The sequence below is a fragment of the Muscardinus avellanarius genome (assembly GCF_963383645.1).
Source record: "Muscardinus avellanarius genome assembly, chromosome: 1".
In the NCBI taxonomy this organism is placed as follows: Eukaryota; Metazoa; Chordata; class Mammalia; order Rodentia; family Gliridae; genus Muscardinus; species Muscardinus avellanarius.
The window spans coordinates 175,747,486-176,022,576 of record NC_137786.1 but is presented as its reverse complement, the minus strand read 5'-3'; the positions used below and the strand labels follow the sequence as shown (position 1 = coordinate 176,022,576).

Genomic DNA, 275,091 nt, shown 5'->3' with positions numbered 1-275,091 from the left:
CTCAGGCAAGATAGAGCAGAAATAAAAAGGAATGAACTATAGACCGGAAAATAAGACCTCTGAGAAAAAGTTCAAGGAATTAAGTTCATTTAACTCTGAAGAAGAGAAAACTGTTGCAGTTATTTACTAAGGCATGAGTTATCAATCGAGGCTTTGTAAAGGACTCGAAGAATTACTAATACCATACTCTTTTCCATCACTAGTGAGGAGAGACGAGGGGATTAAGAATCAAAAAAGAAAATAGATAGCCAGGTGTGGTGGTGCATGCTTGTAATCCCAGTACTGGGAGGCTGAGACAGGAAGCTCACAGGTTGGAGACCAGCGTCAGCAATTCAGTAAGGTCTTGTGTAACTTAGTGAGATCCTGTTTCCAAATGTAAAAATAGGGCTGGAGGTAAAGCTCAGAGGTATAATGTCATTGGGTTCAATCCCTAGTTTGAACGAACACACACACGCACATACACGTGCACACACACACAGAGTCTGAAATATTTAAGAACTTCTTAGCCAGAAATTATTATTAATTCTATTTGAATTTTTATTTTTGAGGGAATAAAAGTTTAAATATGAAGGGATATACTAAATGGTTTTTTAAAGGTCTTTTCCTTCTAACACATTTTTTAAAATTCAGGTTGGGGAAAAATTGATGTTACAAAAGGCACTGACAGTACAGGTTTTACTCCGTATCTAGAATAGTTTATCTCACAAACTAATTTGTGTGTGTGTGTTTTGGATAATCGATGCATGAATGCATTGAAAAAGACCTGCTTGAATGTTATATTTAATTGTCCCTTTCAGACTCTCAGATTAAGTAAGACTTGAACACAGTAGTGTTCATCGTGAAGAATGTATAGCATTACAGGGTATTTGAAGTTTTTGCTTTAAACATAAAGTGTTGTTCTTTGGATATATTAACTTCAGCAGAGAGGTTCTGAGAAATTGGATCTTTTGAAATATCTGCCTATAGGAAACAGACTTTCCAGGATACTGCTGGAACTGATACAACAGACATATTAGCTAGAATCTAGTGGAAAAATTGTTCTATGAACTGCTGCTATTGGTATTCTTTTCATATGTTTTCCACTGATGTTAGTAATGCTTGAAAGACCCAAATTCTGCTTGTATTCATTTAATTCTATGCCTTTTTCTCTCTACCTCCCTCTTCCCCTAAGCACTCTTCTGCATTTTATTACTGTGAAAAGCTATTGCCCTATTACCTCATTGTTAAGAAATCTTAACTGTGTTCATTCAGAATGTTTTAAATTTATTCATAAACTGTTCATGGATTTTAAAATTTTTGTTATTTTCAGAATACTTAAGACTTATTGTAAGAAGTAATTTTAAATCTATTTCATAGCCTGTTTGGGTCCATCTGAGTGCTACTATATGTTAATTTATTATAGTCTTTTACAGTTCACTTGGTTTCTGAGCTTACTCTAGACACTGATGGGGAAAGAGTCATATTAACCAAAATGGTCAACTGATCCAGAATTTTAGTTGGGGTTTTCTTGAACTTTGGGCAGCTAAAGCACAAAATTTGAGGAAACTGTTTTCACATTCACCCATCAAAGCATTTTGCCAGAAGTCTAAATAGAGAGAATGGCTCATTGGCCTTTACAATACATGACTTTGGTTCCAGTTGGAAATAAAGTTAGTGTTGACTGTTGGTTATTTTAAATACTCACCATACTGCTACATTCATTAAGCTATCTTTCCTCTGTGTTGATGCAATACTGTGTACTTAAAAAGAGATTGTAAAATAATGAATAAAGTGACCAAGATAGGGGCAAAATGACATATCTGGAGTTTGCTTCTCAAATTTTTCCACCAGTAGACCCTAAAGCAGAGGAGCATGAAGGAAGGGGAAGGAGGCCTGAGAGCAAAGCCAGAAGCAACCACCACTGACATGAAAATTTAATATCTTCACTTTAAATTGTGAGTTTTGCATCCTTTACAATAAAGCTTTATCTAGAATGGAACTGGTCTGACAGAAAGGAACACGTCATGTTGATCATGTGGCCGCTCAGTTTTCTCCCCCAGTGCCCCTGCTCCCAATTCTGCATAACCCTGGGGTATACACACTGACTCTGATGTGAGAAATAGAAGCATAGTACATATCTAGAATATTTCCTGCCCTTTAGAAGCCAGATTTCTGAAGTATTAATGCCAAATTAAACTGGCCTGAAACAGCTATGCTGCTGACCAACCATATACTACAGTGTGAGGTGTTGGCCAGTTTGTTCTCTATAACTCATTGGCATTCTTGGACCAAGAGGGAGCACCCGCCTATCAGCTCCCTAAGAACAAGGATTATGGCTTATTATTTTTCATATCCACACTACTTAGTTCAGTGTCTGTTATAAAGTGCTAAATTGGTGATGATAGGAATTAAGGGGGTCTTATTTTAAAGAAGCAAACAGTCTTAAAGAGCGGTTAAAATTTTAATTTTCCAATTCAGCTTTTAAATGACTCTCATTCCTGAAATTTATAACAAGTAATGTTTACTAAGCACACACATGCCTAAATACACAGTTTCTTTGGGGGAGAGCAGAGCATCTTACTACATAAAATTATACATAATGCCCAGTATTTTACATCCAAAGCAAAGTGTTGGCTAGGAAGTCTAAGAGAGTACCTACATAGGCTTAATGTCACTCATCTAAGCACCATTTTGAGCCTATTAACACTATCTTCCAAGTGAGTCACAGCTACTTTAGTTCTATCCGGCATCTTTTTGTCCAACATTATGATTCATCGTGTGTCTTGCAAAAGTCATTCAGGCAAGAGTCCGCACATTATATATAGAGAGAGACAGACCATCTTGCTATAGACTAGAATAAACTCTTGGTCTACATCATTGGAGATGCCAGATAACATATATTTGGTTAAGAACAAATTATTTTTCTGACAACGTATATAGAAGTAGTTCAAAATTGTGCCCAAATATTTTAACAGTTTCTGTCAACGTCTTACTTTTCTCCTACAAAAATACCAGGGTGTATCATAAGTTCTGCCTATGAGAATTTGCACTTTATATATTTGTGTGTGGATTTCTTGTGGTTTTAGCCAAATAAAGTGTTATCAGTAATAAACAGGTCTCTTCAAAGGCATGAGTTTCTGTGTAATTTTTATTATCTTTGGTACTGTGTAGTTCATAAAAATTGCTATCCAAAACTGAAAATGTTCTTGAAATATATGCATGACATACCCCAGACATAATACTTTGAGTTGAAATAAATAGTCTTTCTCAGTACTCAGTAAATATTTCCTGATTGGCTTTAGAAATCCCCAAAGTAAAAAGTAAAAGTGTGTGTGTGTGTGTGTGTGTGTGTGTGTGTGTGTGTGTGTGTGTGTATTTTTTACAGTACTGTGGATGGAACCCAGGGGCATTGTATCTCTGAGCTATACCTCTAGACCTATTTTTTAGTATTTTTTATTTTTTATTGTATTTTTATTTTATTTTATTTTTTTGTTTTTGTGATACTGGAGGTTGGAATCCAGGGGCTTTCTACCTCCAGGGTTCACTCCCAGCCCTATTTTATAATTTATTTTTCTCTCTAAGTTACTGAGAGCCTCACTAAGTAGCTGAGGCTGGCTTCGAACCTATGCGATCCTCCTTGGGAAAGCGCTGGGATTACAAGCGTGCGCCACCAAGCCCAGTGCAGTATTTTTATTTTTTGAAACAAGATCTCACGGAGTTGCAAATGGCCTCGCTAAGTAGCTGAGACTGTCCTCGAACTGTGATCCTCTGGTCTCTGCCTCCCGAATGCTGGGATTATAAACATGCACCACCACATCCGGCTAAAAGCTAATATTATATATAGTTCTTTCAACTTTATTTTCCTTTTGAAATTTTTTACCTAATTAGTTTGCCCATATTAACACCAGCTACCATAGTAAGATAGCAAAGTTAAAGGTTTGGAAGTCCCTCAAAAGTCACCATAGATCTGTGATGCCATAGTGGTAGAGAGTGGGTTTCCAAGACTTGTTATGACTGGAGTCCTGCTCTCCATTGCTCCCTCTCCCTTGATTAGGCTCTAAGGGAATACCATTGAGAATCCTACAAGGTGCTTCTAGCACCTAAATTGAAGACTCTGAGAACCATTCTGACTCCATGTCTAACTCCTTCCTCAATTTATTTTTATTATTGTTGTTGCTGCTGTTGTTATTATTTTGTGTGGAGATTGAACCCAGAGGTATTCTATCTCTGAGCTACACTCCCAGTCTTAATTGTATGTATGTATGTATGTATGTATGTATGTATGTATTTTAAGTAAGGGCTCTCTAAGTTGCTCAGGGTCTTGCTAAATGGCTGAGACAGGCCGTGAACCTATGAGCCTCCTATCTCAGCCTCCCAAGTACTGGGATTACAGACATGTGCCACTGCATCTGGCAATTTTATTGATATTTATGATACACAAACAAGTGAAAAAATAAATTTAAGTAGTAGTACCATCGGTTTTCATGTGTTTAACTTTTTTTTATTACTCTACCACTGCCTAGTCCATGACACATTTTAGGTGCTCAACAAAATATTTATCAAAGCCAGGCATGGTTCCAATCCCAGCATTTGGGAGGCTGAGACAGGAGGATGGCGGCTTGAAGTCAGCCTCAAGCTATTTAGTGAGGCCCTTTGCAACTCAGTGAGACACTTGAATCCACAGTTCCGATTCCTGACGAATCCAAGGCATTTTCTCCCCATGCTGCAGCTTCCTCCCCTAGCACCTGAGGATGGCTACTTAAAATTCACTGATGAAACTGAGTGAATTTTAAGATAGATACCTCTGCCCTCTTCTCTGCTGGAGAACATGAAGGCCTAGAGAGGAGGAGTGATTTCCCAGAGTTCACAGAGAAGGCAAGTGGTGAACTTGGGGCTGATCCTCAGGTCCCTTTCTCCTTCTTTACAAATACTCACCTGCTGGAGCCAGAGAGTGGATAAATAGTTGATAAGATGTAATTTACAACCTCAAGAAGACAAAAATACATACAAAAGGAGTGCTACATGAGAGGTACGTATAAAGCAGCGCAAGAGGTAGAGGAAGGGAAACTGCTGGGTCTGGGAGGGTCTGTGTGTGTGTGTGTGTGTGTGTGTGTGTGTGTGTGTGTGTGTGTGGTACTGGGGGTGGAACCCAGGGGCTTTCTACCTCCAGGCTATACTCCCAGACCTATTTTATATTTTATTTGGAAATAGGGTCTCACTAAGCTTCTGAGAGCCTCGCTAAGTAGCTGAGGCTGGCTTTGAACCTGTGCGATCCTCCTGTCTCAGCCTCCCAAGTGCAAGGATTACAGGTGTGCACCACCACGCCCGGCTGGGAGGGTCTTAAGGAAACAGGAACTAGAGTGGAGGCTTGTAGACCAGCAAGTGTTCCACCAGGCAGAAGAAGACAGAGAAGCATGGCAGCATTCTGGAGAGGCTGCAGCGTGGGGTTCCCATTTCAGTCAGTGCTGGTTCTAATTTTACACACTTTTCCTAGATGAAATGCCCGAATTCTATCACTTTGAAGCTGATGGCCTCTAGATCTAGTTTTAGGTCTTTCTTACCAAGCTTTAAAGCCCCCCATCCAATGACTGAACTCGCTTGCATTCCCACCAACAGTGTAAAAGAGTTCCTCTTTCCCCACGTCCTCACCAGCATTTGTTATTTGACTTCTATATGCTTGCCACTCTAATTGGGGTTAGATGGAATCTCAATGTAGTTTTTATTTTCATCTCCCTGATTGCAAATGATATTTAACATATTTTCATGTACCTATTGACCATTTGTATCTCATCTTTTGTGAAGAATTGATTCAATTCAGCTGCCCATTTCTTAATTGGGTCATTTGTTTTGCTAGTATAGAGTCTTTTGAGCTCTTTGTATTTTCTGGATATTAGCCCTTTATCAGGATGGTAGCTGATAAAGATCTCCCATTCTATAGGCTTTCTCTTTAGATCTTTTGATGAGCAGAAACTTTTTAGTATGATGCCATTCCACTTGTTAATTCTTGTTTTCATTTCCTGTGCTTTTGAGATCTTGTTGAGGAAATTACTACTTGTGCTTATAAGATGGAGTTTTGAGCCTATGCCCTCCTCTAATAGCTTCACAGTCTCTGATCTGATTTCCAGGTTTTTGATTCATCTTGAGTTGATTCCTGTGCACAGTGAGAGGTAAGGATTTAGTTCCATCTTTCTCCAAACGAATAACCAATTCTCCCAGAACCATTTGTTGAAAAGGCTGTCTTTTCTCTAGCGTATGGATTTGGCCCCTTTGTCAAAAATCAATTGACTATAAGTGTGTGGGTTTGTTTCTGTATCTTCTATTCTGTTCCATTGATCTGTGTGCCTATTATTGTGCCAATACCATGCTGTTTTTACTACTATTGCTCTGTAATATAATTTGAAGTCAGGGACTGTGATACCTCCAAATAAAAAAAGATTCTTGCCTGGCAGAAGTGATAGCATGCCACTCCAAGATTAGGCAATAAGACACTGGGTGTCCATCTTGCTTGCTCTTCCTCTGATCACGTGTTCTGGGTGAAGCCATCAGCCCTGTGGGGATTGTCATGTGTTGGAGAGCTGAGGCCTTTGGCTGACAGCCACGTGGGAGTTGCTGGTTGTTTCCATGGATTAGAATATAGACACAGCTTTTCTTATGAGACTGTCGTCTGATGTTAGCAGGGGGTGCAATCACAAGAGGTTGGGGAATCAGCTTCCCAGACAGCTCACTAACTGAGCTGTGGAAAGAGGCCTCAGTCCCTCATCTCATGGGCATCTCCAGGGCTCACGTGAGCATCCTCGTGACAGAGCAAGCTAGCTTCCTCTAGAGCAGATCCAAAGGAAGAGCAGAACATAAGTCACAATGTCTTTTATGTCACACTCTGGTGCCGGAGACTGAACCCTCGGCTGTTTTGTCTCTGAGCTACATTCCAAGCCCTATTTTATTTCTTATTTGGAAAAAAGGTCTTGCTGTTATTGAAAGCTTCGCTAAATTTCTGAGGCTGGCCGCGAACCTGCTATCCTCCTGTCTCAGTCTCTCGAGTCCTGGGATTATAGGCATGTGCTGGCTAGCCTTAGACTTTTAGAGCTCCAACATTTAGTCAGTATCTCTATCTCTATCTCTCTCTCTCTCTCTCTCTCTCTCTCTATCTCTCGATAGTGGGGATGGAACCCAGGGACATTCTACCTCTGAGCTACACCCCCAGCCCTATTTTTTAGTCTTTATATTTTTTGAAACAGAGTCTCACTGAGTTGCAAAGGGCCTCACTAAGTAGCTGAGGCTGTCCATGAACCGTGATCCTCTGGTCTTCGCCTCCCGAATGCTGGGATTACAAGCAGGCGCCACCACGCCCAGCTTCATTTAGTCTCTTTAAAGTTACAATTTAGATCTCTCTCTAAAGATGACCTGCATTCCTCCTTGAATGTGTATTCCTTGCTTTACCCCCAAAAGCATTACTCTTGAGCTATCCTGCATTCTCCCTTGAATGTACATCTACTTCCCTAAATATCTTATTTGTGAGTCTGAAAAATAGAAATAAAGTTACATAATTGCAAGAGATTTATGGGAGTCCTGGTATGGTTGAAAGCATATTTTCCTGTATAAGCATTGTGAATAACCATAGTTAAAGAGTGAAGTTGGAGCCTAGTGCAATGCTACATGCCTATAATCTCAGTACTTAGGAAGCTGAGACAGGAGGATTGCAGGTTTGAGGCCAGCCTCAGCAATTTAGAGAGACTCTCAGCAATTTAGTAAGATCCTGTTTCAAAAAAAGAAAAAAAAAAAAGAACTAGGATATACTTCAGTGGCTGAATATCCCTGGGTGTGATCCCTAGTATAAGAGAGGAGGGGGGGATTTTGGTAGATCACAAAATGGCCACGGTCCTACAATCCTCCCTGAATCCATACTCTGAATTGTGATTTTGCAGCATCTCCCATCAAGACATGGAGATTATTTCTCCTCCCATTAAATCTGAACTGGCCTTGTGATTACATTTCTAGCAAATGGAATGCAATTATCAAGCTTGAAGCCTAGTGTCTTATAATCTACCTCAGGTTTGAGTGTGACTCGGTGGGTGCTGTACATCCTGGTCTTGACCACGTGAAAGACAAGTGATTTGCCCCTCACACCTAGTTTGCAGTGGACAGAGGCAGGGTAGCCTCTATCGATTCTTTCATCCAAAAAAAGAGGAATAAAAAAAAGGAAAAATAAATACAATAACTAGTGAAAAGGGGGTGGGCAGGAACGAGAGGCACGTCATCATCCTTACGCAGAGCAATTTATACTTCTGATGAACACATGTTTCCGGGTTCCTCTATCCTCGGGAAGGGCTGCTCCTTGCCCAGACTGAGGCTGCCTTCCCTGGAAGTGGCTTGCTAGCCCGTGGTCGCTGGCTTTTGGCTTCAGCCTCTGGAACGCCCTTCCTCACCCCTTACTTTCCTTGTCTACTTTTGAAGAAGCGGCCTGTGCTGTCCACTGAGCAGCAATTGCAATCACTCCAGTTCCTTTTATTGGGGGGGGGTGTTTCTCTCACATAACTCATTTTAAAATGTCATGGGCTTCCTGTGTATCTAATTATAGTCCATTCCAAGTTTCAAATGACGCATGATTGTTGCTGAGACATCTCTCCCGACTTTATCACTGCTGTTTCGGATTCGGGCTTCTGTGGGTTTTCAGTCTTAAGATTCCAAAAAAAAAATCTTTTTTTCTGGGAATCCATTAGAATACCACTTTAATTCTTTCAAAGGTATTTATAAAGTGTTTTATAGCCACACCTTTGATGTGAGTTATATCTCCAGGCTGTATTTCATTATAAGGATCCTTTGCTTGGTCAGAGAGCCTCAAGATAAAAAAAAAAAAAAAGTTTTTTTTTTTTTTTGAGATAGGATTTTGCTTTATTGCCCAAGCTGGCCTCAAACTCCTGGATACAAATGATCATCCTGTCTTAGCCTTCCTTGTAGGTGGGACTAGAGGTGCAAGCCACAGTGTCTGGCAGAGTAGTTTTTTGTTGTTGTTTTGTTTTGGTACTGAGGAGTGAACCCAGGGTAATTCTACTTCTGCGGTATATCCCCAGTCCTTTTGACTTTTTTATTTTGAAATAGGGTTTCACTAAGTTACTAAGTAAGGGTCTCACTAAGATGTTCAAGCTAGCCATGAACTTGCGATCCTCCTGTTTCAGCCTCCTGAGCACTGGGAATACAGGCATATACTTTCACACCCCAGTTTCCTCCCATATGTTTTAAGTCCTCTACAGATTACTTACAAAACAATGTAAAGACTATGAATATAGTTATCATACAAAATTGCTTAGGGAAAATAACAAAAATGTCTGTACATAATTTAGTATAGACACATTCTTTTTCTGAATATTTTCAGTACACATCTAGTTGAAGCCATAGATGTGGAACCTGTAGATATGGAGGGTTGACTGTATATTAATATTAATCTCTGCTAAACCAACAGCAAAAGTGTGGTCAGGAATGGTGGCTACAAGTTGGCTTTTGAAGGGTTCCACCAGGGGGCACTATGGGAATGCCTCAAGTTCTTTAAAAAAGAAAAAAAAATGACATTTCTTTGGCAATATTCTATCCATGTTGAATGTGATTCTAAAGGTATCTTTTGTTGTTTCATATTATGTTTTAAGAAGCTCACTATTTGGCCACTGGAGAGAGCTGTACCTGAGCCATCTGCAAATCTGAAGGGCTCAGGGAGCCCATTGGTATCTACTTCATGCCAGCAGTGGTTAACTTGGAATCTTGCAGGAGTTTTCACAAACATGATTTAACTGATCTTTCATCTTAGTTTTTGGGAGCCAGAATAGGGATTCGTATTTCCATCTTCAGGATGATAATTCTAAGGGTAATTTTCCTAAGGAATCACAGCTGGTAAATATCTAAGCAGGCGACTGAATCTGTGTCTTCCAAATCCAGATGTATTTGTTCACTAAAAATATATTAAGTTACAAGATGTAAAAGATAATGGGGACACAGAGGCATGTCCCTCAAATTTAGTTTCTTAGAAGCAAAGACTACCACAGCTGAAGAAGCTTTGAAAATTGCCTAATGAAGTATTCTTGACCCAGAATGACCTTGAATATCTGCTTAAAATTTAGGTTCCCTGCCAGGCATAGTGGCATAACCTTGTAGTCCCTGTGCTTGAGAGTCTGAGACAGAAGGATTACAGGTTCAAGGCCAGCCTCAGCAATGTAGTGAGATCCTCAGTAACTTAGACTCTATTTCAAATAAAAAGAACTGGGGGTATAGTTCAGAGGTAGAATGTCCCCAGGTTCAATTCCCAGTACTACAAAAGAAAAAAAATCATGATTATAATAAATTTTCCCAAGGGAAATATAGTGATTTTACTGAAACACAAACAATATGGGGACTCAAACCCAGTCTGCAAACAAATAAAATGACCCTGAGGAAATAAATCAAAGGATGAGTAGAAGTTAGTCAGAAGTTACACATGAATCAGGAGAGAGCTTGGCAGGTGTGAGGAATGTCGAGGCCAAAGGCAGGATGGCTGGCGTAGACTGAGCAGGGCGGGCGGCGCAGGCCGAAGCCGAAGGTGATGACCAGTTTTGGAGAAGCCCTTTCTTGCCCTGCCTTTTTATTTATTTGACAATCTTGATCTTATCCTCAATCTTATTTCTACATCAAATTTTCTTTCCATTTGTTTTCCCCTAAAAAGGCTAATTCTAGCACCATTTACTCAAAGCTAGATACTTCTCACTAATAATACAGGTTCAAAACAAAACAAAACACCAGTTTGCTAAACACCAGACAGGAAGTTGAGCTCTCACAAACAGCTCTGCTTGGAAAATACCTATTCTAATGTCACATAATTATTGATACCCATAGCATAATTTAGTTAAATTTTAGTTTGGTTTTAGTTAAATTTAGAACCCTATTGTTACTTAGTTTCTCCAAAAAGTCTGCCCTGATAAGGAATCAAAGCACAGTGTTGTCATTCAGGAAGTTCTGGTGGTGGGGGAGAGGAAACAGAAGCATTCTGCCCTGTCTAGCCCACCCTGTGCAACTCTAAAAACTGGACAGACTGCATGCCCAACCAGCTGCTGCCAGATGACACACCATAGCAGTAGACATTCCGGCAAAGTACCACGAGGGATGGAGGTGCTATCAGCCTACGCCTACTGAGCGCCTCTTGGAGCAGTCTCTAATCTCTTCTAAGTGTTCCCCCAACAAACCCTGCTACAGCATTTCATGCAGATCTTGAGAAAGCTCGGTCAGGGGATCCGCAACGGTGTAGACCCCCCCATGAAGTATGTCTAGCATTCCTTTCTTCAAAAAATTATTTTAGGATTATTTGGATTAACATGTATAATTAGAATTTTATGTATAAACATTATAACTAAAACTGATGGGCAGCGGCTTGTGAGAGACTCAGGCAGCAAAGATTTTTTTCCCAAGGATAAAGTTATTGGGCCAAACATTAAGTTCAAACTAACCTTACTTTGAGCCACTGCATAAGATTAAGTTTGAGTCAGCCTTGTGAAGTGAGACAAAGCATACTATGATTATTTAAATGTCTGACACCCTGCCCTGAAGAATGTAAATAATAACTTTTTCCCGTCCTTAGAGATCCTGCTTACATGGCTATGCCCTTGCTTTTCCGCCAAAAAATTAAATATAAAAGTTGTAACAAATCCTAAATAAAATGGAGAAGATTGAATCTGATTTCATGTGACAATTCTCTCATTTCGACCTTGGCTTCCCCTCACCAACACACGAACCTCGACTCCTGCTAGGGCTGAACCCCAGCAAAACCATATGTCTCCCATGCTGTCTCCAGACACTTTATTTGGCCTGTCTGCAATCTACCGCACTGTTCTGGCACAACTGGCTTTGGCCATGACAAGAAGAAAAGACTAACTATATGTACCTAATTGAAGGATACTAAAGACATACAACTGAGAGCAACAATGACCCATAACACGATCCTACATTGATAGAGCATGTAATTGGTACAATTGACAAGGCGCAATAAAGTATGTGGACTGAAAGTTAGCACTCTCTCAATATTAATTTCCTAATTTTGATGGTGTCATGGTCAGCATTCTCACTGTTGTAATACAAAACAACTGACCACACAACTTAGAGGAAGGAATCTTTATTGCTCACAGTTCTGGAGATTTCAGGGTTCAATCCATGTGAGGTCATATTTGCAGAGCTCAGGGCATGTAGGCCAGAAGCAAGAGGAAGTAAGCAGAGGGAAGAAGGAGAATACATGATCCCCAAGGCCACACCTCCAGGGACCCCTCCTCAGCTGCCAAGGCTGCTTTGTTCTCTGTGAGGTCTCAGAGACATTCTAAATCTAAACCATTAGAGTTACTGCTTAAGTCATGTTTTTGTAGGAGTGTACCCTGCCTTTAGAAAATACACACTGAAGTACGAGGGAGGTATGGTGAATTACGCAAGTCTATATATTCTCTTACACTCTTTCCCATGAGAGGTGGGATCTGATTCTGCTTCCCTGAAATCTGGGCTCCCTGTGGGTGCTCTGAGCAACAGTGTGGTGGCAGTGTCACTACGGCCCCAAGCCTACACTTGAAAAGGGCTGGCAGCTTCTACCTTGGTGCATTGAGAAACTTAACCACTTTTCTGGAGGGACCCTAAAGGGCCATCTAATTCTTGTAAACATCCCCACCATGGTGCTGGGCATGGCTCTTGGACCCTCCAGACTCACTCGGTACCACTGAGTGACCAAGGGCAACACCACACTGAGCAGATGAGCCACCTAGCTCAGCCTTGCCTGGATTCCTGACCCACAAAATCTTGAAAATAATAAAATGGTCACTGGGTTAAACTGATAAGTTTGGGGGTAGTTTGTTATTCAGGGATGAATAACTAGAATCATTAATGCTAGAAAGGGGTACTGTACGAACATATAGTATGTATCATTGCCTTGGCACCTGGGCAGCAGGCAGAAGTTCAAAGGCCATCATAAAGACTGTTAGTGAAATCTGGAAGGGCATCTAAGAGACAGTTGGTGAGGATTAGCAGGACAATAAGTAAAGTGGTCTGGTCTGGAGAAGAGGACACCAAGGGTTACACACTAGAGAATGGTTAATGAGACTGTTGCCTGAAGGTGATGTTCAAATAGAAGATGCTCTGATGATGCTGTGAATCTGGCTCAAGAGATTTCCAGGGAGAATGTCGAAAAAGACAATTGGATTCTTCTGGTGGACTGAAATAAAGTACAAGAGGGAGACTTGGGAGGCTGAGATTAAAGGATTGCAGGTTCACTAGTGGTGATAACTTAGCAAAATCCTCTATCAAAATAAAAAATAAATACTGGAGGTGTAAGCTTAAAGATTATTCTGGGTTTGAACCCCGGTACAAAAAAATGAAGAGGGTGTGTCACCCCTGGGTTCAATCTCCAGTATCCCCCCAAAAAGACCCCTGCTCAGAGGGGAGTTCTGAGTGGCACATCTCCAAGTCTATCATGTGCTGGAGCTGGAGCCGGTTCACAGCAGCTCCTGAGAGTTGATTGTGAGCACCCTGACCCAGCCACATTCAGTGATTCCATCTAGATATGTTGCAATTAGCCATGATTGGAAAATTTGGCAAATGCCTCAGCTACTTAGTGAGACCCTGTTTCAAAATAAAGAATAAAAATCCCATGCACCAATAATTAAAAAAAAAAAAAGAATAAAAAATTGGGCTGGGGATGTATGTAGCTTGGAGGTAGAATGCCCTTGGGTCCAATTCCTAGATTTTTGTTTGTTTGTTGGCGTTTTTGCGGTACTGGGGATGGAACCCAGGGGTATTCTACCTCCAAGCTACACCCTCTGCCCTATTTTTTATTCTTTATTTTGAAACAGGGTCTCACTGAGTTGCAAAGGGCCTAAGTAGCTGAGGCTGTCCGCGAACTGCGATCCCCCTGTCTCAGCCTCCCAAATGCTGAGATTACAACTATATGCCACCACGCCCGGCTCAATTCCTAGTTCTGGAGAGGAAAAAAAAACCCTGCCCCTGGGTGTGGGGGAGCGCCGCAGCCTATGACAGCTCACCGACTCCTCTGCGCGCCGCCGCCCCTCCCGGGCTGGGCTGGGCTGCGCCCCAGGTGCCCGGGCGGCTGGAGCCATGGGCGCGGCGCGGCTGGCGGCGCTGCTGCTGGGGCCGGCGCTGGGGCTGGGGCTGGGGCTGGGGCTGGCGCTGGGGCTGGGGGCGCGGGGCGCGGGCGCGGGCGCGGCGCGGGAGGACACGTTCTCGGCGCTGACCAGCGTGGCGCGCGCCCTGGCGCCCGAGCGCCGGCTGCTGGGGCTGCTGCGGAGCTACCTGCGCGGGGAGGAGGCGCGCCTGCGGGACCTGACCAGGTGAGCGGGGAGGCTCGGCCCTAGAACCCGAGAGGCTGGAGGTGGCCCGAGCCGGCCGCAGGCGGCGCTGTGCAACCCCAGGAGACCCCCAGGAGTCAGATGATACTCTGTGACCACGCAGATTTACCCATCACTGGCCCTGGATGGCCACTGGACATCATACAGTGCTTGCCAACGATGAGGACTACTTGTGCAGTTTCCTGAATGAACTTAATCGTTAATTCATTCAACGCATACCTTTGAGCGCCCAGTGTGCTGTGTCAGACACTGGAGAGAAAACCAAACAAGAACCAGACAAGAGTTTGGGTCTGAAGCAATTTTTTTTTTTTTTTTTTTTTTTTTTTTTTTTTTGTGGTACTCGGGGTGGAACCCAGGGGCTTTCTACCTCCGGGCTATACTCTCAGACCTATTTTATATTTTATTTGGAAACAGGGTCTCACTAAGTTGCTGAGAGCCTCACTAAGTAGCTGAGGCTGGCTTCGAACCTGCGTGATCTTCCTGTCTCCGCCTCCCAAGCGCGGGGATTACAAGCGTGCGCCACCGCACCCGGCCTAGCATCATGATTATTAATCAGAAATGTCTCTTACACCTTTACTTACAGCTCTCCCTTCTCTTTACCCATGTAAGTCTTGCACCGATGGTGGGTGGGAGCCAGCGAGGGGCCTGAATGGGAGGCATTATGTGACCTCGGGGCCCACTAAATACTAAAGACATGGCAGTGAGATGGTATATGTGTGTTAAAGTACTTGATGCCAAGAAAGTCCTATGAAAGCAGTACTTTTTGGAGAAGATAGTAAGGGCAGCAAGCAGGTGCTCAGCCAGTATTGTTTCGCTATACAGTCAGCAAACTAGTACTAAACACTGAGGGAAAAAGAAAACTTGGGACTCTAGGACATGATGATCATATATCGACTCTGTCCGTGTCAGTGAACGATGAGTGATTGTGTGTGGTGCCACATAGAGGACTAGGCTTTGGGCCTGCTTGGCTTTGAGACACAGAGAAGACAACAGCCCTGTAAGAAGCAGTGGTGTGACCATGTCACTCTTTGGATATAATAAAATTTTACCTATACAGCCAGGCATGGTGGCACACACCTGCAATCCCAGTACTTGGGAGGCTGAGTCAGCAACTTAGCAAGGGCCTGTTTCAAAAGAAGAATAGAATAGGGCTGGGAGCTATATCTCAGAGGTAGACTGCTCCTGGGCTCAATCCCCAGAAACTCCTCCCTTCCAAAAAATTATACCATGTGATCCTCTCACCCAGCTGAGACAACGCAATGCACTGGTACAAGCGCATTTCCCTCAACGTCTGTGAGTGCGCATGATGGCAGTATTGATTCTGCAGCCATGCGAGGTGGGTGGGACACTGTGGCCACGTGAGAGTCCGTGTAGAGAATCCGTTTGCGTGTGCAGGTGAGTGTGAGAGGACTCGTCACGGTCACAGGTTTGTCACAGTGGGAGGTTTTGCACAAACCTCGTCTCCTTTGATTTTTGCACACAGTGCTTTGAAATGGGTTTTATTATGTGCTTAGCAAATGAGAAATCATTTGAAATATGAAAAAAACAAAAAGTCTAATAGCTCTCCAAGAGTATAAATCTAGGAAATAGCAAATCCAGGACCAGGACATGGTTCTTTAGACGATAATGTCCAGCGTTCTTTTTATCATGCCGTGATGTCCCCCCTGCTTGTTTATCTGACACACCAGGACACAGACCAAGTCCTATAACGGCTGGAGATTTTCTTAGCGGTGAGAGTACGTGGTGGTTCAGAGTCTGAATTCAGGAGTTCAGCAGACCTCTATTTTAATCCACCGCTCTAACCTTGTGTAAATTTCCTTATCTGTTTACACATACGCTAATCTATAAAACAATAGGTCAAACAAACAATGAGCTGGGCAAGGTTGTGCATACCTGTGATCCCAGTACTTGGAAGGCTGAAACAGGAGGATCCCAGGTTTGAGGATAGCATCAGCAGCATAGCAAGACCCTGTTTCAAAAATAAAAAGTTAAAAAGGCTGGGAGTGTGGCTCGGAATTAGAATGCTTCCGCATCCAATCCCCCGTAACTCAAAAACAAAACAATAAAAATGATGATAAAAGTAGCGCTTACCCCCTATGGTTGTTGGAAGGATTGATTACCCTGTAAAGGTGTTTATCATTGTGCTTGGCATGTAATAATTGCTGGACAAATGTTAAACTACAATTATTGTTTATTTAAGTCTGGTTGCTGAAACTAGTTCCCACTGTTGGCTCTAAGCATTCCCTAAGATTCTAAGATAAAAAAAGAATTAGAAAAAATCTAGATTCTTTGCTCAGATGACTTATGGATATTTAATTTTATAAAGTTTAGTTTGATATTTTGAAGACAATAATTCTGTTCCCTAGTCATGCTTTAAAATCCAGTGAAATGTTTGCTTTTTACAACAAGAATTTTGGCAGTTCCTGCTCATTTTTCTATACTCCCAGTCTGGTGTAACTTGAGATGTTATTTCTAAGGCTCCAGGCTTGTACTCTTTGTACTTCTAGAGCAGGAAAATGAACAGTTTGGCGATGTTGAAGCTACTCCCCCCCACCCCAAGTTAATGAATTAAAAAGTATACTAGTTGTAGGATCTGTTGTTATATACTAATATAGCACATACTCTTGTCACACATAGACAGTTAGCCTCTAGCTTTTTTTGTTATTGCAGCTTGAAATTAAAAAATCAAAAGAATATAATTAGCAGCACTTATTTCTGGGCTAAGGACTAAGCATTCAAAATGTCTCAGAAGGACTGAGACGAAGCCATTTGTGAATTCCAAAGGAGAAACAGACTGAGTTGAAATGGCTTATATATTGGGGTCGGATAACTTACCCAGGCTATGTTTAACGTAGGGATTGGGTTGCAAATTTTATGTGCAGATTCTTGAAGGAAAGGATCTGATTTTGCACTTTCAGCAGCATTTGTGAAGGCAAAAAGGCATTTAGGAAACCCTGAGGTTTGAATTCGGCATCCCATAACCCAGTCTCTGGAAACCAGCTATTTGCTCAGAGGCTGGGCATAGGGCCAACTTTTTGGATTCCAAACCAGCCTCAGATATCAGTCAATAGGGTTTTTTTTTCTCTCCTATTTTTCTTTGTGTAGCAGAGAAAACAGCATATTTGAACACTGAATAGAGTTGATGTGCTGCGGTAGAGACCAAACCCCTGGCCGAAACAAATCAACCCCAGAATGCAAAGCGGTGTGAAAAGTGAACAAGATACAGACAGTGACTTTCTTATGGTACTAGAGGTTGAACCCAGTGGCATTCTACCTCCCCAGCCCTATTTTATTTTTTATTTTGAAACAGGGTCTCACTAAGTTGCCTTGCTAAATTGCTGAGGCTGGCCACAAACCTGTAATCCTCCCGTCTCAGTCTTCTGAGTACTGGGATTATAGGTGTGCACCCTGCCCAGCTCAGACAGTCCTTTTAGTTTGATAGATGACTTAGAGTAAATATTTACCTCTCTACCCTGCCTCTTCCCCACTGTGCCTCAGTTTCTTCTGATGTCTGTTAAATATTAGTTCTTAAGCTAAGAAGGAACTGACTTATTCAATCATATAAAGGCAGCAGGAAGAAGTAATAGAGCGTGCATGCTGAAGGGGCACACAGAGCTCAAGACTAGAGAAGCCTTTCATTTTACAGAGGAGGAAACAGGGTGGGTTGGAGGCTGGGTCAGCGAAGGTTTCAGGCCTCCTCCCAGCTCTTCCCTGTCTAACTCTCTTATAAATCACTGCCCATTTAGCCTCAATTGTTCCTGGACACTTACTCTTTAAGCTGGACTCAGCCCATGTCTCTGCTCATACGGTTTTCCATCTAGCAGTGGAATAGCTTTCACTAAGTAGTTCCATATGGAACCAAAGCAGGAAATAACGGTCAGTAAAAAGATCCCGCACCCTGGAGGCTGGTTTAGTTTCAAAGCTTGGAGTAGCAGCTCACAAACTGCCCTGTCTTTGGGATCAGAGACGCCCAGGGACTTGACAGGTTTCTCTTGTCCTGCCTGGGTCACCCAGGCCCAGATTCTTGTTTCTTGGTTTACGTTGTATTGAACATTTGGCTTCCCGGAAGTGGCTAGGCACGGCTCTTCTGTTTCGGGCTCTCTGTCTTTGTTGAGAGCCCTGCTCTTTGAGAATCCTCGGGCCTGACTGCATTGGGTAGTTACAATCCCTCCACCCTGCCAGCCCTCTGCTCTTCTCTCAGGCCTTTCCACTTGCCCGCTCTTGCCAAAAGACCCACAGAGTGTCATGGGGAAAATCAGCTGAGAACCCGGCCTCTGCGTGATGCAGATGTGGGTTTGAGCCTTGATTTTGCTTTGTCATTTACTGACTGTGTTCTTTGTCTCAGTTTCATATCCTATAAAATGGGCATAATAATAATCTAAGCGTTGCTAGGGGAATTAAATGAGACAGTATATTTAAGAATGCCCAGTACATGGTAAGGACTCAATAAGTAGTAGCCATTAATATTTTAACAAATCAAGAACCAGGTCAAGTGCTCTCTCCTCTGAGAAGTCTTCCCTTACCCTTCCTAACACCCACCTGGGTTCAGGGCCCTGCCTGCAACTACCGTAGCATGATATGTTCAGTTCTCTTATAGCCTGGGCCACAATCATCATGATTTATTCAAGAGGTTTTTTAATTTCTACTAGACGCTAAATATTGGGTCTAGAATGATAACAGAAGAAAAAGACCTCCTTGTTTATTAACTCTTTGAGCTAGACCTTGTCTGGCCTTGGTATCTCTAACATCTTGCGTGGTGCCTGACATACAATAATTGACTGGTGTAGATTGACTTAGTGAAAAAATAAGTGGGCCTACTTTTGTTGTATCTGTAGTTCTCATATTTGTTGTGCTTTTTGGTTAGACTATTACATGAGTCTCAAGAGGTTCCCCCTTCAGTTTTATCTCTATGTGTGTGTGTCTGGTTTTTGTTTGTATTTTTTCCAGTGGTGGAGATCAAACCAGGGCCTAGCACATGCTAAGCAATGCTCTGCCCCAGAGCTACATCGCCAGCGGTGGCTTAGCTAGTCTTAGTGTCTGCATACCACACCATCCCTCCCTGGGTATAGTGGTTGTATCGGGAGGTAAGATCATCCTATTCCTCTCTTTCAGATTCTACGACAAGGTACTTTCTTTGCATGAGGATCCAGAAACCCCTGTGGCCAACCCTCTGCTCGCCTTTAGTCTCATCAAGCGCCTGCAGTCTGACTGGAGGAACGTGGTCCACAGTCTGGAGGCCAGTGAGAACATCCGAGGTAAGGAGGAGGAGGGCTGGAGGGTAAGGGAGCTTCTAGAGATCCTGATGAGACATAATGAAGGATAATGGAGTGGGTAGGTATTACCTGATCTTCCTAGCTCTTATAAGTTCAAAGAATTAGGTCTCCTTGCCAATAGGTTTATATCTATAGATGAGAAAACACTTTCATATTCATTATCTCATTTGATCTTTGCTACAGTCCTGTGATGAACAAGGTCTACCATTCCATATATATATATATATATATACAATGGAATTCTAGCAGTTCCTATTTCGTTTTTTGTTTTTTTTTTTGTTTTGTTTTTTTTTGTTTTTACTTGAAAATGGGAATAATGCAATGTGATTTGCAGAAAGATCACTTTCCTTCCTGGCCAGGAGCAGAGGAACATGCCTGTAATCTCAGGGCTTAGAAGGCTGGGACAGGAGAATTACAGGTTTGAGGCCGGCCTCATCAATTTAATGTTGAGTAACACTAAATTGCACAGCAAGTTAGCAAGACTCTGTTTCAAAATAAAAAATAAAATAGGACTGGGGTATAGCCAGGAGCATAATGTTCCTGGTTTTAATCCTGAGTACTCCTTCCCAAAGCACTTTCTTAATTTATTCTGCTGGTACTTTAAGAAGATTGTTGACCTTGAGGAAGTTAAAAGGAAGAAGAGTTATCTCCCTAAAAGGGAAAGGCTCCTGGGGACATATAGTAAAGATGGATGCCTCTTTACTCTTCATTCAGTTATCCTGAATGTTCCTTTACTCTCTGCCAGGAATTGTGCTTGCCACTGGGAACACAGGTATAAACCATGAGCTCATCAGATAGCTGAACATTTGAACCAAAATGGGTCGTGAGCATTTAATACATTTGCATGCATGCATACATACACACATGCAAATGTATTAAATACTCACAGTCTGTTTTGTGGGGTTTAGTTTGCTTTGTTTTGCAGTGCCGGGGGTAGATCCCAGGGCTCGTGCAGGCTAGGCAATAGCTGTACCACCGAGCCACATCCCCAGGCAACCCATCTGCTTCTTGAAGGGTGGGTTATATTCTTACCACTTTTACAGCTCTCAAGGACGGTTATGAGAAGGTGGAGCAAGACCTACCAGCCTTTGAGGACCTGGAGGGGGCGGCCCGGGCCCTGATGCGGCTGCAGGACGTGTACATGCTCAACGTGAAGGGCCTGGCCCGCGGTGTCTTTCAGAGAGTCACTGGCACCGAAGTCACGGACCTGTACAGTCCCAGGCGGATCTTCTCCCTCTCAGCGGATGACTGCTTCCAAGTAGGCAAGGTAATGATGCCCAGAGAAGGCCAGCTGCTCAGCCCTAGTTTCTTGGGGACGAAATCTCTACTGTCTTGATTACTTTTACATATTTCTGATACAGTAAACTTGGGAATTTGATACTATTTTCATTTTCAGAGAAGAAACCAAGAGAGGGCAAAAAGTAAGATTATACAATTTTAAGCAGCCAGACTAAATTTTGAACCTTAATCTTTGACTCTGAATCCCACGCTCTTTCCATGGCAAAGGGATGTGATCCTATACGTAGGACACTACTGAGAGTGAAAAGGGCGTAATCAACAGTGCAAGGACAACAGACATAAACTAGGCAGAAGGATCCTTTGATGCCCTTACTAAAGCCCTGGGTAGGAGATGGCCGCTGGGTAGGAAGGGGAGCCGGGGAAAGGCTGAAAAAAAGGATAAGGATGGTGTGAGAAGGGAAGCGTGTGGAAGGCCCGCCTCCCGAGGCTTCCTGGAGCCCCTTGCCATGTGTCCTAAGTATTTGTAAATGCTAAAGTAGTGTAAAAAAAAAAAAAAAAAAAAGTGAAGACATTCGATTTCACATTACTTGAGGAAATAGACTCCAGGAATCTCCCGTATGATGTATGTAACTGATCTTTTATCATAAGTTGTAATAACAACTGAGATCATTTTATAATATACTTTTGGTCAACATTTGCTTTATGAAGCAATGAAGTAAAACTTTTCCTCCTCCTCTCTCCCCTCGTCCTCCTCCTCCTCTTTGTCCTCCTCATTTTCCTCCTCCGTCTGCTTCTCCTCCTTCTCTTTTCTTTTCTTTTTGTGGTGCTGGGGGTTGAACCCAGGGATGTTCTACTGCCAAGCTACACCCCCAGCCCTAATTTATTTTTTATTTTGAAACAGAGTCTCACTAAGTTTCTGATTACCTCACTAAGTTGCTGAGGCTGTCTGTGAGCAGTCTCCCAAGTACTGAGAATATAGGCGTGCACCAACACATGGCTCTGAGTAAATCTTTTTTAATTTTGAAGGTGTGTATTAAGGAAGGCAAAATTTTGCTGACTCCTTCCATATTCATTAGCAGATCCAAGGCTGGGCCTCACGGTCCCAGTTCTAAATTGTGGAACTTGGTCTTCCAAATTAAGGCAGAGTGAGTTACTCTGAGTCTCTCTAAAAATACCCCCTTTGTGAGGTCCTAAGCAGAATCAGAGGCCAATCATCATATTCATGGCTAATTTAAATTTAAGCCAGTTGGAATAGTTTGATATATGGTATCAATACATGCTTTATTAGTGAGGTCTTTCTGAAACTAAAACCATATGTTGAAAATTTAGTTAATCACTTCCTGAAAGTCTTGCTGGCAATCTTTATTTCTGTATTTACTTATTTATTTTCAAAGGTAAAACACTTCAAATATAAGAAAAAATATATAAAATAATGTCACTGGCAATTGTGTTTCTAAATGAAATCTTACATGTGTTCCAATTTTGGTGTATTTGTCTCAGATCTTTTGTTTTTGTTGTGTGTGTGTGTGTGTGTGTGTGTGTGTGTGTGTGTGTGTGTGGTGCTGGGGATTGAACCCAGAGGCAGTCCTCTGAGCTACACCCCCAGCCCTATTTTCTTTTATTCTTTATTTTGAAATAAGGTCTTACTAAGTTGCAGAGGGCCTCAGTAAGTAGCTGAGGCTGTCTGTGAACATGTCTCAGCCTCTCAAGTACTGAGATTACAAGTGTGTGTCACCATACCTGGCTCTTTTTTTTTTCTTTTTTAGAATTTTAAAAAAGATGTTGCCAGGCTGGGCGTGGTGGCGCACGCTTGTAATCCCCGCGCTTGGGAGGCAGAGACAGGAGGATCGCGCTGGCTTGGAGCCAGCCTCGCTGGCTTAGGAGACCCTGTTTCCAAATGAAAAAAATAATAAAATAGGTCTGGGAGTGTAGCCCGGACATAGAAGGGCTTCCAGGAACCCCAGTACTACCAAAACAAACAAACAAAAAAGATGTTGCCTACAGCTAAAGCCCCACTTCTTTTCTCTACCTACCACCTCTACCTTACCTAGGTACCATCGTCCTGAGTTATATGGTATGTGCTTTTTTAAGGTTGGCTGCTTTCACTCTGCATTGCTTTTATTCGTAGTTAATTTCTAGCTGGGCATGGTGGCACATGCTTTGAATCCCAGTACTTGGGAGGCTGAAACAGGAGGATCGCAGGTGTGAGGACAACCTCAGCAAGTAGTGAGACTCTCATCAACCTAGTGAGACCCTGTTTCAAAATAAAAATAAAATAGGGCTGAGGATGTAGCTCAGAGGTAGAATGCCCCTGAGTTCAATCCTCAGTACCAAAAAAAAAAAAGTTAATTATTTTTGTTACTGAGCAGTATCACATTCCACTCCAAACTGTTTATCCACTCTGCTGTTGGTAAATAATAGATTGTTTCTAGTTGGGGGCTACTGTGAATAAAACTGCCACTAACTTTTTTTTTTATTATAATTATAAGTACTGGGGATTGAACCCAGAGGCAGTCTACCTCCAAACTATACCCCCAGCCCTTTTGTTGTTGTTGTTTTGTTTGTGTTTTTTTTTTTTCTTTTGAAACAGGGTCTCATTGAGGGCCTCTCTAAGTTGTTGAGGCTGGTCTCAAACCTGCAATACTCTCATCTCGGCCTCCAAGTGCTGGGATACAGGTGTGTGCCACCATGCCCAGCTAACATTTTAATGTATATCCTTTTGTAGACATTTGTCTTAATTTTTCTCAGGTGAATATCTGGGAGTGGAATTGCCAGGTGATAGAAAAAGCTTCAATAATTATTAACATGTGGCCAAATTAGTTTCACTTTCCCCAGCCCCTTCCTCATGGGTTATTTATTTATTTATTTATTTATTTATTTTTGGTACTGAGGTTCCTGGAAGCCCTTCTACCTCCAGGCTACGCTCCCAGACCTATTTTTATACTTTTTTGTTTTGGAACAGGGTCTCTTAAGCCAGCGAGGCTGGCTTCGAACCTGCGCGATCCTCCTGTCTCTGCCTCCCAAGCGCGGGGATTACAAGCGTGCGCCACCACGCCCGGCCTTCATGGGTTATTTTAACGTATATCTGCCTTTCTAGTTTCCTAAACTCTCAGTTGTCTGAATCCACTACTGTATGACTGTGTCTGTTGATTCTTGCTCTTGATGGGTAACTTCCTGATATAATGTATCATGTTTCATTCAGAGTTTATTTTCCGTAGGACATTTTCCCCCTCAGAGAATCTCTGTGCCCAGAAATATGGGTATATTCTTCCAGAAAGTTCAGTTTTTTTTTTTTTCTAAGAACTCTGGTGCTAGCATTGACCTTCGGTTCCATTTTTATGCTGCTTTATTAGCTTGTGAATTCCTTAACTCTAAGAGTATAATAAACTCAGATTCTAAACTAATGTGAAGCATAGACACATAGTGAATATCCTAAGGAGACATTCTCTCTCTCTCTCTCTCTCTCTCTCTCTCCACAGAGGCCAGAGAGAAACAAGTCAACTTTCTTGTCTCTTGTCTCTGTAAGCCAATAGGTAATTTTTCTCTAGTCCTCCCTTTTGCTTAAGGTGTAGTTTTTATGGGGTCCAGTCATATGAGGGCATCTTAGTTCTTATTTCAGGGTTTTTAAAGGTCTAAGGAAGGCTCATCTGTTGTTATATGAATAGTGTAAGCTCAAATGACTGCACACCAAGGTCACTAGACTAACACCGTCTCCACCCAAGGCAGCATCAGCATCTTCTCATAAGCTTATTGCTCAGATTCTCAGCCAATTTTTTTTTGTTTCTGATACTGGATGTTTTCTATTTTTTCTTAAAATATATATTAGAATCTTTAGATTTATCCAAAATGTCTAAATATTTGTGTTTGAAATAATTCCATGTATCTCAGTCTACCGTGTTGCTGGGTCTTGAAATTCCTTGTGGATATATTAATTAAATAAATAGTTAGGGCTGGGGATTTGATTTGGTGATAGAGTACAAGATCAAGGCCCTAAGTTCAATCCCTAGTAGAGAGAGAAAGAGAAAAGGAAGGAGGAGGAGGGGAGGAGGAAGAGAAGAAGGAAGAGGAGGAGGAGGAGGAGGAGGAGGAGGAGGAGGAGGAGGAGGAGGAGAGAGAAATAAAAATAAAAAAGGAAGGTAAACTTAGCAGGATAAGCTCAGTCATTTTTTAGTGTTATATTCTTTGGCTCAACCTTTTTTACAAAGAAGAAATTTGAGGACCAGAAAAATAAAACTGCAGTTTAATGTCAGACCTAGGATAGGACTTGGTTTATTGTTTAGGCTACCGAGTTATGTATCTCGATTTTGTCTGGTCTGGAAGTTACACCTGAATTAGATCATTTTGTATGAGTTCTTCCAACTGTGATTTTATAATTTCATGTTATTTCCAATATCAACTTCCAGGAAATTCCACCTCCAGGTCTGGTATTCTAGTTAACTGTAAGCTATTCAGAGAAGGCAGGAGCTGCGTCTGGTCCCCATTGCCACACTGCCCCGCAGGCCAACACAGTGCTGGAGGTCCCGCAGCATTCCTGTGTCTACCTGCGTTATGGTGTCCGCTGCATGTGAAAAAGTGGTTGCTTTACTCGTGTGCTTTATTTTACTGGATTCAAGGATTTTAAGGACAAGGACCACCCAGTACATAATACTTGGCAAAAACTGAATGCATAAATAAATGAATTTAATCCGTTCCTCTCACCAGCAATATCTTCCTAGAAACATTAATACTCCAAATAGCTTAGCCCACACTCCCCCTTTCTGTCCATTTTCTGCTTCTCTTCACTCTAGATGGCAGCCCTAATGGATTACATTCTTACTTCTGGCTTCTATTTCTGCCATTCCCTCTTCTTAAAATGTTCTAAAGTGGTGTCTGCCTGCAATCGTAGTACTTGGGAGGATGTATTCCCAAGCCTCCCAAGGAGAATCACAAGTTCAAGACCAGCCTCAGCAACTTACCAAGATCACAGGAGGATCACAGGTTCGAGACCAGCCACCGCAACTTAGCAAGACTCGTCAACCTAGCGAGAGCCTATTTTAAAACAAAAAGGGCTGAGGGTATAGCTCAGAGGTAGAATGCCTCTGAGTTCAGTCCTCTGTCTATCTCTCTCTCTCTCCTAGTGTATGCTCATTAAAATCCTATTCTTTCTTCAAGGGAGGCCCATCTCGGATGCCACTTCTTCCAGGAAGCCTGCTGAGATTCCCGTGTCCTCTGCTGTCACACTCCAGTGTATTATGTATCTTCCTTCAAACACTCCTGCCATTCTGCCCTATACTATGGTTACTTGAGTTCATATCTCTCTTCTCTCCCAGGTTAAAAATTCCTTAAGTGTAAGAACTCTTGTTTCTCCTCTCCAGCTAGCACAGTGCCTTGCATATCATAGATGCTGAGTAAGTTGAACTAAAGTGAATTTGGGATTAAAACTTGCCTTCATGGGTTCCAAAGGCCCTCTACTTTTTAAGCGACGGCCTCCTTCCTGTGCCTGTGGACGAAGGCTTTCATAGTAACAGCTGGCACTTGTGTTCCCCGCAGGTGGCCTATGACATGGGAGATTACTACCATGCCATCCCTTGGCTGGAGGAGGCTGTCAGTCTCTTCCGAGGATCTTATGGAGAATGGAAGACTGAGGACGAGGCAAGCCTAGAAGACGCCTTGGATCACTTGGCCTTTGCCCATTTCCAGGTAGGGGAGTGAGTGAGTGTAGCTCGCTGCTTGTATCAACCTAGAGGTGACGCCTTACATTTGCTTTACAACTTTCTAAGCATTTTCAGGTGTTGTAATTTCTTTCCTCTTCTCAATGGGACCAAATGTGAGGGTAGTTATTTTATTGTTATTTCCGTATATTACATATTAGAAAACTGAGCCTCCACATTTTTTTGTGGTATTAAGGATGGAACCCAGGGGTATTCAACCTCTAAGCTATATCCCCAGCCCTATTTTTATTTTATTTTATTTTTGGACACAGGGTCTCTCTAAGTTGCTGAGGGCCTCGCTAAGTTGCTGAGGCTGGCCGTGAACCAGCAATCCTCCCATCTTAGCCTCCCAAGTAATGGGATCACAGGCATGCACCACAACACCCAGCTCAAAAAAAAATTTTTTTTTTTGGTGGTTCTGGGGTTCCTGGAAACCTGCCTACCTCCAGGCTACACTCCCAGACCTATTTTTTTTTTTTTAACTTCTGGAAACTGGGTCTCTTAAGCCAGTGCAGCTGACTTCAAACCTGCGCGATCCTCCTGTCTCCGAACCTGTGCAAACCTCCTGTCTCCGCCTCCCAAGTGTGGGGATTACAAGCATGCGCCACCATGCCCGGCTAGCTCAGAAAATTTCTAACTTACCACAAGTCCCCTAGAGCTGGGCTTGGAACCCACGTGACAGGCAGTTCCTCACCTGGATTGGCAACGACCGCAGCTACATTTAATGGAGTCATAGTTAATGTTAGATCAGTCTTTTGCACTCATGACAACTCACAACTTCACAGAAATCATTTCAGAATGTCTCCATGGAGGAAGAAGTTTGATTATTCTCTCTCATCTGCCCCTGAGTTCAACCATCACATGGCCAGCGTCTGGGTACAGAGCTGGAGCTACTGGGCCATTTGCCGGCCCCCAGAGCTGGAGCTACTGGGCCATTTGCACTTCCTGCAGGCGGCTTCTTTTCTTGGTGCCTGGCTCTACCACAGAGGTTCATTTCCCTAACTACAGAAGCTACCATCTTTTTGATTGCTAACCCCATTTCCCACCAGAGTTGTACAGTCTTCAAGAATAGGCCAGAAAAAAAGGTACGGAACCAGTTCCCTGGAGTTACCAAAGCTAATGAAATGTTTGTATTCCATGGATTTATTTTATTTTATTTTTCCTAGTGCTTGGGACTGAACCTAGTGCGTGCTAGGCAAAAGCACTCTAACACTGACTTACACTCGCGGACCTCCTGTGTTTCTTTTTCTTTCTTCCTTTTCTTGAGAAAGAGGAGGATATAGGTGGTTCAGACACACATGTTGCTATGAAAATACATTTATTCTCAGTGTAGATAAAAGTCCTGTTTCCTCCATGAAAGTCCCTGGTAAATGAATATTTTTGTTTGTGTGCATGGTATTAGGAATTGATTCCAGGGGCATCTACCTCCGATCTACATCCCCAGCCCTATTTTATTTTTTGTCTTGAAAAAAGGTCTTACTAGTTTGCTGGTAGTCTCACAACATTGCTGAGGCTGGCCTCAAACCTGTAGTCTTCCTGTCTCAACCTCCCAAGTACTGGGATGACAAGCACGGTCCACCACTGGTGTTTAATTTTTAAAAAGTATGTAACTATATATCATAGTGAGATTTAAAATGATACACACACACACACACACACACACACACACACACCCCTCAGCTATTTTCTTGTGCATTCCACCCAGCTGTAAATGAGTCTTTGTTGTAAACTCTGTGCTCTTCTGACTCTCCTACTCAATTGCTACTTGTTAAAGCAAAAACACATTAACAGTGATGTAATGAGGTGATAAACAGGAAGAAAAGAGAGACTTGATGCAGACAGACTCAGGGAAGATAGACTAAAGAAGTTCACCCCAAAGATGGAGTTTTACATACAGGACCCAACTGCTAGTTGTGTTTCCTCTCCCTACTCTGATGACAAAGCTCTCCTCTACTCACTGGTGGGATCTCCTTTTGCACATCTTGCTTGGCCTGGCTCGATTGCTCAGCTGACAGGGCTGAGCTGGAACGTCGCCCGCTGGGCGAGTCCTCCTCACTCTCCCCCTCCTGCGCTTCCCCCACCGGCTCTCACAGCACACTCTTGATGGCAGAGTACTCAAGTACGGAGGACTTCATCTGGTAGGTGATTTATATTCCCCCATTTACACCCAGTAAATTAGAGAGGTAAATGATACTCTGTGGACATTTTATTATTATATAAAATATAATAAAATAGTTTCATCATATATTTTAGTAAAAAATATTTAGTAACTTCTACTACTGCAAGATAATAGGGTCTGATGGTAAAACTACAAGTTCTGAGTACTTTGGAGCCTGAGACAGGAGGCTCAAGGTTTGAGACCAGCCTCAGCAACTTAGACCTTGGTTCAAAAACAAAAACATTTAGGAGCCAGGCGTGGTGGCGCACGCTTGTAATCCCAGCATTCCAGAGGCTGAGACCTGAGGATCGCAGTTCGCGGACAGCCTCAGCTACTTAGTGAGGCCCTCTGCAACTCAGTGAGACCCAGTTTCAAAATAAAGAATAAAAAGTAGGCCAGGGGGTGTAGCTTGGAGGTCGAATGCCCCTGGGTTCCATCCCCAGACCTAAAAAAAAAAAAAAAAATTAAAAATAAAAGAATTGGGGGTGTAGCTCTGAAGTAAAATACCTCTGAGTTCACTCCCCAGTCCCTAGTAACACACACACACACACACACACACACACACACACACACACACACACATCTTACAAAGATCATTCTGCCAGATGTGGTAGGTAGCTCACACTTGTAATCCCAGTACTTGAGAGGGTAAGATAACAAGATCACCAGTTTGCAGTCAGCCTCATCAATTTAGTGAGGCCTTCCACAACTTAGTAAGACCCTGCTTCAAAATAAAAAAATAAGCCGGGTGTGGTGGCGCACGCTTGTAATCCCCGCACTTGGGAGGCAGAGACAGGAGGATCGCGCAGGTTCGAAGCCAGCCGCGTGCGCTGGCTTAGGAGACCTTGTTTCCAAATAAAAATGTAAAAATAGGTCTGGGAGTGTAGCCCGGAGGTAGAAGGGCTTCCAGGAACCCCAGTACCACAAAAAATAATAATAATAAATAAATAAATAAATAAATAAATAAATAAAAATAAAAAAATAAAATAGAGCTGGGTGTGTAGCTCAAAGGTAGAATGTCCCTGGGTTCCATCCCCAGTAACACACACACACACACACACACACACACATCCCGATGACAATGTTGAAAGAAACAATATTGTAACTATAGACAAGCCAGTGCTATCCAAAGTGTTTGCAGTGCCTGGATTTCACTGGAGTCATTTTTATCCCATTTCTCGTGTTTCATCATGTGCTTATTACTGCTTGTAGCACTAAGATAAAATTTTAATATGCTAAAGTAAAAAGACAGAAAGGAAATGCATTTCTATCAGTTTGTACCCTTTGGCAGCCCCCAGGGAAGGACTGCGACCCGCCATTTGGGATTTTCTTCCCCATATTTCTCTGGAAGCTCCATTTCCTTTTCACCAGGAAGCCTGTGGCCAGGCGGCCATTCCTGTGCATTTGTGTTTTAGTACGTTCTGTGTCTACCCCTCCCAGTGACTTTCTAGACCCAGTACTGAGCCCTGGAGAACGAATGATATCTTTGCTAGTTTTTCTAATTTCATGACAAAATGTAGCCAAATAACAAACCTCTGTAATGACATGGTTTTGTACACTTTGAGGTTTGACAGCCCTTTAAGAAAGTTTAACCTCATTTACTTTTAAGGAATTTTTATTAAATTGCCCTTGTTTTTCTGGTAAGGGTGGTAATAAGTCATTTGTAAATGAGGATCTGGAGAGGAACTGAGTAGTAGGAGGAACATGAATTCTCCACATTTCTAGCCTGCTCCTCCTTTCCCGAGCCTGGTTAGCTATGTGTGGTAAGAATAGTTTATAGTTTAAGCCAGACATGGTGGCACAAGCCTATAATCCTAGTACTTGTGAGCTAAAACAGGAGGATCACAGGCTGAAGGCCAGCCCCAGCCACTTATCAAGGCCCTCCACAACTTAATGAGATCTTGTTTCAAAATTAAAAAATAAAATAGGGCTGAGGATATAGCTCAGAGGTAGAATGCCTCTGGGTTCAATCCCTAGCACCGTACACATACACAAAAATAGAATATTTCATAGTTTAAAAATATCCACTTAGTATTTTGGTCAAAGGAGATATCCTCAGTGTGGTTAATGCTTTCTTTCTTTCTTTTTTTTTTTTTTTAATAAGGCAGGAAATGTCTCATGTGCCCTCCGCCTCTCCAGAGAGTTTCTTCTCTACAGTAAGTGGTAATAAAAGATAAGCCAGCTAGAAGTCTGACTTCTGCTCCTGGCCTTTAATCCTTGTACAGCTATCTATTTTTAATTATTCGAATTTCATAATTCAAGGCACATTTCAAATTTGGGGTGAAATCTTATTTATGCAGATCAATGCATGGGGGAAATTCGTAAGTCAGTTGGAAAATGCTGAGAAGAACATGCCAGCCTGTCCCTTCCTACGCTTTCCTTCAGTGGTCTCTGTGGGGAGTCAGTTTCTTCAGAGACATTTTAAAAACTCAAAATTTTTTTTGAATTTTTTTATTGGTGCATTATATTCATACATCATATTGGGGTAAAAAACTTGTGTGTACATACAAGTACACCTACCCAATTCCCACCCCATTCCCTCCCCGTCCCTCCTTCCCTTGCGTGGCTTAGTGGTTGATTTCAATATGTTTAAGTACATTGTGTGCTTTAGAGAATTTCCTTCTTCCCTCCTCCCATCCCCTCATTTAGGTTGTCTTGTTTGCTCCTCTATAGGATTTCCTTTTTCATCTAGAGTTCCTCCTATGACCCATTTCTCCTTAGCTTTCACATAATACGGAAAGCATCCGGTTTCTTATTTTTTGTGATTGACTAATCTCACTTAGCTAATGTCCTCAAGTTCCATCCATTTCCCTGAAAATGATGTAATTGAGATTTTTTATGGCTGAGTAAAATTCCATTGTGTACATATCCCACAGTTTTGTAATCCATTCATCTGTTGATGGACATCTTGGCTGGTTCCATAGTTTGGCTATGGTGAATTGTGCAGCTATGAACACAAATACACATACATTAGTTTGGTAGTTTGGTTTCCTTTCTTTTGAGTAGATACCCAGAAGTGGTATTGCTGGATCAAATGGTAGATTTGTTCCCATTCTTCTGAGGATTCTCCATACTTTAAAAACTCAAGTTTTGCTGGGAGCAGGGGCACACGCCCGTAATACCAATAACCCCGGGTGGATGAGGCAGGAGGATGGCAAATTCCAGGACAGCCTGGGAAATTTAGCAAGACTCTTTCTCAGAATAAAAAATGAAAAAGGGCTGGGGGTATAGCTCAGTGGTAGAACGCCCCTCGGTTCAATCCCCAGTACCACACACAAAAACAAACAAACAAAACAAAACAGGTCTTGGAAGTAGACCCAGCGATGAATGCAATCAATGTGCAGCTGTGCAAGAAGAGTGTGACTCGAAGGATTATCGCTTTGGCAGTGTGTAGAGAGCCATCGGTTCTTTCTTTTAAAGCCACAGAAGCATCTTGCCCGGTTGGCTGTAGTTCAGCTCCAACCCCCTTGGACAATGCCTTGCCAACTGCAGGATGAGTTACACTGGGGGGAGGCGCTTTCTACCTCAGCTTGAGTATGTTTGCTTAAAATGGTGGTGGATGGCTCCCTAGATTTTTCTTTAATAAGCTATTTAAATACTAAAATCAGATACAAAATCATGGCTACTTTAATTGTTTTAATATTTATAAGGTATTCAATAGAGGGTTCTATAACTGCACTTATTTAAAACTTGTTAAGGATGCATTTGGTACAGCTGGCTTTACATATCTGTGGTTTCTACATCTGTGGGTTCAGCCAACTTTGGGTTGAAAACAGTTGGAAAAAAATTACATCTGTACTGAACATGTGCAGATTTTTTTCTTGTAATGATTAAACAATGCTGTGGCGCCCACCTTGTAATCCCGGGGCTTGGGAGATTGAAATAGGAGGATCACAGGTTGGAGGCAAGCCTAGCAATTTAGCAAGATCTTCAGCAACTTAGTGAAGCCCTGTTTCAAAATGAAATATAAAAAGGGCCCAGGGACCAAAGTGGTGATGCACGTCTGTAATCCCAGCACTTGGGAGCTGAGACCAAAGAATCAGAGGTTCAAAGACAGTCTCAGCAGTGTAGTGAAACTCTCAGCAACCCAGAGAGATCTTGTTTCAAAACAGAACATTTTTTAAAAGGGCTGGGGGTAGAGTTCAGAAATAGAATGGCACTGGATTCGAGCACCAGTACTAAAACAAACAAACAAACAAACAAACAAACAAATAACAACAACAAAAGAATGCAGCATAAGAACTATTTACATAGAGAACACTGTATTAGATGTTATAAACAATCTAGAGATGGTTTACAGTTTATGAGAGGTTTATGCAAATTCTATCCCATTTTATATAAGGGTCCTGGAGCCAATCCCCATACATAGTGAGGGATGACTGTGACATTATTCCTTTCTGATAATTTGAAAAAAGTTATCTATGGAAGTTGCTGTAGGGCCTGGAAACATGGACAATTAGTAATATAAACAAAAGTAAAGTTCAACCTTCCTTTATTTCTTTGTGCTTTATCTATTAAAATCTGTCTGTCTTAGATTGTTCACTATCAGAAGTGGATAAGGACAGGGCTAATGGAGAGTCCACGTTTATTTTTAGCTTTGCAATATTTTTTCACTGGCCTCAACATTTCCATTCTCCAAAATTTCATTTGTCCTTTAGTTAGAAAGGAATGGTAATTATGGTGGATAGAAATACTCTGGGCTCCTCAGATACTGGGGACGCATGATAACAACTCAGCACCTCCTCTGAGATGCAATGAGAACCATGCACAGAGGCCAGCAGGCCAGGGCAGCCACCAGTGTGTGGGGCATCTTGCAGCCGAAGTGGGCAGGAGCAAGACACAGGGTTTCCCAGGCTTCCCAAGGGCCCTGTGGACATCAGGCTAGAGCCCCAAACTAGAACCCCTTTAACCCACACTGCCCTGCTCAGTGTCTATGCCACTGTGAATTTCAAAGGATATAGTAGAGCACAGAACTAATTGCATTCCAGTTCTCCAGAGAAAAATAGGTTGTGTTCCTGTGCCATGGGCTTTGGCTATCTGGACTTCTTTTCATTCATTTACTTGTCATGTTTACTTCTTGGTGATCATTACAATCTAAACTCTGGGAGGTTAGCCTCCAGCATGGTATCTGGCACATAGTGGATGTTTATTGAACCTTTATTGAATGGGTGGGTGAATGAATGAATGAAGATTCTTCCCTATACATACAACTGACCATCACACTATGCCAGAGCTGCTGTCCTCATGGTCCCTGGGTCTAATGTATTAAGGGCCACTTTCCTTCCCAAAGCCCATTGTAACTTCAGATCCACCAGGCCCAAGTCAGGCTGTTTTAAATACCAGATTCCCTCCTGGAAGTGAGGGTATCGACAGAAGGAGTTGTTCAGGGTGTCCAGGTGCCACTCCTGTGTGACAGGAAGGTTGCAGGGGAAAAAAAATTTTTTTGGTACTGGGACTTGAACCCAGGGGCATTTTGCCTCCAAGCTACACCCCAGCTCATTTTACTTTTTATTTTGAAACAGAGTCTCTCTAGGTTGCCGAGAGTCTTGCTAAGTTGCTGAAGCCTGGCCTCAAGCCTGCAGTCCTCCTGTCTTAGCCTCCCAAGGACTGGGATGACAGGTGTTCACCACCACACCCGGGGTGCAGGAAATCTTGGTAGCACTTCCTGGGCCAGCATTTGTTAACCTTAGTTAACCTTAAATATTCTCTGATTTCCCCAGGCCCAGAAAATAAGCGGATGGCCAGGAATGTGTTGAAATATGAAAGGCTCTTGGCAGAGGGTCCCCACCAGGAGGCAGCTGTGGCTGCCATTCAGAGGCCTAGAGTGCCCCACCTACAGACCAGAGACACCTATGAGGAGCTGTGTCAAACCCTGGGCTCCCAGGTAGGATCTCTCAAAGAAAACGGGATGGGTAGGGAGTAAGAGGCAAGAATTGGCACAGTGTGAGGGAAAAGGCTGGTGCCTTATGAACAGTACATTTCACCTGCCCTGCCTCTGAGTGACCACGCTTGATAAATGCCAGTGTTTTATGCAATTGTTCCCCTGAGTTGGTCTTGGCTCCTGGACCCTTCTTCTCTTACGCAGATTCTACTCTTTCTTTTCAGCCCATTCACTACCAGACCCCCACCCTCTCTTGCTCCTATGAGACCAATGCCAGCCCCTACCTGCTGCTCCAGCCCATCCGGAAGGAGGTTGTCCACCTGGAACCCTATGTTGCTCTCTACCATGACTTTGTCAGTGACTGGGAGGCTCAGAAAATTCGAGAGCTTGCAGAACCATGGGTGAGTGTCCCCAAAACCCCGTTGTGCCTCTACGTGCCCCGAGTTCAGGAGTGTGAGAACCAGCAGCCCACACAACTTCCTCAGTCCAAGAGTTCAAAAGGCCGCCCATTCCATGAATCTGATTAATTGTGGAGGAAATAACACCTTGGGGAATAAGATTAACTGGGAAGAGGTACCAGGAGGTTTTTCTGGGGTGTTGAAAATGTGCTCACAATATCTTCTTGGGGATGTGGTATACATGGCTATGTGCATTTGTCCAGCACCTGGACACCCTGAACAACTCCTTCTGTCGATACCCTCACTTCCAGGAGGGAATCTGGCATTTAAAACAGCCTGACTTGGGCCTGGTGGATCTGAAGTTACAGTGGGCTTTGGGAAGGAAAGTGGCACTTAATACATTAGACCAAGGGACCACGAGGACAGCAGCTCTGGCATAGTGCGATGGTCAGTTATATGTATAGGGAAGAATCTTCATTCATTCATTCATTCATTCATTCATTCATTCAGCAAATGGTATATTTGGGCCCTGTGCATATCATTGTATATAAATGTAACTTAAAAAATAAAAATGAAGAGCTAGGCATGGTGGTGCACACTTGTAATTCTAGTACTTGGGAGGCTGAGACAGGAGGATTACAGGTTCAAGGACAACCTCAGAAATCTAGTGAGGCTCTCAGCAACCTAGTGAGACCCTGTTCCAAATAATAAAATCGGTCTGGGGGTTTATCTCATAGGTAGAAAGCCTCTGGGTTCAATTCCTAGTACCACAAAAAATAAACATAAAATAAATGAAATAAAATTTCCCCCAATTCAACCATTCCATATAATTAGTCGAAGAGAAGAAAAGATAAATGGCGGTGGCAAGGAGTGAAATCCTATTACATTATTCGCAGACTGACAGAGTGGAAAGATTATCCAGTTCAACTCCATGATTTAGTTGAAGAGGAAACTGAACCCAGAGAGGTGAACAGCTTGACTGAGGTTACACTGAACCTATAGTCAGGACTGAAACTCAGAGGTGCACTGATCGCCACCCTGTTTTTCCTTCTCGTACACTAATTTATGCTTGGTAACAAGCAGCCCCTGAATGTCAGAGACAACCAATTTCCCTCATTGCGCATCTGTCCTGTGTTGGCTTCAGCTTCCCCCGCTCTCTCCACTCAGTCTCCAGCCTGGCAGAGCAGCCTCTGGGACAGTGCCCACCAGCCTCCTGTGAGAGGAGATGATGGACTGGCTCTTTAAGCTTCTGGTTGGGAGTGCCTGGCGTCTCTTCCATCCCCGTATCACTGGTCAGAGCCCAGCCTGCGGCCACCTCTGTAATCAGCAGGCGGAGTCTATCTGCCCTACACAGGGAAGGCACGCAAGTCCCTGAGCCAAGCTTGATGCTAACACAGAGGGCACATTGCATCTTACCTTTAGAAAGTGTGGTAAATATTTAGAAAAAATACCATCTGTTGTCACCTCAACAAACCTGTTGCCTCTTTTGTTTTTTTAATAAATTCATTTTGTGTGTGTGTTACTGGGGATGGAACCCCTTCTACCTTCTACCTCCGGGCTACCCTCCCAGACCTATTTTAGATTTTATTTGGAAACAGGGTCTCACTAAGTTGCTGAGAGCTTCACTAAGTAGCTGAGGCTGGCTTCGAACCTGCATGATTCTCCTATCTCAGCCTCCCGGCTAATAAACTTATTTTTATTGGTGCATTTTAGTTTCACATCATAATGTAGATCATATTGACAATGGCATACATTCACAGAGTACTTGGTACCTCCCCTCGCCCCAACCTGCCTCCCCATTTCTTTTTTCTTTCTTTTTCTTTTTTAGTGGTACTGGGGTTCCTGGAAGCCCTTCTACCTCCGGGCTACACTCCCAGACCTATTTTATATTTTATTTGGAAACAGGGTCTCTTTCTTAAGCCAGCGGGGCTGGCTTTGAACCTGCACGATCCTCTTGTCTCCGCCTCCTAAGCGCGGGGATTACAAGCGTGCGCCACCACGCCTGGCCCGCCTCCCCATTTCTCTCCCTCCCAATACCAAGTGTCCAGGTTAGCAATGTTATATTTACATGTATACCCATAGTCTCACGTATCATTCCCATTAATGAACCTCAGTCTTCCTCCTCCCCTCCCCTTCCTCCCTGGCTCCCCTGAGGGTCTCCTCCATTATCTGGAGTCCCTCTGGTATCCCAAATACTCCCTAGCTCAAGCATATTAGAGAAAACATATGTCCCTTCTCTTTCTGTGCTTGGCTAATCTCACTTAACATAATGCTCTCCTGGTCCTTACATCTTCTTACAAAGGACATAATTTTATTCTTCTTTATTCTGTTGCCTCTTTTAAAATGGAATATTAAGCCGGGCGTGGTGGCGCACGCTTGTAATTCCCGTGCTTGGGAGGTGGAGACAGGAGGATCGTACAGGTTCGAAGCCCCTTGCTGGCTTAAGAGACCCTGTTTCCAATTAAAAATACAAAATAGGTCTGGGAGTGTAGCCCGGAGGTAGAAGGGTTCCATCCCCAGTACCACCAAAAAAATAAATAAAAAGGCACATTAGGCCGGGTGTGGTGGCACACACTTATAATCCCAGCATTCAAGAGGCTGAGACCTGAGGATCACAGTTCGTGGACAGCCTCAGCTACTTAGTGAGGCCCTCCGCAACTCAGTGAGACCCTGTTTCAAAATAAAGAATAAAAAATAGGGCAGGGGTGTAGCTTGGAGGTCGAATGCTCCTGGGTTCCATCCCCAGACCCGCAAAATGAATAAATAAATAAAAATTTAAAAATATGCTGGGCATGGTGGCACACGCTTGTAATCCCCGTGCTTGGGAGGCGAAAACAGGAGGATCGTGCAGGTTCAAAGCCAGTCACGCTGGCTTTAGAGACCCTGTCTCCAAATAAAAATATAAAAATAGATCTGGGAGTATAGCCCAGAGGTAGAAGGGTTTCCAGGAACCCCAGTACCACCAAAATAACTAAATAAATAAATAAGTAAAAAATAAAATAAAATGGCGTTTCAAGGCTGGGTGTGGTGGCACACACCTGTAATCCCAGTATTTGGGGATTGAGACAGGAGGATCACAGGTTCAAGGACAGCCTCAGCACGTAGTGAGATCCTCATCAACCTAGAAAGACCCTGTTTCAAAAAGAAAAAAGAAAAATAAGGCTGAGGGCGTAGCTTGGAGGTAGAATGCCCCTGGGATTTATCTCCAATAACCTAGGGCACATTAATTATATCTCAGAATTACTTACGTCCAACCAAACATTGTGTCCTTATTATTGCTCTTTGTCCAGGCGGACATTTAGTCACCTTCGACAGAACAGAGCCTGCTTGTGCCACCGGGGGACTGGTGCTGGGCTTTGACAAAGAGATGAATGGGGCTGCTTTCCCCTTAGGAGGCTGCTACGGGAAAGAGCAAATATTTAGAGTGCACTGCGATATGTGATGTGAAAGAGGTGTGTGCCGAGAGCCGAGAGGAGGCTTCCTAAGGGAAGGCTGGAGGGAGGAGAGCCACTGGGGAGGAGAAGCAGACTTTGCCATGGAGTGAAAGCCATCACATTAACAGGGTGGAAAAGGGCCTTCTGTGTGCGAGGGCCAGATAGGTGACGTGTGCAGGGAATGGGGGAAAACTTGGTGGTTGCAGTGTGCAAGGGGAGGAGTGAGGAACAGTAATCGGTGAGGCTGGACAGTGAGAGTCCATCATCAAAGGCTGTAAATGCCATGCTGGGTGTTTAGGGTTTTATCCCACAGTCAGCGGGAGAGCTGGGGGGGGGGGGCAATAGCACAATCAGGTCTGTGGTTTTTAAGGAGAACTCTCCTTAAAAGGAGAAGAACAGAGGGACCAGAGGGAGAAGAACAGCAGTGACCATTTTATCCAAAATCCCGCCTTGGCACTCTAGAATCTTGGCACCGCAGGTCTTGGAGATGATTAGTCTCCGCGGGTGAGAGAATCCTGTATTTTAACAGCAGGCACTTCTTAGGGTGCCAGCAGTCCCCTTCGGCCAGCAGTGGCCTTCTTCTTGGAACTGCTCAGTTGCCATGGTAACAGGACAGGCGGTCCACCCAGAGAAGATTTCATCCTCATGGCAGGTCATCCATCTGGCACACACGGGCCTCGCCACACTCCCTTCCCCCAGAAGTGTCTTGTCGGGTTGCTGATGCCTGTCTGGTATCGGGCTCTTCCAGGAATAATCCCTGGCTTGTCTGGAAGTGGCTCCCAGTGGAGCCCCAGGGCCTCCAGCGCCATGCTTGATTTATGTGTTTCCTGTCCCAAAGACCGCTTTCTTATCACTGGTCTATCTGCATCCCACCGTTTCACTTGTCTATCTGCATCCCGCTCCTCCTGGAAGATTCACTTAGAACCCTGCGCCCCCCTTGGGCCTTTGGGTCCTGACTGCTGTAGCCTGCTTTCTGTGGTTCTCTGAGTGACTGCACATTTTAGAACACTTTTTGTGGCCACGTTCAATAACTCATTCCTCCTCTGAACCCAACGCTTTTGTTGCCAGTCGTTTGGTACTTCACTTTAGATGGCCATGCCTGTGCTGCCTGGTGTCATCAGCTGTGCCATGGCCTCGGGTCCTGTGCCCCGATTACACAGGCATCATGTGTTGTCTGGCTTAAAATGTTTCACCCCACGTTATGCCAGTTGCAGCCAGAGTCATCTTTAAAAGGCCAGTTTTGACCTTCTAAATCCTTTTATTCAGCTCTGGTTTTATTTGTTTATTTTGTTTGTTTTGTTCTGGTTTTGATTGTTTTGTGGCACTGGGGATTGGATCCAGGGTGTTCTACCAAGCCCTATTTTATTTTTATTTTATTTTATTTTATTTTTTAATTTTTTGTGGGTCTGGAGATAGAACCCAAGGGCATTTGGCCTCCGAGCTACACCCCCTGCCCTATTTTTATTTTTTATTTTGAAACCAGGTCTCACTGAGTTGCAGAGGGCCTCACTAGGTAGCTGAGGCTGCCTGTGAACCACAATCCTCTGGTCTCGGCCTCCCAAATGCTGGGATTACAAGCGTGTGCCACCACGCCCGGCTCTATTTTATTTTTAAATAAGTCTAAGTTGTTGAAAGCCTCACTAAATTGCTGAGGCTGGCCCTGAACCTGCTATCCTCCTCTCTCAGCCTCCCAAGTACTGGGATTACAGGCTGCACCACCGTGCCTAGCTGCTTCGGCTCTTTAATGGGTCTCTTTACCCTTTAATTCTTGAGAAGCTCTATGGCTTGCCTGCTGCTCACCCCTCCTGCCATATCTTTCACTTGTATCAGCTGCATAGAACAACTTTCTTTTCTATAACTGGGCCATGATCTCTCTTTTCTTTCTGTCTGGAATGGTCTACCATGACCTCTTTTCTTCTCTTTTTTTTTTCTTTTGTGGTACTGGAGATGGAACCCAGGAGTCTTCAACTTCTAGGCTACACCCTCAGACCTATTTTATATTTTGTTTGGAAACAAGGTCTCACTAAGTTGCTGAGCCTCACTAAGCTGCTGAGGCTGGCTTCGAACCTGCGATCCTCCTGTCTCAGCCTCCCAAGTACTGGGATTACAAGTGTGCACCACCACGCCTGGCTCCCTGTGATCTCTTTTAAATTGCAATGTGTCCTATAGACATCCTGGGAAGCCTTCTTGACCTCATAGAATGGGCTAAGCCTGCTGTGGTGGCACATGCCTATAATCCCAGTACTTGGAAGGCTGAGACAAAAGGATCACAGGTTCAAGGCCAGCCTCAGCAATTTAGCCAGCCCCTCAGCAACTTAACAAGACCCTGTTTAAAAGGGGGGGGGGGGGCTGGACTGGGCTGGGAGTATAGCTCAGAGGTACATGCCCCTGGATTCAACTCCCAGTACCACCATCAAGAAAAAAAAGGACTAGACACCCTTCTTTGTATTTCCATAGCACCCTGTAGTGGCCAAAGATAGCCCCATTATGGTCCCTTGTGGGCAGGGACTTTGTCTGTTTTAATGTATTATTTTTTCCAATGCCTGCCAGAGTGCTTAGCACAGAAAACAACCGGTGAACATTTCTTCCCCAAAATGGATGACATGCAGATAAACCATAAACAGTTGTAATAGGAGCTACATACAAAGTAGCGCTTTAATTGGGGGAGGGAGGACTCCCTGGGATTTTTTTCTTAAAGCTATTGATTTTGCCCTAAAATATCAATAGGGAGTATCTCTCCTCAATGACAACTCTCTTCTCTTCTGTCTGCATGTCTCAGGAGGGCATGGGAAATGCTGGTGAAGGACAGGTAGAGGCACTGCCAGGCACCAGTTTCCCACATCCAGAGTCTATAGGGCAATGGGCAGGAGAACTCTCGGGAGCATGTTGATTATAGATGGGAAAATGGGCCCAAGGAAAAAGAGGCTTTTCCAGGATTATCTGTCTGGTGTAGCAGCAAGAACGGTGGGGTGTCAGCTCTAGATGAGGGAGGGCCTCTGTCCTGTGCAGTGCCCTGGGCACTGCCCTGCCTGCCCAGGAAGCACGAGGCTGGGTCTGAGTCCCAGCAGTGCCCTTCAGTGCAGGGCGCTGTTTGATTCTTTCATTTAATCAGTACTGAGCACCTACTTCCTGTTGGGCCTCTCTGCATCCTGGGGACACAGCTCTGGAAACAGACCAGGCCCTTGCCCTCACAGAGCTGCCACTGTGACAGAGGCAGAGACAGATTTGCATGCATGCAAATATGGAATGTTGATCTTTCTGTCCCCAGTATAGAGATTTTGCAAAGAGGTACTTTATTTAAAAAAAAAAAATGAATTTAGCCAGACGTGGTGGCGCACGCTTGTAATCCCAGCATTTGGGAGGCTGAGACCGGAGGATCGCGGTTCGCGGACGGCCTCGGCTACTTAGTGAGGCCCTCTGCAACTCAGTGAGACCCGGTTTCAAAATAAGGAAAAAAAATAGGGCTGGGGGTGTAGCTCAGAGGTTGAATGCCCCTGGGTTCCATCCCCCACGCACACAAAATTAAATGTTATATCGAGACATCCAGAACAAAAAAGACCCTCAGTTGAATGAGTGATTTTAAACCCGTCGTCGTTTTTCCCATCATCACCTGGTCTCATTTCCTCCCACCAGCTCCAGAGGTCAGTGGTGGCATCAGGGGACAAGCAGTTACAAGTGGAGTACCGCATCAGCAAAGGGTGAGCGAGCCGGCCCTGGGGACGCACTTGTCTACCACGGGCACTGCTGACTGCCGGGGAGCCTCCCCTTTAGGCTCCGTCAGAGAGGCTGTTGGAGAAGCCCCAGGCCCCATTTACATCTCTGCATTGTTTTTGAGGGCGAGAAGCCCCCCCCCCCACCTCAGTTAGTTATATCATCTGAGGGATTCATTAGGAGGCTATTAGGGAAAGACATGCCCTAAACCTAAAAATAACTGTAGAGATGTTCTCATAACCAGAATTGCTTTTCCAGAGAATACAGGCCTGCCTGGCATTTGTGATTTGACTTTATAAGGCTCCATTCCTACTTCTGACTCACAGGCAAAGCATAGCTTGCCAACGCTCCCTGAGCCCCAGGGCTTCCTCCTGGAGCAGATCCAACTTTATCCTCCCCGCATCCCTGTCTTTCCCCTGCAGCCCTTTATTTGCACTGAGGACAGGACAGATAAGACAGGAGGAGGAGGAACCTCCATCAGAGCCACGTGAGACAGCACTGGTAGCATCCCAGGGAGAGGCCCATCCATCTGGGCATGGGTGGTTAGTCTGAGTTGTCTGGGATGTGAGGTGAGAAATGCAAGCTTTGATTCAGAATCATTTTGGCTGGGCGTGGTGGTGCATACGTGTAATCCCAGTACTTGGGAAGCTGAAACAGGATCACAGGTTTGAGGCCAGCCTCGACAACTTTGTGAGATCCTCTGCAACTTAGTGAGGCCCCGTTTCAAAATAAAAAGTAAAATAGAAGCTGGGCGTGGTGGCACACGCTTGTAATCCCAGCATTCGAGAGGCAGAGACCAGAGGATCGTGGTTCGTGGACAACCTCAACTACTTAGTGAGGCCCTTCTCAACTCAGTGAGACCCAGTTTCAAAAAATAAAAAGCCTAAAAAATAGGGCTGGGGGTATAGCTCGGAGGTAGAATGCCCCTGAGTTCCATCCCTAGTACCACACACACACAAAAAAAAATAGGGCTGGAGGCATAGCTCAGAGGTAGAATGTCCCTGGGTTGAATCCCAATAAAACACACACACACACACACCTACACACACACATTATTTGGTCTGGTACTTTTAGATACTTCTTCCATCAGGAGTTGTTCTCTAAACTTTAGAAGGTCTATATGACCTAAGCTTTATTTTTTTAATCTTTCTGAAATTCTTGTGTCAGAAGATTCAACTTTCTATTTGGATTTGCTACTTTTAGGGGAATAGGTGGTATTTTCTTGACTCTTTTCAAACTACCTCCTCTTCCTCCCCTCCCATCCTTCCTCAACCCTATGGATTTGGTTCTATCCTTGTAACTTTACTGGAATTGGTCTTTCAAAAGGCACCAGGGAGCTGAGTATGGTGGTACACACCTGTCATCTCAGTACTTGGGAGGCTGAGACAGGAGAATTGCAGGTTCAAGGCCAGCCTCAGCAACTGAGCGAGGCCATCAGCAACTTATTAGACCCTGTTTTAAAATAAAAAATAAAATAGGCCTGGGGATGTAGTTCAGGGGTAGAATTCCCCCTGGGTTCAGTCCCAGCATCACACACACACACACACACACACACACACACACACTCACTCCACTCACTCACTTGCCAGGGATCTCTGGATTGCCAAATTATCTTCCTGTTCCTATACCCTCACTGACTCCCCATTATCTACTTCTTGGTCCTTTTTATTGTTGCAATAGTTAGACACCACGGATGGATAATTTGTATGGACTAGAGGTTTACTGAGCTCAAGGTTCTGCAGGTTGGGAAGCCTAGGAGTATCCGGTAAGGACCTTTGCAAGTATTATCTGCTGTGACACCTCCACACTTGTGCTTATGCTATTTGTCCAGGCTGGAATACTCCCAACTCTTCCATCTATTGAAATTGTATATACCCGTCACATTTTGGCTCAAATCTCAACACCCTACCTCGATACCCAGTAGAGTGAACTTCTCCTTCCTCTTTGTTCCCCAAAACTTTAAAGTTTGTTTCTCTTTTTTCCACTCTAAGCTTCCCTTAGTCATGTCTGTGTTTTCCTCCTCCCACAGAGTCCAGGAGCTCCTGGAAGGCCATAGCTAGCTCTTGGGTATCTTTGCAAACCTGACAGCGGGTGGCATAGCAATCTGCATGCACTCCACATAAAAGAATGAACAAACTAACTTAACAAAGAGCAGAGAGGGGGTCTCCCAACATCATGCCGAGAGCCTCCTTCCTCTGGCAATTGATGTAATTCATTCACAGGCATCATGTAGTCATTCTCGGCATCAGATCACTGATGCTCCGATCTGCGGTGTGTTTTAGTGCCTGGCTGAAGGACACTGTTGACCCAGTGCTGGTGACCCTTGACCACCGCATCGCTGCCCTAACAGGCCTTGATGTTCAGCCTCCCTATGCAGAATATCTCCAGGTGGTGAACTATGGAATCGGTGGTCACTATGAGCCTCACTTCGATCACGCTACGGTAAGGATAGGGTCAGTGACAGTCTCCTGGGGTAGGGAGCCAGGGCTGTATATATTTCTCTGAGGTAGAGCTCTTGTAAGTGAAGTCTCAGAATAAAAGTTCTTGTTCAGGACTATCCAGAATCCTTGGTTTGTTTGTTTGTTTGTTTATTTATTTATTTATTTATTGGTGGTACTGGGGTTCCTGGAAGCCTTTGTACCTCGGGCTACACTTCTAGACCTATTTTATACTTTTATTAGTTTTGGAAACAGGGTCTCTTAAGCCAGCACGGCTGGCTTTGAACCTGTGCGATCCTCCTGTCTCCGCCTCCCAAGTGCGGGGATTACAAGCGTGCGCCACCACGCCCGGCCCAAATCCTTGGTTTTAGATGATTGCTGCTGACTTTTTTTTTTCTGACACCATCCCCCTTTCCAGAATTTGCTAGTGGGTAGAGGATGTGGCCTGTGATGGAACCATCTCTCCTGCTTTCCTCAGGGACATCCTAGTGAGGACTGCCCCCACCCAGTCCTCTTTTCCTCATGATCTTAACTTCCCACCTTTGCTGACAATAGCAAACAACTTTTTGACAATTAAAAAGACGTCTTCAAGCTGAGCATTATGGCACAGGCTTATAGTCCAAGTACTTAGAAGGCTGAGATGGGAGAATTGCAGGTTGGTCCTTTTTATTGTTGCAATAGTTAGGCACCACGGATAGTTTATTGAGCTTAGCAAGGGCCTTTGACACTTCCCTGTTTCAAAATGAATAAAATAGGGCTGGGGGTGTAGCTCAGAAGTAGAACACCCCAGGGTTTAATCCCTGTTACCACACACACACACACACACACACACACACACACACACAAGTTAAAGGTACACCTATAGTCATACCTAGGTGTTTTACTCAAAAGAAAAAGAAATATATGTCCATACAAAAATTTGTATGTGGATATTTATAGTATATTTATTTGTAACAGCCAAGAATTAGAAACAGCCCAAGTCTGTCCACAGGTGAACGAATAAGCAAATTTTGGCATATCTGCAGAGTGGAATAGTATTGGGAAAATAAAAGAAATGGACTACTGTGACCTCATAGGAGGACCTCAGCAAAAGGAGCCCAAACAAAAAAGTACAAATGAGAAAGGGCTGGGGGTGTAGCTCAGAGGTAGAATGCTCCTAGGTTCAATCCCCAGTCCTCCCCCATCACACACGTGTTCACCCACAAAACATGCATGTAAAAGAAGTCAAATGGATAAGTTGACATATTTTAGGATTCTATTTTATATGAAATTTCTAGGAAAAGCAAAATTACAGAGATGGAAAGTAGATAAGTGGGTTGCCCAGGTTGTTCAGGGATTAACTACAAATTGGCCAGAAGAAATCTTTTAAGCAGATGGAAATGTTCTAAAACTAGATTGCAGGAATGGTTGGACGGCTGTTAAAATTTGCTAAGATTCATCAGATGGGTGAATTTTATGGTCTGTAACTTATATTTCAGATTGTTTCATGACCAAAAAAGGAAGGGGAGTATGTCTCTTTGGCAAATAATGGGGAACTCTAATCTTTTAATTTAGTGGTGTTCCAGCCGGGCGTGGTGGTGCACGCTTGTAATCCCCGTGCTTGGGAGGCTGAGACAGGAGGATCTCGCAGGTTCGAAGCCAGCCTCAGCTTCTTAGTGAGGCTCTCAGCAACTTAGTGAGACCCTGTTTCCAAATAAAATACAAAATAGGTCTGGGAGTGTAGCCCAAAGGTAGAAAGCCTCTGGGTTCCATGCCTGGCACCACACACATGAAAAAAAATTTAGTGATATTCCTATAGAAAAATTATCTCTAGTATTTTATAAATTAATTTCGTTATTTGGCAGAACCCAAAGGTACAGTTAACCCCTCATAAAGCAGTGCTTTCACTATTGACAGGTAGTTCCATTTACTAATACATAATTTATGAGTTCCTAAGAGATTGGTTTCTAATAAAGAGTATATTGAATACCTGCCAGCAATGATGAGCACACACTGCACTTGATGTAGCTCAAGGTGCTACCCCTTTCTGATGCCCTGGTTTACCCCTCCTGAGTTCATGGTGGAATCCTGATGTCATTCTGGTGCCATCTGCATGGGATAATGACATGTTCTATTTTCTTCTCAGTCTCCGAGTAGCCCCCTCTACAGAATGAAGTCTGGGAACCGAGTTGCAACATTTATGATCTATGTGAGTCTTGCTATGGAGGGACCGGGGATTCTTACTTAATGGCTATATCTATTTATTTTTAATTTTTCATTGGCGCATTGTAGTCATACATCTTAACGGAGTACAAGATGGTGGAGGCGTACACGCACACATCACCCAATTAACCCTTACCCAATACCTGCCCCATTCCCTCCCCCCTTCCTTCTCATGTTTGGCTTAGTGATTGACACTGATATGTTTGTTAAAGTACATCATGTGCATTAGAGAATTCCCCTCTTCCCCCCTTCCATCCCCTCAGTTAGGTCGCCTTATTTGCTCATCTATAGTGTCTCCTTGGCTAGCTCTATATTTTAACTGCTAGTTTCCAGAGCTATTTCCCCTATTGATTTCATCTGGTCACTGAACACAAAAATCTCTAGGAATTTTATGAATTTGAGACCTTTTTTGTTAGGCACTATAGGAGAGGTGAAGGAATGCAGGATAGACCTCCTGCCCTCCAAAAGCTTATAGTGTGTAGATCTACATAGGAGCTTGTTGAAGGCAGTGGATTAGGATGGGAAGTGGGTTACATTGAAGGCTGAGAGAGCATGGGACTTGAACAACACAGGAAGAGGATACAAGTGTCTCCCTGTTTGAGGTCCCACAGCCTGGTTGGTGTTGAAAAGCACAGACCTGTAAGCACAGTTGTGGAGCTATGGGAGAAAGAGAAGAGAAAGTCACAGCTCAGACTGCAAGAGGGAAGCCCACAGAGGCTAAGGGAGCTGCCTCTGAGAGGCAGCGAACACCCTCCTCTTTGTCTCCCCGTGAGTAAGATCCCCACCCCATCCCCATAAAAAATAAAACAATAAATTGACTTATTCTGATTCCTGGCCTGGTCCTATAGGATTTGGTCCCAGACTTTATTATCTGGTCTACTTTCTTCTCCACAAACAAGCCATCATTCCAATCACCTGTTACTTAGAAGAGATTATCAGAAGCAAACACTTATTAAAAGAGATTTATAAATATTAGTCAAAGAATAAACATGTTGCTTTAAGGGCTGTGAATAACAACCAAGAATGAAGTCCTGCTTTCAGGATACCGGAATAGCAGACACTGTGCCCTGGCATCCCCTCTCCTCTCAGGGCCGCACCTGGTCTCTGCAATTCAGCCAAGAAAGGCAACTTGAGGCCGGCATTCTCTATCATCTGTATCCCAGCAATTCCAGGGTTTGTCTCCAAGTGGCTCAGTTTTGTACTCCTGCAGAACTGGAGGCTGCCACTTAAACAAAGGTGTCTATTCTGATCAGGCACAGAGGGGCAGCTGAAGTCAGCTATCAGGCAGAAAAGTTGTGCTTCAGGTAGGAAGTACAACCCAGATCTGCAGCTGGTTGCATCTCTGGCTAGCACTCAAGCACAGGGGTCACAGGCAGTGAAAAATCTAGATATCAACCAAAGAATACAAGCAACTAGGGGCATAATGTATCCCTGGTGCTTTAACCCCCATATCTCCTTCAGCTGGTTCCCAGGTTCTGGAGGCCAGTTATCATAATGAAGGTCACAGAGATGTAAAAGCCCAGCAATTTAAAAATGGCAAATGTGAGCCGGGCGTGGTGGCTCACGCTTGTCATCCCAGCATTTGGGAGGCTGAGAGCGGAGAATTGCGGTTTGCAGACAACCTCAGATACTCTAGTGAGGCCCTCTGCAACTCAGTGAGACCCGGTTTCAAAATAAAGAATAACAAATAGGGCAGGGGGTGTAGCTCGGAGGTTGAATGCCTCTGGGTTCCATCCCCAGACCCGCAAAAAAATAAAAATAAAAATAAAAATGGCAAATTGTGTGTGTGTGTGTGTGTGTGTGTGTGTGTGTGTGTGTGAGAGAGAGAGAGAGAGAGAGAGAGAGAGAGAGAGAGAGAGAGAGAGCACGCGCGTGCATCTGGGTATGATGTGTTTGAGGCACAGAGGAATGGAATGCCCTTTGGTTTGGAGTCTGCTGTTTGCCCCGGGGCTGCAGTATACATTACATCAATTATTTGAGCTCATTTCTCTTGCCCTGCACTTCTTCACAGCATTGCTGTGAGGATTGGATAAGATAATGTAGGGAGGATGTCACTCTGGAAAGTTTCATACAATATGTCTCTGCCATTGTAGCCTACCCTACCAAGTAAGTAAAGGAAAAACAAAAACCTCATATAAGGGAATTAGTATCATGGGACCTAGAAAGTGCTCATTTCTTCATCTTCAGATTGAGGAAAGGTTAACAAACATTTCTAAAGATACATGTTGAGTTCTATAGGAAACAAGAATAATATTGTAGGAATAAAATAGTCTTTGCGAAGGAACAAAGAAGCTGGCCATGGTGGCACACACTTGTGATCCCAGTACTTGGTAAAGTGAGGCAGGAGGATTGCTGATTTGAGGCCAAGCTCAGCAACTTAGTGAAACCCTGCTTCAGAATAAAAAAATAAAAAGGCTAGAGTATAGCTAGAGGGTAGAATACTCCAAGTTTAATCCTTAGTATGAAAGGAAGGAAGGAAAGGAGGGAGGGGGGAGGGAGGAAGGAAGGAAAGAAAAAAGTAACTGATGATAAAAAAAAATTAACAGGATGGAGTTGAAATCAGGCTAGGCTAGTGATTTTCTGTTCAGTCTAGACATAATAAAAGTGTAAAGTATACACAGGAAAGGTCTCTTTCTCCTCCTATTGTCTCACAGTCCATGCCACCTGCTCATGAGCTTCAGTGCATACAGAATCAGATTTTTTTTTAATTTGTTGGTACGAGATTCCTTATATTGTAAAATCATAGCTAAAGGGATGCAGGAAAGTCAAGGTTGTCCCTGTTGATTCTTGCTTATACCCACACTGATTGATCACAGAACCGAATCATCCAATTTATGAGTTACTTGAACACAAAGAGTGAATTATTGTTCCCACTGGATCAAAGAATGCTAAACCCACTGCTGCCATTTCCAGGTTCTGAATCACTGGGTCAGTTCAATTTCCTCTCACAAGTTCCAACAGCTGAGCTCCTATAGCGCCAGCTCTGTAACACATGTGAATGTGGTGGGATTTGATGGCCACAAAATAAGAACCTCCTGGTAATGCCAGGCACTAGTGTGTCCTGTGGCTCGTAAGAAAATAACTTCACAGCCGGGCGTGGTGGCGCACGCTTGTAATCCCCGCGCTTGGGAGGCAGAGACAGGAGGATCGCGCAGGTTCGAAGCTAGCCCCGCGTGCTGGCTTAGGAGACCCTGTTTCCAAATAAAAATGCAAAAATAGGTCTGGGAGTGTAGCCCAGAGGTAGAAGGGCTTCCAGGAACCCCAGTACCACCAAAAAAACAAAAAACAAAAAAAAAAAAAAACTTCACAGTAGGTATCAGAACGATTAACTTTATGCTACTCTTTTGACCATTAATACTAATATGCTAAGACTCTTTCCTATGAACCAATCAAAGTGCAAAAATTATTTCATTAATTAAGATGTTCAAGCCAGGCGCACCCCTCTAATCCCAGTACTTGGGAGACCAAGTCAAGAGGATTACGAACCTCACCAATTTAGCAAGATCCTGTTTCCAGATAAAAATAAAATAGGGTTGGGGGTGTCACTCAGAGGTAGAATTCCCCTGGGTCCAATCCACAGTATCCCCCAAAATGTTTACAATTACTAGGTATTTCTTTGACAATCAAGAAGAAAATCATATTAAGGAAACATACCCATAATCCTGGAATATGCCACTGATGGAAGTCCTAAGCTTAGGTTACCCAGAGAGGCCAGGGCACCTGGGGTGCCTCCAAAGGCCATGAGTAGTGGCCACCCTTCAGAACAGATGTGTTTAGGCTAAGTGATTTCCAAGTCATGAGTCATGAGCCATAAGTGGGTTGTGAGATTCATGTAGCAGATCTGGTCTGCATTAAGAAAACTACACTGGGACTAGAATACAATAAAATAGAAAATATCAGAGATATGTCATGCAGTGAGAATATCTTATGAAACTTTTGTTCCAGGTGTGTGTGTGTGTGTGTGTTGGATTATGTTATAAAATGTATTTCTCCATTAGAGTCTCAATCAAAAAAGTTTGATTCTACTTTGAGTCTACTTTTGTAGCCCCCAATAAGGACGTTAGCTGGAGGGGAAGCGCAGAGAGGAATTCCAAACGCTTGTCGTCTGTGGCCCTGGAGGCAGATACCAGTGCTGCTGAGGAGGCTCCTGAACTCTGGAGCTGGATGACTGCTTTTTGTTTTCTTTTTTTTTTTGTGTGTGTGTGTGTGTGTGTCATTGGGGATTGAACGCAGGGACATTCTGCCTTTGATCTACATCCCCAGCCCTATTATATTTTTATTTGGAAACAGGGTCTCAGTCGGTTGATAAGAGTCTTGCTACTTGCTGAGATTGTCCTTGAACCTGTGATTCTCCCGTCTCAGCCTCCCAAGTACTGAGAGTACAAGCATGCACCACCACGCCCAGCTGGATGACTGTTTTTCAAGAGTTTCTCTCGAAGCTGAAATAGGGGAGCACAGGAGGGAGTCAAGGCAAAAATAACCTCAGACCAGGTCAATGAGCATGCTGACAGGAGGGCTGTTTAACTCTGGTTTCTCCCTCTGGCCTTGCAGCTGAGCTCAGTGGAAGCTGGGGGAGCCACGGCCTTCATCTATGCCAACTTCAGTGTGCCTGTTGTTAAGGTGAGTGGGGCCTGGCCCCAAGACGGAGGTTGCGAGCACATGGACCCACGCCCTAACCCTCACAACTGCAAGTTGACACCTGCGAGGGGTGTCAAAAAAAGAGGTCTTCCCTAGTGCCCAGAATCAAAGATTACCCTGTAGTCTTCTTCGTTACCATGGTGCATTAATTGTGGCCCTATTTGTTATTTTATTTACATTCATGTGACAAGTATAGGATCGCAAGCCTGTCTTCCCTGTGATGATATAGAGCCCCTGGAAGGGAAGCTCTCGGATTCACCATTGACTCCTCTACGCCAGCCAGGTCCTGCAGACTGTGGTGCATTCACACTGAGCTAGAGGCGCTGAGGCTTCAGAGGGCAGCTCAGAGCCCTCTCCTCCAGGAGCTCAGAAGTTAACAGGCAGTAGCAACATATTGCAATGTGAGCTATGGAGAACCAGGCCCTGGGAGAGCAGTGTGGCAAGAGGTTTGTTTAATGCATGGGTATGTCCTCCAAGTTTCAGATCAGTCAGACTCCCTGACAGCTCTTTGTTAATTCAGAGATGAAATGAAGATAAATACGTGAAGTCATGCCTGTAGAGCACTTGCAGTTTCTGGCCCATCCTGAATATTCAGTCAGTGAATGCCAGGTACCTGTGGGGGCCAGAAGTTTGGCGCCTCTTCTAGGCTTTGGAACAGGCCATGGCGCATACATCCTCTACCACCTCAGGCTGGGTTTACTTTGTGTGTGTGTGTGTGGTACTGGGTATGGAACCCGGGGCATTTTACCTCTGAAATACACCCCCAGCCCTATTTTTTAGTCTTTTCATTTTTGAAACAGGGTCTCACTGAGTTGCGAAGGGCTTCACTAAGTAGCTGAGGTTGTCCGCGAACTGTGATCCTCTGGTCTCTGCCTTCTGAATGCTGGGATTACAAGCATGTGCCACCATGCCCAGCCTTGGGTCTACCTCTAATGGCCAAGGTTCTAGGAAATATACAGGACAGAAGAGTAGTGCATAGGCCAAGGAGTGCACCTAGAATCTGAGTCAGAGCCGGGCGTGGTGGCACACGCTTGTAATCCCAGTTTTTGGGAGGCTGAGACAAGAGGATCACAGTTCATGGCCAGCCTCAGCTACTTAGTGAGAGCCTTTGCAACTAAGTGAGACCCTGTTTCAAATAAAGGAATTTTAAAAAAGGTCCTGGAGGTGTAGCTCGGAGGTAGAATGCCCCTGGGTTCCATCCCCAGTACCGCAGGGAAAAAAAAAAATAGAAAAAGAATCTAGAGTTAGAATACCTGGGGTTGGGTCCTAACTTAACTCTTCTTAGTTCCACGACTCTGAGGCCATGGCTAGGAGGGGGCACTACAGTGATGCCTACGTTCTGGGTGTTGGTAGTAAGTTTCTCAAGGAGTGTAAGCGTCTGAGCTAATGAAGTCTTCAGTTGTATGAGAAATGTGTTGTTCCACCTGGGGGTTTTGCTGGGCTCTCAGTGACCCCATGACACGCGTGCTTACCTTGCTAAGTGTCACCCAGAGCTCAGCCCAGTGTCTGGTCTGTTTGAACTCTGTCTCTCGTGAGCTCCCCGGCACAGAACTGCGTGTGCTTTGTCTCTGCGCGCCCAGGACCTGGAGCAGCGCAGGCCTTTAATCAGCGACCCAGGCCTGAATGAGGGAATGGTGACCTGGCTCACCTCATATCGTTTTCCTGCAAACCTCGCTCCACGCTGCATGGCAAGATTTATTGTTTAGTGACAGGCGTGCATTTATTTGTTTAGTCCTGAGCTTCCCAAGGACTGAGGTTCTGGCTGACTCTGGGGGCTGGGCCCTCTTGGTTTCAGAACGCAGCCCTGTTTTGGTGGAACCTCCATAGGAGTGGCGAGGGGGATGTTGACACGCTTCACGCCGGCTGTCCTGTCCTGGTGGGAGATAAGTGGGGTAAGGCCTTCCTCTCTGGGCAGGAAAACGAGGTAGAGGTACGGAGAAAAACGAAGTGGGTGGGAAATAGCGTAGCCCCCATGGCACAGGCTTCACTAAGGGCCACATTATATTGAGGTGATCGGAGGATCAACCAGGCGCTCCGCTCCCCCAGGTCTGGGGCCCACAAAGAGCAGGGTCCTGTCCCAGGGTAGGCATCAGCCGAGGTTTACGGGCGAGTTGGCTGGGGTGCAGGATTTGGGGAGGCGCTTGCATGCCCTGGTGAGCCGGCTGGGCGCACAGCGCGGCTGCGGCCAGCTCTGCTGAGCTTGCTCTCTGGCTTCCTGCTCTCCCCCAGTGGCCAACAAGTGGATACACGAGTACGGGCAGGAATTCCGCAGACCCTGCAGCTCCAACCCTGAAGACTGAAGTATTGGCAGAGAGCAGCCGTGGAGTCCTGCGGCTCCCAGAGCAGCCGGGAGCCAAAACCAAGGCAGGAGGACAGAATGAAGGGCTCCTTCTGGCAGAGGGCTGGTCGGCATCACCTGGTCCTCGCCACTGGGCAGTGAGGAAGCGGTCTTCACCAGGGGACCTCTGAGATTGCTTTCTGCAACAGGTACAAGAGTCAGAGTAGAAGAGACAGCGCAAAGAAGGGAGCTGCAGAGGCCGAGAGTGATGCCGCCGGAGCGCAGCCACTCGCTGCTGGGAACAAAACTTCCATGGTCGCTGGGGTCCGGCCGTGGCTTGTGCCTCTCTGACCTTGGACTGCAGGGACTTAGAAGTGGCAATGGGGCCACCTGCGGGAGGGGCTCCCGTTCCTCCCCACTGGCTCCTGCTGCAGCCTGAGCAAGGGGTGCCCCAACTCAGAGGTGTACCTCCTATGAGTGGTACATTACAAGATATTTTTAAGTAGATACCAACTTTCCTTTTATAGGATGATTTTTAAATGTGATCATTAAAAATGTTTACAAATATTTTTTTTCCTGAGAATATTTTGATATTATAATGTTGAATGAAAATACAGAGTATAACATTTTATTTATGTCCTCTCCTCCTGGCTCACCCCTGACACTCTCCAAGTACCCCATTCTTTCTCTCCTCAGAGCCACCGTGCTGGGCCTCACCTCTCCCCCCTCAGGCCTCTCCAGGTCCCCAGGGATGGTCTCTTCCCATCTCACCCTTGGCTCCATGTCCCTTCAGAGGGGCCTCCCGTGACCACCCGGCCTGCTCACCATTTTTTTCTGTCATAGTAACTGATTTCATTTTCTTCCTAACATTTATCTGAATTGAAATATTGGATTGATTTGTTGAGCCGTGGTCGCGGCCTTCCTTGCGGGGTGAGCGCTCCGAGGCCCGCTGTACGTTGTCAATGCCTCTCCTACAGTCCCCGTCTCACTCAATTTTCATGTGTTTACTTGCCAGGCGACTCCCACCACACTCTGTGCTCTGTATTCCTGCCAGAACCTCCAGGAGGTCTGGTTCAAACTAAGTAGGCATTCAGCATTCTTGCAGAGGCCTGCTTTGAGCTGTGGAGGTAGAATGTTTGCATGCAGAGTCTGTCGAGAAGTCTTTCCCAGCGGAAGAGCTAACTCTGAGCTCTGGCCGCGGGGCGGGGACCGCAGCATCTGAGCACACGCTCCAGAAGAACACTTTGAGACCACTGGGCTCGGGTTCCTCCCCAGGGATGTGGGTGTGTCTTGCACACTAAGGAGCCGCAGTGAAAGGACTCGGTGCTCAGACTCCACGTCGCCCTGCCCCCTCTCCTGGCCATCCCTCGGCTCTGTGGGCCCCAGGCGAGGGCCCTGCGGTCTCAGCTCCAGCTTCCTCAGACCCCAGTGAGCACCTGGTCACGTGCCCGGATTCTGGAAATCTTACCATATTACTGCGGCCTCCTCCACCCCCTTCCCCAGCCCAGAGAAACTGGCCAAGATGGAAGGCTGTTTGCTGTCTGTGGGTGAGCCTGCTCCTCTCTCTCCATGGAACCTGAACTTCTCAGAATTGCAGGGCCAGCCCGAGCTAACCACGACCATGGAGCACACCAGAGTTTATTGAGATGGCATCCTGTTATGGGGCTTCGTGCATTAGTGTTGTTTGTTTTGTTGTTCTGGGGATTGAACCCAGGGGCATTCTACCCTGAACTACCCCCAGTGCTATTTTATTATTTTATTTTGAAACAGGATCTCATTAAGTTACTTAGTAACTCACTAAATTGCTGAGGCTGTCCTCAAACCTGTAATCCTCCTGCATCAGCCTCCCAAGTACTGGGATTGCAGGCATGTGCCACCATGCCCAGCTTGCATTAGTTCTTTTTTTAATTTTAACACACTTTTATTAGTGCGTTGTAGTTTTACATTATTTATTTATTTATTTATTTATTTATTTATTTTTTGGTGGTACTGGGGTTCCTGGAAGCCCTTCTACCTCTGGGCTACACTCCCAGACCTATTTTTACATTTTTATTTGGAAACAGGGTCTCCTAAGCCAGCGCAGGCGGCTGGCTTTGAACCTGCGCGATCTTCCAGTCTCTGCCTCCCAAGCACGGGGATTACAAGCGTGCCCCACCACGCCCGGCCGTAGTTTTACATTATAATGTAGCTCATTGTGATAGAGATACACCTGGTGAGTGCATTAGTCAGTCAATGCTCACCTCATGCCCAGGGGTTGATGCACCTTTTATCTCCATTTTGCAAACAAGGAGGTAGAGTCAGAGTTAGGTAACTTTCCCTAGGTCCCACAGTCTGGCTCCAAACTTGGCACTTTTTTTTTTTTTGTGTGTGGTACTGGGGATGGAACCCTTCTACCTCCGGGCTACACTCGAGACCTATTTTGTATTTTATTTGGAAACAGAGTCTCTTAAGCCAGCGCGGCTGGCTTTGAACCTGCTGATCTTCCTGTCTCCGCCTCCCAAGTGCAGGGATTACAAGTGTGCACCTCCATGCCCGGCTTCAAACTTTGCACTTTTACCACATGTGCTTTTAATGGTGTCCGAGATGTAGTAACTGTGAAACATCTTATCCAGGTGATTGACAACCATGCAGCCATAAATATAGACATGACCAGAGGGCAGTGGGAGCTTTTCCCAAACCCAAGAGACTTCATGGGAGGGAGGCCCATGAATAAGTCTTAAAGATGGGAGGCTCCCTAGAGACCAGGAAGGAAGCACAGGGCTGGGCCCACAAGAGGGAGGATGCCTGTCCCCAAAGCTTGGAATAGTAACACCTTGCTTTTGGCCAGCATGTTAGTCTTCAAAACACACTCCCACTCATTTCTTTGAACCTCACCTCCCCAGGGAGGAAAGCAGAGTGGGAAGTGGGAAGCGAGGCCGGATGGTTACTGACCTGCCAGGTGACACCCCAGAGCCGGGGCTAGGCTCCTAGCCTTCCGTGGCCCTCTGCCACACCACAGCCAGAGTGGAAAGGCTCCTTTTATATTTGCACCAGTCCCTACACCCTCTGAAAGCCTGACTAGTCCTGCCAGAAGGCGGTGTGTGGCAACACGGGGTCCCAAAGTGCTTGGTAAGTAGACAGCTACTTCTAAAGAGCACTGACTGTGGCCTGGGGCATTGCTTATTTATAATTTAAAAAACTTCTTTCTTGTACTGTTCTGTCAGCTGTTTTCTAACAGCCTTGACCAATCCGGGATCCTAACCTGAAACTGTATATCCCTTGCAAGCCCCATTCCAGGGAATGTCCTTGACAACAGTGACAATTATTATTATCACTAGTAATCATATAGTGATTATTTACTAAAGGCTGGGCACTGTGCTAAGAACTTAGATATGCTTGACTCCCTTTAATCTTCACAATGAGATAAATACTACTATACTTGTCTTATACTTGAGAGAAACCGAGGCAGAGAAAGTGTAACTTACCCGAGGTCACGTGGCTGTCCGTGGAAGGATTCAAATCCAGGTCTCTCTGTCACCAAAAGATCTCTGTGGCCTTCCATTGTCTGGATCGTGTTATTTTGCTATTGTTGCTGTGTTCTTACAGACAATAATATCTTTAGAAGCCAAGCATTTTAGGGAGGAGTCTACAACATTTTCCCAGGTTGAAAGGCCTCTCCATGGAGTCTCTGGTGGCCACCAGTCAAGAGCCTTGTCTGATATAGCTATGTGTCGAATGATGTGTGAATAAATCATTTCAGTGCTGCAAATGGAAAGTGAGCACCTGTTGGGTGAGCAGCCCTGTGCCAGGTGCTTCTTAAGAATCCAGGAAAATGAGACGCCTGCTCCTGCCCTGCGGCACGGTTAGCCCAAGTGTAAGAATGGTAAGGACGGTTTGATCCAGTGGAAAGCTGCGCGGTGCTTGTCTTAGGGATCATGAGACCAGAGGGGCTCACGTGTTGAGCTCACAGAGGGGCTCACAGACCGGGCTCCATGTTGAAGCCCAGGAGCGCACTGGAAAGAGTGGGAATGTGTGCCAGGGGAGGGCGGGGAGCGGGGGCCATTGCTTGTCCCCTTTCACACACAAGGGAGCAGGGCGAGGTGCCTGGGAGGGGGAAGCGAGAGGGTGTTGATTCTGGGGGACTCCTGACCAGCAACACCATGAGCTGCACAAACTGCCCTTTCATGGTGCCACTCAAAGAGTCCCCTGTTTGGGGACCGTGGCTGCTCCTGCCCGGAGAAGCCCCTAAGCAGCCTGTGTGCAGGGGTGGGGTAGGATGGGGAGAGAGGGACATTTGCCTGCAGGTTGCTGTGTACAGGGCAGAACTATGAAATCGGCTAAGAGTCACGGGGAGGAAACGTGTGTGCCTGTACCTTGCCAGCTATTTAATGCCCCATATCTTATCCCCAACAATGATCACCCCTTTTGGCAAAAAGACTAAAGTAGTTCACACAGCTGGGAGCAGAGCCAGCATCTAGACCTAGGGAGACCTCCCCTCCCCCGCCGGTTGCTTCCAGTCTCTTTTCTTTGGGTATTGGGGATGGAACCCAGGGGCATTCTACCACTGAGCTACAACCCCAGCCCTATTTTAATTTTATTTTGAAACCGGGCCTCACTAAGTTGCTGAGGGCCTTGCTAAATTGCTGAGGCTGGCCTCAAGCCTCTGAGCCTCTTGTCTCAACCTCCCAAGTACCGGGGATACAGTCATGTGCCACTACTGGCTGCTTTCAATTTCTTTCTCTCTAGACTTTTCTCTCTGGAAATCCTCACAATTTTCTCCCCCTTAGGAACAAGAGCCTGCCTTTTTATCCTCTCTGCTAATCCCTTTTATATATACTTTCGTGCACAGGATCCGTCCTATCAAGTGCTTGATTTGGCTAGGTGCAGTGGCACATGTCCGTAAACCCAGCACTTGGGAGGTCAAGATAGAAGGATCACAGGTTAGAGGCCAGCCTCAGCACTTAGTGAGATCCCGTTAAAGAGTGGGAGGTTCTGAGGTTCTAGCTCTAGGTTCAAGCTCCAACACACACACACACACACACACACACACACACACACACACACACACACACACGTTTGGTCTGCTTGTTCCTACCAAGGTTCAAGTAACAGAAAGTTCCCTTTTCCCTAAAAAAGTTACCTCAGAACCAGCACTAAGGGTGGATTCTAAGCACCAGGACAATGGGAAGGTGAATCTTTTTGGCCAAGGGCATAAGGGCATGGCTCAGATGGATCCCTGATTACAGCTACACCTTTACCTTATTTATTTATTTATTTATTTATTTATTTATTTATTTATTTATTTATTTATTTTTCCAGGTCTGGGGATGGAACCCAGGGGCATTCGAACTCTGAGCTACACCCCCTGCCCTTTTTTTTTATTCTTTATTTTGAAACCGGGTCTCACTGAGTTGCAGAGGGCCTCACTAAGTAGCTGAGGCTGTCCACGAACCACGATCCTCCAGGTCTCAGCCTCCCAAATGCTGGGATTTCAAGCGTGCGCCACCACGCCCGGCTCCCTTTACCTTATTTAAAGCTCACTGCAAAGCCGGGCGTGGTGGCGCACGCTTGAAATCCCTGCGCTTGGGAGGCAGAGACAAGGAAGATTGCCCAGGTTCGAAGCCAGCCACGCGCGCTGGCTTAGGAGAGACCCTGTTTCCAAATAAAAATGTAAAAATAGGTCTGGGAGTGTAGCCCAGAGGTAGAAGGGCTTCCAGGAACCCCAGTACCACCAATAAATAAATAAATAAATAAATAAATAAATAAAGCTCACTGCATTTTCAGACACAGCGTAACTATAAGGTAATAACCAGCAGGCCTCCTGTTCCTCTGCCCACATCTTACAGGCTCAGGGCCCAGTAGCTGTTTCCCTTGGCCCAGGAAGGGAAAAGGACTTGGCCATCATTCCACAGCGTGTCACTGTCAGGGCCAAGCCTAGAAGCAAGGCTCTCTGGCTGGGAGACCTGTGCTCTTTCCCCAGCTCCCTGTGTGCTTCTTGGAACAGCAACACATGGGCGACTGAGGGCCCCAATCCTTGATGGTGTCTCAGTGGGCACAGATTTTGTGCGTGGTCACGTGGTCTGTCATCCTTTGGTAAGCATGACTGATGTCGCCTCTGTGCCAGGCCCTTGGCTGGGACTGCAGATTCCAGGATGACTGGCTCTTTGTCCTCAAGCTCCCAGAGAAGAAGACCCTCTGTGACAATACTAGTGAAAACACTGACATATGATAAGAAAATATCAAGAAAAGAATGACTAGGGTGAAAACTACTAGGAGCAAAAAGAGAAACAAATGCTAAAAAAGTCAAGGAGGAAGCTGGGCGTGGTGGTGCACACCTGTAAGTCCAGTACTTGGGAGGCTGAGACAGGAGGCTCACAGGTTCCTGCCTAGACTCAGCTACTTAGGTGTTCTACAACTTAGTGACCCTGTTTAAAAAAAAATAAAAATAAAAACAAAACAAAACAAAATAGGGCTGGGAGTGTGGTTCAGAGGTAGAATAACTTTTCTTTAATCCTGGAAATTTAGATATATTACCCTGGGAGAGAAGATTTTTTTTTTTGGGGGGGGGGTCTAACTTTATGTTCTGCAATCAGACCCTCCCATCTATCAAATTAAAAATTATATCAAATTTTCTCTTAAAAATTATACATGGCTCCCTAGGGGGTACCACCCAGCCTCAAAATTCCCACAATGCTTTCCAGGTTCTAGAGGGCTCTAGAATCTATTTTTGATTCTTGCAATAAAATGTGGAACAGGAATTGTCAGCAGGCTCATCTGGGAGGAACACAGTGGTTTAATTGCCTTTGCTTAATCAATTCTACATGAGCCTCTGAGCCTGGAGCGCCCTCTAGTGCCTGGAGCTAGGACGATCCTCCTTTCCCTTCTGACAGCCCCTTCCTCCTCTTGATTGTGGGGTGGGGATGGCAGGGTGACCCCCAGTGACTGGGCCAGCTAGCATCAACCCACAGGTTTGACTCTAAAGCCTCTATGGGTTCCCTGCCCGGGGCTGACACGCTCTCTCTCCACATCAGCTGTTCTAGAATATAAAAATTAGGGGCACACAATGGCATTACACTTTATACTTACTAGGATGTCTACAGTTTAAAAAATGGAAAGTAAGTGTTAGTGAGGTTTGGAGAAATTGGAACCCTCATACATTGCTGGCAAGAATGTAAAATAGTACAGTCAGGGTGAAAAACCATTTTGGCTGTTCCCCCCAAAAGATAAACACAGACTACCATAGGACTCAATAGTTTTACTTCTAGTATATATCTTTCTCTTTCTTTTTTATTTTTTATTTTTTTTGCGGTACTGGGGATGGAACCCAGGAGCATTCTACCTCCAAGAAACACCCACAGCCCTATTTTTTATTCTTTATTTTGAAACAGGGTCTCACTGGGTTGCACGGGGCCTCACTAAGTAGTAGCTGAGGCTGTCTGTAAACCGTGATCCTCCTGTCCCAGGCTCCCAAATGCTGGGATTACAAGCGTGGGCTACCATGCCCGGCTCTACTTTTAGTATATATCTTAAAGAATGGAATCAGGAACTCGAGTAGGTATCCATAACAAAGGATCAGAGCAACATTATTCACAATAGTCAAAAGGTGAAAGCAATCCAAGATCCATCAAGAGATGAAAAGATAAAATAGGGTATGTACACACAATGGAATATTGTTCAGCCTCAAAAATGAACACAGTTTTGACATGAATAGACCTTGAAAACAGTATGTTTAGTGAAATAAGCCAGACATAGGTGTCATATAATTGCATTTATACAAAGTACCTAGACTAAGCAAATTCATAGAGACAGAAAACAGAATGGAAGTTCCCAGAAACTGGGGGTGAGGGGAAGGAGGAGGAATGAGTGTTTAACACCTCGCTTCTGCCGGGAATGTTCTGAGTATAGATGGTGGTGATGAGTAGTACCACAGAACTGTGAATGTTAATTACATGTCACCGAACATGGTTATGGTTAAAACCAATAAATGTTGTGTTTTATACATTTTACCATTAAAAGAAACTGCTAAAGACAGGCGTGGTGGTGCACGCTTGTAATCCCAGCATTCGGAAGGCTAAGACTGAAAGATTGCGGTTCGCGGACAGTCTCAGCTACTTAGTGAGTCCCTCCACAACTTAGTGAGACCCTGTTTCAAAATAAAGAATAAAGCCGGGCGTGGTGGCGCACGCTTGTAATCTCCGCGCTTGGGAGGCAGAGACAGGAGGATCGCGCAGGTTTGAAGCCAGCCGCGCGTGCTGGCTTAGGAGACCCTGTTTCCAAATAAAAATGTAAAAATAGGTCTGGGAGTATAGCCCAGAGGTAGAAGGGCTTCCAGGAACCCCAGTACCACAAAAAAAAAAAAAAAAAGAAGAAGAAAAATAAATAGGGTAGGGGTGTAGCTCGGAGGTACAATGCCCCTGGGTTCCATCCCCAGATCTGCAAAAACAAAACAAAGCAAAAAAAAAAACCAAAAAACAAAAAAAACCCAAACTTCTAAATTTGGGAAGGCCATTCCCAAGCAAGAGGGTACTGAGCGGCACTCATGCCCCAAGTTTAATCAACTGGGCTTAAAAGCAGCTCCACCAGGTGGGGGTAGGGAGTGGGACCCAAGGGACCTTGGACATAATGGCTTCTGCCTTGGTGTCCTTCTTTTGGGACTCCCAATTGGGATAAATAATCCCCTTGTCTCTCTTAGTTATTCACTGCTTTTCACCTCAACTGCTAGAGAAAGCAAACTTTTCCTGTTCTTTATATGCCTAGGTTTTGCTTACCCTTTATTAACACTGTGAATTATTTTTATTTTTGGTGGTACTGGGGTTCCTGGAAGCCCTTCTACCTTCAGGCTATACTCCAAGACATATTTTTATATTTTTATTTGGAAACAGGGTCTCTTAAGCCAGTGCGGCTGGCTTCGAACCTGCATGATCCTCCTGTCTCCGCCTCCCCAGCACGGGGATTACAAGTGTGCGCCACCACGCCTGGCTCAACACTGTGAATTAAACATGACCACCCCAGTTTTTGAATGAGGAGCCTGAAGTTCTGAAAAAAGTCATATGCCAAAGGTCACCTGGCTGGCAAGAAAGAGGCTGTACCGAGCTGGGAGCCTGTCCTCGGCACCTGCACCCCCTCAGCACTCTACTCTCTTTTTATTTGCAGTACTGGGGATTGAACTCAGGGACATTCTGTCTCCAAGCTACACCCTACCCTATTTTTTATTCTTTGTTTCAAACAGGGTCTCACTAAGTAGCTGAGACTGGCCACAAACCTGCGACCCTCCTGTCTCAGTGTCCTAAGTACTGCATTACTGGCTTGTGCCACTGAGACATTTCCCACCTCAGCTCTTTCCATGTGGCCTGAGGCTGCGGTGGCAACACACTGGTCTGGGGGGGTGTGGCCTGATCCTGGCTCTAACTTGTGCTTCTGTGAGGCCCTGGGCAGTCCCTCTCCTTATCAGGGCTGCTAGTTTCTTCTGTAGGATGGCACTGCTGACCTGCCTGCCCTTTCTTGTCCACAAAGGAGGGATGAGATCTCAAAGGCTAAAGGCACTGCTTTATAAATGGCAGGGTCTGTGGTGTGTTTTCCTAAGTTTACTCTGCAATGTAAGTGGCTCACCACTGACCATTAGGAAGTTCTCTCTCCTAACACTCTATTAATTGTCCAGGTAACGAGTTCCTCTACCATCCTAGGAGGGCTTGGCTAGTCTGATTCCAAGGTTCTGCCTGGCTATGGGCTGGAGTTTTCTAGCAAACTGCTGGGAGAGGAAGCCAGCTCGAGGAATAGGGGTGTCTCTTGGGTTTACAGAACTTGCTGAGCCCTGGGCCCAGATTCAGAATGTGTTGACTCTGGCTGCTGCAGGGGTGGCTGGCTAGGGCACAAGAGCTGGCTCCCAGATTGCAAATTAAACACTGCCCCGTGAGGAGTGGGACTGTCATTTGTTTTATTTGCTGCTCTCTCGTCTTAATTTTCCCTTGTTAAAATCTTGACCTTTAACTCCCTAACCGGAGTTCTGATGACAGGCCACTGAATCCAACTCACCAATCCTTGGCCTCTCTCCAAATCCAAAGGGCTTCTCTCTTATTTATTCCACTTCCAAAATATTGAGACTATCCCTTTTGGTCTCTGTGGCCTCTTTCCTTTCCTAGTGTGGTATTTTCCCTTGTCTTTTGTGTGTGTGTGTGTGTGTGTGTGTGTGTGGTACCAGGGATACAACCCAGGGTATTGTACCTCTCAGCTACACTCCCAGCCCTATTTTTTTTTTTTTAAACAGGATCTCACTGAGTTACGAAGGGCCTTCCTAAGTACCTGAGGGTGTCCACAAACCGCGATCCTCCAGTCTCCCTCCGCCTTCCGAATGCTGGGATTACAAGCGCGCGCCACCACACCCGGCTCCCTTGTTTTTTTATTTTTTATTTATTTTTTATTTTTTTATATATTTAAAAAAAATTTTTATTGGTGCATTATATTCATACAACATATTGGGGTAAAAAACTTGTGTGTACACGCATGTACTCATCGCTGACTTAACCCCTACCCAATTCCCACCCCGTTTCCTGCCCGTCCCTTCCTCCCTTGCTTGGCTTAGTGATTGACTTCGATATGTTTAAGTACATTGTGTGTTTTAGAGATTTTCCTCTTCCCCCCTCCTTTCTCCTTCTTTAGGTTGTCTTGCTTGCTCCTCTATAGGATTTCCTCTTTCAAGAGTTCCTCCTATGACCCATTTCTCCCTAACTCTCACATATTAGAGAAAGCATCTGATTTCTTATTTTTGTGATTGACTAATCTCACTTAGCATAATGTCCTCTAGTTCCATCCATTTCCCTGAAAATGATGTAATTGAGTTTTTTTTGATGGCTGAGTAAACTTCCACTGTGTAAATATCCCACAGTTTTGTAATCCATTCATCTGTTGATGGACATCTTGGCTGGTTTCATATTTTTTTATATTTTTTTATTGGTGCACGTTATTTATACATCATAATGGGATAAAAATACTTTTGTAGACATACATGCACATATTGCCCAGTTAGCCCGTTCCCTCCCCATTCCTCCTTCCCATGCTTGGCTTAGTGGTTGACATCTAGTTTTATAGCAATTTATCCAATATTAACGATGATAATCTCACATAACAGTTTCATTTGTCTGATACCAAGCTTTTGATGACTTAAAGAAAACATTTCAATATTTTTTGCTTTCTTTCTTAACAGAGAATATTTCTTTCTTTTTTTTTTTAGGTGAACCTATCATACATTTATTTATTTTTCAGAAAAAAAATCTATCCTAATATGGAATATGGACTCTAGATACCCAAAACGATCTTGAAAAAGAACAAAACTAGAAGATGTATATTTTCTGATTTCAAACCATATAAAGCTACAATAATTGAAACAGTGTAGTACTGTTCTAAAGGCAGATATATAAACCATTGGAGTTAAATAAAAGCCTAGAGATAAATTCTTCCATATATTGTCAAGTTATTTTTGACAAGGTTTCCACGAAGATTTAGTGGAGGAAATAATAATCTTTTAATTAAATATTGTTGAAAAATAATAATTACATGGAAAATAATAAAATTGGACCCTTACCTAACACCATATACAAATATTAACTCAAAATAGATAAAAGACCTAAATATAAATCTTAAGACTATAAACTTTTAGAAGAAAATCTGGGTCATAAAACCTCACAACATTGAAATTGGCAGTGATTTCTTGGATATGATTTCAATGGCACAGGCAACAAAAGGGTAAACAAACTCCCTAAAAAATAAAAAAAATTGTATATCCAAAGACAATGTAAACAGAGTTAAAAGTTACTGATAAAATGGGATAAAATATTTCCAAATGCTATATCTGAAGGTATGTTAATATTCTAATTAGAAATCCTAAAAATTAGCAACAATAAAAGCAAACAATACAATTTAGAGATAGGTAAAAGACTAACATAAATAATGAATCTCCAAAGATAACCAATCTTAGTTGTCTGTTGGAAGGAAAATCTTGTTTCTCTGGTTCTGGTGTGTGTTACCTATTTCTTCCTTGTAGTTAATCTCTTTGAGTATTTTCTCTAGTGCTGGTTTTGAGACATAAATTCCTTCAGTTTCTGTTTGTCATGGAAGCTTCTTATTTCCCCATCTAATTTGATAGAAAGTTTTGCTGGGTAGGAAATTTTTGGCTGGAAGTTGTTTTCTTTCAGAGTTTGGAATATGTTACTCCAAGCCCTTCTGGCTCTCATGACTTGGTTTGGGAAGTCTGGAGTGATTCTAATTGGTTTGCCTCTGAATGTCAGTTGGCCCTTTGTTTTTGTTGCCTTTAAGATTCTCTGCTTGGCTTCCACATTGGTCATTTTGACAATTATGTGGCGTGGGGATCCTCTTCTCTGATCCTGTCTAAAGGGAGTTCTATAAGTTTCCTGGACCTGTGTATCGACCTCTTGCTCTATGTTTGGAAAATTTTCTGCTATTACTTCCTTGAAGAGATTGTTGATCCCTTTGGTTTCACCTTCTTTTCCCTCCTCTATTCCAATTATTCTTAGGTTAGCTCTCTTAAAATGGGCCCATATTTCTTCAATGTCAGATTCCTGCTGTTGGATTTTTTTTTTCTAAATTAGAAACTATGCATTCATTTTTGGAATGATCATCTTCTAAGAGCGAGATTCTATTCTCCATGTGGTCTAATCGGTTGTTTGTACTTTGAATTGAGGCCTTTACTTCATTTATTGCATCCTTTATCTCTTTTTGGCTCTCTCTGAATTCTTTTAGAAACACCTCTATTATTTCTACAGTTATTTTCCTGATTTGATCTTCTAGGAATCTCTGAATTTCTATTTTATCAGGTTCTGAAGTTGTGGGGTTGTGGGCATTCATTGCTCCATTGTTATTCCTCTTTCCCATGATTTAGGAAATTTGTGCCTTCTCTGGGTTCTTCTCTGGGTCACTACGACTTCACTTAAGGTGCTCTGGATCTCGAGTCAGTGGTATTTCAGTCCCCACTACTCCTTTACTGGGTTGTATCGCAGAGTCTCAGACCCTGGGAGTTAATCGAGACTGCTTTAGACCATGGGGGATGCCAGGTTGGGCGTTCTGCTATGGTGTGATATCTCTGCCACCGCCACTCCCCCACTGGGTCAAGTCCCTGGAAGTACAGTACTGGGATTTCTCTTCTAGGGTCCTCAATTTGACTCACTGTTGTTGAGTGCGCAGATGGAGCTGTAGTGGACTTGGTGAATTCGCTGCTGCTGCCGCCGGTGACAATATGGCGCCGCTGCCATGCCCTTGGCCCTGAGGCTGGCGTATTTCTTCTCTGGTTTTGAGCTCCACTCTGAGTCCCTGCAGGGTGTGCTGAGCCCGGCCCCTGGGAGCTTTAGATGCTCCCTGCGCCGAAAAATCTGCCGAATCCCGCCCGGCTGTTCCGCAGCGGCTCACCTCGGCTCTCTGTCCGCCGCTCCTCTCTGGAGCCTGGTGGGCTGTTGAATGCATTGGTCTGGAGCCATCTGGTGAATTCGCCGCTGCCGCTGGCAGTAAGGCGCTGCTGCCGCATCCTCGGGCGTGAGGCCGGCGTATCTCCTCTGTGGCTCTGAGCTCCGTTCTGAGTCCTCCTCCTCTCTCTCCCTTGTTTTTTTTAACTGGACTGGTGGTGCAACTGTCTCTACTGATCTTCCAGCCTTGAGTCTGACCACCGATCCATCTACACAGGTGACTTTCCTTAAAGACCTGATCTTGTCTGCTCAGTATCACTTCTGAGAACTCCCTACTCTTTGCCATTCAAGGCCTTACCCCCGTCTCTCAGGTCTCCTCTTCTGTCACAGCCTGGAACCCGGCCACAGTAATCTTCCTGCCAGTTCTCAGTATGACTTTCAAGACTCCAGGTCTTGTCTCAGTTGTTCACTCTGCCTGAAATGGTGCCTTTTCCTCTCCACCTCCACCTGGTGCAGTTTCAAGGCTCAATGCAAACTCTACTTCTGTCTATCTTCCTGGTTAGTTTAGTTGCTTCCCTACAACTTTTATACAATGTGGCTACGATTTCTAAACTGTATGCTAGACTTTAAGTTCATTTTAAAGGCTCATTATTCACCCATCTCCAGTGTCCAATTGGATGCTCAACACGGAATAGGTGCTGAGGTTGGCTTAGCCAGTAAGCAAATGCTCATGAGTGTATGCTACGAACGGGGTGCCAACAAGTCTTGCCTGTTCCCCTGGGGCCTTTATCTGAGTCTTCTCTATCTCCAGACCACCCCCCCTTGCCCCATCCAATCTAAGTCTGCCTCCAAAGTCTGCCCTTTCCTTTTTGTGGGAGGAGTTCCTCTTCAACATGGGAGATAGGGTCAGTGAACACACGAATGGTCCCTTCTCTGCTGGGGTGTAGTGGATGCTCAGTAGACTTGGAGTCAGAAGGCAAAGATCTTGCCACCCTAGTGGGAGCTGTGTGAGCCATTTCAGGCCTCCTTGTTTGTTTCCTTGCCTTTAAATTGGGGGTGATGATGCCTATATTTGATGGACACACACACACACACACACACACACACACACACACACACACACACACAGGATCAATGGAGGTGTAAGTGCCTAGCACAGCACCTGACACAGGGCTCAGGGAAAAGTCATTCTCAGCCTGTTCATCAAGCCTAAACAGGCTACATTTTCCCTGGCTATGCTCCTCCTGCTTTATTTATTTATTTATTTATTTATTTATTTATTTATTTATATACTGGGGATTGAGCCGGTGAGGTGGCTCAAGCTTGTAATCCCAACATTTGGGGGGGCTGAGACAGGAGGATCGCACAGGTTTGAAGCCAGCCTCAGCTACTTAGTGAGGCTCTCAGCAACTTAGTGAGACCAAGTAAATTATAAAATAGGGCTGGGGGTATAGCCCAGAGGTAGAAAAGCCCCTGGGATCCACCCCCCAGTACCACAATAAATAAATACACATACATACATACATACATACATACATACATACATACTTGGGATTGAACTCTCTGAGTTCACCCCCAGAACTTAAAAAAAAAATTTTTTTTGTGTGTGTGGTTCTGGGGATGGAACCCAGGAACATTGTACCTCCAAGTGTCACCCCCAGCCCTATTTATTATCTTTTTATTTTTTGAAACAGTGTCTCACTCAAAGGGCCTTACTAAGTAGATGAGGCTGTCCGCGAACCACAATCCTCTGGTCTCTGCCTCCCGAATGCTGGGATTACAAGATGTGCTACCATACCTGGCTTTTTCTTTCTTTCTTTCTTTTTTTTTTTTTTACTTTTGAAACAGGGTCTAAGTTGCTGAGGCTGGCCCTGAACCTGTGATCATCCTGTCTCGGCCTCCCAAGTATTAGGATGTTAAGAATGTGCTACCAAATCCAGCCCTCCTGCTCTTTTATTTTTTTGAGGTACTGGGGGTAGAACCCAAGGACATTCTACCTCTGAGCTACATCCCCAGACCTATTTTTAGTCTTTATTTTGAAACAGGGCCTAAGTTGCAGAGGGCCTCACTAAGTAGCTGAGGCTGGCTGTAAACCTGTGATCCTCCTATCTCAGCCTCCGAAGTACTGGGATTACAAGCATGCGCCACCACGTTTGGCTCCTCCTGCCCTTTTAAATCAGGGATCTGGGCCTACATGACTTCTGCCCAGAGTCCCTTGCATCATTCAGGAGGCAGGGTAATATGAAAACACCTAGTTTTGAATTCTGCCAACATAACAGAGCTATGTGAATTTGTCCCTATTTGTAAAAGGAACAAAACAGCATGTATCTCCTAGGGTTATTCTGGGATTAAACAGGTTGTGTCAAGTAAATCAGAGGATACCCAACATTTAGTAGTTACTTCAATTTGCCTAGTGAACAAAAGTAGCTGAGGTTGAGTGCCTCTGAAGGCCACAAGTGATCATGCTGCCCCCCTGTGGACATGAGAGCACACAGCCCAAAAGAGGCACCCAGGAGGATGGATGGGAGAAACCAGATTGCATAGAAGGCAGGCCCTTCTCTGCTCTGCTAGGGAGCTCATGCTTTACCCAGAAATATTTAGTGAGTATATAAACCAGAACTTCTCTGACATTCATGTGCTTGTTAAGATGCAAGTCAGATCTAACTCAATAGATCTGGGTCGGGGGACCAACCTATAACCTCCGGGGAATACTGATGCTTGTGGCTCACAGATCATTTGAATAAAGGTCTGAAGTATAATACAGGTATGACACAACAGGGATTCTTGTCTACCATGTGCCCATTATTAGCAGTTGACCTTTGATGCAAATAGTCTTCAAGACCCTGTGGGATAGGTGCTACTTATCTCCATTTTCCAGATGAGAAAACTGCTGCACAGAGATAAAGTAGGTTCTTCATTATACAGCTAGTGCAGGAAGGGCCTTGGGTTCTAATGTAGGTAGCCTGGTCCCAGAGACTACGAGAAGGACTATGGCAGGAAACCAGCAAGTCCACTAAAGTGACCACGGCGAGAGATGCTAAGGCCTAAACTAGGGCTGTGGGATGGAGTAGAGGGACACAGAGGGTGGACAGGATTTGGTGGCAGACTGGATAGGGGTGTAAGACAGAAAACAGTCTTGGCGTGTCTCTTGATAGTTGGTCAGGATAACTGATGACATGGTTGTAACTACCTTGCTGTGCTAGGAAACATGGGAGCAAGGGCAAGTTTCAGGAATATGAGGCAGGTTTTAGAAATGGTCACTACGAAGTAGCTTTTGGCCAAATGGGAGAGACATGAGAAGGGAGATGGAACTAAGTGTTAGGCTCAGGAGTTGATCTGGCTGCGCATAAAACATGAATGTGGCCCAAATGAAGTCATGAGCGATGTAGCAAGCTATCCTGTGTCCTGTGGAGACGGGACTGGCATCTAGGTTCCTTTGGCTGCCATGGAGACTGGCTTTCAGTCCCACTGGGTATCTTCAATCTGGGGAGCAGGCAGAACGTTATATACTGACAGGTACAGGAAGAGAGAGTTTGGGAATTCTATAACAAGTATATCTGAACTTTCCCCTTGCCCCCAGATCAGCAGAAATAAAGACAACTCTAGAGAGAAAAACCAGATGAATAAAGGCTGGGAGATATTTATTTTCTTTAAACAAGATCATAAATAAAGTAGGTCCCTGATTCCGGACCTGCAGCAGGACAGGAATGGGAAGTTGTTGGGTGAAAGGTGGAGGGGCTACACATCACCTAAGACAGTCACAGAAGAGATGGGCTTCAGGAGACTGCCCCTCCCTGCCCTCGGGGATGGCGCCGTGGGCAGCAAGGGGAGGCCACAGTGCTGGGATGAGGCAGCTTGACGTGGGCAAGACTAGGGATGCTAGGCTGTAATGTTTCTATGTAGAGTATCATGGAAACCACAAATGGCAACGAGAAGCTGTGGGTCTAGAAGAGGCAAGCGGGCATTCTGCACACCTCCAGGAACCAACTATGAAAATGGTTAAGTTTGATTAGAAGAATTTGCACAGATTTTCCCCTGTGGCTTTGTGCATGGGCTGTATTTAACCTGGGTTGACCTGTGGCAGGAGAGGGCTGGGGCCCCTGGAGCAGCCTGGCCTCAGCCCAGGGCAGGTGCCCAGACATGTAGGAGTGGGACAGTGGGCTCACCCAGACGGGAGGCCGTGTGCTTGGACTGGCTGTACCTAATTTTCAGGCTGGTTTCTTGTGATGCTTGTTATCCACCACCCCTCCTTGGACCTAAGGCTGGGATCCTGGCCTCTCTGGGTCTTCCAAGCCTGGAACAATAAGACTGGGATACAAAGGTAGCTGACTGGTGTTTGGGAAATAGAAAGACTGCTCTATGCATTGTCCATCCCATGAAATAGGGCAGGACATGCCAAGAACAATCTCGAGGAATGGAGGTCCCTGAGCCTGGGGAGACATTTGGACCCAGGGGCATTGCCTGATACCAGGAATAGGGTGCTCACCGTAGGCAAGAGAGGGAGAACAGGCAGGGGCTACCCCTGTACAAGAAAGGGGTAAGAGTGGGGACCCTGGACTGGGCAGGCCAATGTGGACAAGGGCCCTGGAACAATGCTTTTGGTAGGAATACATGAAAGGGATTGTACATCTGGGGATGCCCGTCTATAGGGAGCCGGTGTCACATGGCTGGGCGGGATGGCAAGGAGACAGCGGCATCACAGTGGCCTCTGGTGCGACGTATTTACAACAGAGCTCGATGTTGTAGGAGAAGTGGAGTGCAGGTCACTAACAGCCAGGAAACACGCTGTCAAGAGTAGAAAGAGAAGGAAGGAAAACTGTAACCACACACGAGCTTCCCTCCTGCTTGCTCTGTCTTCCAGGAAGCCCTCCCTAAGGACCACCAAAGTCCTGGAAGAGCAGTCCCATCTCCTCTGGCTCCAGCCTGGGTTAGACACAGGTGTGCTGTCAGCATATCCCTCATTAAGGCTCTAAATGGTCCAGGGGCCCCAGTCAGACACTATCTATTAAGAGAAATTAAGTCTTCATTGATTCTGAGGATCCATCAATGGTAGGTTTGTAGAGGAGTGATGAGGCATCAGAGTCATCTTTGTGGCTCACTGTATCAGGGCCTGTCATCATCTCTTTTGCCTACACTCTGTCACTCTCATTTCTCTAGCATTTAGAGTTGTATGAGGCAGAAAACATTTCATCTTTAAACTTTATAAGTGTGTTCAATAAGTTCCCCTGAATCATCATCAAAAGGAGAGGCTTTCCAATGGCAGCAGTACCTCCTGGTCAGGCAGTTGGGCCGAGAATTATAGGCCTTCTGTAACAGACTAGGGGCTCTGTGAGGTGGGGCAGAACCATGTGGTTTTGGTCAATATACCTCTCCAACAAAGTCCAGTTGTGTTTTCCTAATGAGATAAAGAGCTTCCTAGGATGAGAGGCCTGGTCCCTTGCTTCCTCTAGACCAATGGTTTTCTAATTTTTGCCTCCCTTGAGAGATCTGGTAGTATGTAGAGGCATTTGGGTTGTCAGAACTGTGTGTAGGAGGTGCTACTGGCATCTAATTATATAGAGGACAGGGATGCTGCTAAACATCCTACAATGTACAGGAGAGCCCCCCTCCAACATGTCAGTAGTGCTGAGGCTGAAAAGCCTGCTCTACATTTCCTTCCTTCCTTCTTTTCTCTCTCTTTCTCTCTCTTCTTTCTGTCTGTCTTTTTTTCTTTCTTTCTGTACTGGGAATGGAACCCAGGGGCATTCCACCTCTGAGCTACACCCCATCCCTATTTTTTCATCTTTATTTTGAAACAGGATCTCACTGAGTTGCACAGGGCCTCACTAAGTAGCTCTCTCGGCCTCCCAAATGCTGAGATTCCAAGTGTGTGCCACCATATGCAACTTGCTCTACATTTCTACACAAACTCCATGGCCTTCCCAGTTCTGCTCAGCAGAAGGGTATAAGATATAGGACACATCATGGTACAAGTACTGATTCCCATTCTAGCCTCCACAGAAAGGAGCATTTTAAAAAAATGCATGTAACAGTGGGGGCAGGAGATTAGCATGACTTAAGTACAGCCTCAGCAACAGCCCACTAGACCGGAACATGCAAATAGCCAAGGTAGGAACACACATGCCAGGCTTTTTATTGAGGAAGAAGAAAGGCATGGTGACCCAAACCAGGCAAAGCTAAGGCAGAGATATTCACTACCTGCAAACACCTGTGTTGGAGTTGGCCAGCACTTCTGGACTCTTAATCTTTATATAGCCTTACCATTGGAATCCACCGATGGGCTCTGCAAACCTGTGCCGGATCAGGAAAGTGGCAACGGCTTCTGCTACCTGAAAAAGGAAAAGATAGTCAAGGTCGTCTGAAAGCAAGCAGTCCTGTGGGCTTGCCCCTGTTGGAAGGGTAGGCTTGGTGGTGTCCTCATGAATCCCATCAGTCTGGGCAGCTTGAAATCGAAAGCACCCAGGCGAGAAGACTCCTTTCTTCATCCTTGCCAGGGATGGCTCCAGAGATGTCAAGAGGAATGAGGGCCTATTTATTCCCTACGAGTCACAAAGCACCTTTTTCCTTCAGGAGGGCCCATATTAATCCCTGTGACTAGAGTTTACAATGCAGTTTCTATCCCCATCATCCCTTCTTTCATCTAGTTTTTAGGGTTAATGGAGAAGTAGACCTTAAGATCTTAACCACAGGGCCCTGGGATGAAACAGCAAGTGCCGCCTAGGCCACGAGCAGCTGTCAGGGAGAGGTCTGGGGAGCTGGTGGAATTGCACAGACCCCAGAGCAGCTGCAGATAATGCAGGCTGACACTCCGAGGTTTATCATAGCACCACGACATCCTACGTTATTCTCACGGTTGTTGAGTACCAGACTCACCTTGTCAGGGGCATCCTCATGGACTGCATGGCCACACTGGGGAAGGACCTGCATCTGAAACTTCCCTGGAGAGGAAACAAAGCCAGCAAACTCAGGGACTGTAAGAGACCTCCCTTACCACCTCTGCAGCCTCGCGGATCATTCTAGGAGCCCAGAAATTTACTCCCCAAAAACTCTGTACCCAATTACCAAGTCTTTGATAGGGATATTAAGACCTATAATTGTAACCTTGGGCCAATCATTCTACCTTCACTTTTTCTTTCTGTACCTATTTAGTGTGAATTTACTTCAGGCAAGACACATACAAGAAATGATTCCTGTTTTGTGGGGTTTATAGTCCAGTGGGGAAGTAAAACACACAAATCAACACCTTAGAGCAGCATGTAGGTCCTATGATGAAACTGGGCTATAAGAGCAAGGGAGAGGGCTTTGCAATCCAGCAGGTATCCAGGAAAGCTTCCCACACAGAAAGAATAGCTTACACAAAGGGAAGAAAAAAAAAGAAGGTTTGATATGGCATTTATTCCTGGAAATAAAAGAAGCTTGTCATGGTGCTTATGAGAGTAGTTTATAATAAAGGCTGGAGAGGTAAGCAGGGACCACATTAAGGGGTTTGTAAGCTATATTATGAATTTGAAAAATTTTTATTACAAAAAGTTACTATTTGAGTATTGGTATGTAAGGCACTGTATTAAATACCATCTCACATTGTCCTATGGAATACTATAAGCTCACAAATCTTGTGTTAGCTACTAAGAGGGAACAGACAGGTTGGGGATATAGGTCATTTGGTAGATCACTTGCCTAGCATGTGTCAAGCTCTGGGTAGATCCCCATGCTGTGGAGGGAGGGGGATGGAGGAACGGAATGGAGAGAGAGAGACAGAACGAGAAGATGCCAAATTTTTCACTCATACTAACAATGGAAATTCCAGGAAATGGGTCCCATTGCCTCTACTGCCACACAGCCAACACACCTGCACCTGTGCACAGTGCTCCTCTCAAGCCCTTTGGGACTGCCATAAATTTTCTCACTCTATACACTAACAAAACTGAAGCTGAGGCCAGTCAAGTAATCCGCACAGGATAAAACCATTACTAAGAAAGCAATATTCAAAACCTATTTCCTTAACGCTGGACATTTTGCTTTTACCACTTCACCATTGTCTTCTAAACAGATTTTATACCTTTTGGTATTTGGATTATCTTGGGTATTTCCCTTTCCTAAAAAACTCTAACAATAATAAAAATATGGATTAGTATTTAGAATATTTCCATTCATAATAGTACATACCTGTATGGTACTCTGTAATTTTCTTTCTTTTTTTATTTTTTTGCAGTACTGAGGATGGGACCTAGGGGCATTCTACCTCTTAGCTACACTTCCAGCCCTATTTATTCTTTATTTTGAAACAGGGTCTCACTGAGTTGCAAAGGGCCTCACTAAGTAGCTGAGGCTGTTTGTGAACCACGATCCTCCTGTCTTAGCCTCCCAAATGCTGGAATTACAAGTGTACGCCACCATGCCTGGCTTTTTATTTTTTTTTTTTTTATTTTTTTTTTTTTTGGTGGTACTGGGGTTCCTGGAAGCCCTTCTATCTCCGGGCTACACTCCCAGACCTATTTTTACATTTTTATTTGGAAACAGGGTCTCCTAAGCCAGCACGCGCGGCTAGCTTCGAACCTGCGCGATCCTCCTGTCTCTGCCTCCCAAGCGCGGGGATTACAAGCGTGCGCCACCACGCCCGGCATGCCTGGCTTTTTAAAAAAAATATTTTATTGGTGCACTGCAGTCACATATCTTAATGGAGTACAAGATGGTAAAGGCACACATGCACACATCACTCATTTAGCCCTTCCCCAATTCCCACTCATTCCCTCTCCCTTTTTTTCCTGCTTTTTAATTGTCAAACTACTGTCTCATTTTTAATCCTTATGACTCTTGAAAGACAGGCACTGTTATAATTTTAATTTCTAGATAGAAAAAAAGACAACCAATGCTCTAAAAGGAAAATACTTGTCCATAATCACATAGTAGGTCAGGAGTAGAGATAGATGTCAAACCTAGGTCTGACTTAAAAAATTCCTGCTCTCTCCATCATACCTCATTATATCTTACAATATTAACTTCCACATGATTCCCATTTCTCTGCCCTCAGAAAAGGATCCAAGGCATAATTTCTGGATAACTTACCCTGCATCTGGCCAATCGTTAGATCTTTATCCAACCTATCAACACCTAGATGAAAACAAAAGAATCCATAAGTAGCTTACTAGAAAAGCCCTGTGATGTAGGCTTTGCTGTTTAAGTACTAAGTAAAAATTGTTACAAGGTTTTAAGACACAATGACACTCTCAATTCAGGTTAATACAATCCTAACTCCCAGAGGATGAATATATATGTATATGTATATGTATATGTATATGTATATGTATATGTATATATATAATTTTGTGTGTGTGTGTGTGTGTGTGTGGTACTAGGGATGGAACTTAGGGGCATTCTACCTCTGAGCTATACCTAGCCCAAATTTTTATTCTTTATTTTGAAACAGGGTCTCACTGAATTGCAAAGAGCCGCACACTTGTAATCCCCGTGCTTGGGAGGCGGAGACAGGAGGGTCGTGCAGGTTTGAAGCCAGCCGCATGCACTGGCTTAAAAGACCCTGTTTCCAAATAAAAATGTATAAAAATAGGTCTGGGAGTGTAGCCTGGAGGTAGAAGGGTTTCCAGGAACCCCAGTACCACCAAAAAAAAAGTTGCCGAAACTATCTGCAAACCGAGATCCTTCTATCTCAGTCTCCCAAATGCTGGGATTATAAGTGCACATCACTACGCCCAGCCCAGAGGATATATTCTCACCAGATAAAACTTTCTTTTTGGTGGTACTGGGGGTGGAACCCAGAGGCTTTCTACCTCCAGGCTATACACCCAGACCTATTTTATAATTTATTTGGAAACAGGGTCTCACTAAGTTGATGAGAGCCTCACTAAGTAGCTGAGGCTGGCTTGTAACCTGTGTGATCCTCCTGTCTCAGCCTCCCAAGCGCAGGGATTACAAGCGTGCGCTACCACGCCCGGCTACCAGATAAAACTTTTCATGTTGAAATTTCCCTGAAACAATTTTGCTCATTTAAAATGGATTCTGGAAACAAGGTTTACTCTTTTGATTCTTATAATATTCAAAATATCCTTATATAACTGAATCTAGCTTTAGAATAAAGACTTGCGCTTGACTAGGTACAAAAGTCTGACCAAAATCAGGTCATCCCAGGTAGAAACTTATGCTTAGGAGTAGGGACTGGATGTGGAAAGGAAAAGGGACATAAGATGGGGAAGGATGATATTCTACTTTGAAAGTCACTACCTGTTTGTTTAATAGTTTTATAAAGGTTATATCTGGGTGATACTATACTACACTACTATAAACTGTACTGTGTCCCGCTAAATTTATGTTGAAGTCCTAACTCCCAGTGTGACTATATTTGAGGATAGGGCCTATAAGGAAGTAATTATGGTTAAAAAAAAGTCATTAAGAGTAGCGCTCTAATTATAAGAAGAGATCTTGCTTTCTCTTGGCTATGTGAGAGCAAAAAGTCTGCAAACTAGGAGAAGAATCCTTACCAGAAACCAATATTAGTGGTACCTGGATCTTGGACTTCCAAGAAAGAAAATACATATCATATATTCTACTGAGAAAATACATGTCTGTTGTCACCTAATCTATGGCATTTTGTTATGGCACCCAAGGTGACTAATACACAAGAACATATACTTACCAGCCAAGAGCAGCAATTTAGGAATAGGACAGCTAAGAAAGAGATTGGATAAGCCTCGGAACCAGCCATCCCAGTATTTTTCTGTTTTTGCCAGTTCAATTCTCCAGGTATATGGATGGTCTTTCTTAGTCTGGAGGAATAAGAGCAAATTCTGAGTGTGTGAGGGAAACCCCTGGAGGAATAGGATAAAAACGAGGTTGCAAGGAAAAGGAAAGGGAAGAAAACTAGCACCCATTAAGGACCTACTATACCCTGGACATTTTAATATACATTTAATCCTCAAAACAGTCTTGTATAGGTTGTCATAATTTCCATCTTCTAGATAATTAGAAGTTTTTCCCTTTTTTTTTTTTTTTTTGCGGGTCTAGGGATGAAACCCAGGGGCATTTGACCTCTGAGCTACATCCCCTGCCCTATTTTTTATTCTTTATTTTGAAACCAGGTCTCACTGAGTTGCAAAGGGCCTCACTAAATAGCTGAGGCTGTCCGCGAACTGAGATCCTCTGGTCTTAGCCTCCCAAATGCTGGGATTACAAGCGTGTGCCGCCACCACGCCCGGCTTCCTTTTTTTTTTTTTTCCTTAAATGGAGTGGGATCTTGCTATGTTGTCCAGGCTGGCTTCAAACTCCTGGGTTCAAATGACCCTTCCATCTTATCCTCCCAAGTAGCTGAGACTACAGGCATGCTTGTGATCCCAGTACTTGGGAGGCTGAGTCAGGAACTGAAAATATGGGGATGTGGGTATATTTTAGCTCTAACATTTACATGTGACCATGGGCAAATATTTATATTTAAGGTATGAAATGGTAATAATATTTATAATACAGAACTAAAACAAGAATTAGAGATGATAAATGTGAAGTACTAGGCATAGCTCCTAATATATAAAAAGCAACTGAATGTATCAAAATCTCAAATCTACTAAATACCTGCTTGATTACCTTGGACAAGAATCTTAACTTGAGCCCCACTGTAATATGAAAGAAAAGATCTCCCCTTACCTCACAGGGTAGTGGGAGGGCAGAGAGACCATGCATTATTTATATCTTTGTAAACTCTGAAAAGGTTTAAAAAATGTACTCTCCTTGCTAATAGTAACATCTCCAAATGCAAAGGAGTATGTGGTTTTACTAAGTCCACTCCCTGCCATAATCTATCCCAGAAAGCCTGCTGCTCATAGTCACCAGACATTTCCAAGAAAAAACTTCCCTTTCCTTCTCTATCCTCAAATCAACTGCTCTGCTGATACTCACAGAACACATATATTCATACAACCCTGAGCTAAATGAGGAGGGAACTTTAGGCAGAACATCAGTTTCTGCCCTGATAATACACATTTTTCTTGTTTGGAACATTGTTTTTGCATAACTGGAGGACAAGATGAATTAGTATTCTAGGGATGACCTGCAGGAGACCATAGTATCTTTGAATGTGGTTTATAAAAGATCTATGACTTAACAGACACAAGTCCAAAAGATAAAGTCCTAAATTCTGTCATACTGACACTCAGTGCTATACTGGGCTCACAAAGCTTAGATCTGGATGGGCTTAGAGTAAACAGGTAGGAGATCCCCCCCCCCCCCTTTGCGGTACTGGGAATAGAACCCAGGGACAGTCTAACTCCAAGCTACAACCCTAGCCCTATTTTTTATTCTTTATTTTGGAAAAGAGTTGCAAAGGGCCACACTGACTGAGGCTGTCCAAGAACCATAATCCTCCTGTCTCAGGTGCCCAAGTGTGCACCACTACACCCGGCAGAAGTGGGATTTTCTGAGAGAAACTACAAGATGAAAAAAAGCCTGGTAGGAAAGCAGTCTTTCTGAGGGGAGGGTATATACTTAAGTTTTATATTCCAATTAGTATGAGATACAACAGTGCTTCATACCATAGAGTTACCCTGAGTATTTATTATGATAGTGTCTGTCTCTGCCCCCTAAAATATCAAATCAAACTTGGAACCATCCCTACACTCTTCTAAGAATGCTGGCCTTCACCTACCTCCATGTCATCTTCCTTTTTTCTCTTGTTTACTGACTCACTTCCTTCTTCATCTTCTTCTTCTTCCTCTATGATTCCTTCCACTATAGATTTTGAGCCTTCTGGACTTGTAATTCCTTCACACCTAGATTAAAAAAAAAATGTGCTAACACAAACCTCTTTTCTCTCACAAATTATTTCAGAGATATTCGTGTGTGTGTATGTGTGTGTGTGTGTGTGTGTCTACAGAATGAACCATGAACCCAGGGGCATTCTACCTCTGAGTTATACTCTTGGCCCAGCCTTTTTTTTTTTTTTTTTAAACAGGTTCTCGCTAAATTGCTTAGGGTCTTGCTAAGTTGGTATGGCTGGCCTGAACCTGCAATCCTCTTGTCGTAGCCTCTTAAGTACTGGGATTGCAGGTGTGTGCTACCATGTGTGGCTCTTACAGCCTTTTATAATAAACTGTTAGTTAACATTTAACAATGCTCCTGGGAAAAGGATATGAAAATCTGCATTTCCAGGACTGTGAAAGGACAGGGAGAATATGTGAGACTGGTTTTCAGTTCTTGCAGCAATACTGATACACAGGGGGAAAAAAAAAAAAAAAGGAGAAAATATATCCTGAGTGCACACTGAGGCGACAAGAGTTTTATTGGCATTCTATGGAGCAAACAAGTAGGATTCCTCACAAATAAATTGCAAGGAAACAGAAGTGAAACCTATAGATACTCAGGAGATATATCAAGCAACTGCTTATGTATCACTTTATTTTGATTCTAGAGTTAGAAGTGAAAACTAAAGATAGTTAAGAGCTATAACAACCAAATGCTTAAGTACCTTATTTTGATTCTAATTTTAACTTGAAAATTATTTTATGAATAACTTAATAGAATGACTAAAGCTAACAATAATGTAGTATATAATGTAGGCCAGAAGAGAGGATTTTTAATGATCTCAACATCAAGAAATAAATGTTTAAGGTAATAGACATACTAATTACCTGAAATTAGTCATTATGATGTATACATATGTTGAAATATCATATTGTACTCCATAAGTGTATACAACTGTTATGAGTAAATAAAAAATAAAATTTAAAACTGTGAGGTAATATAAATACTGAATATAAATATTAAATATAAATGCTGAATAGATTTTGGTGATAATAAGGAAGTTTTAGGTATAATGCCATTGTAATTATGTTTAAGGAGCATTATCTTCTAAAGCATATTAAAAACTTACAGAAGAAATTACATTTGTTTGTAATTTCCTTCAAAATATTTTGTGCATGGGGAAAGGAAATGAGCACACAGGACAAGGCTGGCCAGAAGTCAGTAAGCAGTGAGTACGGGGTTGATTATATTATTCTAACATGTTTGTAATTTTACCATAACACAAGATTTTAAAAATAACAGCATAGCCGGGCGTGGTGGCGCACGCTTGTAATCCCCGCGCTTGGGAGGCAGAGACAGGAGGATCACGCAGGTTCGAAGCTAGCCACGTGCGTTGGCTTAGGAGACCCTGTTTCCAAATAAAAAAGTATAAAAAATTGGTCTGGGAGTGTAGCCCGGAGGTAGAAGGGCTTCCAGGAACCCCAGTACCACCAAAAATAAAAATAAATAAATAAAAATAAATAAAAATAACAGCATATATAAAATGCTTTGCATACATAGTGCCTGACAAACAGCAAGCCCTAGAAAATGCCATTATCATTTTCATCTAACTCTTGCTGTCTGTTCTACAAAATATTTCCTGTTCTGCTCGATAACATATTCTCAGTTCAGCCAAAGTTTATTCTGTTGCTACATAGCAATACCCAGGACTCATGTAATTATATCAAGAAAGATCAGAAAATAATCTTAGCTCATCCTTAAAATCTGGCTTTCACTCCGGCTATGCTAGGTTTGTATTATAATTTCCTTACAATCAGGATTGAGTTTAGAAGGAGACTTACCAAGGTAAAACTAGAGCTGCCAACACTAACATGGACACTTAATTGTTAATAATTAAAGTATTAGCTGGGTATGGTGGTGGACACTTGTAATCCTAGTACCTGGGAAGCTGAGACAGGAGACAGGAGGATACAGGTTCAAAGCCAGCCCCGACAACTTAGTGAGGCTCTACATAACTAGTGAGTCCCAGTTTCCAAATGACATACATAATTGGGCTGGGGGTGTAGCTTGGAGGCAGAATGCCTCTGGGGTTCAATCCCCAAAAAAGAAAAAAAAAATTAAATTAAAACTGGAATGCTTCACTTTTTAACACCTAGGAGTATGCTAATGTAATTTAGTATTATATAGACAACATTAACTGGCTTTGGAATTTCTAAAAAAAAGGATAGCCAGGTGTGGTGGTGCACGCTTGTAATCCCCGCGCTTGGGAGGTGGAGACAGGAGGATCGTGCAGGTTTGAAGCCAGCCGTGCTGGCTTAAGAGACCCTGTTTCCAAATAAAAAAGTATAAAAATAGGTCTGGGAGTGTAGCCCGGAGGTAGAAGGGTTTCCAGGAACCCCAATACCACCAAAAAATAAAAAATAAAAAAATAAAAAAAGGACAGAAAAAAATCTATATGGCTGGCCCAACTCAACTCACCTATAAAATTACCTAAAATAATAAAGGCATATATCAAGATGGTAGAGCATGTGTAAAATAGTGATCTATAATTTATCATATTTTATCTTCTTTTTTGTGGTACTGGGGTACATATGCAGCCATATTTTTTATTCTTTATTTTAAAACAGGGTCTCACTAAGTTATGGAGGCCTCACTAAGTAGCTGAGGCTGGCTGTGTTGCAATCCTCCTGTCTCAGCCTCCCAAGTACTGGGATTACAAGTGTGCACCACCACGCCTAGCTTATCATATTTTGTCTTCTAACCAGCCCAAGGGAAAAAAATGACCTACTGTTTGACTTGGCCTGCCATTGACACACGAGCAGACTCCAGATTTCGAATCTGGCCACTCTTCACACTAGGAAAGAAAGTGAGAAAAGAGGAGGTTAGTCAGCATTCATCTTATCACATTACTAGAATCAGATGGATAATTCTGCACATTCTGTGGGACTTAACAAAAACTGGTGGTTGCCCATTCTACTTCCTATGGAGGACTGACTCCTCACCTGGTTATTATGATTTTAAACCAGGTAGTAACAATTAAAGACATTGTAGCTATTTCAGATGTACAAATATGTACTAAGAGAACAATATGCTATGTCTATGTTCAAAAAAGCACATCATTCAGCAAGGAGAAAGAGACAGAAACAGATAATATTAATAGAATAAGGCACGATTCAAAGAAAACACTTAATGTTGCAAAGAAGTTGAAGAAAGTTTCTCCAAGGTCCTGCCTAAACTGAAGATAAGAAATTAACCAGAAATTAAAGAGGGTAGTTGGAGCACTGTAGGGAGAGAGCACATTGTGAACAAAGAAAGGCACTGTGACATTAAAGTCAGCAGGAGGATGATTCATGAGGCTGGGTTCTACCCTCATGAATGGATGAATGTCCTCATCTAAATGGGTTTGTTATACAGTGAGTGTGGCCCTCTCCTTCTCACTATGGAACGCCTCTGCTACATAGTAACCAAGCAAGAAGGCCCTCTCCAGATGCAAGTCGTGTGACTAAAACCATGAGCCAAATAAACTTTTGTTGTTTACAAATTGTCCAGATTGTGGTACAAAGACACAGGCCGTGTTACAGAGCTTAGACTATCTGAATAGATTAGTCTTCTGGTACTTGTTACCTAAGTACACACAAGGGCAAAGCAAAATGAGTGCATATTCCAGGTAGATCAGGAAACAGTGCCTTAATCAGGAGAAATATTTAACTTTTTAGCTTAAAAAAAATATCAAGCAAATTAGAGCCTGAGGGGGTGTGGCTCAGGGGTAGCACTTGCCTATCATGGGTTTTGACCCCCCCCACACACACAACATGCAAAAATTTAAAGCCTCCTCTCAGATAATGGCATTATTTCTTAATGTCATTAAAGATAAAGAGAAGCAATCAAAACTACTCTTTCATCTTCAACCACCAATTAAGTCTATAAAACCCACCAGTCTGTCTTTATCCTTTCTTTTTTTGTGTGTGGTACTGGGGATTGAATCCAAAGGTGTTATACAACTGAGTTACACATATAGGCCTTTTTAATTTTTTTTGAAACAGGGTCATACTAAATTACCGTACGCTGGCCTTGAACCTCCTCTCTCAGCCTCCCAAGTACTGATATAATGGGGGTGTGTCACCATGCCGTGTCTTTATGCCTGTTTAATATATGAAAATCTCTTTTCCTATATTTATCAAATATGTAAAATACCTGTTACTGATATAATGGGGGTGTGTCACCATGCCGTGTCTTTATGCCTGTTTAATATATGAAAATCTCTTTTCCTATATTTATCAAATATATAAAATACCTGTTACATTTTCACTTAGATTTGTAATAAGTCTTTCAATACCCAGGCCAAGACTCGGTACTTGTTCCCATCCCTCTTTGTTTCTGAAAGGATGTTATTTCCTTCGATTGTCCTCCCCCCACCCTTTTTTTTGCAGGACCGGGTGATGAAACCCAGGGGCACTGTGCCTCTGAGCTACACCCCCGGCCCTATTTTTTAATCTTTCTATTTTTTGAAACAGGATCTCACTGAGTTGCGAGGCCATTGCTAAGCAGCTGAGGCTGTCCATGGACCGCTATCCTCCTGTCTCTGCCTCCCGAATGCTGGGACTACACGCGTGCGACACCACGCCTGGCCTGGTTGTCCTCTCTGTCACTTTTTTTTCTCTAGTAAATGTCATAAACACACTGTACTATCTGGTCAGTAAAGACATTCTAACCACATTTATTACTAGCTATTAATTCATTTTTCTGCTCTCCTATACAGTAAGACTTCCCTCAAAGAATCATCTTGCTTTTTCCATTTTGTTACCTCATTCCTTCTCCAACTTTTATGCCCAACTTACAGAAGATTTTTATCTCTCACGTATTTTCTGAGATTTCTTTTGTCAAGCGCTCCTCTATCACACCAAATCCAAAAGTCATTCCTTGGTCCTCACCTTATTTGATCTCTGCAGCATTTGACATAGCTGCTCTGTCCCCTTATCTACAAACACTTGCTAACCCGCCTGGTTTTCCATCTACCTTACCAACTGTGACTACTCAGTTTCTTTTGCTGGATCTTCTTCCCAGTTTCTACATATTGTGGAATATCCTAAGACTCAACTCTCACACCTTTTTTCTGTCAACATCAAATCACTAAATGATTATATTCAATCTTTCAGCTTGAAATCTTATCTATGTGATCACAATTTGCCACTTGTCTCTAGCTCAGCCTCTTCTAACTAGTATATACAACTGCCTACTTAATATTTACACTCAATTTGTGATAAGTACAATGTATCCAAACAAAACAGTAGTTTTGCCCCTGTTTGCTGCCAATTTGACTTTTCTGTTTCTACTGTTCATCCATTTGCTACAATTCAATCTTGAGTTCTTTTCCTGTCACCCCCTTTTCTCCCAATATCTAATCAGTTATATCAGTTCTACCTTCAGAATACTCATTAATTTTTTTGTGTGTGTATATGGTATTGGGGCTGGAACTTGGGGGCATGCTACTTCAGAGCTATACCCCCAGCCCTATTTTTCATTCTTTACTTTGAAACAAGTTCTTACTAAGTTGCAAAGAGCCTCACTCAGCCAGCTGAGGCTGGCTGCAAAACCCAGGATCCTCCTGTCTCATTCTCCCAAAATCTGGGATTACAAAATTGTGTACCACCACACCTGGCTGACTAAATTAATTAGTAAGTTCATGACTGAAAGGCCTTTATCTAAATGAAAGAAGCCATAGCCAATTTTGTTAACACTTTTTATTAAAACTATTAACCTATAAGGTTTTCATTTACCTCAAACCCAAATAGGTTCTAGAGAATGGAACCTACTTCCAACCTCCGTTTCTCCATCATTTTACCTGAAACACAGGAAGCGAGTCTAAAACCATGGAGTATCAGATGGAAGCCACCTTAGAGACCTCCTAGTCCAACCTCTCACTTTAGAGGCAGCTAGACAGCAGATAAATTGTAACTACTAAAATCCTACTAGAACCTATAGATTGTGGAAAAGGATAGGCAACTGAACCAATTCTAAAAAAATATAAAGTATTCAAATGAGAATTCTATTCTTTAAATATTTCCTCATATGCCCTTCCAATAAAGCTTGAAAAGTGACCTTTTATTCCTTTAATCTAATGCTTCAGCTGATAAAGAAAAGCTACAATCCAATATTTGAAATTAAGACAACATATATTTGTGGGTTACCTCCATTCAATAGCATTCTCCAGAGACTTGAAGGTTTTAGGACGACCACGTAAGAAATTCTGCATGCTATTAAGTGCATCCATGGCTGTACCTGGGTGTTAAACAAAAAACTTAACCACAGCCTTTATCTTATTCTGAGCATGCACACTTACTGAGTCAATGCTACATATCTTCCCTGATGCCAGCAGAATTCAGTGATGCTTGGGTGCAGTTTAAGATTAAGGTTCAGTTTAAGAAAACTTCCCAAAACTAATGTGATAGCCAGCTTCCAATAGAACTCAAATAATGTTTTTGCTTCCTGGGGCTGACTTGTATTAAATAGTAGCATGACTTCACAGGCTGAGTTGTAAAAGATACAGCAGTTTCTTTTTAAATGGTTAATATTATTATGGGATATAATACATGATTAAAATATTATGCAGCCTTAAAAAGATGTTGATGATGTTTCTGATGGCATGGAAAAGTGATTATATAATTTTTAAAAGATACAAAGATAGAGATAAAAGATATTTTAAGATGAAGAGAGCTGACAATAAATTAAAACAAGATGATAATCTACCATGTATGTCTTCTATAAGTCAATGATTCTGATTTGGTTAGTACTAAAAAAAACTTACCCTCCACAACATCAATCATGCACAGACCCAGGAGGCTTGGCACCAGGTTAGCTGATGCTGCATGCACTGCAATAGCGCCACCCATGCTATGTCCAATCAGCATAATTGGAGGAGGGAGGTCCCCATACATGGCTTCAACTACATTGCCAATGTCTCTGCAAAGAGTAGAAAAAAGCTGAAAATACACTGTAAAAATAGGTTTCTTTCCTAGATTCCCTCCTTTGGCCTATAAATAATAATCCTGGGAGATTATAGAGATTTATAGGACCATCTTACAAACATGCTTATATAAATCTCCTAACATGTTCCCTGGTAATTATGGAGATAGCCACATACCTGGTAAATGGCAAGTTAAGGACCAAGAACCCAAACTTTCTGATTTTCCTTTATGTCACAATTTCACTATTCTACACATTTAGTTCAATTACTTAAACATATACCTTTATTTTGAACCTAAGCTTAATGATCTGGACAAATAATTTGAACCTAAGTTTAGAACTCTCTGCCTCAATATAATTTTACTAACTATAATGTAAAAAAGTTTGGAGTCAAAAGATGGGTATCAGTCTCAGTTTATTTTTTACTATATGATCTTGCATTAGTTACTTAGTCTCTCAGACACTAGGTTTCAATATCTTTAAGATGAGTATCATTTACTGTTTTAAATTGGTATGTGTGTGTGTGTGGGGTGTGTGTGTGTGTGTGTGTGTGTGTGTGTGTGTGTGTGTGTTTTATTGGAGATTGAAACCAGGGACATTCTACATCTGAGATACACCCCCAGACCTTTTTTTTTTTTTTTTTTTTTTTTTACTTTTTTATCTTGAAACACTCACTAAATTGTTAAGGCTGGCCTCAAACCTGGCTTCAAACCCATGATTCTCCGATCTCAGCCCACCAAGTACAGCCACCATCACACCTGGTTTTAGATTGTGTTTACAATTGTCTGAGAAGTGAATGTACTTTAAAAGTAGTGAGCTACCTAGGCATGATAGCATACAATTATAATCCCAGTACTTGGGAGGCTGAGACAGGAGAACTACAGGTTTGCAGTCAGCCTTAGCAACTTATTGAGGTCCTGTTACAAAATAAAATATAAAAATTGGGCTAGGGTAATACTGTGGGACTCTAATGAATCAATAAAAGCATGAAAAAATAAAAATAAAAACAGGGCTGGGGGTGTAGCTCGGAGGTAGAATGCCCCCTGGGTTCAATTCTTAGTGTTATTATTTAAAATCTTTCATGTATTGTTGTTTGAAAAATGAACATTTATACATGTAAGTATAATGCTTTAAGAAACCAGAAAGGTATTCATAGCTAATTTTTATTGGTTTTTGTTCTGGTTTTCAATTAAAAGTGAGCCTATTTAACAAAGTCAAACTTTAAAGCTTTGATATGAACTTTGGTGTTTATTTGCACACAGATCTTCCTTGCTATAGCAATACGACCAATAAGATATGTTTCTAGAGACCACCAGCTCTACTAATTTTCATTGGAAGTAACTGAGTCAGTCAACTTCAAAAGACATTTCTGTTTTGCTTAGTATCACTACATATTTCAAGCATTCTCACAGTGTTAATAAAATGTAGCAGGTATCAACATAGAGACACAAACTTTCAAATATAATTTCCACAATACTGATAATGGCAAAGGCAAATGTTATCAATGAATTCTGCAGAAATTGATTTTTTTAAAGAAGAAAAGACTCACACACACACACACACACACACACACAAATATATATATTAGTTAAAGACTAAGGAATAAAGTAAAGCAGTTCAAGCAGTCATCTAAAGAGATAATAAAGTTAAGACTGAAAGTCAAAGCTCCTTGGATACCAGTACTGCTTCTATACTAAACACAAAGTTCTCTCCAAAAGACAAAATGGTATGAAAGAAAGAAAAGAGAACTAATATTTATTCAGCACTGCTATGGTTTGAATGTCTCCCTCAACTTCCTACATTAATGGTGTCTGGAGTGGGGTGTAAGGAAGTGACTATGTCATGAGGGCAGAGCACACATGAATGGATTAATCTATTTGTGGATGGGTGGGTTAGCCTGGGAATGGCTTTGTTATAAGAGAGCTCTCTCTAGTTGCTTGCTCTGTCTCACCATGTGATACCCTCCACCAGACTATGATGCAAGAAAGGCCCTTTCCAGATGAAAGCACCACACTCCTGGACTTCCTAGACTCTAGAACTGTGAGCTACATAAACCTCTATGCTTTATCGTTTACTCAATCTGCAGTGTTCATTTATAACAATAGAAAATGAATTAAGGGAAGTGCCTACTATATGCTACAAACTTCCTTGTAACATCATCTTATACAATCCTTTAGCAGCCCTATCTGAAAGGGTTTTTATTACTATCTTACAGATAATGAAAAGAGGACATACTTGCCAACTGTAAGATTGGCCAAGTAAATTAATTTAATTTGGTCTATCAGAATATCATTAAATTTCTACCAAGGTAAAAAAAAAGCTACAGGTTCCTTATACTTCACTGAGTATATTTAAAGCCATTTCTCCTTGGCATAGGACACTATGAATTTGGGGTAATTCCATGAAGTCAAAGTCAAGATGCTTTTATTCAGAGACTATGTATATAGTTTATATATAGTTTCTGAAAAATAAAAATGTAATACTCCAAAGTTAATCCTACATATCAAAATAACGGGACAGAAAAAAAAATCTTATAGGTTCAATTAATTAACCCAAAACCATGTTAGATATGGTTTGGAGGACAAATTTTTGAAAAAGAAAACAGACTAAAGTTTAGAACAAATACCAACATATAATTTCTAGAATAATTCTCAAATAACTTTTTGTTAGTTATAGATCAATGAGTAAAATAAAAAGATGCATTGAAAGATACCTATGTTCACATCTTAAAATATACATTAACTGAGTTGGAAGCATCCTATGATATTTGCTTTATGTATGAAGGTAGACGTCTGAAACGTACTCACTTAATATTCATGTCTAAGCTTAGGAGAGGTATATTTACCTATGTTAAAGGTGGCTATGGTTAACAGACTTATAATTTACTCTAATTAAAGTCAATAGTTTCTAAATACCAGTCATAGCTGCTTCAGATTCCTTTATAGAGCTTTATAAAAATATAATTGTCTAGATCTCACCACTAAAAATACTAATTCAGCAGGTGAGGGGTAAGGCAAAGTCATATGCATTTTTATTAACTTTTCAGATGACTGATGAGTGAGCAGGGTTAGGAGCCACAGTATATGTTACATTCATTGTTTACTCTGGGGCCTGATGTATAATTAACTATAACACTCTATTCTCATCTACGACACTGCCAAAGACTATAGGCAGGATACCTTAACATACTCTCAAGGCTGCCTACATTCAACTCTTTTTCCAAGCTTGTGTCTGTAATAGATATCCAGATTCTATTCAACTTCATTAAAAGGATAAAACTTTTCAAAAGCCTGAACAAATTGCAAGTATTTTTTGTGATAACCATTACATTGGATATACCAAAAAAGTAAGAGGTGTCCTTGAAGACTAAACAGTAAGGACTAAAGAAAAAGTATAGGAGAGACTAGAGTGAAATTTTCTCAGTGATAATCACTGTCCAACAATCTCAATCAGCAGAGTGGTACAGTTAAAACTATTTTTATAACAGTTCAGAGACCAGGCAATGTATAAGTAATATATGGTTACTTACTTCGCCATTGTTTCTGCAGACAAGTCTTCAGAATTCTTCACTTTTGTTTCACCTAAAAAGAAAATATTTTAAAAAATTAAATTCTGATATGTACACAATGGAATTTTACTCAGCCATCAAAAAAAAAACTCAATTACATCATTTTCAGGGAAATGGATGGACCTGGAGGACATTATGCTAAGTGAGATTAGTCAGTCACAAAAAATAAGAAATCAGATGCTTTCCCTAATATGTGAGAGCTAGGGAGAAATGGGTCATAGGAGGAACTCTTGAAAGAGGAAATCCTATAAAGGAGCAAGCAAGACAACCTAAAGGAGGAGAAAGGAGGGGGGAAGAGGAAAATCTCTAAAACACACAATGTACTTAAACATATCGAAGTCAATCACTAAGCCAAGCAAGGGAGGGAGGGACGGGGAGGGAATGGGGTGGGAATTGGGTAGAGGTTAAATCAGCAATGAGTACATGTTTGTACACACAAGTTTTTTACCCCAATAAGTTGTATGAATATAATGCACCAATAAAAAAATAAACTAAAAAAAATTAAATTCCCAAGAATAGGAATTATAAAATCATAAGTATTCTTTTTAAAAAAATCACATCTTTGGACAATAAAATGGGGCTTATATAATTTTATATGATGGATTTAGGAAGGGTTTTCTTTCTACATTACAGATAAATCTTTATTGTTAGTTACTCTAAGAGGATAATTAGAGTACCTTAGCTGGAAGCAAGGATTTCCTTACATGGAATACACTGGGATATTTTTATGACCACACTAGAACTTATAATATTTAAATTTATTCAAAAGGACCTGGTGACCATGTCACTAAGCAAATGGCTAATTAAGAACTTCACTTGCTAGCCGAACATGGTGGTGCACGCTTATAATCCCAGTACTTGGGAGGCTGAGACAGGAGGATCACAGATTTGTAGCCAGCCACCACTACTTACTGAGGCCCTCCACAACTTAGTGAGACCCTATTTCAAAATAAAGAATAAAAAATAGGACCGGGGTATAGCTCAGAGATAGAATGCCCCTGGGTTCAATTTCCAGTAAAACACACACACACACACACACACACACACACACACACACACACACACACAACTTCACTTACCATGACCTCGCAGATCCAAACCCACAATCCTACACTGAACTCTACTAATGATCGCCGCCTAGGAGAAAAACAAAAAACAGTAAGATACAGCAAATTTTGCCCAGTTGCAATGATAATTATACTCAATTTTAACTGCCATCAGAATTCAAGGAACCCAGGAGAACCAAAAGAAAACTTTTCACCTCTGCAAAATAAAAGAACAATGATTGTCTCCCTTGTTTTTTGTCACATATTGTAATTCTATCTCAATTTCAAAATACAGCTCTTCTATCTGAATCCCTCTTTAAACTCTTCCTAGCTTTCCTGAAACACAATGTTAAGTACCTTTAGTAATGACTTCCTGAGCTCTGCTGTGGATATCTTTCCCTTCCTCTGGAGAGGGAATCTCTTACGTAAGGACTGTGATCCATTTATATAAGATCATATGAATGCGCCGCAACATCCAGCTCCTCCTACATGTCAGTGAGATAGTGATACCTTCATATATGAATGGAACATTGGGCTGTTTCCTTCATCAATGCTCCTTTTTCTCTTCCCCATCTCCTTCTCATCCCTTCCCACTTTTCTACTAGTCTCTCTTCTAATTTATCTGAAGACCTTTTGTTTCGTATTTTCTTTCTAGCTTCCACATATGAAAAAACACATGACCTTTGACTTTTTTATCTCACTTAGCATAATATTCTCTAGTTCTATCCATTTTCCTGCAAATTACATATTTTTTTCTTATTTTGTAGAGTGGTATAGATGGGTCAAAGGGTGGTTTATTTTTTATTATTTTTTTTGAGGTACTAGGAATGGAACCCAGTAGCATTCTACCTCTGAGCTACACCTCCAGCCCTATTTTTTATTCTTTCGTTTGAAACAGGATCTCACTGAATTGCAAAGGGCCTCACTATGTAGCTGTGGCTGTCCTTGAACTGTGATCCTTCTGTCTCAAGGTGGTTTAATACCTAGTCTTTTGAGGAGTCTCCATACTAATCTCCACAGTGGTTGTATTAATCTGCAGTCCCACCAACTGTGTGTAAGAGTTTCTATTTCCCCACATCCTAGCCAGCACTTAATATTGGTTGTATACTTGATGACTGCCATTCTAACTGGAGTTAGATGGAAACTCTGTGTTTTTTCTTTTGAAAAAGGGTCTCCTACATTGCTAAGGCTGGCCTTGAACCTGCAATCATCCTATCTCAGCCCCCTATGTACTGAGATTACAGCTATGCCCCACTATGCCAAGCTTTTTTCAAATCGTTAAAACTCATTTTCCTTCATATCTTATTGGACTATAATCTACAAGATATTAAAAATAGTACCCTTGTCTTACTCCTAGCCTTAAAAGGAATATGCCTAAAGTTTCACCACAATGGGTGATATTTATGCAATTTTCTAGTATATAAACTTTATAAAGTTCAGGAAGTTTTCCATCTATCCTCTAGTTGCCAAGAGTTTTTATTGGAGTTGATCAAGTCCCTTGAGTATCAAGAGAGATCAGAGATGAATTACACTGATAGATCATCTTCTTTTTTTTTTTTTTTTTTTGGTAGTACTGGGGTCCCTGGAAACCCTTCTACCTCCGGGCTACACTCCCAGACCTATATACTTTATACTTTTTTAAATTTGGAAACAGGGTCTCTTAAGCCAGTGCGGCTGGCTTCCAACCTGTGCGATCCTCCTGTCTCCGCCTCCCAAGCACAGGGATTACAAGCATGCGCCACCATGCCTGGCCACTGATAGATCTTGTAATGCTAAGTCATTCTTATAGTCTTAGGATAAAACCTACATGGTCACAGTTTATTATTATTTACTAAACTACTGAATTCAATCTGCTTGTATTTCATTTAGGATTTTGTATCTCTTTTATATTTAAGATTGGCTTCATTTTCCTGCACTGTCCTTTCCTGGATTCTGGTATTAGGTGAATTCTATCTTCAAATATAAATTGGGTAGTTTAAAACATTACTATCCTAAATAATTTTTTTACATGTTGGAGAATTTTTTTAAAAGTTCTCCTTATTCTATGGTACTGAGGATTAAACTCAGGAGCATTTACCTCCAAGCTAGACCCCAGACCTTTTTATTTTTGTTTTTGAAACAGGATCTTGATAGGTTGATGAGTCTCGCTACTTGCTAAAACTGTTGAATTCAATTGTGTTCTCAAACCTGTGTTCTCCCATCTCAGCCCCCCAAGCACTTGGATTGCAGGCATGTGCCACCACACCCAGCTAAATGCTCTCCTTTTTCAGAGAAATTAACACTATATTAAATATTTATAATTAAGTAATATAATAGCCTTCTAACCAGTCTGTCTCCTGCCCAGTCATCTATGTTATTATCTTGATTTAAAAAAATTTTTTTAGAGTTATATGCATTTTATTTCTCACCATATCCCCAGCACATGTCACATAGTAGAAACCCAGTAGTATTTATTTATTGGTGCACTATAGTTTCACATCAAATGTGGACCATGTTGACAATGGCATATATTCACACAGTACTTGGTGCCTCCCCCTACCCCGCTTCCCTATTTCCTTCCCTCCTGATACTGAGTGTCCAGGTTAACAATGTTATATTTATATTCACAAAATGTGAATTTTGTTATATTCACAAAATGCTCAACTCCCCAGTTTTAGTTTTTCCACTAATGAACCTCAGCTTTCTTCTTCTTCGACCTCAGCTTTCTTCCTTCCTGTGCTAGTTCCATTTTGTCTACTGTGAATTGTATTGCTATGAGCATAGGTGTGCATGTATCTCTAAAGTATGCTGCCTTCAACTCTTTGCAAGTTACCACTGAGTAGTGGTAAGCTGGATCATATGCTCGCTCCATTTTTAGTTTTTTCAGGAGCTTCCATATGATTTCTATAGCAGCTATGCTAATTTATGTTCCCACCAACAGTGTGTAAGGGTTCCCTTCCCCCTACATCTTTAACAGCATTTATTATTTGTATTCTTGATGACTGTCATTGTGACTGGAGTGAGATGGAATCTCAGTGTAGTTTTGACTTGCATTTCCCTGATTGCTAAAGATGTTGAATATTTTTTTCATATAATCCTTAGCCGTTTGCACTTCTTCTTTTGAGAAGTGTATGCTTAGTTCATCTGTCCATTTATTGAATGGGTTGTTATTTTTTATTTTAGTGTTTAGTTTTTTGAGTTCTTTATATATTCTAGATATTAATCTTCTAAAGATTTTCTCCCATGCTGTAGGCTCTCTCTTCACTTTGTTTCCTTTGCTGTGTAGAATCTTTTTAGTTTGATGCTATCCATTTATTGATGGTATTATTTCCTGAGCATTAGGAGTCCTATTGAGGAAGTCACTGCCTGTGCCTATATCTTGGATATTTTGGAGTGTTTTCCTTTTATGAAGCTGTTCAATAGCTTTTCATTGCCCAAAAGTGGTAATTATAATTAGGTAGGTGTGTATCAAAATGCTCAACTCCCCAGAACTTTAAAATATGATATGTTTTAAGCAAAACATGCTTTCTCTACCCTTTCCCTAATTTGATATGCCTAAAATATGTTTAATGAGGATGTAGGTGGGAATATTGTTAGAAAATAGCTCCACTATTATCCTGAACTAAAGGGTAACTAAAAGTACAATTCCCTAGCTAGGTATACAATACCCTCCTATAATTTTGCCCTGGTGCTCTCTCTAGTCATGTGTTCCCCACCCACAAAATTTATATTCAAACTACAACCAAGCTATTTATCATTTCCCTAAAACACTCCACTGTTGAATTCCTCTCCTTGGAATGCCTTCTTTATCAAGCCAACTTTTATTTCATCTTCTTTCTATTCAGTCTAAAACCCAATTTAGGTATCCTCTCTTTTGTAAAAGTTTTCTTGCAGTCCCCTCATCCAGAATCTCATATTATGGATGATATATTCTCAAACTCATTTAATCACAAAATATCTTTTTTGCTAATTCCTCATGAAACTAGTAATCTGTAGAATATACTTTGATGAAAATACTAGAGCTACCCTCTACAATAAAAAAACATATAAAACATTATCAGCAGCTATTTATCAATCACCTCCTATATGCCAGGTACTTCCTATGTTATTTCATTTTCATATCTATGGAACTAAGAATATATTTAATATTAATGCATGTCAACAAAGAGATAAAAATATTTATGTAAGGTTTTATAATAACTTACAAAAAGTTCATATTCAACATTTAACATAATCTTAAAGAAACCTTGAAATGTATGAAGATTATATTTAGAGAGTTCAGGTATAGACTTGAATAGCCATATTATTAGTATTGGTTCCTCTCTTAGTGTCAAAGCAATAGCTTTTTAATGGAATATCTGTTCTATCTTTACTAGACCCTGCCTCTCTAAGGACTCTGAATGTTCAAATGGTAACATTAGCTCTGTTTTACATTAAAGTCCTAAGGAGCTGGGCGTGGTGGCACATGCTTGTAATACCCGCACTTGGGAGGTGGAGACAGGAGAATCGTGCAAGTTTGAAGCCAGTCTTGCTGGCTTAAGAGACCCTGTTTCCAAATAAAACATAAAATAGGTCTGGGAGTGTAGGGTTCCATCCCCTGTACCACCACCAAAAAAAAAAAAAAAAAGTCCTAAGGAGTTGCCCTGAAGTTCAAAAAATATAGTGAAGCTACCTCTGGCCTACATATGCAATTCTCATCAAAATATTACAAAAGATTATAACCCAGTAGGTACGAGACTTAGAATGAGCCTTTTCCTATTCACATACCACTTTCTGCCAAATTTCTTATGAGGCTGAGCCTGGTGTCACTAACCCTAGCAAGTTTCAAGGCAGTCATATGAATGTGGCATCTCTCCCCATCTCCTTCCTTCCATGCCTCCAGTAACAGTGTTATCTGCCCAGTGTCAGTGTTATTAGCTTACAACAGAGCCATCAAAGTTATGGCACATGAGCCATTTCTGGTGGCTCTACCTGAGTTCAGGGCAACCACAATACATTTACCATTACAGTTGCTACATTAGAAACCACCACATATTCCTGTTACTAATTCATGCACAAAACATTTCTTTGCACATATGATACATGCCAGCTACAAATAAGCCAAGGTCTTTGCTTCCAAAAACTTGAGGTATCTCCTATAAAATACACACTGTATTTCAAAGACAGTATTAAAAAAGAACATAAAATGTTGCTACTGTTTAGAGTTTGAGTGTCCCACAAAGCTTCCTGTGTTGAAATTCAATCCCCATAATTCTTGTATTATGGATGCTCAATCTGTGTATGTAATATAGTACATATATCTGTGAAAACTTAATCTGACTATGGTACTTGGAAAATGATTAGGATTAGAGAGAAATTACTAGTGTGGAGCACCCATGATTGAATCCTGATGGCTTTATAAGAAGGAGACCAGACACACACACAGACACACACACAAACACACACACACACTCCCTCTCTCATGACATGTGATACAGCAGTGTGCTACCTCAGGATTCTGCCATCAAGAAGGCCAAAAGCAGATGTGGTCCCTCTTCCTTGCATCTCCAAAACGGTAAGTCAAAATAAATTTTCTTTATAACTCACCTTACCTGTGGTATTGTGTTACTGGCAACAAAATAACAAACTAATATATGTCAATAACTATTTTTATATTGGTTATCTGTTGAAATTTTGGGATCCAATGGGTTAAATAAAATATATATTACTAAAATTAATTTCACCTGTTCTTTTTACCTATTGTATCTACCAGAAAAATTTAAAATTGCACATGTGTCTTCTATTGGTCTAGAGATGCGAGAAAGCCTGGCACTTATAGGCAAAATCATAGCTTATCCTATAGTAATAGAAAGAAACAGCAAACAAGATGAAAGCTGAATAATTTATAAATGCCTGTGTCAAGAAGTATTACAGGCATTTGGGAAACAAAGGAGTAAGACATAGTTCCCTGTTCTCAGGATTTTACAGTTTAATAGAAGATAGAAGGTCCTTTTATACTTAATCCCAATAATCCTCCTGCCAGGAACAAAGTGATATGTTCAGGGCCTTCCTCAATTCCACAGCCATCTGGCTCCAGGTATCTAGTGCTGCATTCCTAAGTGGTCCCAATTTCTGTCCTTCAGATCGCCTCATAGTAAACAGAGGAAGTATGTGTATCTGTTTGTTATACACATAAGATATAACACCATTGTAGGCAAAGGCACTGCTAATATCTTCCTGGGAAATATCTCTCCTTGCACAGGAGCAACCCCACTCCAGAGTCATGGATATTCACAATGACCTCCATCAACCAACTTCCCAGTAACTCACAAATGCCATCATGGCCCGGCATGGTGGCGCACACTTGTAATCCCAGCATTCGGGAGGCTGAGACCAGAGGATAGCGGTTCACGGACAGCCTCAGCTACTTAGTGAGGCCCTTTGCAACTCAGTGAGACCCGATTTCAAAATAAAGAATAAGAAATAGGGCTAGAGGTGCTTCTCGGAGGTAGAATGCCTCTGGGTTCCATCTCCAGTACCGCAAAAACAACAACAAAACAAACACACAAACAAACAAATGCCATCATAATATAATGAATCACTTTAAAAAAGAAAATTTCCAAATATTTGTGAGACATCTCTATGTGCGAAATAACCACATAGACTCTATTTAAGAAATAAAGTGACATTTTCTAGAGTATCTGAATAAAATGTCTACTTATTAATTATTTTGATATAGGCTCCACTTTCAACAAAGCACAAATTCCTTTCCCTTCATCCCGGTGCACATATATCCAGAAGTTTACCAACTATCTGAAGGTGATCTTGAGCCTACTATGATAAATACTTGGAATTTAAGCCATCCCTAACCTTCTTACATCAAGCAATAAGAATGAGCACACAAAAATTTAGGCTAGTCAAAATTACCCAGAAGTAAACAATGATTGCAACAACATGAACTTCTATCATCAATAACTTACTTACTGTGAACACAGCCCAGGAAAGGGCAGAATGGCCTCCTCCGTGCAGAAGGAGCAGAACTGGACCCTCTGAACCACTCTTGTAAACTCGAAAAGTGTATGAATAGTTAAAGATAACACCATTAAGTTTTTTCGCACTAAATTTTTTGATTAGTCATAATATTTAAAAAAAAATCTAGACAGCACCAAGCTATATGAAAAATTGCAGACTTTTAAACTTAAATGTAACTCAAATAGCCAGGGATGGTGGCCACACTTGTAATCCCCGCACTTGGGAGGTGGAGACAGGAGGATCGCACAGGTTCAAAGCCAGCTATGCTGGCTCAAGAGCCCCTGTTTCCAAATTAAAAAAATAGGTCTGAGAGTGTAGCCTGGAGGTAGAAGGGCTTCCAGGAATCCCAGTACCACCAAAAAAAAAAAAAAAGTAACTCAAAGAGATGTTTGAGATATCAACTCCTTTGCACCAATTAGAACATAAGTCCCTGGTTTCTAGAAACTCTTGAAATTGTCTCCTAGACCTCCAAGAGATATAACAGCTTCAGAAAATTAATTTTTAATCTTCTCTCCATGAATTAAAAATTATAGCCAAAAAGATACTGGCATGGACTTACAGGTAATATTCCATGCAATACAAAGAACAGGTGAAAAATAAAATGAAATAAACAGCAGGAACAGAGAACATTTTAGAAATTATACAAGTCTTCTAACAAGATAACATCACAAGCTTACTAATCAATACACTACATTGCAGAGGATATATCTTTGCCAGTTTCATTCTCTACTTCCACATCCTCCATGGACTCAAAGTACTGATTCCAAGACACAGGGGAAAAGTCCCGCTTTCTTCCAGGGCTAAGGAGAAAAAGAGAAAGTAAGAAAGAGAGGTATTTCAAGTAAAAAATAGTTATGCATGAGAAGATAAAAATCCTGACCAACAAATATTAAACATAAATCTTAAATGAAAATAGTAAAAAGTACTTTAAAGAAATGAGGAGTTCATCACAAAGTTTCACATTAAAAATGTACTTAAAGCTGGGCGTGGTGGTACACACTTGTAATCCTAGCATTTTGGAGGCTGAGACAGGACGATCACAGTTCGTGGCCAGCCTCAACTACTTAGTGAGGCCCTTTGCAACCCAGCGAGACCCTGTTTCAAAATAAAGAATAAAAAATAGGTCTGGGAGTGTAGCTCGGAGGTAGAATTCCCCTAGGTTCCATCCCCAGAACCACACACACACACAAAAAAAAATTTTTTTAAATACTTAAATAAATTCAAATATGGATTTAAGATTAAAAATTAAGGACTATATAAACCAACTCATTAGTATATATTTAATCACAAATAAATTCTGTGCATATACACACAATAAAATCTGTTAGCTCTCTCTCAATCTTGGCCATAGACTTAGTCCTTTCATAAGGTCATTCCTACTAAGATCACTTTTGGTCACTGTTACTTCTTCACATCTTTAGTCTCTCCCACCCTATTTCATGCTTCTTTATCATTTCCAAACCAGCCAATAGGCAACCTTCACAGAAAGCCAAATGGCAATATCAGTATCTGAATTTCTAGAAATTTAAGTGAAGATCTGTACATACAGAAGTAAAATGATTTACATAGCCAGTGCAGTACTGTTTGTAAAAAAAAAAGAAAAGTTAGAAACAACCTAACTATCCAATGGCAGGGGACTGCATGAATTATAATACATAAATAATATTCAGTTATAAAAAGGAACAAATTATATACTTATGAAACTCTTTACAAATGACTCTATATTAAAACCAAGATACACTGTTAAGTAAAAAGACAAATACAATGTGCATACTTGTAAACTAGGATATGTGTGTGTGTGTGTGTGTGTGTGTATACACACATACATAAATACAATTTTATGTGTGTGTAGATGTAACTTTTTTTTTTTTTTTTTTTTTTTTGCGGTACTAGGGATGGAACCCAGGGGCATTCTACCTCTGAGCTACACCCCGGCCCTATTTTTTAGTCTTTTTATTTTATTTATTTATTTATTTATTTATTTATTTATTTATTTATTTATTTAGGTGGTACTGGGGTTCCTGGAAGCCCTTCTACCTCTGAGCTACACTCCCAGACCTATTTTTTATACTTTTTTATTTGGAAACAGGGTCTCTTGAGCCAACACAGCTGGCTTCGAACCTACGCGATCCTCCTGTCTCCACCTCCCAAGCACAGGGATTACAAGCCTGCGCCACCATGTCTGGCTTAGTCTTTTTATTTTTGAAACAGGGGCTGAGTTGCGAAGGGCCTTGCTAAGTAGCTGAGGCTGTCCACAAACCATGATCCTCTGGTCTCCACCTTCCAAATGCTGGGATAACAAGCATGCCCCACCACGCCTGGCTTAGATGTAATTTTTATATGTTTAGAATATCTATGGAAGGATAGTAATATAATATTGATCACATCTTGGGAGGAAAGTATGACAGGGAAATGAGGAAAAAAAAATTCAGTGTATATTCCTTTCTAACTTCTGTTTTTTGACTGTGATTACAAAAAAATGCAAATTTTAGCCAGGTACAGTGGCATAGGCCTGTAATCTCAGTACTTGGAAGACTAAAACAGGAAGACTGCAGGTTTGAGGCAGTCTTAGCAACTTAGTGAGACCCTCAGTAACTTAAGACCCTTTTTCAAAATAAAAATAATAAAAAGGGCTGGGAGTGTGGCTCAGAGGTAGAATGCCCCTAGATTCAATGCCAAGTACCATAAAATAAAGTGAAAAGCAGAATTAACCAATAAATATCTATTTTCAAAGTATCTTCATCCTTAGGAGAGAAATTCTGAGCCTTCCCCATTTCCATACCTAATCTTCTTCCTCACAATGGAGAAAATTCAGAGTTCTATAGTAATATATTGCTCCTGCCAGACATCTTCCTATATATACTATGAGGCTTAATGGAGTATATAAAATATATGACAAAATTCCTTTAAAAACTTTATACAAAAGCATTCTTGGTTGACAATAATACTGGAAAGAATTACAGTGGAGTAACTGGGTAGTTAGGGGTGTTATCTCCAACAGAGATACATTTTCTATATTGATATCTAGTCTGTTCCAGGCATTGAACCAGGTCAGTGGTTTTCAATCTCTGTAACAATGGAAATCACCTGGGAAACTTTAAAAAATACGGGTGCTTAGGTCTCACTTCTAGAAATTAACTTACGTGGTCGAGGGTATGGTCTGAGCACTGAGAACTTTTGAAGTTCTTCAAGTTGAGAGACATAAGAATATACAGATAGAATACATGATTTGGGATGACAAAGGAGTTCCAATTCCTTATAGCTCCTACCATGACTGTACAACTCCTTACAAGTTCCTAACACTTAAAACACAGACTTGGGTGTTGTTAGAATCAAAGTAGCCCTCTCATCACTTAGTTGCTCTCAAATTAGTTTATTTTACTATTTATCATAAAATCAGTAGTTTTCTAAGACTATTTTATTTCTATATTTCTTGTTATTCTCCATCTAACTTGGCATTAATGTGAGATCCATGAGAGCAAGAACATTCCCCATTTTTTTTTTACCAATGCATTCCTAGAACCTGATACATTAATGATAATATCTGTTTACAGTATGAAGTGAGTCAATGTGCATAAAGAACTTAGCTTGATGCCTCGATATTTATTATTACTATTATTAAGTGGCTTTGAGTCTAATAAATACAATCCCCTTCACTTAAATCTAATAAGGTTTCCAGGACAAGAAAATTGGACCCTAAAAAAAACGATACTAATTAAGACTGTTTACAGGTATATTTATAGTAAACACATAAAGCAACTGAATGGATTTCAGAGTCCAGATATAAACCTTAACATCTATTACAGTCAACTGATTTTCAAAAAGAGGGCCAAGACAATTCAATGGGGAAAGGATAGTTTTTCCAAAAAATGATGTGATATTGGAACAAATAAACATCCACATGCAAAGGTATGTAGTTGGCCAGGTGTGGTGGTATATGCCTGTACTTGGAAGGCTGAGACAGAAAGATCACAGGTTCAAGGCAAGCCTCAGCAACTTAACAAGACCCTCAGAAATTTAGCAGGACCCTGTTCATAAGAAAAAAAAAAAAAAGGCTTGAGCGTGTATCTTGGAGGCAGAATGCCTCTCTGGGTTCAACCCCCAGTACCAAACAAACAAATTTGGGGGGTATGAAATGGAATCCTTTTCTCACATAATACACATAATGAGAGTGGATCATAAACCTAAACATAAGAGCTAAAACTATAAAACCCTGAAAAGGAAACACAGAATAAAACTTCATGATGGTAGGCTAGGTAACAATTTCTTAGATACAACGCCAAAAACAGATGTGACAAAAGAAAAGGCTTAGGACTTGGACTACCAAAACTAAAAACTTTGGGTTAAAATTACTGTAGTTTAGTTTTATGAATAATAGTATGGGTTCTGAAGACATATTATCTTAGTTTAAGTTCCTAGTTCAATAATTACAAGTTTGTGACCTTTGTTAACCTCAATTTCTTCAACTCTAATCTTTGAGAAGTGACTACAAGTAAACATTCTAGGACCCAGAAACACTATAGATAGATAAAGATAATGAAAGATGGAAAACCATGAAAGAAATTAAGAAACAAGAAGGGGAGAATAAGACTTACACATGTCAAATTGGAGTTCCAAGCCAGGCATGGTGGCTCATGCTTGTAATCCCAGTACTTGGGAGGCTAGAAAAGGAGGATGGTAGGTTCAAAGCCAGCCTTGGCAACTTAGCAAGCCCTCCACAACTTAGTGAGACCCTGTTTCCAAATGAGAAATAAAAGCAGATTAAAGCCGGGCGTGGTGGCGCACGCTTATAATCCCTGCACTTGGGAGGCGCAGGTTCGAAGCCAGTCTCACTGGCTTAAGAGACCCTGTTTCCAAATAAAAATATAAAAAAGGTCTGGGAGTGTAGCCCAGAGGTAGAAGGGTTCCATCCCCAGTACCACCAAAAAAAAAAAAAAAAAAAAAAAAAAACCAGATTGAAAGGTATAACCTGGAGGTAGAATACCTCTGGGTTCAATCCCTAGTACCAACAAAACAAAACAAAACAAAACAACAACAACAAATAAAAATAAAAATAAATTGAAGTTCCAAAAGGAATTAAGAGAATGGAATAAAAGTAATATTTGAAGAAATAACAGCTGAAATTTTCAGAACTGATGAAATAACAAACTACAGATTCATGAAGCTCAATGTATTATAAGATTTTAATAATAAAACTGCAGAAACTTAAAAGACAAAGCAAACCCGAACCCTCCAACTACCAAAGAATCAACGTATAAGTTTGTTCACTTCAGCACTATTTCAAATAGAAAAGGATGGTAAGATCCCAATAGCCACCAACAAGAGACTGGTTGAATACACTGTACTATATCCACACAAAATACTATGTAGCTGAGTGCAAGGATAAAACAAAAACTAATAAAAATGGTTACGTGTAGGGCTTTGAAAGGGAAAATGGCAGAAGCTAGACATTTTTGAATATACATATTATATAGGTCCAACTTTGGAGTTACTTAAATAATATTTGAGCCAGACATGGTAGCACATGCTTGTAAATGTGTGTGAACCATGAGACAGGGCAATTGCAGGACCACAGCCAGCATCAACAACTTGGTGAGGTCTTCCTCAATGTAGTAAGGCCATTGCAAAATAAAAAATAAAACAGGGCTAGGGGTGTAGCTCAGGGGTTCAATCCCCAGTGTTACAAAAATAAATAAAATAAAAATAATAAATAAATAATTTGTTTTAGCAGTAGTAGTGGCCACATGTCTATAATCGCAGTACTTGGGATGCTGAGACAGGAGGATCACAGGTTCAAGGCCAGTGCATAGTAACTTAGTGAGATTCTGTTTCAAAATAAAAAAGAAAACAGGGTTGGGATGTAGCTCTATGGTAGAATGTCCCTGAGTTCAGTCCCTGGTACTACAAAAATAATGAGCTAACTAATGTTTGTTTTATGTATGTGTTAAGCATTTTATAAAGATCAATCGCCACTGCTAACAAAAAAGGGAACAAGTTAACAGTATATTAGAAATTATTCTGAATGACTTTAAAACACAATTATTTGTTCATTTCTGGTCAGATATGCTTTAAGGAAAAAGAACTGAAGAGACATTTTAAACAGCATTTATTAATTATATTGCTTTTTTTTTTTTTTTTTTTTTTTTTTGTGGTACTGGGGTTCCTGGAAACCCTTCTACCTCCAGGTTACCCTCCCAGACCTATTTTTTTATATTTTTATTTGGAAACAGGGTCTCTTAAGCCAGCGTGGCTGGCTTTGAACCTGCGTGACCTTTCTGTCTCATCCACCTCCTAAGCGCGGGGATTACAAGTGTGTGCCACCACGCCCAGCCATAAAACAGTTTTTAAATTTTGTTTTATATGTATATATATTTTTTCAGTTGTCCCAACATCAGAGATATGTTTTCAACATTTTATTTACTTAACTGGAGATGTATATATATATATACACATATATATTTTATTTACTTAACTGGAGATGTGTATACATACATATATATGTATATATACACACATATATACACACATATATACATATATATACACACATATATATACATATATACATATATATATACACACACACATCTCCAGTATATGTATATACATACACACACACACACACACACACACACACACACACACACACGTATCCAGTTATCTCTATTTGGGATATTATAAATAACGTATGTATAATGGGATATTATATATAATATATATTATTTGGGTAAAGCAAGTAGATAGTTGGGTTAATGTCATTAGTGAGGCATTGGGAGTAGCTACTTAAACTGCTCTAGGAAAACAGTTTTCTGGAGAGGGAAAAGAGCTGTGTTGAAGAGATAAACTTTGGAACTTGGTCCTTGAATACCTTGTGCCAGGTTGAGAGATATTTAGGTATAGGAGAATGCAGAGAGAATTAAATAGGCATTGGGTTTTTAAGTATATTTGTAGTATCAGTCAGGATTCGGGAGATTATTAACTATCCTCAATATTAGGTTTTCCCCATTCTTCAAATCATCAAATCTGGCAATGAACACTCAGAATCCTTAGGAAGAAATAAAATAGGATTTACTCCTGCTGTAGGGAGAGCTTAAGCACCAGAGAGAAAGAAAAAAGTCAAGGTTTACCAATGTAACCATAATGATAAAAGGGAGCTGGAGCATAAAGAAAGAAGGGAGAATTTGATGTCATTCCCAGGGAAAGAACATAAGAGCCCTCTTTAAAGAGTTCCAACTTACTAGGTACTGATTTACCACATGCTTGAAAATCCCAGTTCCTATCCTATGACTATTCTGTTGGCCCGTAGTAAGAATTTTAAATCATCTTATAATTGGACATCACAAATCCAAAAGTAGAAATAAAAGCATTTCACAGAATGTTCTGTGTTAGGACATTTAGAGCCAGGATATTTATATGACATTATTTTAACCAAATAAACAAAACCTTACCTCACTTAAAATCATTTCACATAAGATACTTAGTCAATGAGAAATTCCAATCTGCTGAGTCAGACCACACAAAAATATACTTTCCTTAAAATACATGGATAGCTGGGCATGGTGGCTCATGCTTGTAATCCCCGCACTTGGGAGGCTGAGACAGGAGGATCACACGAGTTCAAAGCCAGCCTCAGCTACTTAGTGAGGCTCTCAGCAGCTTAGTGAGACCCTGTTTCCAAATAAAATATAAAAAAATAGGTCTGGGAGTATAGCCCGGAGGTAGAAAGCCTCTGGGTTCCACCCCCAGTACCACCAAAAAAAAAAAAAAAAAAAAAAAAAAAGGATAAAGATAGATGGCCGTGGTACGGGAAGAGCTATACTCTTACACCTTTAATAATAAAAATTCTTTGTCTAAGAAAACAATGGCTAAATTTTATTTCCCCTACTCACCCAACATAAGAATAACATAGTTCTTACTTACTTTTTCTAGAAAGCTAAAAGAATAGATAAAAAGATATATCCTTTTTAACAAACTAAGATTCCCTTCCTGGCTTTACTACCTAAGAATTGGTGCAAGCTTGACTTTATCTTCTTAAAGTGTGGATAACAGCTGGGTGTGGTGGTGCATGTTAATAATCCAGGCATATGGGAGGCTGAAACAGAAGGATTGTGGACAACCTCAGCTACATAGTGAGGCCCTTTGCAACTAACTCAGTGAGACCCTGTTTCAAAAAAAAAAAAAAAATAAAAGAACAAAAAATAGGGCTGAGGTTGTAGCTCGGAGGTAGAAAGCCCTTGGGTTCCATCCGCAGTACCACAGGGGGGAAAAAAGCCAAATTTTAATGAAGACAGGAAGGGGAATCTAGTTTGTTATATATGACAACTTTTCTAAAATGATGTGGGCTTTAACAAAAACAGCCACTGAGATACCATTAATGAAAACTAGAGAGCAGAAAGACAAGGCTTTTGGATGTTTTACTAGGGTTAATCATTGCTCATCCTTATAATCAGCATGTGTGGCCTTCCTTACACAGCAATCAGAAACTATGTAAGCTAGCCAGGCGTGGTGGTGCACGCTTCGAATCCCCGAGCTTGGGAGGCCGAGACAGGAGGATCATGCAGGTTCGAAGCCAGCTGCTTGCTCTGACTTAAGAGACCCTGTTTCCAAATAAAAATATAAAAATAGGTCTGGGAGTGTAGCCCAGAGGTAGAAGGGCTTCCAGGAACCCCAGTACCACCAAAAAGAAACTATGTAAGCTATTTTTCCACCACAACTAGAAGGAGGCAAATAGGTTTGGGCTCAGAGTTTAAGAACCAACAAGACTAACCACCATACAATTCCATCCTCAGACTCATCTGCACACCATGATGAGCCATAATAATAAAGGCATATTTCAAAGGCAGAGAAGAGTATCTTTAACATAATTATGTTAGAGACATCATCTAGTCACAACTTGCTTATACTGTTTAAGCAGCTAGTTTAATTCCCATTCAATTAAAGATTTGCATATGCCCTAAATGGCAGGCCCACATATACTTCTTGGACACTAGAAAAACAAGCACAGTAGAAGTTTCTACTGATTAAAACTTGTCCTTGAAAATAAATAAATATATTTTAAAAACTTTGTCCCCGCCCTCAAAGAGTTTCTGGGAGGGAGGGGAAAAATAAATAGCATATATTATAGCTGCATAAGCAAGGGCACATATGAGGATAAAATCAAGTCAGGGAAGGATTCACAAAGATGATATCCAGGACACAGATTTTGTTAAATGAAATGCTCTTAAGACTCAAAATGCTATTTTTTTTTTTTTAAAGCAAGCTTGGAATGGAACTTATGGCCTTGACTATGCTAGAAAAGCTCTCTAAGCTCCTAGTTCTAAAGTACTATTCCATCTTCCCTTTCCTCCCTCCTTTCGTGGGATTGAACCCAGGGGCATTCTACCTCCAAAGCTATACTCCCAGCCTTTTTTTATTTTTTACATTAAAATAGAGTCTCGATAGGTGGCGGAGAGTCTCCGTACATTGCTGAAGCTGTTCTCAAACCTGCAATCCTCCTGTCTCAGTTCCCAAGTACTGTGATTAAAGGCATGCACCACCACACCTGACACCCAAAGTACTATTCTTATTAAACATTGACCTGAATAGGGAATGGGCAAAAGTACAAACTCTCTATTTAATTATCAATATAAGACTGCAATTTTCTAAAAGACCATGAAAAATGGAAGCATAGAGATTCTCCAACTTAAAAATGGGTCTAGCCAGAAATGGTGGTGTACTTGTAATCCCAGTACCTGGGAGGCTGAGACAGAAGGATCACAGGTCCACAGCCAGCTCAGCAACTTGTGAAACACTTCACACCTTAGTGAGACTCGGTTTCAAAATAAAGAATAATATAGGGCTGGGGGTGTAGCTCAGAGGTAGAATCCCCAGTATTGCAAAAAAGGAGGGGAGGTCTACAGTCCAAAGGTTTGTAAAGTATATTGTGAACACTAATTTACATTTCTCCTAATGAAATGTAAATTATGAAGTATTAGTATTATGAAATATTAGTATTCTCTGGGTAGCTCCATTCCTAAACCTATGTATCATAATATGCTAAAATGCCATTTTGAGCCAGGTGTGGTGGTGCACACGTGTAATCCCCACATTTGGTAGGCTAAAACTGGAAGATTGCGGTTTGAGGCCAGCCTTAGCTACTTAGTGAGATCCTTTGTAACTCAGTGAGACCCTGTTTCAAAAGAAAGAATAAAAAATTGGGCTGAGGGTATAGTTTGGAGGTATAATGCCTCTGGGTTCCATCCCCAGTACTGCCAATAAATAAATAAATAAATGTCATTTTGGATTAAATTCAGCTAATTATCTTGTAGTTAATGTGATTAACACAGAAAATGAAATTAAAAGTTTTTACATACCTTGAACCATGATTCTTATGCTTAAGGAAAGATTGGTCTAATAAAGAAATGCAAATGATTAAATGAAATAAGCCAGGCATGTGTATGTGTTAGGCACTTCATAAGCATCATCTAAATTTAATCCTCACAGCTGGGCGCGGTGGCACATGCTTATAATCCCAGAGCTTGGGAGGCTGAGACAGGAGGATTGCACAGGTTTGAAGCCAGCCTCAGCTACTTAGTGGGGCTCTCAGCAACTTAGGGAGACCCTGTTTACAAATAAAGTATAAAATAGGTGTGGGAACATAGGCTGGAAGTAGAAAAGCCCCTGGGTTCCATTCCAGCACCCCCCCCACACACACACACTTAATCCTCACAACAACTGAAGCTGTTTTCTTAATAGAATATGGATAGAGGGATATAAATACAGAATTATATAGCAATGTAGATATGTCATAAGTTCATTTTTATGTCCTATCAATAACCACAATTTTTTATCTTATTTCTATACTCAACAAGTCTATAGCTCCTTCCTCCAATTTACTTCCATATTAAATTCAGTGTGGACAATTCTAAACTGTTGAAAAATATTATGTTTCCATTATATCTGAGTGTCATTCATGTACCCAACAAATGTGTACTGAACTCACTCCTATGTGCTAACTACTTTGGGTCAAGTAAAAAAAATACAAAAGGATGCCAGGCATGGCAGCGCACACTTGTAATCCCTGTGCTTGGGGGGCTGAGACAGGTGGATCACACAGGTTTGAAGCCAGCCTCAGCTACTTAGTGAGGCTCTCAAGTAGCTTAGTGAGACCCTGTTTCCAAATAAAGTATAAAATAGGTCTGGGAGGATAGCCCAGATGTAGAAAGCCCCTGGATTCCACCCCCAGTACCACCAAAAAACAAGCAAACAAACAAAGGAAACAAGTAGATCACACTCTTATTGCTAGTAGAAGAGATGAAATTTGTATATACAAAGTACTGTGAATATTAAGATGAACCACTAACAAAAAGAACAATTAAAGTTTGACATAAATCATTGAGAACTAATTTCATTTCATATTGTTATATAATAATTTGTGTTATTTTCATGTAAGAGCTTTTATACTTACGCAGATTCATCATACATCACTCACAAGTGCATATAAAAGGAAAATGAGAGCAAAATAAAATACTTGAGGTATTCCCGACCAAATTCTTCATATTGAGAGTCCTACTCTCTTCTGAATCACTCTGACCAATATAAATGCTCCATGCCTCACAAGAACATTGGTGATGGAGTTTTCTGAAAACTAAATATCAGCCCATATGCTGGCTTTATAATTGTGTAAAGCTATGTAACTTTTTTTTGGCATAGTACTGGAGAATGAAACCAGGGCATTCTACCTCTGAGCTGTATCTCCACCCCTATTTTATTTTATTTCAAAACAGGTTCTCACTAAGTTGTGGATCTGGGTTTGAAGCCAGCCTCAGCTACTTAGTGAGGTCCTTTGCAACTCAGTGAGATACTGTTTGAAATTAAGAATGGAAAATAGGGGTAAGGGTGTAGCTCAGAGGTAGAATGCCTCTGAGTTCTATCCCTAGTACCGAAAAAAAGAAAAAAAAAAAGAAAAAAAGAAATACAACTTATGTTTTAAAGTAAATATCTTAAACCTACATATATCTAGTATATTTCAATATCTACTAGCTTGCTATGTCTATTAAGAAAGTTATTGATGTGATATCACTGCATAGTGCAATCCTAGTTACAGTTGTTAGAAATTTTCCAGACTAACAATCTTGTAGTGAAGGCTAAATGCTGAATTTTAATTGCAGCCAGCCATTTAAATCAAAGCACCACTGCTTTAAAAATATCCTCATTAGCAGTACTTTGAAGAGAATGGAAAGAAAGCAACCAGATGGCTGGCTGGAAGTCATGGTAGTCATCTAGTCCAAATCTTTATGGAAGAAAACAAGTAACGTTTATTATATATTAATCAAGGCTTTAAACTCTGCAAGACAAATATTTCTACTTTTTGTGTGTGTGTGGTACTGAGGATTGAACCCGGGGCATTCTACCTCTGAGCTACACCCCCAGCCTATTTTATTCTTGTGTGTGTGTGTGCACGCATGTGTATGTGTGTGTGCGCTAATGGTTTTAAAACAGGGTCTCACTTAGTTGCAGAGGGTCTCACAAAGTTGCTGAGGCTGACTGTGAACCTTAGATCCTCCAGTCTCAGCCTCCCAAATGCTGGAATTATAAGTGTGCGCCACCACGCCTGGCTCACCAGCCCTTATTTTAAAACAGGATCTTGTTAAGTTGCTGAGGTTGGTCTTTAACCTGCAGTCCTATTTAATAGCCTTTAAAAGGGTAGTCCACAGCAGGGTGGGCTTGGTGACACATATCTATAATACCAGTGCTCAGGAGGCTGAGACAGGAGGATTGCATGTGCGAGGCCAGTGCATTGTACTTTAGTGAGACACTTTTTTAATGATAAAAATTAACTAGGGCAGGAGTTGTTGTAGCTCAGGTAGCATGGCCCTGGGTTCATTCACCAGCTACTAAGTGAGGCACTCCGCAACTCAATGAGACCCTGTTTTAAAATAAACAATAAAATATAGGGCAGAGGGTATAGCTCAGAGGTTGAATACCTCTGGGTTCCATCCCCAGACCTGCAAAAAAAATTAAAATTAAAATTAAAATTAAAAAATAAGGGCTGGGGATAGAGCTTGGAGAAAAAAATGGTCCTGGGTTCAATCTCCAGTACCAAAACACTAAAATAAAGGGTATAGCCAGGCATGGTGGTGCACACTTATAATCCCGGCGCTTGGAAGGCTGAGACAGGATTGCATAGGTTCGAAGCCAGTCTCAGCTACTTAGGCTCTCAGCAACTTAGTGAGACCCTGTTTCCAAATAAAATATAAATAGGTTTGGAAGTATAGCCTGAAGGTAGAAAAGCCCCTGGGTTCTACCCCCCAGTACCACAAAAATAAATAAATAAATAAATAAATAAATAAATAAATAAATAAATGGTGTAGTACATCCTGTCCTACTGTTAGGAAAGGGATGTTTTCCTTATTGAGGTGAAATTCATGATGCAACAAGGAAAGTACTTTTTAATAAGTGGTGTTACAAAAACTGGACAACCTGTGGATAAAGATAAAATTGGATCTGTTCCTCACTTTGCACATCAAAATAAACTTCAAATGGATTAAAAGAAAAGTCATATAGACTCTGGAAAAAAAGAAATAAATTAATTCCTTTACAACCTGAAGAAAAAGCCTTTCAGTGACTCAAAGTCCAGAAGCAATACATGCCAGACAGATAAATATATTAAAATAATTAAAATTTAAAAGCAAAACTTCTTATATAGAAAAATATCATATGCAAAACAAAAAAACCTAGAAAAATATTTTTAACATTTAAAAAGAGAAAATATCCCTAATACAGAAAAAACTTCATGAAGGCAGCTACTGGACCCCGGAGTTCCGACAGCCCCTATGGGGTGTTCGGCCACTTTTCTCTATTCCCTTCTGGCAGATCGCGTGGACTCCGGAAGAAAGCAGCCTGCACCTGAAGGCAATTCGGCTTGGGCTACTCTCAAGTATTGTCCTGAAGGCAGCTGCTGGACCCAGAGTTCCAGCCCCTTTGGGGGTGTTCAGCCACCCTTGACCCATTCCCTGCTGCTTCCAATAAACCTTTTACTCCCCTTCAAAAAATTTAAAAAAAAATAAAAAAAGAAAAAGAAAAAACTTCAAAGAAGCCACTTAAAAAGCAATTTGGCGGTTTCATAAAAAGTTAACCATAACATATATTATCCAACAATTCCATTCATAACATATATTATCCAACAATTCCATTCTTAGGTTGAATTTACCCAGGATAAATGCAAACATATTTCCACCCAAAGATCTGTATGTGAATGTTCATGGCAGGATTTTTTTTTTTTTTTTTTTTTTTTGGTGGTACTGGGGTTCCTGGAAGCCCTTCTACCTTAGGGCTACACTCCCAGACCTATTTTATATTTTTATTTGGAAACATGGTCTCCTAAGCCAGTGCAGCTGGCTTCGAACCTGCGCAATCCTCCTGTCTCCGCCTCCCAAGCATGGGGATTACAAGCGTGCACCACCATGCCCGGCAAGAACTACTTTTTACTATTATAAATAATAGTAAAAAACTGGAAGCAACCCAAGTGTCCATCAACTGATGACTAGGTAAACAAAATGTGGTATATCCATATAATGGAATAAACTGGGCCAAAAAAGAGAGTTTAGTACTGAAAAATACTACGACATGGCTAAATCTTAAAAACATTATGCTAAGTGAAAGAAACCAGCAACAAAAAAAAATCACATACTGTATTATTTATATAAAAGGTTCACAATAAGCAAATACATAAGAGACAGAAAGTAGTGGTTGCCAGAAACTGGAGGAGGGGAGACTGACTGTTATTGGGTAGAGTTTCTTTATAAAATGATGAATTATTTGGAATTGATGGTGATCATTGTACCAATCCAATGAATGTACTAAAAACCACTGAGTTATATCTTTTTTTTCCCCGTTTGGTAGTGGTACTGAGGATTGAACTCAAGGATGTTCTAGCTCTGAACTATACCCTTAGTCCTATTTTATTTTTATTTGGAAACAGGGTCTAAGTTGAGGAAAGCTTCACTAAGTTGCTAAGGCTGGCTGCAATCCTGCAATCATGCGTGTACTACCATGCCCAGCTTGAATTTTACATTTTAAGTTTATTTGTTTATTTTTTGGTAGTGCTGGGGTTCAAACCTAGGACCTCGTGCATGCTATGCATGTGCTCTACCCCTGACCTACATCCCCAGCCCCTGAACTTCACATTTTAAAAGCATGACTTCTATGGTATATGAATTATAACATTTAAAAATAAGCATTAATAACTGGGTGTGATGGCACACACCTGTAATCCCAGTATTTAGAAGGCTGAGATAGGAGAATTGCATATTGAAGGCCAGTGTGGTAACTTAGAGAAACCCTGTTGCAAAATAAAAAAAATTTTAAAAGGGATGAAAGTATAGCTCAGAGGCAGAAATTCTCCTGGGTTCAATCCCTAGTACCACAAATAAGTAAATAAATAAACATTAATTTAAAATAACGAAAACAACTGGCCTTTGGTTCTTAGTAACTCGAGTAGTCTGTGAACTGGAGCAAATCACTTTACTGTGTGCCTTTTATTTCTTCTTCTGTGTGAGTAGCTCATCAAAGCCTTCCTAAGAGCCCGATAGCCACAGTAAAATTTAAAAGCTGGATGAAAGAATATCTAATCAGATATGAATGAACATATAGCTTAGGGGACAGGGGCTGCTGTCATTGATGTCGATAGTCCCAGCCAGTCAAGAGGTGGAGAATCTCTTGAGCCCAGGAGTTGGAGACCAGCCAAGGTAACATAGTGAGATGAGAGGTGGGGGGAGAAACAGAGGAAGGGGATAGAGGAGACTGGAGAGCGAAAAGAGAGAAGAGAAGGAAAGAAGGGGAAATTTTGGCTGACATTATAAGAAATCAAAAGCATCTAATTCAGAAAGTAAAAAACCTTTCCCACAGTTCTCAATATATAATAATCTACCGGGCAATTATTCCTTAAGAACTTTTATGTGTCAGGAATCAAGTGCTCTTCATGTAGCATCTCATTCTTACAGCATTCTAAGGTAAGCAGAGGTATCCCATTTTAGAGATAAGAAAACAGATTACAAGAGGGTAAATGGCTTGATCAATGTAAGTAATCAATTTTGATTTCAATTTATCTGGGTCATGTATAACACCAAACTTCTCTAGGAAAGGTATTACAAGGAAGAACAGCAGGCTAAAAATCTTAAATCCTGGATTTGAGTGCTGTTTCTGCTACTAATGGTTCATGATCTTAAGTCAATAAACATTTGAGTTTTCTCACTTGTTAAAATATTAATCCCTGCCCTAGTTTAACTCAGAATATAAACAGGCACTAACAAAAACATGCCAGCTAAAGCATTATAGGCATTTAAGAAATAATTATAGAAATTGATACCACTGATAAACCAGAAATGTGTTGAATAACGAATGAAATATTGTATAGTCTCTCCAATGGTAATGGTATGTACTAAAGCAGTGATTTCTCTCAAGCACATCAGGGATGCAAAGCAAGTAAAAATCCCAAAACCAATTTAATTAGAGTAGCTCCAAAAGCTTTAATTCAAAAGATAAAAATCCCTATGTTTTAATATCATCTACTGGCATCTATTAATAGGAACAATGACACTGGGATTTCACACCTTACTCAAGAGAAAATGCTGGTGTGCTGAAAAGGGAATGGATTCCAGATTAAATCTACACTGAGCTGGGCGTGGTGGCGCATGCTTGTAATCCCAGCATTTGGGAGGCTGAGTCAGGAGGATCACAGTTCGCGGACAGCCTCAGCTACTTAGTGAGGCCCTTTGCAACTCAATGAGACCCTGTTTCAAAATAAAGAATACAAAAATAGGACTGGGAGTGTAGCTTGGAGGTAGAATGCCCATGGGTTCCAGCTCCAGTACTGCAACAAACAAACAAACAGACAGACAAACAAACAAACAAAAAACCTACACTGAATTCTAATTCTGACATATACTAGTTGGGTGACATCCTTACAGGGTTGTAGATAGATTAAATAACATACATAAAGTTACTATTACAATGCCTGGTGCAAAGTACCTACTCAAAGAAAAGTAATTGCTATCATTACATTTACTAAGTCGAATTTGAAAAACTGAATATGGAATCCAAGAAAAATTATAAATTCTGAATATACAGAACATTTCGTGTGTGTGTGTGTGTATGTGACAGAGAGAGAGAGAGAGAGAGAGAGACAGACAGACAGACAGACAGACACACAGACACGGAGACAGACTAGGGATTAAACCCAGAAGAATTCTACCTCTGAGCTAAACACCCAACCTGATTTTATTTCTTATTTGGATCTCGATAAGTTCTGGAGGGCCTCGCTAAAATTATAGAGGCTGGCTTCAAACCTGTGATCCTCCTGCCTCAGCCTCCCAAGTACTGGGATTGCAAGCATGTGTTACCACACCCAGCTAAATTCTGAATAAACAAACAAACCTAAATAAGGTTTAGTGAAAATGAAGGCAAGAGATTATTTTAAAATAGTTGAATGAGTAAGTCAAGATACTGTTAAGAAAAAAGGCCTGAGAGTAGGAAATGATGGGGGCGTGGAAAAGGAAGGGAAGATAGGAAAAAAGCAAGTGAGTTGAAGGAGAATAAAGACAGCTATTTTGAAATTGGTGGAAGTGAGATATCATAAATAAAAGCTAAGAAACAAGAAAGACTGAATCCTATAGATTTGCAAAAGAATAACATGAGCAACTCAAATTAAGTATTCATAGGATGACAACTATGAATCAAAAAAACAACAGGTGCCAAGTCCTAGCCTTTAGAAGTCCTACCACTAAGCTTCTAAAGGTGCCCTAAAATCAGAAATAAATTTGAGTCTCAATTTACTCATTCATTAAGAGAAAACACTTCCCCTGTTCTTAAGTTTACTGTATACAGAATTCTCTGAGTCTCAGGTTCCTCAACTATATAATACTGTGGTGAAATTAGATCATGCCTAACCTCTCTTCCAGCTTTATGATTTGAGGGAGGAAGAGAGTCTATATTATTGCTAACATGAAATTTAGATAAAGTCTGCTTATATCCCAATAAGGATAGAGAAAAGAAAAATACACGGAAAAAAAAGTCACCTGAGGACAATACAAAATTCACCAACATCTGCTCTTCTCTTAATAATATTAAGGGAGACTCTAAAGAACTTTCTTTCCTAGGATAAGCAGTTAATAAAAACCAAAGAATCTATTTTTAATGGATGTCACTAACAACTGACCTTCTCTTTATTTTCTTTTAATATTTCTCCCACTCCAAGTTTTCCCTCTTTTGACAAAGTAAAAAGTTGAGCTTTAGTTAAACTTATCTGAAGCATGAAGTTATTGAAGAACTAATGTCTTTATAGGGTACTAGTATACTAAAAGATCAAATTTTAGCTTAAGAAAAACAGCAATTACGATGTTCATAAAAATACCTATTATTTAAGTTTATATTCCAGGTTAATTCTCCCAAATAATATTATAAGTCAGTTTCCAGATTCTTCATATTCATGTCATAGTACAGTCTTTTTGTCTTCCAATGCCAAAACAATCTTTGTTATACTTTACACGTAGCCTCTTATCTTCTCTATTATGTGTCCTAACTGTCCAAGTTTTCTCATTTTTCTACTATGTATTATAGTCAGGTCTCCACATGGATTCTTAGTTTCCTTCCCTGTCTTTTCAACCATTCTCAGCACCCCTCAATCCTGCTGTTCTAATTTATAGACTTCTCTTTTCTCATTCCTATGATTAACTTTCACAGTACTACATCTCCTATCATCTTTTTAAATCATGTTTTGAACATATTTCTCTTTCAAAACCTAAGTTTTCTCTTTTCTAGTCCTTTCCCCAAGAATATCTACCAACATATCACCAGAATCCCAAATAAAGAACTAACTAGTTTTCCCTTGTGATGTTAGGGATTGAACCAGAACCATTTTACTTCCAAGCTACACTCCCAGCCCTAATTTATTTGGAAACTTGGTCTCACTAGGTTACCAAGGGCCTGGCTAAGTTGCTGAGGCTAGCTTCAAACTTGTGATCTTCCTGTTTTAGCATCCCAAGTACTGGGATTACAGGTCTGCACTACCCTGCCTGGCTATAGAACATACTCTTGATTCCCTCATTCCTAAGCATCCCTTTTACCCTCTTTATCAGTCCATAATTCCCAGAATCCTGACTGATACTACAAATATACTTCAAAACTCAAGTATCTCCTAACCTGGCACAAGCTATTCAAAGACCAAATTCCAAAGCTATCTCTTCCGCACAGCTCTTCTCTCTTTCTAGCAAACTGTTTTCCCAAAAACATTTTAAGTAGCTACTCCCAGTGCTTCACTAATTCTGAGTCTTGGACCAGTACATAGCTTCCCTCAACCCAATTTGCCCTCCGGAAAACTGGCCAAATCATCCTCTTAAAGAATCCCAGACCTTACTTCTACACCGTTTTCACTCACTGAACTCTATTCCTAGTCAGTTCTCAATCTCCAGAGCCTATGGTCACTCTCTAAACTCAGTCTTCTTCCTAATCTCACCTTCCGTTTCCCCCACAGCTCCTCCACATATTCCTATTGTCCCTAACAGTCTTCCTTCATGTTCTCTACCTTTCCTTAGGTCGATTCCAACATTTCTCAGTTCTCCTTTGCGAAACCTAATCTCTTAGTCACCCTCTCACCCCCCTGAATCTGCCTCTTACACTCCTGGGAGATCTGCCTAGAACCTTCTGCTTCCTAGTTCTCTTTCCTTCTCCGAACCCGCCTCGGGTGTCCTTTACCTCTAATATTCAGTTTTCACATTTGTCTTCTTACTCCTGCCAAATCTTTGCTTGGCTCTTAACTTCAACTTTTCTCTCCGTCATTCCCCATTTCCTTCACCCTCCCTGGTAGATTTCACCCACCTATGTCACGCTCTACTCTCTTTCCTCCAACCTTCCCCATCCCTTCTTCTGGAGTTGCTTCCCTCGTCCCTTAACTTACCCTTCCCCAATCTTTCCCTCAATCCCTTCTCCCTTCACAGTATTATCTGACCTCCAATGTTTATTGCCTTGTCGCCTCCCCTAGTCTCTTAATCTGTCATCTATTCCACCTAAACGTTTCCAGCCGCCGCCAACATTTCCTCCTATCCACAGCCTCCCTTCCCGTGCCGCTCCAGACGCCCAGACACCATTCTCCAATGGCCGGGGCCTGGCCTCTAGGGAGAAGGGGTACGAGTCACGTACCCCATTCGCATCTTGGCTCCGCTCTGACTGCCCCCGCTGCCGGGTACCGGAGGGCGAGGGGGAAGGCGGCCGAGGTGCATGCTCTTTTCGAGGGCCGACATTAAAAGGAAGGCCGCGCGTCGTCAGAGACTGAAGCTTCTTCCCACGCTAAGGGCGGCCCAACCGGTCACAGCTCGCTTCCTCACGACGCTGGGTCGCCTCTGGACAGCACCCAGATACCGGCAGCACCGCCTACCGCCCACCGGCTCCGCAAGCCCCACCCCTCACCTCACTTCCGCCGGAAGTGCGCAACGGCCCTCGCACAAAGGAGGCTGGGTAACGGAGTCTGTGGATTCCTCAGACCCAGCGGAGGACTCGACGGCCCTGGCCGGAAGAAGGAGCTCTCCTGAGCAATGCACTCTGGGCAATGGAGTCCTCAAAGGATGTAGTGCCTTGCGCTTGCGCAGCAGGAGGCGCCCCCGCCAAACCCTGCCGAGGTACTGTAGCAAAGCATCCTGGGTGTTGTAGTCTATTGGCGGGAAGGCGTCTTGGCGCCTTCTCTTTGCACCACTTTCCGGAGACTGTTGGAGAAAGAGCTTCATATTCCTGCCTCCCAGGCTGCCCAGCGGCGCCGGTTGCTGGGGAACGCAGGCGCCATGGGAAGGGATGGCGGGAGGCTTAGGCGGCCGAGTTGAGTTGGTGAAGAAGAGCTCCAGGTCGTCATGAAACAACGAAAAGGCCAGGGGCCTGGGGGCGGCCGTGGGCGCAGGAAGAGAGGTAACCTGAGCTGTCAGAGGTTGAGAAAAGCATAATAGGGCGGGCGTAAGAGGGAAACAGCGAGTTGTAGGGAGACCGCCACCTCCGCCGGTTAAGAAAAGTGGGAAGAAAGGATAAAAGAGAGAAAATAGAGAACTAGAGGATTAAAAGAGAGGACCCTGCTAAGAAGGGAAAGGAAAGGAAATAGGGCCTTCAGAGGAGGCTAATAAATGAGGTAGGGTAAGAGTTAAATGCATATGAGTAGGACAACAAAAAAATTAGTCTTTTAAAATAAATGTAGATGTGTGTTTATAGGCATATGGTATTATGAGGGCATTCTTTCCTATACTAGTGTTTTATGTTTTCCACTTTGGCCTTCCTGCTATCAAACTAATATGCTTGCCTGGATTGTCCCAGGGAGTACCAACTGTAGACATCTCCATGCTTCATTCTCAGATCCTCTCATCACTTCAGAAGGAAAAAGTCATTGCTTTGGTGATCTTTAAACAGCTTGAACAGGATTCATTTGTTTTGGAAGGGCACAGGTGCCTAGGAGAAACATGAGTTGGAGAGGGGAGTATGTTAGTGCCTCTAATAGGAAATAATCACACTTTATACATTATTGAATTCCCTAGGACTGTCATAAACCAGGACTCAGTAAATGTTAGTCGAATGAAGAAAGCAATAAGCAGTTAGTTACGAATCATAAAAGGCTGTGAGCAGAAGTAAGGAGAGGTATGGAGTATAGAGATAAAAAAGAGCAGGGAGTGACAAATGTAGTATGATTTCGAGTAGGGGTTAGGGCATAAGATTCTCCCAAAGGACCTAGGATGATGAAAGGTTGTCTAGCAAGAGGACCTTCTCAGGTTAGTAGCTCAAGGAAAAACAGTAGAGTAGAAAATGTTAGTCATAGTGACAAGAGTCACCCTGGGAACTCAGGGCACATCAGGAAACTGGAAATTTTATCTCTCCAAGGCTGCCTCCAAGTGGTAGGGGGAAAACAATGTAAAAAAAAAAAAAACCTGCCTTCTTAAATTATAATCAGCGTAGTGAAAATTAGGGACCGGGACTATACATTAAGCTATTGTGTTAAGGACTGAAGCTGAAGTCTGGGAATGAATCCTGTTCAAGCTGTTTAAAGATCACTGTGGAGCCAGGCGTGGTGGTGCACATTTGTAATCCCAGCATTTGGACGGCTGACACAGGAGGATCATGGTTCCCCGCTAGCGGCAGCTACTGAGTGAGGCTGTTTGCAACTCAGTGAGACCCTGTTTCAAAATAAAGAATAAAAAATAGGGCTGGGGGGTCTCCCTTAGAGGTAGAATGCCCCGGGTTTCATCCCATGTACTGCCAAAAAGATAAAAAATAGAGATCATTAAGGCAGTGACTTTTCCTGAAGAAGTGATGAGAGGATTTGAGAATGAAGCATGGAGATGTCCACAATTGGTACTCCTTGGGTCAAACCAGGCAAGCATATTAGATCAATAGGAGGAAATCAAAGTGGAAAACATATACCATATGCAAAAGCACTGGTATGCACCTGCATAAAATTTTATGTTGAAAATAATTACCCACCAGGGTTATGGTGTTTTGTTTTTTTTTTTACTTTAGAGTGCAGAGAGTGCTTTCTTTATAAGTTCAAACAATTAGTTGTATAGATTCTTGATCTGATATAGAATTCAGTATATTTTCTTATGAGGCATGACTGCTCCCCAAAAGAAAAGTCAAAGGAATAGAACAGTGTAAGCAGTGTATATAATATAGAAATGGTTTTTTAGGTTTTTTAGTCTTTGTTAGAAAAGGTAATGACTGAGAAGATAACGAGAGTCATGATTAATTACCTCATTTACACTTCCATTTATCATCTTTCTGAAATCTATTAAGTATTAAACTAATAAATATTATAAACCCAGTAATTAAAAGAGTGGCAGAATCAGAAGATGTTAGACTTAAGCTGGGCATGGTGGCACATGCTTGTAATCTCAGCATTTGGGAGGCTGAGACAGGAGGATCGCAGTTTGTGGCCAGCTACTTAGGCCCTTTGCAAATCAGTGAGGCTGTTTCAAAATAAAGAATAAAAAATAGGACTGGGGGTGTAGCTCGGAGGTAGAATGCCCCTGGGTTCCAACCCCAGTACAGAAAAAAATAAAAGATGTTACTCTTAATGCTGTATACTCTGGGCAGGAAAGAAAAATTAATATTGTCTTCACTGAAATGCTAAGTTGTGTCATATAGACTAAGACATTTATATATCAAGTGAAAGAAGTTGTTGTTTTACATTTAGTGATTGTTTTAAAATGAAAACTTAAGTAAAGATAAAATATCTTTAAAACTGTAGATTTTGAAAATCAAAATAATACTTAGAAAAATTTCAGCTACTTATCCACTCGTATCATTATTCAAATAGTGTATTCAATTAAAATAAGTTTGTATTAAAATAAGTTTGTTACTAAGTATGTCTTAGTTAATATGTTTTTTACTTAGAATAACCTGAATTAAGCCCTAAATACTCATTAGTTATGAGTATGCCAAAAGTGATCAGGGACATTATTCTATGGTCTAATCTGCTAAATTACTTCACCTGTATTAGAATAGCTAGGATAAGTCTTCTCTCTGTAGACACTAAAGTGTTTTATTTGTTTCCATTCAAAAAGCAGAGTCTATGTATTTTATGTTTAGTATAGTTTTTTGACTAAGGGTTCTTGGATTCCTCCATAGGTTTGAGTGACATTCCACCATCTACAAGCCTACCACCTCTGGTTGAAGGCCAGCTACGCTGCTTTCTAAAACTTACTATTAATAAAATCATATGGAAGATTGCAAAGCCTCCCACTTGTGTACTTGTCCGAGTGAGGTGGTGGGGAGAAACATCAGATGGAACCCTCTTTTGTCCCAGAGATGCATTGCAGACTGAACCAGATGCTGTAAGAACAACAACACGTTATGCTATCCGCTGTGGTCCAAAGCAGTTTACCTCTTATCTAACAGGTGTGTTTTCATTTTATCATTTTTAACCTAATAGGAAGCATGAAATATGTGTTTATGCTGTTAACAGTAGGTGTTATTGTGTACCTTGGATCTGTGTGCATTAATTATTGGGGCATCAGAGAGGCTTTATAATAGCTACCAGTTGTTGAATATATACTTTGAGATAGTTGTGTGTGTATATTTATATATAATATATATATACTCATCCTTACAATATTAACCCTGTAAGATGTATTTTTTTTAGACAGTAAAAGTTAGATTCAGAGAAATGAAATTAATACTCTTTTTGGTTATTTAATTGATAAATGCCAGAACTAATATTTGAACTCAATTTTACCTGATATAAAATTTCATAGTCCTTAGTCCCAGCTATTTGGGGGGCTGAGGCAGGAGGATTGTTTGAGCCCGGGAGTTCAAGGCTTGCCTGTGCAATGTAGTGTGACTCCATCTCAAAAAGAAAAACATAGCTGGGTCTGGTGGCACACACTTGAAATCCCAGTACTTGGGAGGCGGAGACAGGAGAATTGCAGGTTCATGGCCAGTCTCAGCTACTTAGTGAGTAGCAATGTAGTGAGACTCTGTTTCAAGATAATAAAAAATAGGGCTGGAGGTATAGCTTGGAGGTAGAATGCTCCCGGGTTCAATCCCTAGTAACCCTCTCCCCCACCACAAAAAAAAAATAGGTCTTTTTACTATATCATACTTTTTTTTTTTTTTTTTAGTTAAGTACTGTAGTCTCTAGTCTGGTGCTTACATTATGTTTGAGAAAGATTATATAGATGTAAAACTTGCTAATAATACACGATAATGCTTGCCAAATGCTAAATAGGTATTTTAGTAATTAGTGTTTAAGATTTTCAGGAAAGGAAGGGATCTTTCAATAGGGAACCAGAAGGCAAAATGCCTCCTGTAAAGGAAAGCATTCTAAAAATACTGTGTTATTTCTTTATTCAGATCAAGCTTTTACATAAGCACATTTCAGATGGTGGGATTATTTATCAAAGCAGTCCAGACCAAGTACAAAAAAAAATGGGCATTTATCATATAAACATTGTTGGGCTATGAATCCTGGAAGGCCTTAGGTGAATTTAAGAGATCATATTTTAAACAACAAAATGTAAAGAATAAGTGCTAAAATTCAGGCTTTCAAAAAATATATATGGAACACCTCACATTTGTTAGATATTGTGCAAGGCACTGTGAGGATTACAGAAATGAGTCACATAAAAGTCAGATTGGTTTCTAGTTCAAATTTCACAAATAAGTTTAGTTATAATGATAGGCTTATTTTAAAAAAATACCGGTAGATACATTTGGTACTATAAAGCTAAAACTTAAATCCTCAGGTAGTATTTTTATACAACTTAACAAAGAAGAAGTAATATTCAGTAAAATAGAAGGTATCTTTTAATATGATAACAGGAAAAACATTTATTTAGGCATCCTGTGGTATAATAATGCATCTGAGCATTTAAGTTGCTGTTATAAACTATAGGGTATGCTACCTCCAAGCTATATTCCCAGACCTTTTTTTTTTTTTTTTTTTTTTTTGGTACTGAGGATTGGGCATTCTACTTCCAAGCAACACCCTAAGTCCTGTTTTACTTTTTATTTTATTTCCTGAAGCTGTCCAACCCTGCACTCCTCCTGCCTCAGCCTCCCAAGTACTGAGTGAGATTACAGGCATGCACTGCCATGCCTGGCCCCCATCCCTTTTTTATTTTGAAACATGGTCTTGCTAGGTTGCTGAGGCTAGTTGTGAACCCATGATCCTCTGTGTCGGCCTACCAAATCCCTAGATTATAGATAGGAATGGGCCACCATGCCTGGCTTACTATAGGATTTGGGGAAAATGCTTTCTAGTATCTGACCTCATTTCCTCATCTGTAAAATGAGGTCAAGTAGCTTCTTTTCTCTGTCTGTCTGTCTGTCTGTCTGTCTGTCTCTCTTGTTTATTTACTTATGTATTTATATATTTATTGTGGTCCTGGGGAATTAACCCAGGGGCAGACTACCACTGAGTTACACTCCAATTCTATATTTTTTTATTCTTTATTTTGAAACGGGGTCTCACTAAGTTGCTGAGAGCCTCACTAACTAGCTGAGACTAACCATGAACCTGCGAGCCTCCTGTCTCAGCCTCCCAAGTAGATTCTCTTTAACTTTGTAGGTATTTTCATGAAGAAGCAACCTGGTTAAATGGGAAGAACTCAGGCCTTGAAGTCTAGACAGGCAAAAGTTTGAACTCTGGCTTCAGAACTAAATTGCTGTCTGATACTGGGAGGTTCTTAAGCTCTTAGCGCCTCCATTTTATATTAACCAAATGAGGGAAATACCACATACCAGTTGGAAATTATTGTGAAGTTTAAATGAAAAATGCTTATAAAGTGATTGATCCAGTACCTGGTAAATTGTAGGTATAAGTCTTACATATACATTGAGTCTTGGGCACTATGGAGGTTGCAGAAACTTAATATATAGCTCCTACTGAAAATGAGCTTTAAGACTAGTTGAAAAATATAAAACTAGTCAGGAGTGGTGGTGAATGGTTGTAATCCTAGTACCTGAGAGCCCAAGACCAGAGGATCACAGGTTTGAAGCCAGCCTTGGCAGCTGAGCAAGGCCCTCTGTAACTTAGTGAGACCCCGTTTCAAAATAAGAAATAAAGTTGAGTTGGGGTATATCTTGGAGGTCCATCCCTAGTACCAAAAAAAGAAAAGTACAAAAGTGACATATATGAAACAGTAGTAAGCAATGCCAGACAATATTTAAATAAATATGCAAGTACATATAGTATCATAAGAATATTCTAGGACATTAATAAGGGCTAGTCTTAAAAGTTATTAGGAATCCAGAATTCTACTTCTGCTCTTCAGTCTTGCTACTTGACTGCGAGTAAGCCTTTTCATCTTCCTGGCCCTTATGTCCCTGTCAGTAAATTAAGAGTTAAATACCAAATGTGACAGCACCCAAATTCATGTATCTAGTTAGGAAAGAAGTTAAAGAAGTCATAGGTAAGATAGAATTTGAATAGGAGATGAGGTAAAACTTGTAAGCAGTAACCCAACTGTGGATGTAAGTATAACATTTTTTTTTTTTTAGAAAATGAAAAGCCAAGAGATCAAATATTAGTTTTATAAGATTATGTGCTCTAACTTAAAATTTAGAAAAGTGTCATTTTTTTTTTTTTCGGGTCTGGGGATTGAACTCGGATACACCCCCTGCCCAATTTTTTATTCTTTATTTTGAAACAGGGTCTCACTGATTTGCGGAGGGCCTCACTTAGTAGCTAAGGCTATCCGCGAACCGCGATCTTCCAGTCTCAGCCTCCCAAATGCTGGTATTACAAGTGTGTGCCACCATGCCCGGCTTAACTATTTCTTAAGCTATATGGTATGGTGTAGTTATCTTATGTGCTCTTCTGTATTCATATTTCACTTAAAATGGAATTCATGGTAAAGTGATTAAAGGTGTGTGTGTGTGCGTGCGTGCATGCATGCGTGCGTGTGCGTGTGTGTGTGTGTTTTACTAGGAGTTGAACCTGAAGCCATCTACTTCTGAGCTGCACCTCAGGCCTATACTTTAGTTTTATTTTGAAACAGGGTTTTGCTAGGTTGGTGAGAGGCTCACTACTTGCTGAGGCTGTCCTCAAACCTGAGATCCTCCTGTCTCAGCTTCCCAAGTACATGGTGGCATGGGCCACCATGTCTAGCATGTTCATTTCTTTGTATCTGTTTCATCTTCAGGCAATGACAAAACCATGCCATAGATTTTTTTAATTAATGAGGAAAATCTTTACATTTGAAATCTTTAAAACTTTGTCTTGGAGGAAAGTGAAAATACAGTAAGAGGATGAGAATAAAGCCTCCGGGAAGTTGCAGAATGCATGCTTTGAGGTGCTGTGCAGTGGCAGTGAATATGAGCCTCGTTCGCTAAGTGATGAATTTGACGTTCCAGGAATTTACAGTGACTAACCCAAGTTACCCTAGCACTGGTCTTAATTTTAGAGAGGCTCTTGACTCCAGGATCGCTAGGATTTCTGTTGTGCTATGCTGGCTCAAAAAATAGAGGGATTATAGGATTCTGAGATCTGCCTCTTGCACTCTTCTTACATCTTTCCTCCTTTACCCTGTATTCTCTTGCAGGAAACAGCAGCCATGAAAATATTTGAAGCATGGAAAGGTTAGAATAGGAACTGGAAATATTACAATACTTCACTGAGCCTTACTACTTGATTTGTGCATCTCTAAAAAGATAGAATTCAGTTTGTAGAAAAATGAAAGACAATGGAAGGGTGGAAACAATATTGAACAACTGACTCTAACTCCGTAGCAAAAATGAAGGATAAAGGTTAGAAGTCTATTAGGAATTGAGCATTTTCTCCTAGAAGCAATGAATAATGAAGCAGCAGAGCAGAGTGTAGTAGATTTTATAAATGAATAGAACTGAGTGTTAGCCTAGTTCCGTCACTTTAAAGCTAAGTAAATCTAGAAATGTTACGTGACCTCCCTGCCTTGTTTTATCCCCAAATAGAGATAAAAACATCTATGTCATAGAATTGTAAAGAGAATGAGAGATGGTGGAAATTGGCTGTTAGTAAATAGCCAACAAATGTTGGCTCATTTCCCTTATTCCACATGCATCGTTTTATGTTCTACAGAGTACTTTTCCATCTATTAGCTCATATGACTCTTTTGGATAACCCCCATGAGTAGATAAAAAAAAGGACTGTGGTATGTTAAGTAATTGGCCTAAAGCGATCCAGCAGCCCCTCAGCACCTACAACGTGGGAGGACACCGTACCGTGTGATCTACATGCAATACCCCACCTTCCTCATACAGCAGGGATGTAGGTGGTATGATGCCTATTTCACAGATGGTCATGGTTCAGAAATAGCTCATGACTAGTGGAGCCAGGACACAACCACAGGTCTTCTAAGTCCTACATGCTTTTCATTTCAGTATTGAACAAATGGTGAAAATGAACTGTTTTTTCAACTTTGGTAAGAAAATATTCAAAATTCATATGATCTCAAAAGGACAGTAGATTCCATTTGCATGCATTATAGTTCTCCTAAAAAGTATAGCCATGAAGGAATTAAATGTAAGTGATTTATTGAAGAAGATAAAGCATATATTTGCATTCCTCTTAGTTCTGGGTGTTCTCAGTAGCTCAGTTCTCCAGATATAATTCAAGAGTAAGCAGTTAGATACTCCTGGAGAGTATCTAAGGGTTGTTAGAAACAACCCTTGCAGCTATGTAATAGCAGCCCTATGTCTAATTCAAAACTGGAAATAGTAAGAATGAAAGAACTGAGATGTGTTGCTTTTATATTTGAAAAACAAAGCCTGAGTTCTTGGTAGTAAATACATTTAGTAGTACTCTTTTAAAGTTATTTACCTTATCAAATACTTGGTTACTAAATATTTTATTCAGTGTAATTTTTCCCCAGCTCAATGTCTATGCCATTCTTCTCTAAATCTTTATTATTCTCTCAACATATGGTACGGTAAGTGGCTGGTTTCTTTGAAATTAAAATAATTTTTAAGTACAAATGTTTTTCAGCTGGGCGTGGTGGTGCGTGCTTGTAATCCCTGTGCTTGGGAGGCTGAGACAGGAGGATCACGCAGATTCGAAGCCAGCCTCAGCTGGCTTAAGAGACCCTGTTTCCAAATAAAATATAAAATAGGTCTGGGAGTGTAGCCCGAAGGTCGAAGCCCTTGGGTTCCATCCTTAGTACCACCACCCAAAAAAAAAAAAATGTTTTTCAATGCATAACCTCTTGCCCACTTCCAAAATATAAAATCAAAATAAGTGAAAAATATTTGATTATGTTATTTTTGTTTCTGACTAGATATGGCTGTGCTGGTGCTGGAAGTAATCACCAAACTTGATCATCTTCCAGTTGGCAGAGTCCAGATCAGTGGACTAGCTCAACTTTCTCCAACTCATCAAATTAATGGAGTTTTTAGCATTGTTTCACCAACATCTAAGAAACTTGGAGAACTTCAGGTAAAAATATTTTAATTCTTTACTGCATAGAGTGAAACAATTTGCCAGGCATGATGGTGCACACTTGTAATCCCAGCACTTGAGAGGCTGAGACAGGAGGGTCGCACAGGTTCGAAGCCAGCCTCAGCTGCTTAGTGAGGCTCTCAAAAACTTAGGGAGACCCTGTTTCCAAATAAAATATAAAATAGGTCTGGAAGTATAGCCTGGAGCTGGAAAGCCCCTGGGTTCCATTCTCAGTACCACAAAAAAGAAAGAAAAAAGAATAAAACAATTTGGGCAGAAATAGTTCTTATGGAATAGTTTGGTACATGGTTTCCATCTATCATACTAATTTTCACCTCTTGGCTTTTGCTCATCTTTTTACCAAGACTATAACCTACCTTTACTTCCCACTTGTCCATATCCACTTAGTGGTTTTTTGCCCATCTCAAGTTCCAAGCATCCTTCACACCTCCTACTAAAGTCATTCTTTTCTATATTTGTAAAGACATCGATTTCACAATTATTGTTCTATCATAACCTAAAAAAATATATAAAATAGGTCTGGGAGTGTAGCCCGAAGGTCGAAGCCCTTGGGTTCCATCCTTAGTACCACCACCCAAAAAAAAAAAAAAAATGTTTTTCAATGCATAACCTCTTGCCCACTTCCAAAATACCTATGCTAGACGGAGGAAGCTCAGAAACATTATGCTGAGTGAAAGAAGCTCATCTTAAAAGATTCTATACTGCTAGGTGTGGTGGTGCACCCTTGCAAAACCAGTCCTGGGGAGACAGGAGGATTGCAAGTTCAAGGCCAACCTCAGCAACTTAGTGAGTTCCTCTGCAACTTAGTGAGACCTTGTTTCAATACAAAAGTAACATAAAACAGGACTGAAGGTGTAGCTCAGAGGTAAAACACATGTGGGCTCAATCTCAAGCACCAAAAAAAAAAAAAAAAGGGAAAAGGGTTATATACTGGCTGGGCATGGTGGATCTATAATCTCTGTACTTGGAAGGCTAAGACAGGAGGGTCGCAGGTTTGAGGCCAGTGCGTGGTAACTTAGCGAGACCCTGTTTCAATATTAAACATGAAATAGGGCTGGGAATGTAGCTTAGAGGTAAAAGGACCCTGTTATCAACCCCCAGTACCACACACAAAAAATATAGATGGTATGATTCCATTTGTATGATTTTTTTATACCTTTATTGGTGTATTATAGTCTCACATCTTGTATGATGTTCTTGAAAAGACAAATCTATAATCAGTGGTTGCTAAGGAATAGAGGTGAGAGGTGTGACTACTAAAAATGGGTAGCACAAGAAAGTTACTTGGGGATAATAAAAGTGTACTTTATCTTGATTTTGGTGGTAGTTAGATATACCTGTTCATATGTTAAAATTCATGGAACTGTGCACAAATTCCAAAACATGGCACCAGATGTAGTGATAAACAGCACTTGTCACTCTGCCTTACACTGGAACATGCTAAGAACTGTGACTGGAATATGTATCCCAACTAATACACCTAGTTTACTCCAGCTAATTTTTGCCACTTAGGAATGGGCACCTAGATAAATTGTGTGTGTGTGTGTGTGTGTGTGTGTGTGTGTGTGTGTGTGTGTGGTACTGGGGATGGAACCCAGGGTCATTGTATCTCCGAGCTATACCTCCAACTCTATTTTTTAGTCTAAAAAAAAACTAAAAAGTTTTAGCCGGGCGTGGAAGCCAAGATTCTGAGTGAAACTGTTACAGGGACACTGACTGCATGGAGTATCCTTCCCATTGTGTTCCTCCCATTAGTCTTTGTAGGAGAATGTTGGTGATGAACAGAATCTTCTCATCAGGATCTAGCCACATTTTATTGGGATTGTGCCTTTTCCTGCACAAAGTATTCCATTGACCTTCTCTAAGATATATTAAAACATCTAACTGCAATTTTTCACTTATGTGCTAGGCAATTCATTATTTCACTGTCATTGGCTGCTTAAACAATGCCGTGGGCTTTCTCTGACATTGAAACTGAACTTTCAAAACTGCTATTCTTTCTTTTGGAGGATATTCTTGAATTTTGTCTGAAATCCCCTTACTTGGAAGGCGGAGACAGGAGGATCATGCAGGTTCGAAGCCAGCCTCACTGGCTTAAGAGACCTGTTTCCAAATAAAAAGTATAAAAATAGGTCTGGGAGTGTAACCCGGAGTTAGAAGGATTTCCAGGAACCCCAGTACCACCAAAAAAAAAAAAAAAAAAACAACTAAAAAGTTTTAAAACCGGGTCTTAATGAGTTGCTAAGGGCCTCGCTAAGTAGCTGAGGCTGTCCTTGAACAGCGATCCTCTGGTCTCCGCCTCCTGAATGCTGGGATTACAAGTGTGCACCACCATGCCTGTCTAATCATTTATTTAAAATGCTGTGTTGCCGGGCGTGGTGGCGCATGCTTGTAATCCCTGCACTTGGGAGGCAGAGACAGGAGGATCACGCAGGTTCGAAGCCAGCCCCGCGGGCTGGTTTAGGAGACCCTGTTTCCAAATAAAAATGTAAAAATAGGTCTGGGAGTGTAGCCCGGAGGTAGAAGGGCTTCCAGGAACCCCAGTACCACCAAAAAAAAAAAAAAAAAAAAAATGCTGTGTTGACTAGCATAAGTCTGAAAATTAGACCTACTAATTTACTATTTTACCAATTAATGTTATGGATATAGTAAATAATTATAGGCAACTTAGTGAGATCTTGTTTCAAAAATAAAGAATAATATAGCTCAAAGATAGAATGCCCCTGGGTTCCATCCCCAGTTATGCAAAAAGAGAGAAAGAGAGAGAGAGAGAACCTGAAGTCATTGCCAGAGGCTGATAAGTGTCCTTAAAGTTGCTGTTTGGATGGGAGAAGCATATGGTATATTTATAATATATGTGGATGGTGTGGGCTTCAAAAGAGGGGTGATATATTTAGCTGATAGAATGAGGGTGTGGAGATAGCACCAGAAAAGAGTAAGTCAGTGTTCTTTATCCTGGCAAGTGAAAACTTTCCATTGGAGATTTTTGGGAAATGGAGACCTTTTAAGAAAGAAATGTCCAGTTAAAGTGGTAAGGTAGTTTATATAACAGAAAATCCAACTGGGGTGTAACTTTGTGAGGCCCTAGGTTCAATTCCAAGCAAAAGAGAGGGAGGGAATGGAGAATGTATAGGGTTCAGTAATGGGGTCAGCAGAGGACTGAATCCAAAAGAAGGAAAGGAGAAAGAAAACCTACTCAGGGCCCAGTAATGCGGTTGATGGAAGGAAGGAAGGAAATCGTAGGGCTCAATAATGGGGATGGCAGAGGAGCAAACCAAGACTGGAGGGGCATGAGTGGGTTGCACGGGAATGAAGATATAGGAGGTGCATGCTGGAATATATTGGGTACATTATAAGGAAGCAGAGGCCTTAGAAGTCCAAAAGCTAGGAATTGATGGAACAATATTCTGTTTTATACCTCCAAAGTTAAACAGATATTCTTTCCTCTGCCTCTAATATTTTACCTCTCCCCCCCTCAGCTTTATCTGTCTTGTGTATATTTAAGACTGTTAGCTCAGATATTAGTATTCTACTCCTGGAAACCATTCCTGGTATTCTTTCCTGACCTCTCCCCCAAGCTCAGATGCCTCTTTTATGTTCCCAAAGCTCCTAGTACACATCTTAGTACTCACCATTTCACCATTTTACATTAAATTTTTTTTAAATTTTTTAAAAATTTTTAATTTTTTTTTTTTTTTTTTTTTTTTGCGGGTCTGGGGATGTAACCCAGAGGCACTTGACCTCCGAGCTACACCCCCTGCCCAGTTTTTTATTCTTTATTTTGAAACAGGGTCTCACTGAGTTGCGGGGGGCCTCATTAAGTAGCTGAGGCTGTCCGTGAACCGCAATCCTCTGGTCTCAGCCTCCCAAACGCTGAAATTACAAGCATGTGCCACCACACCCAGCATTCTTAAATTTTTTTACAAAATAATATGATCCTCTGATTCAGGGTCTATGTTTTGGTCATCCATTTGTCTTAGGCATGTAGCATAGAACTTGGTACAGAACTATATCAACAAATATATCTGTAACCAAGTTAGGCTAATCTCTTAAGTTTTGATTTTGAGGATATAATCAAAATTTTCTTTGACCCTTTCTTATCAGCCGATGATGGAATAGGCCAATGAGTTGTTCTGTTACTGGTTCAAATCTACGTAGAGCAAAAGCAAAACTCAGTGACCAATCAGCAAGTCATTGTTAAGGCCAGGGACACAGCCTTTCTTCCAGTGCTTTCTTTGTCTTTAGAATGCAGTGGCAGTCTTTGGCAAGTGATGAATGGTAAGGGAACACGTTCTAACATTTATATTTGAGAAGCCAAGATTTTGAGTTACAGGGACACTGACTGCATGGAGTATCCTTCCCATTGTGTTCCTCCCATTAGTCTTTGTAGGAGAATGTTGGTGATGAACAGAATCTTCTCATCAGGATCTAGCCACATTTTATTGGGATTGTGCCTTTTCCTGCACAAAGTATTCCATTGACCTTCTCTAAGATATATTAAAACATCTAACTGCAATTTTTCACTTATGTGCTAGGCAATTCATTATTTCACTGTCATTGGCTGCTTAAACAATGCCGTGGGCTTTCTCTGACATTGAAACTGAACTTTCAAAACTGCTATTCTTTCTTTTGGAGGATATTCTTGAATTTTGTCTGAAAATTTTTGCCTAACTTAAACTATTTTTTTTATTCCTTCATTAGGCTTTTCTCCATTGGGCTATTCAGAGGACTTTTTTTTTTTTTCTCTGTGAAGAATATCTTTTTGTTATGTTGTTTCTAGTGTATTTACTTATTCCTGATACCTTTAGATTTTTTAGAGAGTAAATATGTTATAAATTCATTAAACTGAGAAGAGTAGGTATGATTTTAATATATATGGTTATTAAAATGGGAAATAAATTTTTTTTATTTTTTTTAACAATTTTTTATTGAACATAAGTAGTATACATTTACACTATATTTGGTGCCCTCTCCCCCCCCCGCCCCCGTTTTCTCCCCCCCTCACCAATGGTTGTCCAGGTTAACCATGTCTTATTCATAATTTTACACATGTTCAGGTGTAGACCCTCATTAATCAAGATCGGCTCAGAGGACCTTTTAATAGTGAACTTTAAATTATAGGAATGAAATGCCAAGGAAATGGTTTTTCTTTTTCTCACTGTTTCCCAGATTGGCTCCAAACATGGATTCAAGCAGTCTTCCTGCCTCTACCTCCTGAGTGGCTGTGACTTCAAGCACATTCTACTTCTCCTAAAAGAACTTATTTTTTTCATCTTAGTGTTCCTCCCTCTTCACCTTTTCTTGTCTCCAGCATAGAACTAGGAACTTCTTTTTCCCAAGTAACTAATAATAAGAAGAATATGCTGGGAATGGTGGCACACACCTATAACCCCAGTACTGGGTAGGCTGAGATAGGAGGATGGCAGGTTAGAGACTGCCTTCAGCAACAGTGAGATTCTCAGCAACTTAGTGACACCTTGTTTCAAAATAAAAAATAAAATAGAGCTGGAGTTGTGGCTCAGAGGTAGAATGCCCCTGGGTTTAATCCCCAGCACCACAGACAAAAAGAGTGCAAAATGTGTTGTATCACTAATAATATTGGGTTTGAGTACCATGTATATGATGATATGATATAGTCTATGGAAAAAAGAAGACAGGTGATGCCTTTGAGGAATTTGTAATTTTACCAGGATAATAAATAAAAGGTACAAATATCTCTCAAAAGCCTCTGCTTTTTTCCTTAAATTTAAGTTAGGATAATAAAGCTAGGTTCAAGTTAGGGTTATATCATCACTGAAGCATCTTTGTGTTAGGAACTTATTACAGCTTCTGACCTGTAATAAAGTATTCAGTAAATGCTGGTTTTATTCATGGAAAATTACAGAGTAAATAGAAACATGTGAATGCAGTTGGCATAACATCTCTACCCAGACATCATGAATCAGTGCTAGAGTAAATTGTGTATACAGAGGGATGAAACAATAAAATATAAGGCACACCCAGAAAACCTTGAGTAATTGGTCTTACTATAACAGAGAAATAAAAGAGGGAACCATAATAAGAGATGAGGCTTCTGAGGTAGGCAAGAAATCTTAATCTTATAAGAAATGGGGGATCTTAATTTAAATCCAGTAGAAAAATCTTAGTAGATGCTAAAAAAAAAAAAATTCTGATAACCGGGCATGGTGGTACGTACCTGTAATCCCAGTATTTGGGAGGCTGAGACAGGAGAATCGCAGGTTCAAGAACAGCTTCAGCAAGTAGTGAAACTCTCATCAATCTAGCAAGACTTTTTTTTTTCTCTTCAGTACTGGCGATTGAACACAGAGGCCTTCTGGCTCAGAGCTACACCCCCATTCCTATTTTATTCTTTATTTTGAAACAGGATCTCACTAAATTGTGGAGGACCTCCCTAAGTAGCTGAGGCTGGCCACAAGCCTACAAGCCTCCTACAAGCCTCCCAAGTACTAGGATTACAAGTGTGCACCACCATTCCCAGCTGACCCGATTTCAAAATAAAAATAAAATTGGGCTAGGGGTGTAGCTTAGAGGTAGAATGCCCCTTGTGTTCACTCCCCAGTAACACACACACACACACACACACACACACACACACACAAATAACCTTCCTTTCTGATATATTACATGTCTTTTTCAGGTCTCACTTGCCCTAGAGCCTCTGTCAGAAACTTACGACAGCTACAGTCCTCTTCCTACCACTGACATGACTGAAAATGTGCTTTTATCTGAGCGGAGAATCAGAGAGAATACTGAGTCCAGCAATACCAAGTTTCTGAGTCCATTAAAGTCTCAGAGGATACCTCCCATCAAAATTGACGAAAAAGAATTAGCAGCCAACAGTAGTAGATCGACCACACCAAGGTAACTCCCATACTTAATACCAGTTGTCATCTGTCATCTGTCTCCCACCGTACTCATGAACTCTTTCTTTCTTTTGTGGATGAGTGAAAAAGTAAAGATGGTGAGAGATGCAGTTCCTCATTCAGGAGATAACTGTTAGCACCCACTTGGGTCCTGGTTTGATACCAGGTGCTGGGCCGTGGACCTGCGATCCTCCTGTCTCGGCCTCCCAAGTCCTGGGATTATAAGTGTGCACCACCACAACCCGCAATTTCTGAGGCTACAAGCCTCACGAGTAGAGTACATAGCATGCCCAGCGCCAAAAACAACAAAGCCAAAAACACCACAATTCTTGTGTTAAGGGCTACTTAAAGTCCAATGGAGAAGCCGACATCAAAATAAATATGACAAATATAGATGCCTTGAGAAATGTCCATGAGGGAAAAGAGGGCTGGACCTTATTTTGTGGAATAGAATGAAATAAATAGACTTTTGTCTTAAGTAATTACTTATAAAGCATTTGTTTTGTGTGAGACTCTGTGTTGGCTACCCCCTCCACCTCCTTTGTGTTGCTTTTTGTTTGTTTGTTGCTATACTTGAGATTGAACCAGGGGTATTCTACCTCTGAGCTATACCCCCAGCACAATTTTTTATTCTTTATTTTGAAACAGGTTCTCACTAAATTTGAAGAGCCTCACCAAGTAGCTGAGGCTGACCGTGAACCTGCGATCCTCCTGTTTCGGCCTCCCAAGTACTGCGATTATAAGTGTGCACCACCACAACCTGCTCTCTTATTTAATTTAGGAGATGAAAAATGGATTTGCAATGTCACATTACAAATAAATCACCTCTTTCGAAGTTCAAGCTCCATTGCCATCCCTCATCCTCTGATTCTGACAAAGCCGAGTGTTCCCATTATGCATTATACACTGCTGACATTCTCCTTTTTTTAAAAAATAGGGGAAAGGATCACTTGTACTTTGCAGAGAACTCTGATACAATAAAGGAGTCTCTGTTTGGACCACAGCACCATCTTAACTCAGCACAGAGTTTAGAGTCCGTAACTCTGAAAGGCAAGGCTCCACGGAAACAGATGTCCCTTCGCAACACTTCTGAAATTCAGCCTCAAATTAGGACAGTTGCCCAGAGTCGTAGTGACTCATGCATTCTTTCTTCAAACAACCCCCCTACAAAGGACCTTCTTTCAGGTACGCTTAAATTTGTGAACTGAGAATAAGCTGTATTCGTTGGGATTGCTCTGCTTGTTAGCCAGCCTACAAAGAGAATCAGGACTTCTGTTTGAACAAATTGTCCAAATAAAAGTGAGTGACACACGCCTATAATCCCAATACTTGGGAAGCTGAGACAGAAGGATTGCAGTTTTAAGGCCAGCGTCAGCAAGTACGGAGACTCTCAGCAACTCTCAGACCCTGTTTCAAAATAGAGAATAAAATAGGGCTGGGGTGTAGCTTGGAGGAAGAACACCCCTGGGTTCAATCCCCAGTACCGTAAAAATAAATAATAAATAAATAAATAAAGTAAAAAATAGAAAATAAAATGAAGACATGGGAAGAGTTAGGAAGCTCCCACCCTGTCAAAAAGGGGCAGCTGCTCCCCAGCCCCAGTTGATTATGGTATTCATTAAAACATTTTATCAAGTATCTGATATATGCCAGGCACTGTACCATATACCAAGAACACCAAGACAAATGAGCCAGTCTCTGCACTGTAAGTTCATTGGGTGAAAGAGACAATTATAACATTTTACAGTGGATTCCTTAAGAGCTAAATACCAGGGGCTCTGAGAGTGCAGAGGAAATATTTTGCTTTAAGGAATTGATAATAATAATTGGGTGGGAATACATAAAGTACCAAGGCTCTTAACCTCTTTGGGAACATTTTTAGTATCAGAAGGAAAACTGTTCCTCCATGGCTCTAAAATCAAACCTAGTCTATTGATACTGCTTATCACTAACCTCTTTTTTTTTTTTTTTTTTTTTTTTTTGGTGGTACTGGGGTTCCTGGAAGCCCTTCTACCTCTGGGCTACACTCCCAGACCTATTTTTATATTTTTATTTGGAAACAGGGTCTCCTAAGCCAGCGCGCGCGGCTGGCTTCAGACCTGCGCGATCCTCCTGTCTCCGCCTCCCAAGCGCGGGGATTACAAGCGTGCGCCACCATGCCCGGCATCACTAACCTCTTTATAAGTGTTTATAGTGTGCACCCACCTCCTTAAAGAACTTTATATTAAATAAAGCCGGCGCCAACTAAGGACTCCCTGTCGCATACTGAGAGCTTCGTTAGCTGGAAGACTTAGATTCTGGCCACATTTCTAATTCTGACAGTCCATGTTTTCCTCACCCTTTCTTGTTAGAGACTAAACAAGCCAAATCTCTTTGGGACTCAGCCATTTTCCAGCTGAATCCCAGAGAGAGTTTTTTCTTTCTATAAAAAAAAAAATATATACAGCAAATTCTGAATATAACACTCAAATAGCCATTATTACTCAGAAAAAAAATTAACATGTTAAGTGGAAAGTAGTTGCAAAACAGTATGCACAATATGCTATTTATGTCACAGATAAAAATTATTAGACAACAGTATGATCAGTGTTCTTGACTCGCACATTAATGGGCGTATTTGTTTTCTATGGCTTTGTAACAAGTTACCACAAACATAGAACTTAAAACAACACCCATTTACTAGCTCTCCGTTCTGCGGGTCAGAAATCCAGCATGCCAGTTTGGATTTCCTGCTTAGAATATCACAAGACTAAAACTGTCAGCCAGGCTGAGTTCTCACCTAGAGGCTCTGCAGATAATTTACTTCCAAGCTGATTCTTACTGTGGACAGAATTCGGGGCTTTGTCGTTGTAGTAGTTGCTGTGCTCAGGTCTCATTTTACTGTTGGCCATCGGCCAGGGTCCAGGTTCAGCTCCTAGAAGCCTCCTGCATTTATGGCTCCCTCCCTCTTTAAGATACCAGTGCGACTCTAATTCCTTCTCACTCTTCAGGTCTCTGATTTTATACCCTTCAACCAGCCCAGAAAAAAAGAAAAACTACTTTTAAAGGTTCACATGGTAGAAAACTGCTTTTAAATGTTCTCCTTTTATTTATTTATTTTTTTCTTCCTTCTTGGTACTAGGAATTAAACCCAGGTACATTCTTCCTCTGAGCAACATCTTCAGCTCTATTTTATTTTTTAGCTTGAAACAGGGTCTCACTAAGTTGCTTAGACTGGCTTTGAACCTGTCATCCTCCTGTCTCCGCTTCCCAAGTACTGGAATGTGCCACCATGCCCAGCTTAAATGGCCTGCTTTTAAAGGTTCTGGCTTACCAAAATAATCTCCATATTTTACAATTGACTGATTTGGAGGCTTAATTACATCTTCAGAATCCTTTGTAACAATATCTACATGAGTGTTTGACTCACCAGGAGAAAATTTATGTTAAGGGCTGGAAATCTTCATGGAACCATCTTAAGAGTTCTTTTTACCACATTTGGTGATCTGTACTTTGTTTAGTTTACTTGTACTTTTTTCCCTTCTTTTTGTGGTGCTGGGGATTAAACCCAGTGCCATTCTACTGCTGAGCTATACCCCCAACCCTATTTTATTTTTTATTTTGAAAACTAGGTCTCACAGCCGGGTGTGGTGGCACACGCTTGTAATCCCCGTGCTTGGGAGGCTAAGACAGGAGGATCACACGGGTTCAAAGCCAGCCTCAGCTACTTAGTGAGGCTTTCAGCAACTTAGTGAGACCCTGTTTCCAAATAAAATATAAAAAAGGTCTGGGAGTATAGCCCGGAGGTAGAGCCTCTGGGGTTCCACCCCCAGTACCACCAAAAAAAAAAAAGAAGAAGAAAAATAGGTCTCACTTAACTGCAAAGAGCTTCACTAAGTTGCTGAAGCTGGCCACAAACCTGCAATTCTACGGTCTCAGCCTCCAAGTACTGGGATTAAGGTGGACACCACCATGCCTGGCTTAGTTTACTTGAATTTTCACCCTGTGTGTTGAAGATATGATGTTTAAGGATTGGTTGTTTTTGTTTTTCACTTGTAAGCTGTATTTTGATATTTTGTTTGTGTGTATGTGCATGTGTATGTGTGGTGCTGGGGATTGAACCCAGGGGCATTCTTCCTCTGAGCTACACCCCCAGCCCTATTTTACTTTTTTTTTTTGAAACAAGGTCTCACTAAGTTATGGAGGGTCTCACAAGTTGCTGAGGATGGCTGAAAACCTATGATCCTCCTGTCTCAGCCTCCCAATTGCTAGGATTACAAGGGTGTGTCACCATGCCTGGCTTTATTTTGATCTATATCAAATATTAGTTTTTTACAGATATGTTTGACATATGTTTTCTTGAGGGGGAAAGGGAACCTATATCCTTTATTTTCAGAAGTATAAATCTAGCCTAGAATAGAAGGTAGGCACTTTGTTTGTAGTCTTACTTACCTTGTAAGAAGCTGTAAAAATAACAAGAAAATAATGATAGTTCTCGTGTTTCATGGAATAATACCACTGGTCTTCAGCATTTAAAAGGAAGCCTAAGAACTAAAGTGGGATCATATATCATACAGTGGATAAAAGCATAGGATGTGGCATCATTCTGTTTATGCCATAGTCTCCTCTTATCCACGAGGGATTCATTCCAAGGCCTGTATATGCCTGAAGCTGTGTAGTACCTGACCTTTTACATACATATCGGTGATATTTTTAATTTATAAATTAGGCACAGTAAGAGATTAATAATGGTAACTAATAATTAAATAAAGCACTTATAACAACATACTTTAATGAAATTGCCAGCATCTTTACTCTTGTACTTTGGGGCTATGTTTAAGTAAATAGGGAAACTTAAATACAGATACTGCATTACCACCACAGTAGATCTGATAACTGAAATAGCCACTATGTGACTAACACACAGGTAGCATATACATAGTGGATAATGCTGGACAAAGGGATGATTCCTGTGCAGAATAGAGCAGAGCGGGAAACCATGCGATTTCATTATACTACTTGGGGTGGCACACAGTCTAAAACTTATGAATAGCCAGGTGTGGTGGCTGCACACCTGTAATCCCAGTACTTGGGAGGCTGAGACAGGAGGATCACAGGTTCAAGACTAGCCTCAGCAACTTAATGATACCCTCTTTCAAAATTAAAAAAAAAAAAAAAAGGGCTGGGAGTGGAGCTTAGAGGCAGAGGGCCCCCAGGGTCAATCCCCAGTATATAAAAAAAATTAAAATTAAAAAATAAAACTTAAAAATAGTTTATTCTGAAACTTTTTTTTGGTGGTGGTACTGGGATTGAACCAAAGGGCAAGGGGCATTCTGGCACTGAGCTATATCCCCAGTCCCATTTCTATTCTTAATTTGAAATGGGCTCACTAAGTTGCGGAGGGCCTCACTAAGTAGCTGAGGTTGGCTGTGAACCTGCAATCCTCCTGTCTCAGCCTCCCAAGTACTGAGATTACAAGCATGTGCCACCATGTAAAGCTGGAATTTTTTATTTAATACTTTCTACTAAAATTGTGGGAAGAAGCCACAAAGAAGAGGGACTACTATACATGTATCATGTATAACTTGGGAAAGTTACTTCTTGCTGCCTCAATTATTTTCATCTGGAAAATAAAATAGTATATATCTCAAAGGAATGTTGGGAGGATTGAATGAGTTAAAAGTGGTGCTTGTTACATAATAAAGGTTCAGTAAATATTAGCAGCTATTGTGGTCAATGTTATTCGAGGGATGGGGCAACTTTCTCTTATCACAAACTCTGAAGCCTTGGGTTTTATTTCAACTAGTCCATTAATGTGCTATATGGTCTTGAATGAGTCAGGGAGTTTTTGCATTCTTTATTCATAAATATAAATTTGAAATGGATTATTGTGTGGCTCTTAAGGGTTTAGCTAGTTTATTTGTTAGTGTTTGTTGGGTAAGAATGTTATTTAAACTCATAGATAATAAGAGAATTCAATAAGGTATCTAGATACAAAAATAAATTGCAAGTACTGCTAAACCTTATTATGTACAAACACCAGTTGGAAGAGTTGAATGTCTAGGGATATAACAGCTCCCACACGAAGGTCAGTCTCTGGAAAGGAGACTTATTCATTGATGTAATATCAGCACCTAAAACTATACGGAGTTGAAGCTCAGTAACAGCTACTCTTATGTGAATGCCCTCAAGTAATTTTTAAGCTAGTGAGAAAGGTAGACAAGTTAGCTATTAGAGTAACCTGTGTTAAGTCCTAGGACCCAAGAAAGTACACCAAAAATTGCAAATATTTCTGCTGGATTTTAGATATTTCATTTTCTGCTTTTGCTGCTTTCAGTGCTGTTAGAACAAGGCAATAGACTGCGCAATGCCATGGTGATTTCTGCAATGAGATCAAGCCCAGATACTAGCATTTTGTTGGACAAAGCTCCTCCAATGAAGGAAGATTCCCTCAGATCATCAACACAGTAAGTCACAGGATAGACACAAACCCAGCAGTTTACTTGGGGTGCTGAGGATGGAGCCCAGGGGCATTCTACCTCCAAGCTACACCCCCAGCCCTATTTTTTATTCTTTATTTTGAAACAGGGTTTCGCTAAGTTGCAGAGGGCCTCACTAAGTAGCTGAAGCTGGCTGTGAACCCAGATCCTACTGTCTTAGCCTCCCAAGTACTTGGATTATAAGCGTGCACCACCATGCCCAGCTCCAACAATTCTTTTTGTGTGTGATGGTACTAATAATGGAACCCAAACCTATTTTGTTTTCTATTTTGAAATAGTCTCACTAAGTTGCTGAGACTGACCTTGAATCAGCAATCCTCCTGTCTCAGCTTCCCAAGCATTGAGATTACAGGTATGTAGCACTACACCAGGCTGTCATTTTCTTTTTTTCTTTCCTTTTCTTTCCTTTTCTTTTCTTTTCTTTTACTGTGTGTGTGTGGTGGGGGGGGGACTGGGGATGGAACCCAGGGGCCTTCTACCACTGGGCTATACACCCAGACCTATTTTATATTTTAATTGGAAACAGGGTCTCACTAAGTTGCTGAGAGCCTCACTGAAAAGTTGAGGCTGGCTTTGAACCTGTGTGATCCTCCTGTCTCAGCCTCCCAAGTGCTGGGATTACAAGTGTGCACCACCACGCCTGGCTTGCTGTCATTGTCTTAATAGTTGTTCACCTGTATTTTTTTATATCAAGTAATGAACTGGATAATCTTAGAAATGTTCAGCAAATAAGTTTTAGCATGGTGGGCAAGAATTTTAAACTAAAAGTTAAGATACTCGAAATCTAAACTGGGTGTGGTGGCGCACGCTTGTAACCCCAGCATTTGGGAGGCTGAGACCAGAGGATCGCGGTTTGTGTACAGCCTTAGCTACTTAGCAAGACCCTTTGTAACTCAGTGAGACCCTGTTTCAAAAAAAAAAAAAGACTAAAAATTTAAGGCTACAGGTGTAGCTTGGGGGTAGAATGCCCCTGGGTTCCATTTCTAGTACTGCAAAAAAATAAAAATAAATAAATAAGGATACTCAAAATCTAGTTCTAACACTGATACTTGCTAAATATGTTGAGTCAATTCTTTGTCTCTTCGAACTGGAATACTTGTATATAAAACCCTAGAGAAATGAAATGGGATTGTGATGTAGGAAAGAGCCTTGCAAAGTATAAACACTTTACATATTTTTAAGGCTGCTAAGTCTAAAGAAAATTAAATTGTCTGAGTCAGACGAGCTCCATGTCCTGTTTCTTAGCTCAATTAATTATGACTTAGAGTTTCCCCGTTTATTAGCCACTCGGTGAGAAAGTGTCTTTCACATCTTAGAATCAAAGCCTCCTCTAAGAATCAATTTAAAGACCACTTTGAAGATCATATCCTTCCTGTGACTGAGAATACATTTTGGAAACATGACAGGAAAGCTGATATGAGAGCTATACAACTGCTCTTAGGCAGGTATGTTTCCTTAACTAGCTTTATTCGTTTTTAAATTCTTCCTCTTACTATCTTCCTAATGCAATACTTCTTTAGACTAACCAAGTCTTTTCCTGTTCCTTATACTACTACTCCTCACTCCCTACCATTAAAAAATCCAATCATTAGCCTTTTATTGATGGCCTCGCTTACAGAATGGCTCACCATTCCACCTTTTTATTTCTCAACTCTTCCCACACCAGTGTTAGCATGGTGTGATCAAAACAGCATAAATTTTAAACAGACTCAAGTTGAGATTTCAAGTGTGTTGCTTATTAGTATTGAAGCCATAAGCAGGTATCTCATCTTCAGAAGCACCAGTAAAATTGGAATAATTCCTAACTTTGGAAAATTGAGAGGATCAGAAATGATGTATGTAGAGGAGCTAATACTGTGCTTGATACGTAGTAGTCTAATTATTGGTAGCTGTTAATATTACTGCAGCCTTGTGAGGCCCTCTGCAACATAGTGAGACTGTTTCAAAATAAAAAATAAAATAGAGTAGGAGGTGTAACTCAGAGGTAGTATGCCTCTGGGTTCAATCCCCAGTACCATAAAAAAATTACTATAAATGTGTACCCTCAAACCAGAATTACCTATTTATTGTCTCTTTCTTGTTTTTTGTTTTGTTGTTGTGGTGGTGGTACTGGGCATTGAACCCAGAGGTGTTCTACCTCTGATCTACACTCTGCCCTATTGTATTTTTTATTTTGAAACAAAGTAAGTTGTGGAGGTTTTTCCTAAGTTACTAAGGCTAGCTATGAACCTGCAATCATCCTGTCTTAGCCTCTAAGTACTGGATTTACAGACATGCTCCACTGTACCCAGCTTACTTATTGTCTCTTGAAAAAGATGCTATCCACGTTACTGTCTTGGAAAGGTTGTAGGGAGTAGTGGTTAAAAGCAATATATGTTAAGTTATAAAGGTGAGAATATATTTTTGAAGAACTCTTCTTTTTTTTTTTTTTTTTGGTGGTACTGGGGTTCCTGGAAGCCCTTCTACCTCTGGGCTACACTCCCAGACCTATTTTTATATTTTTTTTTTGAAACAGGGTCTCTTACGCCAGCGCGGCTGGCTTCAAACCTGCGCGATCCTTCTGTCTCTGCCTCACAAATGCGGAGATTACAAGCGTGTGCCACCACGCCCGGCCAAGAACTCTTCTTAGTTTAATTTGGTAAAGGTTTAGACTTCATACAAGGAAGTAGCAAGACTAATATATTCATTTGTTGTGCTAACGGTAGAATAGGTAGAATAAGTATAGGTTGGATGGAAAGAGAAAATGCAATCCAGATTTTGAAGAGCTTTGAATATTACTTTAAAGAATTTTGACTTTCTATTAGAAATTGGGTGGACAATCAAAATATTTCAAGCAGAATAGAAAGATCAGTCTGGCAACAGTATGGAAAACCAACTAGATAGGAGAGATGGGAAAGCATGTGGAAGTATTTTTTTCCTCCCTAGTGAAGGTGGAAAGATAAAAAGTTAAAAGTTAAAATGACAGAATTTTATGATTTAATTGTAGGAAGAAGGCAAAAAGTAAAAATGACCCCTACAATTTTTCCTGTAGGGACTCTGTGGATCATAATTATTGAAACAAATTCTCAAGCAATTGTAAGGCAAGGATTCAAAGGTAACAAAGTCAAGCCAGATGTGGTGGCACATAATCCCAGTACTTGGGAGGCTGAGACAGAAGAATCACAGGTAAAGAAAGGACAGCCTCAGCAAGTAGTGAAACTTTCATCAACCGAGTGAGACCTTGTTTCAAAATAAAAATAAAATAGGACTGGGGGGTGTAGCTTCAAGGTTCAATCCTCAGTACCAAAAAAAAAAAAGTAACAAGTTCAGATTTAAGCCTACAAATCTGTTCAACTTCAGTTATTTTTGGAACATACAAGTGTAGTTGTTCAGTAGGCACTTGGATATATAGAACTGAAGCTTAGGAGAGGACTGACCTCAAGATAAAATTTGAATGTTTATTAATTATGCTGTAATAATTGAAACCTTATAAGAAGACAGGATCACCCAGGGAGTGAATAGTAGAATGAAAGTAAGAATAAAGGACACACTTTCATACTCACTCCTTTTATACCTCAGTTGAGTGGTAGTAAAAGAATAGAGGAGGCATAACATCATAGGAAAGGGGAGAAAACAGATGAAAGATGTCAATAAAATTTTGGAAGTTAGAAAGAAGATGGACAAGGGTACTGACAAACAAAATAGAGAAAACTATATCACGAGCCTATTGTCTTTTTTTTTTTAAATTGTTTTCCTTTTTTGTTTTTCTCCCATACTGGGTATTGAACCCAGGGCCTCTGAGCTACAGTCTTAGCCCTATTTTATTTTGAAATAGGGTCTCACTAAGTTTCTGAGGGCTTCACTAAATTGCTGATGTTGTTCTTGAACCTGCAATACTTCTGTCTCACCCTCCCACATAATGGGATTATAGGTGTGTATCATCACGCCTGGCTCAGATTGCCTATTTTTGAATCTAGCTCTGTCACTCACTAATGGCAAAAACTCCTGAAAGTTATAACTACCTTCTACTGTAGTTTCCTCATCTATAAAATATCATATCTACTCTAATGATATGTTGTATGAATTCAATGAATTCATACAGTTGAGGTTATGGGTGACTACCACACTGAGGGAAAGGAGATTAGGTTAAGGTCTGCATGTCAGAATGATTAACAAACCTCTATCCCTGAATTGCCTTTTTCCCTTTTTGACTCCCAGTACACTAACAACTGTACAATCTCCCTATAGGAGGTTCAGATTTTGCTTGGAAACTGCCCATCTCAAGAGAAAAGAATTAGAGATCCCAACAGTTAGGACCTATCCAACAAAATGACCTGGCCCTACTCAATTATTTTATAATGAAGCCGACAAATTAGCAAGTTTCCTTTGACTTTCAACCTACATTTAGAGTTTCAAGTCAGTATTTCAGAGCCTGACTTTTAATACAATCAGATAGCCAAGATTTATAGACATTTGAAGAATGTCTCCAACATGCAGGCAGAGAATAAGATTCAACAGAACATTTAGAAGAGAAAGATGATGAGACTGCAGATTAGTGAAGCTACTATGAAGGTCAATTTGGAGATTCCTCAAAAAACTGGGAATGGGTCCACCATACAATCCATCTATACTTTTCCTGGGCATCTTGCTTTTTTTTTTTTCTTCTTCTTCTTTTCTTTTTTACCCCCTTTTTCTTTTTTGTGGTACTGGGAATGGAACCCAGAAGAATTGTACTACTGAGCTACACTCCTGGCCCTATTTTTTATTCTTTATTTTGAAACAGGGTCTCACTGAGTTGCAAAGGGCCTCACTAAGTAGCTGAGGTTTTCTGCAAACCTGCAATCCTCCTGACTCAGCCTCCCAAGTACTGGAATTACAAGAGTCTGCCAGCATACCTAGCTTCCTGGGTATCTTTCCAAAAGGATTGAATTCAGAATATTAGAGTGATACATGTGTATCCAAGTTTTTATCAGTGTAATTCACAATAGCCAAATTCTGGAACCAACCTAGGTGTCCATCAAAAGATGAATGGCTTACAAAATTATGGGAAATACACACAATGAAATTCTACTCAACAACAAAGATAAACAAAATTATGTCATTTGCAGAAAAATGGATGGATTTGGAGAGTGTCTTATTAAATGAGATTAGCCAGTCACAAAAAAATGAAAGGTCATATGTGGAAGCTAGGGAATAATTGGGATACAAAGAGGGCCTTTAAATAATGGAGGAGAACCCCAGTGGAGCGATGGAGGGTTCTAGGGGAGGCTGGGGTAGATAATGAAGGAAACATTCCCATTGACATTTTGTACATATGTGAAATTATCAATGCCAATCTAACATCATGTATAGGAAGGAGAGAAACTCACCAAGTGCTGTGTGCATGTATGGCCCTATCATTCTGAACTACATTATGATGTGAGACTGCAGTGCACCAATAAAAGTACATATACATATGTATGTATGTATGTACATAAATATATAAAGTGTATGTGTATGTATATAAAAAGAAAGTTGAGAAATCCCAGAAATTAAAAAAAAGACAGAGTTGGAAAATAGGAAAGAAAAGGTAAAATCAGGGATATTTTCAGGAGGTTCAACATTGAAATAAACTGGAGTTCCTGAAATGAGAAGAAAAAAAAGTAAATTGCCGTGTACTAGATCACATCAGCTTTTATACTGATATTTCAGCCAAGACTCCCACCTTCTTATCTCCTGACTCAGGCATGTGGAAACTCCACTCCAGATTGAGGCAGCCAAGAGGCTAGGGCTCCTTTTTCCACCAGCACCTAGTGGGCTTTCTTCTGAAGGAGGGGTAGGACATAAAAAAAGAGGAGACTTCTATTTCTAGAATTGGAAATTAAGGAGGGAATGTTAACACCAATTTTATAGAAGTAAAACATAGAGCAATACTGTAAACATATGACAGAAAAGGAGATCATTTAGGTAAAATGGGCATATTCTTATTATTTATTTATTTATTTATTGCAATACTGCGGAGGAACCCAGGGACAGTCTACCTCTGAGCTACACCCCCAAGCCCTAATTTTTATTCTTTATTTTGAAACAGGGCCTCACTTAGTTGCAAAGGACCTCACTAAGTAGCTGAGGCTGGCCAAAATCTGCGATCCTCGTATCTCCCAAATGCTGGGATTACAAGTGTGTGCCACCATGCCTAGCTTTGGGCATATTCTTAAAAAGACACAAATTACCAAAACTGACTCAAGAAGAAATAGTCTGAATAGACCTATAAAAAATGGAAATTGAGTCTGGTATGGTGGAAAATCTTTTAACTCTTAAGGGTGGACAAAGGTAGGAAGAACAAGCAGCTGCGGTGGCAAAAAAAAAAAGTTATATAGAATACCAAGAAGTAGAGTTTCAAAAACCAAGTGTTTAGAGCTGTAAGAAGCTATTAGTTAGATTTGGGCAGTTAGAAAGTTGTTCTTTTTCAGAGAAAGAATATTATAAATTAATGCTTCACATCTGAAGAGTGATTCTCCCCCAATCTCAGGTGATATTTGAGGAAGTCTAGAAGCATTTTGAGTTGTCACAAAGGAATGCTACTGGCATCGTGTGAGAAGAGGCCAGGGATCCAAAATCCAGGGACCCACAACAAAGAACTCTAGCCCAACGTGTTAGTAGTGCTGAGATTGAAAAACCCTGCGATCAATTAAGGAAAGGGAAGGAAAGGAGCATTTACTATGGCTCAAAAAAATGTAGAAACATCATTTCATTTGAAAGTACTGATTACATATTATTTCTTGAGAAATTAAAGAAAAAGTATAGCAGCTAGCTTGAAGGAAAGCAAAGTGGAAAGAAGTAGTAAATGAAATGCACAGCTCAGTGCCTGGCACATAGTGTTTAAAAAGTAGTGTTGCTTTTATTATTAACCACTGATATTCATTAAGTCATTAAGTTCATTAGCAAATATTAATTAAGTGCTAGTTACTATAAGAGAAACAAAATATACTTATACTTGCATAAAGGAACTTACATTTTGAGAAAAAACATGAAACTTGTTCAAGGCCCAGAAAGGAAAGATAGAAAGTAAAAAATTGCTAAAACAGTACAGAGTGGTATGGAATTTATGAAAACAGAAATTATTTCTTAAGAATTCCAAGTTTATAATTATTTGTATATTTATCTTCCTATCAGTTTACAAGTTCCTTGAAAGTAGAATGTTTTATTCATTTTTATATTCTACATAAAACAAATCATACATAATTAATCCGAAATACATATATGTTTACTTAAAGGATGAAAGTGTGTTTATACATTAGCAATTTTTTTCACAAACTACATATAACAACACTTAACTCATTGAGTTACAATTACTGTCTTTTTCCCTACTAGACCATAAACTCCCCAAGGGTACAGATTGTATTAGCTTTGCCATATCCTTATCATCCTAGAGGTAGCACACAATAGGTGACTGACAAATGCTTGTTGAGTACATGAGTGAGCTCACAATTAGTGCCAGTAGTAGGTTTTGCATACCAGTTGTCATCTCAGAGGAGGGGGAATGTACTTGGAAAACATATAAACATATATCCAGTAGTCTTCTGTTTAATGTGAGTCTTTTATTTAATATATCTTTTTCCATTTTAGAATTTTGAAAATTTTGCTAAAAAGCAATACTATGGCGGAAACTTTCGTTAAAGACCTTTGATTTGTTTTTCTTATCTCTGCAGTGCTGAATTATCCCAAGGTCATTTCTGGAATGGGTTAGGCTCTCCTCCGGATTCGCCATCCCCTGGGAGCGACGTGTACTGCAGCAGTGAGTTGAATGACCCTCAGTATGACCAGAGTCTCCTGGAGAGCTTATTTTACACAGCACCCGTAAGTCATTGGATCTGAAGGTTCAGAAGTTAGACCCCATGCATATTAATGTCATTAATAGCTGCAGGCATGATACCACTCGCCAGAAAGAAAGCTATTCATTTTACATACCTTATTCATTTAGCCATAATAACAACTTGAACTGGAAAGTATTATCTTTATTTTGAAAATTAGGAAACAGGCCTAGGAAGATTTTGTCCATAGAATTCAAACTCAAATTTGCCTCAGTCCAAAGCCTGTTATATGTTATATAGCTTTCTTAGAGCTCTTCTATGGAAGAGCTAATGTAGGCATTCTCTCAGAACCATCCTTGACTGGTATCTATTCAGAATATTCCAGAAACACCTCTAGTCACCGGTGACTAGTAATGGTGACTAGAGTCACCATTGCCCTTAAAAAAGGCAAATTTCAGCTGGGCGTGGTGGCGCACGCTTGTAATCCCCGCGCTTGTGAAGCAGAGACAGGAGGATCGCGCAGGTTCGAAGCCAGCCGCATGCGCTGGCTTAGGAGACCCTGTTTCCAAATAAAAAATGTAAAAAAATAGGTCTAGGAGTGTAGCCCGGAGGTAGAAGGGCTTCCAGGAACCCCAGTACCACCAAAAAAATAAATAAATAAAAAAACAGGCAAATTTCTCTTTTTAGGCAGGTTTACTTCAGAGTTCTTTCTTATATCAAGCTATATGTTCTATTCATTAATGTAGCATCTTCAAGAATCTTCACATAGTAAGTCCAGTTCCTGTTTCACAAGTAATCATTAGACGAATGAAGATTGCTGTCATATTCTTTTTATTAGTCTATTCTTGTTACTATAACAAAATACCTAAGACAGGCTAACTTTGTGAAGAAAAAGGCTTATCAAACTCAGTTTTGAAGTCTAACTGTCTAGATAACAAGGTGCGAGTTCTGGTGAGAGCCCCTCTTGGCTGCATCATCTCATAGCATCTGCAATGGGGAGCACATGTGGGAGGAAAAGATGACATTGCCGATCAGAAAGCCAGAGAGAGGCTAGTGTCTCACAGTCCCTTCTGAGGATGTGTCCCTCACTGACTTAAGGACTCTCCACCTCTGAAGTGCCCGCCTCCCAACAAAGTCATACTGAGGATTAAGCTTCCAGCACATGAGCCTTTGGAGGACAACCCAAACCACAGTACTCTTGGTTTTTCTTTTTTCCAGGTCAAAAATGATAATGATAATAACTGAAATACAAGGTAGTTTATACCAGCTTAGTGGGATGGCAGTGAGGTCTACAAGATTCAGGGGAAGAAAGAAGAACATGAGATTACCACAAAGAACATAATTAGGTATAAAGAGTTTTAACTGAGGGCCTGGAGTGGTGGCACATGTTTGTAATCCCAGCATTCGGGAAGTGGAGACCAGAGGATCACAGTTTGTGGGCAGCCTCAGCTACTTAGCAAGGCCCTTCTCAACTCAGTGAAACCCTGTTTCAAAAATAAAAAGACTAAAAAGTAGGGCTGGGGGTATAGCTCAGAGGTACAATGCCCCTGGGTTCCATCGCTGGTACTGCAAAAAAAAAAAAGTTTTAACTGAAACTTAAAACATAGTATTTTGAGAGGCAGAGAAATGGGTATAGCAAAGGATCCAGTTTAATAGATGAGAATATGTGTGGATGGACTAGGGAATAAAGTTCAGTGGTAGTAGAGCACCTGCCTATCACTGAAACTTGAAACTTGAGCAAGTTTTTTTTTTTTTTTTTTTTTTTTTTTTTAGCCAAATAAGCTAGATGTAGTGGCACACTCCTGTAATCATAGTTCTTGAGCAGTTGAGACAGGAGTATCACAAGTTCAAGGCCAGCACATAGTAACTTAGACCCTGTTTCAAGATAAAAAGGGTTCAAGGTATATTTCACTTCCCAGTACTATATATACACACACAAAAGAAGCCAAATAACCATAATACCATCTTTTATCTTTATTTTGTATTTTGCAATATAAGGAGCTAATAAATCAATTATAGTAGAATTCTTTTCTCAAAATAAAAATTAATTTCGGAGGACTTAGCCACTGGTTCTCCCATTAAGGAAACTTGTGAAATATAAAAGATTAAAATCAGAATGAATCATTTCTAGCATACTCATACTTTTTTTTATAAAAATAAGCAATAACAACAACAACAACAAAAGTCTTTACATCCAAACAGTGACATTGTACTAGTCATTTGGCCTCAAACTACCATAACAAAATAGACTTTGGAGCCCATGGAGATCAAAATCTGACTTTGGTGCTTACAGCTCTGGATAGATAATAAACAAGCTGTGTGGCTTTCTCACTTGTAAAAATTGAGGTAAGGGTACCTTGTAGGAATGTAGAAATACATGTATAGCTGCTAATATATACCAAATACATAGTAGGCAGTCAATGGTGATCATCATTAGTGAAAATTTAAAAGAATCTACTTTTATTTTTGTTGGACTAAACTTATAAGTTACTTTTGTATAACTAGAAGAACTATAAGAATACGTCTTGATGTCAGCGAGTTATCTCCTTAATAATGATGTATTGCAAAGAAGAACTTGCTTTAAATTATTATTATTATTATTATTATTATTAGTGGTGGTGGTGGTAGTACTGGGGTTTCTGGAAGCCCTTCTACCTCCAGGCTATACTCCCAGACCTATTTTATACTTTTTATTTGGAAACAGGGTCTCTTAAAGACCCTGCCTGATCCTCCTGTCTCTGCCTCCCAAGCGCGGGGATTACAAGCATGTGCCACCACGCCCAGCGCTTGCTTGCTTTTAGAGAAGTCTTCTATTACCACTACCTCCAAAGCAATTATCTTTTAGTGTCTCTCTTTTTGTTTCTTCTTTCCATAGAAATCTGATACCAGCATCAGTGATTTCCTTAGTGAAGATGATGATATTGTCTCTTCTAAAAAAATGAACCAATCAAAAGCTCTTAGCAGATCTTCTAAGGTCCTGGAGTCAAGAGATCATAAGCTAAAGAAGGGGGCAGCAGACAAGAAAGACAGGTGAGCCTTTCTATGGATGTGTGATTATAGGCAATAGCAAAGGAAATTTATTTTCATATGAGCTCCTCAAGCTACATTCGAATATGTGTAAAAGTATGAATGTAGCATGGTTAACCTGGACACTCATTGTTGGGAGTGGGGGAAGGGGAAGTGGAGGGTTGGAGAGGGCACCAAGCACAGTCTGAATGTATGCCATTTTCAATATGATCCACATAAAAATAAATTAATTAATTAAATAAAATAAGAGCTCCTCAAATGATGACTTGCATTTGTCTAAAACTGTCAGAGTAATTAAGGTGCAGTAACTCAGTAAAGATTGCAATCCTTAGAAAAAAAATGTAATGATGAGACAGGAGGATTGCAGGTTTGCAGCCAACCTCAGCAGCTTAGTGAGGCACTCTGCAACTTATTAAGACCCTGTTTCAAAATAAATAAAATAGGGCTGGGGGTATAGCTGGGAAGTAGAATGCCCCTGGGTTCAATCCCCAATATGTCCCCCACATACACACACACACACACACACACACACACACACACACACAAAGTAGTAACATGAAAAGATGGGTTAAGGGAGAAAACAAACTACTAGGTTGTATGTATATTGTGATCATACCTATATAGAAAATATGCATAAAGAAAGCAAATTAAAAGGAATATGCAAAAGTGGCAAGAATAGTTATATTAGAGAAGTGGATATCTGGGAACAAATTTTGTGTCCCAGCTGGGCGTGGTGGCGCACGCTTGTAATCCCAGCTTTTGGGAGGCTGAGACAGGAGGATCGCACAGGTTCAAAGCCAGCCTCAGCTACTGAGTGAGGATCTCAGCAACTCAGTGAGACCCTGTTTCCAAATAAAATATAAAATAGGTCTGGGAGTATAGCCCGGAGGTAGAAAAGCCCTTGGGTTCCACCTCCAGTACCACCAAAAAAAAAAAAAATTGTGTCCCATCTAGAAGAACCTAATTTGATGTCAATTTCTACACTTGTGCAGAGATGAACACTTTACATTAAAGGAATGATTTTACATTTTTTGAGATGTTTTTCATTGTAGATTAGGACCAGAATTCTGACAGTTAAAGCTGCTTCCACTTATGAATTAAGATGCTTCCTGTCCTACCTCTTTCCTTCCTGTTGCCTGTGCCAACTGGATTGTTTCCTGTTCGGCCTCTAACTGCCTGCCTGCCTGTCTGTGTGAACTCTTTGCAGAAATTTAGCTGAACAGGTGCCCTCAGAAACTCTGGAAGGTGCCCAACTGACAACACTAAGTGTGGATAGACTGGCCCTTCTGGGAAGAACACATTCAGTCAGAGTCATCATCGAAACAATGGGAGTTCCTCCAGATAGTCCCCAGGTGACCCCTGGCACAAAAAGCTCTGCTGGGAAACCACCTAAGCTGACAACAGCAAAAAAGTGGTATGTCTCCAACTTGAGAAAGCCAGATTTAACATTTTTTGAAAATATGGCTGATAATTGTATAACACTTTGTGATTTGTAATGTGCTTTCCTATACATCGTTCATTCAATAAAAATGCATTGAATCCCCCCTAGGTCCCAAGAACTATGCTAGGTAAGTGTGAGAGTAAAGAAAATTACAATGCAGATTCTGTTCTTATAGACCTTATAGTTGGCAAGAGGGGGAAAGATTTAAATGGCTATCTGTAACGTAGGGCTTTAGGGACCAAAATAATGTTTAATACTGAAAGTGCTGTGAGAGCACATGGAGCAAGCCATTCATTCCACCTGGCCAGATTGATGAAAGCTTTGAAGAAAAAGCACAGCCTCTGGGGAATAGAAGTCCTGAGAGTGGGACCTTCAAAGATATGTTGGATTTATAGACAGAAAAGAGGTTTGTTAGTTTGTTCTTTAATCACTTTTTTTTTTTTTCTTAGCACTTTCTTTGTCGAATATCACTTTCCCGTGGGCTTTTCCAAAAGTGGATTGGGAAAGACAGCCCTGATCACTGAGGTTGTTCGGCTCGCCTCCAGTAAAATTACAGATGGAAGTAAGAGACAAACCTGTTTTCTGCTCCTTCGATAATTTGACTTTGAAGAATTTTTAAACCCCTAATTATTCAACTGACTTTTGTAATACCATAGAATCTTATAGCTAGAAAGAATTTTGAAGTGAAACTCCTTTAATTTTTTTTTTTTTTTTTTTTTTGGTGGTACTGGAGGTGGAACCCAGAGGCTTTCTACCTCCGGGCTATACTCCCAGACCCATTTTTTATTTTATTTGGAAACAGGGTCTCACTTAAGTTGCTGAGAGCCTCACTAAGTAGCTGAGGCTGGCTTCGAACCTGTGTGATCCTCCTGTCTCAGCCTCCCAAGCGCAGGGATTACAAATGTGAACCACCACACCCAGCTCCTTTAATTATTTAATAAGTGAGAAAACTGGCCCAGTGGTGCTATGACTATCCTGATGTAACATAGCAGGTCAGTAACATCACCAAGATTAGAACTCAGAACATCTGATGTTTAGATCATGTTCTTTTAACTGTTGCCATTTTCTTTTTTTTTATTTAAAATAGCTTCATCAAAAGATAATTCATATGTCATGCAATTCACTCATTTGACATGCACAATTTAATTTTTTAGTATATTTGCAGAACTGTATAGCCATCACCGTAATCTATTTTTATAATATTTTCATCCTCTCTAAAAGAAACCCCACGTTTACTAGCATTCACTCTCTGCTCTCTTCTCTCTCCCCTCCACTCCTTCACCCCTCCAGTCCCTAAGCAACCATTCTAGCTAGGTGTCTCATATCAATGGAGTCATTCAACATGTGGTTCTTTTGTGATGAGTTACTTTGACTCGCTGTAATATTTTCATATTTTTTCTATGTTAGGGTATGTATCAGTACTTCGTACTTTTATGGCTTTATAACATTCCATTCATTTATTCATTCATCAGTTAGCCATTTGGGATGTTTCCACTTTGGGGCAGTTTTGCCAAATGCAGCCCTGAACATTGTTTATGTAGCTTTGTACAGATATGGGTTTCCCCCCTCCCCCGTGGGTCTATATCTGAGTGTAATTGCTGGGTGATATAGTATGACCCAGCATATAAAATATAGCTATATTTTAACTTTTCCAAAAATAGCCAGACTGTTTTCAGCAGTGGCTGCACCATTTAACATCCCTGCCAGCAATGTATGAGGGTTAACTCTTTCCCTACATCCTCAGCCAACACTTGTTACTTTCATTATTTTTAACTTTAGCTATCCTAATGGATGCAAAGTGGCATCTCTTTATGATTTTAATTTTCATTTTTCTCATGGCTAGTGATATTGAGCATCTTTTCATGTGCCTTTTGGCCATTTGTATATCTTCTTTGGAGAAAAGTCTGTTCAGATCCTTTGCTTATTCTTCAGTTGCATTGCTTTTTTATTAGTCAGTTGTTAAGAATTTTTTTATGTATTCTGGATACACGTTCTTTATCCAGTCTGTGGTTTGCCTTTTTCCACATCCTGTCCTCATATTGTTTTTCATTGATTTCTCACGGCAAGGCAGAGCAACAAGCACTTATTCTTTTTTTTTTTTCTTTTTTTTTTTTTTTTTTTTGGTGTTCCTGGGGTTCCTGGAAGCCCTTCTACCTCCGGGCTACACTCCCAGACCTATTTTTACATTTTTTTTATTTGGAAACAGGATCTCCTAAGCCAACGTGTGTGGCTGGCTTTGAACCTGCGCAATCCTCCTGTCTCTGCCTCCCAATCACGGGGATTACAAGCGTGTGCAACCACGCCCGGCAACAAGCACTTATTTTATACAGAGAATTTTTTTTTTATCTCTGCTCCTTCAGTCCCACAATCCTAATGTTTTCTGTGCAATCACACTGACTAAATTACTGAAAGAGATTTTAGTTATATTTGAAAGGGAAATGGGTATCATCGAGACATGAATTAATGATGCCTCTGGCCAGATGGTATAACATGGGCCTTATCTTTGGTTCTCCTTACAGTGGTGAAATTCCAGCAGCGATTTGTATTTCCTGTACAGTTTGGTGGACCAATGATAGAACACTGGTGGAAATCTAACCTCACTTTCCAAATTTATGCAAAGAAGATTCCACAGAAAAAGGTACTTTGAGTGATTTTGTCCTTTGGATAACAATTCACACCAGAGATTCAGAGCATACCTAAAGTTGCATTCCTGCTTAAGCAAGGAATTTATCCATGCTCAAGTAATGCTAATAGCTTCCTTTTGGAAATAGAATACCTAAAGTATCCAAACCATGTCCAAAATAATGTAATTGTGGATAGCACTTGATCATCTAATTCCAAATTTATAAAAACCACTTATAGCTGGCACAAGATAAATCAATAAACTATGACATGAGTAGTATTTACTTCCTTCAGTAAAAGAAGAGCCTATGTAATGTTCTGTCTCATATTTGATACAGATAACATGAAAAAGACAACTTGTTTTCTTGTTGGTCTTTTTGTTTTGTTTTGGTTTTGGTTTTGGTGTTTTGGTGGTGCTGGGGATTGAACCCAGGAGAATTCTACCTCCGAGCTACACCCCCAGCTTGATTTTTTAATTCTTTATTTTGAAACAGGGTTTCACTAAGTTTTGGAGGGCCTCACTAAGTAGCTGAGGTTAGCTACAAACCCAGATCCTCCTGTCTTAGCCTCCCAAATGCTGGAATTATAAGCATGCATGACCATGCTCAGTTTTTTTTTATTTTGAAACAGGATCTGGCTTAATTACCAAGGACTGATTTCAAAACTGCTATCCTGTCTCAGCTTTCCAAGTACTGGGATTACAGGCATGCACCACTATACTGGTTTATCCTGTCTTTTATCAAATATTATATGGCAATATTCATATTATAAATTTTTGGTGAACATTTAATATGACTGCACATAATACCATTGTATGGATAAGCTATAATTAGCTTAATCTTGATTGTTTATTGGATATATTACTTCTAATTGTTAACTACTTATAACACACATATATATATATATGTCTACATAAGCATTTTATATATTTATTATTTCTTTAGTGTAAATTTCTAGAAATGGAGTTACTGGGCCAAAGAATATGAATTTTTTAACCTTTTAATATTAATTACCAAATTTGCTGTCCAAAAGTATGCTGTCAGTTTATATTCCCAGTTCCATCCATATGACAGCCCTTTGATTCTTCATAGCCTTAATAGCCATTAAGTTTTGTGATATTCTTCATTTTAATAGCAAAAATTTATATCATCTAAATTTCATTTTTTATTAATAGTAAAGTTGAACATTTTGAATAAAGAACTAATGCTTAATTGTAGAAAAAGATAACCTTCCAACCTCTCTGTGGTATATGAAATCCTCTATAACCTTATAGGGAAAAGTATGGAAAAGAGAATGGAGGCCAAAATATGGCAGAATATGGGATCTCATTTAGAGTGGTCTCAGTCAAGAAGGTTAGCTTTGAACTTCGTAAAGAATGAGTTCTTGTAGAAGCCAACATAGGGTGTCACTTTAATTAAAATCTTCTGTGGCTCTTTAACCCAAGCTTTTATTTCTCCCCGCTGTTTTCTCAGCCAGAAGTCATCGGATCTGCATCACTTCCTTTACAAGCTGTCATTCAGTCAGAGCTGCTTTCTTTCAGTGACCAACTTGCAGTGCAACAGGAAAATGGTCAGACTCCGCTGGGTCCCCTGAAGGTACATTGGTGTACAGTCAGAAATTCAGGAGTATTTTCGGAGCATGTATTGTCTCTCGCTATAAGTATATCAGTGAAGAAGAAAAGCCAAGTCTCTGCTATTGTGGGCCTTCTGCTGAAGTAGGACAATTGAAGTGCTGTGAAGGAAATAAGTGAATGGTACAAGAGGAGTACCTGGGAGAGAGTCGAGCATAGTCGTCAAGAAAACTCTTAGGAAGTGACATTTCTTTTTTTGAGGGTCAGGGGATGGAACCCAGGGGCATTTGACCTCCGAGCTACACCCCCTGCCCTATTTTTTATTCTTTATTTTGAAACCGGGTTTCACTGAATTGCAGAGGGCCTCACTAAGTAGCTGAGGCTGTCCGCGAACCGTGATCCTCCAGGTCTCAGCCTCCCAAATGCTGGGATTATAAGCATGCACCACCACACCTGGCTAGGAAGTGACATTTAAGGTGAGATTTCAAGAAGGAGAGGAGAAAGTAAAAAACACAGGGAAGACCATTCTAGAAAGAGGAAATAATACACTCAAAAGCTTTTAATGTAGGAGTGGGATTTGTGTCATCAAGGTCAAAATGTTACCACAATACTGGTAACATTTCTAAGAGGGAACTGGCAGAAAGTAGGGTTGGACAGACAGGCTGGAGCCAAATCATTGAGAATATTGTAGGTCAAAGTAAAGGGTTTAGATTGAGAGCCAAAGAAACGAAGCATTGGAGTTCCATCATCTGATTTGCATTTTTTAAATATTTTAGCCAGGCGTGATGGTGCACATTTGTAATCCCAGTACTTGGGAGGCTGAGACAGGAGGATTGCAGGTTTGCAGCCAGCCTGAGCTACTTAGTGAGGCCCTTTGCAACTTAGTGAGACCCTACTACAAAATGAAAGAATAAAATAGGGCTGGGGATGTAGCCCAGAGGTAGAATGTCCCTGAGTTCTATCCTCAGTACCACAAAAACAATTATTTTCTGTGTGCAAGAAGGAAAAAGAAGAAGCTATTTCATCAGTCCCAAAAAAGAGATGCTTGAAGATGGCTTAGACTAGATAAGGTACAGGGAGAGAAGTAACAATGTATACCTGATAGAACAAATTCTGATGTATTTAAGAAAGGGTTCTTTCCAGCCAGGCGTGGTGGCACACACCTGAAATCCCAGTACTTGAGAGGCTAAGATAGAAGGATCGCAGGTTCAGAGCCAGCCTCCACAACTTAGTGAGGCTATCAGCAACTTAGCAAGACCCTGTTTCCAAGTACAGTATAAAATAGGGATAGGGGTAGAGCCCAGAGATAGAAGGCCCCTGGGTTCCACTTCCAGACCACAAAAAGAAAGAAAAGAAAGAAGGGAGGTAGGGAGAAAGAGAAACATGGTCTTTCCTTGTGTTCAGGAGCATCAGGATTTCTTAGGTGGCAGAACTCGAATTTATTGCTTCTGTGCAGCTTTGCTGTGTATCCTGGGGAGTTTTTAAAATCTTCATAGTCATGCCTAAAGCATCCTCATAGCCTCATGGCTTCCAGTTACCCAGGGGATAAAGTCAAGGCTCACTCTGTGGCCTCAGCCTACTACTTGATATTTCTCTACCAAGAATCATGTCAAACTATGTGAAGTTATCACCAGGGTACTGTGTGGATGGACTCATACCTCCATGTTTTTTATTTTTATTTTCATCCTCCTATCTCTTCTTGAAAGTCTTCTCTTTCCTCTCCTTGTTTTTTCTGGTATATACTACTGACCTTTAAAGATATATATGATTACTATTGTGAAAAAATTACATCACCTTATTCTTCTGCTATTCAAGTTTTATTTTTTACTTGGCTAATTCATTCTGAACTGCAAAGTTTAAAATCTGAAAGGGATATTAAATAGGATTAATGGACTAGAAATTGTTTTTGTCCTGGCTCTGTTGAGAACAGTACTATATCAGATTGATTGCTGTCAGTATTTAATGAAGCAAAATAACTGTGTAAGGATAAAAGGCACAGTAAGAACTCTTTACCTCTAGTAATCCATTCTTAGTGACCACTTCTGTTCTTCAGATTTATCACTTGTACTGCATTCATTTTCTTGTGTTTTAGCATTTTAAACTATTTTATTTTGAAACAACTTCAAACTCAGAGAAATATGGCAAAGGTAGTACAAAGAGCTCCCAAAACCTTTACCCAGACTTAAACACATATTTGTCACATTTGTTTTGTTTTGTTTTATTTTTTGTTGTTGTACTGGGGATGGAACCCAGGAGTGTTCCACCTCCAAGCTACACCCTCAGCCCTATTTTCTATTCTTTATTTTGAAACAGGCTCTCACTAAGTTGCAGAGGGCCTCACTAAGTAGCTGAGGCTGTCCGCAAACCAAGATCCTCCTGTCTCAGCCTCCCCAGTGCTGGGATTACACCACATCTGACTCTGAGCCTTTGTTAATTGCCATTCTACTTCACAGAAGAATTGTCCTTTTTCCCATATTAATTTTATATTGGTATGGATTCACAGATTCTTATATTATTCAATAGGTTATTTTTTCTGCTGTTAATCATTTTGATACTCAAATTATCTTAGATTTAGCCAATAGGAGCCTGTTCAATTGAAATTTTGTGTCCTTTAAACATATCTGTATCCTTTTCTAAACATTTCCTTATTTTTCAGCACAAGACAATGTTCTAGGCTCATCTTATATTATTGATAATCTGCCTAGCTTTTCTCAGTTTAAATAAACAGTCTCTTCGTGTTCTTATTTTGGTGTTTGAGGATGAGTTAATTAGTTTTCTAATAATCTGACATACAGCTTTAGAATTCTGATGCCATTTCTACAGGACATTCTTACTGACCTTTCTCCTTTTATGTTTTGTAGGTAACCATAGAGCTTGTTACAGATAACAAGAATTTCACTGGTGTCAATACTAAATTGAGTAGCAACACCCAACACACCCCACTTTGTACTGCCACAAGTCCAGATAAAAGAATACCTGAACCCAGCCAAGATACTACCTATACCAAAAATCTACAGAATCTAAATCAAATTCATGAGGAAACTACAAAGAAAGGACAGAATGTGGTGCTCCCCACCCCAAAGTCACCAAGCATTGTAGCACCAAATTCTTCAACCTCCATGACTGTACCAGCCTCCCGCAATTCAGCAAATCAGACAAATGAGTCAACAAAAGAAAATGCTTTGCTGTTGCATGTACTGTTGATGGTGCCAGATGGGAAGGATTTCATCACTGGAGAATCTGAGAAACAATCACCATGTAATGTTTATTTAAATTGCAAACTCTTTAGCACAGAGGAAGTCACCAGATCTCTCACTGTTTGGGGTACAACACAACCGGTCTTCAACTTTTCTCAGGTAACTTTGTAGCCATTAGGGATGGGAGTAGGGGGGACAAATGTTTTCAAATCTTAATGCCATCTTAAATTTTGAATTTTGCTAGGCATGTTGGCGCACTTCTGTAATCCCAATACTAGGGAGGCTGAGACAGGAGGTTCAAAGCCAGGCTCAGCAACTTAGTGAAACCCTATTTCCAAATAAAAATAGGCTGGGGGTATAGCTCAGAGGTAGAATGCTCTTGGGCTCAATCCCTAGCACCATAAAAATAAAAATAAAAAATAAATCTTGAATGCTTAGACTGGATAGGACCTTTGTAATTATCTAGTATGCCTTGTCAGATAGAAAGAGAAAAAGATACCAAAATTTTTTAACTTTTTTCTCTTTCTTTTTGTTCTTTCTCAGTTCATATAGTTTCTCACTATTTCTTTTGCCTTAGTTCTAGATTCTATTTATTTTTCTTCCTCTAGGACTTTGATCAGTTAAATTTCCCCAACTTTTTTTTTTTTTTTTTTTTTTGGTGATACTGGTGGTGGAACCCTGGGCCTTTTCTACCTCCAGGCTATACTCCCAGACCTACTTTATACTTATTTGGAAACAGGGTCTCACTAAGTTGCTGAGAGCCTCACTAAGTAGCTGAGGCTGGCTTTGAACCTCTGCGATCCTCCTGTCTCAGCCTCCCAAGCACTGGGATTATAAACATGCGCCACCACGTCTGGCTCAATGTTTTTTTTTTTTTATTTATACATTTTTTTCCTAGCTCCCATGTATTCCTCTACTTATTTCAGTATTCATCTTATTTGCTTTCTTTGTAGAATGTGGTGCTATTGCTTAAGTTTTCCCCCCTGAGTTTTTCAACTTTCTCCTTACATTCTTCCTACCTCCGCAGCCAGTGTTTTACCTCTTGGTGCTCCTGTTTATAACTCTTGATAGTGGTCTTCAAATTAGCCGCTTTTTCTCCATGCTCATCACATCTATTCCCATAACTTCATCTTTTCTTTTTATGAAAATAACATCAAAATCTACACTTCTATTTAAGTCAGGCCTTTCCCTATAGCTTCAGATCTGTATATCTAGCTGCCTGCTGGTCATCACCATCTGGTGTCTCAAAAGTACTTTATGCTTAGTACTTAACCATATTGCCTTGTGATCTACCAGGTATTCAATAAGGATGCATAAATGAAAGAAGGAATTAAAATGTGTCCAAGTCTGAGTTTATTATTCCTTCTAAATCTGTTCTTCCCTTTTTGTTTGACCTAATTCATTTTATAACTTACTCTGAAATTTAAGTAGAAATTGCAAGTTGCCCTTGACTGTCATGTAACTGTTCACCAGGCCCAGTAAGCTCTTCTGATGTAATGGTCTCTGGAACCCACCCCTCTCTACTCCATTACACTGCTTCTCTTCAGGGCTTCACGCACAGTCCAGAGTTCAGATTGGTTCACCTTATTTTAACATCTCTGAGCCCATCCTTTCCTCTGTGTACCAACCAGAATGATCTTTTTGAAACACTAACCTGAAGCCAGGCACCATGGCACATGCCTGTAATCTCAGTACTGGAAGCTTGCAACAGGAGGGATCACAGGTTCAAGGCCAGCCTCAGCAACTTAGCAAGACTCAATTTCAAAAATAAATTAAAGCTGGGTGTGGTGGCACACGCATGTAATCCCTGCACTTGGGAGGTGGAGACAGGAGGATCGCGCAGGTTCGAAGCCAGCCTCTCTGGCTTAAGGTTAGAAGCCAGCCGCTCTGGTTTAAGAGACCCTGTTTCCAAATAAAAAGTATAAAATAGGTCTGAGAGTGTAGCCCAGAGGTAGAAGGGTTTCCAGGAACCCAAGTACCACCAAAATTAATTGATTAATTAATTAATTATTTAAAGGATGGCTGGATGTGGTGGCATGTGCCTGTAATCCCAGTACTTAGGAGGCTGAGTTGGGAGGATCTCAGGTTTAGGGCCAGTACCTGGTAATTTGGTGAAACTCTGTTTCAAAATAAAAAAATAAAATATGGCTGGGAATGTATCTTAGTGGTAGAGCCACCCCTGTGTTCAGTCCCTGGTATCACAAAAATAAATAAATTAATTAATTAATTAAAGAGATCTGGTGGTGTAGCTCAGAGGTAGTACTCCTCTGGGTTTAGTCCCCAGTACCAAAACAGACAGACAAAAAATGACTAACCAGAGCATTTAACTTCCCTGTTTAAAACTTACAGTGATTCCCCAAAGCCTTCATGATAGAATGTAAATTCTGAGTATCACTCCAAGACTTTTTTAAGAACTGACTGTATATACTTGTTCAGTCTCAACTCCTGCCTCTCTTCCCTTTGTGCTGGATAGGCCAGCTGTGCTCAGCTCCTCAGTATTATCTGAATATTCTCTTTTCCAACCTCTGTGTCTTGTGCTATTCCTTCTCAGCCTTCATGACAGTATTAGGTAGAACATTTTGTTCTAGTTAACTCCTGCTCAGCCTTAAGTTTTATCATTACCTTCTCCCCCAAGCTCTTTCTGAAAGCTATATATTTGGAGATGAGGTTGCTATATTAGTTTTTTTTTTTATTGGTTTCAAAGAACAGAAATGTACCCATGGCCCCTTGTATAATCGAGAGTTTCTTAGGTGAATACGAAAGTAGCTCTGGCTCTCTGCACTTCAGATGTCGTCCTTTCATCATGTCCTGTACATTTTGTTTTATTTTGTTTTGGTGCTGGGAATTGAACCCCGAGCTTTGCACATGCAAGGCATGCCCTCTTCCACATCAAGCCTTACCTTCCTTCTGGTGTCACTCTTTTTGCCTCTTAGGTTTTCTATTGGTTTTATCATTGGAGTTTATCTTCCTCCACTTATTACAGTTATTACTATCGCTTGGATTCCTTCAAATTGGTGGTCTCTTGATTCTATTATTTGATAGGTTGTTCTTGACTCTAAACCTCAGGTCCTCTTTGTAAATTTTCTTTTCTAACTACCAGATGGCCAGTTCTGGAATAATTTTATATTGAAAAGCCCAGATGGACAGTTCACATAGCTATTGAGCATGACACCCTGTGGACAGAGCACTTTACACTGAGCCATGTCTTTGAAGGCCATCCAGCTAGAGCACTGGTGGTCTTTTGATAAAGTGTTCAGCCTTTTTCCAGACATCAGTCATTCTTGTTCCAAAAACACCTTTCCCTCAGGAGGGTTTACAAATGGCTCACTTTGCCTTGGAAAGGGATGTGTGAGTTTGGTACGTCTGACATCCCTCTCTGTGCCCCAAGTATATGAGCCATGTCATCAGAGAACTCATACTAGCTTATATGTTAGTGTCTGAAGCAGACTGCTGCTTCTGTTGAGAATGCAGAGTAGGTTTTCTTTCAATGTCTTCCATACCTTACACCATGCATGCATACCACATACTTTCAGTAAATGCTTACTGAATAAAATATAAATTAATCCTTTGTCTCAGGTTTCAGCTTTTTGTTGTTGTTTTCCCCAGGTGATTCCTATCTCTCTATCTTCCAAATACCTGGAAAGGCTTAAGAACAATGTGATGGTAATTGAAACTTGGAACAAGGTGCGGAGCCCAGGACAGGACAAGCTGCTCGGGCTGGTGAAACTCCCCCTCCATCAGTTTTACATGTCATTCAAGTAAATAGGATCTTTTGGAGTATTCTTTATTTTGCATCTTTAACTTTGTTTGGACTGAAGAGGAATTCTTTTGGTTTGCAAATATGAATAGCCCTTAATCCCTTGGAGGATCTTTCTCAGTCTCACCACAGTTGCTGCTCTTTCTCCCATTGTAAAGCAGTTATACTGCTTGCCATGTTACAGGCACTGTGCCGCGAGCCTTACATACATTAAGTCATTTAATCATCATACCAACCTCTGAGGCAGGTACTTTGATTTCCCCTATTGTACAGAAGAGTTAACAGAAACCCACAGTTGAGTTACTTGTCACTAATGTCCAAGAGTAGAAGGCTTAGACCCTGGATAGCCTGACTCTGGAACCCACTCACTCTACCAAAAAGCCCTACCACCAGAAGTTACCACCTCACAAAACTTAGGGTTTACTTCTCTATAATGAGACAGAGTGTGATTCATATCAGTTGTTTCTTAAGATTTCTATAGTGAACATTGTAGTTTCAATCTTAAGTTTGATTACTGTGCCTCACTTTAACACCTAGATGGAGTATTGATTAAGCTGAAGGCTATTTCTATCTCCAAAACAGACTGTTATTTTTTTGTTTTTATTCAAAATGCGGATTTTTAATTGTTTCAGCACTGACTACTTTCCTAGCAGTCTTCTTGGAGTTTTGTGTTTAAAATGTTGGATTTTGGCCAGGCATGGTGGTGCTTGATTGTAAATCCCAGCATTTGGGAGGCGGAGACAGAAGGATCGCAGTTCGCAGACAGCCTCAACTATTTAGCGAGGCTCTTCCCAACTCAGTGAGACCCTGTTTCAAAACTAAAGACACTTTAAAAAAATAGGGCTGGAGGTGTAGCTTGGAGGTGCAATGCCCCTGGGTTTCATACCCAGTACCACAAAAACAAAATAAAATAAAATGTTGAGTTTGACATTTCATAAAGAACAGTTTTGTGGGCAGTATCTCACTTGAGTCTTGCTAATACCTCATCAAGTATTATCATTGTCCCCATTTTAGAAATGAGGAAATTTGTCCTCTGACTTGGAAAAGTCGCTTAAACCTCTTTCATGTCCTTGTCTATAAAATGAAGATGATGGCTAGACATAGTGGTGCACACCTGTAAACCCAGTACTTGGGAGACTAAGACAAAAAGATTGCAGATTCTGTGCCAGCCTGAGCCAACTTAGCAAGCTCCCAGCTCAACCTTGTACAACCTCTGAATCCTTAGCTAAGTTACTCAACCTTTTTGAACTTTTCCTTCGGTTAGCAGTGGGTATTATCAGTACTCACAGTGTTAGATGACTACCACATAGTAAGTGATCAGTAGAGTTCAGAGACGATTGGTAATATTGATGCTCAAACTTTATCTGCCAGATTCTGAAGTCCACACTTTTCTTAGATAACCACACCACCTCGCTGTAAAATATGCAATTTAGCAAGCCTCAGCTAAGATTTTGTTCCATTGGTCACAGACTCTGGGCTTGGGGCAACAATGGTAGAGATACATCAGACACATTCCTAGCCCTGAAATTGAACTTCTCTGCCCTGTAATTTTAGCTTGATTGGTTATTGACAATCACATTAAAAATAAAAACTCTAGCCGAGCGTGGTGGCGCACGCTTGTAATCCCCGCGCTTGGGAGGCGGAGACAGGAGGATCGCGCAGGTTCGAAGCCAGCCGCACTGGCGTAAGAGACCCTGTTTCAAAAATATAAAATAGGTCTAGGAGTGTAGCCCGGAGGTAGAAGGGCTTCCAGGAACCCCAGTACCACCCCAAAATAATAATAATAATAATAATAATAATAATAATAATAATAAAAATAAAAAATAAAAACTCTATTACTTTGTAGCTATAGATCCATTTTTAACAAACAGAAAAGACAAGCAAGTAGAAATGAAGCAACTCTGACACTGATGATTGCTATTGGCTCATTCACAGTTTCTTCCCCTCCAGAGATCCCAAGATTTCTCGCCTGCTGCTTGATGCCAAGTACCCAGTTGTTGCTGTCGACAGTTACATGCCTGTGATTGATGTCTTCTCAGGCCACCAAAATGGGAGTCTTCGAGTCTTTTTAGCCATGGGTTCTTCAGATCAGATAATCGCACTGCAAAGATTGAAGAATGAAGAAGGAACACTCCCTCCCTTCGGCCCTAGGCCAGCCCATTTCCTGGATCAGCCATCTGTAGCATCTGTTCCTATGGTAGAAATTCAACATTGTGGTTCACAGAAAACTGCAATCTCATTTTCTCTTGCACATTTTAGCAAAATTAAAATTCACTAAATTAATTTTATTCCAGTAATAGAAGGCTCAACAAAAGAACAACTTGCACTCCAGTGCTTGCTTTAAACCAGAGGAATCATTGTTATTTTATCTGATAGTTAAAATAATTCTCTGTGTCCCACTTAGCTCCCTGAATTTATAAAGAAAATCTAATTCATAACTGGATCTTAATCCTATAATTTACTATCTTAATTTTTTATACTTTTATTGGTGCAGGGTAATTATGCATCATAGTGACATTCAAAGTGAAACATAAACATTATGCACACATCATTTGATGTAACTTAATTACCCTTTTAAAAATTGGAGAAAAGGAATGACCCCAAATTTCGTCAATAAAATCTAAGTCTGTTGTTGACTAAGTCCATATGGGAATCTCTAGTAAAGTGCCTTGCTTTTCTACTAGTAACTTAAAAGTAATTTTTTCGGACAATGCCATACAATTGAGAAAGCACATTAACATACCATATTTATTTCCCTAACATTTCCAAAAATTATATATCATAAATATGATCTATAAATAAATATTAAACATCATATTTATTTCCCTACAAACTGCATTGTCATTCTCTTTTATAGGTGACAAAAAAAGAAAAAGAAAAAGAGAAAGAGGTTGTGCAACTTGTCCAGGATCACATAACTAAGAATGGGAGAATTAGGGCTCAGACTCAGGTCTTCTGGCTCTAGTCTTCATTTCACTGTATCATGGTCTACTATATCCAACATTTGTTGTCTTGATTAGTGTAGTCAAATCTAGATCTCCACACCAATTAAATACATTATGGGTTTTTTTTTTTTTTTTGCATAAGTAGAGATTGAAAACTGAGAGTGGTAGCACATGCTTGTAATCCCAACATTTGGGAGGCTGAGACAGGAGGATTGTGGTTCACCGCCAGCCTCAGCTACTTAGTGAAGTCCTTCGCAACTCAGTGAAACCCTGTTTCAAAATAAAAAGAATTTAAAAATAGGGCTGGGGGTGTGTGGCTCAGAGGTAGAATGTTCCTGGGTTTCATTCCTATTACCACAAAAAAAAAAAAAAAAAAAAAATGGGGATTGAATCCAAGGGCATTCTACCTCCAAGCTATACCCCCAACCCAATTTTTTATGCTTCATTTTGAAACAGGGTCTCACTAAGTTACAGAGGGCCTCACCAAGTAGCTGAGGCTGGCTGTGAACCTGTGATCCTCCTGTCTCAGACTCCCAAGTATTGGGATTACAAGTGTGCACCACCACACTCAGCAAATACATCATGTCTTAATCTGAATCTGAATGACAAATGTAAATGTCTTTAGCAGGAAAAGAATTATGATGAAAATATCTATTTATTGTTTATAAATTTATTGTTTATATGTTATTGTTTATGCCCATGTTTTAAGCTCTAACCCTTTGTTCTTAGTTTTTTAGATATTAGTATTTATCATTAGGCTAAATAGTATTTTTTCTAATTAGAAATTACTGCCGGGCGTGGTGGCGCACGCTTGTAATCCCCGCGCTTGGGAGGCAGAGACAGGAGGATCACGCAGGTTCGAAGCCAGCCGCGCGCGCTGGCTTAGGAGACCCTGTTTCCAAATAAAAATGTAAAAATAGGTCTGGGAGTGTAGTCCGGAGATAGAAGGGCTTCCAGGAACCCCAGTACCACCAAAAAAAAAAAAAAGAAATTACATAATAGCACAAATAGCCTATAATACTTTGTTAAATGTTACATGGCTTTCACTTTGCAGTATAGACTCAGATCTTGTTAAGTTCCATACTAAAAGTTAGAAAATGTGCCAGGCGTGGCGGTGCACTCTTGTAATCCCAGTACTTGAGAAGCTAAGACAAGAGGATCACAGGTTCTCAGCCAGCCTCAGCTACTTAGTGAGATTCCGTTTCAAAATAATAATAAAAAAAAAAGAGTAGGGGTGTAGCTCGGAGGTAAAATGCTCCCAGGTTCAGTCCCCAGTTCCGGGAGGAGAAAAAAAAAGTTAGAAAACATTTTTTACTATGCTCACAGAGGAAATCCTTCAAAGACTTGTTTGTGAGATTAGCTATCTACAAGTACAGTTTTTTCCCTTATACTTATGACTTTCATTGAGTCACCAGAACTGAATTGTTAAATTATCACAATATTCTTTGATCAAGTTAAACAACTATAACTCAGAGATCTTTTTCCCAAAAAATTTTTGCTCCAAGGAATCAAATCGCAAGTTTTCTATTTCCTTAAGAAAAGTTTTGGGGCAAGTATTTTTAATGTGTTTCTAGATTTTAAGGCAAAGACCTAATACAGTCTCTGTTCCAGATTGATTGGGCTAGTAGTTAGAATGTTAAACATATAAATTGTACTATCTTCTTACCTGAATCCTGAATTCTTAGTAATGAGTTATTTAATATCTGTGAAGGCAGTAGAGGATGGGGGTAAAGAACACTGGCTCCAGAGTCAAGCAGCCTGAGTCCAGACCCTGTTCACACTGTTATTAGCTATGCATTTGAAATTATCAAACACAAGCAAAGTACTTGGTACAGTGCCTGACACATAAGAAATTTTTACTACATGATTCATTGCTATGAATAGAAATATCTTCATTAACATTGTATTTGCCACCTTCCCAAATAGTTCTTACCATTTTTGGAAATTCCCAGTCTTCATTTCCAACTATTTTAGAAAATAGCCTTCTATTTTTAGTGTACTAACAGCTTTTACCCCTCCCCCCAAAAAAAAAAAAACCAACTGGATTCTATCACATGACTTTTTAGCAGTTTTTGAAGTTGAAAAATTTTCCCCTTTGTTCCATTAATGCATGGAATTGCATTTATGGATTTCCTGAAACTAATCTAGTCGTGATCTAGAGTAAATTCTTCTTGGTCTGATTATACTGAACAGTTATGAGAGTTATACAAGTAAAACTAAGTCTCTATCTTAGTGACAGCCAGTTCACTTTTTTCTAATCTATTCTTAGGCTTCATAGAAAAGTAGGAATATTTTAAGCAAGTTACTCTTTAAAGCTCACCAGTGTTTCTGCTTTATTTAATAGGCTGAGGACCAAGGAAATGGATTGATGGAGCACCACTTTGAATTCCATGTAGAGATGATTAAAGGTCTGACCCCTCTTCAAGCAACAGTGTGGGGAGAAGCGGATTGTTATGTCCAATACTACTTTCCATTTCAAGACTCGCAATCCAGTGTGCTCAGAGGACCTGAGTTTCTTGAAAATGGTAAATTTGGGAGATTAGGCCTTTTCATTGCTTTTATTAGACATACTTAGGACATGTTTTTCCTGAGTGGATTTTATGTTTTTAAGTGTTTTCGAGTCAGTAAAAACAGTCTACACAGTAAAACCAGATGGACTTAAGTTTCTACTTTTTCTTTTTAACTGTTTTTTTTTAAGTTTTTATTTTGATAGGATTTCAGAACACTTATATAAATACTAAGAATTTCTGTATATCTTTTGCCTAGATCTACCAATTATTTTCATTTTGCCCCATCTTATATCATGTACATGACTCTTTTTGTTTCTTTTTTGGTACTGTAGATTGAACCCAGGGGCATTCTACCTCTGAACTATACCTTTAGCTCTTTTTAATTTCAAACAGGGTCTTGCTAAGTTACTGTGCTCTAGCCTCAAACCTGCAACTCTCTTGTCTTAGCTTCCCAAGTACTGGTGTTATAGGCATGTGCCACCATGCCTGGATACGTGCCTACTTATTCTTATCTTCTGTATACATCTAGTTGATAATTATTATTTTCAGTAGCTATGGTTCTGTAAAGTTATTAACACCTTAGAGAATTAAAGAAAATTGACCTATTGCTCCTAAAAGAAATATGTAAGCCAGGCATGGTGGCTCATGCTTGTAATCCTAGTACTTGGGAGGCTGAGACAGGAGGATTGCAGGTTCGAAGCCAGCCTGAGCAGCCTAGTGAGGATCTCAGCAACTTAGTGAGACCCTGTTTCAAAATAGAATATAAAATAGGTCTGAAGGTATAGTTTGGCGGTAGAAGGCCCCTGGATTCCAACCGCAATAACACAAAAAAAGAAAAATATGTACATATCCATCTTTCACATAGATCATAATCTAAAAATCTTCCAAACAATTTTTCCCTTCTTTTTTTTTTTTTTGTGGTACTGGGGGGTAGAACCCAGGGGCTTTCTACCTCCAGGCTACACCCCCAGCCCTATTTTATAATTTATTTGGAAACAGAATCTCACTAAGTTGCTGAGCACCTCACTAAGTAGCTGAGGCTGGCTTCAAACCTGTGCAATCCTCCTGTCTCAGCCTCCCAAGTGCTGGGATTACAAGCATGCGCCACCATGCCCGGCTTTTCCCTTTTTTGTTTTGTTTTGTTTTGTTTTCAAAAGAGAAAATAAGATCCAGAAGTATTAAGTGACCTACCTAGGACCACCTCATTAACAGGTGCCAAGGTTAGGATTTAAACCAAGAACCAGAGCTTCGTGTACTATACTATACTGCTTCTTCTTTCTCCATCCTCTGACCATCAATGAGAGCAAAACAAGAAAGCAGACTCCTGCCTTGTTCAATCTCAGCTAGAAGTGAAGTAATCTGGTGACTCAAAATTTGTTTGCTATTCTACACCTGTCCATAAATAATTTCCAGGTTCTGCTAATGTTGATTTTGGATTTCACGTAAGAGACTTATAAACAGAATATATTAAGAACTCTTACAAATCTGTAATAAACAACAACCCATTTTAAAAGTGAGCAAAGAATATGAATATAAATTTTGCCAAAGATATACAGATAGCTACTCAACACATAGAAAGATGCCGTATTGTGTCCATAATGCCTATAATCCAGTACTTAGGAGTCTAAGACAAGAAGTTCTCAGTTTAAGGACAGTCAAGGCAATTTAGCAAGGCCCTCAGCAACTTAGGAAGACCCTGGGTCAAAATAAAAATTAAAAAAAGAACACGAGCCCAGTGTGGTGGCACACGCTTGTAATCCCAGTACTTGGGAGGCTAAAACAGGATCACAGGTTTAAGAACAGCCTTGACAATATTGTGAGACTCAGCAAACTAGTGAAAGCCTGTTCTAAACTAAAAAATAAAATAGGGCTGGGGGTGTGTTTCACTGGGTTCAATCCTCAGTACCACGAAAAAGAAAAAGAAAGGACTGGGGATGTATTTCATGAGTTTAACCCTTAGTACCCCCCCAAAAAAAGAGCAGTCTATTTGTCATTATAACAAAATACTTAATGCTAGATACTTTATAAAGAAAAGATGTATAGTTTTGGAGACTGAATGTCCAAGTTTTGGTGGCCCTATCAGTTCAGCCTTTGATGAAGGCTTCCTAGGCTGAGGAATGGGAGAAACGGAATGGGAAATGTCTGTGCACCAAAGGGCCCACCTGCACGGGTAGTTTCACTTTGTAACAACTTGCTTTCACAAAAATCAACTTACTTGCCAGACATGGTGGCGCATGCCTATAATCCTAGTAGTTGGAAGATTAACACACAGGAGGATTTTCAGGTTCATGGCCAGCCTCAACAACTTAGCAAGTCCCCCCACACACACACAACTTAGTGAAACCCTGTTTCAAAATAGAAAATAAAATAAGGCTGGAGGTATAGCTCAGAGGCAGAATGCCCTTGGGTTCAAGTCCCAATAGTACAAAAAGAAAAAAGAATGGACTTCACAAGACCAGTATTAATCTCTTCTAAGGACAGCACCACCAGTGACCTAATCACAGCCCTACCTCTCAGCACTGAAGACCAAGTGTCCAGCACATGGACCACATAGAGACAAACCATAGTAGACTCTGAGCTCCATCAATTATTTAGGCAATACAAATTCAAACCACCATGAGATGCACTTCACACCCACCAACGTAGCTATATTTTTTTTTAAAAGACTAACAAATGGCAGGATGTAGAAAAAATGGAACCCTCAGACATTGTCCATCAGCCACTGGATCTCTTTCTATATCATCATGGAACCTTAGGGTCCCATAGCCTCTAAGAATGTAGGTTCTGATTCCAGGGACCTACTAGCTTTTAAGACCATTGGATTAGCCAGGCATGGTGGTGCACACTTGTAATCCCAGCTCTTGGGAGGCTGAGACAGGAGGATCGCACAGGTTCGAAGCCAGCCTCAGCTACTTACATTCTTAGCAACTTAGTGAGACCCTGTTGCCGAATAAAGTATAGAATAGGTCTGGGAGTATTGCCCAGAGGCAGAAAAGCCGGTGTGTTCCAACACCAGTACCACAAAAAAAAAGACCATTGGATTAACAGTGCAACTTCAAGGTGTCCATATTCTCATCTGTGAAGTAAGAATAATAATACTTGCCTTGTTTTCTTCACAAGAATATTATAAGGATAGTGAATACTGTATATGTAACTACTGTCCTATGATATGTGAACACTGAACTAGATATTCTGAACTGCTTTTCTTTTCCAAAGGAATTACCCTGAAGACCTTCAGAACTGCAACCACACTCTGTGTTCCAGATCCCATCTTTAATAGTGAGCACCATCACTCTCTCCTGTTGCCAAACGAAGTTCCAGTACAGAGGCTTCTACTAAGCGCCTTCTCTGCACAAGGCCTTGTGCCTGGAGGCGGAGTCCAGTTTGAAATCTGGTGCAGGTACATTATGGACCACATAATCCTATGCCTCAGAAGGGAGACTTTAATCATAAAGCATCCTACCCCTTAGCCAATCTAGGTGGAACTTTTAGAAGGAAACTAAGCAGCCCCTTCTGCCCTGTTTTATGTACTTTGTATTTGACAGTGATTCTTGGTTTACTTTTGCTGAAATCTGTTAGGATCTTGGGGGCAATTTTATCTCAGACTTTATAAAAATTTTTTATTGGTGCTTTTTAGTTATACATTGTAGTGAGTTTCGAAGTGATACATCCATATATGCAACAACATTTGTTGATGTGCTTCCCTCTGCCCGCTCCCCACCCCGTCATTTCTTGCCACTACTTACAATGGAAATCAAGTCCTACTAGTTTAACTCCTACTGTCTCTTTTTTTTTCTTTTTTTCTTTTTTTCTTTTTTTTTTTTTTTTGGCAGTATTGGGGATGAAACCCAGGGACATTCTACCTCTGAGTTATACTCCCAGCCCTATTTTTTACTCTTTATTTTGAAACAGGGTCTCACTGAGTTACAGAGGGCCTCACTAAGTAGCTGAAGCAGGCCATGGACCCGGATCCTTCTGTCTCAGCCTCTCAAATGCTGAGATTACAAGTGTGCACCACCACACCCGGCAACCTCCTACTGTCTCTTAAACATATGATTCACCTTTGGGGAGGGGGCTTCTCTTTATTCAATTCAGACCTTTATCATTTGATGCCTGATTACTGTGATAGCTTCCCAACTGGTCGCTCCACTTTTAAACTCATATTTTGTCATTTCTTCTTCACACCAACAGAAAGAGTAGCCTTTATAGAAATATAAATTCACTTAATGTTACATGCATGGGTAGAAGGTTTCTAGAAAAGATACTGGCATAATAATACATGCCCAACCTCTCCCTTTGTATTCACACCTCCAAGAAACCAACTATACCAGGCATGATGGTGCATGACTCTAATCTCAGTACTTAGGAAGCTGAGGCAGGAAGATCATGAGTTTAAAACCAGCCTAATCAACTTAGTGAGGCTCTTAGCAACTTAGTGAGACCCTGTTTCCAGATTAAAAATAAAAGAGCTGATGATATATCTTGGATATAGAATGCCCCTGAGCTAACTCCCGAGCATTACACATACACAAAAGAAAATAAATATAAAAAAAGGGAAAACAGCACCAGAGAAATAACTAAAAAAGAGTACCACCACATGCCAGGATTTTTTCTAAGTATAGTGAGGTGGAAATCAAATGTAAACATTTTTTAAACCACCTAAGTTTGATTTACAACTTTGTGATCTGAGAACGAATTGTTTTGACATGAGAAGGAAATAGAGGAGTTACTGACATAACCTTATTGCTCCCCCAAATTCCAAGGGCCTAGGCCTGAATACAAGAATGAGTCATGAATGAAATTAGGACTGTTCTGGTTCAAATTTGCTACTGCAAGATTGAATCTTTAAGGAGAAACTACTCCCAGAGGCCCAAGGCAAATGCAGATACCTCAGACAGAAAGCCTGTGGGAGGCTGGTCTGTGTCCTGAACTCAGGATGTAATTTATGTGGTTGCTTCTCCATGTAATGGGCAGTAAATCCAGCCAGACATAACCGCAGTTATATACCGCCAGTACAGAACAATCAGGCTCCAGAAATAACTAAATATTGAAAGCTGATCCCTGGAGGAGACTGACTCACTCCTTCACCTAATTCTTCCAACTGACAGCTTGTGCGTATGTGGTTTACAGATACTATTATCCTAATGTGAGAGACCAGATGGTCGCCAAAGGACTCTTGCCATTATCTAGGATCTGTGCCATGGTAACCATGCAGCACCGCGAAGATGTGGGAATACAGAACTTTAATCTTCCTTTAACGCCCAGGTTTGAAGACAGGAAAGATTTGAAGAGCCAGTCATTAGGTAATTGAAGACTAATTTTTCTTTCCCTTTCAAAAGCAATATCCATAATTATTCCTTTCTAAATTAGTGATGCTGCACTTTTTGGTGTGTTTACCTCCGTTTTGAGGAGCTTATGAAAACTAATACGATACCCTCTCAGAAAAATTAGTATAGAATAAAAACTGCTAATTTTATATATAATTCTAGAAAATTTGCGGCTCCATAGACTTGTCTTGTTTCACCTTAAACTTTAGCAAGCATTTACTAAGTCCTTGTGGCATAAACTCTAAGTATTAATAGGTGCACTCAGAGAATTTTTTTGTTTTGTTTTGTTTTTGTTTTTGTTTTGTTTTGGTGGTACTAGGGTTCGTGGAAGCCCTTCTACCTCCGGGCTACACTCCCAGACCTATTTTATATATTTTTTTAAATTTAGAAACAGGGTCTCTTAAACCAGCGCGGCTGGCTTCGAACCTGCGCAATCCTCCTGTCTCCGCCTCCCAACTCCCAAGCACGGGGATTACAAGCGTGCACCACCACGCCCAGCAAGAATTATTATTCTAAAACAATGTGAAGCCGGGTGTGGTGGCACATGCTTGTAATCCCAGTGCTTGGGAGGCTGAGACAGGAGGATCACACAGATTTGAAGCCAGCCTTAGCTATTTAGTGAGGCTCTCAGCAACTTAGTGAAGACCCAGTTTCCAAATAAAATATAAAATATGTCTGAGAGTAAAGCCTGGAGGTAGAAAAGCCCCTGAGTTCTACCCCCAAGTATCACAAAAAAATAAATAAAACAATGTGAACAGGTGTGGGATTGATGAAATTTAATGAGCTTGAACTAGAAAATCACTGTAGGGGAGGAAAAGGTTAGGATTTAAATTGGAAGCAATTAACTAGAGTTTGGAGTTTTTGAATCATATTAGAACCTAATGGATTCAGCAGGATGAACTGTCCTCCAAGTTTATCTAAATCAAATTGCTGTTCATACCTACTAAGGAATATTGACCAAAACAAAAAGTTTTATTTTGCCATATCCTCCTGACCCTCGCTATAAGCTTATTCAGTTATGATTAGACTTTTCCCTAAAAGAAGACAGTACAATGGTAAGATTTTTTTTTTTTTTTTTTTTTTTTTTTTTTTTGGTGGTACTGGGGTTCCTGGAAGCCCTTCTTCCTCCGGGCTACACTCCCAGACCTATTTTATATATTTTTTTGAAACAGGGTCTCTTATGCCAGCGCCGCTGGCTTTGAACCTGCGCGATCCTCCTGTCTCCGCCTCCCAAGCACAGGGATTACAAGCGTGCGCCACCACGCCCGGCATGGTAAGATTTTTGGTAAAAAGATTGCATATGGTTATTTTTGTTTTTGTTTTTTTTTTGGTGGTACTGGGGTTCCTGGAAGCCCTCCTTCCTCCGGGCTACACTCCCAGACCTATTTTATATTTTTGAAACAGGGTCTCTTACGCCAGCACGGCTGGCTTCGAACCTGCGCGATCCTCCTGTCTCCGCCTCCCAAGCGCGGGGATTACAAGCGTGCGCCACCACGCCCGGCAATAAAAAGATTGCATGTGGTTATTAACTCTAAGGTACAATATTTGCTTATTTTTAATTTTCTTGCAGTCTGGGGATTGAACCCAGGGGCATTCTACCTCTCCTACACTCCCAGCCCTATTTTATTTTTCATTTTGAAACAGGTTCTCACTAAGTTGTGGAGGGTCTCACTAAGTAGCTGAGGCTGGCCCTGAACCTGCGATCCTCCTGTCTCAGCCTCCTGAGTTCTGGGATTACAAGTGTGAGCCACCATATTTGGCTGTAAAGTACAGTATTTAAAGTGTTTCTGATTGTGAAGAGATTCAGGCCCCTTATCATGTGTTGTGATTGCAGTGTTTCTCCTTTGTGACCAGAACTTGAGGTTTGGTGGAACAGAGATTCTGCTTATCACTCTTTTCTCTTTTGTCCTCATTCTTCAGGATTGCTCGATGTGGGCCTGCGGTACAGGCGTAGTCCAAGAACAGCTCAGGGGGTCCTGGCTGCCCGAACTGTCTCCATCTCAGTCCAGATTATCAGAGCCTGTGGTCTGCAAGCAGCAGCCAAGTAAGTCCACCTCAAAAGAGCAGTTCTCCAACCGTTTTTACTGTAGTCCCCACAGTGTCCTCAGATATCCATAACTCTGTTATACACAGTTCCCAAGTCACTAATCACAACTCTTTCTCTGTTAAGGCATTTCAGAATTTGAGTAAATCATTTGCAAATTCTGCTACGTTAATTGCTGACCTTGTTCAATCATGTTATCTTCTCTCTTTCCCATGGTCATCCTCTACCCCTCAAACCAGGCTGTGTCCAATCACTGCAACTCCTCAGGAAACTCATGTTAACATATTCCAGCCTCTGAGTACCCACTTCTCTTTTTCCATCTTCTTTCCCTTCATGCTGTTGATCTTATGAAAACTCAAATCAGACCTTGACATATATCTATTTAAAACCCACCATTGAGCCAGGCATGGTGGTGCACGCCTGTAATCCCAGTACTTGGGAGACTGAGACAGGAGGATCACAGGTTCAGAGACAGCCTCAGCAAATTAGTGAGGGTCTCAGCAACTTAACAAGGCTCTGTCTCTAAATAAGAAATAAAAAGAGCTGGGGGTCTAACTTGGAGGTAGAATTCCCCTGTGTTTAATTTCCAATGCTATAAAATAAATTAATAAATAAAACCCACCATTGCCTTTTCCTCTCATTCAAAGCCAGTGCCAGAACCCCTAAAATGTTTACAAAATCCCCATAGATTTTTTTGGGGGGAGGTACTAGGGATTGAATCCAAAAGTATTCTACCTCCTAGCTATATACCTAGCTCTGTTTTATTTTTTTAGTTTGAAACAGGGTATCACAAAGTTGCCAAGGGCCTCATGACTAGGTAGTTGCTATGACTAGGTAGTGAACCTATGATCCTCCTGTCTCAGCCTCCCAAGTACTAGGATGACAGTCTTGTGCCACCACACCCTGTTGACCCATTATCTTTATGATCTCCTCTCTTCCTGACAGTCTCCCCTCTACTTGCTCCTACCCAGCACTGGCCTTCTTTGTTGCTTCTGAACACACCAAGCACATGTTCCTCCTAGGGTCCTTATCTTACTGATTTCTCTGGCCAGAACACTGTTCTGTTCGAGAACAGCGTGGCCCTCTCCCTTACCTCCTTCAAGTCTTTGCTTATACTTCTCTTGGCCTTGAATGTTCTTCCTCCTTGTATTTCTTTAAATTTCTATTTTCCCTTAAGACTTTGCAGCATCTTTGCAGCTTTTATCTATTCTGCAGATAGGCAAAGTCAGTACCTTTCCTTGTGTCTTTTAGCACCGTGATTATAGCACATACCATTATGTTTCAGTTATTGCCATCCATCTTTGTCCCTCTAGGATATAGAATCATTTTAGCAACAAAGGGCACTGACTAAGAAATATAACTAGGTCAGGCTCTTGCTTCAAACTACCTCACTTAGGACAAGAGTTTAAGAAAGAAACAGACAAGTAAGTTCTCCCTGATACTTTTCCACTATTGTAACAAAGAGTCAGATTGTTCACCTGTAACATATGGTCTCTAAATAAGTAACTGAATTACTTCCTATGTGAGTTCTGATGCTGAAGCAGCTGATAAAATCTTCAGTCTAGTTACTATTGTTCCTTACTAAATTCTCCAAGTACGCTTTTTAAAGTAATATCCCAAGTACATCTTAGTGGTATTGAAATTGATATCAGGACAGTTTTTTTTGTTTGATTGGTTGGTTTTGTTTTTTGAGGGTTTGTTGTTATTGTCTGATACTAGGGATTGAAGTCAGGGGCATTCTACCTCCAAGCTACACTTCCAACCCTTTTTTAATCTTTATTTTGAAACAGGGACTTGCTAAATTTCTGGGGCTTTTTTTAAATCTGCAATCCTCCTTTTTCACTTCCCAAGTTCTGGGACTATAGGCATGTGCCACGAAGCCTGGCTCAGGAAGTTTTTGTTTTGTTTTTGTGGCACTGGGGGTGTAATCCAATGGCCATTTCACCTCCGAGTTACATCCCCACCCCTATTTTTTATTCTTTATTTTGAAATAGGTTCTCACAAAGTTGTGGAAGGCCTCACTAAGTTGCTGAGGGTAGCTTCAAACCTGCGATCCTCCTGTATCAGCCTTCCAAGTACTAGGATTGCAAGCATGTGCCACCACTCCCAGTTCAGCACAGTTTTTAATCATGTCGCTGTCTTACACTGAAAACTTTGATGGAGCCGGGCATGGTGGTACATGCTTGTAATACCAGTGCTAGGGAGGCTGAGACAGGAGGATCACAGGTTTGCTGCTAGCCTTGGCTACTTCGGGAGGCCCTTCACAATTCAGTGAAACCCTGTTTCAAAATAAAGAATAACAATAGGGCATAGCTATAGGGGTGAAGCTAGGAGTTAGAATGTCCCTGGGTTCAATCCGCAGTACCACAAAAATAAAAAAAAACTTTAATGGAGCCAGGTGCGATGGGTCACACTTGAAATCCCAGTACTTGGGAGGCTGAGACAGGAGAATTGCAGGTTAACAGCCAGCCTCAGCAACATAGCAAGGCCCTCAGCATCGTAGACACTCTTTCAAACAAAAATTCAAAGGGCTGTGGGTGTAGCTCACAGGTAGAATGCCGCTGGTTCAATCACCAGTACCAACATAACAAAAAACCTTTGATGATTGTCAGTAGTAGCGGTCTCCTAATTTTTGTTGTATATTTCTATTAACAAGCAGGGCATGGTAGTGCACACTTGTAATCCCAGCATTTGGGAGGCTGAGAGAGGAGGATCCCAGTTGCTGGACAACCTCAGCTACTTAGTGAGGCCCTCTGCAACTCAGTGAAACCCTGTTTCAAAATAAAGAACAAAAAAAATAGGCCTGGGGATGTAGCTCAGAGGTAGAATGCCCCTGGGTTCCATCTCCAGTAATGCAAAAAATAAAAATTGAAAAAAATTGAAAATTAGCATATTCTCCTCAAAATATGTATATATTTATTTGTGTATAAAGCATATTTGTGTGCTATATATGAATATGTTTAATATATAATAAAATATATAATGGAATAAGAAAACCTTAAATGAGATAAAGGAGTTTTAAATTTTTCTTTCCATGCCCTGCTTTTTTTATTTTTTAGTTTTGGTATTAGAGATTGAAACCAAGAACATTCTTCCTCCAAGCTACATCCCTATACCTTTTTATTATTTACTTTGAATCAGGGTCTCACTAAGTTACCACACACTAGCCTCAAACCTGTGATCCTTCTTGTCTCAGTCTCCCGAGTGGTGGGATTACCGATGTGCAACACCATTCCTGGCTTTAAAATAAAACGTTTTTTAAAATTCTGGGGATGTGGTTCAGTGGTAGAGCACCCATGGGTTCAGTGGCCAGAAGAAAAAAGAAGAGAAGATAGTAAGATCAGAAATAAGTTTTGCATTGCCTTCATTGTGAAAAAAGAATTTCTTGTCATTCTAAACATCCCCCTCTTTTGAATCTCACTCTGATATTTAGATAGCAGGTGCTCTGAAGTAACCCTTCCTTCATAGGACACCAGCCCTCATCTTATTTGCCAGTAGTCTTCGTAAAGATACTTTGTTATCTTTGTAAAAAGTAGGGTCGGTTGTGGTGGCACACGCTTGTAATCCCTGTGCTTGGGAGGCAGAGACAGGAGGATCGTGCAGGTTCGAAGCCAGCCGCGCCCGCTGGCTTAGGAGACCCTGTTTCCAAATAAAAATGTAAAAATAGGTCTGGGAGTGTAGCCCGGAGGTACAAGGGCTTCCAGGAACCCCAGTACCACCAAAAAAAAGTAGGTACTTGTTTCTTATTCACCTGCATCTTCTAACTCACCTGATCTTTAATAGTCAAAATTTCCTTGAACATTGCCAATAGTCTTTTAAGTTCCATAAGAGTAAGAAATTGTAGCTCTTTCACTGCGTATATCTAGCTTTGAGCCTATTGCATGACATACAGATCAGAGTTCAGCAAATAATTTTGAATGAATGACTTCTGACCAGCATGGGCCCATCTCACTACCATCGCAGAGTTTCCTATTAAGGATCCTTTCACTGTCTATAGGAAGGTTCTCTGCTTTGTAGTTATTATTTAGTGGTATCTTTACAATACCTTACAACTATTTTAATATTCGTGTGTGTGTGTGTGTGTGTGTGTGTGTGTGTGTGTGTGTGTGTGTGTTTTACTGGAGATTGAACCCAAGGACATTCTACCTCTGAACTACACCCCCAGGCCCTATTTTGTTTTTATTTTGAAACAGTGTCTCACTAGGTTGATGAATGTCTCACTACTTGCTGAGGCTTTTCTCAAATTTGTGATCCTTCTGTCTCAGCTTCCCAAATACTGGGATTATAATTATCCTCATTTTTTTTAACCACTACTAACATTCACTTCATATAATAGGCATAACATATACTTTACCATATACTGTTGAATGAACACATTAATTTTCTATTAATGGTTAGGTTTTCTTATTGCAGAAAGCAATCAATATGTAGGTCTTTAGTGTTTATTATATCCTTATATTAACCTCATTTAGTGAAAAGGAAACTGAGAGTTGGAAGAGGCTGAGTAATTTGTCCAGGGCCACACAATAAATTATGGAGTCAGGTCTCAAACCCAGATCTGTATAACTCCAGATTACTCCCTTCTACTGATATAGATACTGTCAGTGGAGATATTAGAGGAAAGAACTCTTAAGTCTCATTAGGGATGTGAGCATACACTGCAAAAACAGGTGACCTCTTTGCCTAAATGTCAGTTTTATCCAGAATGGATTTTGGGGTGTCAAAAGATTTGTCTCATATTGTACCTACACAAAAGACTTGATTGCTCTTTATGAGTAGCAATTAAAGATGGTATATTCTATCTGGAGAATCTGTACAGAGGAAACAAAGCAGCCCTTGACATCTGGAAGTGGTCTGACATTCATAGCCAGGCTTGGTGTTTTCCTGTTAAGAATAAATAATCTCACAGAACATCAGCATCAAACAAGGCCACTCTGTGACCATGAAGAAATGAGACAAAAACAAAACTGCTCCAGAATCTTATTAAACAACAGACTGATTGCTATGCAAACCACAAAAACACTCAACATCCCCCTACTCTTCCCCAAATAAGTAACTACTGCAGCTTTATCAAGTACGATTTTAACTTTAGTTCTCACTCCTAGGTAAGACTCATTAAGAAAACCAGTGCAGAGGCCAGGTGTGGTGGTGCATGCCTATAATCCTAGTACTCGGGAGGCTGAAACAGGAGGATCGCAGGTTCAAGGACAGCCTTAGCAATACAGTGAGGCTCGCATCAACTTAGCAACACCCTATTTTCAAATAAAAAAGAAAATAGGGCCGGGGGTGTAACTCAGAGATAGAATGCCCCTGAGTTCAATCCCTAGTACTACAAAAAAATAAACAGTATAGAGCAAATCTCTGCTCCTTTGAACCCTCCCTCAAATTAGCTAACATGAGCCCATTGCTAACAAGTCCTTTTTGGCACCTTCTTACTAATGCCCTATGATTCCCCATGATGTATATTTTCTTTTATTCAATGAGTTGTCAACCCACCTTCTTCAACTGCAGTTTGTTTCTGTGGTCTTTAACTGAAGGGCATTGACAGTACAATGCCCTGGAATGTCACTGGTTGACAAATGAATATTGTCTCCCTCCCACCCCTATGCAAATATGGCATGAAGTCTAGTTGATTAAGAAAGCATATCATGATACTGCCAAAACTCTAGCTACAGTGCATATTGTTGGTTAATATTCTTGGTGGTCTCATGGAAGAAGTAGAAATACTTTTTAGGCAATCAAGCTGATTTCTGATAATACCATGAAACCTTCTCACTCCCACTCATCTCTCCTACAGGGCTTTGGCTGAGCAGGAACCTGCTCTACAGTTTAGTGCTGCCGTTGGAGTCAATGCCTCTGTGACCACTCATCTCTCCTTCCTGCCCAAGGGGGAACAGCGCCGAACCCGCCCTGTGGCCTGTTCCTTCTGCCCTGAGTTCTCCCATCATGTTGAGTTCCCGTGTAACTTGGTAACTCAGCACTGTAGTGGAGAGGCCTGTTTTCTGGCAGAGCTATTGGAGTTTGCAGAAATTACTTTCGCTATCTATCATGAAAACACCAAGTCAGGTGAGCACCAAATGACTCATCACGATCAGAATTGAAAGAAGCTCTGTTTTCAATGATTTAGCCTTTCTTACGAGATACATGCTAAAGTGTTTAGAGATGAGGGGACATAATCTCTGCAATTTATTTCTAAAGGGAAAAGCAAAAATTAAGAATTTGTATTACATACATGAGCGAGAGTATGTTTAGAGAGAGGCAAAGCAATCGTATATAAATGTTAATGGGTGAATCTAGGTGAAAGAAGAATAGGAATGTTTTATGATGTTTTTGCAGCTTTTTTGTATGCAAATTTTTTTTCAAAGTAAATTAGTTAAAAAATTTCAGAGACATTCAGATTTGACTAGGGCATAAGCAAGATGGTCTCTAGTGCATCTTTCAACACATTTCAGTGAGTACAAGTAGAGGGTTATGTGACTATACTGTAAACACAAGCCCCTTGGTCAGTAGACCACCAAATAAATTTTCTTTTTTGCTTAATTTGACAGTCAGTGATATAACTAGTCTTCAATCATGCAAAGATTATCTGCTTGGAGTAGTAAAGGTTCCAACAAAAGAGCTGCTGGTGAAGAGATCTGGTAAGGATTCAAAAATTATCACTTTCTGATTCTACCCTGGCCTGTACTTCCTTTCAGGAGGGCAGCTTATCTCACTCTTTTGCAAAATATGCAGGAGGTAACACTTTCTTCCAAACTCTTCTAGATTCCTCAGAACTTTTCCCAAAAGCTTTTTAAGTCTGGGCATGGTAGCACACACCTGTAATTCTAGTTCTTGGGAGGATGAGACAGGAGGATGGCAAGTTCAAGACCAACCTCAGCATCTTAGCCAGTCATTGTTTCCAAACAAAATATAGAAAAAGGGCTGAGGGTATAGCTCAGAGGTAGGATGCCCCTGGGTTCAATCCCTAGTGCCACAAAAATAAAAGAGAGAAGGAAAAAAAACAATTTAAGGCCTTTCTCATAGTCATTAATTATTCCAAAGTTCTTTCAATAAAACAAAGAAACTCAAAACATTGTACTCATTTTATTCATTCTACTCTAGGAAAGATGATGGTGATGATGATGATGATGATGATGATGATGATGATGATGATGATGATATAATATCTATTAAGTGATATAGCACTTTATAAAATATTTTCTCAGCTCTTGTTTGAACCTCAAGCTAACCTTTCCTGGCAAGGATATGGAATCTTAGTGGTTTTCATTTGACAGATGAGAAAAATGGCTCAAATGTTAAGATTTGCCAAAACTACACAACTAGCGCGTGGCAGATCTTGAAATCTATGTTCACTCGTTTCTTTCCACCATACTGTCCTCCCTCACTGAAAAAGGATTAAGGGTGTAGGATAAAGGCCCAAAGAAATGACACACCACCAAAGCAGTGTGGAAGTACTGGTCCCATCCTACTTAATACTGTCTGGGTGACCTTGGCCAAGTTTTTCACCCCTCTGGGGCCTAGTTTCCTTAGACATAATTAATCTAACGAGTCTCCAAAGTAAGATTTGATTTGATGAAATCAGATAAAATGCATGATACATAGTAGATACCCGATAAATATTAATTTCCTTCTCTTGCGCATCTGCCTCCTTAGGAATTATATAATCTAGTTTTCGGGAATTATATCACACATCACCCATAATCTAATTGTGAATTAACATTTGAGCATTACCCTAATAATAGAACCTGTGTATGTACCTGCCAGAGAGAAGTCTGCACAACTTGTCACTATTATTTGTGACCTAAAGCAAGCTACTTCACCTCTCAAATCCATAATTTTCTCTTCTTTTTTATTAATTTGTGCATTGCAATCATACATCATTATGAGGTACAGGATGGTAGAGGCATACATGCACACATCACTCATTTAGCCCTTCCCCAATCCCCACCTCATTCCCTCCTCCCTCCCTCCTTCTGTTTGGCCTACTGGCTGACTTTGATATGTTTGTGAATTACTTCATGCGCATAAGGGTGCTTTCCTCCTTCCCCCTCCCATCTCCTCAGTTAGATCACCTTTACTTATCTAAGGTTTCTCCTCTGGAGTCCCTCCTATGTCCCATTTTTTTCCTTAACTTCCACTTATTAGGGAGAACATCTAACTTTTCACTTTTTGTGACTGGCTAATCTCACTTAGTATAATGTTCCCCAGTTTTGTCCATTTCCCTGCAAGTGACATAATTTTGTTCTTTATGGCTGAGTAAAATTTCATTGTGTACATATTCCATAGTTTTGTAATCCATTCATCTGTTGATGGACATCTCAGCTGGTTCCATAGCTTGGCAGTTGTGAATTGTGCAACTATAAACATATATACACATGCATTAATCTGGTGGTATGATGTCTCTTCTTTTGGGGAGATACTCAGAAGTGGTATTGCTGGGTCATGTGGTAGGTTCATTACCATTCTTCTGATGATCTTCCATACTGTTTTCCAAAGTAGTTGCACTAACTTGCAATCTCATCAATAGCATATCAGAGTTTCTACTTTTCCACATCCTTGTCAGCATTTATTGTTGAGTTTTTGATGATTGCCATTCTAATTGGGGTTAGATGAAATCTCAGGGTAGTTTTGATTTGCATCTCTCTGATTGCTAATAATGTTGAACATTTTTTCATTTGTGTTCACTGGCCATTTGTATTTCATCTTTTGTGAAGTATCTATTTAGTTCACTTGCCCATTTTTTAGTCGGGTTATTTGTTTGCTTGGCAGTCAGTTTCCTGAGTTCTCTATATATTCTAGATATTAGTCCTCTATTGGAGGAGTAGCTGGCAAAAATCTTCTCCCATACTTTTGGCTCTCTTTTGGAGTTCTTGATCATTTCCTCTGCTGTACAGAAGCTCTTTAGTGTAATGGAATCCCATGTATTGATCCTCCTTTTAATTTCTTGTGCCTTTGGGGTCTTGAGAAAGTTTATACTTGTGCCTATGTGTTGAAATATTGAACCAATGCCCTCATTAAGTAGCTGCAAGGTCTCTGATCTGATTTCCAAGTCTTTAACCCATCTTGAATTGACGCTTGTGCAAGATGAGAAAGTCGGGTTTATTTTCATTTTTCTGCATATGGTTAAACAGTTTTGCCAACACCATGTGTTGAAGAAGCTATCTTTTTTCCAGTATGTGTTTTTATCCCCTTTGTTAAAAGTCAAATGGCTATAGTTGTGTGGATTTGTTTCTGAGCCTTCTATTCTGCTCCATTGGTTTATGTATCTGTTTTTGTGCTGCTTTTATTACTATGGCTTTGTAGTATAGTTTGAAGTAAAGTACTATGATACCTCTTGCATGGTTCTTGATACTGAGAACTACTTTGACTATTCTGGATTTTTTGTTGTTCTAAATGAATTTAAGGACTGATTTTTCTATGTCTGTGAAGAAAGACCTTGGTATTTAATGGGCATTAAATTGAATCTGTAGATCACTTTTGGAAGAATGATCATTTTTATGATACTTATTCTGCCTGTCCAAGAGCATGGAAAATCTTTTCCTCTTTTAAAGTCTTCTTTTGTTTCTTTTTTCAGGGTTTAATAATTTTCCTTGTAGAGGTATTTTACCTCCTTAGTTAGGTTTATTCCCAAGTGTTTTATTTTTTGTGTGTGGAATATCCTGAGTGGAAGTGTTTTCTGGATTTCTTTTTTTAGTGGACTTATGGTTGGCATACAGGAAAGCTTCTGATTTTTTAAGATTGATTTTTTATCTAGATATTTGGCTGAATTTGTCGATCAGTTCTATAAGCCTTTTGGTTAAGTTTGCTGGGTCTTCTAAGCATAGTATCATGTCATCTGCAAATAGACATAGATTTAGTTCTTCTGTACTTGAGTTCTTTTTCTTGCATTATAGCTCTGACTAGAGTCTCAAGTACTATATTGAAAAGGAATGGTGAATGTCGGGCATTGTGGCACACACTTGTAATCCCGGTATTTGGGAGGCTGAGATAGGAGGATCTCGATTTGTGGACAGCCTCAGCGCCACGTAGTGAGGCCTTCTGCAACTTAGTGAGACCTTGTTTCAAAATAATAAAAATAGGGCTGTAAATGTAGGTTGGAAGGAGAGTGCCCCTGGGTTCCATCCTCAGTACCACAAAAAAGAAAAGGAAAGGAGTGGTGATAGTAGACATCCTTGTCTTGTTCCTGTTTGGGGCTGAGCCAAGGAGAGAACTCCTCAACTCTTAACCTTTGTTCTTCTCATCGAGTCTCATAGCCTCTCAGTTGTCAGATGAAAGACAAACTCCAACTCACAGTGGGTATGTTTTCTGTTCTATCTTGGGCCAGGATGATGGAGAATCTAAGGTCAATAGTGGGATATGCTTTTGTTTGCTTTGTTTATACTTTTAAGACAATAATTAGAAATCTTTCCTTTCTCCCATAAGGAATCACAGGATGGTATCCTGTCATTTTGCCAGAAAATGGAGGCCTGCCTCAATGCTTGGAGCTTATGCAGAAGATTGTGGGTGGTCTAGAGCTTTCAATTTCCTTTACCCATCCTGGAGATAGAGAACGGGTTTTAGAAGCCGCTCAACTATTGGGCTGGAACTTTGAGAATAGCCTGAAGGATCTCGTAAAGATGGATGAGGAGGAGCCAGCCACCATCACCATCTCTACCCCAAGACTGTGGCTGCCCATCCATTGTGTGCTGCTTGCTGGACACAAACACATTTATAAGAATACATATTGCTACCTTCGCTACAAGCTGTATGATCATGAAGCCTTTTGGACTCCTCTGAAGAAGCCTAAGGAATCTGCAGACAAAAAGCAGGTCCTGGTTACTTTCAAGGCATCCAAAAGAGCAGAAGTCACTCGGGGACCATCACTGCTCTGGTACTTCAGGGAGGAGAGGCTAGAGATCCAAGTGTGGCGGTCTTATGGTAATGACAGCGTAGAGCGGCCCCACCAGACAGACAGCTGGATTGGCTCAGCCTACGTGGACCTGGCAAGACTTGGAGAGAGGTCAGCAAGGACACTGACTGTCAGTGGTAAGTGAGGAGGGAGGCTCAGCTCTTATGGTCAGAGTATCTACTTTGTGTCGAGGACTATGTGAAACACCCTCTCCAATATTATTTTATTTGATCCTCCCAACAATCCTGTGGGATAGGAATTAGACCCATTTTACAATCATGAAGATGGAGACTCAGAGTCACAAACTAGTAAGTGTTCTCTCCATTACTGCATGCTGAAAGCTTAATAATAATTTAGTAACCAGGCATGGTGACACATTGTAATCCCAGTACTTGGGAGGCTGAGACAGGAGGATTGCAGGTTCAAGGGCAGACTCAGCTACTTTGTGAGGTCCTCTTCAATTTAATGAGACCCTGTTTCAAAGTAAAGCATAAAAAATAGGGCTCAGAAGTAGAATGCCCCTGGGTTCAATCTCCAGTACTGTACACAAAGTTGATAAAAATAATTTAGTAATTCTTCTTATCACTAAAGAGATTTCAAAGAATGAGATTCACTGACTTGCATTCTCAAAAATAGTACCTTGGTGGAGTCACCAAAGATCCAAGAATTGGCTCTGAACTATGTAGCATTAGAATACATCCAAATTCATCCTATTTTTGTACCTAACATAGTACTTAGAATATTGTGAGCACTCAGTGTATAAAGAATGAGTAAATTTAGGGAACTGCCTTTAATCACACGCCTTAGAGCCTACCTGATCATCTAGGGTGGTAGTATACTAATTACATGAGAGAATACCTGCTAAGGGAACCAGGATGTTCACCCTTTCTGGACAGCACATCTGGGAATCATAAAGAAAATCTAGCCAGGTGTGGTGGCACACACCTGTAATCCCATTACTTGGGGGGCTGAGACAGGAGGATCGCACATTCAAGGACCACCTCAGCAAGTAAGGAGTCTCTCATCAACCTAGCGAGACCCTGTTCCAAAATGAAAAGTAAAGTAGGGTTGGGAGTGTAGCATGGAAGTCGAATGCCCCCTCTGGGTTCAATTGCCAGTACCATAATGAGAAAAAAAAATCTACATGCTAATTATCTGATTCACCAGGTTGGAAGGAAAAATGTTAACATTTTGCAAGTGGTATATGCTGGGTACTTTTATTTCAAGCATTTGTTTAGTACTTGATAACATGTGGGTATTCAAATATGCCTAAGAAATAGTTAGCTGGGCATGGTGGTGCAAGCCTGTAATCTCAGTACTTGTGAGGCAGAAACAGAAGGTTTGCATAGTAGTCCAGCCTCAACAGTTTAGTGAGGTCCTTACCAACCTAATGAGACCCTGTAAGAGTGTAAAATAGGGGTGGGAGTGTAGCTCAGTGATAGAATGCTCGTGAGTTCAATCCCCAGTACCACCAAAAAGAAAAAGAAAGGAAGAGAGAGAGACAAACAAACAAACAAACCTGGGCTTATTGAGTTTATGGTCTAATGGGAGAGTACAGTCATAAATAATTACAGTGAAGCATAATAAACTAAGAAAAAGGTATTCTCAGTGGTTCTGTGGGATCACATGGATACAACATCTCTGATTAAAGAATGACATCTCATCCCAGTACTTGGAAGGCTGAGACAGGAGGATTGCGGTTTACGGACAGCCTCAGCTACTTAGTGAGCCCTCTGCAACTCAGTGAGACCCTGTTTCAAAATAAAGAATAAAGATAGGGTTTGGGGTGTAGCATGGAGGTAGAATACCCCTGGGTTCCATCCCCTGTAAAAAGAAAAAAAAAAAAAAAGAATGACATCTCAGTGGAGGTGATGCTTGAATCTCAAAGGATTGAGGATTTAGGGGTAAGACAAGAAAATGGGGGAGGGGGTATTTTAAAGCAAAGAAAAGCATGTGAGAAGGCACAGAGGCCTGGAGCAATTGGATACATTTTAGGTGAGATGAGTAATTTGAGAGAGCTGGATCCCAGAATTACAATGATTGGGAAGGGATGAAGATGAAACTAGAAGGGTGAGCAAGGGCACTGTGTTGAAGACCTTCTCTCCTAAGCAGAAAAGTTTGGGCTTTTTTCCAAGAGCTACAGAAAGCTACTATGATGGGTTGCATTCCAGAAAAATAAATCTAGCAACTATAGTCCTATAATCCAAAATGGTTTGGAAGTAGCCAGACTAGATTCTTTACAAACATGAAATTTATTCAACATAACACTCCTGTAAGGGTAGTTATTTCCCTCACTTTACAATTGAAGAAATTAGTTTTTGTTCCCATTTTAGCTCTGTCAGGCTTTTGCTCTGACCTTTTTTGCCAAGCAGGTGGTCCAGGCTAATAGGAGAACTCCGTGTATTTGAGTGTCCAAATTCTCTGGTTCTCTCTGGAGCCAGCAGGTGTGCACCGGGCTGTGGAGCACTGCGTGCCCTGTTTTGTCTGGGCTGGCCTGGATCCAATTCAGAAAGACTAGAGAAAGTGTTCTTGAAGTAAACCAAGCTCACTTGAACTGACATTTGAAAAGACAGTCTTTTAACTTCATTCTACTGAAAAAAGTATATTTGGGACACTGAATATAGATCTAAGGGTCATAACTGTAGCATAAATACCCGTTTTTTATTAGCTATACCAAAGAAGTCATTTAACTTTTCAAACCCTCCATTTCTCTCATACTTCTCCACATCCCACTAGTCTAAACTTCTGAACTTGTATCCACTTGTACAGGAGCCTTATACAAGGCATTTTATTTGATGTTTTTGTTGAATGAGTCAATCCATCCATCCAACCATCTATCCAGCCTACTTCCATATAATGTTAGTTTTCCTGAAGGGAAGGATTTAGTTGTATTGCTTTTGGGTTTCTTCTTTCCTATAATGACTTCCCCTTATTTTCTGCTTGTAATAATCATAATAACTTATACACTGCATCAAGAAGAAAACTGGTTATCTAAAAATAGAAAAGACCAGAAAATTTCTATCTTATTGCCATCTGTGAATCATTTGACTCCACTTTCCTGAACTGAAAAGAGTCTAACAAATAAACTTTTAAGATTCAGAAAGAACTACTGGTGCCTTCTCTTTTAAAACAAAATTCTCAGAGCCAGGCGTGGTGGCGCACACTTGTAATCCCCACGCTTGGGAGGTGGAGACAGGAGGATCACGCAGGTTTGAAGCCAGCCTCGCTGGCTTAAGAGACCCTGTTTCTAAATAAAATATAAAGCAGGTCTGGGAGTGTAGCTCGGAGGTAGAAGGGTTCCATCCCCAGAACCACCAAAAAAAAAAAAAAGTCTCATTTTAATATCCAGTAAACAAGTAAAGTTCAAGTTCCCGGGTTTAAATCTGCCACTTGTTTGGCAAGTTACGTAACCGCTCTGAGATTCTGGCACATAAAAAAGACTCAACAACTATTAATTTCCTTACCTGTTCCTTCTTGCCTCCTATTACCAAGTTCTACTTTCCTCCCAAAAGATTTTTAGGGTTACTGCCAAAACATATTTAATTAGTAAAGCAAGGCTAAATTGAGCAACAGGACAGCTTCCTGATAGAGATTAGTCTAAAAACAGGAGCCAGTGGGACATGGGAAAAGAAGACAAGCCACTCCTGATTTCCTCAAATCTTAGACTTATCTCATTGCTCTTAGTGTATGAATCCCTTACACAGTGGATCGGCCAGGTAGTGATTTCATTTTGGCTTCAAATCAGAAATCTCACCACTTAATTAATGTTATTGGAAATAGTATGGGCAGGGTAAAAATTATCACACTGTATGCCAACCTCAGAGTTTCTTTTGCAAAATATTGGTGTACTTGGGCCTGTGGGCCTGTCACAGTAGAAGACCTCGAGCACACTCTGTGTGTAGTTCCTCCAAGGCTAGAGTGTTCTTGGTTCTTGCTTGCCTTGGCTTATTCTCCTCCTCCTCTTGCAGGTGTGTATCCTCTGTTTGGACGAAATGCTTCCAACCTCTCAGGAGCTGCCTTGCGAGTTCATGTGGTACTTACCTCTCCTTCTTCACACACTGAACCCACTCCTGAGCTGGACTCCATGGACTGTAGCAGCCACAGTGAGTCTGAGCAGCTCCCCAGGACTGATGATATCCAGCTCTCTCCACCCTGTGTTCACCAGAAGTCATCTGCCTCCGTCCCGGTCCCCTGCAGTGACACCACAGCTGAAGTCAGCCTGGCCCAGGAGGGCCCTGCTGAGTTAGAAGGAACTTTTGCAGTCAGTATCCTGGTGGAGAGAGCAATGCACTTGAGCTTGAAAGGTAGGCTCTGCTCACTTACATAGGAACAGAAGTTTGACTCCTCAGGATACGGTTCTAATTTCACAAATCTTTTGAATAATGGCAGGATCTTTGAGAATGTTTAGTTGTATTTCCCAAGCCTAAAGGTGAAAGTCTTGCTGAACTTAAAGCGACCTTGTCAGTTATCCTAAGATTGCATATCATACATTCCCTGATCCAGAAACCTGAACATCAACCTAGATACTTTTCTTTCCTTATCTGCTATCAAATTATCACATCTATTAGATTGTTGTCTGTAATTCCATATAGATCTCTCCTCCTCCTTCTCCATTCCCACTCACTTAGGACCTCAATATGCACCTAGAACCGGGGGTTCTTAACACTTAGTCCAGAGGATTCATGGGTAAACTCAGGGTTGGTGACTTGGATAAGAAAATAATCACATTTTTATTTTATTAACTTCTAATTAAAATTTAACATTTCCATCAGTTATGAGTATAGGCAGTTGACCCTCTAGACCCTAATAATAGGGAAAGCACCTGCAATATTGTCAACAGTAGAAATCACAGGTGTGTTCATTATCACATTATAGTTATTGCAGATATCTTAGAATATCATTTATACCTACCATCTCTTTGAAATGTTAGTAGTTATTACCTGTATAGCTTGGTAACAAAATATATTTCTTTATCAAAAAATTTCTTTAAGTTTTGATAGCTCTATGTCAGTATAGTTGTATTTCTTTAAAATACTTTCTATTTTATATTCTGTATCATAAAGAATCATTTTTAATGTCAGGTATGGTGGCACATGCTTGTAATCCTAGTACTTGAAAGGCTGAGACAAGATCACAGGTTCGAAGCTAGCCTCAGCAACTTAGCAAGACCCTATTTCCAAATAAGAAATAAAATTGGGATGGGGGTATAACTTGGAGGTGCAATGCCTCTGGGTTCAATCCCCAGTATCACCAATAAGAAAAAAGAAACATCACTGAGAGGAAAGACCCATAGCCTTGAGTTGTTCAGGAGTAAGACTTTATCTCATTTTCCGTTTGCCATGCATTCATCCACTTAGCAACAAAACTTAATGTAGTGTTTGCTATGTGCTAAGCACCATTCTTAATGCCAGGTATAAAGCAGTGACTAAGACAGACAAAAACGATGCCCTTGTGGAAATTACATTCCAGTAGAAATATATCCATGTGTCCCTAGCCAATAATGTATATATGTGTATTGGGAATTGAACCCAGAGCCTTAAACAGGCCAATCAAGTGCTCTACCACCAAGCTATATCCCCACCCTCCTGTTTTATTTCCCTCCTGTTTTATTTTTGTCCATAGCCTTTAACAATGTATTTTGCTTATTTTCTGTCTTCCATAAAAGAATATTAAGTCCTATAAGGCAGGGATTTTTTGTTTATTTTCTTTTCTAGTGAATCAGCACCCTTGAAACTCTGCCTGACACATATTAAGCAATAAATCTTTATTAACTAAGGAAGAGGATAAATCTGAGGCCTATTTCAAATGGCTTCCTCTCCTTAATATCTCCTCTCATTTTCTACTTTGCTCTCTTATAGGAAATTTTCTTATGGGAAATTTAATAGTGGATAGGTCATAGGGATTAATGGAGTCATTCAATAAATGCTTATTAAGTATCCACTGTGCCCCATACAGGGTATAGTAATATGGCCTGTTACATAGAAAGCTTACGTCACCTTCTCTCCATTCTCACTACCACTTGCTTATTCAGGCCTTAGAACTTGAACTAATGTCATATCCCTAAGTGGTGGTGCTTCCAATATTATTCTCAATATTGAGATATTATTATATCTCAATAATAGATATAATAATATCCTATTATATCTTTTTCATTCTGCAACCAAGATTATATGTCTGATCAACAAATCTGACCTTGTCTCGCCACTGATTAAAATTCTTTCTTGGTTTCATATCATCTCCAGTCTCAGTAACATGGCACACAAAGTACTGCCCATCTTGCCTAATCAATCTTTCCAGCTTCATTTCTCATCATTTTTTTTCACATTCAACAACTTGATTCATTGCTGTTTCATTCTCTCAAAGACTGATGTCTTTGACCATGTTGTTACTTCTACTTAAATTTTCTTTTTTCTCTCTTACTCCGAATATTTGCTCTTCCTTCTTCAAGAATAGATCAAAGTGCCCGGCACAGTGGCTCACACTTGTAATCCCAGCATTTGGGAGGCTGAGACCAGAGTTTACAGACACAGAGTTCGCAGTTCACAGACAGCCTTAGCTACTTAGTGAGACCCTTTGCAACTCAGTGAGACCCTGTTTCAAAATAAAGAATAAAAATAAGGCTGGGGGTGTAGCTCAGAAATAGAATGCCTCTGGGTTCCATCCCCAGTACTGCAAAAGGGAATAGATGCCAAACTCTGATGCCTACCTTGACCACCCTATTAGCAATAAAACTGCCTCTTTGTTCCCAATGCTTTCCCATACCTCCACCCTCCCACAAGTTTCCCCTTTTATATCATTTATTCTCTTTACTAAAAATGTCTTAATATGTCCATTATGCTGCTTCTTTGAGACAGGGACAGTGTGTTGTTTATTTTTGTAACCCAGCAACCTGATCTTCATGATGCAACCAAACAAATATAATGTCCTCCTGCCTTGTGAACATAAACCACAACACCTCTCACATTTCTGGCATGAGTTATAAACCTGTCAATCACTTTTTACTTCTACTCTTTCTGTGTAGCTAGGTTTAAGTAAGCATCAGGGGGGCCACCTAATTTTTAGAGATCTCTGTTTATATCCTGATGGTCAATTGCAGTGATAAGCCCATGTAGTCCTTCCTCCCACAAACAGTCTTGTCAGTCAGGCACTGTGCCAGATCCTGGACCTGCCCATCCTCTCTGAAATGTGTCTTCCAAATGATGATACAATGGAGTTCTGGAGCAGGAGTCAGAAAACTGGGCTATGGCCCTAGCTGAGCCTTAATTTGCTTTGTGACTTTGAGAAAATCCTTTTCCATTTCCCTCAAGTATAAAATATGATGGCCGTCCAAGATCATCTCCAGGATTCTCTTTAACTCATCTTCTGAGAATATAGAATTGAGGGCAGCATATACCATTCTCTGTGAGTTAGTTACAACTTGTCAAGCTTTTGCAAAAATCACTTACATGCTTCTTTAGTATCCACATTGGCTTTCCTCCGGCCTTCAGCAGTGTTCTCTGTGGGCCTGTCCCTTTCAAGCCTTGGAAGCTTTTTTCTTAAGAAAGTAAATGAGTGGTTCCTTTGTGCAAAGCTTCATGTTGAGTTTTCACAAATCGCCCTGCACTAGGAGATTTGCAAAGCTTAAACTTTTTTGTGGGTGTGTGGTATTGGGGATTGAACCCAGGGGCATTCTACCTCCAAGCTACACCCCCCAGCCCTATTTTATTTTTTTATTTTGAAACAGGGTCTCACAAAGTTGCTGAGGCTGGCCACAAACTTGTGATCCTCCTATCTTAGCTTCTCAAGTACTGTGATTATAAGAGTGCACCATTATGCCTGGCTTTCAAAGCTTAAACTTGAAGCAGCTTTGAAAGTTTCCATGGCCCCCAAAGCTCTGAGGAACCTTTCTTTAGGAATCAACTTTAAGCAGGACACACTGGCACATGCCTAAAATCTCAGCTATTCAAGAGATTGAGATATGAGGCTCTCTTGATCCTAAGAATTCATGATCATCCCAGGCAGCATAGTGAGACCCTGTGTCTTAAAAAAAAAAAAAAGAATCAGCTTCAATACTCACTATTTTTATACTTACTTTAGACAAGACAGGTGAGATGTTTCTAGCCCTATTTTACAGATGAGGCATCTAAAGAACTGAGAGGTGAGTGATCGGAATGTAAGCTATACCCAGTAAACACCAAAATCAGCTTCAGCATCATCAGCTTCTAGAGGTGCTCTTGAACCCAGCCAGGCCGGAGTAGGGCCATCTCTGGGTCCCCTCACCCCTTGCAGTTTTGGTTTAGTGTTTATTTTAGTGGATTATAATTATCTCCTTGTCTCCCTCAGATCAAGAATCAAATTTGGCTCATCTTGTGCATGTGCAACATACAAGTGTCAGTTAATGTTAGCTTAATAGAAATGGACTAAATTTTCATAACATACAAAATTGAGCATTGCTTGAAGGGCAGATTTCCATCCATTCACTTTAGACCAAAAGGGAAGCTTTTCTCTTACCTAAATGTGGAGTTAGTATAACTAACAATGGAAAAAACCTGGAGGAGGAGTCAGGAAACCTAGCTGGTTCTTCCAAATTCTTTTTTTTTTTTTTTTTGGGGGGGGGGTGGTACTGGGGATGGAACCCTTCTACCTCCAGGCTACACTCCCAGACCTATTTTATATTTTTTATTTGGAAACAGGGTCTCTTAAGCTAGCAAGTCTGGCTTCGAACCTATGTGATCCTCCTGTCTCTGCCTCCCAAGCTCGGGGATTACAAGTGTGCGCCACCACGCCCAGCAGTTCTTCCAAATTCTAGTTAGCCAAGTTTGTGATAAATGAGCCTCCACTTTTCTTTTTTCTTTTTTTAAATTTTTTTATATTTTGTAGTACTGGGGATGGAACTCAGGCATTCTACCTCTGAGCTACACCCCCAGCCCTATTTTTTTATTCTTTATTTTGAAACAGGGTCTCACTGAGTTGCAAGGGCCTAAGTAGCTGAGGCTGCCTCCGAACTCTGATCCTCCTGTCTCAGCCTCCCAAATGCTGGGATTACAAGCCTGCGCCACCATGCCCAGTTTAGAGCCTCCATTTATCTAATCCATGGTTACCTTATTTATAAAATAGGGAGAGATACCTATCTTAGGTGATTTTCCTAGGTGTTATTAGCACAAGTTTATGCATAAGAAAACAGTTTCTCCAAACAAATACGAGTTATTTTAATCTCATTAAAACAACTATGCCTTTCTTGACGCATAAAACTACTTTTCATACTTATGTGAAACAGAGGAAATTCAGTGAAAACTCATAAATGCTAGAGTTGGTTTATCTCAGGTCTTAACTGCTTTCAGTGTATGTCCTAACCCTGTGGCAGAATGGTGACTTTCTCCTGGGCCACCTCCAAATGTGCTTCAGAACTGACCTTTTCCAGAAATGTAAACAGGCCCTGATGAACTTCCACCCACAAGGGGAGGGCCAGGGAAACCTGATAGACCTGCTTTCCCAAGCTGATTTCATTATCACCTGTCTGATTGACTAAAAGGAGCGTTTCTGTTCAAGACTAAGGAATAATTTTCTTCTAAGATAGTATTTCATTTTTAAGGTCTTTATCAAATAGTTGCTTCAAAAGTAAAACTCACAAGCCGGGCATGGTGGCGCACGCTTATAGTACTTGGGAGGTTGAGACAGGAGGACTAGAATTTGAGGTCAGCTTTAGCTTCTTAGTGAGGCCCTCTACAACTTAGTGAGACCCTGTTTCATAATAAAGAATAAAAACTCGGGCTGAGGGTGTAGCTCAGAGGTAGAATGCCCCTGGGTTCAATCCCCAGCACCACAAAAAAATAAAAATAAGTAATAAATAAATAAAACTCACAGAAGGAAGTTAAAGAGCTGGTAGTATGAGAAGGAGATCTGAGCAATATTGATATGCACCAAGAATTAGAATTTTCTATGGGAAGTGATTTGAGAACACACGTTTCAGATGATAAGCTGAGGCCCAGGGAGCCAGAGTGCAGCGGTGTAATAAATCAGTGGCTGAGTTCCCAGAGCCCAGATGCCCTGTCTCAACATAGCTAGTGACCTTCATTGATGGTCTCTCTCAGAGCTCCTGGAAGTCTACGGATGCACATGCAAGCTGATGAGGCAGCTTCTCTCTGTTCTCCAGCCCTGCAACCATCTGTAGACAAAGAGCAGCGGGAGTCTACCGACCTATTATAGGGCCTTGGGCTGCTTTGTGCATCCTCAGTCTAGTGAAAGAAAAGCAGATTACTAGACAATACGGTAAGAACTGCTGTGATAGTCTTGAGAGTTTGTGGCATTTCATTGGAAGAATCTGTTGAGAAGCTTGAGACTACCGGGTGCATGGGAGGCTGAAGCAGAAGGATCACAAGTTCAAGGCCAGCCTAGGCAACTTGGTGAGACCCTGCCTCAAAATAAAATAGAAAGGGGCTGGGGATGTAGCTCAGTAGTAGAATACTTGCCTAGCATGTACAAGGCCCTGGATTCAATCCCTGATGCCACCAAAAGAAAAGAGAGACAATAAGCAGTTTGAGACCTACAGAGGAAAGTGGGGAAGAGAGGTGGGATGGGCAGAATCAGGCTGTATCAGGCAGAATCTAGTTATAGGAAACAGTTCACTCTCTCCATTTGAAGCTGAAAGCAAGTTTATATAAAGTATTAAGGTACTTGAGGCCATTGGAAGGGCTTAGAGGAGTGGGCTCTAGGATAAACTGGCATGAGACTACCACTAGACCTCTTTTTTTCACTTTTACTGGTACATTATCATCTCACATCATAATCTGGTTCATAGCGATGATGCCGTTCATGCCTACAGCCCTTGGTGAGCTTTCCCCAGCTTCCCCTTCTCCACACGGGATGTTGAGATCGGCATTGGTATTTTCACATATGTACATAATATAATAAAAGTGGTACCTTCATTGATCCTCCCTCTCCCACTTCCTCTTCCCCTAGACCAACTCCCCGGCTCCCCTGGAGTTTCTCCTCCATTATCTGGAGTCCCTCTGGTATCCCATTACTCCCTAGCTTCCACATAGCAGAGAAAACATATGACCCTTCACTTTCAGTAACTGGCTAATCTCACTTCACATAATGTTCTTCAGGTCCATCCATTTCCCCTCAAATGTCATTTTGTTCTTCTTTATTGCTGAGTAGCATTCCACCGTGTGTGTATATCCCATAATTTTGTATTCCGCAGCCCTTTTTCTGCTTCTCCTGCCCCATGCCTATCCTGGGATTACAGGCATGCACCACCATTCCCGGCTTGATTCTGCATGTAATTCTTACCTGTGCATTTAGTCCTCCTCTGGTTCTGAGGCTCCTCTGCCTCCAGTGGAGCCTTGGTCCAGGCCCTGCTTCTTCACAGCTCTTGCACATGCCTCATCTCTTGCCTTTCTCACAAGGCCACCATGCCTCACTTCTGAGGCTAGCAACACTCCTCTTTCTCTTTGATTCTCTTGCCCAAAGCCTCTGCACAAAGTCTCCATTTTCACCTTTTCTCTTCCCATTTTCTTGTTTTATCTCCAGGATGCTAAAAGTCATGAGATTAAGTAGCATGTCACAAGATGTGGGACAGAAATACTTTTTTAGTTTAAACTATATAATAGAATATAATATCAAGTCATCATTAATTTTTTTTTTTTTTTTTTGGTGGTACTGGGGTTCCTGGAAGCCCTTCTACCTTCGGGCTACACTCCCAGACCTATTTTATATTTTTGAAACAGGGTCTCTTACGCCAGCGCGGCTGGCTTCGAACCTGCGCGATCCTCCTGTCTCCACCTCCCAAGCGCGGGGATTACAAGCGTGCGCCACCACGCCCGGCTCAAGTCATCATTAATTTTAAAGATAAAATACGAGCCTGGAAATAGGTGTCATGTCTATTATAGTTATTTCAAGGCAGGAGAGACTCTCACACTTGAGTGTTCAGTGTTTATTCTTTGAGTTTTTATGACTGGGGAGGGTTGAAAAGGTCTACTCTAGTGGGAATTCTTTTGACTGAGGAAAATATGTTACAGCAAAGGTACAGCTATTTCTCTTCCTCTAGAAAGAGAGTTCTAACTGGGAGTGTAACAGCCAACTCAAGAGAGGTTTCTGAGGATGGTGCTAAAGCCTGTTTTCTTAAAGGCACTTATTAAATGATACGCTGCTTAAAGAGGTGAATAAAAGCAGCAGTTCCTGAGTATGAATGTGTTCATCAGATTGCTTGCTGTCAAGAGGGACAGACTGAAGTCCCTGAAGTAGTTACTGAAAGGACTATTCAGATACAGAGTAGAGTGGAGCCTAAAAGTGATCTTCACCTATAAGAAAAAGTAGGAGTATGGATTTGGAGAAACTAGGTCTAAACCTGTCTAACGACAAGTAGGAAGAACACTAACTAGAATTCACATATAGAATTTATTCCTCTGGCACACATAAATTATGTGTAAGACATACTTCTTTTTTTATTTCTTTCTTCTGCTCTTTTTTCTTCATCTATAATTCTGACATAACATTTTAGAGCTGAACAGTCTTATATTCTTTCTACCTCTGGGCTACACTCTCAGACCTATTCTATATTTTATTGGAAACAGGGTCTCACTAAGTTGCTAGGAGCCTCACTAAGTAGCTCAGGCTGGCTTGGAAACTGCATAATACTCCTGTCTCAGCCTACCAAGTACTGGGATTACAAACATGTACCGCCACACCCGGCTTTAGGGTCTGTATTTTAGAGTCTCTCTTATTCGGTGCTGTCTAAAAGAACTTTACTTTACGATAGAAGTATTTCATGTCTTCACTGCCCAGTATGGTAGCCATTAGCCCCATGTGGCTATTGATCACTTGAACTATGGCCGGTGCAACCAAAGAACTGGTTCCCTCTCTCCCTCGACCACCCCCCATGCTCGGGATTAAACTCAGGGGCCTTGCATGTGCTGGGTAAGCACACTGAAATACAACCTTAGCCCTGGAACTGAATTTTTAATTTTATTTAACTTAATGTTGGGTAGCCACTTGTGATAAATTGATTATTTTATTGAAAAGCTCAGTTCATCTATCTAGTATTATCCACCATCTTCCTTTTACTTTTTTGGGGGGAGGGTGGAACCCTGGGGCATTTGACCTCCGGGCTACACTCCCTGCTCTATTTTTTTTTTTTTTTTTTTTTTGGTGGTACTGGGGTTCCTGGAAGCCCTTCTACCTCCGGGCTACACACCCAGACCTATTTTTACATTTTTATTTGGAAACAGGGTCTCCTAAGCCAGCACATGCAGCTGGCTTCAAACCTGCGCGATCCTCCTGTCTCTGTCTCCCAAGCGCGGGGATTACAAGTGTGTGCCACCACGCCTGGCTCTATTTTTAATTCTTTATTTTGAAACTGGGTCTCACTAAGTTGCAGAGGGCCTCACTAAGTAGCTGAGTCTGTCCGTGAACCGCGATCCTCTGGTCTCAGCCTCCTGAATGCTGGGATTACACGTGTGCGCCACCACGCCTGGCTCTCATTTTACATCTTTAAGGTGTTTGTTTTTGTGTTTTGGTACTAAGGATTGACCCAGGGACATTCTAACTCCCAGATACACTTTTTTCAGCACTTTTTTTTTATTTATTTTTTTTATTGGTGCATGTTGTTGAGTGCGCTGATGGAGCTATATTGGGCTCGGTGAATTCGCTGCTGCTGCCGCCGGTGGCAGTATGGCACTGCTGCCACACCCTCAGCCGTGAGGCTGGTGTATTTCTTCTCTGGTTTTGAGCTCTGCTCTGAGTCCATGCAGGATGTGCTGAGCCCAGCCCCTGGGAACTTTAGACGCTCCCTGCGCCGAATAATCTGCCGAATTCCGCCCGGCTGATCCGCAGCGGCTTACCTTGGCTCGCTGTTCGCCGCTCCTCTCTGGAGCCTGGTGGGCTATTGAGTGCATTGGTCTGGTGCCGTCCAGTGAGGTTGCCGCTGCCGCCGGCAGTAAGGCGCTGCTACTGCGTCCTCAGGCGTGAGGCCGGCGTATCTCCTCTGTGGCTCTGAGCTCCATTCTGAGTCCCCCTCCTCTCTGGGGCCTGTTGCTGCAAGGAAAGATGGCGCCTGCCGCTTCGCGCCACGGCTCCAGCCGCAACACTGCGATCTGGTTTCTTTCTGTGTCTCGTTTTTCCAGCCCTCTTTTTCTCTGTCCCTTGTAATTACATTTTTTGTTTCTCTGCTGATGGTGTTTTCTGACTATGAACGGCGCTGATTTTGTACTAATAGAGATTGGTTGTTAGCGGGGCTCGTAAGCCCCGCTTTTCTCTGTTGCCATCTTCCCGGAAGTCTCCTCCAGCACTATTTTTTTTTTTTTTTGTGGTACTGGGGTTCCTGGAAGCCCTTCTATCTCTGGGCCACACTCCCAGACCTATTTTATATTTTTATTTGGAAACAGGGTCTCCTAAGCCAGCACACGCAGCTGGCTTCAAACCAGCACGATCCTCCTGTCTCCACCTCCCAAGCGCAGGGATTACAAGTGTGCGCCACCACGCCCGGCCCCTCCAACACTATTTTTTTTATTTATACTTTTTTCTCTTTTTTTTGTAATACTGGGGATTGAACTCAGGGCCTCACACATGCTAGGCAAGCATTGCACCACTGAGCTACATCCTCAGCTCTTATTTATACCTTGCATAGGTTGTTTTAAGAATTAAATGAGTATATATATGGATTAAGAAGTAAGAATTAAATGAATATATTTGTGTGTTTGTGTGTATATATATACATATACGTGTGTACATATATATGTTCTTAGAACAATACATGACACACAGTAAGGAATATGTGTTACCTACTATTGTATGTATGTATGTATGTATTTATTTATTTATTTATTTATTTATGGTGCTGGGGGTGTAACCCAGAGGCTTTTCTACCTCCAGGCTATACTCCCAGACCTATTTTATACTTTATTTGGAAACAGGGTCTCACTAAGTTGCTGAGGGCCTCACTAAGTAGCTGAGGCTGGCTTTGAACCTGTACAATCCTCTTGTCTCAGCTTCCCAAGTACTGGGTTTACAAATGTGCACCATCAACACCCAGCTTATTTGTAATCCTTATAACATCCTAGGTGGTATAAGTATAGCATGTCCGGTTTTACTTGAAGAAGCTGTAGCCTATGTAGTCCTTGCCCGGGGTCACATAGAAAGTGTATAGTAGAGATAGTGATTGGTCTTCTGACTCTTAAGTACAAGGCTCTTTCTGTACTGTCTTTTTCCTCTCAATCCAGTATTTTCTATCATCCCACAAAAATATCTTGGAAAAGTCCCTTCTTGCTGGGAAGTATTTATAGACATAGTATCTTTGACAGAGGGGCAGTAGCTAAAAGGTCACTGGAAACATTTCAGATACAGGAAGTAGCTTGAGCAAAGACCCAAAGGCGGTAGAGGACTAGGAATTGTCCTGCTTGTATCTGTGTAATAGGAGGCTTCTTACAGCACATTGTTTATGGTCCTCTAAAATATAGTCACTCCATTGTGTTCTGTTTCAGGGAGCCCCTTGACAGAGCAGAAAGTATCCATACCCAGTTGTTGTGTATCCTTTGCAACAGCCGTTGAGCCATCTCCTGTATATACCCAAGTGGTTGAAAACACAGATTCCCCCATCTGGAATTTTCAACAGCAGTCAAGGTTTGTATCTGCTGATGTTCCATCGACCCTCCGAAATTTGCTTTTGGTTGCAAAAAAACACAGAGCAAGGAATATAACATAGAGTAATATCTGAGCAGACCTATAAAATGCTTTCTTATGCAGGCAGTCACTTAATCTTCCTGCTTATGAATTCACAGCTATTGGTGGTTTAACTCTTAACTTTGAGCAGTACAACTCAGCAGTTATTCAGTAAGGCAGCCTCTTGGCATGACTGTTCTAGACGGTGGGGATTGAAGATGATCAAAACACTTGCTGGGCATAGTGGCATACTCCTGTAATCCCGGTATTTGGGAGGCTGAGACAGGAGGATTCAGGTTCTTGAACAGCCTCAGCAAGTAGTGAGACTCTCCTCAACCTACTGAGACCTCGTTTCCAAATAAGAAATAAAACCGGGCTGGGGGTATAACACTAAAAGGCATCAGGGTTCCATCCACAGTACCATAAATAAATAAATAAATAAATAAATAACTCTATTATTGACGAGTTTATGGTCTCTCTGGGAAGAAATACAAATACAAAAGAAAAAAATGACAGTTGAGTGTGACACGTGCTGTAAGTGAAATAAAGCACTAGCCATACTGCATAGGATCTGATCTGCTATTTTCTCACAGTTTGTGTGCACAGTGTCTGTGAGCAACTACTCACACATTCAAGGTTGTATAATTTGAGAGGCTGGCCCAAGGTGGGAACTGAAACTATAGTGAAAATTTAGGAATATCTATAGTGATATTTTTGGAAATTATAGAAATTCTGGACATAATGGCCAAGTTACTTTTATCTAAAACATTATATCTGCCCCAAAAAATGGAAACCAGAGGATTGAGCTTCTAAGTAGAGGCAATTTGTTCATTCACAACCTAACAAAGTAATTACAGAACTTTACAAACTGGATGAAGAGACTTTTAGTAATCTCCTAATTTCAAAATCTCTGAACTTTAGAGTTGAAGGGACTGTGGCCTAGGGAGGTGCCATAGTCTGTTGGTAATGAAGGCAGGAATAGAAGAAAATCGAATAGCATGGTACCTCTCCTTGATCATGAAGTAGGCTCTCTTCTGCTCACCAGTTGCTGTTCAGGGAATAAAACTAAGTCTCTCAGTTTTCTCTGTGTCTCCATCTTGCTCACTAAAGCAGTGGTGTCTGGTTTAGAGCTTTAAGTTTAATTTGGATTTAAAACTGTAATTTACCTCATATAAAATATATTAGAGGTGCTCAGTGAGTCCCACTTGAGCTTCTTTATCTGCTACGAAAGTTGGGTGCATTCTTATTTTGTTGCCCTACCCTCTGCACAGGGTAGTATCAGAGTCAGGCTGGCCAGGGTTCAATCCCAGACCTGCCACTTACTGGCTCTTATGTGACTTTAAGCAAATACCTCTTCAATCTTAGTTTCATCAGCTGTAAAATAGGATCATAATGCTGATGTCACTGGCTTTTGTATAGAATAAATACATATGAAACACTTAGTACTATTCTATTATTCCTGGCCAAAATAGGAATTCAATTAATGTTCTTTTTTTCCTCCTTCATTCTTACCATTCCCCTACCTTCAGGCATAAAAAGAACCTTTACCCACTCCAATAAAACTGTTCATTACATGTCCAAAAGCTCCTGTCCCATACTCCTTCCCTGTATAAGGAAGCAGAATTTGAATGTGGTAGATACTATGGGGGTGGGGAGTCACTGACAGAAAGTGCTGGATCTTGGGAGCCTGTTTTCAAGTTTTGTCAAGTCACTTCACCTCTCTGAGCTGCCATCCCTTCACTTTGACTATGAAGATAAAAATGTATCCTAGAAGATGGCTGTGAAGATGAAATGGAGTTGGCAGAGTGCTTTGTGAACTACAAGTTATCTTCAAATCTAAGTTTCATACTATAGAAGATTCCTACAGTTAATTTATGATAATTTTTTAATAGGCTATCAAAAGAGCTTCTTCTGGATCCACAGCAAACCCTGGTCTTCAAAGTTTGGCATAAAGGAGGTATGAACTCTGTTCCATGGATATCTGTCTGGTTGTAAAAATAAGCTCCCATCCTATTGACAGTTTGCCAGTCCTTTATATTTTGACCAAGTGAAGCCATTGTACTGGTGGAGCTAGAAAAGCAGACTATGGTGGAAGGGAATCCCACAGAAGGCCATGTTGCTCTCCTAGAAATCATATTTTGCTTGACTAGCAGCTTAGTACAGAAATCTGAGTACATTTATTTGCACCTTCCCAGTTGTATCTGTAAAAAACCACAGTATACAGCATGCCCCAAAGTTGTTTCTCTTCACTTTGTATGATGTTAAGCCTTCTGCTGATTGGTTTGCAAAACCAAGCATTTTTAGACAATATACAAGACTAGAATCTGACAGCTTATCCTCCCTTGTTTTAAAAACATCCCAGAGCCAGGCATGATGTCACATGCTTCAGCCTCCCAAGTACTGGAACATAGTCCTTGAACCTCGTTTTATCCAGCTACCATTGATGAAGAGATTCAACACAAGCCAGGTTTGCTGGCGCACACCTCTAATCCCAGTACTTGAGAGGCTGAGACAGAAGGAGCGTGGGTTTGCAGCCAGCCTCAGCTACTTAGTGAGGCCCTCTGCAACTTAGTGAGACCCTGTTTCAAAATTTAAAAAAAAAAAAAAAAAGGGCCCAACATGGTGGCACAGGCTGGTAATCCCAGCATTTGAGAGGCTGAGACTAGAGGATCACAGTTCAAGGACAGCCTCAGCTACTTAGGCTCCTTGCAACTTAGTGAGACCCTGTTTCAAAAGTAAAGAATAAAAAAATAAGGGCTGGGGGTGTTGCTCAGAGGTAGAATGCCCCTGAGTTCGATCCTCAGTACTGCAAAATAAATAAATAAATAAATAAATAAATAAATAAATAAGGCTGAGGATGTAGTTTTGAGGTACAATGCCCCTGGGTTCAATTCTCAGTACTGGGGGGGAAAAAAACATACATACATACATACATACATACATACATACATACATACATACAGTAAATTTTAAAAAGTCCCAGGAGGCCGGGCATGGTGGCGCACGCTTGTAATCCCCGCGCTTGGGAGGCAGAGACAGGAGGATCGCGCAGGTTCTAAGCCAGCCGCGCGCACTGGCTTAGGAGACCCTGTTTCCAAATAAAAATGTAAAAATAGGTCTGGGAGTGTAGCCCGGAGGTAGAAGGGCTTCCAGGTACCCCAGTACCACCAAAAAAAAAAAAAAAAAGTCCCAGGAGGGAGATCATAGTCATTTATTAAGAGGTGCAATACAAGCCAGGGATGATGGCACACACCTCTAATCCCAGTACTTGGGAGGGTAAACAGAATTGCAGGTTCAAGGACAGCCTCAACAACTTAGGGAGGCCCTCTGTAATTTAGACTCTATTTCAAAATAAATAAAATAGGGCTGGGAGTGTAGCTCAGATATAGAATGTTCCTGAATTCAATCCCCAGTGCAAAAAAAAAGGCATAACATAGCAGTGTTAAGAGCAGACTCTGAATTCAAAAGCCAGTTCTGAGCTGTGCATGGTGACACACACTTGTAATCCCAGTACTTAAGAGGCTGAAACAGGAGGATCACAGGTTTATGACTAGCCTCAGCTATCAGCTACTTGTGGCCCTCTGCAACTTAAGACCCTGTTTCAGAATAAAAAATAAAGTAGGGCTGGGAGTGTAGCTCAGAGGCAAAATGCCCCTGGACTCAGTGGCCAGTACCACACACACACACAAAAAAAAATGCCAGTTCTACTCTTTACTCTAGCAATACAGCCTTGATGAATGACTTAATTTCTCTGTGTATCACTTCCATGTCTATAAAGTGGGGATAATAATAGTACTCACTTTAGGGGGTATTGAGAGAAGTAAATAAGAGCCTTGTATTTAATAAGTACTCTGTCAATTTTTGTTGTATTTATTAGTGAGTAGCAAGCTGGGCGTGGTGGTTAATTCTCTAGTATTTGGGAGGCTGAGACTAGAAGATTGCAGGTTCAAGGACATTGTCAGCAGTTTAGTGAGGCTCTCAGCAACCTAGTGAGACCCTCTTTTCAAATAAGAAATAAAATTGGTCTGAGGATGTAGTTCGGAGGTAGAATGTCCTCAGGATTCAATCCCCAGTACCACAAAAAAATTTAAAATATTAGTGAGTGGCATTGTGCCAAGAACTTGACAACATCTCTAATCCTGCGTAAACATAAAAACTGATGCCTGAGGAAGTTTAGTGGTTTGACTCAAGTCCTGCAGCTGTCCGTTGGTGGAGCCACAGCTTAAACCCAGTTTTAACTGATTCTGTAGCCCTCGCCTTGCTAGTAAGACTGGATGAAGTACATTTTTTGTGGTGAGGACATCTCACAGCTTAATAAATCTTGTCTCGCGAAATCCCTCCTATAAATCTGGCTCCTGTAAGATTCCTGCTAGGGCTGGTTACCAACCCTTCAGTTTGTGTTTCTGTTCCTTGTTTTGTTGTGATGAGTTTCAGGCTTGACCACAAAGCCAGAGAGTAATCAGGGTGCTAAGGAAGTTGACTTACCTTTCTGTTTGTGGTGGCTGCTGTGATCTTGTGTTTTGTTTTGTGGTCCTGGGGATAGAACCCAGGGGCATTCTATCTTCAAGCTACACCCCCAGCCCTATTTTATTTTTTTTTTTAATGTGGAAACAGAGTTTTGTTAATTTGCTCAGAGCCTCATTAAGTTGCTGAGGCTGGCTTTGTACCCAGATCCTCCTCGAAGCCCCTGTGTATTGGAATTACAGGCATGCACCGCCACACCCGCCCGGCTTGTGATCTTGCTTTGATGATTAGTTCCATGCTGCTGCTTTGCATTCATTTAGGCCACCCACTACTACCAGCCTCGTCAATGTAGAAAAACTGATCAGAAATCAAGTTTTATTCTACATCAGCACAAGGAGTTCCTGCTGTGTTTAGCTAGGCTCTACATTCTTCTCTTGCTGTTTTTTCTCTAATGTGCAAAATTATCAAGTAGACCAGAATTCACCTCAGTCGATGGCAAAAAAGTCTTGTATTCCAATGTGATATATGATTACAATGCACCAATAAAAATAAATTAAATAAATAAATAAATCTCCAGTACAAGAAAGGAAAGAAAGAGAGAAAGAAAGAAAGAAAGAAAGAAAGAAAGAAAGAAAGAAAGAAAGGAAAGGGAGGGAGGGAGGGAAAACAGAGCTGAGGGGTGTAGCTCAGGGGTAGAATACCTCTGGATTCAACCATACAATACAAGTGATCTCTGGTAGGTGACATCTGACCCAGACTCAAGGATGTCAGAGAAGGCTTCCTGGAGCATACCTCAACTAAGAAATTGAGGGACAGGACATTCTGTAGTAAAAGAAGGCAGCAGATTAGTACCCTGTATTGGTTTTCCAGTTGGTTGTCTTTCTTTTGTAATTTCTATCAGTTAAATATAATACATATGTATATCTTAGAAAAATTAGGAAATATAGACAAATGCAAATTAGAAAATGCAAATCTTTTAATTTTATAATTTCAAAACTCACTGCCGTTAAGGAAAATCACTGAGTCATGACAACTGAGGGAAGAGAACAAATGTTTCGTAAGTATAGGGATATTTTCTAGTTGTGTTTATCAGAAGTATAGAGCTCAACCCTGCCAGCTTTTCCCTACTGTACAGCTCTAGTTACGAGTCCTCTCAACCTCTTCATCACTCTTCTGTGGCAGCTCAAAACCACTGAACGTCCCGTCTGGTCAGCTTCCCTGTGTGCATCCTCTACTCTGGTGGCAGGACTTGCTTAGCCACACTGCCCACATCTTCTCTTTCTCCCACAGATGAGGAGCGGGTGATTGGCTTTGCCTCAGTGGATCTCTCCCTACTACTCTCTGGCTTCCAGTTTATCTGTGGCTGGTATAACATCACCGACTTCAGTGGAGAATGCCAGGGGCAGATAAAAGTTGCAGTCTCCCCTTTGGAGAGTTTGACGCACTTCAAAGAAGAAAGACAAGCAAGACGTGGGGTAGAGGCCCCAGGATCACTGGTATGTATCCTGATTCACACCTAACTAATAAGGGCTCCTTGAGCAAAGACTACACAAAGACCCTTTACACTGTTTGAACGCATTATATATCCCAATGTTTTATAACAATCTCCTGGCCTTTTGGGGATGATGAAAAAGATCTAAGCCGGGCATGATGGTACACACCTGTGTAATTCCAGTACTTTGGAGGCTGAGACAGAGGATGACAGGTTTGCAGCCAGCCTCAGCAACTTCGCAAGGCCCACTGCAAGTTAGTGAGACTCTGCTTCAAAATAAAAATAAAATAGGGCTGGGATTGTAGCTCAATGGTAGAATGCCCCTGGCTCTAATCCCCAGTACCACAAAAAATTAAAAGAAAATACTCTAGAATTAGCAGTAGTAGTTACATAACTGAATATAACGAAAACCAGGGAATCAAACATTTTAAAGGGTGAATTTTATGATACATGAAGTTTATCAGTAAAACAAAGTTAATTGCAAGGTAGAACCTAAAACCGTATCGGTCTGTTTAAATTCTGTTACATTAAAATTATCGGTCTTTCACTTAAAAAAAATAAGAAAGAATAGGAAGAGACAAATTGACAGTATAGAAGAAAGAATTTCTCTGACTGTTCCAGATAGGGAGCTCTACTGAGGCAAAGACTGCTGTATTCATCTCTCTTTCGTGCCTAGTCTAGGGTCCTACACAGAGTGGGAATCTGAATATTGAATGAGTGAATGTGCACGAAAATGACTATGAGTCCTTGGTTCCTACATTATAGCACACTGTTTTCTTGTGATCAAGCCTAATAGTCATGAGACAAGAAACGTCATAACCAGATTATCCTCACATGTAAAGTAAATATAAGATGATATCCAGCTAGAGATTACAAATTAGCTGCAGAAACTAGAGCATAAATATACATAAAGCAACTAAAAAGCAATCTATAAAATAAAGAGAGTAATAATCCAGACGTGGTGGTGCATGCTTGTCATAAAGGTTCACAAGTTCGCAGCCAGCCTCAGCTACTTAGTAAGGCCCTCCATCACTTAGTGAGACCCTGTTTCAAAATAAAAAATATGGCTGAGAGTGTAGCTCAGAGGTAAAATGCCCCTGGGTTCAATTTATAGTACTGCAAAAAAATTAAGTAAAGATAATAATAGTACCTACTTTATAAGATATTATTAAAGTTTGAATAAGAAAATGTAAATTTCTTAGCACCGTGTTTAACACATAAAGAAAATGAACTTCAGTGGAGAGCAAATTCTACTGAGTTTTTCAAAATCTTTTATACACTGGTTTGTTCCAAAAGGGATTCATGGTGTATCGTTTTTCTCATTTCATCTACAGATCCCAATATACAGTCCCTTTTCTTTCCATACCTCTGATATGTATACTGCATTCCCCAGCCGTGTTGCAAGACACACTCAAGACCGGCCTGTTTACACTTCTTCAAAGGAGCTTGATTTCTCCTCTCCTGGGAGGTAAATGTCTTGAGGGAGAAAAATGGGGTCAGGGTAGAAGTATTTAAACTGGCTTGTCATCTCTCTTTTCTTTTGTTAAAGAAAGAAACTGGAAGCTATGTGTGGTGGGACATACCTATAATCCCAGTAGGATTATAGGGAGGCTTAGACAGGAGGATCACAGGTTCAAGGCTAGCCTCAGCAACTTAGGTCCTCAGCAACTTAGCAAGACATGTTTTAAAATTTAAAAACTGGGGGTATAGCTCAGAGGTAGAATGTCCCCAGGTTCAATTCCCCCAGAACCACAAATAAAGAAAGAAAGAAATATAAAATACAATAGGACTGGGGGGCTAGTCAGAGGTAGAATGCCACTGGATTTAATCTAAGAAAGGAGAAAGGGAAGAAGAGAATGAAAGAGGGAAGGGGGAAGGCAGGAAAGTGAGAGGGGAAAGGAGGGAGGGATGGAGGGAGAAAGGATAAATTATTGCTGGAGTCACATTCTTGAATACCATGCTCAGGAGTGGGAGATTTGTTCTCTAGGTTAAAAAAAAAAAAAAAAAAAAGCTAGAAAGCCAGGTGTAGTGATACACGCTTGTAAATCCCAGCATTCCGGAGACTGAGACTAGAGGATCGCAGTTTGCATACAGCCTCGGCTACTTAGCGAGACCTTCACAACTCAGTGAGACCCTGTTTCAAAAATAAAAAGACCAGTGGGGCACGGTGGTGCACGCTTGTAATCCCAGCATTCAAGAAGCTGAGACAGGAGGATCACAGTTTGCGGACAGCTTCAGCTACTTAGTGAGGCCCTCCACAACTTAGTGAGACCCTGTTTCAAAATAAAGAATAAAAAATAGGGCAGGGGGTGTAGTTCGTAGGTCAAATGCTCCTGGGTTCCATCACCAGATCTGCAAAAAATAAAATAAAATAAAAAATAAAAAGACTAAAAATTAGGGCTGGGTTGTAGCTCAGACGTAGAATGCCCCTGGGTTCCATCCTCAGTACCAAAAAAAAAAAAAAAAAAAAAAAAAAGAACCAAAGCTAGAAAATAATGATGGAATAGATTAATATTTGTTGAATGCTTATAACAAGCTTGGCATTATAACAAGGGCGCTCTCTCTCTCTCTCTCTCTCTCTCTCTCTCTCTCTCTCTCATATATGTATATATATATATATATATGTATATATATATATGTATATATATATATACATATATATATATATATATCACTGTTCTTAATGTTATTTCAGATATGTGTTTCAAAAGAATCACTCAAGCTATAATATAGAGTGTAAGAAAGTGTAATATGAGCCAGGAGTGGTGGCGCACACTTGTAATCATAGCATTTGGGAGGCTGAGACAGGAAGATTGCAATTCACAGACAGCCTCAGCTACTTACTTTAATGAGACCCTGATTCAAAATAAAGAATTTTTTAAAAATAGAGCTGGGGGTGTAGCTCAGAGGTAGAATGTCCCTGTGTTCCATACCCAGTACTGCGAAAGGAGAGAGAGAAAGAGAATGGAAGGAAGGAAGGAGGAGTGGGTGAGACTGAGACAGGGTTATTTGGAAGACACTGTAATACAAGTGTGAGTTTGAAGCCACAGCCGTGGTGGGGGTGGGGTGCGGTACCACTTCGGGAGAGTGGTCTGCTTGTCACGCTAGGCATTTTCTCAATGGGTGGCAATCTGTTTCACTCCCATATTCTCCTAACAGAAGTGGGACCACAAGAAGCCACGCATCACGCCATGAAGAGCACGTGCAGAACATCCGCCGATTTCATGAATCTTTGCAACAAGGAGAGGCCGTCTTGGCAAGCCATGACAAAGGGGCTGCGTCACCCGTGCCCGCCCACACCTCCATTCTGACTTCTCTCAGGTGAGGCCCTCTGCTGACAAGACTCAGGAAACCGTTGTGGTGCACAGAGTGAACAGGCAGTGGCAATGCCACATTTCCACCAGCTACCGCTGCTCCAGGAGCTCTTGTAGAGAGCTGTTGGGCTGGACCTTGGAGCCTCCTGGAATTCCTCATAGATGGATCTGTGTTAGGGCCTTCCGCTCCTTCAGGGAGCCCTATTACTGATTCACCTATAAATACAAGAACTTTAGCTTGGTCTTCAAAAACATAATAATAACCACCCTCATGTCTATACAGCCTCACATCTACTTTACGGTTTACAAAACCTCATCCTGCCCACAATCTTTATCTTCATAACCACTGGCTTCTTCCAGATCAGGGTCTATCCTTTTAACACTTCCTTGTCCCCTTCTTACTCTAGTTAGCATCTGAGCCGGAGATCGATGCAGATTGAAAGGGTTATGATAGATCTGTAAGATGAGCTTTGAGGCTGTCTAGTGAGAAGTGTAGTAACTTAGAAGGATTAGTTTCACAGGTAGATAGACTTGATCTCCAATCCTGGCTCCTGCATCTCCAGTGGAGGAGATAGACCTGTTGCCAGATAGTTATAATGCACGATAGAAAAAACTGCAGACAAGGCTGGGTAGAAGAGGTCACTTGCTTGAAGCATCAGGAAGGAATAAGAGGTAGCCAGGGACAGTGTTTGCTCTTATTCTGAGTAAGAAGTGAGGACTGGCATGATGGACTGAATGATTTCTTATAAGAAGTTTGCATTTTTGCCAGGCATCAGAAAAGGAGCCACAGTGGCCAGACAGAAGAGGATGAATCTGTCCCTGCAGGACTGTAGTTCAGGGGACAAAGGATGAATGGTGTGTTGGTGAGAGAGGGCTCTCTATATTAATGGACCAAGCGAGAGGTTCCTGGGTTAGTAGTAGAGAAAAGGTGTTTATAACCGCCATGAATGACCCTTGTCATTTTCTCCCTTTTAATGTTTTTCCCCCTTCTAGGAAGAATATGAATGAGCTAGATCAGATCCAGCAGTACTTTAGCCAGAAGCTCACCAAGCCCTTCCTGCCCCCCAGTGCTGACACTCACACCGCCGCCTTGCCGCGCCAGGAGGGCCATAGGGAGCATAGTGGACCAGGAGTCAGCAGCCAAGACCCCGAGAGCAAGTGCATCCTGGAGAAATCCAGTAACCTGGTGTCACAAGTCAGCTCCTTGATCTCAGGTACGGCTCAGGCCTTTCTTTTTGAGAAGTTAGGTCACTCTATAGAGGCCATTTTAAAAAGTATTTGAATGTCTGTCCTCAGACAACCCCCAGAAAAAAGAAAGAAAAATGGTTTTCACTTTTTTTTTTCTCTCTCTCTCTTTAAAACCATCTTTAAAGAGCATGGGCAACAGAAAGAGCATTGGACAGAGACGAAAGACACAGTTCTTTGATGGGTTTTTGGCACAGACTTCCTGTCTGACTCTGAGCATCTCCTTTCCCTTCTTGAGCTTCCACTTCCCCAAGAAGAAGGGAGGATACATTGTTCCTAGCACTTCTTAAACTTGTGCCATTCTCTTTGCAGAAAAAAAAAATCAATTCCAGACATGTTTAAAATTGTAAATCTCAGAGCCCTAAAGTCTACCTTTTTTACAAGGCACCCTAGGTGACTCTGGATGTTGAGGTCCATAGTCTAGCCTTTGAAAAACCCCTTAGAGGTATGGTCTCATTTCAACTGCATATTGGAATTATTAAGGGAACTTTTAAAAAAAACATAGGGGAGCAGAATCTCTGAAGCTGGAACCCAGGCATCAGTATTGTTTATAATTCCCTCAGTAACTCTGGGGTGCAGCCAAGACTGGGACTGCTCTAGCGCAAGCATTTCCCAAACTTGCCTGGGCAAAGGGCCTCACTAAGTAGCTGAGGCTGGCTTCAAACCCAGATCCTCCTGTCTCAGCCTCCCAGATGCTGGAATTACAAGTGTGCACCACCATGCCCAGCTTTTTTATTTATTTTTATGTGGTACTAGGAATTGGACCCAAAGGCATTCTACCTCTCAGCTATACTACCATCCCTATTTTTCCTTTTTATTTTAAAACAGGGTCCCACTAAGTTGCAGAGGGCCTAGCTAGTTGCTGAGGCTGGCTGCAATACTTCCTATCTCATCCTCCAAAGTACTGGTATTACAGGTGCTTGGCTACTTGGTGTTATGTTTGTTCAATCAAAAGGCATAGTTCAGCCAGACACATGGCATATGCCTGTAGTCCCAGTACTTGGGAGGACTGCAAGTTTGAGGCCAACCTAAATAACTTTGTGAAACCCTGTTTCAAAATTTTAAAGGGGGTAGCGATTGGAGTATAGCTCAAAGATAGAACTCCCCTGAATTCAATACCCAGTACCACAAAAAGAGAAGAAAGCCAGGCATGGTGGTACATGCTTATAATCCCAGTACTTGGGAGGCTGAGACAGGAGGATCACAGGTTCGTGGCCAGCCTCAGCTACTTAGTGAGGCCCTCCACAACTTAGTGAGATTCTGTTTCAAAATACAAAATATAATAGGGCTGGGGTATAGCTCAGAGGTAGAATTTCCCTGACTTTAATCCCCAGTACTTTTTTTTTTTTTCTTTTTTTTTTTTTTTGGTGGTACTGGGGTTCCTGGAAGCCCTTCTACCTCCGGGCTATACTCCCAGACCTATTTTTACATTTTTTTAAATTGGAAACAGGGTCTCCTAAGCCAGCGCGCGCGGCTAGCTTCGAACCTGCGCGATCCTCCTGTCTCTGCCTCCCAAGCGCGGGGATTACAAGCGTGCGCCACCACGCCCGGCTCCCCAGTACTTTAAAAAAAAAAAAAAAAGAACAAAAAGGTATAGATTCCACAGAGTGATGAATAAATTTAATTTTCCTTTAAAGGTGGTTGGGGAGATGGGAAGATGTCATGATTGATATTAGGTACAAACTTTCTTCCTCTCTACTTCTGCTAGGATACCTAATCTATCAGTATCTAGGATTCCAGATTTATTCTCTGTGCTTGACTTGCATTTGCTTGGATACATTCATACAGTTACTTATTGATCATCAACTATGCCAGGCACAATTCTGGTTCTAGAAGGATATAGTAGACAAGACATTGTCCACCGCCTCCATCAAGCTTATATTTGGTAGTCATCAAAGAAACTTCTGCCAAGAAAGCAGAAGGGAGGCTCAAGCTAGGCGTAGTGGCACACACTTGTAATTCAAGTACTTGGGAAGCTGAGACAGGATTGTGCATTAGAGGACAGCCTCAGCAAGTAGTGAGACTCTCACCAACCTAGTGAGACTCTGTTTCAAAATAAAAATATTTTGGGCTGGGGTATAGCTCGGAGGTAGAATGCTCTTGGGTTCAGTCCCCAGTACCAAAAAACAAAACAAAACAAAAACCAACGGGAGGCTCATTTATGATAGAGATGGAAATAGGAAACTCACTTTATAGGGGTGTGTGTGTGTGTGTGTGTGTGTGTGTGGTAGTGGTACTGGGAATGGAACCCTTCTACCTTTGGGCTACACTCCCAGACCTATTTTATATTTTTATTTGGAAACAGGGTCTCTTAAGCCAGCAAGGCTGGCTTCGAACCTGCGCGATCCTCCTGTCTCCTCCCAAGCGCGGGATTATAAGCGTGCGCCACCACGCCCGGCCTATAGGTATATAATAAAAGAAGAGAGCTGAAGGATTGAAGCTAGAGGACCTTGAAACCAAACTTGGGAGTTTAATATTTATACAGAAATCAAATGAGAGTGGGGATGTAGCTCTCTTGTATTAGGATATGCCTAATATGTACAAGGGCCTGGGTTCAATATTCAACACTTCTTTCTTAGAATGAGAGAGAAAGGGAGAAAATTTCTTTTTTTTTTTTTTTTGGTGGTACTGGGGTTCCTGGAAGCCCTTCTTCCTCCGGGCTACACTCCCAGACCTATTTTATATTTTTGAAACAGGGTCTCTTACGCCAGCGCGGCTGGCTTCGAACCTGCGCGATCCTCCTGTCTCCGCCTCCCAAGCGCGGGGATTACAAGCGTGCGCCACCACGCCCGGCTAAAGGGAGAAAATTTCTAAGCAAGGGGATGTCAGAATGAGAATTGATTTTTATGAGGACATGATGAATTTGTAAACAGAGATGATTAGGGAAGCCAATTTTTAAAAAAATATAAAATAAAAACCTTCCCCTGCCTCTGACATGCTTCAGTACACTTTTTTAGAGAAGCTGTAAAACAAGTGGATAACAGGGAAACTCGAGAGTGAGTTACTATGTGGGTTTTTACACATCAACATGCCAGGCCCTGTGGCGGGCCCTGGAGATAACATGGATGAGACACATGCGCCCTGCCCTGAGATGCTCCCAGTCTGATGGGGGAACAGAGAAACCATTGGACCATAGCACGTTCTTTAGCGCCTCCTTATTGAGCACAGCTTCATAGTGATCCTTTCCAGCTTGGCATCTGGGAAGGCTTCCTAGAGGAAACACAGTAAAATGGGGCCTTGAAGGATGGGCTGGTTTTTAAAAAGCAATAAAACTTCTCAAAGACAGAAATAGTAGTTCAGACCAGAGGACCAGGATCAACCAACTCTGCTTCCTGGTGCCTGTCCCTGTTTATAAGAAGGTATGTTCCATTTTCATACATCTACTCACTACCCTTTGAGGCCTGAACATCATCAGTATATGAAACAGCCAGTACCTCTTATAAGCTAAGCCCTCTACTAGGTGAAAGCGAGATGACCCTCCCCCTCAAAAGTCCAGTTTGCCCACAGTTCCTAACTTTTTCTCTCAATCACGCAGACATATGTCATTTACTAGTTCTATTTATTATCATGTTCTTATTATTTTAGAGAAAGGACCTTGCTATGTTGCCAGGCTGGCCCCAAACTCCTGGACTCAAGTAACCCACCTGCCTCAGCTTCTTGAGTAGAGCTCAAGTTTAGAGCTGGCACTATAGACACATACCACTGTACCCAGCCTATTTATTAATTTATTCACCTCCATTTCTTTTTTCCTGATATTTATTTCATAAATGTAATTATTTTTCTAAAACATAATAAAATAGAAAACATGTTCTTTTGATTGATTTATACAAAGAAAATGCCAATATAGTAATAAAAATACTGAAAAAATATTAAAAGCACCAGAACATTAGAGAAATTACACTGGCAACAATTCTAGGAATATATTTTTTGTCATTGTACAATAAAGTGATATTAAATCCAGTCAAAATTAATGGCAAGATATAAAAACAGTTATGGTAGTATTAAATTTGAGTATTCATGCCGGGCGTAGTGGCACACGCTTGTAATCCCCGTGCTTAGAAGGCGGAGACAGGAGGGTCACGCAGGTTCGAAGCCAGCCTCACTGGCTTAAGAGACCCTGTTTCCAAATAAAAATATAAAATAGGTCTGGGAGGGCAGCCCGGAGGTAGAAGGGTTTCCAGGAACCCCAGTACCACCAAATAAAAAAAAAATGAGTATTCACCTCCATTTCATCCAAAATATAATTTGAGATGACTAGTACCTTCTCTTTATTAAGTGCCAATATATACACCACAGAGTGTATGCCAGTTTATCTCAGTATTTTAATTGTAATCTGTGAGTGGGTGGTATTAATCACACTTCAAAGATGAGTAAACAGGCTCAGAGAGGACCGTTTGTTCATGATCACAAAGTTAAGTGACAGTAGAGCTTTGAAACCAAGGCTAACCAGCTCCAAAGCCAGTACGTCCTGCTGCCTCTACTTTCTTTTATCTCATGGGTGGTAGTTCCCTCCTTGCTTTTATTTTCCAAGTAAAATAGTTTAATAGCTTTCATCAAAAAGGTAAATAAGTGGATTCTCATTATCTTGGTTTTTAATTTAGGTAATTGCTGAAGTAAATGGAAGCATGAACATGCCTGCCAGGACTCCCAGTTCCTGAACATTTCTGAGCATGAGCAGATAGTCCTGAGAGCATTTCCACGGATGTATTCACAAGTATAAATAGATTAGAGTTTGGTCCTCTGATATTAGAATAAAGTACTAGAAATTATATTGCCTTGAATATAGATTCACTGACTCCTGGGTGGATTAAGTACTTTAAGGTTTGTTCAGAGTCTAATTGCAAAGCTGCTTCTTGAAGCTAGAGGCCAGTAGAGGCCAGTGTGGGAAGCTTGAGTGGTCTGTGGCCCTGCCATGTAGTAAGAGTGATATCTGTTGCTGTTCAGATCTGCAGACTATCACCAGGAATTCCCAAGCAGCTTTGACTGCTCACCGAGCCAGGAGTAGAAGCAGAGAAGCCACCACCCTCCCAGATGCTCAGCACACAGAGTCTGTACAAGAACAAAGCGCAACTCCAGACAAGCCATTGGCAAGAGCTGCAGGTGAAGGCCCCAGTTCCCCGCCTGCCCCTGCTCTCGAAGAGACTTCCCCTGGAGGAGGGATGCTCCAGGAGTCCCTGGGGCATACAGTGCCCATTACAAGGATGCAGAGCAGTGAGGACACTGAGGCAGGCCTGGCCTACAGTGATGAGGACTACGAAGAAGACATCATTGAGCCCAGGACCCTAAATGAGATCACCACTGTGACAGACAAAACTAGCCCTTGGTCCAGTTTCATGTCAGACACAAGTGAGGCCATCAGCCCTCAGCCTGATGAGGTGCAGAGGGAAAGCGCTTCCTGTCCTTCTCCAGGGCCTTTCTCCAAAGAGGAGCTCAAGGTCAGAAGTAGCCTTCTGTCCAGCCCAGAAAGAGCTCTCAGCCCCCACCTGCCTAGGCTGGGTTCTCCTAGCCAAAGTCTTGTTACTCATGAGGGTAGAGCCTCCAAGGCTGGGGTTGAAGAGCCTGCCTCAACCTACCCTCAGCTTATCCCAAACCTCACGCGCTCAGAAACCCAAAAGAGCAATACTGTGGTTGGATGGAGCTCATCAGGGTCAAATCAGGACAGGGAGCCCAGGCCAGAGGCCCAGGCTGAGAATGGAGCTGCCTGCAGTGAACTCAGAGCTGCCTCCAGTGAGCTCAGTGACTCTTCTGATAGCTTTGAGAAGTTCCCTCTACACATAACCTCCCGGAGCAAAGGGGAGAACCATAAGGAGCCTGCTCTGCACATCCCTGACATCAGGCAGAAGCAGGCCACAGCTGGATCAGAGGTGTCCACAAAGAAGAGCCTCCTGCCGTATCCTTTGGTGTTTCCTACAAGTGGCCCTTAAGCCTTTCCCGGGCATTTGGTGCTGAGATTAGGTTAGACACGTGTGAGTGTGAGCTCTGACACCCTTGTGGAGTGCGCCCTCATGGAGGGAGCGTGGGAAGACCCTCTCTTCAGAAGACTCACCTGCATGACACATGCTACAAACTATCATGACACTAGCCCTTTGGAGCATAACTCACAACTTTAAACTGCATTTAGGTGTTGGTAGTACATTCATAAGCTTGCCTACCAGGTTTATCCAATTCATCTCTAGGGTATTTCACCACCTGAAGGTAATGCTCTGGATCTCAGTTGAAATAGAATTGGGGGACGGGTTGTGGGTGTAGTATAGCTCATTGGCAGAGCACTTGCCTAGCATGCATCAGGCCCTGGCTTCCATCTCCAGCACCACAGAGAAATAAGTAATAAAATGGAAGGGAGAGAGGGAGAGACAGAGAAGAGCACTGCCATTGCCTGAGAATTTACTGTGCGGCAGGCACTTCATAGAGATTTTTCATACAGTCATAATCTTTTAAGTAGGTATCATCCATTTTGCATGTAAGGAAACAGAGGCTCAGAGTTATAGTGATTTTTCTAAGAGTTAATTTTTTTAAAAAGTGATGAAGCTAAGGGGAACCGGGGGCCGCTAAGATGGACTTGCCTCCAGAGTGGTACAGTTATTGGAAAGAAGGAGCACCTGCCATCCCCTTCCTCCTTGAAACAGACACTCAAGTTATAGGGAAAGGAAACCTGTTAGACCAGCTCACCAGGGATCCCAACAGACAGTGGGTATTGCAGGTGGCTTTACTGACTATATCTTCCTCTACTAGAAGTCCGGGGGCCTGATTTCTCTATTGGATTGTTGTTGTTGTTGTTGTTGTTATTTGGTTTTTGTTACTGGGGTCTGAACCCAGGGACATTCTATCTCCATCCCATACCCCATCCCTTTCTATTTTTTATTTTATTTATTTATTTATTTGTTTATATTTATTTAATTTTTTTTGTGGTACTGGGGTTCCTGGAAGCCCTTCTACCTCCAGGCTACACTCCCAGACCTATTTTTATATTTTTGAAACAGGGTCTCTTATGCCAGCGCGGCTGGCTTTAAACCTGCGCGATCCTCCGGTCTCTGCCTCCCAAGCGTGGGGATTACAAGTGTGTGCCACCACGCCTGGCTCTATTTTTTATTTTGAAACCAGTTCACCTTAAATTGCTGAAGATCTTGAACCTGAGATCTTCCTATGTTAGCCTTTCAAGTACTGGGATACAAGCTTCTGCCACTACACCTAGCTCAGGTGCCTGATTTCAAGCCTTGTGGACACAGCACCTGATTACTTGTATCTTCAGGGTGAGCCTTTCTGAGCATATCTGAGCTCTTCTCATATAAAGGGAGACAGTGATCCCTTACCCACCAGGCTTTCAGCTCCCAGGTCAGTGACCATGTATTGTTCTTATTCCCATCACCTGGCATTGCAGAGTAGGAATCAGTAAATACAGATTAAACTGAAACTGTCAGTCTCTAAGATTATTGAGGAACTCAAACTGGTAGAGACATTTGTACATATCACACAGATGTCGATTCCTGATAAGGATCAGAGAAAAACCTAAGGGTGGGAGAATGGGCTTGGGGAAAGTGTTAACATGTGAGGTGGCTGGGGCCGAGGACTCAGAGCAGACCACCTCCAGGGAAGTTCTTTCCCAGCCTCTGGTCCTGGATCCCAGGTTGCTGCCCTCATAACTAAGCTGGGCTCAGAATATGGCCAGTGGAGGAGCTGCCACGTGTCCCCGGGCCCTCAGACTTCCTAACCATTCATCCTTTAAGAAAATGAATATTGCCAGGCCTTGTGCTGTGTAGCGAGGACAGATTTGAATCAGACCTTACCACAAGTTCCCATTATCTGGTAGGAGGCAGTCAGGTGAACAGGCAATGGGCGCTTATTGTTCCAAGAGTTGTAGTGAAGCCAGGAGCAAGAGGAGGGACTGCCTTATCTCTGTTTGGAGGGGTCCTAGTAAGAGACATGAAACTATTGAAGATAAGCAGGCATCATGGAGGCAGAGCCAAGGGAGAGTTCCAGCCAGGGCCAGCTGCTTGTGCAGAGGCTAGCCAGGTGAAAGGCCCTGGCCTGGGGGCAGCAGTTCACTGTGGCAGGCCCCAAGGCAAGTGGGATGGTAAAAGGTGAGGCAGCCCTGGATCTTGGAGGGCCTTTTAGTCCTGGGTGAGGCACTGGGACTCCATCCTGGAAGAAAATATAAACATTGTTTCCTTGTCTATAAAATGGAGGTCATACTAGTACTTAGAGGGGTTGCAGAATTTTAATTATATAAACTACCTAGCACCGTGCCTGGTACAGAAATACTGTGGGGTGAATGTTAACTGTTAAGCAAGAGTGTGATTTGGTCAGGTTTACATAGTAGAAAAGTCACCCTGTCTTTACAGAGGGCAGATTAGGTGAGGTAGACCAGAAGCAGTTAGACCAGTCAGGACACTCGGAATAAGTAGAGAAAGTCTGGCCTAAAACATAGACTGAAGGAGGAGGAGAAAGAGAAAGATCTAAGAGGGTCACACAGGGGCAGAGGGTGAAAAGGATAAAACATAACGTGTGACTTGGAGATTTCTGTCACACTAGGGATAGCACCAAGAGACAGGTTTGGGGAAGATGTAGATTTCCGTTTTAGACGTGTGTCTAAGGGACCTTGAGGAGGAGATGCAGGCCTGGATTTCAGGGATGGGGTTAGGTGTAAAGGCGGGCCCCTCAGGAAGTCATTGAGGTCAGCAGGACTAGCATGGAAAGAGAGAAGCAAGCACCAACAGAGCCCCACGGCCATGTGTGCAGAGGGCCACACAGGAGCTGGGCTGGGTGTCTCCGGGGAGCACAGGGGTTTCAGGTCACATTCAGCACTCTGAAGAGGAGGACCCTGCAATGGCGGGGACAGACCAGACCCCAGTGGGCAAGGGCGCTAGTACCTTCCCCGTGTGCTGGAGACAATAGCTGGTACTTGCCGAGTGCTGACTATTTCCGGCATCATTCTAAGCACTTTACCTATAAATAGTCCTCAAAACCCTATGGGTACTATTGTTACACCCGTTTTAAAGATGAAGAAACTGAGGTGCAAAAATATGAACTTTACTGAAGTTCATTCTAGTAAGTGACAGAGTTAAGTGATAACCAGTAGGAAACCCAAGATTGGGGGCCAGGGACAGGATTAAACTTTTCCTAAACAGAAAGCTTATACACCATCATTAACTAGGGAGAGAGAACTTCAGAGTTGGAGACTCACCCTGTTGGTGCAGGACCCAAAGCAGGCAGAGGTGATAGGTGAAGAGCGCCTCTGTATTCAGACCCAGCCCTGACACCTTCCAACAACGCTGCTCCTTCCCCACACCATTTGCTGGTGGCTGCCAGAGCCCCTGTCAGTCCGAGGAACACCAACAAATAGACCCCGCCTCACCCAAGCTCCTGGGGGGGCTTGGGTCAAAGAGTTCTTCCCCTTCAAGATCTCCCCTCCACCCCCATCTCTCTACAGAAAAATCGAGAACTGGAGCTAAAGCAGGTCTTGGATGCATTTCGTTCGTTCCGTAGATGCTCAGTGAGCACTTACTCTGCCACACACTGTGCTAGGGAGACAGGAATATGACTGTGAAAAACAAATCATCTCTGCCCTCTCAGAGTTCAAGGTATAACGTGGAAAATCTGGTAAGCAAATTTGAATCAGAAGTATACTTATTAAGCAGAAACAAAAAATTGGAACATCACAATAGTCCTGTCCACCCCATCAAAGTTAATGCAAATTGAATCAGTGCTTTGATTCAGCAAATATTTGTAGAACACCTTGTTCTCAACCCAGCACCTTGAGAGGGTACGGAGAGGTACAGGGTGGGGTACTTGCCTCCGGGGGCTCACATCCAGATTGGTTGGACCATCTGTGGCCAGCCCCTTATGCAGAGCCCTTGTTTCTGAATGGGAACTGAGAACAGGGAAGCAGACAGGCCCTCCTTCAACACCAGGTACCTCCATCCTGCCTAAGGTGCTGTCCCTACAGCCACCTCCCGCCTCCTCACCTGACCTCTAACAATTCTGCTTTTGACCAACGTCCCTCAGCAGGGATCATTGGACACTTGCTACATAGCAGTCCTAGGGAGATACTAAGGTAACTGAAGGAAATCACACTCTGCCATTGAGAGACGTAAGGAATACTTGTGAGGGGAATAAGTTGAGAGTCATCTCAGATGAAGTAAAAGTCTTCCTGTGTTGCAGAATACCTTAGGCTATGAGGAAGGACGATTGGAAATGGGCTGAGATGAGGAGAGGGCCTTCTGGAGAAGGTGGGATTTAACTAGCCCATTGGGAAGGTGTGGACCGTGACTTGTTAGGAGTGGGCAGTCTGCCAGGGAGGGGGAACCACTTGAGCCACAGATTTGTGGGCAGAAATAAGTTGGGGGAAACATGAATGGTGTTTTTGAGGTCAGTGGAGATGCTGGACTGGCAAGGGAGCAGACATCTGGGTATTTCTCTCCTTAACTACCATGACAGCTCAGAGCCTATTGTTCCCAACTTCTTTTTGCCCTCCAAACAGTTGGAGGCCTCCCTGCGGATGCTCTCACTCTCGGCAGCTTTGCCACCCCCAGCCACAGCAGACCAGGTAAGAGAACAGCTGCTGACCTTCTCCTATAGCATCACCATCTCTCCCCTCAAAGTGTACACCATGTGCAGAGCTGCCTGGGGCCATCTTCCTCAGAAAGTGGCAACACGGTCACTGCCCAGCACTGGGCAAGGAGCTCGGGAAACGTGAGGAAGAGCAGGTAAATAAGAGCAGGACATTGTCAGCTGAGACTGACACACTGATGCAAAAAACAACACAGAAACAGAAAAGCAAGGGTCAGCTAAGAAATGCATGCTGAGTGCTGAGGATACTCCAGCCAAGCAGAGGTGGGTGCATGCAGAGGACACTGCCAACAAAAGATGGAGCGTCCTCGGGGACCCGGGGCAGATGAATGAGGTCTGGGTAAAGAGTAATGTCAAGAGCCGGGCACAGTGACACATGCCTGTAACCCCAGCACTCAGAAGGCTGAGACCAGGACCGCAAGTTCAAGGCCAGCGCACAGAAACTTAGTGAGACCTTATTTCAAAATTTAACAAAAGGAGCCGGGCGTGGTGGCGCACGCTTGTAATCCCCGCGCTTGGGAGGCTGAGACAGGAGGATCGCACAGGTTCGAAGCCAGCCTCAGCTACTTAGTGAGGCTCTCAGCAACTTAGTGAGACCCTGTTTCCAAATAAAATAGAAAAAAGGTCTGGGAGTATAGCTCGGAGGTAGAAAGCCTCTGGGTTCCACCCCCAGTACCACCAAAAAAAAATTTAACAAAAGGGCTGAGGGTGTCGCTCAGTGGTAGAATCACTTGAGTTCAATACCTAGTACCCACATACAAAAAAAGTAATATCAGTAGTATACCCATTTGCTGTTTATAAAACAACCTCATAACTATTGATCATTTAGCTGAGTTAGAGAGTTAGAATTCTAGTACCATTCCCAGCATGTGACCTTTGCTGGAAGTGGTGAGAAAATAACTACTACATTTCTAATCATTTAGCGTGTATTTCTTTTCTTTTCTTTTTTTTTTTTTTTTTTTTTTTTTTTTTTTGGTGGTGCTAGGGATGGAACCCAGAGGCATATAATCTCCGAGCTATACCTCCTGCCCTATTTTTTATTATTTATTTTGAAACAGGGTTTCACTACATTGCAGAGAGCCTCACTGAGTAGCCACGGTTGGCCACGAACCTGCCATCCTCCTGTCTCAGCCTTGATGTGTATTTCTTGAGGCCCTACCCTGTATCTGGCATTGCACTAGATAGTGAGCCTATAATAATAGATAAGACAGATTCTGTCTTTGTGGAGCACAAATAGTAAATACAAAATAAAATATTCACAAAATGTGATGAGTATGAATTCCTGTGATAAGAACAGAGTGTCTCTGAGGAGGCCACATAGAGCTGAAAGATGACCACCATGATGGTGCTTTCCATGTATCAGGCACTGTGCTGGGCACTTTATATTAGGTCATTTAATCCAGCAACTCGATGAGGAACATACTATCATGGTCCCTCTTTTAAGATGAGGAGAGCCAGGCATGGTGGCGCACACCTGTAATCCCAGTACTTGGGAGGCTGAGACAGGAAGATCGCAAGTTCAAGGATAAACTCAGCAATTTAGCAAAGCTCTCAGCAACCTAGTGAGACCTTGTTTCAAAAAAATAAAATAGGACTGGTTCAATCCCCAGTACAAAAAAGAAAAAACTGAGTACTGGAACAAACTCAGAACCCGAGCCGTCTGGTTTCACAGTCTGTGTTCCTGACTGCGTGCTGTACTGATAAGGAACCAGGCAGTTCAGAAGAGCATCCCAGGCAGGGAGAATGGTGAATGCAAAGGCCCCGAAGCTGAAAAGAGCTTGACAAAATCAAAGCTCCGGCATTGGGACAGATCGACTGTCGTGAGGTCAAAGGGCCAGGTCACTTAGGGAGCGTAAACCATGGAAAGGAGTTCCAACTGTATTCTCAGTGCAAGGACATCCATTGAAGAGTGTGAAGCAGGCAGAATACCTGATTGAAACAGAAGGAAGAATGAGTTGTCCTTCGATTTTGTCAGCGTGAAGGCCATTGGTGGTCTTCAGAGAGTAACTGCAGTAACAGTGCAGAAAGGAGTAGCACTGTGTACCAGGCACTGTTCTAGGCCCCGGAGCAAACTAAGCACAAAGCTCCTGCCTCATGCAGCTTGAAAAGAAACAAGAATCCAGACCGCCTACAGGGAGAGAGGCGGTCATCACCGATGGGAAGAACTGGAAGGCATGTGCCAGGCTCCCACGGCCTTGCCGACGCCCAGCTCTTGGGCATTGAACGGAAAGAGCCAACGGAGCTGTGGAGCAGGTTGCTGACGAGAAAAAATAAAGCACTGTGGGTTTCGCAATAAGTGCTCAGTAAAGCTGAAAAATAAAACAATTTCAGAGATTAACATAAGCTAATATTAAAACCATACTGGCTAGTTTATATTTAATTGTAATAGTAACTCCTATTCCGCTGACGTTGCAGTAGGCTTTATTCTCAGTTTTTATCAAGTTTGTAAATCTTATCCAGAGGGAAAGAATGCCAGTCTCTGCCCAGGAAGCTCTGCGCTTCTGTGGCCTTTACTCCTAGTCTCTTTATGATGCAGCTCACCTCCTTCCTCTCTGCGTCTTCCTTTGTATTTCCCAGACATGGACAGAACATCTGTGCTGGGGGGCCACCCCCACACAGAGTACTGGTTTGGCAGGAGACATCCATGGAGTGAAATAATGGATCTGCTAGTGAGTGCCTGAGGGACCTGGGGCACGTGGCCTGACTTCTCTGAGTCTCTTTTGGTTTTTTGTTGTTGTTTGTTTCTTGTTGTTGTTTGTGTGGTACTGGGGTGGAACCCAGGGGCTTTTCTACCTCAGGGCTACCCTCCCAGACCTATATATATATATACACTTTATTTTGAAACAGTGCCTCAGTAAGTTGCTGAGAGCCTCACTAAGGAGCTGAGGCTGGCGATCCTCCTGTCTCAGCCTCCCAAGCGCTGGGATTACAAGCACGTGCCACTATACCTAGCTTCTGAGTGTCTTTTGTGTTTGTGCCATCATCACAGCTTGCCCAGAACAGTCTCAGTTTCAGCACTAAAAGGCCCATCACCCAGGAGGCTGATCACCCCACATGTGTTTGTTGCAGCATATTTTCTTAGAATCTTACAGTCTTGGCGGGCTGCCAAGCCACTGCTGAATAGCCTAGGAGTCAAATCGAATGTGTACTTAAGACCCTAGTGTGAAACTCCTCAGAACCAAAAGTTGCTTTGCCAAGCCTTAACAATTATAGCAATAAAGCTGGGAGGTTACAAAGCAAGGCATCTCCTGCGTATCTGCCCAATACAAATAATTACCACAAGACATTCTGCTGGAACTGCAACCTTGCGCCAGGTCCACGCAGCCTTACACAGAAAATACTTATGTCAGGATGTCTGTCCAGCAGCTGTTTATTCTACTTTGGACTCGTGGCACTCTTGTTATCGGTCCTCGGACACCTTTGTTATTAATCCTTGTGGCCAAGGATATTTGTTTCAAAATAATGTATGTCAGCCTCCTCATTTTGTGTTTAAAAGTTCTTTCTACTCCATCCGCTGTGAATACGCCCATTGGTTTCTATGGCACATGTGCTCTGCATTGCAGTCTTTTCTGCTTATTCCCAGATATAATTCTTTAGAGTCACTGTGTGTGTGTGTGTGTGTGTGTGTGTGTGTGTGTGTGTGTGTGTGTTACTGGTGGGGATTGAACCCAGGGCACTCTACTTCCGAGCTACACCCTCCCCAGCCCTATTTGATTTTTATTTTTGAGACAGTCTCACTAGGTTGGTGAAAGTTTCACTACTTGCTGAGGTTATCCTCAAACCTGTGATCCTCCTGTCCCAGCCTCCCAAGCACTGGGTTACAGGTGTACACCGCCATCCCCAGCTTTTAGAATTGCTTTCTATTATTCAGTTCGACACTAGCAAGCAGACAGACACCAAAAAGTAAGAGAAAAAGTTGTGTTTTGGGGGTACTAGGTATTGAACTCAGGGGTTCTCTGAATTATACACCTAGCCCTTTTTACTTTGAAATAAAGTCCTACTAAGTTGTCAAGGATGAACTCAAACCTGCAGCCCTCCTGTCTGAGCCTCTCAAGTACTGGAATTACAGGCGCGCACTACCACACCTGGCTAGGTCTTTCATCCTTTTGTTTATCTCAAATATTTTGTCTTAGCAATAGAAAGATAACAAACATAGATACCTAGTAGATATCTCAAATTTAACATGTAAAACGGAATTTCGGATTTTATTCCCATTGGTTCTTCCCTCAGTTTTATGTGCCTCAGTTAATGTCTACTCTATCTTTCTAGTTTAGTTTTTCAGGCCAGAACTCTTCTATTGCTTCCTGATGCCTGTGTTTTCACTTAATGAGGAAATTCTGACAGCTCTACCTTTAAAATATAACCAAATCTAATTACTTATCATCCCCACCGTTACCACACCGGCCTAAACCGTTGTCATCGTTTATTGCCCAGATTATTACGAGAGCCTCATATCTTGCTTCTCTGCTTCTGCCCTGCCCCTGACAACTCATTCCTCATACAGCATTTTTGTTTTGTTTTGTTTCTTGCAGTACTGAGAATTGAACCCAGGGACATTCTACCTCCAAGCTATACCCCCAGCCTTATATATATATATTTTTGAAACAGGATCTCACTAAGTTGTTGAGGGCCTCACTAAGTAGGCTGGACACAAACCTGCAGTGCTCTTGTTTCAGCTTCCCAAGTATTGGGATTACAAGTGTGCACCACTACGCCTGGCCTCATACAGCATTTTGTTAACCTTGTAAACCTCTTAAAAGAGGTTTAATAAGTTAAGTCATGTGACTTCTCTGCTCAGAACCCTCCAGTAATTTCCATCAGTGAGTAGGAGAGCCAGAGCTGAGCCTGAGCCTAGGCAGACCAAAGAGTAGAAAGGTTAGTTTGGGTTTTTTTGTTTGTTTGTTTGTTTGTTTGTGGTTTTTGGTGGTGGTACTAGGGGTGGAACCCAGAGGCTTTCTACTTCCGAGCTGTACTCCCAGACCTATTTTATAATTTATTTAGAAACAGGGTCTCACTAAGTTGCTGAGAGCCTCACTAAGTAGCTGAGGCTGGCTTCGAACCTGTACAATCCTCCTGTCTCAGCCTCCCAACCGCGGGGATTACAAGTATGCATCACCATGCCTAGCTTTGTTTGTTTTGAAACCGGTAGTTTGGGTTTTAAACTTGGACCGTAACTCTTTTGGCAAATGTGCAAAGCCATACTCCTGACTAGGTTGGGAGAAGACAGAGAAGGGAGCTATGGCCCCTTCCTTTGGGGCCAGCTAAGTACCACCAGCTCTTACCAAACATAAGTCATGTTGAAGAGCTAAAGCAGATGCTATGGACTCTGCCTTTGATGAGCTCCCAGATGTTTGAGAGGCACTGGCCTCCAAACCATTCATGAACTTTCTCAAATGACATTTGCCTATATTAGCACTTAGGTAAAACAAAGCAGAGGAAGACAGTGCTAAACCTGGGTGGCTTGTATAGAACTCGGCAAAGATGAGTGAAAGGTTTTACAGGCTATGGATTTGGAGAGAAGAATCCTCAGAGACTCAGCTGAATGGCAGCTGAGCAGTACCAACAATATGTGCCAGAAAGGAGATGGGGAGAGAGGGGCCCGGACTGACACCAGTAGGATAGGCTAGGGATCCAGAACTAAAGGCAAGCAGCAACCTGCCCTCAGAGCCTTGGCCTTCCTTCTTCGCCTACTCGGTGGTTCTTTTCCCATGGATGAGCCCTGTCTTGTTCTGGGCCTTGTGTCAAGCCCTGGCTCTGCCCACTTCATGAACAAGCCCTGGGCTAACCACGCGCCTGAGACCAGATGCTGTTGTTCATGAGGAGTGATGTCGGAGGCAGGAAGTCAGAGACAAGGCCAGGCTGAGTGTGCCCGGTTGCCCACTCCCTCCCACCCTGCGTCCTCCCCTCCACTCGGCCAGACCACAGCGCTGCCGGCATCTCCAGGGACTGAGGTGCTCCAGGCCAGTGGGTGAGCCCACAGTCAGTAAAATTGGGATTTTTTGCCCTGGTCCTGATCCTGGGTTTCTGAGGTCCTGCGCAACGTGTTCCTCTGGTCTGAGGATGCAACAGGCCTGACGGGGAGGCTATACATCCCTCTTCTCTTCTACCAGGCAGTTTTTATAACAGGAGCATGACTCCTGATTCCATACTGCGCAACTTGAAATCTTAGCCTTGCCAGTTACTAGCTGTGTAACCTGGGGCAAGTGATCTGACTCCTCTGGGCTTCCTTTATCTGAAAAGGGAACATAATAAGCCACGGGTGGTAGCACATGCTTGTAATCCCAGTACTTGGGAGGCTAAGGCAGGAGGATTGGAAGTTCATGGTCAGCCCTAGCAACTTGATAAGGCCCTCCACAACTTAGTGATACCCTTTTTCAAAGTTAAAAAAAAATAATAAGCCAGGCGTGGTGGTCAGGCCTGTAATCCCAGTACATGTGAGACTGAGACAGGAGGATTGCAGGTTTGAGGACAGCCTGAGCAAGTAGTAAGACTCTCATCAACCTACCAAGACCCTGTTTCCAAATCAGGAATAAACTCAGGCGGGATTGTATGCCTCTTTCGTGTACCACCAAAAAATAAAATAGAGCTAGGGTGTAGCTTAGAGGTAGAATGCTCCTGGGTTGAATCCCCAGTATTGCAAAAGTGAGGGGCATAATAGAATCTGCCTCCTGGGATTTTTTTTTTTTTTTTCGGTACTGAGGATGGAATCCAGGGGCATTCTACTAAGTAGCTGAGGGTATCCGCGAACCACAATCCTCCTATCTCAGCCTCCCAAATGCTGGGATTACAAGAGTGTGCCACCCTGCCCGGCTGGGATTGGTTATTAACTGATTAAGGTATACAACATATTTAGAACAGTTCTTGGTTTAAAATATATATAGTAAGTACCATATGAGGATTAGCTACATTATTTTATTATCATTATTACTCAGACATCTTTTCTCTGTGCTGTTACATTTTGGTGTGTGTGGAGAGGGAGGGAGGTACTGGTAGTGGAGAGACATGATCCAAAACTTAGAGGCGGACGTGGCACTGGGCCCTTCAGGGCAGCCCCAGAAATATGGAGAGCAGTTCCATGATTGTATTCGCTTCCAACCCTGAGTTAGAGACCAGGGTAACACAACACCTCCCGAGAGCCAGAGCCCCAGTGTCAGCAGTCTCTCCCATCCATCTATCAGTCTTCAGGTTTGGGGACTGCTGCTTTCTCCCCAGAGCCGAAAGAATTCTTGTTTCCCTTGGTTTCCCTTCCTAAACCCAGAGACACCTGTTCTGTGTTGGCAGAACCCAGGCCTCCCAAAGTCACCACATAGGTCAGCAGGGAGCAGGATCCGAGGGAACTCCCTGAGCCTCGGGTCCTCTCTTCTCAGCCCTGGGTCCAGGCCTGATGGCCGAGCTGCCCCTGTTGAGGCAGAAGGCCCTGACCTATTGCCTCATTCGTTGGAGCCACCAAGTCCCTAGCCCTCTGCAGAGCCCAAGAAGAGACCTAAAGGTCAAAGCGGTTCTGATAAAGGCCATAAACGCTTTTGGAAAGAGATGAGCACCTGGCCAACTATGTACAGAAGTCAGGGGAAACTGCCAGAACTGGCCGGTACCCACCCTGGCCCAGACTAAAACTGGCAGCACTGCCCAGGAAGGGGCCTGCTGGCAGGTGCTAGGCTCAAGTTGCCTGAGCCACTAGTCTGGGAGGAGCTAGGAGCTCTTCTAGGAGCCTGACTTTAACTCTTCTCTCTCCGGAATCTGGCTCCTTCATTGTGTAGACTGAGGCCTAGGTGTGTGGGGGAGCCTAGGCCCTGTGGAGTGGGCCTATGAGCGGAGGCTTCTCAGAGGAAGGGTAGGAAGGCATCAGGTGGGGCACACAGGAAGCACATAGGTCGTGAGAGCCCCGTGACCAGGGCTGTAACATAGGACTGTGTGGGCCAGGTAAGGGTCTACCTCTCAGGACTGGGCCTGTGCTCCGTGTCTTGTTCCTGATTCCCCCATGCTCTTAGCTGTGGCTGCTAAGTTTGCTGCTGTCTTTGGTGCCAAGGAAGTCCTCATCATCAGCTTAGGAGAGGACTCTGGGAGCCACCCCAGGGGAAGGCAGCCAGCCAAGGGGGTAAAAGTTGAACCAAGCAGGCAGCTATATTGAGCCCCTACTCGGTCTCTAAAGCAGCAGTCCGTTGGCAAGCCTGCCTAGCCAGCCAGAATGAGGCAGCTGTTTGTTTTCAATTTTCAACTCTGGAAAGTTTTGTTTCCAGCTCCCCAGTCAGCGTTCGTGTCGTTTAAGGGAGGTGCTCTGGGAAAGAACAAAACTTCAACCCTAACCTCAGGCTAAAGGTTCAATGGGCAGGAGAAGGGGGAAGGCTACGGAATGGGGAGAGCTTGGCCTGGCCTGGCGCTAAGCATGCCCGGGAGGTGCTGTACCTGCTCTACATGCCCGAGGTGAGAACAACAAGGCTTTGTTTTGCTCTGGCATCTACAGCTGGCATCAGCTCTAGCTCCAGCGTGGCTACTGTATTTTGCAAGATATGTCTGGCCTGAGCCTTGGTCATGTCTATATTTTATTTGCATTCACAACAGATCTGGGTAAGAAGACCAAACGGCCAGGCATGGTGGTGCAAGCTTGTAATCCCAGTACTTGGGAGGCTGAGACAAGATCATGCAGGTCCGAAGCCAGCCTCAGCTACTTAGTGAGGCTCACAGAAACTTAGTGAGACCCTGTTTCAGAATAAAATATAAAATAGATCTGGGGGTGTAGCCTGGAGGTAGATGGCCCCTGGGTTCCATTCTCAGTACCACAAAAAAAGGGCTGAGGGTGTAGACTGATCCCCCTGGGTTCAATTCCCATTACACACACACACACACACACACACACACACACACACACACACACGCAAGACTAGACAGAAATTCTTGGCTCCACTTTGGTATGGAAGTCACTGAGACACAGAAACAGAGTTTCTTGGTCACTTGCTTGGTTAAGCAAGTGGGGTGGATGAGCTGGGTCACAGACCAGTGTTCCTTCCACTCCATCTCACCACCTCCCCTCTGGGAAACGACCAGCGGTGCCTTGAAGCAGGACCAAGTGGGAGCATGTGTCCTGTTCACAGGGCTCCTCCTGAGACTGCAGTGCAGGGACCTGGAACGCATGGCTGGGATGAGAGCACATTTCAGACCAAAGAGGAAGGCTAGATCCTCCTGATAGAGCTTTGGAGGAAAAGGCTACCTGGTAGGGTCCGGGCCACAAAGGGAGCTATGGGCCAGGTTAGCCTGTGGTTTGCAGGTCCCCTCCTCCTGCTTTATCTGTTTATCCTTCTCCCCATTTTCAAAGGAGGAACCAAGACCCAGAAAGAAAGTTACTTTCCCAAAACCACTTGGCAAAGAAGTGGTAGATGCAGGACTAAAACTACCCAGCCAGGCTTAGCCTCTCTTTTTTTTTTTTTTTTTTTTTAATTTTGTGGTACTGGAGACTGAACCCAGAGGCATTCTATATACCCATGGCCCCTCTTTTATTCTTTATTTTGAAATGGCATCTCACTAAGTTGCAGAAGGCCTCACTAAGCTGATGCTGGCCACAAACTGTGATTCTCTTGTCTCAGCTTTCCAAGTACTGGGATTACAAGTGTGCACCACCATGCCCAGCTAGGGTTAACCTCTTGATTTGGTGAGCCCCACATTTCCTTTTACCACCACACCTTACTCCTTCCACTTGCTTTATTTTTCCCCCCAGAAGAGCTCCATTTTTGGCATTGAAGCCTCCTTTAAGACACTTCTAAGCCAGGCATGGTGGCACACACCCAGTATTTAGGAGGCTTAGACAGGAAGATTGCAGGTTCCAGACTAGCCTCAGCAATGTAGCGAGCCTCTCAATCTAGTTAGACCTTGTTTCAAAATTAAAAAGTCAGGAGGTATAGCTCAGGGGTAGAATTAAACCCCTGAGTTTAATTGGCAGTACCCCAAAATAATAATAATAAGATGACACATCTTTTGGACTCAGGCATAGTGGCTCATGCCTGTAATTCCAGTACTTAGGAGGCTCAGACAGGAAGATCACTGGTTTGAGACCAGCCTCAGCAACTTAGCAAGACTCTGTTTCAAAATAAAAAATTTAAAAAAATATAGACCTGGGGTCAGGTAGAAGGTCTCTGGGTTCGATTGCCATTACCAAAAAAAAAAAAAAAATCTATTGCCAGAGAAGCCCATCCTGTTCATGGTCTGAGTATCCAGGTGCCCAGAAAAGAGCAGATAAGTAGAACCTGCTCTTTAAACCTGCTCAAGTACACCTTCATATATAGAAGGGGAAGGTTTAATTGAAGAGCTGAGAGCTCTGGCCTGCTGCCATGCTTGCCACCCAGACCACAGTAATGCCAGCTCTGTCCTCCAGCTTGCAACAGTACGTGCACATGCGTGCATGTGTGGACACACACTCACAGCCTGCCTCTACAGATCAGCCAAGAGGAACAGGTCAGGCTCCTCCCAAACACTGCGGACTGCCCTGAGCAGGCTCAGCCCCGCTCCAGGTTTGTCTTCTGCCACCCTCCCCATCTCCACAGCTTTGCCAGCAGTGGACTTCCTTCCCCACACCTTTGCTCAAGCTGAGCCCCCGCTGGAAAGCCCTCCCCATCCTCTTATGTTCAAATCCCACTTGCATGGTTTTTCAAGTCACTCTCTAAAGTAGCCTTCCAGGGACACCCACTGTCTGGGCCCCAGGGCCCTGTGGCCTTTTGCCTCCCCAGAAGGGCTAATGGCTCCTGCAGAGCACACACTTTGCCAACCCCTGTCTTTACCCACACACACATCCAGCGATGGTGCAGGAGTATTTGAGAGGAGCAGTTAGTACATTCTGGGGGTGTCCCTGCTCTGTGCAGTTCCCTCTCTGCCCAGCCCCTCCAGGACTGTGTAATTTCAAGTAGCAACCCTGATGAGAAAAGAACCTTTACGCCGGGCATGGTGGCGCACGCTTGTAATCCCTGCACTTGGGAGGCTGAGACAGGATTGCACAGGTTCGAAGCCAGCCTCAGCTACTTAGTGAGGCTCTCAGCAACTTAGTGAGACCCCGTTTCCAAATAAAATATAAAATAGGTCTGGGAGTGTAGCTCGGAGGTAGAAAGCCCCTTAGGTTCCACCCCCAGGGCCACAAGAAAAAAAAAAAAAAACCTTTAATGCTGTCATGATGTTTTTTGATCCCTTTTAAGGTCAATAAAAGCCAAATGCTGCTGAGTGTGTGTTCTATCCCTTCCACACCCCTGCCCTGCCCTGTCCTGTACATAAAGCCAAGCCCTGTCCCTGTCCTGGTCCCTGGGCCTGGGCCATGCAGATAAGGCCCTCTAGCTCACCAGTCTGGGTGTGGGTGCTGGAAGGTTGGCTGAGCCAGCCACACTGGATTCACTCTAGGGCAGATAAGGGCCTGGAGGGAGCTGCAAGCTGTGCTCACTTGTACCCTCCCGCTATGGACAGCCTCACCCCAACCAGCTCCATTGAAACCCTGCCTATCTGCAGCCCCAGCTCTGTGTAAAGGCCTCCCTGGACCTGGACCTTCCCTGCTCTATCAGTGCTCCCAAGCTCCAAGCCTCATTCTCACTATTGGGTAGGTTGGTGTCTGTCTCCCCTGTAGGTTAAGCCGCACTGTGAGGACAGGAATAATGTCTACCTGTTGACCAAAAGATTGATCAAGTTGAGTAGGTTTAGGCTCCTAAAAGGCTTGATGACTCACCAGCAGAGGTCTCTTAAGAACTGAGGTAGTTGACCCTTCTAGCCATGGGAAGCAAGGTCCATCTAAGTCCCTCCACAATAGAGAATGCTTCTCTTCTGGCAGATGGGGAAACAAGGCCTGGCTTTAGGATTTGAGGTAGAGGACCAGGCTTGCTTGCTGGCTGTTTGTTTGTTTGTTGTGTGTGTGTGTGTGTGTGTGTGTGTGTGTGTGTGTGTGTGTGTGAGAGAGAGAGACAGAGACAGATACTAGGGATTGTACCCAGGGGCATTCTACCTCTAAGCTACACCACCAGCCCTTTTTTGTTTTTGTTTTGTTTTGAAACAGGTTCTTGCTAGGTTGCTAAGGGTCTCACTAAGTCGATGAGGCTGGTTTCAGTGTTCCTATCTCAGTCTCCCAAGTACTGGGATTACAGGTGTGGGCCACCATGCCTGTTTATGGCTAAGGTTTTAATACCACTTTCTCGTCTGACTTATAAACAAACACCTCTTGGCTCCCTTTTATTGTAGTAGAGAAAGGAATGAAAAGTAAGTTACACTCAGTGACTCAGAAGATCCATTTGTACTACAGCCAGAAGCCTGGAATGAGACTCATGTCACCTCTGGGCCCCAAATGGCTCGGGAAATAGCCAGCCTGGGTCTTGAGAGTAGAGGGAGGGCCTACAGAGGCCCAGAGCGCTGCAGAGCCTGAGAGGATTTGGTTTAACCAAAGGCCTGGCTCACGGTAAACCACCAGCCACTGGTTCTAGGAGGAGTGAAAGAGGCGTTTGGTGCAGGAGGCAGTCTCTCCCGGGCCAGTTTAAGCCTCTGGTCCTCTCTTTCACTGCTCTAGCAGCTGCCACACTCCCATCTTGGGCCATGCCGTGCGAGAGCGCCCAGCCTCGGGGGAGGCTGCAGCAGAGGCTGGCCCTCTGACCTCCCTGGCCCAGGCATTATGCAGTGCTGCTGCCTTCTGTATTTTGAAAGGAAGGTTAAAAACCAGCAAAAGGTGGATTTCCTTCTTCCCTTTTACCTTGACCTGCCTCGAAGACAGAACAGCATCTTCTAAGGCTCTGCTGTGCCACCAGCGCTGGCGCCGCTTGCTCTTGGTCCTGAGGAAAGCCTGGCTGTGGGTTGGCAGCGCTGAGGGCTGCTCAGCCTATATGCACTCCCTTAGCACTTAGAATCCTAGACTGGCAGCGACCTCAAGGTTGCCAGCCCACTCCTCTTTTCTCAGTCTCACCACCATCCTGATTCTGTGGGTAGATTTCTGTCTCCCAGAGCCTAAGTCTGACCTCTGAAGGTAGCAGCTGAATGGACTGAGTTCTGTTCATTCTGTCTCCCTTTTCTTCCTTTCTTTGTATGTATGTGTGGTACTGGGGATTAAACCTGGGGGGCATTCTACCTCCAGGATATACCCCCCCAGCCCTATTTTATTTATTTTGTGGCACCAGGGATTGAACCCAGGGGCATCTACCTCCAAGCTACACCCCAAGCCCTATTTTTATTTTTTTTTTATTTTTGTAGTACTAGGGATTGAACTAGGGCATTCTACCTTCAAGCTACACCCCCAGCTCTTTTTATTTGTTATTTTGAAACAGGGTCTCACTAAGTAGCTGAGGCTGGCTGTGAACCTGCAATCCTCCTGTCTCAGCCTCCCAAGTACATGCAAGCACATGCCCCACCACACCCAGCTCTTATTTTTATTTTGAAACAGGATCTCACTAGGTTGATGAGTCTCAGTACTTGCTGAGGCTGTCCTCGAACCTGCGATCCTTCTCTCTCAGCCTCCCAAGTGCCAGGATTACGAGCATGTGCCACCATGCCCGGCTACTCTGTCTCCCTTTTACAGAAGGCTAAAGAGATGCAGGAAAGGAGGGTTACTAAATGCTGCTGATCTCAGAAGCACTGCTAGTGAGGGCTCAGTTCCCTGCTAGCAGCGTGCAGGGCAGGGGAGGTGGTTGCCACCTGTAGGGTGTCACCACGCTGATGACTCAGTGCCCAGGGAGCAGTGCTGTGTGCTCTCTGTGCCCCAGGAGCTGGGGAAGACCTCGGCTCGAGGGATGGGGACAGGAGAGGTCTTTGCATAGGGTGCGCAGGGCAGGCTACATGCTGTGAAGTCAGCCAGATCGTCATGGTGGCTGCTGCACCTTTCTGCTCTGCCTTTTCCCAGACCAGCAACCCCTTTTCCTCAAGATTTTGCCCATCGGCCAGTCGCCTGGGGGATTTTGCTGTATAGCCTTGAGTCCCTTCAGCGCAGGAACCTGACACAGAGTAGGACAAAAAAAAAAAAATGGTGAATGAGCAAATGAGAGAATCAGGCATTCAGAGGACCACGAAGCTGCAACCCAGAGGAATTGCCGCAGAGGCAGCACAAGGGGCGTCCTGTGCCTCAGTAGCTTTGACACCACTGTGACCAAATACCTGACGAGAACACCTTAGAGAAGCGCAGGTCGATTTAGACTCACTGGTTTGAAGAATCAGTACACGGACGACCTGCTCCAAGACAGAAACCATGGCGGCAGGGTGTGCTGTGGAGAAAAGGCAATCTCAGCTCATGGAAGCCAGAATCAGAGAGGGAGAGAAACGCCAAGACCAGGGACAGATCCAGTCCCCAAGGCCACATCCGCGCAATCCACCTCCCCCAGCCATGACCCACCTCCGAACCTGGCTGCATTGGCCAACATCCGAGTGTCTTTGGGGGGCATTTTATTTCCAAACCAAAACACCTGTTGGTGATGAGTTATGTGCATCATGACACCTGGTGGCTCCAGGAACTCAAAGGTCCAAACAGGAAGTATGAATCTCCAGCCCAGTGTGGTAGTGCACATCTATAATTCTAGTACTTGGGAGGCTGAGACAGGAGGATCACAGGTTTGAAGCCAGCCTCAACAGTTTAGCAAGACCCTGTTTTCAAATCAAAAAAATAAAAAGGAATGGGATTATAGCTCAGAGATAAAATGCCCCTAGGTTAAATCCCCGTGTGTGTGTGTGTGTGTGTGTGTGTGTGTGTGTGTGTGTGTACACACACACATATATAAAATTACTGTGTATGTATACATATATACATATATGTATGTGTATGTATACATATATCTCCAACATCTTCTTTACAGGGGTTGGATATAGTCCTGGGTTACATGTGGGACAGACATATAACTTATCTAGATTGAGGCAGCAAGAAAAGGAATGAGTCTTGAAAATTCTATTTTCTTTGTGGTATTAGGGATTAAACTCAGAGATAATCTACCTCCAAACTACGCTCAGCCTGATTTTATTTTATTTTTTATTTTGAAACAAGGTCTCACTAAGTTGCTGAGGCTGGTCCTGAACCTATAATCCTCCTGTCTCAGCCTTCCAAATACTGGGATTACAAGGGTGTGCCACATGTACTGAAAACTCTTCTAGAGAGGACATTCCCTCTTCAGAGATACAGAAAGAGTCAGACCTGGGGTTCCCATCTCTTCTCCACCACTTGGAGCTATAGGACCTTGAGTAGATTCTTCCTGAATTGTGGTTTCCTTATTAATGACATGAGGAAGGTGGTTTACCCACCCCATGGGAGTCAAGGTAAGGGTTAAACAAGATAAGGTGTAGCCGGAAGTGGTGGTGCTTGTAATCCCAGTACTTGGGAGGCTGAGACAGGAGAATCACAGGTTCACAGACAGCCTCAGCTACTTAATATGACTCTTGTTTCAAAATGAAGAATAAAAAAAAATAGGGCTAGAAGTGTAGCTTAGAGGAATAATACCCCTGGATTCCATCCCCAGCACTAAAAAAAAAAAAAAAAAAAAAAAAAAAAAACCGTGTAAGGTGCTTTGTAAACTGGTCGGCTCTACATACATGTGAGCCAAAAGATCAAAAGAGGAGGCAGAGTCATCCACTGGCAGTGCTATTTCCACAGCACTAACCTGGCTGACTTCCTTTCCAGGACAAGACTGAAGCCATCAGGGGCACTGTCTCCCAGAGGTCTTGTCGTCCCAGACCCACCTCACTCCCTCCCAACCTGCCTGAGGAAGAAACTCGTAGGATCGCACGGATATTTTCTTCCAAGTACTCCCAGAAAGACTGATACATCCTGAGGGACTGAAGGAAAGAGGCTCCTGTCCCAGCCAGCCTCGTCCAGCTTGCAAGAGACACCAGGTCTGCCTCCCTCCGGGCAGCTCAGCCCCAAAACCACCAGCCTAGTCCATGGCCACCTTGAGACCCAGTCAGTCCACTGGAGGAGTGCCCCACACCTGCCAGTATCCGCCTACCAGGGCTTCAGCGTCTTCTGTGGTGAGGCAAAGGCTAGAAACACAATGGATTCCAGCACCCAAGGGGCCACCTGTCTTTTGACCAAGGGACCCAAGCAGGCACAGCTGGCTGCAGACCTGAGCCCACCCTCTGCTGGAATAGGATAGGCCACTTTTGCCTTAAACATTGGAGCCTGGCTGTGGGGGAAGGGAGGTAGGTTGTGTTCATAGTGCATAAACAAGGAAATCCTAGGACCAGCTCCAGTTCATTGGCTTGGGAATAAGGGTATTTTATAGATATAAATTATTTTTATGCTGTATTGAATTAATCAGCAGGGGAAGAAGGAGAAATCACCTCCTTCAAGCTATTTATCTGATTGTCCAAAATTCTAACCATGCATTTAATTTATTGTTTTTACATTTATTGTTTTTACCCAGCTCTTAAGGTCATTGTTCCTGCCTTTGTTTCAATAAACTCTTATTGGTGTTTGTATTTGTGTTCAAGTGGTTCTTGGGCCGCCACTGGAGTAGGGATGCTAGGAATTCATTTGTGCTCCAACTGCAGAGAGAAAACTGGATAACCATTCAGTTCTCTGGAGAAGCTCATCCAGAACAGGAGACTAGGCCGCCCCCAGTATTAGAGTAGTCCAGATTAGAGCGACACTCGGTATTTCCTTTACTGTTTCTACCTCCATGCTACATCCCCAGCCCTATTTTATTTTTTATTTTGAAACAAGGTCTTACTAAGTTGTTGAGGCTGACCTTGAATTTATAATTCTCCTGTCAGCCTCCCAAATCTTGGTATTATTATTATTGGCGTGCGCCACCACACCCAGCTCACTTCTCCCCACCCCCTTTTTCCCTTTCTGTACTTTTCTTTGTTAGTTTTTGAAGTCTGTCAGCGAAGTAGACAGGTCTCCTGGAACATGTCCCTCCGCGTCCCCCTTGTCTCTTTTTTTTTTTTTTTTTTTTTTTTTTTTTTTTTTTGGTGGTACTGGGGTTCCTGGAAACCCTTCTACCTCTGGGCTACACTCACAGACACCTATATTTTTTTATATTTTTATTTGGAAACCGAGTCTTCTAAGCCAGCACAACTGGCTTTGAACCTGCACGATCCTCCTGTCTCCGCCTCCCAAGCACGGGGATTACAAGTGTGCGCCACCACGTCCGGCCCCCCTTGTCTCTGAGATAGGTAGCTTTGTCAGTCCACGGCACCTGAGCAGCTACTGTAATGAGGCCCTGTGGGGAGGACACAGAGGCACGCTGGCGTGCAGAATGCAGCGTGCCTGGGCAACAAGGCTGGTGAGTAACCCCATGGAGGGCCTTGCTCTCCATCTCCAAGAGCATGTCATTCACTCCAGGCTTCAATAGTTAAAGTGAAGCTCAGAGAGTTAGTGCTTTGCTTCTGTTTATGTAACTAGGAAGTGATTCAGCCCACGACACATCCCCAGAGATGTCAAGTCACAAGGCCCCGTGAGCAAAGCAGGGGACAGCCAGAGTGTTCTCTGAATTCAGGAAACCTGAAGTGAGGGAGAGCACAGAGGCTGCAGCAGTCAGCCAAGGCTTCCTAGAAGAGACAGGTCCTGGGGTGAGCCCGGAGCGGCCACCAGGCCTCAGACAACTGCAGAGAACCAGGCGGGCGCAGCAAGGAAGGAGAAGAGGCCAGCCTGGCTCCGGCCACACCTCTGGCCTCATCTGTGAAGCACAGATACTGTACAAACCCGGCCACAGAGGGTTGGGTGAAGGTCGCCTGAGCCGACATTCATGGAAGTGCTTCACCAGCACTTGGCACGGGATGGGCACTTAAGAAATGTCAGCCCCACCCACACTCCTAAAGCTCCTGGAGCAAACTAGTAGAGACAAGCACACCAGTTACCCCAGGAGGTCACTGAGGAATGCGGGAGCCCAGCGGGGAGCCGGTGCCCCCTGTACCGGGCATACACTTTCTGTCCTCTGCCCCCACAACTGTTCACCTTGGCTCCCCAAGCTTCAGCTACCCCGTGCCCAGTGATGTGGAGGCTGGCCTCCCTCTCAGGCAAGCCCTGAGCTTCTTCTACCCAGGGTTCCACCCTACTTGGGGCACAGGAACCTTTAGAACAGCAGTCAGGGACCCAGCGCTATGGGGTGAAGCCTCAGGTGAAAAATATTTCTTCCAAATCCCACTCCTGTAAATAACCCACTGGGGTCAGGTGAGGATAAGGCCACAGGAGGACACGCGCTGCGCCCGCCCCGGGCTGAGAGCAGTCTCCGAGGACACAAAGACACCCTGCGGGTCTGAAACCCACCCTCTACACTCACAAAAAGTGTATTTACCAATATATCGTCCCCAGAAGTTGTCTGCATTTCCCAGGGCTAGCTCCGAGGTGACATGACTCACTAAGTCCTGGATTCAGAGTATGTTTTTCTCCTGCTACCAGGAGTCAGTGTCCTCTGACTTCCTTTGAGCAGACATCTAAATGTTGGTTTTTCTTTTTTTTTCTTTTTGAGGAACTGGGGGTTGAATCCAGGAGCATTCTACCTCCAAGCCATACCCCTCAGCCCCACTTTTTATTCTTTATTTTGTAACAGGGTCTCTAAGTTGGAGAGGGCCTCAAGAAGTAGCTCAGGTTGGCTGCAAACCTGCGATCTTCATGTCTCAGCCTCCCAAATGCTAGAATTACAACCATAACCACCATGCCTGGCTAGAATAGTTGGTGTTTCTCATCATTCAGAGGCTGGTTACATCCCAGTCCATAGCAGCCAACCCTGAAACTTTTAGCAGGGGCTGAGCTCTGGATACAGGGAGTCAAGCTCCCAGACTAGAGTAAGCTGAGCCTTCCCTCCCACCCTCCCTGAGGGTTTCTCCAGGGCCTGCTGCTCCTTATTTGGGTCCTACTTGCATTCTTCCCCCATGTACCCCTGTGGTCCTCCTCCTCCTCCAAGCTAGTATTTGCAGGTGGAGCTCAGAGACCCACCACTTCTCTTGTACCACTAACGCAACTACTGTTCTGCTGACATCAAGGGTGGGGCCCAGTCCAAGGAAGAGGACAGGTACAGCCCGAGTGCTTTGCCCTGGACTTCTGACCACCTGCCCTGTGACCGTGGCCCTGTGCCCAAGGCCAGAAATGGCCTCGCTCCTCTGCAGGACCCAGTCAACTCCCTCTCCTTCCCTCTCTTCTCCTTCACCCCTCTAACCTTCCCCTCTCCCTTCACCTCTCCTCCCCCTGTCCCTTTGTCACCCTGGTTCCAAGTTCAGCTACACCAACGCCCACTCTCAGTGCCTCAAGATGGAGCCTACAGTAGCTGCTGTAGGGGACCCTTCCCACCCAGCCCCGGATCCTTGTGGCCCCAGTGTGTCTGTGCTGGAGCCTCCAGGTGTCATGTCAGAGAGCACTGTGGGCACAGTAGATAGGCCTCAAACGGGTTGTATTTTACAGGCTGAGGTAAGGCCCTGCGTGTACTAGCTATATGACCGTGGTCTGTCACTGCCCTCCCTGAGACTCTGATGGCAGGTGCAATGCCAGCCTCAGCAACTCACTGAGACCCTGTTGCAAATTTTAAAAAAGGGTTAATGTGTAGCTCAAAGGAAGAATGTTCCTGGGCTCCATTCCTGGTACCAAAAAAAGAAGATCTTGGCTCAGGATGTAGCTCAGTGGTAGAACACTTGCCTAGCCTGTGCAAGGCTTTTGATTCAGTCCCTAGCACCGCAAAATAAATTAATTACATTGGGCATGGTGAAGTACACCTGTAATCCCAGTGCTTGGGAGGTTGAGACGGAGAATCACAAGCTCAAAGCCAACCTCAGCAACTTAATGAAACCCTACTTCAAAATAAAAATAATAAAATAGGGCTGAAGATGTATCTCAGAGGTAGAATGTCCCTGGGTTTAATCCCCAGCACCAAAGTGTGTGTGTGTGTGTGTGTGTGTGTGTGTGTGTTGTCCTAAAACAAGTGCTGGCAGGGTGAGCTGCTGCGTACCTGTGGTCCCAGCTCCTCATAAGGCTGAGGCAAGAGGATCACTTCCACCCAGGAGTTTGGAGCAGCCTGAGCAACATAACAAGGCCCCCAAAAAAGGATTTTTTAAAACAAGGGTCCTCAGCAATAGAGAAGAATAAAGTACTGATACACACTAGCACATGACCATTGGGCTAAGTGAAAAAGCCAGTCACAAAGAACACATATTATATGATTCTATGCATATGAAAAGGCCAGAGCGGGCAGATCTATAGAGGCAGATAGTAGACGGTGGCTCCTGGGGCTGGGGAGAGGGAAGGGAAATGGCTGCTTAGCTGTAAAGAGAGTTTTTGAGAGCTGATGAAAATGTTCTAAAATAGATTGTGGGGATAGTTGCACAACTACAAAGATTTAGAATCCTAATAGCCTATTTCATAGAGGTAGGAAGAATAGAAGTAATGTATATAAAATATCTAGCACAGAGTAGGCACTGAGAAATGATAATTATCAGCATTACTAGTATTAAGAGGCGGCCCAGAAAACCGGCCCGGTCTGTGATAGGAGGACTCGACCTCTGGACTCTCAAAGGTGATAGGTCCACACAAACACCCCTCATACCCTTGCCACCGAGGTGGCTCTTCCTTCCCAGCTTGAAGGAGCAATATTAACTCAGGGAGCTGAACCAGATCTGGAACTCGCTGACACCCCTCACCCCCACCCCTCCCACCCCGCCTCTGTCAAGTGACCCGTCTGTCAACTAGCTTCTCTAGGATTAGGTTTCAGGTCAGCTGGTGCATAAGAACCTGGTGCCAAGGCAGAGGCAGCAGAACAGCAGTGAATGGAGAGGAGAGGCCGTCAAATCCCATCAGCTGCCCCTGGGATGGAGCCCTAGGGAGTTCCTGTGCCGCCCGTGCTCTGCTCCGGCTGGACTCAGAGGTAAGACCCAGTCACCTCCCACCCCTTTCTTCTCCCTCGGCCTGCTCTCCCTTTGGAGGTAGGCTTGCAGAAGCTTCCAGGAGCCATCAGGATGACTAGCCACAGCACAAGAGAACAGAGAGAGACTCAGTCTGGGCCCCACCTTGTCAAGATGAGGGAACGGCAGCCTGGGGAGAGCTGGAACCCCACACCTGTGTCACCCACTCAGGACCCACCTCTACCCGGCTGGCTGCCTCTGGTGGGATTTTGTAATTCCCCAAACAGGAAGTCACTGTTTCCTTTGGCCCAGAATCTCCACTCCAGGATTCCTTCAGAACACAAAGTCCTACCCTCATGAGGGTTCTCGGGCTCTTTTCCTCAGGAGGGATTACGTGGACACGTCTGGCCTGAGGGTGGGCCCTAGTCCTGTGCTGCAGGTTTCTGGAGCCCGTGGTCACCCTGCCTGGGAGGCTTCCCCAGTGGGGGTGCGGATGGAGGCTTTGCTGTGGAGCATGGCTTGGGGTTGAATGTCTCAGAATAGGGTCCTTGACACCTGCTTCAGAGTTTCCATGGGGAATCTGTTTCTAATGTGGATTCCTGAGCCCCTGCCTCAGACCTGAACCAGGATCTCTAGGGCTGAAGGCTGAGAATCTGCTCTGTAATCAGGCAAATCCTAAGCTCTCCCTGAAGTCTGGGACTCTGGGCAGTGGAGCAGGCACCAATCTCCGCCCCCTCACTGAAGCTGTGTGACCAACTAAAGCCCTCGAAGCCTCGGGCCCTTCTTTAATGGGGTGGGAATTATAATAGCAACTACCTTAGAATAATGCCTGTCTACCTCATAAGGGATTGAATCTGTGAGTATCTATAAAGCCCTCGACAAATGTCAATGGGCCCTGCAGGCCAGGGCATCTCATCCCTTCTGTACCCCAAGAAAGCTGCAGGAAGAAGGACTCTGCTCTAGACTCCCTCCTCCAGCCAGTGCCGTCCCAGGGTTCTCCAAGCTCAGGTGGCCGGACTGCAGGGGAAGGAGTGTGGGGAGCCACTGTGGCCTCCTCCACCTGCCCAGGTGTGGCTTTTGACTTGAGTCCACGTCTGTCCATTCTGTTTCCAGAGGACGGCTCAGGATTGGCCCTGGCAAAGGTTTCTGCTTCACCCCTGGCCACCCCTCTTGACCAGGTCCAATGACCTCTCAGGGGTCCCCAAACCCCTCGTCTCACCCAGTCTCTCCTTAGCAACTGCACCAACATGCTCTGAGCAGGGATCCGCAGTGTCACCCCCTCCTTGAAAACCACCAGCCACTCCCTGCTCACACGGGATGGATGACGTCTAACCCCTAACCCGGCATCCAGAGCCCTCCACCATCGGCCCTGGGATACCTCTACTCTCATTTCCCACTTCCTTGCTTCAGCGATGGGCTTCTTTGGTCCACTAATCCTCCCTGCCCTCTTTGAGTTCCTTCCCTGTACTGGGTTTAGAGAAGTAGGAGAAGTAGATCCTGTACCTGCTTTGGGGGCTCCCCTTCTGAGGGGAACCCATTACAGATAAGGAGCCAATTCTACAAGAAGCTGTGAGGTCAAAGTAGGTTGAGAAGGGAAGCCCTGCCTCATGGCTCGGCCCTCTGACCAGGACAGAACAGGCTCTCCGGAGAGAGGGCAGCCTAAGCAGAAAAGAAAACGCGTGGGTACTCTCTGCAGGACCCGACACAGCACCAGTACTCCACGTCAGGTGGCTTGGGGCGGAGACGCCCTGGATTCACACAGTTCTTGTGAGAATCCCACCTCTGCCTGCTATGTGGCACCAGGCAGCTCTGTCTGTCTGGGCCTCAGTTTGGAACTCACAAGTAGATTAAAAATGCCTAACTTGTAGGGTTCTTCTGAGTGGCCCCAGGACAAAGGTAGAAGGCACACTCCTTACCAACAAGACGCCCCTCTGGCCTCCCCAACTCTCAGGCAGAGCCGCAGATGCAGAGGCCCCTGCAGCCCAGCTCACTTCAGAGAAGGGAAGGGCAGGGAGAGCCGCGGCTGGGGGACAGAGGCCATCAGGATGCCTCAGAGACTCAGCTGCTCCCACAGTGCAGTCCGGGCCGGGGTGGGGGGTCAGCCGGAGCCTCCTGCTGGGAGGAGCCAGGCTGGCTGGGCCTCTGTAGGGCATGGGGCAGAGGGAGAGGAGCAGGCCCAGGGTATGTCTCCCCATCGCCTACAGTGCTGTCTCGGGCAGGTCAGTGCTGAGCACCCCTGGGCCTCCACGCCATCCCCCACCCCAGACAGTCTGACCGTACTTGGACTCTTGTCAGGGTGCAGCTCAGATGATGGGCTGAGGGCCCAGGATAGGCTGGGTCAGGCCAGGGCTCACCACACAGATCTGCGCCTCTGGGTCTGCCAAGTGGGGTGTGGTGCTCACGGGTGTCCTCACCAGGACCTGCACACTGGGTGCTGAAGACTTCTGAGGCAGGCTGTGTGTACCATTCAGTAACTGCAAAGGGCTCTGAATGCCTTGATAAATGACAGGCCACACTGTCACACCGCCTGGGGCCTGGGCACATGGGGAAGAGAGCCTTGCTCACTGGCCATTGGGACAACTGATGGGCTCCAATAACTCTGGGCCAATCTCTTTCCATCTTTTTTAGGGGGGAAGGATACTGGAGATTGAACTCAGGGGCACCTGTACCTCTGAGCTACACCCCCCAGCCCTGTTTATTTTTATTGACTTATTTTATTTTATTTTTTGTGGGTCTGGGGATGGAACCTAGGGGCATTTGACCTCCAAGCTACAACCCCTGCCCTATTTTGTATTTTTTATTTTGAAACACGGTCTCACTAAGTTGCAGAGGGCCTCACTAAGTAGCTGAGGCTGTCCGCAAACCGCGATCCTCCAGTCTCAGCCTCCCGAATGCTAGGATTATACCACGCCCGGCTATTTTTTATTTTAAAACAGTATCTCACTAAGTTGCTGAGAGTCTTGCTAAGATGCTGAGGCTGGCCACAAACCTGAGATCCTCCTGTCTTGGCCTCCCAAATACTGAGATTACAGGTGTGTGTCACCATGCCTGGCTTCTTTCCATCTTATGCCTCTCTCCTTTCTCATCTGCAAACTGGATAGAAATGCCATTCTCCTTCCCAGGCTTGTTTCAAACCCAGAATAGCAGAATGAACCCAAGCTTTGATGCCAGGGGCTGGCAACACTAAGCAGGCTAATGTCCCTGGGCCTTGATTTGCTCATCCAGCAGCAGGGGAAAAGAACAGCTACCTCTCCGGACAGTGGACGGGAATTAAGTGAGATCGTGGGTCAAAAGCTCCCGCTGCAGGGCCTCCCCACCCAGCAGCCATGCCATCCTCCTGCCCAAGCTTCAGCAGAGCCTGGTCCTTACACGAGGTCAGGCCTTTGCCGGTACCACCACTGCGCCCTGGCTCTTCCTCAGCTGCAGGAAGCCCTCCCAGGCCCAGCCCCCTGTCATCTTCTGCCACCTCACAAAAGAACAATCTCTCCCTCTTCCGAATCCTGTCTGGACTGCTCCTTTGCTCTGCGTTGACCACAGTCCATCTTGCACTGCAATTATCTGTGGACATGTCCCATGGTCCCGTGAGCCCCTGGAGACCCCGCATGGGCAGGCCACACACTGGTCTTGACTCATCTCCAGATTTCCCAGAGCGCTCAGCATGGCATTTGGTGGCTCTTGTCAATGTGTGTTGGTTTTTAGCAAATTGAATTCCTAGCTTTACCACCTCAAAGGCATGACATGAAGATGGATACTTCCATCCATTCTTTCAACAGATGTAGCCCTTCTAGACAGGCCAAGTCCCTGCTCTCAGTAGATTTGAGTGGGAGAAGCAGGTAGTAGACAAGCTAAGGGATGGCTAGTGCCTTGAAATAGCAGAGAAGGATAATTATGACACAATGACAGAGGGCTAGTATTTTATCTGAGGGTACTACCTCTCAGCTATACCCTAGCCCTATTTTATTTTATTTTATTATTTTATTTTATTTTGAAACAAGATCTTCCTGAGTTGCCGAGGCTAGACTCAAAACTGTGACCCTCTTGTCCCAGTGTGTAAAGTACTTGGAGCACAGGTGTACACCACCACACCCAGCTGGGGCTAGTATTTCACACCGGGAGCTCAGGGAAGGCCTCTCTGAAGAGGTGACATTTGAAAAGAAATCTGAAAGAAGAGGGCCATCTAAGTGGTGTCTGAGAGAACTGCTCCAGGCAGAGGGCACAGCTGAGCGACCGCCTGGAGTCTGTGCCTGCAGCTCGTGAGTGCGTGAGGAGTGGGGAGAGGTGTGCTGGGAGAAGTTGGAGGGTAAGAGGACCCTCGGGATGGGCGTTGTAGGCTGTGCTCTTAATAAGATGGGGAGTCACTGGACAATTTTTAAATTTGGGGTTGTTTTCTTTGTGTTTGTATGTGGTACTGGGGATGGAACCCAGGGGCATTCTACCTCTGAGCTATACTCCCAGACCTATTTTATTCTTTTATTTCGAAACAGGGTCTCACTAAGTTACAGATGGCCTTACTTGGTAGCTGAGGCTGGCTACAAATCTGCAATCCTCCTGTCTCAGCCTCCCAAGTACTAGGATTACGAGCATGGGCCACCACACCTGGCTCACTGGACAATTTTAAAACAGGGGAGTGATGTGATCTCAATTATATGTGTTTGATTGCTAGGTTAGGTCTCCACACAGAAAATCTCCTGCCTCTGCTGCCCAGGCCTAACATTCCAGAATTGGTGTACAATTCCCTTTATAGCTCAGCGCCCCTTAAAATGCATTCATCATTGTAAGTTATGCCTCACTTTTAAAAGTTTTAAAAGGAGCCAGGCATGGTGGTGCACACTTGTAATCCCAGTATTTGGGAGGCTAAGACAAGAAGTTGCAGGTTTGAAGCCAGCAAAGACTCCAGTTTTTTAGCAACTTAGTGAGACCCTGTTTCAAAATAAAATAGACTAGGGGTGTAACTTAAGAGTTAGTTGCCCCTGTGTCCAATCCCCAGGATCAAAACAAACAAAAAATTGTTCTGCTACACCATGACCCAGGCTTATAGACCCAAATCTACTTTATTACCTTTGTCTAATTCTGTACTTACTCATCTTCCTGACTAGAATGTGAGCTCCTTGAAGACAAGGGTCACACCCAGTTGATTCCCTATCTTCCTTCACTAGCACCTAGCATGGTTTTATCATATATGGTTTTATCTGATCTGCAGACCTGGTCGTCCACATCTCTAACCTCAGTACTTGGGAGGCTGAAACAGCAGGATCACAGGTTAAAAACTAGCCTCAGCAATTTATCAAGGCCCTCTGCAACTTAGTGAGATCCTGTTTCAAAATATAAAAATAAAATAGGGTTGGGGGTAAGCTCAGAGATAGAATGCCCCTGGGGTTCAATTCCCAGTACCAAAAAATAAAAATAAAAACTCAGATCTGGGCTGTGGGGTAACTCAGTTGTAGAGCACTTGCCTCGCACTCACAAGGCTCTGGGTTCCAGACCTTACCATGAATTAGCACATCGGCTCCTTCTCAAGAACAGGTGGCAGCAGACATGAGTCCCTGAATGGGACGTGTGGGTCAAGGAGGCAACCAGGATTAATGGAACCTGCAGAGGTCAGCTAGCTCAAGCCCTATCTTTTGGCACTCAACTCACTACCAGTGAACTTGGAAATAGAGATTCCCATTTGCCTGAAAGAGGTTAAATATGTACCTAAGGTCACATCACCAGAAGCCAGAAGATAGGACCAGAGCCCAGGTTTCCTGATCATGGGCTCAGAATTCTAGTGCCCCGTCGGGAAGGGTGCCACACCCTGCCCACCTCACAATTCTGTGGAACTGGGCCCGGTCAGGAGCGAGGTCACTGGAGGGTTCAGGACCCCAGCACAGCAGGGTGTGTGTGAGTCAGGGCGCCAGTGCATATGAGCTGCTAGAGATGCTTCCACACCATAGGCCTGATGCACACAAGTCCAGGGTGGCAGAGCACGGGCTGCCCATGAGGGTGGCCCAGCTTCCCACTGTGACCTAGGCTAAACCGGGACCCTCACATGCAAAAGTGTCCTAGTTCACCAGTGATAAGATGCAAGTGCACAACTGTGTGAGCATGCGTGCGTGCATGTGTGTGTGTGCACGTATGTGTGTGTGTGTGTGTGTGTGTGTGTGTGTGTGTGTGCTGGACACATACGTGGATTATAGCAGGACAAAACAAGACAGTATATTCCCTTGACCCAAGACCGAACCTCCCCTGTTGGAGACGCTCATCCTTATCAGCTGAGCAGGGCCACCTCAGTGATTGGAGACAAAGGGGCGCATGTTTGGAGCCCAGCAGAGCAGCTGCCTGTCATGACTGGCCTGACACCTGCAGCAGGAGCTGCTGCGGTCCACCTCCCTCAGAGCCAACTAGGGGCACAGCAGCAGAGCAGCTGGGGCCCAGGCTCCCTCCCAGATCCATAGAATCCTGCAGCATTAGGAGAAAATGTCATTAGCCATAGGAAAAGAATGACAGCTGAGAGGGTTTTGTGTGCTTCATGTATAGTTAAGAGTATATTCAGGCATTCTTATGTAAAAAAAAACAAAGATCTTCATCAAGCTGGGCATGATGGTGCACCCCTGTCACTCCAGTACTTGGGAGGGTGAGACAGAAGGATTGCAGACTTGAGACCAGCCTCAGAAACATAGTGAGACCAGCAATGTAGTGAGACCCTGTTTCCAAACAAAAACATAAAAAAGGCTGGGATGTTGCTCTGAGGTACAACGCCTCTGGGTTCAATCCCCAGTACCTCCCACCCCCAATCTTTATCCAAGAAGAATGAGAGTTTCATTGAGTCACGAGGAGTATTTATGTCGATTGTTTGGGACTGGAGGATCTGAAGTGACAAGACACCTCAGCAAGCAGGGTCAACGAGTCAGCCTCTTGCGGGGAGCAGCTGCTTCTGGGGAGCACAGGCGTGTGTGGAGTCAGAACCAGGCCTGGTCCCTACTTGAGCCTCGGTTTTCTCACCCATATAATGAGGAGGACACCAGACCAGCCTGCTCCCTGGTGTGGAGGGCACAGCGTGAGGACTGCAAGATCTGAGGGCTGGGAAAGTCACTTGCCTTTGTAGGCCAAATCCAGGCAGCTGGAGCCTGTCAGTATCTGGTCTTCTCACTCTCCAAAGCTCCTTCCAGCTGCAGAGCACCTGGAGATGGGACGGCACTGTCTCCATCCTCCTCCCCTGGCCTGTCTCCTGCAGCCTCCTCCCTGTGCTGAAGCCCTGAATAGTGCCCTCTCTCCCTGGACGTCACTGGGTTCCAGGGGGACCAGGCTGATCCTACTGGGACCATGGTTGGACTGCAACCCTCAGAAGTGCCTCCCACGACAGCTGTGAAGTTCCTGGGGGCGGGCACCGCGGCCTGCTTTGCTGACCTCCTCACGTTTCCGCTGGACACTGCCAAGGTCCGCCTGCAGGTAGGTGCCCTTTGGCCAAGGGTCACTGTTCACAGCCAAGGAGGGGCTAATTTTTCCCACAGCACCTAGGCCTTCTGCCACAAAGCCCTGGGAGGCTACCTGCTCCTCTCCTTACATCTCTTCCTTGCCTCCTCTACCACCATTGCTCTGGACAAAAAAAGAAAAGACCAGACGTGGTGGCGCACACTTGTAACCCCAGTACTTGGGTGGCTGAGACAGGAGGATGGCAGGTTCACAGACAGCCTCAGCTACTGAGTGAGACCCTATTTCAAAATAAAAAATAAAATAGGGCTGGGGGTGTAGCTCAGAGGTAGAATGTCCCTGGGTTCCGTCCCCACTACCACAAAATGAAAGAAAGAAAGAAAGAAAGAAAGACCTTAAATGCTGTGACAGTCTTTGCCCTGCTTTGCCAACCACAGTGTGTGAGGTGAAGGTAAGGAGTTAGCTGTGTAGCCTCAGGCAAGACACTAATCAACCATTTATAACATAGGAAAACCAATCTGCCCCTCCCATTTGCTCAGAACGCAGCCACACCGTGATTCTGTGAACTGTGAGATCCTGCGTAGCCCTCAGTTACTTTTACTGCCATGTGAGGGTCGGCCTTGAGGTCAAGGCCCAGCCAGGCAGGCCCTCGTGCACAGCCCCCGGCAGTGCTCAGGGCTCCTCCGCCACTAAGGCTGCTCCTCAGATCCAGGGAGAGAGCCCGGCGGCGCAGAGCGTGCAGTACCGCGGCGTGCTGGGCACCATCCTGACCATGGTGCGCACCGAGGGCCCCCGCAGCCCCTACAACGGGCTGGTGGCCGGCCTGCAGCGCCAGATGAGCTTCGCCTCCATCCGCATCGGCCTCTACGACTCCGTCAAGCAGTTCTACACCCCCAAAGGAGAGGACCGTGAGTGCCCGCTCTGCTGTGGACACCGAGGGCCAGGCGGAGGGCTGGGCGCGGGGCCTCGGAGCAGCGCGGGGCGGGCGAGGGGACGCGGGGCGAGGGGACGTGAAGAGCGCGGTCGCCGGCAGGTGGCCAGTGAGGCCTTCCCCTCCCTCTCCTCTCCCCAGACTCCAGCATCATTATCCGGATCCTGGCGGGCTGCACCACCGGGGCCATGGCGGTGACCTGCGCCCAGCCCACGGATGTGGTGAAGGTCCGATTTCAGGCCAGCGTGCGCCTGGGGCCCGGGAGCGATAGGAAGTACAGCGGGACCATGGACGCTTACAGAACCATCGCCAGGGAGGAAGGGGTCCGTGGGCTGTGGAAAGGTAGGATGGGTTCCTAAGAGCTTCCCCTCCTCGGGCTGGGGCACTGAGCAATCAAAAAATCTCCTGCTGTCCAGGTTTAACATTCCAAAATCTGTGTATAAGTCTCTTTGTAGGGAATTACATAATATATAATTACATTTCAGATTACATGAAATGTAATTGCACAATTACATTCCAGAATCGGTGCAAAATTGCTTGTATAGGGAATTGCATAATTCCCTTTATGTAACAGGGCAAGGACCCTGCAGGCTTGTAATCCCAGTACTTGGGAGACTGAGGCAGAAGGATCACTGATTTCAGACTGGCCTTAGTAACTTAACAAGACTCTCATCAATCTAGTAAAACCCTGTTTCAAAACAAAATAAAAAAGGGCTGGGAGTGGTGGAGCAAAAAAGGTGTGGTGGAGCAGGCCTGTAATCCTTAGGATTGCAGGTCCTGGCCAGCCTCAGCTACTTAGTGAGGCCCTCTGTAATTTAGTGAGAATCTGTTTCAAAATAAAGAATAGTGGCTGAGCGTGGTAGTGCACGCTTGTAATCCCAGCATTCGGGAGGCTGAGACAGGAGAAAATTGTTTCGAGAACAGCCTCAGCTACTATTCAGTGAGGCCCTTTGCAACTCAGTGAGACCCTGTTTCAAAATAAAGAATAAAAAATAGGGCTGGAGGTGTCTCTTAGAGATAGAATGCCCCTGGGTTCCATCCCCAGTACCACAAATGGAAAGGAAGGAAGGAAGGAAGGATTAAAAAATAGGACTGGAGGTGTAGCTCCATGATAGAATGTGCCTGGGTTCAATCCCCAGTTGAAAAAAAAATTAAAAAAAAAAGAGGAGGGTGTGTATTTCAGGCACTCGATGGGAACATCCCAAACAAAAATACCCCACACGGTACCTCAGATTCAGTTCAGTTTATCAATCTTCCACCAGCGCAGGCTGTTGTGAGCTAGACAGAAATGAACAAGACAATTTCCACGCCCTTGGGCGCTTGCCTCAGCAGAGGAGATAAGACTTGTTAAGCAGCAGCTGCGCCTCCGGCAAGCTGCACTGTGTCTCTTTAGATGCAGAGCTGGGAGACCAGCTGGCTCCAGAGGGCTGGTGGCACCCCAGGTGGCCTCGGAGACTAGCAGCCTCCAGGGGCGTGGGGGGGGGGAGAGCAGGGCATCGGAGGGGCGCAGCCATGAGAAGTGGAGTGCAGTGAGATCCCGGGAAGAGGGGCCATTTGGGGGAGCAAAGACTATAGTGTTCCTGTATGTCTCCACCGTGGCCACCTGGCAAAAGCCAGAATTTCTCTCACATCTGGTCCAGATGTTGTTTGAATCCTTGCCCCCGTGACATTTAAGAGAAGGACAGCTAGGTCACAGTGCTGGTTCTCTGTTCCCTTGCTGGGTGCCCCCAAGCCATCTCCTCCTCAGTAAAACCACGGTCCTAAGGTCCTAAGGTCCTGTCACTGTCTCCAAAACCCAGCTTCACTCGTTTTATTTTTTTATTTTTTGTACGGTACGGGGGATGGAACCCAGGGGCATTCTACCTCCGAGCTCCACCCCCACCCTATTTTATTCTTTATTTTGAAACAGGGTCTCACTAAGTTGCTGAGGGCCTCCCTAAGTAGCTGAGGCTGGCTACGAACCTGTGATCCTCCTGTCTCAGCCTCCCAAGCACTGGGATTACAGACCCAAGCACTGGGATTACAGACGTACACCGCCACACCCAGATTTACATTTTATTTTTGACGGCTATCAGAGATTATCTTTCAAAAGTAGCCAAATGAACACAAGTGGGCCTCTCTGTCCCCTCTGTCTGGAAAGATGATTTGGAGAACTGGAGCATCCTTAGCGTCTGAAAAGGGAGTGACATTGCTTGGCCGGGGTGGGCTCCCCTAGCTGAAACCAGTATACGAGAGGCCTGCACCCTTCCAAGTGGGGCCGGGGCCTTGCAGCCGGGGCGTCCCCTTCTCCCCTTCCCCACTCAGCAGCCCCTGCCATCTTCTTCACAGGGACTTTCCCTAACATCACAAGGAATGCCATTGTCAACTGCGCTGAGATGGTAACCTATGACATCATCAAGGAGAAGCTGCTGGAGTCTGGCCTGCTCACTGGTGAGCCCAGGGCTGCAGGGAGATGGCCTGTCCACTGCAGAGTGGGCACCATGCAGAGGGGACTGAGCTTCATTCAGTAGGAGCAGAGAGAGGAACAGTGCTCAGTACTGGATTGTGACCAAGTAGGAAAGAGGCCTGGGCTGGAGGCCAGGGCGGCACCACTGCTCGCTGCGTTTGCTGGAGCCAAGGTCTCACACCTTCGCTCACCTCGGTTTCCTCAAACAAGGCTGTTGGGCTGGGTGACCTTATGATCCTTGGAGACCCAGTTCTAGTTTGCCAGGACTTAATAAGAGCTGAGCCCTGGGCCCCGTGAGACATACCCTCCTGTGCCCAAGTTCAAGGCCAAGTTAGAGACAGATGAAGAACTCCTAGCTCTTGTCTCTTCCCTCCCTTCTGCAGACAATTTCCCCTGCCACTTCGTCTCTGCCTTCGGAGCTGGCTTCTGTGCCACAGTGGTGGCCTCCCCGGTGGACGTGGTGAAGACCCGGTATATGAACTCTCCCCCAGGCCGGTACAGCAGCCCCCTGGACTGTATGCTAAAAATGGTGGCCCAGGAGGGCCCCACAGCCTTCTACAAGGGGTAAGCACCCTCCGCAGCCTTCAGCACTCCCACCCTGAGAACCCGGCTCCTCTCTTATCTAAGGTGCCTACCACAGGTCAGTGTGCGTGCAGCCGTGACCAGCACGGATGTAAATACCACAGAGAAGTTAAAGAGCTGTGGAAGTAAAAACAAAATGATAAACGGTGAGCCAAACCTGATTTAGAGAGTTAGGAAAGACTCACTGAGGAAAAGGAGTCTGACGATAGGTAAAAGTGCTGGCAAGCCGGGCGTGGTGGCGCACGCTTGTAATCCCAGCATCTGGGAGCCTGAGACAGGAGGATCGCAGTTCACAGCCAGCCTCAGCTACTTAGTGAGGCCCTCTGCAACTCAGTGAGACCCTGTTTCAAAATAAAGAATAAAAAATAGGTCTGGGGGTGTAGCTTGGGGGTAGAATATCCTGGTTTCCATCCCCAGTACTACTAAATAATAAATAAATAAATAAATAAATAAATAAATAAATATGCTGGTGAAACAGGGGTTCCTTGAGAAGAAACCTGGCATTTCCTTAAGATGAAACGGAGTTTCTTGAGAAGAAACTCGGCATTTCCTTACCAGGTTCTTGTCTACAGTGAGCGAAGAAAGACACCCGCAGACCGCAGGAAGGGGAGTAAAAGGTTTATTGGAAGCAGCAGGGAATAGGAAAAAGTGGCCGAACACCCCTAAGGGGCTGTTGGAACTCTGAAGTCCAGCAGCTGCCTTCAGGACAATACTTAAGGGTAGCCCAAGCCGAATGCCTTCAGTTGCAAGCTTCTTTCTCCCAAAGTCCACGCAATCTGCCAGAAAAGAATAGGGAAAGTGACAGAACACCCCTAAGGGCTATCGGGACTCTGGTGTCCATTAGCTGCCTTCAGGTCACTACCTGAGTGTATCCCGGGCCACGTGCCGTCAGTTGCAAGCTGCTTTCTCACAAAGTCCACGAGATCTGCCAGAAAAGAAGTGCAGGTCACCCCTAGGGGCCCTGGTCGGCCTTGATGTCCAGTATAGGCCTTCAGGTCACTACCCAAGTGTAGCCTGGGTCAAGTGCTGTCAGTTGCACTCCACCTTCTCTCAAAGCTAACGTGACCTGCAAGAGAGAGAGAAGCTCCCCAACAGGGAGGGGTTCCCAGAGTGGGTAACCGTCCTGGTGACTGCACTAGGGGTTTATATATGTCTGCATGTCCTCTATTGCTTGGAGTTTGGGATGCTGGGAAGCAGCTCTCAGAATTTGCATAGGGTATTTGCATGTCCTTTGAGGGGTCTCCTTTCAGTAGGGGTGTCAGACTTGCTCCAGGGATGTCTCCTCGGTTTGTTGATTAGTAAACAGATGGTTTTGTGAAGCTTTGGCTGTTTTTATCTCTGAACCTTGGAAGAGCTGATCTCAAAAGCCTTTGAAGTTAGTTAGTATTCATTGCCCCTCAGGAAATTAACTTTTTTCTAGAGACCTCTTCCCTATCTGCCTATTTCATTTCTATCTCCTCACTGGCACATGCCTATAATCTCAGTATTCTTGGGAAGCTGAGACAGGAAGATCACAGGTTCAAAGCCAGACTCAGCACTCAGCGATTTAGTGAGGCCCTCAGAGACTTAGTGAGATCCTGTTTCCAAATAAAATAGGACTATTGGGTAGAATGCCTCTAGGTTTAATATACAGTAACTCACACACACACACACACACACACACACACACACACACACACACACAGAAGTTCTATCTATCTCTATCTCCAAACTTTTTGGGCAGGGAGGAGAAAAAGGTGAGTCACAGCTGGGCGTGGTGGCGCATGCTTGTATCCCTGTGCTTGGGAGGCTGAGACAGGAGGATCGCACAGGTTCAAAGCCAGCCTCAGCTGCTTAGTGAGGCTCTCAGCAACTTAGTGAGACCCGTTTCCAAATAAAATATAAAGTAGGTCTGGGAGTATAGCTCGGAGGTAGAAAGCCTCTGGGTTCCACCCTCAGTACCACAAAAAAAAAAAAAAAAGGTGATTCACAACCTACTGTCACGACCACTGGCGACCACGCTCACATGGCAGTAGTGCCGTGTCGCCGCGCTGACACCAGCATTCTCCCACCTCGGCATTTCCGGCTCCCTCTGCAGGGAAGGCCATGTGTGTGCTCTGACTCCTGGCTGTCCATGAGACCAGTTCAAGTGCCACCTCTTTCCTATCACTGTCGTGTCTAAATTTCCCTCTTCCCTGTGAACTTTGGCAAAACCATCTGATCCCAATCAGTCTGCATTAGATTACAGCATTTGTTGCTGAGGCTTTTTTCTTTTTCTTTATTCCTTTTTTTGTTGTTGTATTAGAGATTGAACCTAGGGACAGTCTATCACTGAGCTACACCTTCACACCTCACCTCTGGCCTTTTTTTTTTTTTTTTTTTGGAAACAGGTTTTCGCCAAGTTGCTGAGGCTGGCCTCCAACTCGAGATCTTCCTGTCTGAGCCTCCCACGTTTCGGCATTAGAGGAGGTCACCACAAATCTCAGCTTGCATTGCAGTATTTGTAAGCTTACATTATTCCCCTTGCCAGAGCACGAGCTTCTTAGAGCCCAGTCTGGTGGCTCGTCTGTCTTTTATCTCCTGGAGCTCTTAACACAAAGCAAGCACTTGTGAGTTATTTGCTGTCATCCTAATAGTTAAGTCCCACCGTATGGGGCCTTGTGCAAAGTGAGCACTTTATGTACAACATCTCAACAAACCCCTGAACTGGGGGTAGCACCACATCCAACAAGAAAGAAATTGCAGCCAGACGTGGTGACGCACGCTTGTAATCCCAGTACTTGGAAGTCTGAGACAGGAGGATCGTAGGTTCATGGCCAGCCTCAGCAATTTGGTGAGACCCTCTGCAACTTAGAGAGACTCTGTTTCCAAATAAAAAAGGGCTGGATTGTAGCTCAGGGGTAGAATGCCCCTGGGTTCAATCCCAATACTGCAAATAAATAAATAAGTAGAGTAAAATGAAATGGCAGAGCCGTGGCTCAAGCCCAGACCGCCCAGCGCCACACCCAGTGTGGTGGTGTTCATCCCACTGGCCTTGCCCTTTCACCTCCTGCCATTTAGCTCAAGCCAGGCGTGGTGGCGCACGCTTGTAATCCCAGCATTTGGGAGGCTGAGAGAGGAGGATCCCAGTTGCTGGACAGCCTCAGCTACTTAGTGAGGCCCTCTGCAACTCAGTGAGACCCTATTTCAAAATAAAGAATGAAAATAGGGCTGGGGGTGTAGCTCGGAGGTAGAACGCCCCTGGGTTTCACCCCCAGTACCACACACACACACACACACACACACACACACACACGGTTTTATTTTGTTTTCTTTGTGTGTGTGTGTATGTGTGGTACTGGGGATGAAACCCAGGGGCCGTTTTCCTCCAGGCTACAGTCCTGACCCATTTTATATTTTATTTGGAAACAGGGTCTCACTAAGTTGCTGAGAGCCTCACTAAGTGGCTGAGGCTGGCTTCGAACCTGTGTGATCCTCCTGTCTCAGCCTCCCAAGTACTGGGATTACAAGCGTGCGCCACCACGCCTGGCCACACAGGGTTTATATGTCAGGCTGCAGAAGCAGGGACATCATCAGCACAGCCAGCCTGCTCAGTTTGCTTGTATTTCTGGCATCCCAGGGAGCAATTGTCCTGGCATATGTGTGAGAAAGTAGCTTTCTACAGATAGCACTAAGCCTGCCCTAGATCCCAGTGTGCCTGAGAGAGAGCCAGGGGCCTTCACGATAATATGTCTCTAGACTCTCCAAGGCCTAGACTTGCTCTCAGTGTCTCTTAACTTGGCTAGGGTTTTGGGAAGGGAAAGAGGGCATTCAGGGACATGGTGTTTTACCATCCCCCTGCCTTTAGGGAGGACATACAGAGGCCTTCTCAGAGGTGGCAGATCAGGAAGTAAATGAACCCAGAAACCCCGGCAGCAGGGTGGAGTCAGGTCACACAGCTTTTGTGAACCCCATATCTGATATTCTCTGACTGTGTGGTTTGGGTCCAGCTACTTAACCGCCTCTGGGCCTCAGTTTCTAAAGAACCTGACAACAAGCAGAGTCACCGTATGGATTGACTGCCTGACATGGTAACCTGGCTCAAAATGTGAGTTTCCTTTCCTGTCCTCACTCCAACTTTCTGCCTAAATCTCCCCAGCAGAGAAGACAAAAATGGATGGGATCCCAGAATATGCTTGTGAAGCCAGGTGTAGTGGCACATGCCTATAATCCCAGTACTTGGAAGGCTGAGACAGGATGATCACAGGTTCAAGGACAGCCTCAGCAAGTAGTGAGAGTCTCATCAACATAGGAAGACTCTGTTTTAGAAAAAAAATAAAGAGCTGGGGGTGTAGCTCAGAGGTAGAATGACCCTGGGCTCAATCCTCAGTACCAATACACACACATACACACATACACACACACACACACACACACACACACACACACACACACACAATATGCTGAAACAGGCATGGTGGGGCACACTTGTAATCCCAGCATTTGGGAGGCTGAAACAGGATGATCGCAGGTTCGAAGCCAGCCTATCTACAGTACACTCAGTTCCACACCTACCCCCACTCAAAGAGGGGTTTTAGCTGGGTAGCCAAGTGTAGTAGCGCTCACCTATAATCCAAGTACTTGGGAAGCTGAGACAGGAGGGTCAAAGCTTTGAGACTAGCTTCAGCAATTTACTGAGACTCTCAGCAACCTAGTGAGACCCTGTTTCAAAACAAAAAAATAAAATAGGGTGGATGATGTAGCTCAGAGTACTGGGGCTTGTAATCCCAGTACTTGGGAGGCTGAGACAGGAGGATCGCAGGTTCAAAACCAGCCTCAGGTACTTAGTGAGGTCCTCTGCAATTAGTGAAACTCTATTTCAAAATAAAGAATAAAAAAATAGGCCGGTTGTGTATCTCAGAGGTAGAATGCCCCTGGGTTCCATTCCCAGTACTGCAAAAAAATAAAAATATAAAAGGATATGATTGTGAACAGTCTAGATCCTTTGCACCAGCACAGTGGGGAGGGGGAAGGTCCTAGCCCACTCCACCTGATGTTGTGCTTTTTTTTTTTTAAAATTAGATTCACCCCCTCCTTCTTGCGTTTGGGAGCCTGGAATGTGATGATGTTCGTAACCTATGAGCAGCTAAAACGGGCCCTGATGAAAGTCCAGATGTTGCGGGAATCTCCATTCTGAGCAGGTTAAGAAGGTCGCTTGGTACTTACCTTGTACAAGCCAGTTAAGGATGGAATAAAACAGCAGATCCACAGCGGCACGGACGCAGGCCCGCACATGTTTACAGAGCTGTGTACTTGTTGCCAATGCAAGAAATAGAATTAGAAGAGGAAGAAGGATTCTGGTCTTCAGTGCTTTGTCTTAAGGATGCCTTTGTTTTGCACTGACATGATAGGTAATAAATTATATTAATTTGTGAAACCCCATCGGGTTGGATGCCTAACATTTAGGCAAGAGAAAACAAATCAAAACAGACCCATCTGGAATAAAAGGGATGTTTGCAAGCTTATATCTCTTAAAAAATCAGATCAGACAATGAATTATAAACAGGAAAGGCTGCGAGCACAGGAGGAACGGCCCACAGTACTGTTGGAAGCTGGCCGGGGAGCCTAGCGGAACAGCGCAGGCGCCACACAACGTTGGGACCGCGGCCTTCCCCGCCACGCACAGATCATCCGCCTGTCTGCCAGGCACAAGGAGTCTGCTAAGCAGAATCCACCGAGATTCCAGGAACTAAGAGAAGCAAAAGAGGAAACCAGAGCCTGTGCCAAGAGTCCTGCTGGCCACCAGGAGGCTGAGGCCTGTACATATTCCCCGAGGACACTGGAGACTCGGCCTTGGGCACGGCCTCGTCCTGTTAAATGGGTACTAATCCAGTCCCTGCCTACCTCACCAGGGTGTTAGGAGGATCCAGCGACGAGAAGCTGGGCATGAAACCCCTTCATAAAAGCTCATATCCCAAGGACAATGCCTTGGAAAGATTTGGACTGAGAGAAATTGCCAGGGAGAAGATTTTTTTGGGGTTTTTTTTTTTTTTTTTTGGTACTGGGGATTGAGCCTAGGGGCATTCTACCTCTGAGCTATATACCCCAGCACTTTTTTTTTTTTTTTAAACAGGGTCTCACTCAGTTACTAAAGCTGGCTACAAACCTGCCATCCTCTCGTTCCAACCTCCCACAAATGGATTAGAGGTGTGCACCACCACAACCGGCCTATAAAAATTATTTTGATTTAATATTTGGCTTGGCTTTCAAATAAAACCAAAGCTTAAAAGTTTTCTTTCTTTTGTTGTTTTTTTTTTTTTTGTGGGGCTGGGGATTGAACCAAGGGACTTTCTACCTCTTAGCTAAGTAATAGTTTTGTGTGTGTGTGTGGTGGGTTTTTGTTTTTTGTTTTTTTGTTTTGTTTTGTTTTGTTTTGTTTTGGTGGTACTGGGGGGTGGAACCCAGGGGCTTTTCTACCTCTGGGCTATACTCCCAGACCTATTATATTTTATTTGGAAACAGGATCTCACTAAGTTGCTGAGTGCCTCACTAAGTAACTGAGGCTGGCTTCGAACCTGTGCAATCTTCCTGTCTCATCCTCCCAAGTGCGGGGATTACAAGCCTGCGTCACCACGCCCGGCTACCTCTAAGCTATATCCCCAGCCAATTTTTTTTTTTTTTTTCAGTACTGGAGATTGAACCCAGGAGCATTCTACCTCTGAGCTCCACCTCCAGCCCTATTTTTTATTCTTTATTTTGAAAAAGGGCCTCACTAAGTTGCAGAGGGCCTCACTAAGTAGCTTAGGCTAGCTGCGACCCTGAGATCCTTCTGTCTCAGTATCCCAAGTACTGGGATTACAAACGTGTGCCACCATACCAGGCTCCAGTTTTATTTTTTATTTGGAACAGGGTCTCTCTAGGTTACTGAGGCCCTGCTAAATTGCTGAGGCTGGCCTTGAACTTGGAGCCTCCTGTCATTTTGTTTCATTTTTGTGATAGTAGTGGGGATTGAGCCCATGGGCATTCCACCATCAAACTATACCCTCAGATCTTTTTATTTTTAATTTTAATTTTTTGGGTGGTACCGGAGATTGAACCCAGGGGCATTCTACCTCTGAGCTACACCCCCAGCCTTATTTTATTTTTTTATTTTGAAACAGGGTCTCATTAAGTTGCAGTGGGCCTCACTATATTGCTGAGGCTAGCCTATAACCTGCGATCCTCCTGTCTCAGTCTCCCGTGTACTGGAATTATAAGCATGTGCCACCACGCCCAGTTCTTATTTTCTATTTTGAATTTTTTCTATTTAATTTTTAATAAATTTTTATTGGTACATTGTAGTCATACTTCTTAATAGGATAAAAAAAACTTGAGATATACATGCATTATTTTCTATTTTGAAACAGGGTCTCACTAAGTTGCTGAGGCTGATATCAAATCTACAATCCTCCTGTCTCAGCCTCAAATACTGGGATTACAGGTGTGCTATCATGTCCCACCTGAAGTATATTAAGTAAGGAGGATCGCTGCAATGTAGAGAATTAATAAGTGAAGTGGATCCTGGTCCTAGGAAGATGAAGCTATTGTTGAAATCTAGGCACGAGTACTGAAACTGAAGCTGGGCGTGGTGGTATATAGTACTTGGGAGGCTGAGACAGGAGGGTTACAGGTTCGAGGCCATCTTCAACAACTTAGTACGACCCTTAGCAACCTAGCAAGACCCTATTTCAATATAAAAAATAAAAGGGGTTGGAGGCATTGCTTGGAGGTAGAATACCCCTGGGGGTCAATCTCCAGTACCAAAAAAATAATACCCATAAATAAAATGGGTGTAAGCTTGTAGCACAGCAAGAAGATCTCTGCGGCTGGAGTACTGTGTTTCACTTCAGAGAAACAAAAATGAGATCATTCATTAAATATGTAAGAGATGTGCCAAAGACTGAGGAGTCCGAGGACAGCCAATAGTTTGGAAAGTTTGGCAGAGAAATGGAAGAGAAAAAATAACCACTGTAGAAGGAAAGTCCTAAGAGTTCCTTTCAATTCACATGCACACGCACATGCACACATACCAACACATGCACACACAATAAAAGAAAGGAAAAGCCAGGCGTGGTGGCACACACTTGTAATCCCAGCATTCAGGAGGCTCAGACAGGAGGACTGTGGTTCACAGACAGCCTCAGCTACTTAGTGAGGCCTGTTTCAAATTTTAAAAAAAATAGGGCTGGGGGTGTAGCTTGGAGGTAGAATGCCCCTGGGTTCTATCCCCAGTACGGCAAAAAAAAGATGGATGGAAATGTTTCAAGAAACTACATTGCTCATGCTGTACTTAAATTTATTGGATATCATAGTAAAGGGCCTGAGGATAACACCATTTTTATATTATACTAGGATTATGAAGAAAGTGTGTGTGTGTGTGTGTGTGTGTGTGAGAGAGAGAGAGAGAGAGACAGACAGACAGACAGACAGACAGACAGACACACGGGATGGAATCCAGGGGCATTCTCTCTCTGAGCTGTACCTCAAACCCAATTTTATCTTTTATTTTGAAATAGGGTCACGCTAAGTTAGCGAGGCTGTCTGCAAACCTGCAGTCCTCGCAGCCTCCCAAGTATTGGGATTACAAGCATGCATCACCAATCTCACTTATGAAGGACATTTTAAACAATGAGATAAGTAAGGATTTATTGCACAGTTTTACTGCAATAGTAAAGGCAACACTACATTATTAATCTTAAGAATTAGTGAAAATAAAAAGGTTTTCTTTCTGAAACTTGAGGAATGGTGACATATTGATCCTGTGTGTGTGTGTGTGTGTGTGTGTGTGTGTGTGTGTGTGTGTTATTGGGAACTAAACCCAATCATCTACTGATACAACGGTGGAAATTTTCACAGCACTGTGGGTGGTATAAGTTGGGTCAGGTCATAGAAATGACACAAAGATAAATGTTTAGCCTGAGAAATGTGCTTTGATGAGATCATTGATTCTGGTTCTCAACTCTCTGGATCATTAGACTTTTTCTTCAATATTTATTTATTTATTTATTGCAGGACTTGGATGGAACCCAGGGGCATTCAACCTCTGCGCTATACCCCCAGCACTATTTTTATTCATTTAATTAATTAACTTATTTATTTATTGAGATACTGGGGATAGAGCCCAGGGGCATTCTACCTCTGAGCTATACCCCAGCCCTATTTTTTATTCTTTATTTTGAAACAGGGTCTCACTGAGTTGCAAAGGACCTCACTAAGTAGCTAAGGCTATCTGCGAACCTGTGATCCTCCTGTCTCAGCCTCCCAATGCTGGAATTACAAGCGTGCGCTACCATGCCCAGCTTATTTATTTATTTATTTATTTATTTATTTATTTATTTATTTATTTATATTTTGCAGTACTGAGGATGGATGGAACCCAGGGGCATTCTACCTCTGAGCTACACCCCAGCCCTATTTTTTTATTCTTATTTTGAAACAGGGGCTCACTAACGTGCAGAGGCCTCACTAAGTAGTTGAGGCTGGCAGATCACCTGGATCCTCCTGTCTCTGCCTCCCAAATACTGGGATTACAAGCGTGTGCCACCACGCCCAGCTATCATTAGCTTTAGTACAGCACAGTTCATATAACAAGGAATCAATTCATTTGGCCAGGTGTGGTGGTGAACACTTGTAATCCCAGTACTTGGGCAGCTGAGACTGGAGGCCAAGTTCACAGACAGCCTCAGCTACTTAGTGAGGTCCTCTACAACTTAGTGAGAACCTGTTTCAAAATAAAGATTGAAAAATAGGGCTGAGGGTGTAGCTCCAAGGTAGAATGCCCCTGCATTCAATCCCCAGTAACACACACACACACACACACACACACACACACACACATACACACACAGTGTTGTAATAAATTGAGGGCTAGAGAAGAAATTTTTTTTCAGTAGATGAGCATACTGATGTTTCAGAGCCTGAAAATATCCTTAAAATGGACTTATTCCTAATTTTCTTGTTTGTTTTTGTGGTACTGGAGAATGAATCCAGTGTCTCTGTATGCTAGGCAAGTGTTCTACTCTACCAAGGAGCTACATCTCCATTCTGAAGTTTTGTGTGTTGCTGATTTGGCTTCACCCATTAGAAAAAACAATTGATTTGCCAGGTGTGGTGGTACACACTTGTAATTCCAGTACATGGGAGGCTAAGACAAGAGGATCACAGGTTTGCAGTCAGCTTCAGCTACTCAGTGAGATCCTCTAGTTTATTATTATTATTATTATTATTTTATTATTTTATTATTAATTTTGGTGGTACTGTGGTTCCTGGAAACCCTTCTACCTCCAGGCTACACTCCCAGACCTATTTTATACTTTTTATTTGGAAACAGGGTCTCTTAAGCCAGTGCGGCTGGCTTCGAGCCTGCGCGATCCTCCTGTCTCCGCCTCCCAGGCGCGGGGATTACAAGCGTGTGCCACCATGCCCGGCAAGTTTTTTTTAAATATATTTTTATTGGTGTATTGTAGTCAAATATCTCAATGGAATACAAGACTTGTGAGGATATACAAGCACACATCACCCAATTAGCCTTTAACCAATCCCCATCCCATTCCCTCCTCCTCCCTTGATCCCATGCTTGATTTAGTGATTGACTTGGATATATTTGTTTAAGTACATCATGTGCTTTAAGAGATTCCATATTCCACCCTCCTATCCCCTCTGATAGATCACTTTAATTGCTCCTCCATAGGGCCCTTTCTTCAACTATTACCCATTTCTTCCTAGTTTTTGCATATTAGGGAAAGCATCTGATTTTTTATTTTCTGTGATATTTCTCTTTGGATGCCACATTGCAGGCTCTGATCCTACTCTTGAAGGCCCCGCCACCGGCCTCACTGCACTGCAGGCTTCAATCCCGACCTCACTGGCCCCGAATCCGGCCTCACCTCATGGCAGGCTTTAATCCTGGCCTCTCAGGCCTTGGCACTGGCCTTGCCACCCAGCATTCTCCTATCCTGGCCTCAGAGGCCCCAGCAACAGCCTCACCACAAGGCAGGCTCGGACCCCGGCTTTGGAGGCCCCAGCAATGGCCTTGCCACAGGGCAGGCTCCGATTCCAGCCTCTAAGGCCCCGGCAACAGCCTCACCTCACTGGCCGGCTCCAATCCCAGCCTCATTGGCCCCGGCACCAACTTCACCAAATGGCAGTCTCCTATCCTGGCCTTGCAGACCCCGGTACCAGCCTCACCACACAGCAGACTCTAATCCCGTTCCTCAAAGGCCCCAATACTGGCCTTGCCTCATGGCAGGCTCCTTCCTGGCCTTGCTGGCCCCAGCACCGGCTTCGCCGAATAGCAGGCTCCAATTCCAGCCTGGCAGGCCCTGGCACCAGCCTTGCCTCATGGCAGGCTCCGATCGTGGCCTTGGTGGCCCCGGCACCAGCCTTGCCTCATAGCAGGCTCCGGTCCTGGCCTCACTGGCCCTGGCAACAGCCTCACTGCTTGGCAGTCTCCGATCCTGGCTGTGCAAGCCCCGACACTGGCCTTGCCACCCCGCAGGCTCCTATTCTGGCCTCAGAGGCCCCAGCACTGCCCTCACTGTGCAGCGGGCTCTGGTCTCTGTCACCGTGAGCTGGTCGTCTACAGATGTTCCCTTTTTTCTTCCATTTTTTTAATATGAGAAAGCAGTACATGTCTTTTGCAAAAGCTGGGAGCCCTAATACCTAGTGGCAATAACTTTTGTCTTCCCTCCAAAGACAGAGGTCCACAGCTTCACTACAGAGAGCAGGCTCTACTGCTCCACGTGCACCCTAGCCTTCCGTGCTGCACAGAGGAGCGCGGTGGCCATGAGGGCTGATGTCTCCTAGAACATGTAGCGTGGCAGCCCAACCCAGCTATGCGGGGCTCCCTCTGATATGCCCCAAACATTTTAACACTTAGCATGTTGTCCAGGATTCCCAAGCATGTGGGGCAGGAGCAGTCTACTTTTGGGGAGATTTCCTCAAAAGTTCAAGGTGGATTGGACCGGATCTGTCTGCCCCTCCAAACACTGGTCACTGCCACCACTGCCGTCCCCTTCCCCACCGCCATTTCGGTTCTCTCCTGAACACCTTTCCCACACAGCATGTTTTCCAGAATTCCCAAGCCTGTGCAGCAGTAGCAGTCTACCTTTGGGGAGATTTCTTCAAAAGTTTAAGGTGGATTGGATTGAAGCTCTGCCTCTCCCAAATACTGGCCACCGCTGCCGTAGCCATGGAACCCTCTAGTTTTAATAGAAATTTTAACAAAATCGTCTATGGCTTCTTCCATTTAGGTAAAGGATATTCAGTCATGAACTTATTCATTAATTCAATCAATCAGCCGAGTGTGATGGCACACGCTTGTAATCCCATTACTTAAAAGCCTGAGACAGGAGCCCTGCTTAGTCAAAACTTAGTCAGAAACTGTTTCAAACTAGAGAATAAAAAAAGGGCTGGAGCTGTAACTTGGAGGTAGAATGTTCAATCCCCAGTACACCCCCCCACACACACACACACAAAGTAAGCCGGGCGTGGTGGCGCACGCTTGTAATCCCCGCGCTTGGGAGGCTGAGACAGGAGGATCGCGCAGGTTCGAAGCCAGCCACGGGCGCTGGCTTAGGAGACCCTGTTTCCAAATAAAAATGTAAAAAAGGTCTGGGAGTGTAGCCCGGAGGTAGAAGGACTTCCAGGAACCTCAGTACCACCAAAAAAAAAAGAAAAAAAAAAAGTAAAAAAGAAAAAAAAAAAAGAAAAGACAACTAATTCACAGCCAGCCTCAGCTACTTAGTGAAGCACTCTGCAACTTAGTAAGACCCTGTTTCAAAGTAAGGAATAAAAAATAGGGCTAGCCGGGCGTGGTGGTGCACACTTGTAATCCCAGTACTCGGAAGGCTAAAACAGGAGGATCGCACAGGTTCAAAACCAGCCTCAGCTGTTTAGTGAGGCTCTCAGCAACTTGATGAGACCCTGTTTCCAAATAAAGTATAAAATAGGTCTGGGAGTATAGCCCAGAGGTAGAAAAGCCCCTGGGTTCCACCCCCAGTACCAGAAAAAAAAAATAGGGTTAGCAGTGTAGCTCAGAGGTAGTATACCCCTGATTCTAACCTCAGTACTGCCAAAAATAAAAAAATAAAAAATAAAAAATAAAGACAAGAAAGACAACTAATAAATTTGGATTAACATAACTAATCAAAGTAGAACTTTGATTTGTAAACATATTTTAAATTATTATTTATTTTTTTTTTGGTGCTGGGGATGGAACCCAGGGCATCCTACCTCCAAGGTACACTCTCAGCCCTTCTTGTATTTTTTATTTTGAAATGAAATCTTGCTAAGTTGCTGAGGGTCTCACAAAATTGCTGAGGCTAGCCTCAAACTTGTGATTGTCCTGTCTCAGCCTCCCAAGTACCAGGATTATACATGTACACCACCATGTCAGCTTTGAAAGTATTTTATATCCACATACACAAAAATTCCTATCATAGGATGGTGAGGGAAGGAGTCCTGAGAAGCTTCCTCGGCTACTAGAACTGGTAAGAAGAGTCAAGATCTAGTGGACATAGGATCAGCAGTTTGGGTCTGTGGAATCACAAAGCACGTCACTTTCCTATCTGACTCAACTCTTGTCTGTGGATGATGGGAAATCTTTCACTGAAAGTTGGCCAGCTCACACAAGTCTGTGGACAGCATCCTTAATAAAGAAAATATTAAAACACTGATTCGAAATACCATGCTCATGCTTATAATCCCAGTACTTGGGAGGCTAAAATAGGAGGGTTGCAGGTTTGGGGCCAGCCTCAGCATTTAGTGAGGCCATCCTCAGTAAAGTGAGACTTTGTTTCAAAATATAAAATAATAAGGCAGAAGCCGGGTGTGGTGGTACACGCTTGTAATCCCCGCACTTGGGAGGCTGTGACGGTACACACTTGTAATCCCCGCACTTGGGAGGCTGAAACAGGAGGATCGCACAGGTTTCGAAGCCAGCCTCAGCTACTTGGTGAGGCTCTCAGCAACTTAGTGAGACCCTGTTTCCAAATAAAATATAAAATAGGTCTGGGAGTATAGCCCAGAGGTAGAAAGCCTCTGGGTACCACCAAAAAAAATAATAATAAATAAAATAAAATAAAATACTAAGGCAGGCATATTGGCACAAACTTGTAATCCCAGTACTTGGGAGGCTGAGATGGGAGGATTGTGGATTCAAGGAGAGCCCCAACAAGTGGTAAGACTCATCAACCTAGCGAGACCCTGTTGTTGTTGTTTTGTGGTACTGAGAATTGAACCCAGATGCATTCTACCTCTGAGATACAACCCCAGACTGATTTTATTTCTTATTTGGAAATAGGGTCTCACTAGGTTGATGAGAGGTCCACTACTTGCTGAGGCTGTCTTTGAATCTGCAATCCTCCTGTCTTGGCCTCCCAAATACAAAGATTATAAGTGTGTACCATCAGGCCTGGCTTTAGAGACCCTGGTTCAAAATAAAAATAAAAAATAGGGCTGGAGGTTCAACCCCAGTATCACTGTTTAAAAAAACTGATAAAGGGGTGATGAATGCAGAGATCTTTTGATCAGTTGCTTACTCTGAGAAGTAAAATGCCCTGTTTATGTCATAATAAAACCATGGTTGCACAGTCAAAACAAGCCAACGACAGTTTACTTATGAACGTCCTGCCTCGTGACAGCTTTCTTGATTTGGCCCCTGTGCCCTGTGATGGAGTTCTAAATAGAAAGTACACACTGCTTGTTTCCCTGGTTACCTCACCAGTGAACCCAGCTCATCAGAAGAGGAGTCCTCGGTGTATTACATCAGCTCTCCAGAAGTCATGCACAGAAGTCAGAATCCCATCTCTTTTACTGTCCCAAGTTACCAGACGTAGAAACTGCCAGGCAAACTTCGGGGATTCTTATCCCATTCTTGTCTTGAAGTCATGATCCCGAGGCAATTCCTACTTCAGATATGCTCGCAATGGTGAGTGAAAGGATGGGAGAAACCTTGTCCATCTGATGAATCACTAGCAGGAGGGTGTGTTCCTGGCGTGACTGGTCCCACAGCATTACAAGTGATAAGAAACAAGGGGGCTTGCAGGGAGCTCTGCGGACAGGTCACTGTTTTGGGTGCCTTCAGTTCACTGGCAAACAGGAAGTTCAGTGTCACTTCAGATGAAAAAGGAGAAGCTGACCTCACCTCCTGCTCAGAGCAAAGGGGAACAGAGTCCTCGGAGATGGTCCCCGAGGAAGCAAGTACAGGCTCGGTGACCAGACGACGCCCGTCACCTCAATAAAAGCAGACCAGGTGTCTCTGGAGCCATGTTTTGGAATGGTGCTGCTTAGTTCTGGATTTAGTGAGAAAATGTGTGGGAAAAGACTACACACAACCTTTGCCTTCAAGGGGCCGGGGATGTAGTTCAGTGGTGGAGTGCTTGCCTGGCTGGCACTGGGTCCTGGGTTTGAGTCTGTGAGAATAGATCTTTTCTACCAAAGGAATAGCTTGGCTTAGGCTCCATTTTGTAAAAATTCCATTGTGTGACATTCTGCGTGCTTGTATTTTTGTAAAGATAGCATTTCCTGGAAATTGCGAGTGCCAACCTCTCCCCTAGCATTCCCTTCAGCCAACGGTATAAAGATTGTAAGGAAGCCGGGCGTGGTGGCGCACGCTTGTAATCCCAGCATTTGGGAGGCTGAGACCGGAGGATCGTGATTTGCGGACAGCCTCAGCTACTCAATGGGGCTCTCTGCAACTTAGTGAGATCCTGTTTTGAAATAAAGAATAAAAAATAGGGCAGTGGGTGTAGCTCGGAGGTCAAATGCCTCTGGTTTCCATCATCTCCAAACCCGAAAAAAAAAAAAAAAAAAAAGATTGTAAGGCTAGGTTCCCACCCATAGGAGCACAGCACAGATGCCCCATGCTGGAAATAAAACACTCAAACAGTTTTCTATCATGCTATTTCTGCCTGCCTGACTCACTGGTGGCAGGATCCCTTTTTGCTAAAAGTAAAAATTGCCTTGCCCAGCTGATTTCAAAAATGTGTCTTTTGTGTGTGTGTGTGTGGTACTGGGGATGGAACCCAGGGGCATTCTATCTTTGAACTACACCCCCAGCCCTATTTTTTATTCTTTATATTGAAATAGGGTCTCAATTAATTGTAAAGGGCCTCACTAAGTAGTAGCTGAGGCTGTCTGCGAACCACGATCCTCCTGTCTCAGCCTCCCAAATGCTGGGATTATAAATGTGCGCCACCACGCCCGGCTTAATATATGTGTCTTTTCACAACACCATAGGAATTTATTTCTAAAGCCGGGCGTGGTGGCGCATGCTTGTAATCTCAGTACTTGGGAGGCTGAGACAGGAGGATTGCAGGTTCGCGGCCAGCCTCAGCTAATTAGTGAAGCCCTCTGCAATATGAAGAGAGAACCCAGTAGAATAGTAGAAGGGGCTTGGGGGAGGGTTATAAGAAGAGGAAACACTTCAAATGAAGTTATGTCCATACATGAAGGTATCACTACCAATCTCACTAACATATATGATATTGGGTAGGACACAGAGATAAATACCTCAAGTGATGTGTGCAGGTGTGTTTGTGTCACTTTGAATATCACTATGATGTATCATTAATTATATTGCACAATAAACAATAAAAATATAAAAAGTAGCCAGGCATGGTGGCACACATTTGTAATCCCAGTACTTGGGATGGGGGTGTATAGCTCAGTGTTAGAACACCTCTAGGTTCAATCCCCAGGCTCCCTCCCACCACACACACACACAAAGAAAGATACTGAAGTTCCAAAACTGAGTGCTGAACATTATTTTCTGTTACAGTATTAAGATTATACAACAAAATGTATAAAACCTTGCCTACTTGGTTATTTGCAAATATAGCATGTTTACAAATAAACTGTTGTCAAGTAGGATGTGGGGCCCCAGGCTTGATTCCCAGCACTTGGGAGGCTTAGACAGGAGGATCGCAGGTTCGCAACCAGCCTCGGCTACTTAGTGAGGCCCTCTGCAACTTAGTGAGACCTTATTTCAAAATAAGGAATAAAATAATAGGGCTGGGGATGTAGCTCGAAGGTAGTGTGCCCCTGAGTTCAATCTGCAGTACTGCGAAACAAACAAAAACAAACTGTTGTCTATAAAATTCAATAAAATAGATGTGAAACAAGTTTCCAAAACACACTTGTATATCCATCAATTCTCCAGTTTGCCCACAGGATATCTTACAACTTGGACAAGCTTCTTGGTAAAACTTCAGAAGTACAGTATCTATAGCAGTGATCTGATTTGTCTCAGAATGTCTTTTTTTTTTTTTTTTTTTTTTTGGTGGTACTGAGGATGGAACGTTTCTACCTCTGGGCTACACTCCCAGACCTATTTTTATATTTTTTTTAAATTTGGAAACAGGGTCTCTTAACCCAGAGAGGCTGGCTTTGAACCTGTGTGATCCTCCTGTTTCTATCTCCCAACCGAGGGGATTACAAGCATGAGCCACCACGCCTGGCGTCAGAATGTCTTTTAAAAATTTAGCTTAACAT

General features: G+C 42.6%; 4 protein-coding genes across 4 annotated transcripts; 3 read left to right on the top strand and 1 right to left on the bottom strand.

Moving 5' to 3' along the window:
- Window positions 1–5,001: 5,001 nt before the first annotated feature.
- Window positions 5,002–53,692, top strand: P4HA3 (prolyl 4-hydroxylase subunit alpha 3; the record flags this gene model as incomplete). Its single annotated transcript, XM_080689308.1, is given in 17 exon segments — window positions 5,002–5,008; window positions 8,721–8,797; window positions 8,799–8,836; window positions 11,165–11,255; window positions 14,170–14,312; window positions 19,443–19,585; window positions 20,647–20,870; window positions 26,372–26,521; window positions 30,795–30,846; window positions 34,411–34,574; window positions 34,796–34,972; window positions 42,037–42,101; window positions 44,397–44,556; window positions 46,678–46,740; window positions 51,306–51,374; window positions 53,188–53,284; window positions 53,622–53,692. Coding segments are annotated over 17 exon segments (1,791 nt in total).
- Window positions 53,693–71,817: 18,125 nt separating this feature from the next.
- On the bottom strand, window positions 71,818–118,645 carry PPME1 (protein phosphatase methylesterase 1; the record flags this gene model as incomplete). The annotated part of the gene is made up of 14 exons (XM_080692832.1): window positions 71,818–71,843; window positions 73,320–73,387; window positions 73,932–73,996; window positions 76,125–76,169; window positions 77,710–77,839; window positions 79,708–79,831; window positions 82,591–82,656; window positions 85,991–86,081; window positions 86,608–86,762; window positions 90,295–90,346; window positions 91,413–91,470; window positions 98,322–98,412; window positions 99,062–99,169; window positions 118,545–118,645. The coding sequence occupies 14 exons, from the start codon at window positions 118,643–118,645 to the stop codon at window positions 71,825–71,827; spliced, it is 1,173 nt and encodes a 390-aa protein (XP_080548958.1). The 3' UTR covers window positions 71,818–71,824.
- Window positions 118,646–119,245: 600 nt separating this feature from the next.
- C2CD3 (C2 domain containing 3 centriole elongation regulator) lies at window positions 119,246–241,223 on the top strand (the record flags this gene model as incomplete). The annotated part of the gene is made up of 33 exons (XM_080696269.1): window positions 119,246–119,300; window positions 121,998–122,267; window positions 128,123–128,280; window positions 134,963–135,186; window positions 136,126–136,373; window positions 141,505–141,634; window positions 142,984–143,112; window positions 149,338–149,485; window positions 152,315–152,469; window positions 153,674–153,880; window positions 154,357–154,469; window positions 156,427–156,545; window positions 158,002–158,124; window positions 160,961–161,455; window positions 164,903–165,054; window positions 167,004–167,250; window positions 170,343–170,523; window positions 173,725–173,908; window positions 175,639–175,811; window positions 177,756–177,879; window positions 183,677–183,945; window positions 184,428–184,517; window positions 188,302–188,904; window positions 192,736–193,071; window positions 204,226–204,364; window positions 206,296–206,360; window positions 210,158–210,363; window positions 211,694–211,827; window positions 213,519–213,680; window positions 214,667–214,887; window positions 219,863–220,808; window positions 225,353–225,461; window positions 241,083–241,223. The coding sequence occupies 33 exons, from the start codon at window positions 119,246–119,248 to the stop codon at window positions 241,221–241,223; spliced, it is 7,056 nt and encodes a 2,351-aa protein (XP_080552395.1).
- Window positions 241,224–253,534: 12,311 nt separating this feature from the next.
- On the top strand, window positions 253,535–262,756 carry UCP3 (uncoupling protein 3; the record flags this gene model as incomplete). Its single annotated transcript, XM_080705531.1, has 6 exons — window positions 253,535–253,660; window positions 254,349–254,550; window positions 254,715–254,915; window positions 256,902–257,003; window positions 257,403–257,583; window positions 262,642–262,756. The coding sequence occupies 6 exons, from the start codon at window positions 253,535–253,537 to the stop codon at window positions 262,754–262,756; spliced, it is 927 nt and encodes a 308-aa protein (XP_080561657.1).
- Window positions 262,757–275,091: the final 12,335 nt, after the last annotated feature.